This window comes from Schistocerca serialis, chromosome 3, assembly GCF_023864345.2.
Source record: "Schistocerca serialis cubense isolate TAMUIC-IGC-003099 chromosome 3, iqSchSeri2.2, whole genome shotgun sequence".
Classification (NCBI taxonomy): Eukaryota; Metazoa; Arthropoda; class Insecta; order Orthoptera; family Acrididae; genus Schistocerca; species Schistocerca serialis.
Window position 1 is genome coordinate 255,659,758 of NC_064640.1, and position 288,358 is coordinate 255,948,115.

Consider the following 288,358-nt stretch of genomic DNA (forward strand, 5'->3'; position numbering starts at 1 on the left):
GAGAAACTTGCCCATGACACCACATTGAAGGAAAAACACACACATTTATGGAAAAGGGATAATTTGAACTATGCTGAGCTGTTCAACTGTAAGGTCCATATTATTCATCTCCTCATGTTACACAGAACTGGACAGTGAATGGGAACATAATGCTTGTTCACTGGAAGCTGTATCACCTTCCACACCACCTAAGTCCAGTGGGGGAGTACAGCATCAGCCAGCAATTATGCACCTGCATCACCAGAATCACAGGTCTGAAGGCCTCAGCAAAAGTGCGGGTATTTGAAGAGTACACAAATGGATTACTATCACTTAAATCACTGTATATGATACAACAGAGGTGTTAGACAACCTGGGGCAGTGTTCATACATCACCAAGATGAATCTAAAAATCAGATACCATCAATTAAAGGTAGCACTGGAAGACTGACCTATTATGACTTCCACAGTCCCTTTAATTGGTCCTTCCCATTACAACAGATGGGTTCAACTGACTGTCTCCTTGGCCAGGAATGCAAGGTACATTTGTGGACTACATGCTGGCTGCGATTCCTGTGTGTCACCAATGTTGTTGGGTACGCTCACATTGTTGCCAACATTGTGTACAAGCCCTAGCTAGCTAGAGTGAATAAATCATGTCCTGACCATGGCACAAGGTGTGAAAGGCAATGCTGTCCATTCTATGATGTCACTTACTTATTTTTCATGCTACCGTCCAGAGCTATTAGCAACTATCTGCCATGGTCAGCAGTCAACAGCACCAGCCACCAGCACTCTGTATGCTATCCAGTTAGTGCCCTAGCAGCCAACAGATCTGCAGAACCTCACACTAGTAGTGGAAGTCAGCAGTGCAGTGGTGCACTCCTAGCTGGACACAGATGCAGCTGTGTGTCTGATTAATCAGGACATGTACTGGTGCATTAGTTCACCACTGCTGCAGCAAGCTCTGCATAGAGTGGTGACATGCACCAGGCAGTTGATCCCATTGTGGGGTTCAATTGCACTCCAAGCTAAGTACAAAAATGTAGTTAGACCACTAACCCTGTTTGTAATAAGTTGGTGGATGACAAATAACATTTTCTTCTTAGATACTTTTATGATTTTTGGTTTCTAAGTTCAACATCAAGTAGATATAGTTTAAACCATTATTTCATTCCAAAAACTTGATACAATATTTGCACAGTACAAGAAACTGTTTGAGCCTAAATTAGATTGTGCAAATCTTTTTGAAACATACATATCATTGAGACAATCAGCAATACCCAAGTTTTACGGAGCACATCCAGTGTCATTTGCCATGTAGAATCAAGTCAAGGCATAACTAGAAAGGTCAAGAAGTCCATCCATCCATTCCAATGCCTTTTATACAGTCATTGCCAGGTCAGATCTGGTATGGTGTGACTCCAGAAACTGGAGAACCAACAAAACCTGTATATATACTATCATTACAATGCAGTTACCACTCCCAAAGGCATTTTAAAGCTCAGGGGGGGGGGGGGGGGGGATCCATGTACCCTTCTGTCTGTGGCTGTTGTAAATCGTGTGGTCAAATGTGAAAATGTTTTTCGAAGTGAGAATTGTGTATCTGATGCAGGATGTGGTCACCAGCCCAGTATTTACCTCAGTGGATGTTGAAAGCCACCAGAAACTCACATAAAGGCTGGCTGGCACACTGGCATACCCATCATTAATCTGTGAAGTGCATTCAGTCTGGGGCCAGTGCACCTCCCTGTGTCCCAGAAGGAAGAGTTCGTTTACCAGGGCAAGTAGACAGGTTATAAAGTACTATGAGAGTAATATCTCCAATATCCTCAATCCAGTGAGCAATTCCAATGATAGTTGTGAAAAAGCATAAGGAGTCAATCAGAATAAGTAGTATATGCAGGAATGGGCCTCTGCATGTTCAGTCACCACACTTGCACATGTGCTACATGGATCAGGCCCTTGCTCTTATAATTTAGCAAAGTTATTTAAACAGACTAATGTCCAAATTGTTTTTTCTAAGGGTAGTTTGATTCAGTGTGCTCTACCTCATAGTGAGCAACCCACTAACCATTTATTTTTGAAATTGGGGATTTATAAAATTAGATGCCCAGAATGTCTGGCCAAATATATCAGACAGACAGGAAGGTCATTTACAGTCAGATTCAGTGAACACTTGCTAACAAAAAAGGGGCAAATTAAAATGTATTCCCCCTTTCCTGAACACTGAAAAGCTTCAGGCGATCAGTCCCCTAGTATGGAAAATCTTATAATCCTGCACATACAGAACAAAGGGGAAAAATTAAATTTGCTTGAGGAATTTGAGGTTCCAAAACATATTTACTTCAAATCGCCATAGCTTTTAAATGAACAGTTATTGTTCAAAAATCAGGCATTTTTTGATTCTATGATGTGCATCTTCAAATGAGTTTATGAATTTACGTTAGTTCAGACAATGGGTGTTTGTCCCAATTATTCACACAAAGCCTTCCATAGTTAGAATCTGTAGTGCTGCCACGTGGCAAGCTTCCTGGTACAACATCACCATAGGCCTTTGGTTTCTCTTAGCTTGTAAGGTTGTGCATATATGACAGATGTGAACAGACCATATTTTGTGTTTAAGGGAATTGTCTCCATATGGTAAGTCAAACAATGTGTCTGTCTTATTGTAAGCTCTTTTGACATGCAGTTTGCTTCCTCCTGTTGTATGATGTCATGGTTTATATATTTTAAAAGTGTTGTTTTTCTTCCCCAGATGATTTTTTGTGCTGTATTTTTAAAAATCACATTCGATCTTACCATATGAGCATTGTCTTTTATTACCACATTACTGTAAACCTTCACAAGATAGTTTTTTTTTGTTTCACTTTTATGGCTATTGCTAATAATCCTGTATACAACCTAAGGTCATTCCTGTTTTAGGTACAATTGTGACCTTCAGCGTTTTTCCATATTTTAGTGTTGTACAAACCTCTGTGAAGTGCATGGCAGAGGGTACGTCCCATTATACCAGTTATTAGAGCTTTTCCCCATTCCATTTACATGTGGAGTGTATGAAGAATGACTGTTTGCCGCTTTGTGAGCTGTTATTAATGTAATCTTGTCCTCACAATTCCTATGAGAGTGATAAGTAGGGGTTTGTAGTATAGTTCTAGAGTCATCATTTAAGGCCCATTCTTGCAAACATTGTAAGTAGGCTTTCTTGGGACAGTTTATGTCTATCTTCAAGCATCTGCTAGTTCAGTTCTTTCACCATCTCAGTGACACTTTCCCACAGACCAAACAAATCTTTGACCATGTGTGGTGCCATTCTTTGTACACACTCAGTGCCCTTGTCAGTTCTGTCTGGTACATGTCCCACACACTCGAGGGATGTGTACCTTGTAGGATGGGTCACTTTCCCACAGTTCAAACAAACCTTTGACCATGTGTGCTGCACTTCTTTGTCTACACTCAGTGGCACTGTCTGTCCTGTCTGGTACAGGTCCCACACAGTTGAGCAATATTGTAGGATGGGTCACACACATGATTTGCAATCAATCCCCTTTGTAGACTGATTGCATTTCCCTTATATTTTACCAATAAACTGAAGTCTGCCATCTGCTTTACATACAACTGAGCCTATGGGATCATTCCATTTCATATTCCTACAAGTGTTACACCCTGGTATTTGTATGAATTGACCAATTCGAACTGGGACTTTTTCATATCATAATCCCACCACACTACTTTTTTTTCATTTTTATGAAGTGCAAAGTTTTACATTTCTGAACATTTAAAGCAAGCTGCCAATCTTTGCACCATTGTGAAATCGTATCAAGATTGACTGAATATTTGTACAGCTTCTTTCAGACAGCACTTAATTATAAATGAATATGTCACCTGCCGAAAGTATGAGGTTACTATTAATACTGTCCACATGAACATTAATATACTACATGAACAGCAAGGGCCCAACACACTTTGTTGGAGCACCCTTGAAGTTATCTCCTACATCTGTTTATGACTCTGCATCCAAGATAAAATGCTGTGCCCTCCCCACCAAGAAATCCTCAATCCAGTCACAAATTTTGCTTGATACTCCATTACAATATAATAAGTATAGATGTGGCACTGAGTCAAATGCATTTCTGAAATCAATGAATAGTGCATCTACCTGACTGCCTTGATATATGGCTTTCATAGTATATCATGTGAGAAAAGTGCAAGTTGGATTTCACATGATCGATGGTTTTGGAGTCCATGCTGGTTGACATGTAGGAGGTCATTATGTTTAAGGTACCTCATTACCTTTGAACTCAGAATATGTTCTAAGATTCTACAACAAATGGATGTCGAGGATATTGTGCGGCAGTTTTGTGGACTACTTCTGCTACCATTCTTGTACACAGATGTGACTTGTGCATTCTTGCAACCTCTGGGCATGATTTTTTTGTTCCAGAGATCTACCACAGATTGAGTTAGGAGATGGGCTGGTGGGGATTCAATTGGGCCTTGAGGCTTTATTCAGTTTTGATTCCAGCTGCTTCTCGACAAGACTGACCCTAATATCTACTTCAGTCATCTTTTAAGTGGTACAATGATTAAAAATTGTGGCATTACTCCTGGGTTTTCCTTTGTAAAGGAACATTCAAAAATTGAATGAAGTAGATCTACTTTCACTTTGCTATCCTCAGTTTCAGTTCCCATCATTTCAGTGAGTGACTGGACATGAACTTCAGTGCCAGTAATACCCTTTAAATATGATCAGAATTTTTTATGTTTTGTGAGAGATTTTTCAGCAGTATTCTGCTACAGCAGTCATTGAAGGCTGCATGCATTGCTCTCTTGACAGCCAAACATGTTTCATTCAGTATCTCTCTACCTCTAATGCTATCCTTTCTTTCACACCTATTATGCAGTAGTCTTGTTTCTTTACAGTGACTGTGTGCAATGGAGGGTCCTTCCATAATGAACTGTTCTACAGGGCACATACCTGTCCAGTGCTTGGTCAACTATTCTTTTAAACTTAAGCCACAATCTCTCTACAGGCCCCTGTTCCTAGCTAAAATTTTCAAGTTCCTCATTGAGACATGATACTACTTCTCCTTTACCTAGTTTACTGAACATATAATCCCTTCTACTTGTTTTAGTTGTCCTTTACACTTTGGTGATCATTGTTGTAGAACCGCCTCATAGTCACTGATACTAGTTTTGATGTGGACATCAGCAGTGAGGTCTTGTCTATTTCTTGCCATTAGATCTATTTCCACCATGGGGGGGTTCTGAACTATCTGTTATAGGTAGTTTTCAGAGAAGGCATTTAGTAATGTTTCACAGGATGTGTCATCATGCCCATCACTACCAAAACTGTAATAACCCCAATTAATTGTTGGATGATTAAAGTCACATCTGATGGTTACAGTATGACTGGGGATCTTATGTAAAGGTGAATTCACGGTTTATCTAAAGTTTTCAGTTTCATCAGGGATTGAGTCTGCAGATTGACAGAATGATACAATTACAGTTTTATGCCCACCCCTGATACTAAGTCAATCTCACATGCAGCTTCAATTTATATCTCAGTTTCTTGTCTAATGTGACAGATACACCACATCTATTTACCAGTGCCCTACCCTTTCAATATACACTTAAATTTTCCACAAAAATCTTACTGCTGTCAACTTCAAGTTTTACTCAGCTTTCTGTATCTAATATGTGAGCGCCACTGCTTTTTAGGAGCACTTCAAATTCTGGCAATTTGTTGCAAATGACTCAGCATTTAACCACTAGGATTTTAATACTCTTGCCTGTGTAGGGTATTTCTTTGGATCTTTCACTGATTCTTCTGGGTCTCCTACTACTATAGTTACCTGTACTAGGTGGAGAGTTGCCTAATCTAAAAACCCTTGTGTACACCCCACACACAGTCAGCTACCTGTATAGCAGCCTCTGATGTGTGGTGCATGTCTGACCTCGTGTGATATAAACCGCCTGCAACCCATTACTTTGCAGCGTGTTGTCTGCAGAGCGGTGTAGTTGGCCAAAGCATTTCATCTGAGAATACAGACATGGCAAGGCAGACATTTTTCTTACTATGACACTGCTTTAATGTAACTGACAGTATACTTCCATTAGCAATAGAAGACTTGGAATGCTGGGTTTTTATTTCACCCAAACTTCACCTGTCAATTCACTAGCTTCTTTAAACATCACTTTAGGGGATATGCAAAATGAAGGCACTAGTGCAGCATTTCATTTACTGGCCAAATGTTGATGTCACCATAGAGCATACCTTCCAGAATTGAAAGGCCTGCATCCATAAACAGGCAGCTCTGGCACAGTGTTTCAACCCCTGGCCCCATCCCAAGCATCAGTTTCACAAAAGGGGAGCAATATGGTTGCCAATTGTTGATACATTCTGTGGTGTCACCGCAAGACACCACACTTGCTAGGTGGTAGCTTTTAAATCGGCCGCGGTCCGGTAGTATACGTCGGACCCGCGTGTCGCCACTGTCAGTGATCGCAGACCGAGCGCCACCACACGGCAGGTCTAGAGAGACGTACTAGCACTCACCCCAGTTGTACAGCCGACTTTGCTAGCGATGCTACACTGACGAAGACTCTCTCATTTGCCGAGAAGATAGTTAGCATAGCCTTCAGCTAAGTCAATTGCTACGACCTAGCAAGGCGCCGTATTCAATTGATATTTATCATATGAAGCATGTATCATCAAGAGCGATGTTCTACAATTATGGATTAAAGTTAAGTATTCCAGAAGCTACATACTTTTCTTTATAGCATTCATTACGTATCCTGTTTCAGACCTCACACCAGCCTGCGTGAGTTTAAGCGCGTGCCTTTCGGCTTCCTCTCATTGTGTCTAGGCTGTCTTGTCTAGACACAACACATTCTGTCATTTCCAATGCTTGACAGTGCTCTGTCCACCATACTTGTAACAGAAGAGGCACCTACTACAGTAATTTTTCACAATGGCTATGCACAATAGCCAGCCTGAGAGGCCGAGCAGTTCTAGGCGCTTCAGTCAGCCGCTACGGTCACAGGTTTGAATCTTGCCTCGGGCATGGATGTGTGTGATGTCCTTAGGTTAGTTAGGTTTAAGTATTTCTAAGTTCTAGGGAACTGATGACGTCAGATGTTAAGCCCATAGTGCTCAGAGCCATTTGAACCATTTATGCACAATATGATTAGTCTGAAGTTGACATAGTCTGTTGTGCTCTTTATCCTAGTGGTTTGAAAAGTAGTTAGCGACTAGACTACTTCTAAGCTATTTCTTGTACACATTAATGCACTCTCCTTCAGTGCATTCACTCTGTAGTGGGATACAGCCTTTCAGTGGTAGTTGTCATTAATTGAAAATGTACAAGTCTTAAATCAGAGCTATTTTCTGCTGCATCAGAGTCTACAGTTACATGTTTCATTCTCATGTAAGGGGTTCACAACAATTAGGCTTCACTTTTAGACATTTTGTCTTGAAAATATTGTTTCTATTTTACATCACAACATGAGCATGAGTATGACTCTTTTACTGACCGCCACAGACAGCTTCCGAAATGCAGGCTGAAATGTTAAAGTATATTTACAACGGATAACTTGCTGCTATAACTGTTACATAGCAGATTGTGACATGACTTTTTCATATTCTGTTTTTTCAATGACGCAATAATACAATGAAAAAAGGCGACATTACATCATTTCCCTCTCACACTATATTAAAAGCTGCTTCTGAAAAATAATCACTTGTCTTAGTTTGTGCACAATGTTGTTAAATTCAGTTGGAAAACAAATTCTTAGCACTGTGACTCGATTTACATACACCAGGATGCTATGTCATCTCCTTTTTAATAAAGTTTGAGGAAAAATGAAATGATCATATGGCATTATTGGCCAGGAGGCACCATACGGGGAAGTTCGGTTGCCATATTGAAAGGGCTTTTAGTTGACGTCGCTTCGGCGACTTGCGAGAATGCTACCGTAAGACCACGAGCTGCGGACAAGTTTGAGGAATTTCCCTATCAGCAATTCTCATGAGGCTTTTACAGGACGTAAGGACAATGTGTAATATACATCTCAGTCACAAAATAGCTTGAATGATAAAAAAGGCTGTAACCATTAGAGTTTTTATGCCTCCATAAAGGTATTTACCCTAACAAGGTTAGAGAGCTCTTAGTAAAATGTCCCTATTTTGATATGTATTGTTGCTGAGTATGATTTTATCTGAGAAGATATCTGAACACTTCAACTGAAATTTAGTTTAAGCTAGACCAAACAATTTACAGTTCGAGAATCGGTTTTACTGTACATTTTCTCTGTTTCATTATCTTTAGCCACTTTCTAAATTTGGAGTTTTTATACACTTTATTACACTATACAATGCAGTACCCACAACAACAAATTTAAAAAACTGAATAAGCCTTATCCACATATCTGCTCCATCTCCAGTGATTAATGAAAAAGTAATTCAAAATTAAAATTGGAGTTGCAAAAGATTCTCACTGGAAAACTGCTCATATAAGTTAATGCACAGTTTGCTTGATTGTGAATCAAGGCTGTGAGCTACTTCTAGATTGAATCTGTGTGAGATTAATCACAACTAGTCTGCTACCAACCTAAGCACAGTTTAAGAACAATGCTCAGTTTGACAGTTTTAAATACTTGTCTACACAAATGCCTAGCTGATCTATTTTTACATATGAAGCAATGTTTACATAATTCACAGACCCAGCTGTTAGTGGCTCTAAGGTTCATGTCCAGACACCCATGGATGACAAAGGAGCTGAAACTGAGGGTATAAAAAAAAAAGCGCAGAAATGCTGAACTTCATTTTCAAATGTTCATTTCCAATGAAAATATATTAGTACAGCCCCATTTTAATTCTCACAACGTTGCAAAGACAAGTGATATTACGATCAGTGGCATTAAGAAACAGCACGAGGTGCTAAAATTGAACAGAGCTCCAGGGTACAATGGAATCCCTATCTGAATTTATACAGAATTTCCTGCTCAATTAGCCCCTCCTTTCACCATATCATGATGTAGGGTCCTCTAACAAACTATGCCCAATAGATGCAAGGAAGCCCAGGCCAATTCTTTCTGCAAGAAAGGTAGCAGAAGTGATCCACAAAACTACTGTCTGATATGTTTGTCATTCATGTTGTTGCTCTGAAAGGGTTGGAACACATGTCATACAGACACTTAAAATGGTATGCATGATAAAAATCTGTGGAAATACTATTATCTCAACATAGATAGGTTTTACACCATGTCCTTCCATGGACCTTACTTCTCATCTCAGTCCCAGGACACTCTCGTGGTGTTTGTACCATTATTTAATTGATACTCTCTATATAGTATGCAAAATAAATTCAGCAGACAGTTAAAAATGACATTTTACTATAAATGGTATTGTCAGTAAACGGAGAACTTAAAACTGAATACTGACAGTTCTGTACTGTCATTAATACACAGACTAATGTGCATAAACATATAAAGAGGACTGATTCACAGTACAGAGGGCTAATAGGCTACACAGTAATATGCTTCAACATTTGTTTAATTAATAATTAATAATACAAACGTATCATATATTGACATCAGTATACCAAAATGAAAAACATCTGAAAACTACACAATTACATAAATGAAAATCAGTATAACAGATTTTAGTATTTATGCACATTAAACTTTAAGATCAAAAAAATATAAACAGATGGGAAGACTGTTCATATGCTCAGAATATGTGCTCCTAGAAAATGCACATAGTCACTTCCACAACTGATACTCACAATGATACTAATTATGTTTCAAAGAACATGTCTCTGTACATCAGTACAAATCACTTTTAATTGTGATGGTATCGTGAATGTTCCAATGAAATTCTAAAGCTATTCATAAAGCATACAGCACCAAATTTGTTTAGAGGTCTTGGAAAAATTCTTTTATGAAATGAAAAATCATTGAAATTCACAGAATCTCTGTCTTCTAAAATTGAAGATACTATAGTTACCTATCTTATGCATGCCTTTAAAAACTGGCAAAAAGAGACGGAAAATAATATGTTGACACTTTGCACAACTTTTAGCATTTTAATATCAGCACCATACATACGAGTGAATTCAGAACAGGAAGTGCTATTCCTGTAACTGATGTGAGGAACTACAAGAAAATAAGATCATGAATATTCACTTGGTTTAGTTGTGTGAATTACATAAACAATTCACTGAAATTAGAAGAAAAAATCTAGATATATTGACATATAGTACACAATTTGTCTGGATGCCTTTGTCCCCCACCGTCTTCTCTCCTGACCATCCATCTGCCACCTCCATTCCTCATAATCTTTCCTCCATCCTTCTATTTCAGAGACAGAATATTAGTTTCTACAGCTCTTGATTGAAGGAGCAATAAATAGCAAAATGTGGGATTTAGAAACACACTGTGTGTTTGTGTTATTTCAATGAATTGCTGCACAATGCAGTGTGTTCAAGCTACCCACTAGTATCAAATGATGATGATGTACAATAATTTCTAAAATCATAAAAATGTGATATAATGAACAAAATGTGATATAATGACAGTGTATAAAACTACGCAAATTTTTTTGTATTCAAACATATTTAAACATTTATAAAACAAAACTTCATGGAACCTTAGGTTCATAAGACACTACTAATAACTACAGCAGTATTGTAAGGAATAACAATTTCTCAATGAGACAACACAGTTTAAAAATTGCAGGTATCAGCTACACCTGATATTATCAAATATTCAAATTCATTGTTGCAAATGACAACACTTTTTTTAAATGTACATCTCAAAACTAGTTAACAAATTATATCCAACAAAGCAATAAAGTCTATGATATACATATGTGAGAGATCTTGTGACTTTATCCACAATCACCTCAAAAATACTATGAAAATATTGGAGTAACAAAAAATTTATGCTAATTAAACAAAACGCCAAGAAATACATTTGTAATAATCCATATGTATACATTATTACCAGTTTCAGTGCAATTAAAATTTGTATATCAGTATGCAATATATGAAGAAAATTTATAGCTGTCAAAAATTTAGCTATGTTAGAGAATTAAAAAGGAATAATTACTGTACACAAGTCAGTTTGAATAGCACAGCAGTTTCATTTCATGACATGGCACAATTTTGCTACTGTATATTACGATTAAATGCTTTTTAGAACGTTTGGTAGTTTGGTACACAATATTTCTGAAAGTAGAAAAAATTATTAACAAAAAGGTAATTTAAGCAGTTTAAACAGCCGTAATAATACAGTAGCAGCACCAATATTAGTAACAGCTACATTTAACTACAGTGAGACAGGAGAGACAATGCTATTTAGTTAAGTAATTCCATTAGTTAACATATTAAATTGAAAGTAAGAGAAACATTACATGGCTACACAAATATGTTTTCAACAAAAGCCACTGAAAAGTTATAAACATAGAAATTAAATACCTTACAAAGGTTTCAATTTATTAATGACACTTAATATTAATTTAACATTTTTTGGGCAATTACATCAAGTTGTATGAAAATTTATTCCTTATACAATATTTGCAGTCTGTGCAGAGAGCTTCAATGAGAGAATTTGCACCTTCTATTTCATCAGTCACATTTTCACTGTAAAAGAAAAAGCAAATGTCAGCAAATGTGTGTAATGTATTCAGCTTATAATTACTTCTAGTAAATATAAAGGACCAAAATTAATCACACAGAATGCAGAATCAGAGCAACTTAATAAAAATTTGTGCAAATACATACAGGATACAAAAAGACAAAGTGCATACAAAACTTTAATATTAATTAAGCAAGAAAGATGTGCAATGATATGAAAAAAAGCAGAGCTCAGTGGCTATTCCTTTTACATTAGGCCTACCTCAGTTCTTGGTTTGCAAATTTCTATTAGTGCTGCAGTAAACAATGTTCCTGGTAAAATAAGCTTTCATTTTTACACCACACTGACAAGTATTCATATGTATGCATAAAAAAGTATGTTGTGCTAAATAAATAGTGAGGAACTGAATAGTATCACTGAAAATGCAGTGGCTTTCTTTGAGGCAGTGGCTTTTATGAGTGCATAGTAAGAGTATGTCTGCAGTATTTTTTAAACATAAAAAAGCAACAGCAAACATCTTTGATTAATATTTCATAGACAAATTAACATTAGCAACATTGGCTAGTAAAACACACAAAAGCATTTTATGTTATATAGAATGATGGAAACAGACTTGGGAATGGGATGGAAGAAACTTGCTGTGAGAAACAGATGTAGGGAAACAGGACAGGTAAAAACAGCAACTGCATTAAGGGCAGTAGATAATGATTTTTCTTATATAAAATTCCAATGAACCATTTGCTTTAATTTCATTTGATTTGATCTTTACTTCATCCTGAAGATTACATTCTGTACAAAGAATGCTGCTGTAATAAAGGACAGATCAAACAATAAAAACATGGTATTTCTTTAGTCACATTCCATGTGCATTTGGGTGAACGTTAAGTATCAACATACTTATTGATACAGAGAATACAATCTTATAAAATATCTTCATTTACATGACATTTTTTACAAATAAAGGTTATATAAAGTTAAATGGACTTTCTAACAATAACTGAGGTGTATGGTGCAAGACGAATGTTATAGGTTCTTGTTGGAACACGAGAAGGATTTTAAACCCCTGTATCATGTTAACAGGAAGCTTGTTATAAACTTTTATCCAAAAAGTATAACCATCTACTGTACTTGTTATAAGTGTTTATCCAAAAATTATAACCATCTACTGTACTTGTCTGAAAGTGCAGTGCTTTTGTGTAAATTTGGCTACTCTCTTGTATCATAGTTGTGAAGGACACAGTTTTCTTGTGAAAAGTTTCCTTTATTGCCTAACAATCAGTATATTGATCTGTAAGTCTAAAAATATACCAAAAGTCTTGAATAATAATAATAATTATTATTATTATTATTAATTCTGTGGTGCAATTTCACTGCTCATTGTATAGTTTACAATTTTTTTTCAGTTCCTGTAGCAATTGTCCTGAATATCATACCACTGATGGATATAACATGTGAACAATATTAGTTCCCTAACAGTATACCAATATTGAAAATGGGCTGACTGTTAGTTTTTGAGCAGTTGACCATTAATAGCTATTTTAAGAGATTTCAGATTATTATTTACTGTCTGAAACTACCTTCAGATTTCTTTTTGTTAGACTTAAAGTTAAACTAATTATATGGATTATTTGTATGCTTGTTTATTCATTCATTTTCATTAATTAATTAATTAATTCTGTTTTGTAGATCTCATCAACACAGCTTCTGAGATATGGGGTGGTTCGAGGTATGCATTAACAAAAGACAGTCAAATAAAGAAACTTAAACTTCACACTGTGTTAACAATAAACTATCACTAAAATTGACTTCTATTATTATCAGCGAATCTGCAAGATGTACGGTTATCTACTTTACACAATATTCTTACTGGTCACTTCTACAGAATTAATACTTTATTTACTGTAGTGCATAACCCCAGATGATAATTACATAAGGCAATGAGGTGAAAATGTGTAAAGACACCCTTGTCTTTCGAGTAACACAATGAGAGGTATTTCCAGAAGTATAACTAGCTGAAGTGAGTTTCTTGATTAGTTGACTTCCTTAAATCACTGGAAGAACATATTTTCAAGATAATAACAGCAGTCACAGTACCAAACCTTGTAAGATCCCACATGTTATATTCCCATATTTTGAGGTTAGTTTTGAGGTAACATGCTGCAGTGCATGCATGCTCACTGCCCATCTGCTTCATTAGATGACATGGATCGGCTGTGAGCAAAGTGAACCAAAGCAGTGGTATCTCTCTCCACCATGCATTGCCTTGAGGTAGCTCTGGGGTTATTCCAGAGAGAAGCATGCAATGGAAAGAGTTCCATGACCACCACTTCCACAACAATGTCGAAGAACTGACATGTCTGCCCGAGCAAGTTGGTGATGTAGTGAGTGTCTTTTGTGCTGTGTGGATATAAAGACAGGACTTGCCATGAGGTGCAGTGATGGTATCCTGGACATGTACAGTTGCAGAGAAGGTGATGTTGGCGAGTCTGTATTGCATGCTTTAGCTAAACAATTTTTGCAGACATCCTGAGTGTAAGAATTTTGTTCACACAGACCAATTTTAGATTAACATTTGTCACACCTTCCCTGGCCCTCACAAGATCAGTAGGCTACTTCTGCATCACAGGATTTTCAGTAATAATTGTATCACAGTGGATAGTGTACCGCATGTTGAATGGTTGCAGTAGCCTACCACGTGCGTACCCACAACTATTCTTTTCTTGTATTTGTTAGGTATGGAACAGCTGTGTACACTTTTAAATGTTTATGATTTATTATTGCCATTTGCTAAAACCTTCATTCCTGTGAGGCTACCGTGTGCTATGGGAACTATTTCCATTGTGTCCATTTTTATCGCTATGTAATTTTACTGTGTTAATGTCCCATGTTAATTTTTATGTAATTGTGTCCTGTTCCAAGAGAGGAACTGAATATCAAGGGTACTTTCCATGTCCTGTTTGCTTTATTTTTTCACTAATGCTCCTATGTACTAGTGTACCATAGGACCATGTGTGCAAGGTTAGGGAGAAAGGAATTTCTCACAGTTTCATTCCTGTCACTCAGCATGACAATTTCACTCTTGCACCTTACAACTGGAACAATAATAAATGAAACATTCTGTAGTTGGCCCCTTGATCAACTCAGTTCTTTCATCAGCAAACAGTACCTTTTAATTATTGGCAGTGACATTTCATTAGTGTCAACCAAGAAAAATCACTAGTAAAAGTACCTGACAGACACTGTACTTAACAGTTTCCAATTCAGCACGTATTTTAAAAGTATATCTGTTAAGATTGTTTCATGTTTTATTAGGAAGGTTCTAATCAAGCAACTGGTATGTATTTGATGCCTTAGTGTGGAAAGTTATAAAACAATGTGTTATGATCCTTACAGGCAAAAGTCTTCGCAAAGTTACAAATATCCACAATGAATATCTTCTGCAGTTTAGTTCATGTAACATTTCATTAGTGAGGTTGAATATAACTCTCCCTCACTGAGGACAACTATTTATCACATTCATGCTACAAAGGGGTTAGTAATATTTTTGTTTAATGTAGTCACACATCTTGTCATACAGTTATCTCCCATATACCTTAGAAACAACGAGCAGCAGAAATATATACAATAATATGTCAAATACCTATCTACTTTTGTTGTTAAATTTGATTAAGCATGTTTCACTCTGTCAGTAAATATCTAGTTTCTATTGACTCAAGGTCATACAAAGTGAAAGGGAATGGAGGGAATTTGTCACCCCCTCCTCCTCCTCTAGGGGGAAAAAAATCTTCAGAATTCAAACTTTATATCCTGCCCCTCCAGACAGACAGTGTCATTATTATTAAGTGTACTCAGAGTTGTCATAAAATCTCAAAACTATTTTCACATTCAGTGTGAAAATTAACCTGAGATGCAGCCCCCCCCCCCCCCCCCAATGACTTGCTGAGTACTGACACAGACAGCAGAACTTTTGACTGACTGTGTAACATCTGATCTGAAAACTTCTAATTTTGTTAGGAGTTGCACCATCATGGAATACTGCATTTAGTGTGTGTTGTGTATGATGACATAGCCATGAAACTGCAGTGGGAAATTTGTTAACACGGTTTCCTATTTTATCAAGAATCAAGAATTTTATTCACCATAGATTATTTTGCCATGGTATTGGCTCCATCATACAAGATATAGTAGTACATACATAATAATAAAATAAACTAATATCAGTACATTATGGTATACATTTTAAGCATGGCAGTGTACCAAATTACACTGGGACAGTTTCCAAAAGTTAATGCAATAAGCTATACTATAATATAATACAATATAGTATAGTATAGTATACCTTGTACATAGTGTATTGTGTGTTGTATGCACTATGTAATTACACATGACTTAACCACAACACACAATAATATGTTCAACTACAGAAAACTTTTGAATGCTAATATCCTCCTCAGGCATCTCAAAGAAGTTACAGTGAGGAAACATTCCATTTAATTCCAAAGTAATAAGGGTCATATTCATATGAGGTGTCCATTCTAGAGTATCTTGTAGACAACTCTTTATACAGTTTGGCATACCAATAACTTCCTGAAGATAATTGTGTAAAAGGTGAGCAAGTTGCCCTATTTTTCACTGAGAAAGTGTATTATAAAACTGACTCATTCCACATCACAGTGAGATGGTGTAGTTATGATCCAGGGAACATGCAAATGACTAAACAGAACCAAACTCAGTTGGATTTATACGAGCAGCAGGTAGTGAAAGCATATTCAGGGTGTTTACAGAAAAATGTCCCATATTCTTACTGAAGATAATAATGGACAAAACTAGAAAAAAGTCCTGTAAACACGTGTTCTGAAATAAATTCAAGTTGAGATATGTGTCATTTTACTTTACTGCTCATAGCATCATGTAGTTTATGAAGACATTAACAAATGCTGTTTATCACCAATTTCTGCACAGCAAATTACACGTTCTGTTGGAGAATGTTGCCCTTGAAGAATGGCAATAGGTATGGTTTATGCTTAAAGGAACACCATCCCATTTTCTGTCAGATACTAAAGCACCTAACATAAAAATTAACTAACCAGTGGATGGATTGGAGATATAGTAGCATGGCCTCCCCATTCATCTGACCTAAATCGGTTATATTTCTGACTACAGGAATATTTGATGTCTTTGATGTATTTCACACTCATTGAAAAGTTGTACACATTTTAGCAGCACATGAACTGTCCATGCAACCATATCTGATGGCAGCCAGATGTGTTCACATGAAATACTGATTCCCTGAGGAGAAGGGTTGACCAAAGTGTAAGAATGAGTGGTAAGCACATTGAGCACCTCCTGTAATTTCAACTGACGAATGCTTATTATTGGACTGAATTGCCCATATCTCATCTTGGGACATTTGTTTAGCAGACTTTTTAATAGATTAGATCAATAATGAATCAAACTGAGGAGAATAATTTATGTCACAACTTGACTATAAAAAGGAACTGGTTGATAGGACACATCCTGAGCCATCACAGATTCATCAGTTTGGTATGGGAGAGCAGTACGATGGCTAAAATTGTGTAGAGAACCATGGCTTGATCACAGAAAGCAGATTCAGGTGGATGTGGGTTGCAGTAGTTATGCAGAGATAAAGAGACTTTCACAGGAGAACTACCTTAGAGAGCTGTATAAAACCAATCTTTGGACTGAAAACCACCACAACAACAACAACATCTCCCAAAATAACAACTAAAACCACTATGATAACCTCTACGTATAAATGCATAGCACTAGAGAAAGCTATATACAGAAACTGAAATTGCTGTCAAAGACCATGTGTCCATAGATGCATGATCTTGTGATTACAATCATATTTCATGCATGATATGTAAATAAAGCTTCTTTTAAATAGTGCAAAATTCAGGATGGAATAATGACAATATTATGAAAGTGTTAGTTAAAGACATCCCTGTACAAGAATATTTACAACCAGTATAGCATGTTCCACTAAATACAGGTGGCAGTCATTCAGTTTTAACTATTACCTTGAAAAGATAGTTATATAATTAATTTTTTGTTTATTTGCAGATCCATGACTGCAGTTCTAGTAACACTAAAATCGCCACACTACTAGAGGAGCCAAAAAAAGGTGGAGTCCTCTGATGAAGTGGAGTACTGTGCAGTAATTCAGTTTTGGCAGCAGCAGAAATGCTGCAGTTGTGTCAGGCCAATCCAGATGATTTTTTACCTGTCTGGATTGATCTGACACAACTGACACATTTCCCCTGCTGCTAAAACTGAATTACCACATTACACTCAACTTTACCAATAGTCTGAATGATTTTGTTTTCGCTGCTCCAGTGGGGTGCTTTTGTACTGTGGATCAGGGATTTCAACAAGTATCATGAAACGCCGACATGTTCTCACTAACAAACAAAACATTAATTACATAACTTTATATTTTTTTTGCTGTTATAAACTTTACGGGTAGCCCTCATAGTACTTAGGCTAAGCTAGGGATGTAATGTAATGAAAGATGATTTCTGTGCATTTATTTTATTTATTGAATTATCTCACTAATGTATGCTACAAAAAAATTTAATTTGTGTTTTGAGTATAACTTGTTACAAAGGAATGAGAATAGATGAAGAAGATTACTTAGCTGAGTCTGATTCTGATCAGCTGTGCAGCAGTTGCTGTTACAAATATGAATTTACTAAGAAATTAATTTGAAAAGTAATGCATAAACATTCCACACACTCTGTGATACCTCTAAGTTTGTGTGTGTGTGTGTGTGTGTGTGTGTGTGTGTGTGTGTGTGTGTATCAGAAGAAGACTAGTGCACAACTGATCTCTTCAAAGTTCAAGTTTATTGTGTTCCCATCACACGGTGCACAGCAGTTTTTTGTGTCTTGTGGATTTTTCCTATATAATATAGTAACAGAATGTGTTAGACTAATAACTGTTTTACCATTAAGGCAGGAGGAGAACACATACTGTTACCATTAACAGCTGGCATATAAAACACACAAATTTATTTTCATACTTTGTGTACAAACAGATATATTTGCATAGAGGTATTACATGTTGAGAGGGCAAAACAGAAGTTTTCCAACAACAGGTATATACTATCACAATTCAGCAGTGAATTCAACCAATGAATAGCTACAGGCAGTAACATCAGAGGTAACTGAAACTTACCACAAATCTATTAACTTTTGGCCTGCTTCGTTCCCTAGGTTGTTCAGTCTCATGTTTCAGGGATTCAAATTTTGCTCTCAATACTTTAGCTGATTCAATACTTGGTTGGTCTGTATCTTCATTTTTTAGATCAGCCAAATATGAGTTGCTGTTGGAACTGTTCAGTTTGTTCTCTTTTTCCTCCCAGCGCTCAAACTTTGCACGTAATGTCTTGGCCCTTGCAGCATTTCTTGCCTGAAAAAAGAGGTATATTGCTTTGAATGACTAAAAAATAGAGATATATTGTCCTCAATTCCTCATAAACAAACACATGTCCTTTCCTCCAGATTGAACAGAATACTGTATTATATCAACTGTTATAGTTAGAAATTGTACAAGAAATAAGTACTGTAACATGGTGACATGCAATTTCTTGTTTCTGCTATAAATTATGCAATGATAAATCATTTTTAATTATTTTCATAAATAGTTATATTTTAACTTCTATACAGAATTAGGACACTTAAATGTTTTAATAGTTTGAATCTACAGGAGCATAAAGAAGGTAACAACTGAATTTTTCTTAGCTAAATTCCAGTGCCAGCTCAAAAACATCTACATAGAGAAAGGATAAAAGATTGTAACAGAAGCTAACTTCAATGTCAAGCTATGATACAATAAAAATCCTTGATTTATCAAAAATAAACATTACTTCAAATTAAATATCTCCTGAGAAATTAGAGTAAATACCCATTCAGCAAACAATATGGCAAATAATTTAACAAATCACATGATTGATGATCATCACAAGCTATGCTGAAGTTAAGGAATCAAAGATAACTCAGCATTATCCAATGAACTGCCAAAACAGGCAAGGAAGTTCAAGTCAGAAAAGCCACAGGGAAATCAGTTTTTATTCAGTAAAATGTGATCATACTTAGTAATCAGTTGAATGACAGTGGATGGCTTTTTGACTGCTGTATTTTGTATAGCTGAAACTACACAGGAAATTAAAATACAACAAAAATAAGGATTTAATTAAGTAAGTTCTTTTTTTTATTTAGCAAATATGGGGGGGGGGGGGGGGGCAAATTAACAAACAAAAAGTTAATTTTAGGGTATAAAATATGACAATGGCAGTGTTGTTTGTCATCAAATTAAAATTTGCTACACAATTTCCATTCATGAAACTTTGATGATAAAAAACTATTGTAAATCCAAAAATATCACAATGCATCAATAAATTGTCCACAGATATAATCATAGAAAATGTTGATGTAGCAAGTTAACAGAGCAAAGAAAATGGTGATGTTTAACTTGATCAATGACTTAGCAGTCTCACAGAATTAAAACGAAAATTTTAACAAAAGATATTAAATAAGCTATGTTATATACAACAAATCTTAGGGTAGGTTGGCATGCCCACCAATGTACTTACAGCACTTTAAAACTTAGTAGTAAACTAACTCAAATAATCATCCACACTGAAAGAGTGTAGAAGTGAAAAATCTATCCAAGTAACTGTAAGCCAGGAGAAAAATTTTATTGGAAAATATGTTGTTCTAAATATACATTTTGGATTCCAACTGGGGAAAGCAAGAAAGAGATTTGTCAAAAAGGACAGCACACCATCTAACTGAAGATTAAGAGTAGTAGAAATACACCATAAGAAATGAAGAAAATGCTTCTCTTGTGCCAGCTGGAGTTGTATGGGAATGAAGATCTACAAAAATTAAGCACAATGGCATAACACACTCAAAATTTAGTTACGTCCAGTAAGGACATGCCGCAGGAGATGTATTAGTACTGAATGGAAAAATTTGTGGACAATGAAAGGTGTAACTTAACATTAGCTTTATTTAATATCTGTCTGTAAGAAGAAGAAGAACTGTAAGAGGATTGTAAAACAGAAACAGAAGTTTAGAGGACAAAATATAAAAGATATACTGAGCATAAGTATCTGCAACTTTTCTAAGATAAAGTTTGATTACTACGAATAAGCGCTTTACACTGAAATCTGGCCAATGAACTACTGAAAATTGTTTTAATTATGTAGATACAAAACATAAAAGAAATAAAATGCTATATTTTATTAATACACTGTATATTTTTACGTTCACCAAAAACCTGCTCACAAAATTTGTTTACAAAAGAGTACATTTTTAAATATGGCTGTTACTCAGCAACCATGAATTATACAGCCAACCAGTTTTGCATAACTGGTGCACACATTAGGTCGGTTTTGACACTTACTAGGGGTGTCTTCATCAGAATGAAATTTTGATAATTCCTATAAAATATACATAAAAAATAGGTATGACAAGAAACACATTAACCAAAATAACAATTTCATGATGTACGAAGGGTACTTACGTAAAATTACATTGCTAAAAAGCAGTGGTCAGAATTTAGAGCAGCTATGCTCAAGTCTACAGCAAAATAAAATGTTCTAGCCTTTGTCACATGTGCCCTGCTGGGAAAAACATCAGGCTGATCTGCCCAGTGGATTACATTGCTGCCACAAAAACAATACAAGTTGCACATCCTTATCAAATAAAGTTAGTGAGATAGAAATATTGTTAGAAGATGAGCTAAAAGAAGTGTCTGTTATATGTGTTAGTGAGCATTGGTTATCCTGCAGCCAAGCGACTAGCGCGAGGTTTGGTGTTCTCGTAAAGATAAGTTATTTTAGATTATAAAACACATAGATTAGTACTGATTACGTGGTAAATAAGTGTATTAGTGTGCCGTTTAAGTGTACCATTAAAGGTTTCATTTCTCATTACGTAATATAGCAGAAAACGCGAAAAGACCGTACAGTCGTATTTTCTGTTTACGTTCTGCTGCAGCAAATCTATAGAATTTCGTTTAGTTGTTCCTTGCTCTCTCCAGCAATTTAACTTAGCGTACCTCTTCATTATTTAACTAGCATTTCCGGAAAGTAGCGTAAAGTTTAACTTGTTGTTTCAGAAACTTTGCACTTTTGTTTTTGTTTACACACAGTTGCGTATAGGCCAAATTTGTGTAACCATATTTTCGTGTTTATCTGTAATTTAACTGACTTATTCTTAATAAATTATTACGTTTATCATGAGTGAAAAGTGCTTGACTTGCCGTAGAATTGTTAGGTCGGGGCTTTGGTGTGATGGGTGCTGTAGTTTTTTCCATGTGGGTGACTGTAGTGGCGTGGGAATAGGGGAAGTAAATGAGACTCATCAGTGGTTTTGTAGGATTTGTAGTAGAGATAGGAAGATACTGGAACAGGAGGGGAAAATTGCTGCCCTTCAGGCTGAGTTAGACAAGGCCAGGGGAGATCTTGACAGGTTAAGGAGGGAGAAGGGTAAAGAGAGGTGGGAAGTGGCAACAGGCAACAGGAGGAACAGGCCTAGAACTTTGTCTGACAGCTTTATGGTGAATGTGGAAAATAGATTTGACCTGTTGCTTCAGTTAGAAGCTGGTGAGCCTCAAGCAGTTACAGGTGTAGACAGGGCACAACAAACTTTCAGCAGCAAATTGAAAAGTAAGAATGTAGGGAAATCAGTAAAGAGAAAGAAAGTGTTGTTGTTAGGTAGTTCCCATGGAAGAGGTGTTGGCCAACTCTTGCAGGATGAACTAGGATCAGAATACCAGGTCACCAATTTTTTTAAACCTAGTGCTGGTCTGGAGCAGGTGACAGAGGATTTAGGATCACTTTGCAAAGATTTCACTAAGGAAGACACCGTGGTTATAGTGGGTGGGGCAGGTAACAGTATTGACAGAGATCCTGGGTACAGCATAGAGTGTGACCTGGCGAAGATTGCATCAGCATCGGGGCATACCAGTGTTGAGTTTGTATCTGTTCTTGGGCGCCATGACCGACCTCATTTGAACTCTTCTGTCAAGAGAGTTAATTTGGAGCTGGAACGGCTGCTCATGTCGGGTGCGGGGTCACACATTGGTGTGGTTCATGTTGATTCTGTCAGTAGGTGGGATTATACTAGGCATGGCCTTCACCTCAACAGGAAGGGGAAGGGTAAATTGGCTGGGGAAATAGCAGGAAAGTTAAAGGGGGGAGGCACTGTCATGAGTGGTAAAATACCAGTGGTTATAGGATTCAGAAAAGACCCTTTTTTAGGGTAGGGAGGACAGAAAGAAAACAAATTTTAAGAGAGGTTAGAACTGAGACAAACCTTCAGTTTGAGAAAGAAATCAAAAAACATAATTCCAGCTTATTACATCAACATAAACAGCCATTGGTTAAGAATTTTCAACTGTCAGCAGATATTTTAACTCCATCCAATTTTAAGTCAGTCAATGTGAAATGTCAGCTATCTTTATTGCATCAAAATATTCGAGGACTGAGAAATAAAATTAATGAATTAACTATCTGCATAGATGAATTAGAGTCTTCAAACCCAGCTGACATAATCTGCCTCTCTGAACATCATGTGACCACTGGTATAGAACTTTTAAGTGTTACAGGGTTTAGGTTAGCATCTCACTATTGTAGATCAGAAATGGAGAAAGGAGGAGTTGCCACATTCATCAGGAACTGTCATAAATTTAAGAACATAGACATTCATAAATTTTGCCTAGAACAGCATATGGAAGCATGTGCAACAGAATTAGATTTTCACAAAAAATCTTTCATAATATTAAGTGTATATCGAGCACCTGCAGGTAACTTTAATCTGTTTGTAAACCACCTTGAAGCTGTACTGGCCCATTTAACAACCAAAAACAAAGAAATAGTGGTTGCTGGTGATTTCAATGTAGATTTCCTTAAAGACTCTCCCAATAAGAACCTATTTGAGTTAGTAACACTATCATTCAACTTAATTCCCACAGTAAAGTTCCCCACTAGGATAACCACTTGCTCACAAACAGCCATTGATAATATCTTTATAGAAAAGTCAAATGAACAAAATTATATTACAAAACCAATAGTCAATGGCCTCTCAGACCATGACATGCAGTTCCTTCTGTTAAATGTTAATACTGAACAGGATATAAAATCTGTTAAATCTGAGCTCAAGAGGGTAATCAGTAAGCCAAAAATTGATTATTTTAGGACACTCCTCAGAGACATTCACTGGACTGATGTTTACAGTGCTCATGGCATGAATGAAAAATATAACATTTTTGCTAATAAAGTGCTTACCTTATTTGAACACTGCTTTCCCCCAAAACTTACCAAGGTTAGAGCAAAGTCTACAAAGAAGCCATGGATTACTCGAGGAATAGGGGTATCTTGTAAAACAAAAAGAAAACTGTATCTGTCAATCCGAAACATTTCCAATGTTGATGCTATAGCACATTATAAGAAATACTGCAAAATATTAAAGACTGTAATACGGATGTCAAAGCAAATATATTACAAGGAAAAGATAGTCATATCAGATAACAAAATAAAGACAATATGGGATATAGTGAAGGAGGAGACCGGTAGAACCAGACATGAAGAGGAACAAATAGCATTAAGAGTAAATGATGCATTGGTGACAGATGTGTATAGTGTTGCAGAACTTTTTAACAAACATTTTATAACTGTTACTGAGAAGATGGGGTTGTCAGGTTCGGTAGATGCTGCTATGGATTACCTTAGACCAGACATTTCAAGTAACTTCCATAATATGAATTTGACCCTCACTACCCCAACAGAAATAATGTCCATCATAAAATCTTTAAAATCAAAAACATCTAGTGGGTATGATGAAATATCAACAAAGTTAATTAAAGAATGTGATTCTGAGCTAAGTAACATATTAAGCTATCTGTGTAACCAGTCGTTTATCAGTGGAATATTTCCCGAATGGCTGAAATATGCTGAAGTTAAGCCACTGTTTAAGAAGGGAGATAAAGAAATAGCATCAAATTTCCGTCCAATTTCACTGTTGCCAGCATTCTCAAAAATTTTCAAAAAAGTAATGTACAGTCGTCTTTATAACCATCTTATCTCAAATAACATACTGTCAAAGTCACAGTTTGGATTTCTAAAAGGTTCTGATATTGAGAAGGCTATCTACACTTACAGTGAAAATGTACGTAATTCATTAGACAAAAAATTGCAGGCAACTGGTATATTTTGTGATCTGTCAAAGGCATTTGACTGTGTAAATCACAATATCCTTTTAAGTAAACTAGAATATTATAGTGTAACAGGAAATGCTGCAAAATGGTACAAATCTTATATCTCTGGCAGGAAACAAAGGGTGTTATTAGGAAAGAGACATGTATCAAGCTATCAGGCATCATCCAACTGGGAACTAATTACATGTGGGGTCCCACAAGGTTCCATTTTGGGGCCCTTACTTTTTCTTGTGTATATCAATGACCTTTCATCAGTAACATTACCAGATGCCAAGTTTGTTTTGTTTGCTGATGATACAAACATTGCAATAAATAGCAAATCAAGTGTAGTCTTAGAAAGATCAGCCAATAAAATATTTGTAGACATTAATCACTGGTTCCTAGCCAATTCTTTGTCACTAAACTTTGAAAAAACACACTACATGCAGTTCAGAACTTGTAAGGGGTGTCCCAAGAGTATATGTCTAACATATGATGACAAGAAGATAGAAGAAGTGGACGGTGTTAAATTCTTGGGATTACAGCTTGATAATAAATTCAACTGGGAGGAGCACACCACAGAACTGCTGAAGCGTCTTAACAAATCTCTGTTTGCAATGCGAATTTTGTCAGACATAGGGGATATAAAAATGAAAAAGCTGGCATACTATGCTTACTTTCATTCCATAATGTCATATGGGATTATTTTCTGGGGTAATTCATCAAGCCAAGCTAAAGTTTTCCGGGCACAAAAACGTGCAGTAAGAATTATATGTGGTGTGAACTCAAGAACATCCTGCAGAAGCCTGTTTAGGGAACTAGGGATACTAACTACAGCTTCCCAATATATTTATTCCTTAATGAAATTTGTCATTAAAAATATATCACTTTTTCAAACCAACAGCTCAATTCATGGAATCAATACTAGAAATAAGAATAATCTTCACAAGGATTTAAAGTCACTTAGTCTTGTACAAAAAGGTGTGCATTATTCAGGAACACACATTTTCAATAACTTGCCAGCAGCCATAAAAAGCTTAACAACCAATGAAATTCAGTTTAAGAGAAGCCTAAAGGATTTATTGGTGGCCAACTCCTTCTACTCCATTGATGAATTTCTGAGGAAAACCAACTGATTTGTATATAAGTACAACATAACTTCTGCACAATTTCAGTGCAGTAATGTGTTCACTGAAAATTTGTGTGTGTGTGTGTGTGTGTGTGTGTGTGTGTGTGTGTGTGTGTGTGTGTGTAAGTATAATCTAACTTCTGCACCATTTCAGTGCAGTAATGTGTTCATTGTAAATAAGTATTACAGTAGTTGTATTACATGTTTCTTATCTTATAAATAAATATAAAACTTTTTTATTTTAAATTCAGTGCAATAGTATTTGTAAAATGACTCTTAGTGTTCATTAAAAAATGACGATCATTCCACTTGGGACCTGTGGAATGGTACATTAGCTTATTTGTTTTAGTTTAAATATTTGTCATGTATTGTTGTTTTTCTGACATGTTCCACATCCTGGAGGACCTCCTCACCACGGATCAATTGGAATGAAAGTAAATCTAATCTAATCTATGTTACATCACACAAGGATAGAGGGCTTTACCCTTTCATCTTTTTTTTGTAGGAAAACCTCCATGCATGGAGGAACATGCATATATGTTAGAGAGGACGTCAAACACGAAAATTTAAAGTTCACTAACCAGCTAGGGGAAGAGCAAAACTTCGAAATTTCTGCTACAGAACTGACAAATTTAAATATAATTGTTATTTGCATATATAGAAGCCCAGATGGAAACGTAACTACTTTCATTGAAAATCTTGAGAAGGCACTTAACAGTATAAAAATAGTTAGTAAAACAACCATCATATGTGGTGATTTTAATATAGATTTCAATAAGAACTCAAAAGACAGATTAAACCTTGAGGCCTTATTAAAAACCTACAACATACATACAACTATCAAATCCCCCACCAGAGTCACCAAATCGTCAAGCAGTGCTATAGATCAGATACTAATAAATACAGATAAATATTTATACAAATCTGGAAATATGAATACAGGTTTCAGTGATCATTATGCACAGTTTATTGAATTCCCAGTAGACACTGCAGGAAATACTGAACAACAAATGACAAGAAAAGGTAGAAATTTTAGCAAGCACAACCTAGAACACTTAAGGCACTTACTGAAAAAAGAAACATGGAATGATATAGACAACTATGAGGACACATGTAAAAAGTTTGACATGTTCATGGAAATATTCTCCCATTATTTCAATATTTCTTTTCCAGTTAAAAACCAAACATTAAAAACTAAAAAAAGAAATGTTACATGGCTGACGAAAGGCATTAAAATATCATGTGCTGAAAAGAGGAGACTTTATGAAATCTCAAAAACACAAAATGTTACAGAAGAATTTCTGGAGCATTTCAAGAATTATAAGAGAGTGCTTCACAAAGTCATAAAAGAATCTAAAAAAACAACAAATGATCACCATATAAAAATGGCCAGGAACAAAATGAAAGCCATGTGGAAGATAGTCAGAGAACAAGTAGGAAACGAGACCTCCCAAAATGTAAATCTCCAGGTAATCCAAGATGGCAAAAAAATTACAAATCCAGAAGAAGTAGCCAATGCTTTTAATACATACTTTGCAAATATTAGTGAAAAATTACTATCTGACATAAAATCTTCTAATAAAAATCCTGCTACAACACCATCCAATCAAAATAGAAACTGCAACTCTCTATCTCTTACTCCAACCAACCCTAAGGAAATTATACTATCAATAAGAGAGTTAAAAACAAAATTTTCAACAGGTGTGGATGAGATTCCAGATTATGTCATTAAAAATGTGGGGGACCTCATTGCAATACCATTAGCCCACATTTTCAACAGTTCATTAACAAATGGAGTCTTTCCTTCCTGCTTAAAGACAGTGAAACTAAAACCACTGTTCAAAAAGGGTAAGAAAGAAGACATAGCCAATTATAGACCTATTGCCTTGCTATCTACATTTTCTAAAATACTAGAAAAAATTTTTCATAAGAGGTTGCTAGATTTTCTAGAAAAGTGCAAAATATTATCCACAACCCAACATGGCTTCCGGAAAGGCCGATCAACAGAAACAGCAATATATGAATTTCTGGGTGAAGTACTCGAAAAAATTGATAGTGGACAAAAAGTAACTGGCATATGCCTTGATCTGTCTAAGGCTTTTGACATCATAGACCACACTCTATTGCTGCAGAAGCTTGAAAGAATTGGTATCAGAGGTATGCCTAACAGCTGGCTTAGATCATATCTTACTGACCGCAAGCAAGTAGTAGAAATACATTTTCACAAAGAAAATAAATCAACAAGACACTATTCTGATTATAAAGCAGTAAAATATGGAGTACCGCAGGGCTCGGTACTGGGCCCTATCCTATTTTTGATATATATAAATGACCTAACATCAGCCAACCAGTACCATAGCACTATCCAGTTTGCAGATGACACAAGCATATTAGTCAGCGGGAAGACTGCAGAGATACTACAGACAAGACTGTCTGAAGCATTAACAAATGTTGTAAACTGGTTCAACCAAAACAAACTAATAATAAATAAAAGCAAAACAGTAGCATTAAATTTTCATAATATCAAGAGAAACATTGAAGAGGATATAAAAATTCAGATGTCAGACACGGATATTGCAAGTGTGCCTAATACAAAATTTCTGGGGGTCTGGCTACAGGATAATCTTAGATGGGAAACTCACATTGACAACATATTAAAGAAGCTAAGTACCATGTGTTATTTAATGAGAGTGCTAGAAAACTGCTGTCATGAGGACTGTCTAATGACAGTTTACTATTCTAATATACATTCTGTCCTAAAATATGGGATCACTTTTTGGGGTAACTCTCCATCCTGCCTAAAACTCTTCAGGATGCAAAAAAGAATAGTGAGAATCATGGCTGGAATAAAAAGGAACAAACCATGTAGACCATTATTTAAAAGGATGGGGATTCTTCCCCTTCCATGTATTTTCCTATTTGAAAGTGCAATGTTTATAAAGAAATATACAATAACAAATCCTAGTATCCTCCCCAAAAATGAAAATGTTCATCATCATAATACAAGACAGAAAACTGACTTTCATGTACTCCATACAAAAACCAGTTTGTGCCAAAAAGGAACATTACACCATGGAAAAATTATCTACAATAAATTGCCAAGAGAAATTAAAGTAATGACAGATGTAAAAAATTTTAAAGCAGCATTAAAAGAATATCTGTTGACACATTGCTTTTATAGTGTGGAAGAGTTCCTCCAAAATCCTCGAGAGTCTAAGTGATGATTATGCAAATACTGTAACCATTAATATTGGCCTATAAATACATTCAGATGTAATTCTCAAGTTTATAATGGGGTTCAAGTATAAGTTGTATAGCGACTTGCCCAGTATATGAAGTAAAATTCTGTGAATGTAATTCTCTAGTGTACATGTCAGTTCATAGTGTAGAAGAGTTCCTCAAAAATCCTTAGAGCTTAAGTGAGGATCATGCAAATACTTTAATCGTTAATATTGGCTTATACATGTATTCAGTTGTAAACTTCAAGTTTCTAATGTGGTTTAATTATAACTTACACATCGACTTGCCCAGTATATGAAGTGCTGTAAAATTTTGTGAACATAATTTTCTAGTTTCTAAAGTGTTTTAATTATAAGATATACTTTGACCTGTCCAATATCTGATGTGCTGTACTGTACATGTAAGATTTACTGGACCAATAAATACAATACAATACAATACAATACAATATCAGTAGCAGACAGTGAAATGTGCCCATACTGAAAAACATGACAGTTAATTTTAAAAACAAAATATAATGAAAGAGAGCTTAATGTCTTTTTGAAAATATGCAGTAGTGAAGCAGGTTAAGTACAACACAGACATTTGTTAGGCCTTACAGAAATTACTATTACGTAAAGGACAGAATGATACAGAAAAAAATTTACAAACAGATGTAAAAAAAAAGGAAAAAGAAGAAGAAGAAGAAATAGGTAACTTTCGCAGCACGTATCTACGAGATTCAAAGAAAACAATGTTTTGGAACCAGAATCAGGGAAAAATATAGCAAAAAATAGAGAAATAAAAATTCCACAAGCAATGAATTGAAATCCTGGAAAAAATTTTGTTTTGTAGTTGTAACTGTTTCTTGTGGGTGAGACCATCATTCTTAAAAATATGCTGGAAGATCTCCAGCTCTTTGAGTACATCAAGCCTATGACCTTTCTTTCTTCTCAATGTAAAATGGAAATTTCTTAAAAGCATTTCAGTTTGTGTCCAGAAATGAGCAGATGATCAGCAAAAGTGGAATTGTGTACATTAGTGCCTCTTTTTCCCAACACATGTTCCTTGTACCTGACACTAAAAGATCTTTCAGTTGGTAGTATATAATAAACAGTGATTTTATACAATCCTGAAATGTGTATCAGAGCAATTGTGGCCTTGAGACTGAGAATGAGATTTTTTGCAAGTTCTTGTTTGTGCAAAAGACAACTCTGAATCCATATGTTTTAATCAGAAGATGGCAATTTTATATGAAATATGGCCTGAAAATCAAATCCACAAATCATTTTTATACTTGTTACTGTCAGGAACAACAATGCTGCCTACAGTGGTCACTTTAGCATCAGTTTTAACTTTGAAGATCTTTTCAAGTAATGTGGGATCATAGCCATTATTAACTGCAATAGCTTTTATTATGTTCATCTCTTCATTAAGCTTGTCAGGTGACAAAGGTACAGAGACTGCACGATGAATGGAAGAATGTTTTCTTATGGGAATGAGGATGCGCTGAACTAGCAGGCACTGTTTGATCTGTGTTAGTGGCTTTTGAAAAAATACCAAAAGAAAATCTATCGTTGTCAACAGCTATAATGAGATCCAAGTAATTAAGCTGATGGGCATTCTAATTCACAAGGGAAGCTGATTCTTTCATGAAAACTATTAAAAATTTCAAATAAATGCTGTATTCCTTCCCAGGAACCATTGTTTATGATCAACATGTCATCTACATACTCAGCATACGATAAAACACTAACACTAGCAGCTGAAAAAACACTGAAGAGTTTCTTTTCCAAAAAATTAATGAAAATATTGGCCAAGATGCTTGCCAGTGGGTTACCCATTGCAGTTATTTGTTTGAAATTTTTAATAGTCTTCATGAAAAAGTCAGTTTCAATTATGAATTAGAAAATAATGACTGTCAGCTTAATTACTTGGACCTCAGTATTGCTGTTGACAATGACAGACTGTCTTTCGGTATTTTCCAAAAAGCCACTAATACAGATCAAACTGTGCCTGCTAGTTCAGTGCATCCTCATTCCCATAAGAGAGTATTCTTCCATTCAGCCATTCATCATGCAGTCTCTGTACCTTTGTCACCTGACAAGCTTAATGAAGAGATGAACATAATAAAAACTATTGTAATTAATAATGGCTATGATCTCACATTACTAGAAATGATCTTCAAAGTTAAAACTGGCACTAGAGTGACCACTGTAGACAGCAGTGCTATGCCTCATAGTAACAAGTACAAAAATGTTTTGTAATTTCCATTTTTAGGCCCTGTTTTGTATAAAATGGTTCATCTTGCGATTAAAAAATATGGATTAAGAGTTGTCTTTTCCATGAACAATAACTTGCAAAAAAATCTCATTCACAATCTCAAGACCACAGTTGCTCCAATACACAATTCAGGAGTGTACAAAATCACCTGTGATATGTGTCCTGTTTATTATATAGGACAAACTGGAAGGTCTTTTGTCTCAGGTACAAGGAACATTTGTTGGGAAAGAGAGGCACTAATGTACACAATTCCACTTTTGCTGATCATCTGCTAATTTCTGGACACAAACTGAAATGTGTTTAAGAAATTTCCATTTTACATAGAGAAAAGAAAGGTCATATAGGCTTGATGTACTCAAAGGGCTGGAGATTTTCAAGCATATTTCTGAGAACAATGGTCTCATCTTCAACAAACAGTTACAACTACAAAACTAAACTTTTTTCAACAGTTTCAATCCACTGCTCGTGAAATTTTTATTTCTCTATTTTTTACTATATTTTTCCCTGCCTATGGTTTGAAAACATCATTTTCTTTGAATCTCATATATATGTGCTTGTAAAGTTACCTTCATGCAAATATTTTTTGGATTGCAAAGCTGTCTGTAAAATTTTTTCTATATCATTCTGTCCTTTATGTAATAGTAATTTCTGTAAAGCCTAACAGAGGTCTCTGTTATACTTAACCTGCTTGACTACTGTGTATTTTCAAAAAGACATTAAGCTCTCTTTCTTTCTATTTTGTTTTTAAAATTAACTGTCATTTTCTTCAGTATGGGCACATTTCACTGTCTGCACCTGATAGGCTGTACAACTTGTATTGTTTTTGTGTCAGCAATGAAATCCATTGGGCTGAACAGCCAGATGTTTTTCCCAGCAGGGCACATGTGACAAAGGCTAGAACATTTTATTTCGCTGTTGACTTGAGCATAGCTGCTCTAAACTCTGACCACTGCTTTTTAGCAATGTAATTTTACATAAGTAACATTTGTACATCATGAAAAACTGTCATTTTGGTTAACACCTAATTTTTTATGTATTATTTTATAGGATTTATCAAAATTCCATTCTGATGAAGACACCCCTAGTACGTGTCAAAACCTAGGTCAATGTACCTACCAGTTATTTATAACTAGTTGGCTGTATAATCCTATGCTGAAATTACAGAAGATTTTTCTCCAGATGCCAAAGTTATTACAAAAGAAGGAAAGCCAGATATGTCCTAATTTGTTAGTCATTATACTGCAAATTTCTCCATTACAGAAGTTTTGTTTCACTGACCTATTATACGTAGGTTTTATGAAGTACTGATTACAGAGAAATGTGCAAAATCTATTACCTGGATTAAAATTTCATCTTCTGTTTTATTTGTGTTTGTTTCTTGTTCATCAGTCTCTGACTCTTCTTCATCATCTTCATCCTCTGACTCTTCTGGTGAGGTTTCAGAGTCTCGCGTGTAGTCAGGTGGTGGTGTAAATCTTTTCAGTGGCTTTGGTCCTTATTGGCAAACAAATTAGTCATTTATGTTATGGAATTACTTTCTTCATGGAAATTATGGGTGTTGTAGAATTGCTCTTGATGCAACTGATAACTCACACACATTAATTGAAAACCAATTCTATATGTTGTATCAACTATCATTAAATTGCTGTGTGTTATTCTTATTTACTTATAATAAAACAAATTTAGTAAAATTATTAAAAGATCATTACTTAAAGATACTTCTGCATTTTAAGCTATGTCAGAAAACTGTGATGAAGAAGAAGATGATGATATAGGTTTGAGAGTATTCATTGGCAGAGTTATTAGCACCTTGGCAGAATATGGTTGGTTGGGTCGATTTGGGGAGGAGACCATACTGTGAGGTCATCAGTCTCATCAGATTAGGGAAGGATGGGGAAGGAAGTGCCCTTTCAAAGGAACCATCCCAGCATTTGCCTGAAGGGATTTAGGGAAATCACAGAAAACCTAAATCAGGATGGTCGGGCGTGGGATTGAAGCGTCGTCCTCCCAAATGAGAGTGCAGTGTGCTAACCACTGCACCACCTCACTCAGTGCAGAGTATTAATTAAATGCTTAGTGAGTATTAAGTCTTTCCTCATAAGCAATCTTCTTGGGGAAATGGACCATAAACACATATTAGAGATTTCAAAGAGTGTATGGCAATGGAGACACAGACAGTGGTTGATTATCAGTGTATTAAAATGAACAATAAAGAACCATCAATGGGAGCTACAAATTTACACTTAAGTTCATGACCTTTACTCATGTTTAAATAAAATTATAATATAGTCAGTACATAAAATAAAAACTAAAATTAGAATTAGGCACAAATGTACTAAAAGTTATTCAATACATGTGGCTGGCTGACCACTCCTAAAAACAAGGATACAGCCAGCCACAGTAGGAACAAGTAAGAGTGTAACATTTATATCATGGATGTTTAAAGTGCTTAAATAAAATCCTCAGTCTCAGTATTAAAACGTACATTAAAAAAGAAACTGACACATAGTAAAAATTGTGAAACTGTGATTTGAATAACAGCAGCTGGTCTGATTACTGACTAAATAATCATGAATTGTCCACTTTGAGATAATTAAAATAACCTACCTAATAGTTTGAACAGGAGGTCCAACAGTACACAAAACCTTGAAATCTTTCCCACACTCATCTCATCGGTATTTAAAATGATGGAAAAATTGTTATCAATAACAACTGCTGCCCTCTTCTTAGAATATAAAATGCAATAAGATGTGACACATTTAAATTGCTACACCACAAACACTGTACTCTGCTGGTGGGTCCTCCTGTTAGAATCAGAGGAGTTTCCTGTGTGTCAGAGGACAGTGCTATACTCTCAGTCATGTTAAAGCCACTTATTTACATGTCTGAAATTGGAACAATGTTCACCTATGCAAAACTGTAGGGTTATCACCTTAATTTTTTAATTTTGTACTTTCAGCCACATGGTCTCCAGCTGATAAACAATTTTCTTCCTCAACAATAAGGTGATAAGACCAAGTGCAGAACATGGGGTACTGCATTACTTTCCTTATGTGCAACCCTTCCTGTCTTGTCAGCTTGCTCATTTCCCAAAATTCCCAGATGACTTGGTACCCAGCAAAATGATACTTCCTTCCATTGATGTTGTAGTGTACCTAGTGTATGCTGTGTGTTCTGGACCACTTTATCTGCTGGGTAGATTTGCTGAATGGTCCAGAGGGCACTTAAGGATCAGAGCAATTACTTCATTGATTACACCTCACCTTTTCCAGTCTTTTTAGGATAGGCATAGAGTTTTTTCATTAAATTTGCCTGGAAGTCTATTCCTAATGACCCTATCAGTTGACAGTACAGCTCTGCTTAGCTTCATCATAACTGTAAAATTTCAGTGTCCATCGAAAATTTATAAAAGACTTATTTAAAAATAAAATTTAGTTTACAAGATTTCTTGTACTTTGTCATATTTAAATCAGCCTTGGCTTCCCTGGTAACCAGGAAAGACACTTGTTCCAACCCTGTGTTAGAACACTCATTTCTGCCCCACCAAACTCTACAAGCTGCTTGTTTGTTCTGATCCCAAACTGTCTTGTTGCTCTTATATAGTTTGCTCACATTTGTTTTGCTGATAGTCAGACAAGAAGGTTAAATGTCACAAACTAAGGGAGTGGGCACATGTTAGATTCATGTTGTGCCATTAGGAACTTTCATTGGATGGTTATTGACAGTTCCCCAACCTCAGCACAGAGGTTGGGTATAGGCCTTGTTGTGAAGGCCCCTGCCACCAAACTAATGCACTCATTGTGAACCAATTCCAGTGTCTTTAAATAGGATGATCACGTAGAACAATATACAGTGAAGTCATAGTTCAGCTGTGACTAAATGGAGTCTCTATAAAATTACTAAAGGGGGTATTTGTCTGTCCCTCAGTATCAGTCACTAAGGCATTTAAGATGTTTAGAGCTGACAGAGTTCTTGCTTTTCTTGTTTTGAGATACTTCAGGTGTGGCAACCATGTGAGTTTCTCATTGAAGACAAGGAACAGGGACTGATTCTTTACAATTAAGAGTAGTGCCCTCAGCCATTGTTCAGGTTGATTAAAAACATGATGTACATCATTAAAATTCACACACACACACACACACACACACACACACACACACACACATACACACACACACATTTATCTAGGGAAAAGTCAGAAGTCTGTGCTTTTAACACATAATTCTAGTCTTCTTAACGTTAATCACAGATTTCAAGCAGTCATCTCAAGACTAGAAGATGAATAAAATGTTGCAAAGACATCCAGAAAAAGAGAGCATTGGACAGGGCTCCTCACTTTTGACACTACAGTGTTGATCACTACTACAAAAAGAGTAACAGTTAACATGCTTCACTGAGGGACACAGTTGTCCTTGTTATGTGTGTCTGAGAATATACAAACAACTCTGAACCTAAAGTACTGTCCTGAAAGGAAGGCTCAGACTCTAATAAGAAAACACCTCAGAAAGCCCCATTCATGCATTTGTCAGATGATATTACGAGGGTTATTCCAAAAGTAAGGTCCGATTCGCCGTAACTATTGAAATTTGGCGCCAATGACAAAACACGCATGCGCGCCGACTCCCGGCAAGCCTTGCGCGTCAAACGCCGCCATTCGCTTTGTTACTGTTGCTGAGTGTAGTTCACAGTGTCACTTTACAATGTTTAAGACAATTGATCAGCCCGCCGATTGTGAAGTAAGGGCAGTGATACGGTTTTTGTCTGCAAGAAACAATTCAGCGGCGGAAATCCATCGGCAGATTACTGAAGTGTACGGTCCTAACATAATGAGCGACAGTAAAGTGCGCAAGTGGGTGCGAGCTTTTAATGAAGGACGGGATAATGTGCACGATGAACCACGGTGTGGCCGACCATCAGTGATTTCAGACGATTTGGTCAATGCGGTTGACAAAAAAATTCGTGAAGATCGCCGATTCACTATTACAGACGTAGACATGCATTTTCCGAATGTGAGTAGAACAACTTTGTACAGAATTGTGTCTGAACATTTGAAGTTTCACAAATTGTGTGCCCGTTGGGTTCCCAGGCTGCTTACTGAGCCCCAACGAATGAAAAGAATGGCTTTTGCTCTTGATTTTTTGGAGCGATATCATAAGGAAGGTGACAGTCTTTTAGACAATGTTGTCACAGGGGATGAGACATGGGTTTCTCACATCACTCCAGAGTCTAAACGTCAGTCAATGCAATGGCGTCACACGTCATCGCCAGTCAAGGTCAAGGCAAAGCAGACAATCTCAACACGTAAGGTTATGGCGACTGTGTTCTGGGATAGACGTGGAATATTGTTAGTCGACTTTATGGAGAGAGGAACAACGATTAATAAAGCCGCCTACTGCGCTACCCTGACTAAACTTCGACGTGCAATCCAGAATAAGCGACGTGGTCTTTTGTCGTCTGGAATCTTGTTGTTGCATGACAATGCCAGACCCCACACTGCAAATGAAACGCAAGCTCTGATCAAGAAATTTGGATGGGAACAGATGGACCATCCTCCGTACAGTCCGGACCTGGCGCCAAGTGATTTCCACCTGTTCCGTTACTTAAAGGAGTTTCTCGGCGGCAAGCGCTTCGACACAGATGATGAAGTGAAAGAAGCAGTTAAGGACTGGTTATCGTCACAGGCGGCCGATTTCTATACCATGGGCATTCAAAAGCTTGTTGAACGATGTGACAAATGTTTAAATAAGTATGGAAGTTATGTAGAAAAATAGATAAAGATGTAAGGAATGTAAATAAAACAATTGTTTTGAAAAAACATTTTAGTTTTGATTTTTTTTTTATAACCGGACCTTACTTTTGGAATAACCCTCGTATATCTGCATGTAGTTTTATAGGCCTTTTCAATATCCAAAAACATTCCTGTCAAGTGCTGGCTACACAAAAAAAAGCCCTTTTGTATCACCACCTTCAGGAGCATTTGCTTGTGAAGTGTAGATCTGTACTTACAGAAGCCATAATGAAGCTGACTGAGAAATTTTCTGGTTTTTACAGTCTGTATTAAGTGGCAGTTAATAATTCATTCCATTGTCTTCCCAGTATAAACGCTAAGTGCAAAACTGCAGAAACTATTTAGGCTGGTGCAATCCTTGGAGAATTTCTGGAGGTTGATTTTGGTTGCTTACCTCCAAGAATCAGGTGACTGTCTCTCAGACCAGATTCTCTTTAAAAGTGTGAGGACGTAGTTCACTGACTCAATAGTCAAATCTTGCAACATGTCATAGAGCACTTTGTCTGGTTCCAATGTTGTACTGTGAGCCACAGATAGCAATGCTCTAACTCCATACAAATGAGGTGATGTTACTGGAGCTTAAGTCCAACCACATCCTCTCTGCTAATTTCCATCTGCTTCACAATATGGACTCTTTTATTGGCATTTGATGTAATTTGTACAATGTATTGCACCATTCACTGGGCCACAGCTTCTGGTGTAATGCTTAGAGCACAATTGCCCTGTATGCCCACTGCAGTGCATACCTTACCTTTACCATCAATCCTTTTCCTTGACTTCCATACCTTTGCTGATGTTGGGATATGTTTAATGGACTCTAAAAAGCCATTTTTACTCTATATGATAATTTTCTGAACTTCTCAATGAGCAATGTGAAAGACAGTAAGGTTGTCTCAGCGGATGGGCTACATCAGAACTTTTGTAGTTTCACTCATTTGTCCCTGATGGCTAAATGACATTCTTGACCAATGCTGTCAGCAGATGGGCTACACTGAAACTTTTGTAGCTCAATTCACCTGTCCCTGATGGCTTAATGGCCTTATTGGCCAAGGCTGTCTACAGAGGGGCTACTTTGGAGCTTATGTAGTTCCACTCACCTGTCCCTGGTGGCTGAATGGCTTTCTTTGCTCCACACAGGGACTGGCCATTTACCAAGGTTAATGGATGACTTCAAGATACAGCCCTGTGAGTGATCACAGTTACGTACTGTACCATGTTCTGGATGTTGGAATGCAGCCAGATTCTGTTAAAGAGTCCAATTGGCTTTATTTATTACCCATATAAGTGGTTTGGTGGCAGGTACTGATGTATCTTGCACATGAATCTAAAGAGGGGAAATGGTCACTAGGGAGCAAGTTCTCCACTTCTTCCCAAAGGACAGTATCAGCTAACATGGGGTGGAAGGTCAATAGCAGCTAATAATCAATTTTTAGCAATGAAATGTGTCACTTTCCCTCTGTTGAGGAGGCAGACATCACTTAACAAGGGGAACCTCTCCACTATGAAACCACTAGTGCATCTGTATATAGAGCCCCACTGCAGAGGAGGAGGAGATGGGGGAGTTTGTAGATGAGGTCCTCACAGACTTCATAATCCACAAGTTCATGAGATGGGATACAGGGTGCACACAGTTATTCTTAAAAGTATGTAAAAATGAACAGCTACTGCTTGAAGGTGGATGGCGAGGGTTACAAGTTCAGAACAGCATATATTGTTGATGAATAATGCCACTCCGTGCATGGCCCTCCCACCATTTATATGATAGTCTGATGGTTTGAAATGCATCTTTTTTATGCATAGGCACAAGGGCCTATGCTTTGTGAAAAGTTTACCTCTTCCACTTACGTTCTTAAACTGTGCTGACTTGAGCTTCATTTCACTGAGAGTGGGAGTAAAGAAAGTTGAGAAAGCAAGAGGGTTCAGAGCCTTATATTCTCCTTTTGCATTGGTATACACTTTAATTTCCAGAATTTCCTTTTCTTCTAAAAACACTGGGAAATACCTGCTCCAAGCAAAGTGATTACTCAAGCAGTTCTGGCATTGAGCACAGTGACCCTACTTCATGGGTGTCTTTTCTATATTTGTCACATGTTTCCTTGCCAGCATATTCTAATGCAGTTTGATCATATCATTCATCTTTATAGCACCACTTTGGACTCGGTATATAAGGCATTACCTTCTGTTGAATAAATCCAACTTTGATGTGATCTCAAAGATAGGTGAAATGAAAGTTAGCATGAAAATGGCAGCCTTCTGCAGCTTACCATTCACTCTCATCATCATATTCCAAACTCAGTCTCTACTAAGCTACTACACCCACAACCTCTACCCAACGGTCTTCCCTTCCTCCACACTGCAACTCCCCCAACCCACTCCTCCACATCATCATCATCATGCACTACATGAACTCATCATCTCTGGTGCCTGCATGTCATGTCCCTATCCCATACACTTGCTGCTTCTCCCTCCAACATTTCTGTCCCACACACCTGCTGCCACTCCCATTACATGATCCATCCAGGAGCTAGGAAACTGTTCATTCTTTTTTTGCATGCCTGTTGAGGAATCAATGCTTGCACTGTACAGTGAATTGTCTCCTTTACTCATGAATTTTGTACATTCTGATGTCCTTTCTCTTCCCCCCCCCCCCCCTTGCATTGATAGCTAATGTGCGAACAAATACTCTCGCATTGCAGAGCTATCCTATAGCCCTCAGCACAATTTCTTCCTGCACTTTCGTTCCCCAGACCCACACCTTGATATCCATAGTTTCCTTTACAACCATCTAACCCCTTCATTTGTCCATTTCCCATGTCTATTTCCCATATTTCTGCTGCATAGAAAGGTCTTGTCTCCTATGAATGTGATGCTCTGTTGCCTCACTGGATCATGGTTTTCAACACAGGTCTTCATCTGCAGCATGTTTTTCTCCTGGAACCTTGTTTTTCAGTATATGGGAGGAAAATAAACTGGGGATGGAAACCTGTGTCCAAAACCATCATTCACCAAGGCAACAAAGCATCACATTCATAGGAGAAAGCTTTTTTACATAGCAGCTAGCTCCACCTATTCCACTGTTGATTATGGCAATCGGTCACAATCACTGAACAACAAATGCCATTGTGAGACATTCCACCTGAAGCCATCAGTATACAAAGCTACTTTTGCTGCCAAAGATGTGGCCTAGTGGCAGGCACCAATGCCTATAACTTCAATGCTCTGTAGCGTCATCAGATGACATTTGCGGACACAGGCTCCTATCATCGATTTCCTCAAGACACCCTCTACTCCTCGTCAAAGTTTGTCAAAACATTTCTGACACACACACACACACACACACACACACACACACACACACAGGGTGTTTATAAATTAATTATACAAAAATAACCTTAAATTGTGAAAAGGGTGAATGACAAAAATATACTCTTGAGATCTCTTCAGGTGTTGTTGCTTTAGTATAGATCTACTTATGTGTGTACAGAGCTTCTATAGCTCATATAATCTGATTGTTATGAACTTCCAAGGTATACAGGACATAGAAAATGAACAAGACAAAGTTTGCCACACAATGTTCTATCCTTCCTATACTAATTCTTTATTGCTTTATAATGCTTCTTGTCAACTGCCTGACTAAATCTACAATAAAATTCTTAAATGTACAGAAAGTACTTCTGCTCAACATTTATTGCTTTCCCTGCCTGTGCAAAGTGACTGGTAGACAGTTGGTCCAGTAGAATTTTTAAAAGTTATCAAACTGTTCATCATGTTGATGAGTGTAGTGGCATGGTACAAATTAAATGTTGCATTATGTTTATGGAACACAGTAGATGCTTCCTAAAAAAAAAATGTGGAAATAATAAAACACATAATAGCTGATGATAATTCTGCAAGGGTACATGGTGACAGCTATGCATTTTTGGATGGTATTGTCAACCAGACTGAGTTCCTGCAGAGAAACATTACAGGTGATGAAACTTAGGTTGTTCAGTTTTTCTGATGAAACAAGCAGAATTTTGATGCAAATTTAAATTGATGATATCTGTAGGGAAAACGATGTGCATGGTATTGTAACAGATAAGGCATTCCTACACATTTACTTCCTGCCCAGAGGTGGAATGCTGACACTGAATTTTGCTGTAAAACAACTGCAAAAAGTGAGACTCATCAAAAAAAAACCACTACACTTTACAAATAAGCATACCAGCAGTGGTATTCACATTCCTATTGCAATCTGAGGCATTTGGGGGTTTTTAGGCAATGGAAATTGAAGATGTATTATGTATGCCACCAGTCCAATCAACAGAAGAAATGTCCTATCAATGAAACAGAGAGGCAAAAATCTGTTGCTGTGCTCCTACATCAAGCCAAAATATTGGATGTATCAGTATGGCCATTTGGACCTTAGGGTGGCCTTCCAGTGCTGTGAGTGTGTTCTGAGGACCAGGACATGCTCATTACTGCATACAACTTTCTTTTCTAAACTGTTTTCACATACGCACCATTATGTGTGCATTACAAACTGTCCTGTTCAAGACAAAATATTGCAGTAAAGGACCTCCAATACTGATCATTCTACATGTGTGTCACCTTTCTGAAATCTTTATTGCTTATTTTTGATGCACATCCTCTGTGTTTGGAACCATTAGGGCCATTCATTCTGGGTGCCTCGCCACTAGTATTGGTGTAATTAAGAGTACACAAACTATAGTGATGTGTAGTTTTCTGAATAAAAACACTGTTCTGAATCATTTACAAGAAGAGGCTGGAAAATATAAAAAGTACATTATAAGAGAGACAGTCAAGAATGACCAAAGAATGAAAGAAAGGGGCAAACATAACAGTCTGTTGATCAAAATGTCAGATGGCATAGTTGCAAACAATAGGAAACTCTGACTAAAGAGTATTTATATATTACATTACCAATTTGTGTAATTCACACAATGAAATGGAAACATCAGTAGCAGATTGCTCATCCAATGAAACAGACATGTGGATAAAAGATGGCTAGGTGTATATCCTTCTGAAATATTGCCATAATAAGTAGCTAAAGCCAGTTTAACATATGTAAGAAGAAAATCACTTAGGAATGATGAAACAATGATAGATGCCATAAAAGTGGCTTCCATGCCAAAATTCAAGAACAACCACTGAAGTGTTTCTTTGTAAACAGACAGAACGCTAGGAAAAAAGACGGGAAGACAGTCAAGATTAACTATGAAATTATAGTATCAGACAACAAATTTATGTACCTAGAGCAACCAAAATATGATAAATTGATTGACACTGATAAAAATAAAAATGGCTTTGTGTTTTTCTGGGAAATTAAATGACAAAAAATAAAATCTCAGTTTACATGAAAGAAAGCCTATAGCCAATGAATACTGGGAATTAGAGGCAACAACAGAAACATGAAACTTAAATATTCCAACCATTTTGAACTTCAGTATAATCTACATCTTCATACATACTCCACAATGAAATCTGATAGTAAGGACATAAATTAGTAAGAGGAAAAACAGAAATTGAGAATGTCATTGCAGCTATCATGAAATTAAAATAAAGATGGACAGAACACATAACCAGACATCAACAAGCATAGACTAAAGAAATTCCTTATGATAAGAAACAACTTAGACAATAACCAAATGAACATGGGATATCAGCATGAGGATAAAAGCAAGATACATTTTTACACGTGAAGCTTAAGATCATGGTATAATGAATCTGAAAGATGCATTACTCAGCAGTGGATGGAAACTGAATGGTTACAATAATAATGACTCTTCAAAGTTAATTTCATGTATTATGGATTTAAGACTTTTCAAAGAGACAATTGATAAAATAGGAATGAGGTACAGTTGTGATATATAAGAAGTTTAAAACTTCACAGAATTTTCTGTTATGTTTTGCAGGTAAATCTGTATGTAGCAAATGACATTAATGAGACATCAGTATGCTTGATGAAGAGGTACAAGACAGATGAAGCAATGAAAGCTCACCTTCAGGAATGTCCTCCTTTGATGCATTTTCTTCAAGTTGCCTGAAAAGTGACAACATTTTGCTTGTTGTTTTGCTTCGGACAATTTCTTCCTCAATCTTATCATCACTTCTCACAATATTTGGATCACGATAAACTTCTGTTTCAGGATAGTCCTCCTATTTACAAAAAATACAGTTATTGAGACACTTTAAATAAAATGAATTACTTCTATTCATTAGATTCAGCTGGTAATAATTTCATAAATTAATGATAAACATGTTTAGTTTTAACAAACATTTCAACTGGTAATAATTAAGGTCTTAGTACAAAAAATAAATATGACGATAAATTCTGGATTTCACTATATATGTTCTCAAAATCTTATTAAACTTTTATCCTTCTCCAGCTAAGCAGTCTTATTCATTTTTCTTTGGTACTGGATATTCAATATCATGCATAAAATATACTGTGTCAGCAATTCACTTCCATATCATAAAACATAGAATCATTTTCATGTCTAATCTCTGTTTCCTCACATATTCCCTAATTTTTAAAAGTGTCTGCAGAAAATATACTAATAGATACTTATTTTATGTTTATACAACCTCAGCACATTAATTTTAATCTGTTTCCCTCTGTCCTCCTTTGCCCAATAAGTGAGCTTCCTGAATGCCATTCTCAACCTTTCTGGTGACTACATGAAAACTTATGTCTGTATCAGGAGTGGACAAGACCTCTACATGCGTGCAGAGGTCTCGCATGCATGTTGTAGTAACACTGTTCACGTTTACGTCGCACTTCACTTAGCGTAGACCGGGACTGTGTCCTAGGCATGCCCGATGTTGACTGACTGGGCATGGCCCGTGCTGCCGGAGTTGTTGTTGTTGTTATGCCGGCAGAGGTCGCGTCCGAATTCTCGCGTGCCCTCTGGTGGACGGGACTCTACTTGCAGCAACTACCGTCCGTGACGCGCCGTGTCGATGTGCGCCTCTCGCGATCTTTCTGGTGGCTACTGCACTCCTCCTTCGGGGGGGGTGAAGCCACTGTGATCCACTGTGTCGGAAGGTGGAGCGTCGGGCAGGAGCGATGCCCTCCACATCCATTGGAAGGCCGGAGTCGCGGGGATCTGCCAACCCTTGAGCCGGAACCTTCGAATACGGCTGGAAGTGACCCACACAAAGAGGCCCCCGTCGTCCCACAACCAGAGCCCGGGACAGAACGGGTGACAAGCTGTTGAACTCCAGATCCTGTTCCACCTCAGGAGGGGCAAGACCCAGTGGCGGGGATGATGGGGAAGGGACGACCACAGGTGAATCAGCCTCCTGAGAAATCGGGCCTGAGAGGGGGACGGCTCTCGCTGGGGCATCGCGAACGATGGCAATGCCGGTGCTGGAGCTACTGGAGGCTGCCAAGGCTGAGAACCAGCACAGTGCGGCAGAGTCACAGTGGGGAGAGGCGGTAACGTCCCCTGCAAAACCAACACAGGTGCCGGCAATGGGGAAGCCAGTGTCCGAGAGGAGGACCACCGCCGGTATCCAACGTGGATTGCAACCAAACCCATGGGCCCAGACCGACATACCCAGTGGAAAGCCAGGTACTCCATTTTGCGAAGACTGGCGAGGACCAGGTCGGAGGAGGTGCAGCAGAGTCCTAGGTTGACGCCCATGGAGGAGCTCTGCGGGGCTGCGTTCTCCCATTGGTGTGGTCCGGTATGCCATCAGGAAAAATGTCAATGCTTCCTCTGCAAGAAATTCATGCACATACTTTTTCATCTGTGTCTTAAATGTGCGCACCATGTGCTCAGCTTCCCCATTCAATTGTGGATGGAAGGGGGGAGAGCAAACGTACCGAATACCGAAGCGCCTACAAAAATCCTGGAAGGTCTGCGGAAGAAACTGCGGTCCATTGTCCGAGACCAGGGTGATTGGCAGACCTTCCACAGAAAAGATTTTTGCTAGTGCCTGGATTGCAACTTCTGAAGTGGTTGAGGAGCAGCGAACCACATATGGGAATCGGGAATAAGCATCAATGACAATGAGCCAAAAGCCATTGAGAAACGGGCCCGCAAAATCGATGTGAACACGTTCCCATGCTTGGGTTGCTGGCGGCCATTAAGAGAACGCTGCCATGGGAGATGCCTGTTGGCTCCCACACTGGGAACAGGCGGCCACCAAGTGCTCAATTTCTCTGTCAATACCGGGCCAGTACACATGTCTGCGAGCCAAGGTTTTAGTACCGGAAACACCCCAGTGCCCCGCATGTAATAATGTGAGGACCTCCCTTCGTAAACTTGCAGGAACAACCACCCGAGGAGCTGTATCATCGGTAGCCAGAAGGAGAACTCCTTCCAAGAGCGAGAGGCGGTCTTGTAGAATAAAATAATTACGAAGAGGGTCCGAGGCCCGGCCCGGAAGGCAGGATGACCACCCCTGCTGAATGAGGCGAACTACTTGCTGGAGAACCGGGTCAGCTGCTGTTTCCCGGGCGACTCGAGAACTAGTGATCAGGAAGCCATCAACCGCTTGGCGGGACGCCACATCCAAATGAAAACACATAATCTCCTCTCGATTGAACGTAGGATCTGGGCCCACAGGAAGACGGGAATGAGTGTCGGTGTTGGCATGCTGTCCGGTAGGGTGAAAATGAATGTCATAATGGTACTTAGAGAGGAACAAGGCCCAGCGCTGTAGTCTGTGGGCCGCCCTATCCGGAATCTGAGAGGTGAGGCCAAATAACGATATTAACGGCTTATGGTCAGTGATTAACTGAAATTTTGTGCCTTACAAGAAAGGGTGAAACTTGGTAACAGCGTAGACAATGGCCAAAGCCTCTTTACCCACCTGGGAGTAATGGGCCTGCACGGGACTAAGAGTTTTAGACGCAAATGCCAGTGGTTGCTAGGAACCGTCTGCATTGCGATGGGCCAGGACCGCCCCCACCCCATACTGTGAAGCATCTGTAGCCAGGACCAATGGCTTATGGGGATCAAAAGTAGCCAAACAAGGCACTGACGTGAGGAGGCCCTTCAACGAGGTGAACGCTCGCTCGCATGCAGGCGACCAATCAAAAGGAACACCCTTGCGCAGAAGGCAGTACAGGGGGTGGGCTATGGTGGAAGCCCTGGGAATGAACCGGTGGTAATAGGCTATCTTGCCTAAAAAGGCTTGTAACTCTTTCAGCGAAGTGGGCCGAGGAAGGTCGACGATACCTTGGACCAAACTTCCTAGTGGCTGGATGCCGTGCCGAGAGATGGTGCAGCCCACATACTCAATGGATGGTTGGAAGAAGTTTGACTTATGCAGGTTGCAACGCAAGCCCACAGACCTGAATTTGAGAAAGAGGTTGCGAAGGTTGTGCAAGTGTTCCTTCGTGCTGTGGCCTGTGACAATTATGTCATCCAGGTAATTAATACAATGAGGGATTGTTGACGTGACGTGCTCAAGATAACGCTGGAATATCGCCAGGGCACTGGAGATTCCGAAGGCCAACCGCTGGCATTGGTAAAGGCCAAATGGGGTGTTGACAACCGCCAGCCGTTTGGAGACCTCATCAAGTGGTATCTGATGATAAGCCTCCGAAAGATCGATTTTCGAAAAATATTGGCCTCCCGCTACGGCGGAGAACAATTCATCAGCACGAGGCAAAGGATAGGTGTCCACCACCAATTGGGAATTAATGGTGGCCTTAAAATTGCCACAAAGACGTAATTTTCCTGAGGGCTTCCTTACAATAACGAGGGGCGAAGCCCACTCACTAGAAGAAATGGGAAGAACGACTCCTAGGGCTGTCAGCTGGTCTAGCTCTTCCTTTACCTGAGGGCGGAGAGCCAAGGGAATCTGCCTCGCGCATAGAAAACGCGGGCGAGCCGATGCCTTCAACGTTAAGTGAGCTTCAAAATCTGAAACACGCCCCAGGCCCTCCTCAAAAATATCTGGAAAGTCTGGGATCAAAGATTCCAATGATTGATAGGGAACGTCTTCGGAGACCAACTGCATGGTGTCAGCGATAGAAAAACCGAAAGCTTGAAAGGCATCCAGGCCAAAAAGTTAGCGGAGCTTGCAACACTGACAACAATAAAAGTAATAGGCCGAGTGACTGATTTGTAAGTCACGTCGGTAGTGAATTGACCAAGGAGGGGAATTAACTGTTTACCATACCGCGTACACGCCAGTAAACTGGCGCCAACGGGGGCGATCCAAGGTCGGAATAAGTTTGTGCATTCAACAACGAAACTGCCGCGCCCGTATCTACTTGCAGTTGTAACCGGCGTGACCGAACCAACACCTCGATAAAGAGTTTGCATGCCGATGCGTCGGGAGCCTGGCCCGATGAAACTTCCTGAATGTCAACGTCCATGTCCTCTGTACCTGCTTCCTTTGATTCTTTTGCGGCTGAGTGGCAAACTTTAGCAATGTGACCTTTTTTATTACATTTGCGACAAATGGCCCAACACTGGGGGCACGCTGACTGATCACGATGTATATAGCATGACGCACAGGACGGCAACAGGGGCCGGCAGCTGGAATTCTGTTTACGCGCCGTGCGGGAGCGGCCGTAACGGCCGGATTGTACCGCTCGCACGTCGTCCACCCCGGACACAGTGGACGCGGCCGTGCCGCCCTGAACCGCTGCAACGTCGCACCACGCTTCCAGCTGTTGACCTACGGTCTGAGAGACTTCATACGATTGAGCAATGGACAGGACTTCCTTGAGGGAAGGGTCTTCTAACTGCAGGGCCCATTGCCGGACCTCCCTATCAGGGGCTGAACGAACAATGACGTTGCGTACCATAACGTGGGCATACGACTCTCGCGACTGCTCCGTGACAAAATGACACTTGCGACTAAGACCGTGCAGGGTAGCGGCCCACGCCCGGTAAGACTGATGGTGCTGTTTCTTGCATTGATAGAACTCGACCCTAGCCGCCACAACATGCGTGCGGCGGCGATAATATGAAGACAGCAATGAACACAATGTGTCAAAAGACAAGGACGAGGGTTCCTGCAACTGCACTAGCTGCCGCAAAACTTGATACAGCGAGGGAGATATCCAAGACAAGAAGAGAGCACGACATACCTCCGCATCGGCAACATGAAACGCCTGGAAATGCTGCCGAAAGCGATGTTCATATGCGTCCCAATCCTTCGCCGTCTTGTCATACGGGAGAAAGGGAGGAGGGAACGGCGCTGGAACAGATGGCGTGGAGAGCAACGCCGGAAGCACTTGTTTCATGGTGGCCATGAGCTCCGTCTGCTGCTCAACCAGAACCCGCACTAAATCCTCCATGCCGTGGAGAAGCTGCAAAACTGGAACAACGACGCAACATGCGAAAGAACGACTCTACTCGTCGCCAATTGTGTAGTAACACTGTTCACATTTACGTCGCACTTCACTTAGCATCGACCGGGACTGTGTCCTAGGCATGCCCGATGTTGACTGACTGGGCACGGCCCGTTCTGCCGGTGTTGTTGATGTTGTTATGCCGGTAGAGGTCGCGTTCAAATTCTCGCGTGCCCTCTGGTGGACAGGACTCTACTTGCGGCAACTACCGTCCGTGACGCGCCGTGTTGATGTGCGCCTCCCGCGATCTTTCTGGTGGCTACTGCACATGTGGATTTCTCCCATCTGATTGCACACATCCCCCACAACCACACCATGCTGTCTTAGTGGGAAGATGGGGACACTATGATCCAACACATTATATAACAATTCAGTCATTCAAACAACACTGAACAGCTTGCATGCAGCTTGGTTTCATATTTCTGACAACATAGATAATAAATGAAACAAATTTTAATGATAACTTATTTATTTTTGGTTTGCTGGAAACATAATAAAATTTATATTTGGTGCAAACTGCTGGCACACAGGCAGATGCAGAGAATTTGGCAGACTTTCATCAATTAGGCTACCATATAATCATGACTTATTTAGTTTCATAATCAAGAAACATCTTTCACACACATATATATTGAGTGAAACACTGAAATCACATTTGCAGACTTGTTATGGAGATGTGGATATGCTTTTCAAGGAAAACTTCATACAACATAAAATAATTTGTCTTTTAAGTGGCAATATGGAAAGGATAGATTGCTACTCACCACAAAGGAGGCTCTGAATTGCAGACAGGCACAATGAAAAAGAATGCTTTGTCTGAAAGTTCAAATATTTCTAGTGTTCTTTTTTACTGTGCCTGTGAGGAACTCAGTGCCTTCTTTGTGTGGCAAGTAGTAATCTATTCTTTCCATACCCCTGTTTTTTCCATACTGGACTTTTGATTGTTTGATTCTGTCTTTTACATGGGAATTACACACACACACACACACACACACACACACACACACAACTGAAATGGTAATAAGTTTCAAAAACCACCCAAAAACAGACTGGTTGTGTCCTAAAAATGTTTAGAAAACTGTTCTTTGAATGCTACAAGCAATTCTTCAAAATTAACATTTTCTTTAATGACAGAATGCTTCGGAAAATTGACAGTGTTCTTTGTCAAAAGCTGCCCCTTCTAGAATTCAATATTTTCTTAAATGTTTTACTGCAGACTTGTATAATTAAAAATGTGAGGTCTGCAGTCCATTTCATTACAGTTTTTCTAATTATGGTTCTTGCTTTCTGTTTTCCTTCAGAAATTCAACAACAATGGATCTTAAATCAGAAGATTGTTCCTGACATGCTCCCTGATTTAACCACTGTACTTCACAGTAATATGAACTGTTTCCATATTTTTCATTCAATTCTACCAAAACTGGTGAAACTGACAGAGTATAATGTGTATAACTTCAGAAAATTTACTATTCATACCATCAATTTCATAACATTCTCCATGCCTACAAATTTAGCACAAAGAGCATCTTGATGTGCAAAACTATACCACACACAAATAATCAATTGATTGTTGTAATTTTTTGCTCTTTCATTGTCAACTATATCTCTAAATTGTTGATCCATGGTACTGTAATCTCATTCTACAGCCAACTTGTGATACCTGTCAGTTACGTGACTCTAGAAAAGATACTGAAAATTCTCATCCTTCTCTTTGAAAAATAGCCTTGATTTCGATTCATTTTTAAAGGCTGTGATGACAGTTTGCTAGACTCCCTCTTTTTGAGTAAAGTGCTGCTGGACCTTTCAACTTCCTTTATACCACAACAAAACATGAAGGATAAACAGTGCTGCTACTATGATTCTGCTGAACTGAAGAAAGTCATGTCGACTGAAAAATGCCACACCAAATATGAGGAGACACTGCACTGGGAAATGAAATGTCATGCACACCAAGTAGTTCTGGGAAGGACCGAGCAAAGTTGAGATGTACCGAATAGTGTCGAGACAGGCTGAGCCCCAGAGTGTGCAAGTGCATCACATTACGCATCCATGAAGTTAAATTTTGCTCACCATGGCAAACCCTGTCGATATGAACCATGTTAACCTCCCATAATACCTCCACTTTGATAGCTACAGCCCCTTCCACTTGACACATCTTCACTATTATCCAGCCACCTGCAGATGGCATATTTTTAATATTGAGTGATCTCCCTCCAGCTATGCTCAAGTCCTTGATAGACAAGATTCCTCTTGAAACTTGGTTTAAAAGCAGATTTTCTGTGTCAAAGCATCTCTGCACCTTTGTCTCCCTTGCACATCACTCAATATCATGAGGACTGCATTTATCTGAATATTTATTGTCATGCCTTGACACTGTGTTGACCAGCTGCTTAGAAGAATATCGGGCCTAGGAAACTGGCCATTTATGTTGTTATTTAAAGAGTTACTGGCACGCATGTAATTGATGTATCTTTAAGAGTAATACATATTAAAGAAAAGACCACACTTCAAGACTTATTTTTCATATTTACTTTAGTTCTTTGAGAGATTGAAAATTTAAAAATAGTATAATTAGCCTTAAAAAAGTGAGGGGAGTTATTGAACAATTTCTTCCATGTCCATTTCCAAAATTTCTTGCTCACTCAACAAACATGGCATATTTGTAGCAGAATAAGAGCAAACTGTGAAACCTAATGAGCACATGTGTGAAACTATGTCAATGGCATCATATTGGCTCAGCAATTTGTGAGAGCAGCTGTTACATTCACTAACGTATCTTTCAGAATAATTTTAGAAATTGATAACAGAAGGCAGCACCAGTCAAGGGACAAGTGGCAAGATGTCTGTACATTGTTCATATGTTCATGTGTTTATTTATTAGCCATTCAGCATGTTTACCACGCAATTGGCTTCGTCAAAATACATTTTACATATTTCATATAAGTATAGTTGTTACTAATTTTTACATGATACATTATGCATATATATACATACATATTTTTAGTAGTTAGTAATTTGTACATTTTACCCACATCATCATTTTACGTATACATAAATACATAAACTTCTTACTAATCAGACAATTTCAGCAATAATAATTATACAGTTTACATTCAAGAATTAATTATATGGTTTTACACATTTAGTTAAAGATAGTTACATTATTTCATTGTTTATACATTCCTTTCAAATTACTTCCAAGATATTCTTCAATTGAGTAATATGCTTTATTTTTGAGCCATGTGTCTAATACCTCCCTAAATTTAAAGTGGGTGAGGGTTTTGACAGATTGTAGCAGTTTATTATATAAATTTGGACTTAGGTGTTTGTCGCTGTTGTGTGTCAGTGACAGCCTAGAATACTCTATATCAAGCATGCAGTTGTTTTGAGTGCTGTGCAAATGTAAATACTTTCTCTGTATAAATTGTTGTATATTTTATTTTAGTATATCAAGTAGTTATACATGTAGAGATTTGGGAGTGTCATTATGTTTAATATACTGAAGTGCTCCTTACAGCTTTCTCTTGGACCCAATCTAATTGCCCTTTTTTTTCACACACAGTTTGTGCCTGGTGAATTACCCTATAACAGAATCCCATATTGCACCTGTGACTGAAAGAATGCATAGTAGCAAAGCATCAATAAACTTTTACTGACAGAATTTCTTATTCTATGCAGGAGGAATATTATGCGTGCAAGTTTGCCTGTCAGATAGCTTATATGGTCATCCCATCAGAGCCTTTGGTCTATTTTTAGTACCAGTAGTTTGACACTGTGATTCTCTGCTTTTCATACCTTCAGATTCTCATATGTAGTGAGACCAATTTTTGAGTGATGACCTACACTCGGGTGCAGTCTTTTTAACACAAAAGTCGTGGCCTGAGCTATGCTTGGGCTTGATCTCAAAAGTGTTGAATGATGAATAGCTTTCAAAAAAATCTGCCCATTCTGCCAAAGTGATATTGTGCCACTAGTTCTGTTTCCCATCTTTTGTCAGGCAGGTCATGCCAAAGTGAAACGCCTACATATTGGGCTTACCCCATGTACCTACAAATATTATTGCAATCCTCTCATTTACTTATCCCATCCCATCAGAGGCAGGGCTGCCAATCAAAGCAGCCATACAGCTTATCAGTTTTGCTGCAGCTACTTCTTGTGGGCATGACTACTAACACTGTACAAATGTATGTATTGCCACTGTCAAATTGTTGGCAAGGTTAAGTATGACAACCTAGATACACAGCATGTTACATGACACAATGTGATTAACCTAATGGCTGTCTCACAACCTATGCCTCTGCAATGAATCTCACATTTCCACAATCCTCCTGATATCCACCTTGGCTACATCTTGACTACTACTTACTTCACACACACACACACACACACACACACACACACACACACACACACACACTGTCTACTGCTCAACAGTTCTTCCACATTATGACTGGTTATCTTTAATCATACCATTGTCTGTACTCTATTCTCCCACACCCACAATTTAACCTATCTAAACAGTCTAATTTGACCACATCCACCAACACATTTTATGGATGCAGAATCATGCAGAACATGCAACAGAAATACGGAGATAATTTCCATATATTAAAAGGCACAACTGTATGAAAAATTAATATCCAGACTAAATTTGGATGTGACATCCCAAAAACACTGTTATAAATAAGTATGAATAAAATCACTTCTATTAAATCACTTCTATTAAATGAATATTAGTAGATAAAACTAATCACTTTATAAAGCATAACTATATATTGTCAAATGAACTACTTTCACATGCAGAAGTGCATGTCTAGTATATTTGCAAAAAGTATTCTCCTCTCCATGCAAAATTTTTTACAAGTCAATTCCAAAAACTTGCTTTCATGTGTGTTCTGGATATAGAAATTCAAAAACTAATTTAAGAAAATATGCTACCATAAATTCACCTACAATGGACAACAACCTCATGCAAATTCCTTGGATTTAAACTGATGACAGAACAGCAACGTAAGTTTTTAGAGTAAGTTAACAACAGGAGAAAGATCTAAAGAAACAGTGATACATTACAACTGAAAGAGAGTTCATGCCAGACTTTTGTATGAACTGAGATTTATTGAGCAAAATATTGCAAATGGAGTGAAGAGATTTTTCTCTTTCTTATGGCGCAATGTTCCATTGACAGTGTACTTAAAGCTGCAGTAATAGCTCACTTGAACAGTGATGGGTACAGAGAATATAGCCACCATGTCACTGAAGCAATTATTTAGTGAGTGGTTAACTGATACTGCAACAGCAACATAAAGAATATCATAATTTTTATGACAGAAATTGACTTTCCCCCTAATCTGCTCAATTTTTAATGTTTTTCTTATTTCTGTGTGTGTGTGTGCAAAAATTTAAGATATGATTCAAGTATTTTGATTTATCACACCCCAAAATATGCACAGCAAAAGAGTACTTGCCTTAACTTGACCTTCTCTTGGAGGTGTTATGCGGAAAGGTTTTTTCTGTTTTTCAGGCTCCTTATAGGTTTCAAAAAACTTGAATTTACTTGAGACATCTGATGTTTCAACCTTCACATCTTCAACTGTATCACTTGCCCTTACAATATCCTTTGAAACCTGTTGTGCAAATAGAGCCTATAATACAGAAAAATTCAATGACTAAAGAATGAATCAAAGCAAATCTACATCTACATATATACTTGGCAGGCCACTTTACAGTGCATGGCAGAGGGCTCATGTAAGAGATAGTGAACACCTATGAGCATTCAGTCTATGTAGTAATCATACTCACCTCCCTAGTCTTCTTGGGATCTTGCTTTAGAACAGGTGATTTGGCAGGTGAAAGAAGAGGTGGCTGTTGGTTCTTAGCTGTTGCATCTAGCTCTAGGAAAAGACTTCTTGACTTCTTTGCCAAACCTGTACCATATGTTTGTTTCATAATCATATAAGAGAATTATTTCACTACTAACATAATACAGACTGCCATTGGAGATTACTTCAAACAATTTTTTGTGACTAATATTGAGGAGGTACTCTACAATGAAGTAATAGCAAACAGAGACTTTGTCTGACAGTGTTTTGAAGTGTTAATGCAAATTTAGTTAGTTTTCTAGCTATTTTTCTGTTTCATAGATTGTATTTACAATAAATATATGATATGGAATGTGCACTCTTCTTACAGAAATATATTTGATCTTCATATGTCAACCTTAGATGGACCAGAGGAAGCCAGCTGTTACTATGATTTTATTTGTGTACAGATGCATCATTCACTTGTATTCAAAGGTCTTGCTTCATTTGCTATTGATTATGGCACTACAATGCACTTTTGCTATTGATTATGGCACTACAATTCACCATCTTCAATTCCTTCTATGATAAACCAGGTAATCACGTGGATATGTAAATTGAAGGGGAATCACTGCTGTCTGCTGCAGCAGGACATTAAGTGGAATCGCCAGCGATGAGCGAAAATGTGTACTGGACCAGGATTCAAACCCAGGATCTCCTACTTACTAAGAAGGTGCAGTAACCACTGCTCCATCTGAGACAGAGCATTATTGCAACTTCATGGACCGCATCGGTAAACCTCACGGTCGAGCCACAGTCCCACCAAGCAACACCTATCCACAGTCCCTGTCCATTTATAAGCCCGTTCCCTACTTAGAGATTCCCACAGGAGGTAAGATGTATTTGTGCATTTGCAGTGATGAAATGTATCCATTGCCCAGCCAGGCTTATCAATTATTTAAGTGCATGGTGTCTGTTCCTTCGAAAGAACAGACACAACAAAGGTCCCACAGCTGTAAAACATTATATACAAATTGAAGGGGGATCACTGCTGTCAGCTGCAGTCAGACATTAAGCAGAATCAGTAGGTGATGAGTGAAAATGTGTACAGGACTGGCATTTAAATCCTAGTAAGCAGGAGATACTGAGTTTGAATCCCAATCCGGTACACATTTTCACTCGTTGCCACTGATTCTGCTTAATGTCCCGCTGCAGCTGACAGCAGTGATCCTCCTTCATTTTACATATAGTGTTTTGCAGCTGTGGTAACTGCATGGTGTCTGTTCTTTCGAAGGAACAGACACCATGCATTGATAAACCTGTCTGGGCAATAGATCCACTTCTTCAGTGCGAATGCACAAATACGGCTGACCTCCTGCGGGAATCTCTAAGTAGCAAATGGAAGTATAAATGGAGAGGGACTGCAGATAGGTGGTGCTCGGTGGGAATATGGATTGGCAGTGAGGTTTACCACAGTAGTCCATGTAGTTGCAATAACACTGTGCCCTGGATGGCACAGTGGTTGCCGCACTTGCCTAGTAAGAAGGAGATCCCGGGTTTGAATCCCAGTCTGGTACACAGTTTTGCTCATTGCCACTGATTCTGCTTAATGTCCTGCTGCAGCAGACAGCAGTGATCCCTCTTCAATTCACATACAGTGTTGCACGGCTGTGGGATCTGTGTGGCGTCTGTTTTTTTTTTGAAGGAACAGAGACCACACATTCAAAGAATCATGTGCATGACTGGGTAACTCCTATAATATACCGCAACAGAGAGCACAGTCAAACTGATGGCCATCATGATGAATTCCTTCCTTCCTGCTTATGGTACTGACAATACCAGAAAATCTTTTTTGAGAGTCTTGTTCATGTGCTGGTAATGTCAATACCTAAGCAGGAAGGAAACAATTCATCATAGTGAATATTAATTTCATTGTACACTCTATCACATTATGTTATGCTGGTTACCAAATTATTTCCATCATTACCTGTTTTTTCGTATAGTGGGCTGAAGATGGTGTAGTGTAGGAATGGAATCTATAGCAAATAAGGCTAGATTTTTAAATGCAGCTTAAGGATTCACTCATACTCAAATAAAACATATATGTTTAAGTCATTACATGGTCTGAAGGATATGTTTGTAAGTAACTAAATTCCTCTATTGTATAGAAGGAATTGTTAAGAAGAAACTAGATTCAACTCTATTTGAAAATAGTTAGACATTTCATTTGTGAGAGTAGATTATCAAAGATCTTTAAAACTGTATATTTCACTCCTCAATGTGCAACAGTGAGATTCATTAGAGGGTAGTACAGATCAGTTTTTCTTCTAGTACTTCATTTGTGAATATCTCTGTTACTTTTAAACTCAAATTAATTGCTGACTACAAATTTCATAAAAATTCATTTATGAGGTGACTATACTCACATGTAGTGACAGTTGAAAACAGTTTTATGAGCTAAATGCTCTCCCCATATAAAATAAATTCTTAAAATCATATTTAAAACCATACAAAAAGTACAGGTGTTGCGCCTGACATAACAACGATACTTGTTAGTAAAAACTATAGCTATGCTATGTAGCACATTGTACGCCACTAAGGACTGTAGGAGAGAACAGGTACTGGAGATGGCACCAGACTAAACAGCTCACAGACCGAAACAAGTCATGCCATCTATTGACAATCGAAGAAATGAGCTGCTTACATTGACAAAAACATTTTAAATAGCATATTAGTGTTCACCTTGCAAGTCAACAGCCAGTATTATGCAAGATAAAAATTTGCACAGGGCAATGCAATAGCAGATATTCTATACATTTTGTGTGAAAATGAATTACAGTGTAATAAATGAAAAGGAGAGAGGAAGACAATATTGTAGAGTCTATTCCAAGGAAAATAAGGAGTCAGTTTTAGGTGTTTCTAAATAAGGACTTTATACCACTTTTATTAAGTAGCTGCAACTGTTCATTCAGAATGAAACTGTCATTAAGAGAAAAGCTTTTTGAAAGTTTCTATTTCTTCCAAGGACATCAAGTCTGAACCTTTCTTTTCTGTGTGCAGGTACTCACATCACAAACTTCTTTACACTTATCACCTGAAATTAATGAAGGATCAAAAAAGGACAAATTATATATACACCTTTTTTTATTAAGGGATGTTCTTTACATGTAACCACAATTGCCTCATCCTGTCTGTCCTCTGTAATAAGCTGGACATATGTCACAGCTAATTTCAAAGACACCTGTTTTATGGGGGTTTCAAATTATGAGTAAGATTATTTTTGAAGCCATTGTAAGTAGAAAATGCTGCTTTTCAATCACCCTTTTTTTGGAGGAGATGCTGACTGCAGTAAGATACAGGTCCTAAAAATGGTATGGGAAAACTTTGTTGTCTGATTATATCCATTATAATGAGAAGTGCCAAGAGTGGTAATTCTATTATTGGTTTCATTTTTGAAAATATTGTCCTCTATTGTTGGTTTGTATCCATTGCTGACTGTGATGGTTTTAATCAAATTAATCTCAGCATTGAGATTCTTATCAGATAAAGGAGTGGAAACAGCTCTATGGATCTCGTTCACAAAATAAAAGATTTACATTTTCATCAAAACACCAAGCTACCATTGTTCAATATTAAAAATCTCTACATGAGCATGCCTGTGCAAACAACTTTAGATACAGTAGGAAAAAAAATACATCTTCATAAAAAAGAGATTTCTGCTGAGCAGATTACTGACTTCATTAATTTAATTCAAACTGTAGTCAAATACAACTATTTTGAGTTCAATGGACAGCTGCATCAGCAATCAGATGGTCTTCGAAAGGATAACCCATTAGTTGGTATTCTTGCAGGCACAATCATAAATTCCTTAGAAGAAATATTTTTTAAAAATTTTTCAGCTACCATTCTAGGTATTCATTCATAATACAGACATGTAGATGACATTTTGATCATTTACAGGGTGCCTCATAACAGCATTATTTTCAAATGTGAGCTTGAAAACGAATTCTGCCAATTAAATTATTTGGATCTAAATTAACAATAGTTGACAACAAAATTTCTTTCAATATTTTGCAAAGAAACCTGCACTGATTAAATAGTACCATCCTGTTCAACACTCCCTCCCTCATTCTCACTAAAAACCTTTTTTCATACTTCCACATATAGAGCTGTTTCCATTCCATTATCTGATGAAAATCTTGATGCTGAGATTAATTAGATTAAAACTATCACAGTCAATAATGGGTATTAACAAACCATAGTGGACACAATATTCTCAAAAATAAAACCAATAACAGAATCACCACTCTTGACACTTCTCCTAATAATTAATATAATCAAATGGAAATTTTTTTCTAAATACCAATCTGAGGATCCTTATCTCACAGGATCAGTGTCTCCTCCAAAACAAGTGTGACTGTAAATCAGCATTTTCTACTAGGAATAGCTTCAGAAATAGTTTGAAACCAGGGCATTCCCATAAAAAACTCAGGTGTCTATAAAATTAGCTATGACATATTTCCAGCATATTACATAGGACAGACAGGATGGGCAACTGCTGTTAGACTTGAAGAACATCTGTGGGGAAAAGAAAGATACAAGTATATGTAACTTGTTCATTCTGATCACTTATTAATTACAGGCCATAGCCTAAAGAAGTTCATGATGTCTGTATCCTGCATGCAGAAAGGAAAGGCTTTGGATTTGATGTTCTTGAAGAATTACAAATTTTCAAAAAACTTTTCTCTTAATGAGGGTTTCATTTTGAATGAAAAGTTACAGCTACCTAAAATTGACTCATCACTTTCCTCAGAGTAGACTGTAAAATATCATCTTCCTCTTTCCTTTTCATTTGTTTCCATACAAAATGTATAGCACATTTGCTATTGCATTGTTGTGTATAAATTTTTATTTTCCATAATGCTGGCTGTTGACTTGTGAGGTGAGTACTTATATGCTATTTAAAATATTTTGTTACTGGAATCAGCTGATTTCTTCCATTGTCAATAGATGGTTTAACTTATTTTGTGTTCTTCTTGTTGAAACTTTGACCTGTGAGCCACTTAATTTCATGCCACCTCCAGTGCTCATTTCCTCAAACAGCCCTCAGCTGTGTGTAGTAAGCTATATCACGTAGCTGTAATTTTTACAGACAAGTACCATTGTTACGTCAGTTTTGAGATCTGTAATTTTTATATGGGTTTAAATACAATATTAAGAAGTTATTTTACATGATGAGTGCAGTTTGCTTGTAAATATGTTTTCAACTGTCACTACATGTGAGTATAATCACCTCATAAATCTGTTCAGTGTAATAACCATCTAGTCTTGATTTTTCCTCTATATTACTGGTTTTTTAATCTGTTATATGTAAATGATTTTGGTTTTTCTGATGAAGACCCCAATAGTCAGTGTCAAAATCAGGTCAAGTTCAATCCTATTGTAACTGGTTGGCTGCATTATACAGATCATGTCCTGGTCTGGTTGCTGGATCAAAGCCATCTTTCAAATTGGAATACTTTTTGTGTAGGTGAGATGTTATCCAAACATATGAATGCAAATGAAAGAAAGTATGCAAAGCACACAAAGTTAATGATTTATGGAACTACCACAAAATAGTAAAAACAGATTCAAGGAGCTTCTGACATTACCTAATAGGCCATTTACACTGAGGAGACAAAAGTCATGGGGTAATGACGTGCACATTTACAGATGGTGATAGTATTATGTATACAAGGTATAAAAGGCTAGTGCATTGGAAGAGCTGTTATTTGTACTCAGGTGATTCATATGAAAAGGCTTCTGATGTGAGTATGCCCACACAACAGGAATCAACAGACTCTGAACATGGAATGGTAGTTCAAGTTAGATGCATTGGCTATTCCATTTCAGAAAGCATTGGGGAATCCAATATTCTAAGATCTACAGTGTGAAGAGAGTGCCAAAAATACTAAATTTTGGGCATTACTGCTCACCCTGGACAATTCTATGGCTGACGGCCCTTACTTAATGACTGAAAGCAGTGGTGTTTGCTTAGAGTTGTCAGTGCTAACAGACAAGCAACTCTGCATGAAATAACTACAGAAATGAATGTGAGACATTCAACAAACTTATCAATTAGGACCGTGTGGCGAAATGTGGCATTAATGGGCAATCTCAGCAGATGACTGATGCGAGTTCCTTTGCTAACAGTATGACATCACCCACAGTGGCTCTCCTGGGCTCATGACCACATCAGTTGGACCCTACATAACTGGAAAACTGTGGCCTGGTCAGATGCATCCCAATTTCAGATGGTAAAAGCTGATTGTATTGTTTGAGTGTGGTGCACACCCATGAAGCCAAGCAGCCAATTTGTCAACAAGGCACTGTGCAAACTGTTGCTGGCTGCATAGTGGTTGTGGGCTGTGTTTACATGGAATGGGCAAAGTCCTCTGGTCCAGCTGAACCAATCATTGACTGGAAATGGTTATGTTTGGCTACATGGAGACCATTTGCAGCCATTCATGGACTTCATGTTCCCAAACAATAATGTCATGTCACAATTGTTCATCACTGGTTAGAAGAACATTCTGGGCAATTTGAGCAAATGATTTGGCCATACAGATCACCCAAAATGGATACCACTGCACATTTATGGGCCATAATCGAGAGGTCAGTTCATGCACAACATTCTGTACTGTCAACACCTTCACAACTATGGATGGTTATAGAGGCAGTATGGCTTAATATTTCTGCAGGGGACTTCCAATGACTTGTTGAGTCCATGCCACATTGAGTTGCTGCAATATTCTGGGCAACAGGTGGTCCAACACCTCAGTGTATAGATGTTGTGAACTGTTCGTGAATAATGTCACAGACAAAACTATTTATGTTTGAGCACACCAGAGTCACTGACAAATATGGTAGTAAATATAAGAGTTGGTTAGTTTATGTCTTTACATAAAGTTAAGAGCATTTTCCATCTGCAAAATGCAGTGAAACAATTTTTGAAATGCCAAGTGTATGTATGCACTTTTAGTTTTATTTTGATCAAAATGAGATCTGTACCATTTCTTAAGAGTTGCTCTTCATCTCTGGAATTTGGTCCAAGACACGTGTCTCATCTCCAGTTATGATGTGATGCAGAATTTATCATCATTCTTCTCAAAGTTGATATAGAATTTTGAGGGAACACCCCTTTTATTATGGAAACTACATAGAAAACTTGTAAAATTTTTTTAAGATCATCTACTTTTGCCATAAGTATAACTGCCAACTACAGAGACAGGGGAATATTTTACGTGGTAGTCCCCATGTGAACATTAAATTTTACTCATTTCTAGAGCCCCAGGGAAGGATGTTGAGACCCTTGCTGCTCATGATATATATTAATGACCTCGCAGACAACATTAATAGTAACCTCAGACTTTCTGCAAATGATGTAGCTATCTATAATGAAGTACTGTTTAGAAAAAACAAGCTTCACAAATATCCACACTGATCTTATGATCTCAAAGTAGTAGTAAGATTTGTAATTTGTTTTAAATGTACAGCAACATAAAATTGTGCAAGTGCATGAAAGACAGAAACCTTGTACCTTATGATTTCAATACCAATGAGTCGCAACTGGGATCAGTCAACTTATACAAATATCTGGATGTAACAGTTTGTGAAGATGTGAAATAGGTACATAGGCTCAGACATAGGTAAAGCAGACTTAAGTTCATTGGCAGGGTAGATGGAATAAAGAGGAGACTGCTTACAAAACGTTTGTGCATCCAATCTTAGGATGTTCTTCAAGTGTGTAGGCCCCCCACCAAATAGGACTAGTAGGGGATACTGAACATGTACATAGAAGAGTTTTTAACTCATTGAGGAATGTCACAGAAATGCTGCAAAACCTGAACTGGCGTATGCTTGAAGATAGATGCCAATTATCCCTCAAAAGCCTACTTACAAATATTCAAGGACAAGTATTAACTGAAGAACCTTGAAATACACTTAAGCACCTGCTGATCACTCTTGCAGTGACCACATTGTAAAAATTAGACTAATTATAACATACAGAGGGGCATTTAAGCAGACATTCTTCCCATGCTCCATATGCAAATGGAATGTGAAAGAAATTTTACATGTCATACAACACTCAGATTCCTCTTCCATACACTTCCCCGGGGTGGCAGAGAACAAATGGAGATGTAGAACTTAAACAGTTGAACTGTTGCTTCCCAATGAAAACTGCAAAATACAGTATCAGTGGTACAGTGGAGACCTCAGATAACAAAGGCATTAAAGTTCATGTTGTAGGTAGAGACAAGTACACAAAATGATCATGATAAGCATAAATACTTATTATATTGGTGTCAAAAATTCAAAAAGGTTGTATGTTGTGCAAATTAATAATGTCAAAAAATAAAATTAAAAAAATGTGGAAAGTAGTAAGAAGTAAAGACAGAGACGTCTGTCAAGGAACAAGGTGATTTAGTAAGAAAATGACCAAATATTTCATCACAGAACAAGCTCAGCAAGCTGCACTAGTATTCTCTTTTTCTTTTTTTGCGAAGAGTAAGACAGTAGTTGTACTGAGTCAGATACATAATCCACTTCCATTGCAAAGTATTTTACCTGAAACACAGAAGTATGACATTGTAACATTCCTTCTTAAGAGAGGCATCAGAATGGGTATTAAAGTTTCACTATTAATATAATCCTCAACCGCTTCAGAAAATCATTGAGCATATCTACAAATACAAGATTTTGAGTTGAACACAATTTTGACTCCAGGAGGGCCTTGTCACCAAACATGCCTTCTGCCATCCCAATTACTGTGTATTTAAATGTTAACCAAGTTCCATTCCATTTTTGCAGCAGCTGTATATAAATTGCAGTAGTTTACATGAAAAACGCCTTTTGAGTGCTGCATTTTTCTTGTAAACTACTGAAATTTATTAATATGTTAATTAACAAAATTTCAAATATTAGTATTTTTTGTGATCTGTCTACAGCAGTCTGTTCCTACTCTGCCCCACAGAGCATGGCAATTCATGAGCATTCACATTTCACCAGTGAGCCAGGCATAGGTAAGTAGGCTAAATCCAAGGCGCTCTATTGCACCATGTTCACACTTTGTTCTCTGTAGTTTGCACACAGCCTATATCACTCATATTATGAGACATTTAAATAACAGGACACGACACGTCAAAGAAAGAGTTACTGGTTATCACCATGTACAATAAAATTAATGTATTTATGAACAAACTTCATCTAGAGGTATTTGAAAGACAGCTAACATAACACTTTTGGAATGTCTTTCATTTCTACAGTTACCTTCAGACACATGTTTCATGGTATGTCAAGGAAAGATTGTTTAACTTCATCAGAGTTTCAACACAAGGGGTCAAGACCCATATAGAACAGAAAATGAATTGAATTTATTTATCACTCAGTTCTCAGTTGCTCCAGATACTGTACATCTGGAAATGCAATTAACAGCTGTTGCACTCTGTTCAAGGACAGATATTACAGCAGCATCAATTTGCTACAATGGTTCCATGGTATACATGTAGAGCAGTTTCCCAAAATACACAGAAATCTGGTCAATATCATGTTTGTGTTTGGGTCCAAATTTCATTGTGAACAACTATTTTCTGCCAGGAAAAACTGCAGAATGGTCAATATGTAAGAGAATCCTGCATTTGTAGCAACATTGGGTCTTAAATCAAACATTTTTGTGACTTGTGAACAAAAATAAATTTCATGTTCCAATAATACAATAAAATGTTAATATTTTTTACTTTTGTTGAAACGTTTGTATTAAACACATTTTCTTACAATTTTATTTGCTTAGTCAATGGTAATTCACTAGCTGATACTGTTGTGGAAAAATGTTGACAACCCAAGTGCAAGCCATCTGCCTACCCCACCCACGAGCACCTGTGTGACCTTGAGCTGGAACAGTGCGGTCTATAGTATTCAATGGAGATATGTTAAGTTTGTGGCTGTCAAGGTAAATATTCCACTTATATTTTGATAACTTAAACCACAGAGTCATGTTCAACAACACAGGGAATTTTCATGCTGAGTCATATTTTGAGTGGGGACAAGTCACTTGTGGTGTTCCACAAGGTTCACTATTGTGTTCACTCCCTTTATTTCTAAGTATAAATGATAAAAAGGTGTTATGTGATCAAGCACAGGAGACCAAATGGTACTAATCAGCTGCCATGGCATACTCTGGCAATGGCATCATTTGGATGTGTTATGGAGGAGCATGTGATCACCACATAACTCTCCCACTGATGTCAGAATTCTGAACTTTAGAGCCACTACTTCTTACTCAAGCAGTTCCTCAGTTGGTATAATGAGCCTGAATATACCCTGCTTCAGTCCTCTGACCTAACAAAAAGTCATGTTAGTACCCTCAATTGAACCAAGGTCCTCAGCATGACAGTCGTACATGTTGAACACTAAAGTATGGAGGTGGACATTACATAAGTTATCTTCCTTCTTATGCAGATAAAGCAGAAAAGTTTTCTTTGTTTACAATGCAGTTTTCATTACTAAACCTAGCATATGAAATAATAAAACAAATCTTCAAAAAAATAAAAAACTACTGTTTGGTTTAAACTGTGTATCATTTAACTTAGAAAGAACACAGATTGATAAATTCTTTGTAGATACAGAAAGATATAACATTACCAATGGCAATAGAGCCTGGTGAGAAATGAACCTGGATGATCAACTGTTGATTTTCATGGTGAAAGTTAATTTTCTCTGCAAACTTTGATTAAAATGTCAGATGGAACAGTTATTTTGAACCAGCCCAAGCCCAAAGACAAAATATTTGTTGTATGGAAGTACAATGTTAGGACACTGATAGTGTACATCCTCAAACATCATGTACCCAACTGTTTAAGAAAAAGCTTCACAGTACATTTACTTGATAACGGAATTTGTTTTAAGAACTGGTAAAATTTGAAAATTTTTGTAGAATAATAAGTACAGAATTAGGTATGAAAATGACATCTACTACCCACAATTTAATGCTACTCTTACACACCAGGGGCCAAAGTATTCAGCCATTAAAATGTCTGACCATTTCCCTTAAGAATTCGAGGTAGCTAATAACAGATAGCAAAAAAGAAATTGGAAACAAATTTAATTCAGTTTTGTTTGATAACTACTTCTACTTCACAAATTTATTTCTGAAAAGGTCCAGTGACTAAAATGCAATGTAGATTAGGATTAGCATAAAAGTTAATCACGTAACTGATCAGTTTCACTGAGGAAAATGTATTATATTCATAAACCAACTGACTCATTCCACATAATAGCAAGATATAACAAATATCATCAATGAAAAGAGCACACAAATAAACTACTGTTGCATACAGACTCTTCCAGTTACATTAAGTGTTCAATGCTGTTTCTTTTTACGTAAGTATTTTGATGATGCAACACAGACTTATTAAAGAGTGTGTCAATAAAATAACAAACAACAAATTACACACAACAGTGACAAATTTTCAGGAAATGGCAATATTGTTTCCTGAATAATATTCTCTTTGTGTATGAACTGGAAAATATTCTTTTGCAAGTGGGTACAGAAAATTTGTATTTTATAGATTGTATGTCATGGTGATAGATTTCTTTATGAAGAAATTGATGTATAAATATACCTGCTTCTACTAAACTCAGTTCTTGTTCTTTTGCTTTCTTGTGTTGCTCTTCTCTTGCAGTTATGTCCTCCTCTTCATCATCAGGTACAACTTCACCACGTTCAAATTTTTCTTTAAGGCTCTTTGCCCTCTCAGAACATATGTCAACACCTTTCTTCTGGGTACTGCGTTCACTTTCCATTACAGCTTGTTCATACATTTCTTTCATTTTTCCTTGTTTTCCCTAAATGAAATGTGATAATTTTATATATTTTTACACTTTACTGAGGTAACTACTGAAAAAGCATTAAAAATAATTTTCTATATCTTAACTTTTTCTTAATTTAGTTTGACAATGGAATGGCTATGGGATTTAAGCAATTGGAGTACTAGCCCAGTTGGACATATCTGAAGAGAGGAATCTGTTATAACTTTTTTGAGGGAATTATTTCAGTGCCTTTATGAGTAATTTAAGGAAATCAAAGAAGTTGAAAATTAGGATGATTAGACTAGACTTGTACATTCCTCAAGAGCAAGAGCCCTGCCATTTACCACTGTGCTATCTAATTTAGTAAAGAAAAGTGAAAATAGTTGATACATCTTAATTGTTAACTCAGTCTCTGCACACATCTAAAAAAATGTTTCTGTTACTTATGGTAACATTTTTTCAATATGCCAATGACCTATTTACAGACAATTTTGTACACCTAAATTAATATGTTAGTTATTTATTTTTTGAGGAATAGAGAGTGAAATAGATTTTCTTGTTAAAGTGAGTGCACCATGAACATCAATTACTTAACACCTACAGGACTGGGCAGAATTATATGACAGCATGCTGAAAAGTAATGCCTCTGAATTTTTTATGTAAAAAACTCTTAAAGCTATTTAAATACATCAAACTTCATTCACATTCTACATCTTTATTCTTTATGTACACATATTTGCAGCCCTCTGCCATTCGGGCGTGTAATGCAGCGGTGTGCAACATGACCATGTGAGTGCATGAGAAAAAGTGTGCTGCAATCGAGATTCAAATTTGAAGAGTTTGTGCAAACCACACAAAACGTCCACACATGGAGCCCCTCTCCTTGAGCATGAAAATGCCAGACCACATGAGTGCTACGACATCTTCAACAATCTGACACCTCGGATTCACTGTGATCGATCATCCTCTATACAGTCCCGACATGGCCCAATCCGATTTTCATCTCTTTCCAAAACTTAAATAACACCTTCAAGGACATCACTTTGACAGTAATAAAGCAGTTCAAGCAGAGGTGAGGATGTGACTCTGTCAAGAAAGTGAAACATTTTACAGTGATGGTATCAACAGTTTGTTGGGAGAAATGTGTTAATTGCCTAGGTGATAGAAATAAATATGTAGACATGAAGAATAAAGATGTAGAATGTTAATAACATTTATTTTATTTAATTGCCTTTAAGAGTTTTCACATACAAAATTTGGACTCTTTACTTTTCAGCATGCTCTTGTAATAATCTAAATACTAGCAAAAAAACAAATGTTGAAGCTGGATACACAAAATATAAAACAGATATAACATAATTTGTCCATTTTAAAGCCACTATGAAGTTATTTGAATCTGAAATATAAAAAAAATTGTTATTCACAGTTATGTAGGTACATGAACAAAACGGAGTATCAATTCATAAACATTAATAAAGACCTTAAAAAAGAGAAAGATCAAGAAACAGATCTAACAGAGTAATTTCAAATAACTTCCATCACAAGAAAGGCAGATGCAAAATTCTGAGTGCAGAATTTTATGGAAAGAATGTGAACTTCCTTTCATTCATTCATTCATTCATTCATCAATTCATCCTATTTTGCAGCAGGGTCTTCAGGGAAGCAGAATAAGTCATGTTATACATTAACAGGCAGAAGCAGCCATAGCAAGCTACTTCTATAACGTGAATTAATTGCAGATTACTTTTTTTTAATAAGTTGAAAATCAAAATGTTATTTATAAACAATTTTAAGAGTACATGTAACACCTCAGAATAATTGATGCTCTGAGTCATTGACATGCACATAAAAAAGACTCAGAATGTTGCTAGCTTTTGGATGACTCCTCCTTCAGAGCTGTAGAGCACACATAAAACACATCCCAAACAAACAAATTGCTGTTGTAAACCTGCAGAGCAAAACCCTCAATCCTACAGAAGATTCTGTCCTATCCAACAGCCTCACTTTCAGCACCACAACCAAGCTTAATCATACAGGACTTGTTACTGATCTACTCTGCTTCTCCAGATTCCTAAAATGGAAATCTTTTTTTGCTACAAAACACTCCAACTAAAGGCAATAAAAATTTGTCCTTGAATCTTGCACCTCTTAGGTCATACCTTCATCCAACCATAACCTTACCTCACTCCCACCTAACCAGCCCCTGGTTACCTTGCAGGAATCCTTCCCTCCATGTCTCCAGCTTGGCCTGGCCTCATTCTTCTTTCCTAGGTCCTTTCCCAAGGACACAAACCTCTCGATGAGGAAAAGAAAAGCCATCAACAACCTTTAGGGTTGAAAGATTAGGGTTTAATGTCTTGTTGACATCAAACATTATGAAAGATGCTGATTTTGTCATCCTCCCTGAAGAAAAGTGTTCCACCACTGTTGTGATGAATCACAGTGCTTACCTGACAGAATGCATCCACCAACTGTCTGACTTTTCTACCCACCAGACCTGCCACAGTGATTCCTATCCCATACATTCCCATCTCAGAATGTCTCCCCTTAATCTGACTCCCTCCTCACCCCAACCACCCCCTATACATGTCTCATAATACTAGGTTTCCCATTGTAGCTGGCTACTGCACTCCCATGGATAGAACCTTGGCACTTGTTGATCATTTCCCACAGCCTAGCTACCCAAATGAAAGACATGAACCATTTTCTCCATAGTCTCTCAACCATCCCAACACTATTAATATTTACATCCCTACTCAACACTGTTAACACCACATCCATACACATCTAAATCTAATTTAATCTAAACCAAAGTTCTTCACACCCATTGCCTTATCAGTATCAAATATTACCTCTCCCAGCATCCTACCAACTTCAAAAACACCACATCATTCCTTATAACTGGACAAACTACATGCTTTCACATGACTACTTCAGGAAAGATATACAAACAAATTTGCAGCATGGCCATAAACACCTGCAATGGCACTCTCTTATGTAAATCTCTTTATGACACATCTAGAGGAAATGTTCCTAGCTACCCAAAACCCCAACACTTTGTCTGGTTTAGAGTCATGGATTATATCTTGATGATCTGGACCCAGAGCCAAGACATTCTACTCCATTCCTTCCCATCCTCATTTTTTCTCCCACATGCTCTACCTATTCCTCCTCAGCCTACTGTACCAACTTAATGGGTGTTGATCTCCACCTCTCCAATGGCTCCATACAAACCTCTGTCCATATCAAGCCCATTACCCATTTTGAAAGCTGCAGTCCCTTCTACACTAGAAAATCTTTACCAGAGTCTACAGTGACGAGCAATTCCTTGCCCAATATGCTGATGATCTTACTAAAGCCTTCACAGATGGATCTCAATCCCTCTCCCCCTAGTAATAGCTTGCAAACAAATTTATCATGCCATATCCTCACATAGCTCTGATTCTCTGTCCATCCCCACTAATCAACTGCAAAGGCGCACCCCCTAGTTACTTAGTATCATTGCACACTGGCACAGTTTAAATGTATTCTTCAATGGGATTTTGAATACTTATTTTTCTTGGAAATCAGGAACATCATATCCACAATCTGTCCCACCACTCCCAAGGTGGTATTCCACCACCCACCCAATGTACACTTTATCGTAGTCTAACCTTATGTTGCACCTACTCTCAACCCTTTGCTACATGGTTCACACCCCTGTTGAAGACACAGGTGCAAGACCTGTCCAAAGCACTCCCTCACTACATTTTACTCCCTCTCGTCCTCTCGCCAGAGCATCTTATTCTGCTCTACAGGAGACAGGATGGAATAACTTTTTTCCATATCAGTATGCAGCAAAATTACAAGGTACTATGCCTTTTAGGTATTAATATTTACCATTCTTGCACCACTTAATTAATATCAGGAAAATATAATTGCAAACAAAATACTTTTTACTTATATTTGATAAATGTTTCCATCTTTGTCCTAAGTTGACTTCATTATTGATGACTGAAAACACACTTCTTTGCCTTTTTTGTCACTTATTTACATCAAGACAGCTTTTCACAACTCACCACTGTGTGTTTACATATCAAAACTAAGAGAAATTATTTAGGTTTTCATGGCCACTTGTTGACAAACTTCCTATTGGCTTCTCTCTTGGGTTCTTCAGCCGACGTTTGTCTGATGATTTTACTGATGTTTTGCCAGCAAGAGTGGCTGGCATTGTCAGAGCTTCACCCTCCATTGCTGGTGGTGAAGCAATGGAGGGTGAAGCTTTGACAATGCCAGCCACTCGTGCCGGCAAAACGTCAGTAAAATCATCAGATGAACATCAGCTGAGGAACCAGATACAGAAGCCAATAGGCAGTTTGTCAAAACTAAGAGACTAAGATAAGACCGAAGTTGTTTACATAACAAAGACAAAGCACACTGTGCACTTTGCACAATTCCACCAGCCTGTGGCCAGAGTGAGCTACCCAGCACCACATTCCCTGCCTGTTAGCCTGTTGCCTTTCTCTCCCCACTGCCAATCACCCTTCTCCAACCCTCCCTCCCACTCCTCACCTCCTTTCTCCCCTTGCAACACATTACCCCAGTCGAGATGCAGTGGTGGTACTATGTAGTCAGCTGCAACATTGTAGGTCTCCAGGTGTATGTGGGTGTGTGAATGTGTACTCTACAGCTCTGAAAAAGGATTCACCTGAAATATAGCTATTTGACAGTCGACAACTCAGAACCTCAATTATTTGTTGTATTGTCATTGTAAGTCCTTAATTATTTATATTTGATTAAAGATGTTCCAACCATTTTAAAATACTTTTTGAAAGTCTTTTGCTAACTGACATATTCAGCAGCATACATTTATCATGAAAATGATCCACAGAACACAGAATTAACTACAAATTTATGATTAATCCAACATATGCTCCCTGCATTTTTTTAAAAAATAACCACACACAGTCGCTACTAGATGAAACAAACTATTGATTTACAATTACATATGAAAGAGAAATATATTTTTAATAGATAATAATATTACCATAAAAAGTCTTGACCGTATGTTCTGTATTTCCTGCTTTCTCTCCTCACGCATTTCTTCCTTTTTTGTAGTATGCCCAGTTTCCCACCTGCCAAAGTATGGAATCACATTGCATCAGTTAAATTTACTATACAACCAGTGAATTAACAATGGTGAACAACAGGTAAATAAATGGTGATAGTTACATTTAGGAATACACTGTCTACTAATTTATTAGTTATAGCTATAAAAGCTGTAAGGTTTTGATATCAAACTGAGAAACACTTATTTCATATTTACACTGACACTAAACCACTCTTTCCCTGTATACTTTTGCTTTCTATAGTCTATCACTTTGTTTGATGTTAATTGTAACATGTATATTCCATGTGAATACCTTAAATGTAATTTTGTACCCATTTTATACACATTGCCCTCTATGGCATTTATTTTTATCTGAACACAGGTAAATTAAAAACTGAGAACTACAGAATAATACAGCTACAAAAGCAGGCACACTACATATTAACTCTACCAAAACTACTGCATAGACTTATAACTAAACAAACTGCAATCATAATCCTCACACACAGAAAACCAGCTTCTCTGGATTGCACAAATGGAAACTGTCCCTGCAAAACATCCTTTCATTCCACATTTTCCTGGCTTAAATCTCCACTGTCCCCTATTCTCCTCCTAACTCTGGTCCTGGTTCCTCCCCACTTTCTGCCTCTGTCACCCCACCACCTTCAAAATTCTCTCTGTTCCCTTCCCCCACTGTTGAGCAGCCACAAAGGAGCACCCCTTTCACCACCCAAAACTGGAACCATTAAAATATTTTTTCTGCCAAGATTTCCACCATTTTCCTCACTATCCTTCCCACCCTACTCAAAGTGGTATTCAACTGCCCAACTATCCGATATAAGAGCCTTGGTCTTTCCTATGCTACTCCTGCTCCAAACCCCATGAGTCATGTCTCTGCAGCAGAACCAAGCACAAGTCCTGTTCCATATATCTGCTTGCCTTCTCCTATTTCGTTCTGGTTACAATACTTCCTACTCCATCAGGCAGGTCTACATGTGAAATCAGTCATGTGGTCCACCAACAGTGCTGCTTACACTGTATAGCATTGCACATGGGTATGACCATGAACCAATTATCTATTCGTCAAAGTGGTCACCACCACCTGTGACTATGGACCAACAGAACCATCAAGTTATCAACAATGCTACTTAGCTGAATGTGGCTGACATTAATAACCTAATTTCTTGTCCAGCATGCGGAACAACTTGGTGCCAATTCTGCAACTTTGTTGTGGTTTTGATGAAAATATCCCCACCAGTTGCACTTTTCTTTTTATTTAAAACCATGACCAGTTTAATCCCCAAGGCCATTATCTAGTGGTATATGTCAGGCATCCTGAGAGGGCATCCTGCCACTTGTCTTGTGTCCTCTCTGGATGTTTGATATCTACCACTACACAAAGGCATTGGGAGCCAAAACCAGTCATGGTTTTAAACAAAATACCTAGTTTTAAACGAAATACCTAGTGCAGAGACAATAAGTTGCTGAGTGTGTAAACACTGAGTGTTTGCATGTTTTGTTAGTTATCAGAAGCAGGAATATGGTCTAGAGCTCAGCTGGTAATCATCCTTTGCTTACGTCTGGCTGATGCTCATTGTCTCTTCTGTATAGTGAATAATAATCTATTTCCATACAAGACATGACGTTAATTTGCAGTCTACTTAAGTAAATATAAATAGAGTATGCCATGTAATAAGGGAATGGTAGTATGGCCAACACCTTTAACAATAATTATTATTTAATTCTGCAGAAGAATTTTTTTATAACTGCATCTCAGTGGTGATGTATCTTCACTGAACAATCCTAAGATCATTCTTCATAAAGGGATGTATGGAGTACGACATGTAAATGAACACAATAAAAACCAAAAAAAGACTGATTACTTGTCCATGTGTCAGTAATTGTTATTGTACATCTAGGTAAGAATTAAACAAAAATAAAACCATATCCACAAGTTTATTAAGCAGCTAGATGCAATAATTTTTCACTAGGTGTCATGTAAAGTCTCAAAGAAAAAATAAGTTAACATATTAATAATTAAATATGAATGATAGGTCACACTTGCACTACCTGATCAAAAGTGTCCACATATCCCTACATAATGCAGAATTGTAAACCCTCCCCTTCTTCCCCCCCCCCCCCCCCCCCCCACCCCCCTACCCAATACAAAAGAAGGTAGGGAGTATTCTGTTGTTTGTAGAGAAGCAGTAACAGCAGAATGGACTAGTCAGGAAGCTCAGTGACTTTGAATGTGGACTACCCATTGCAAGAGCACCCATACAATAGTATGATGGGGGGGGGGGGGGGAAGGCTAGAACTTGTGGGTCTGGAGTATATTTAATATTTTGGAAGATGAATATACTCCTAAGCAGCCATAAAAAAGATATAGTTTCGAACCTGTGAAAAAGTTGATGGGGTATTGGGGGATTGGGGGGGGGGGGGGGGGGGGGAGGTACACCCCTGCCCCTGGGCATGGGCACCCTTGACTCATTTGATGTCACCCAAATAACAAGTCCATCAGGGACATTTCAACTCTTTTCAAGCTGCCCAAGTCAACCATTGGTGATGATGTGACACAGCAAGGTATAAACTCTCCATCCATTTTGTTTCTATGCTTCTTAAATAACTATTTTTTTTCTGAGTATTATTCACCTTTCACACAGTCGCCTACATAATATATAATAACATAAACATAAATATTTCAGGTCAGTAATTATGCTAAATTAGACTTAATTTTATTATCCAGATTACTATTTTGAATGAGCTGATTACATCAGTGAACTTAGTTTTTGTGAGAAGTCTGTTAATTGAAAAATACAACTAACTGAAGTTAATACTCATAAGCTCATCATCTGCAATATCTAGTGAGGTAATCAGCATATTTGAATAAAGTAACATATATCATTGAAAAGCTGGCAGTTCAACTCTTTAATAGCATATTTTAAATTACCTGGACGTAATTAACTTATGAAATAATCTACATCATACTCCACAAGCCACCTAATGGTGTGAGGCAGAGGATACTTTCAGTACCACTATCTGATCCCTCCAACCCTGTTCCAGTCGTGAATAGTGCATGGGAAGAATGATTGTCGGTAAGGCTCTGTATTGGCTCTAATTTCTCGAATCTTCTCCTCGTGCTCAATATGCGAGATGTATGTGGGGGGAAGTAATATGTTGTCTGACTCCTCCTGAAAAGTGCTGTCCTGAAATTTCAATAGTAAATCTCTCTGTGGTGCACAACGTCTTTTCTCGAATCTTCTCCTCGTGCTCAATATGCAAGATGTATGTGGGGGGAAGTAATACGTTGTCTGACTCCTCCTGAAAAGTGCTGTCCTGAAATTTCAATAGTAAATCTCTCTGTGGTGCACAATGTCTCTCTTGTAACATCTGCCAGTAGAGTTTGTTTAGCATCTCCGTAACACTCTCTTACCAGCTAAATGATCCTGTGACAAAATGCACCACTCTTCGTTGGATCTCCTCTATCTTCTCTATCAGTCCTCTCTGGTAGGGATCCCAGGTAGATGAACAATACTCAAGAATCGGGCAATCAATCACCTTATAAGCCACTTCTTTCATGGATGAATTACATTTCCTTAAGATTTTTCCAATCAATCTGGGTGTTGTGTCTGCTTTTCCACTATCTGCTTTATATGGTTATTCCACTTAAGGTTGCTCTGGATAGTTAGGCCCAGATATTTTACGGCAGACACTGTCTCCAACTGTTTGTCATCAATAGTGTAGCTGTACAGTAGTGGATTTCTTTTCCTATGTATGTGCAATATGTTACATTTATTTAAATTCAGGGTCAACAGCCAGAGTCTGTGCCATTCATCAGTTCTCTGCAGGTCATTCTGCAAATTCTTACTATCTTATGATGTGGCTATTTTGGTATAAGCAACTGCATCATCTGTGAATAGCATTAAAGAGAATCTGACACTTTCTACTAGATCATTTATATATATTGTGAACAGCAATGGTCCTATCACACATCCCCGTGGTACTCCGGATATTATCTTTTCATCTGTCAATTTAGTTCCATTAAGAGCAACATGTTGAGTTCTGTCTGCAAGAAAGTCTTGAATCCAATCACAGGTCTGCTCTGATACTCCATAAGCTCATATTTTTTTCCTTAAATGGCAATGTGAGATGGTGTCAAATGCCTTACTGAAATCAAGGAACATGGCATCAGCCTGAGCTCCATAGTCCACTGCACTATGGATCTCATGGAGGAACAGAGCAAGGTGAGTTTCACAGGGTCTCTGTTTGTGGAAGCCATGTTGATTTTTGTAGAGGAGCTGTTCATCATTTTCCAAGAATGTCATAATTCTTTAACATAAAACATGTTCCATAGTTCTACAATAGATTGACATCAATGATATAGGTCTATAATTGTGTAGATCTGTCTTATGCTCCTTCTTAAAAACAGGAATGATCTGTGCCTTTTCCCAGCTATTAGGTACCTTTGACTGCTCAAGCAGTCTATGGTAAATTACTGCTGGAAGGGGAGCAAGTTCTTTCACATAATCTTTATAGAATCTTTTATTAACAGGATGGAATACTTCATTAAGCCACTGATTAAGATTTTGCATAACTTATGATAATGTAAAATAACTTTCAAGATGGAATCCATATTTGTAATTAGGGTATTCCAAACATGAATGCATATTATTGTTCTCCAAACTTTTTGATGTACTAACCTGTAATATATTTCATAAAACTCATTACTTACTTAGCATACAGCCATTCAAGGTGGTAAAATACAACCTAGTCATTTTTCAAAACATTATATTGTTTCTAAAATCAAGAAATATCTTCACACCAGTATTTAAATAGTTGAGCATACCCAGACTCTTCAGTCAACTGTTAGCATTCATGTATGTAACATCACATAGCAAAGTCTGCTACCATTAGTCACACACATAAAATCTATGTAGCTTAAAGTCCCAGAGGCACTAGCAACCACAAAACATCTATGTGCAACCTATCTGTGAAAATCCACACCTAACAGTGATATTGCTAACACCTCTATAGATACAGTGCACAAGAAAGATTATGATTGCCTGTTAAAGGTGTAACATCTCATGTCAAAACTTTAGACAGAGACAGTCAAATGCTTTTTAAATGCTAAATCAACACTGTGAGGCATTTAAGTGTTGGTCCATTAACCTGATAATATGAACAGTTTTTCTAAGTGTACCGCTACTTGTGTTTTCATACCACTGCTCAGTACAAGGACTGAGCTTAAGTGCTGTTCTGTCACTGGAACTGTATTGTTCAAAGAATAAAGTGGGGAGATATTAGAGTTTCACTACCTGTGTAATCAGAGTGGCATACAACTGAACCAGTCATTGCAAGATTTAGGGTGGTAATAAACGTGGAAGAGACCATTTAAAAAGCATAAACTCTGTAGTGTCCATCAATTGAACAACATCTGAGTACTATTTTCAGCTGTAGTCACTCTATAAAGAACTTTGAGACTGCCAAGAGCCATGTAGGGAAATGTTCCATTTGATGGCACGGGTGAGCAGCACATTGCAGTAGAAACATTTTGTTAAAGAACTCACATGGTTAAAAGACAGTGACCTGTGGCAAAAGTTACAAACTGATGAACACTGTGGCAAAGAACATTAGCATGTAATAAAGAAATGTACCATAACAGTGAAGTGTGACAAAATCTACAGACTGTGTAACTGTGATTGAGGATAAATGGGAAAATTGTATACACTGATGTTAATGGTAGGAAAACAATGGGATGAGTTAAGTGTGAATATCAGTGCTGGTGAAGAACAGACAAACAATCTGTGTGGCACTTTTGTGGCAGCAGTATATATAGGACAATGCAGATAGTACTAATAACAAGGCTAACCATGGGACTATGCAGTCTAAAAAGTACACAAACACTACCATATTGGATGCAAAATCTTCAGCCAATGTGAGGATGAGGTCCCACAGTGCTATATTCTGAGGAAAGCAGCCTATCAGCATGGAATGCATCTATAACTTTCACGTCAGCACTGGCAGATAAATGAGCTATCTAGCAGATGACAAACTTGACAGGCAACTGGCATTCAGAGGGCATTAACAAACAACAGGTTGAAGTATTTTTTGTTACAAGGTATGGTGTACTATCTGGTCAACATCAATGACAAAGAGAAAAGTGATGTGTTTATGTTGAGGAATGGGTAGAAAAATCAAAAGTGAATCTTTCAATTACAGTATATATGAATACAGGGAAGAAGGGCTAAAATTGATAGAGGAAAAAGTTGTTGTAAGTCAAAGTGAATTTTATGGTGAATTGGGCTTAGATAAGGGCTAGATTCAGCTGTATATGTTGAAGTAAATGACAATAAAGTTATAGACAAAATGTCAATTCACCCTGTCAATTTACTTGCTTATTACTGTAATGTGAAGAGTTAACAGGATAGATCAAGAGTAATTGAAAAGGAATTGTGTGAAGAAAGTAAGAGGTGAAGACAGGATCAGTAAATGAGAACTTAAAGACACAGTTGATGGAATTAATGAATGAGAATATGTGTAATAAGAGTAACATCAGTAGTTTAAGGGTAGAAATGAATAAAAATCCCAAGTTGTCTCATTTCTATTATTCTGACATAAACTTAAAATTCAGAGAATACTCAGGTGACTTAAGAAAAGACCGGAAAAATAAAATCCTGCTTATATCCACTTAAGCACTGATAGTTCAGTGTTAGCTGCTACAGAGCATCTGGTACTACATTTTTGGCCTGGCTGTCATAGTTTTGGTTGAGGTGGTTGCCACCAGATATCATTTTTACTGTGTGCAGCTTTGGATACTCAGCAACAAAATGCATGCTTTCAGACTCTCTCCTGTATTGTTGTTTAGGCAATGCTTTCAAAACAGGATGGATGTAGTGATTTTGAGTTTGACACTGAAAAAGTGGCTCAGAAAGTGAAGAAGAATGAGATGTTACTTCTGTAGAGACTGAAAGTGATGACATTTTGTCAGCTTAGTACCAATTACTCACCAGTGGTATGAGATAAATGCATCCACTGTGTTCCCTCCAGCTCCTTCAAGATTTATTTTCACAGGAAACTACTGTGAAATACATGGTCAGACTTCACAGCTACACAGAAACTACAAAATGTCTTCAAGTTTCAGGATATTTTAGTCAAAGTCCACTGTGCGAATTTACTCAGGATTTTATTACTGGTTATCTCCAAAATTTTGTAACTCGTTATTTTGACCCTTAAAAGCTGTCTTTATATGTCTGTAGGTAATTTCATTCATTACAGGAAGTTTTTAATTAGTAAAAAAATATTTTTGGAACATAATTTGAAAAAAAATGTTAAGTTCAGGAGCTAAAAAGAATTTTTAAGGATGAAATTATTAGCTTAAAATCACATTTGGACAAGAAGACAGACTCAGTGAAAAAATGTTTCAAAAATAGGGTAGATGAAAAGTGTATGAACAGGGGATCATCACTGGACACTTGGATTCAAAATCTGTGAGATAGTGAAGATGAGATAGAAAAATTATGTAATAAGGAGATGGAAGTCGAATTTGTTAATTCTTGTCAGGATAAGTCAGGAGTAATTGAGTTCTGTTCTTGTAATGATCATACTGAACTTATTTATGAGGCAAATCAATCAAATTGTGTTGATATTTGAGATCTGGGGATTGAGCAGAAGGTTGTTGCTGTAAATATTGATACTTCTGATGATGTTGAAACAGGGTATGCACAATTAATGAATGAACTTCTGACAAAGTAGGTGACAGTGAGAATGAGTGTCAATTTGAAAGGCAATGTAATACTAAGGTACATGAGAAGTAATTAGTAAAAGTTAATGTAAGTAATGTTAACATGAAATATGAAAGGGTAAAGAAGGTGCAAGTTGCTAAATTAAAGAAGCCTGTTGCTAAGTTACCAGCAGCAGCTATGTCCAAATTGTTTGAAGTTGACACAGAAATACAGTTTGCAAAAAGTGATTTTCAGTGCAATGTACAGAAGGTATTTTTCAAGGTAGGTGTAAAATAAACTTTAGTGTGCTTGCAACGGTTAAAGGAATTGTTGTTGAAAATATCAAATGTTCGGTAGTTTTGTTGTGTTTTGCAGTGGAATGTCAGAAGTTTTGAAAAGTAGATGTGGAATTTGACACAATGACGCAAACCTAGAGGGGAAAGAGGGGGCACTGTAACTGCAGACAATGAATAGGTACGAGGTTCTCTGCTCTTTAGTGAATACATTATGTTGCGAGTAATGCCTCACTGAGCTGTGTGATTTCATTCTTATTTTCTGGTGTCACTCTCTTCTCTGATTAGTCTGTCCTTATTTCATAAGAAGAAAAAGACAATCATCCTCCACTATCTTCAAGTATACATAAACATGTAGTATGCCATTAACAGGAATTTTTGAGTGGAAATAGATACTAGTAGAGTATAAGGGGATGCAAGCCAAAGTTGACTAAAACTTTATGAGAAAATTTGTTGTGTTATGTTTTTAATTCAGTAATAATGAATTTTTTATGTCAGTAATGCCAAATCTATTTTAGCTAAAAAAGCAAATGTAAATGTGAAAGTCAGAAAAAATTATGAGAAATGTTAACTTCCAGAAAACATTGAAAACCTAATGTGTGTATGGAACTCAGTGGAAATTTTTATAGCAACAGAACGGAAAGATATTTCAAATATATAATTCAGAGACATTTTTGTAGGTAGGTGAAACTGACAAGGTAGTTCTGTCACTGTGAAGTGTAATCTGATAGTGAAATGGTAACACTAAGGATCAACCACAGCTAACCCAAGACCAGAAGACCTGATGTACTGATGGACAGGGACCATCAAGGATTATGGAGGATGGTTATAAAAAATCATACGAAATCAGTGGAACGAGTCACTCATGAGTTGCAAAGTCCAGCTAGCACAATGACTGTGCCTATGGAGTTAAGAAGAATGGGTTACAGTAGGCTATTTGACTGTTTTTTTTGGAAACTGCCTTAAATGGTTAATTATGTTATTTTATGCTCATAACACACTTTTTCCTTCTTGAATTTCAGTATTCTTTTATAAAAACAGAAATTAAATTTAAATAATTTGAAAGCCTGCTAAATGCTCCATTCAAGTCATGTGATGACTGTGATGTCACTGACTAGCTTGCAGCTTCTACTGCCATAAAGCTTATTCTTAGAGATGTTTTGTTTTGGAATTAACGTTTCAGAAGATGTACAAACACATCCATAAAACTCTTGAAAAATTGTTTTCGAGCATTTCAGAGAATGAGAAGATGCGTAAAAATTTGTTGCACTGCACAGGCAAAATGCCACCACATTGATGCCTAAGTTCTCTTACTTAATTAAAAATGTCTTGAACTCTGAAGTAAAGATTAATTTACCTCCAAGATGCATTTTCCCACTTTCACAAAGAAGGATAACATCACTCGACAAAATTACACTGTTAGTAAAAATTATTATTATAGCCACTTCTTTCGCACATCATTGGTACCTCAGTTGGTTGAGTGGTGGACTATCAAATAGTGAAAAATGACATGCAGAGGTCCTTGGTTCGAATTTGCCATGCACCAGTATTTTAACTTTTATAAAACAAATCAACAGTACTTTCATATGAAAGTCAAATCACAATTACAAAACTTCACTGCACCGATTAGGAACAGAGTATTATTATGTTTTCCTTCACATTTACATGCGCTTACATTTGCAAAAGCTGATCACACACGTTATGTTCAAAAGCAATATTTTCTAGTTAATGTGACCACACACTTTTTACTTTATTAGAAACATTGTATTTGTTATCTTCATACTGTCCAGATAGCATCCTTATTGATTCATCTTTTGAAGTTTAATCATCTTACATAAGATGAAGTTATGTCTGCTTCAGACACCGATATTAGTTTACACTCACAAACAACACAGCAGTGCCGGCCGGAGTGGCCGTGCGGTTCTAGGCGCTACAGTCCGGAGCCGAGCGACAGCTACGGTCGCAGGTTCGAATCCTGCCTCGGGCATGGATGTGTGTGATGTCCTTAGGTTAGTTAGGTTTAATTAGTTCTAAGTTCTAGGCGACTGATGACCTCAGAAGTTAAGTCGCATAGTGCTCAGAGCCATTTGAGCCAAACAACACAGCCCTTACGTTAGCTGCATGTTGTAAACGCTTTATATTTCTCAACAAAAGTTATTCTCCTACACCTCATTGTACTGTGGAAGCATGGTGATGTCTTCATTAGTAGCAATACTTTCCATAAAAGGTAATTGTTTGCAAGCAAAGTTGTTCATTTCTCAGACTATGATTAATGTGAAGCTACATACAATACACTCCACCATCGAAACAACTGCTAAAATGAGTTCTTGCTAACGCTATTCTCATATTTCATATAAAACTTTTAAAAATTTATGATCCTCCCAGGATTCGAACCTGAGTTCTTCTACTCCATTGTTACAAGTGCCGTATGTTGCATCACAGAGTCCATGCTTCTTGCCCTCCATCTGCTAAGTATCTTTTAGAGCAGAATTCAGCATTAACATTTGCCAAGAATAATTTTACTGTGCTTTGGATTGTGTTTCATGACCAATAGTGGACAATTTATATTTAAAATACAGAGCCATTTACAAATGTTCCACAGTTCCTTAGTTCTGAGTGGGTTTAATGATGTTGCAGGGAGCAGGGAAAAGAATGTCTATCCTTGTACATATAGCTGGTCTAAATGAGTAGAGCATAAACGCATCAATTTTCATAAGATTTCCACTATCAGCATTCACATAATTCTTTCTACTGTTATAAATGCATTTTCCAATGTGTCAGCCAATAACAGAGTGTTTTTGATCACATGATCAAATCTTAATATTTAATGATTTTTTAAGGTTTAATTACACAGAAATAAGAGAATTTTGTATGAAGATTGACTGTAAATGCAATTTAAATCTTATATCACTCTGAATAACAATAATTAAAACCATATTTTTAACATAGCAAAACAGCCTATAGTCGAACAGCCCCTCATAATCCTCACACCTCTATAGCCAATGTTAAACAATGCTTGAGATGGTGTAAAGAGCAACACCAATGGCAGTGGGTGACTGGAAATTAGCAATCTGGAGTAATGAATCACTCTAAACCTATGGCAAACCAATATAAGGATTTGGGGTTGATGAATGCCTGAAGAGCATCAACTGCCATCATTTTTAGTGGTGTTTCAGAATGGGGCGTTTACTGTGGTTAGGTTGTGGACCCCTTATTGCACACATTTCACAGCACTGTGTACAGCATATAGCAGTGCAATAGTTCAACATGATAACTGATTGCTTCAGCATGACTATACATCCTATCATAAAGCAGTGTCTGTGAGGCAATGGTTTGCATTCCAGAAATGGACTGGCCTGCCAAGAGTCCTGACCTGAACCCAATGGAATATTAATTAGAATCATGATTTCACTCCAAACCCCAGTTTCCAACATCACTACCTTCTCTTGTTTTGGCTCTTGAGGAAGAATGGGCTGTCATTCATGCACAGACATTTAGATGCCTCACTGAAATTGTCCCCAGCAGACTTCAACCTATCATAAATGTGAAAGGTGCAAACACCCCTGGTTAGTGTCCACTAATAGCTGTCCATATACTTTTGACCAAATAGTGTATGAAAATATTGCAGACACTCATCTTTTAGAAGTAAAGTTCTCATTATGCAAAGGCATTGTGTAATAATTTGTGATGCTCTTTCACGATCATCTTGCAGATATCTCTTTAAAGAGTAATAGATCAGTTTCACAATATATATCTTATCTAATGAATTTTTATCTAAATAATCCATCACAGTTCAAACAGAATAATACTATCCAAAATTGTAATACAAGCTATGAATATGGCCTACATTAATATTTTTTTAAACTTGCCACTCACTAAAGAAAGAGTGAGTTACATTGTGATCAACATTTTGATTACCAGCTCGATGATGTAAATTGACTGACAACAGCTGTTGTTTACTTGCAGCACATATTCACTCTACACTTCCTTTTTCAGTTGTTTATGTCTGAGAAATTGGTAAGTAGATGCTACTCTTTTATCCTGTTTCAAATGGGTCCGTTTGCTGTCACAGCAAGATATTGGTGCTGTTTCGCAAGATAAGCTCCTTCCCGAAATGTGGTCTCATTAATTTATGAGTAATCACAAAGGCTGTTTTACAGATACCCTTACCACAATCATTAAGAATTTTTTGTGAATAAACATCATTTCCTGTGTACTATTCAATTGTGTTATTCTACCTTCCCAAATGAACTGTTAATCTTCTCAGTTTGATTGTCTATTTGCTCTACTTTCGTATTTTTACATGCTGTTCTATGTAACACACTGTCACACTTCTTTTCTTTATTTTTTGAGGAAGCTTTAGAAGCCTAATACTATTTAAATTTTAATGTTGAAGTGTTGATATTTTATAACTTTTAACTGCTTCAAATACAGTAAGTTACTTGTCTCACTGTCCTGTGCAGCCATTTTTTCACCTCAGCAGGACTGCCAGTTAATTCAAACTTAAAAGTTCAGTTTGAAGTCTCAATCCATATGCTCCATCATTAATTCATTGCTTCTGTCAGACTCAACCAACTGCTTTTTGAAATACAGATTTATTTGCCATTGGTATCGTAATATACGAGATGGTGACAGATAAAGCATGTTCTTGGAGTGGAAGGCCACAGTTCAATCCCAAATGTGGTTTAGTTTCTATTATATCTATATTCTCACTATAAGCTTCTGGAAGAAGTAGAAATAACTATTAAAATCAGGTTTTGATGTCACATTGTGCTCTTAGAAGGTAGAATAATGTATCATAATTATTTTGATAATTATATGACTCTTGGGTTATTAAATTAAAACTTCAGTCCACCTGCACATTAACACCACATACATTTTAACTTTTATTCCAGATTTCATCAAAAATAGAATGAATTATACTGCTATAAATACATATTATAATAAGAATGTTCACATGATGTTCTGTAAGCAACCAATAGTATTTATTTAACTTGAATGTGAATCAAACAAGTTGTTGTCTTACCTGGGATAATGGTCCACATTAAAATTGCAACAGAAAATACCTAAACTTACATGAAACAACTGCTGTTAATATTGTCAGCAATGAGCCCACAATATTTACCTGCATTTTATGTCTCCCATTTTACTAAAACTAACAGGTCTCTCTCTCTGCTTCCTACTTGCACGAATCAAATCTTTGGTGCCTTCCTTTCCTGATTCTTCTTCTTCCTCCTCACTGGAACTTGAAGATTCCTCATATGGAACACCATTTAATGAATCATCTGTGACGCCAATGTCCATTCCTTTTGACTGAAATCTGCAAGTAAACGTAAATAATTAGGTTGACATTGAATTAGTTGGTCATGCAAACACAATGTCTCTAATGGTTGAAGCAGTATGCAGTGTTCTGGTACCTTACATATTACATTTGCATAAGACACATAGAAACAGGATGGATGAAATCTCTCTTCTACTGGTCAGGAAACTTCCCACTCCTTGGATGTGGCACACATCACTAAAAATAATCAAGACAATTTTCTTTTGATATTTGTATACTTCGATATAAATCTCTTTTAACATGTGAAGTGCTGTATCAACAGTATCTATGTCAACCATACATAGTGCACTGTGTGCTGCCCAGTTCGTGGATGAAGACGCAGCTCTTACATGAGCCACCCACAGTTATCACCATAAGTCACATTAGCTATAGGGTTCATTGCATTCCTATGGCTGTTGCTATGGATGCCACCATAGGATGCCACTATTGTTTCCATTCACTTTGTATCATTGTATCCATCAGTGTGTCTTCTTAAGATACTGCTCACCAAGTTCTTTCAGATATTGGAATCTCAGTGAGATTAAAATGAACAGTGCATGATGCTACTAATCGTCAGGCTATATTTTTACCCAACTGTAGTATGCACAGCAAGCCTGTTGCCGACAGTGACTGATGCACAAATTCTGCAGGCCCAGTGCTGCCTCCTTTCTTCTGTTCCTTTGATGCAAAACACGGGGATTGGATGGAGTACAAGCTTCAACTTGAGCAGCACTTCTCAGGATACCAAATATCAGGTGATTCACAATGTCCTATCCTTTTTTCTTGGGTAGGAGTGTCAATTTTCAGGCTATGTTATAAGCTGTTCATCCAGTTTGAGCCCCACACCCTACCCTATGAGAAAGTTGTTTGGAAATTAGATGAATTTTTTGATGCTCATATTCCTGTAGCTGCTGCTCATTTCAAATTTTTTCATGCATGTCATCATAACAATTAAACTTACAAGGATTGGATCACAGACCCCAAGGGCATGAAGAGAAATTGTAGATTTAACTGCACTTGTGGAGCTTCTACTGAAGATGAAGAGCTTTGCAGTGCAGTGATTCTGAATCTGAGTGGTAATAGAATATGAAGTGAGATATTGCATCACAAACTGTTCTCACTGATGTAATGAAAGTGAATGAATCTCAGGAAGTGCAAGACTTCATAGAACTAGACTTAATTGTGCCTGTTGCTTCAACACTGACCATGGACAGTTCTGAGCAGGTGCCGTTCTCCATGTTTCATGGTGACAACAGCCACAAACAGTGTCACACACAGCACATGAGGCAACCAGCCTGTTCATCTACAAATTCACATGTTCTGAAATCTTGTGTTAAGTATTGTGTAATGCACAGCTTCATATATTGCTTCTTCCACAAAATGCAATGATGACACTGCCACAAGTCAGGGCACACACAGCAAGTGTACTTGGAAAAAAAAAAAAAAAAAAAAAAAAAAAAAATATATATATATATATATATATATATATATATATATATATATATATATATATATATATATATATATATGTAATTCCTGTCCCACATAAGTCTTTAACTTGAGATAATGGAAATCAATATGATCTCACATTCCAAGATCCACCCACTTCTCCTGGCAACACTCACAATAACAATAAATGCAAGTGCAAGAATCGCAATGCTACACACACACACAGAGAGAGAGAGAGAGAGAGAGAGACAGAGAAAGAGAGAGAGAGAGAGCGAGAGAGTGCGAGAGAGGGGGGAGGGGGGTGAGGGGAAGGAAAACTTTGCTCAGTCGCATCAGCTCTCCTCAAATGGACGAACACCACAATGTCAGTCAGTCACAATTAAGATGAAGGCAGTTATACAAAATTTGGAACTGACAGTCATATTCAGTGGACTAGTCACAAACTGTTCATATCTTTACAGATTTGCAATTAAACCATGCCATTTCAGTTAGATGTTGGTGCTTAGTTACATTAATTAATCAAAATACATACAGGCAATTAGGTCACCCTACACTACAGAAATCACATCTGCATCATGAAGCCTACAATGGTTAAAGTTTCTTGTTCTCAGGATAAGCACATCAGTGACAGTCATGGTGGGTCAATCATGGTCTAGTCACAAAAATTTTGTTGTGGATGCTTTTGATTCAGTTGATCTGGATATTCAAGATAATGTGCTTGTTATCACTTCTCAAGTTTCCATGTCAGTATTCAGCAGCTGTGTGACTAATAACTACATTTAATGGTGCACTGGAACACACAAAGAATTTTCAAGTTCAAAGACAATGCTCAACCAATTTTTTACTATGCACTTTTAGTACATAACACTATTCATGATGAAGTCACTTCTGAACTCAACAGATAGGAAAAATCTGGTGTCTTGTAACACTTTTCTGCAAGCCAGTGGGCAACTCCTCTCATCATCACCTGAAAATCAAATGGAGCAATCTGACTTCCCACAGACCTTAAAGAAACATGCTCAGACAGTTATTGATTCTTTGCCACTACTCTGTATTGTGGAGGTTATGGATTGCCTAGCAGGATGATGATTCTCTGCCAGAACTGATTTAGCAGATGCTTACCCTCAATTTCTGCTGGATAATGAAACAAAGAAATTTCTAGTGATCAATACACACTTTGGATTTTGGCAGTTCCACCACCTTTGCTTTCAAAGTGCATCGGCTCCTGTGTTGTTTCCACATTTTCTCAAACATGTGATGCCAAAAGTTCCATCCTATTCAAATTATGTGGATGCATCATTGTGTCCAGACAAACACCAGAACAGCATCTCTAAAATTATCTTTTTCGTGTTTTAACCAATGCAGGACTCAGGGGCATCTGTAGAAATATTCATTCTTCACTTCAGAAACTGAATATTTGGGACATGTCATTGATGCCTATGGTACTAATCCCTCAACTAAGCACTTAGAGGCCATCTGGAAATTACTTTTCCCTAAAAATGTTTGTACACTACAAGCTGTTCTAGGAAAAGTTATTTACTTCATTAAATTGATTTCAAACATAGCACAAATTGCTGCTCTTTTTCATTACCTCTGACACAAAAATTTTCCTTTCCAATGGACTGGGGAATGTGAACAATCATTTCAGAAGTTGAAAAATGCATTGCTCACTCACTCTTGTCCTATTCATTATGATATGCACAGACCATCAGTGCTTGCAGTTGATGCATCTTCACATGGAATTGGGATGGTTTTATCTAACAATGTTGGAAACACTGAACACCACACAGCATTCACACCTAAAACATTGAACAAGGTCCAAGACAACTACAGTAAGCTGGAAAAGGAACCTTAGTCACCATATATGGCCTCACAAAATTTCATCAACATAAGCATGCCAGAAATTTTTTCTCATGACTGATCATAGGCCTTTAACTGCACTCCTTCATCTAGTGAAATATGTTCCTGATCATAAATTGCATGAGCTACAATGGTGCTCACTTCACATTTTGCACCAAGAAGTTTTCAACTGATTCCATCTGGTGGTTCTTGGCGACAAATTAATACTGATCTTGCCACTCCTTTTTGGAACACCTGGTGGCTAATTATTGTCAATGCCTACAGTAAATACCCTTTTATCGTTCCCATGAATTCAACAACCTGAACTAGCACTAAAAAGCACCCACTTTTGTCTTTTGTTTAGCACGCTTGCTTCAAACAATCATTTTCTGCAGTTTTCCTCATTTGAATTCCAACAATTTTGCCAACAAAATGGGATTTAACATATACGGACAGTTCCGTTCTATCCTCTATCAAACAGTGCAGCCAGGCATTCTGTTTGCACTTTCCAGACTCAGACACCTAAACTTAATGTTTCACATTGATGGAAAAACTCATTGTTTCTCGGCACATTTCACACTATGTGTTTTCCTGACACTTTGTCAGTGGAACTGTTACATAGTCATTGTCATTGCTCTTTGCTTTGTATATTTCACCCTTGGCACTTTGCTTCAGATGCAAACTTTGCAGTGAAGTTTCACATGAATGACAACTTTTTATCATGTATATAACAATCCCCAGAAATGGGACTCTGGCATCATCACTTAAGACATCTGGCCTAGCTCAGTATATGGTTTGTGGCAAAATAAGCACCCATTGACAGTGACAAAATCAATTTCATTTTGACATGTTACCTGCTGCTCCTGAGCAGCCTTTGCCTGTGCCTGACATTCGGATCCATATGTCAATGGTCGACTCTTCAATGGAGGTCAAACCTTGCATGCCTGTGTCACAGCCATCCCACCCACTACTGCTCACAGCAATTTCAAAGATGGAAATCAAGCCTGTTTCAGCATCAAAGTCTGTGGCATCGCCAGCTGCATCAATGCTAAGCACACTGGCAGCACCATTGCTGTACCCAGCTGTGCCGCTGGATGGACACCCTGCCACCCGTGTTTTGGCAGATATTCCCACCATTTACATGGTGAATGTCAGGATGACAGACCTTCTGTTTTCTGTTAAGGTAAGATTCTATCCATGCAACAGAGATGTGATTAATGCCATATCACTTCAGTTTGCCAAGTATAATTTTAGGATCCATGTATCTGAAGGCTTTGACAAGATCACAAAATATATCAACAGCATAATTTTCCTTGTTTGTCTCTGCTAGAAGTTCATTTGTGAGGCCTTTTAGGCTTTCTCTATGGAGAATACTTTACAAGAACCAAAAAGAGAAGGAGTTAATGAGTTCTGCTCAGTTAGATGAGAGAGTATTCTATCATAGGTCACTTTTTTTAACCCTTTTGAAAAGAATGGAAAGTGTGACATAGGTCTGTAATTAGAGCTCTTTTGCTTATGTCCAGTTTTATAGATGGATGTTACTACAGAATATTTAAGTCCATAAGGAAATATGTCCGGAGTCATTGATTAATCACAAAAGATCACTTCAGGGTAATGCAGTCAAGTCAGCACAAGATTTTAGTATTCTACAAGAACCATCATTTGGTTCTTTATTAGTAGGCGCAAAGTTTGCTGCCACTGTAAGGAATTAATCTTTGAATTTGGTGGCCAATAATTTGAAAGTGGCATCATCTCTACTGGTGGCCTGTAAACAGCCAGTATTACAATGTCACACACAAAATTTACCAGCTCTTTTGTACAGAAAAATGTGATTTTTATGGAAAGAAAGAGGAAGCAGGGAGAATAAGTGTGTGTTTGTGTTTGTGTGTTGTGTGTGTGTGTGTGTGTGTGTGTGTGTGTGTGTGTGTGTGTGTGTGTGTTTCAGGAGTGCCCTTGGGGTTTCAAAGCGATTATTACATGGATTTGAAGTTGTGAGGGTACTTACTAATGGCCTATTAAACAACAAAATAAATGAAGTAGAAGAAAAAGAGAAAACTGAATGTATCTCATTATTTTCAGACAGTGAATCAAAGAAGGTTTTTGTGAAAACTCACCATCAAATTCATTCTATGGATGTTAAACTATGTTGAATACCTATTAATTTTAAGAGACTGACAGAGACAATAATGAACAAAAATACAAAACAGTTCTCAACATCCAAATCCAAAAATAACAGTTAGTTATATGCGGCATACAGAATGAATGAGAGGAAGCAGAAGAGAAACAAAATATGCCTTTTAAAACATATCTATGATGGAAGTCAACTGTTTAAAACAAAAGAAAAAGTATTACTGTCACAGAAAACTATTATTATTCATTTATATTCTGCTTAAAAAAGATACATACAAACACACACACACACACACACACACACACACAAACACAAACACAAACACACACACACACACACACACACACACACACACACAAAACTGGAGTCACAAAACTTCAAACATAAAGTATAGTTTTCTAGAGAAAGAAACACAATATTTGTTATCGTAAGGTGCAATTTAATGTTTGTGGAATTATCTTTTCCATAAAATTATGGAAATTTCTGGATTTTCAACTAAGGGTAACCTTCATATTCTCAAAAAATTATATAATATAATAAACATACCTTGCCAGTTTGCTCAAAATGCTTGGAGATCTCTTCACACTCACATTGCTTGGAGAACGTTCAATTTCATTTGATTCAGATTCAGATCTCTCAAAAACTTGGTATCTGGACTTCAGGTTTAAAGCAGCAAGCTCTTCCAGTCCAAGATCAGGCTTATCAGAAGCTTGCAAGAGACAAAAAAAAAATGTTATTATGTTTTCTGTACATGGCATGAATTGACAATTTGAATTTACAATTTGATGGAAGAAAGTAATAACTGCAGTATTTAATGAGCACGTACAAAACTAAATATTATAGCATATTACATTATCTATAGGTAATAGGTATAATGAAAAATAACTTTTAATTTAAATCTTCATGTAGAAGATTATTTATGTGCAAATACAATTCAGTATTACATGAATTATGGAGTCCTCCTGTTTCCTTTTTTTTTTTTTTTTTTTTTTTTCAAAACAATATTGCATTAAAATTTTTGTGGTGCAACATTATGAAAAGTTCTCTCTCTGAAAAAGTACTTTTATACTAAGTGAATGAAATAAAATTCTACAGTAAACAAAAAGGAAGAGCCTCTCAGTGAAGGGTTAATTTATGGAACAAAGTAATTGCTGATAAAGAGAGGAAATTCAAATAATATCCAAACAACTTAGGGAAGAAGTGGAAGCTTTTAGAAAATGCAAAAATCCTGTGGCCATCATGAGTATACCTTGCATTTACAACAATAATTACATGAAAAATGCATGAAAGTCACTGAGTAGTCAGGCCTCAAAATTCAGATGTACATAACACTAAGGGAAATAGTGTCAAACTGAATCAAACTATTTACAGCCTTTTTGGATCTAGGACTATAGAGTTCCTACAAATCAAAAGAAGTAGTGCTGTTTCTTATTGAAATGTTAAAGGACCTTTTCTATCCACTGTATTCGAGAATTGTGTTATGTTTTAGGACACTCAACATGGAGGACATCAGCATTCATCCTTAAATATCTCTGAATGAGAGCAGTTAAAATAAATTAAATTTGTAAACAAAAATGAGAAAAAGCAGCCACTCAGTTGTAGCTTAAGGGTATGTAAACCTGTGGGAAGAAGTGGGTGACTTTTGCTTTCTACATGATTGTTGTGAGAGTGTGTACTTACATTAGAAAAAGAGTGGTACCATGAAACCTAGTATCATGTCTGTCCTACTATATGATTCTGTGTACCACATACCTCTATAGGTGATTGGTTGTCATTGCAGATTTCTCTGGAATTTCTATTGTAATAATTAAAACTTACAGTTTATAAAATAATGAAATTAAGTCTTAAAACACACATCACCACTATGAACACGCATGCAGATACACATTGAAGATTTAGTTAATAAATGGTTATGATATATCATAACATACAGAACATTCCAAATCTAAACAAAATGCTAAGAGTTAGTATTCATATGAGATGACACATTGTCTTGAGAGATCCCACAACAGTATAATTAAAAATATATATATTTGCTGTAAAAGTCTCAGCTGCAAATCATCACAAATGATCATTAGTTTTGATCACCTAATAATCATCTCCAGTTCTAAAAATAAAAACAATACTTTAATAAGTATCTTTTCATGTAGATAAAATAGACTGTAAATTTTTAAAATTTAAATTTCTTAAAATTTCACCTGATTAAGCATGAATTATGAAATGTTGAAGAGTCATAAACTGTAAAATAAGAGGGACAGCATTATAGCAGACTTCCAAGGGGTCAGAAGGGGGGGGGGGGGGGGGCAGGGAAGGTGGGACCTATACAACCCAGAGATGTATAACACTGAATGGTGCTACAAATCTTCTTATAGTGCTGTTCCTCTTATTTTACAGCTACTGACTATGGTCGTTTACAAAACTTTTGACAACTCATGATTAACCTGATAGAATTTTTTAAAAAATGAATATTTTCAATCTATTTTATTTACTCAGGTAGATGTTTTAATTTTATTTTTAGATCTGAAGATGATCACTGAGTGATTGAAACTAGCTATCACATGCGGCAATTTGCAACTGAGACTGTAACAGTTAATATTCAAATGTAAGTGTATGGTTGATCTGTGTGATAAACCATACACTTACATTTGAATAATTGGGTAAACTTGCCATTTGACAATAGCTTTAAAAAAGCTTTTCTTTTTCGCTATTATATAGGGGATTCTGTCAATATGTTTGTTTAGATCAAGGATAGCCCTCTGTCAGTGCATAAAATATAAACAATTAAAATAGGTTTCACTGAAAACAGTATATCACAAGTACCACACACAGATTTGACCTCCCACTAGGGCAAGAACCTTTGCATCAGATGTCAGTGCAGTTTGACTAATATGTAGCTACATCAGAACAACACTGCTTTTTGTGGTTGGAGGAAGGTAGCACATGTGTTTGTAAAAGGTTTCATGTTTCAAATATTATTGTACTTCACACCCAACAATATATTTTTCCTTTGACAAATGACCCTTTGGCACAACAGAAAGATAGGAGCATACAAAGTGGTAGCATGCTCACCTGTTGTCAATTTGCCAAAAGTCTCTTTTGTTGCTTTATCAGCAACCAACAGAATGTCACTGCCATTCAAAGCTATTATAACTGGTAAATTATGTAATGAATATTTTGAACAATTTTCTCTGCTAGGTTGATGTAATGCACAGCACTAAGGAAACTGGAAAAAATGAAGAATTTCATGCCTCATCTGATCCAGTGATTTCAGTATCACATGGTATTCAGGGTTAAAGACTTTTAAGAAGCCATCTTCCTAATGAATTTACATAGTCAGGCAGACCTACTGCACAGTCTAGGCTACTTTCCTTGTAAGACTGATTGTGTGTACAATTTTCAAATCAAGATACTCTTTTAAAATAACATAAAATCTAACCAAGAAAAAAGATTTGGAATAATTTTTTTATTGTACCACAGCAAACTTAAAATACCCAGAGTCCTTCTAGTAATAATGCTATGGAGCGAATCAAATTCTGAGATGTTACATTAAAGTCCACCTGTCTCTGTAGTCAAGATCACTAATGTACTTCTGTTAGATGGCACTCAACTCTGAGGTATGTGAGTTTGAATCCTGGTGGTGGATAATTATCATGGTCAATATTTGGCTACAAGGGGAGGAGACATGCTTGCTGATCACCAGTCTTTACAACAACATCCTGGATTAAATTCCAGACTTCTTCACAGTATCTAATAAAGTGAGGGTATAGGACATTGTTGATGGTAATCAGTCTGTCAGATGGTGATGTTAAGCTCAGCAGCACCCTTAGTGATGTTTGGAAGGAGTATGCTATGTGCTGGGACTGAATTTCACCCTCCCCCTTTCCTTCATCCACAAAAACACATACCAAACACTCCCTGCCATGTACTCAACACAGTCATCTACACAGCACAGATGCACAGTTGCCACTTCATAACAGGTTGAAGGAAGACAATGATAAACCACATCCACCCAAGAGTAGTGACTGATTAATCCTATATCTGCTCCCCTGCATTCATTTCCTGAGTATGAAATTACTTTGATTTAGACATTTAAGTCCATTAGATATTGCCTTGTCTGAGTACCAAAAGGCATTACAGCTTTTGGATTTTATGTTTGTAAGCACTACGTACAAGACCTCGCACCTAATTCATAAACAGGAAACTGCACAGTAGTTCAAAAGTTATATGCATATTGCATCGTAAGGCTCACCAACATCAGCACACAGATAGGGGCAGTGCCAGTTTGAACCATGTTAAAGTTAAAGAAATTATTTTAATGAGCTACTGACAGTAAACATTAGCTTATCTCAGTTATTTCAAAGTTTTTTCCCTGTAAGACATAATTTTCAGTGAGCGAATGAAAATGAGAACAGTGACAAATTTTGGAGGATTTCATTTCTTAAAGTGTCAGTCTTCAATAGCATTTGTGACCGTGAAACTTCTATAATTTCTTGTCAAAACATTTGTAAACATTCATTGCATGATAATTTTTAAAAATGAGGTCACATTACTGCAATGCTGGAATTTTTGTGACATTCAACACTTAGCTGAAAAACGAAATATTTAATTCCAACAACATTTTATCAATTAAACATCTAAATAAGCCGAGTGCTTTTGAAGTTTTAATTTTATGGTCACTGAAATAAGGCAGCCAAGAGGGTTTTCATAAAATATAAAACCAAGGAATCTCACTGACTTCTTAGAAGTTGTGGGTGTAGGTCAAGAATATTAAAAATACAGTACCCGTATATATGATTAACATTTACACAAACAGATCTGTCCATGGTAAACTTCAAACCAGTATTCTTGGTCCATACCATCAGCCACTTCAGTGTCAGTTGAAGCTGATGAGTTGTAATATGTCTAAAGTATAGTTAATTAAGAAAGGATTTTAATAAGTGGGAATCCATAGTTATAAAGGTGACAAAAGAAATTGCATCTCCAAACTGGAAGTAACTCAAAGTATTACTTCTTTGCAGAGCACTCATATGACTGCTGCTAATCATCTACTCAAAAGGATTACCCACTCAGCTGGTAAGTGTCACATTGTGAAAACTACTTTCATACTATCAAGACAGGAATTCTTTGATTCCCTTCAAGAGACATGGTATTGTCATTGTCAAATTTTGTCAAAAAACCCCCAGGAAGATTTCTTTGGATTAGGAATTCAGTTAATGAAGGGTACCATACTGAATACTGCTGGAAATGAAGGCTGTATTCTTTTTTACAAACAAAACAGACTTTAATTTCCATTCAGAGAAGAAATCCTAGTTGATTTCAAGGTCAGCCTTCTCTTTTTTTGTCAGCTATAGTTTGTGCAATTATGTGTGGTGGTGTGCTAAAGAACCTTTTTCCTGTATAATAGCTACTGTTGCCATAAAGGGCGAAAGAAGGTAAAGATAAACTTCACAGGAAGATCTTTTGGCAATGAGTAATGTTACAGATTTGAGTTGGAGGTGCTAGTGAACAAGGTCAATCAAACAGAGCCATTCATCGTACACAAAAGAAGACAGTCTTTCCTGAAACATCTAAAATTTATTACCACCTCCCTTTCACCTGGAACACTTCTTGTCAGAACTGATGCAACCTCACTTTAAACAGGCCACAGCCACAGAATAATACTTCTCAGCCACAGAATACTACTTCTCCCAACGGCCACTTGACAGTCTTTCTAAAACTTCATTTATTATCACTCTATCTAACTTCATCATTACCCATACCTGCATCACTTTTGAAGGCCAGACCTACAACTGCTGTGGGAACCAAGAGGGCACTGTCTTATGCCAAACTTTTCATTGACCACAAGGAAAAGGCATTCCTGAGGCACAGAAGCTTGGCCCCCTGGCCTAGTACAGATTTATCGATGACATCTTTGTTATCTGCACTCATAATGAAAAACTCCTGTTCTTACTGAAACAACCTAACTCCTTTTGCCACATCAAATTCCCATGTCCTTTTCCAAATCCAAAGCCATCTTCCATGATGTTGACCTCCATCTCATTAAATCCCACATCCAAAGCACAATCCACATAAAACCAACAAACAAGCAATAAGATCTACAAAAATGTTTTGATTACCACCTCAAGCTCCTGATAATATTCTTCATTTAACAACCAATCTTGGTCAACAGACCGTCATCAGGTTCTTAAAAACACTTACAGAATCATTTTAGGCAAATACAAAATCGCTGACATCAGATAATAAAACCATGAATTAGGCACTGTCGTCAAATCACAATACAAATGACATCAAAATGGTTCAAATGGCTCTAAGCACTATGGGACTTACCATTTGAGATCATCAGTCCCCTAGACTTAGAACTACTTAAACCTAACTAACCTAAGGACATCACACACATCCATGCCCGAGACAGGATTTGAACCTGTGACTGTAGCAGCAGTGCGGTTCTGGACTGAAGCACCTAGAACCACTCAGCCACAGCAGCCGACCAAATTACATCATCAATAAATTAACTGTACTAGGCAGTGCTGCATTCTTTCATGTTAAACAATTGTTAGCAATTGGTTTTAATGCTATGAATGGATGCATACCACATACCTATGTGGTATGTAATATGCATTCATTCGTAGCATTAAAAGTGATTGATCATGTAACATGAAAGAGTGTACTGCCTATCAGAGTTTATATACTGACAATGTAACTTATATTATGATAAAACAACAGTGACAAATTCAGGGTTCTATTATCTGATGTCAGTGATTTTATATTCACCTAATATGATGCTGTAAATGCTTTTAAGAACCTGATGATGGAAAACTGGTTGTTAAATAAAGAATTTTATCAACTTCTTGATGTGGTAATCATGACATTTTTCAAATACCTACAATATGTGGGGGACCAACTTCTGAAAATAATAATATTTACATTTTGACAGCTGCCACCCCTCCCACGTCAAACTCTCTCTTTCCTTATCACATCTCTCCCACCTGGAATCCTCCTTGTCAGAATTGATGTGGCCTCACCTTACACAGACCTCCCACAAACAACAGTGTGTCAGCCATAGAATACTCTCTCTCCCAATGGCTACTACCTCTCCGAGTGGCAAACATATCTGCTCCACCACTGAATCCCTCAACACCTACACCAACAACTTCTCCCAGCTTTCTTCTTCTGCAGATACCCCACAGTTTTATTTACAAACAAATCTCCCAGGCAGTATCCTCATTTGACCCTCTGACTAATACAGTTCCTACTTCCCAAAAACTCAGAAGCAACTCCCTTGTCATATGTACCACACAGGCCTAGAATGCCTCAATACTTTACTTCAATGTGGCTTTGAATTTCTCAAGTCTAGCCTTGGAATGATATCCTTTCTCCCTGATACCCTCCCCATACTTCTCACTGTCACCTTCCATCACCTTACTAGCCTCTGTAACATCCTAGTCAAAGCTTATGACATTCCAAACCATCATCCCTATCCATGCAAGTGTCCTCACTGTAAAACATGCCCCATGTACTCACTCACTAACACCAACTCCAGCCCCACCACTGGTAAATCCTACAATATCAAAGGCACAGCAACCAACTGGTGAAACCTCACATGTTATTTATCAACAAATTTCTGTCCACAGCACCACTAAACTGGCTGATACATGAATGGCCATAGAAGAACTGCCCACCCCAGGGGCATCCAGTACTCATTTGCTGAATACGCACTGCAGCATGACTCAAGAGACCTCAGTGTTTGCTACAGCACATGGCCCTATTATCATTCCCATCTGATACAAGTTTCCCTGAACTACAGAGATGCGAGCTTGCCCTCCAACACATCCTTGCATCCCAACAACCTTCTGGAATTAATCTCCATTAACTAACCTCTCCTCTCTTTTTTCCCTGAAGGCCCAAGTAATGCTGAACAGCTACCATGTCACCCTTTGCCACGTGGCATCATGTGGTACAGAGGGGCATGTGGTCAAACACACCCCTCTCCCAGCTGTCTTACCAACTTTCCAGATCTTGGAGTTACTACTTCTTACTCAAGTGGCTCCTCAGTTGGCATCATGAGGCTGATTGTAACCAATACTAGTCCCATTTATGCTAACCACACCATCTCTGACCTTCCTTTTTAACTTACCACAACCTAACCCTCTCTGCTCTTTGAGAAAAAACATATTAGATCTGAAGTGGTAGTGTCTATTGGCAGTGCTATACATTTTGCTTCCTCACAGTAAGTGCTGGCTTTTATTTTACTTACTGTGTTTGTAGTTGGGATCTACAGTCACAATGAGTTTTTTGAATGATAACAGTTTGCCACATTGGCTGGTATTGTTAGTATTAAGCTATGATTTTATTTTATATATTCCACTGCTACATAGTTTTGGCTGTATATCTATTCTCAAGTGTGAAGTATAATTGGCCAATTTACTCATCTACATCACACAATTGAAGAAGCATGTTATAGTTGGCCAGACTGTAGAGTTACAGGCATGACATCAAGTGTTAGAAATCAGTAGTTACACATTGTAGCACTTACTTGTAGGAGCTGTGTAACTACTGTTTTCATACAGTCTGGTGTCAAGCCCTTATCTTTAAAGTTCAGTCAGCCACATTTGGCTTTTACATTTGTGTAGCATAAGCAAGTACGCTGAGTGTAACCCAAGTATGTGTCTTTAATGGGCTATACTTCACACTTGAGTATGGCTACACAGCCAAAACTATGTAGTAGTGAACAAAATGAAATAAAAGGATCACTTAATCTTAACAATAACAGCCAGTGTGATAAATTGATATCATCATAAAAGCTTAATATAATACCAGAAATATCCCCTTTAAGAATCAATATCGACTGAACAAGCTGTGACCGTATGAAATCCAGCTTGCTTAGTTCATTCATGAGATCCAGAAAGGGTCTAGGTAGATCACTGACTGATGCCACATTTCTCAACTTCTGGAAAGCCCTTGCTACAGCTCCACACTGTTGCCTGGTAAATAAATTATGTGCTTACAGAACAACAGAAAAAGGAATTAAATGGGACTGAAGACTTACTAGGTGACAGAACCCAGAGTAGCATAATTGAGGGGGAGATACAAAAGAAACATTTGGTTTATCTCAGGCAAGTGTGATAGGGCCATTATTGTCAATGATGTAAACAATCTGGCTTACTGTTTTTTTTAACTTTCTGAGTCTTTTCAAAGTTGACACAGGTGTGTACAAGAAGACCACATCATTAGAAAATTAATGGAAATGCAGGAAGACTTGCAGATCATCAGAGCTTAGTGTCTTCAACATAAATAAATGTAACATAATGTGCATAAATAGATAAACTACATAACATTGTTTGAATACATTATCAGTGATAAGCCACTGGCTTCAGTGCACTGTCTCCACAGAATAAGGGGAAGAAAATTTAAAACAAATTAACAGGCAAAAAATACTCAATAGGAAGCAAAGTTTTCCATAAATAAGGCTATAGGACTTTCTGTGGGATGAACTGATAATTTGAGTAACATGTAACTGAGTATTAGATTTCAGTAACCTTTTTTTATCAATGCTGAATTAGTATTAGGATGCTGCTGTTAGAATTAGTTGTTCTCTGTTTGTAGAGAAGTTTCATTATAAATTTTTAACATATCTTCTGTTACTGAATAATATGATTTAGATATTGATGTTATGAGTCAAGTAAACCACAATTCACAGTTCATTCATAACCATCAAGTCTCTAGCAGTAGCTGTCCAGAGAGATTTAAGGTGAATCATCCATATAAATAAGGTTGAGAGGAAGGTATAAACCAAACAGCAATTTACAGTAAGAATCATAAAGAAGTGTAATTTACACAAGAAAGAGGTCACTTACACAATCCTTATTAACCAATTTTTGAGTACTATTGATCACTGGGGTATACTTACCAAACTGCAATGAGAGGAGAGATATAGAAGATTGAAAAAAGACCTGAACACTCCATCACAGGTTTCTTTAGTTGGCATAGGAGTGCCTTCTTTAGTTTGCATAGGAATGATACAAAAAAACTCCAGTGATAGGTGCTACGAACATGTAGCGCTTCTGATACACCATGCTCTCTCTGCTAGACACTGCATGTGGTAGTTTGCTTAGTACAGATGTGTACACAGTTTGTGTTGGTTTTAATGTTCAAGAAGGAAAACTTTTTAAATACACTGGCTAAGAAATCTTTCTCGACTAAAATAAATCTACTAATGACAGTCACTGAACAGTGATTTAGGAAGAAACAGAATGGGAGTAATTAAAAGTGAAATGCACATGTAAAAGATGAAGTAAAACTGGACTACACATAATAGGCGAGGAAAACACGTGCAGCATAACCATTGTCACCATAACAGATAGCAAGTAGAATTAGATAGCCTAGTGACGAAGGTAATGCTAGAGGGAAAAATGGTGGTTAAAGGGACAGACTGAAATACATTGATATAAGCTGCTAAGTAATTTAATTAGAGAAAGCTGTTGTGTTGAAGCCACAGTATTCCTGCCCCTTGTAACCACCAATGAGCTATAGTGCAACATATTACTTGACAGTGCTTTGCTTGATAATAGAAACAAGTGCACAACCATACCATTACAACAATTCCTCATTATAAGGTACACAGATCACTACCCTATACAACATTTTTGCTACAAGCAACATGTGATGCAAGGGTGTACTTTGAATGGTTGAAGCGCATGAAAAGGTTGTCTGGTTTTATGAACTGTGGTGCACAATGCTACATGCTGGTAGCAAGAACCTGTTTCATATCTAATACAGCCATTTACATCATCTAAAACAACCCCATACATATCAGTAAATTCAGCAGATGTGACTACATCACTCCTTCACATTGCGAGAGTAGTTGATGGACTCATAGCCAAGGAAGTACCTGCCCCATCCATTTGATCATCTGATCTCAACAATATTGAACTGATCTCGGAAAGCTATGGAGAGCGTTATGCACACATTAGACCCTACTCTGATCAATCTTCATGAGGTGCAAAAGACTGTTGAGTGGTCATACAGATCACCACAGCTCCCATTTCCTTGATAAAAGCAGCAAAAACTTTAAGTTGTAAGTTAGAAGCAACAAACTGAAATAAAAGCCAAACAGTAATAAAGGAATTGTAATGTAAAAAAAATATACCTCTGAACTAAGGATTTAGATTACCATTAGCACACACAAAATTTATATTCACAAGTTATGCAAGTTATAGAGAACCCATGATTTGTCTCTCAATTACAAAGCAGGCATCATTGTCTTTAAATTTCTGTCAAATTACCAGTTGGCAATTACAACATTTATCATTTCTAATAATAATAAGTATTGATTATTGTTACTATTATTATTATGAAGCAACAAGCAATTTCTGTATACAGAAGATATCATCCATTTCCTAGAAACCTTATCATTTTACAACATTAAGTAAATACTGAGTTGTAGAAATTTAGATACAGTGGTATATTCCCATCTGGTTGATCTGTTATGTGCCAAACAATGCTTATTTCAGAAATCAGTACTTTGCTCATGTTTTAGAAAAGAAGAGTACAGAAAAGTAAGATTTACCCAAAATGATGGGAACATTAATTAGAAAGGTGTGTGAGCAAGAAGCTCTCACCACACAGTGTGTGGACAAACGTGTTTTTTTACAAACGCCAAGTTTACACTATTAACTTACATACAAAGACTGGGCCAGTGAAGAAAGTGTTGTTGTAATAGTGAAAGAAATAGGCACTGATATCTCATCAAGGAAATTACAGAACATATTGTTTCACAGTTGTTATCAATAGTGTTCCGAAAATCCAAGTGGGATTTTGCAGTCACTTTATGCCAAGACTCCTTATGCTTCAACCTACTGTAGGAAGAATATTACATATTTATTGAAACACAAAATGGCTCACAATGCCTCTTTTGTGAAGATATTCTATTGGGGTGGAAGAAAGGCAACATGAAGTGACATTTTCAGCTCCTTTATAAGAAATTTGTGATTACTTTGGATACTGAGGAAAGCAAGGACAAATTTCTCTAGATGAGAAAGAAAGAAAGAAATTCATACAGGTGTATTTCATTTCTTGAAAATATTATTATTATTATTATTATTATTATTTAAAAAACATTATGTGGTTTTGCCCTCAGTTTTACCTCTTCCCCAAAACATATTTAAAGGAAGAGAACAATATCATTGACAATGGTGGTGACATGACAGTGAGCTATCACATAACTCTTAAAATAGCCAAAACAGTTCATCCCTTCAGCAATGGAGACTATGTTAAAGACTGTTTTGTTGCTGCTGCAACAATCTTGTGTCCAGTGATTCTTTCTGTTTTTCAAACAGTTCCTCTTTTGCAGAGAACAATTTGCAGACATATTGAAGAAATGGCAAATGACATGGAGATGAAAAATTAAAGATAGGACTAAAGATCTAATTTTTTTCTCTTTCGCTTTGATTGAAGCCACAGATGTAATGGACATTTCTCAGATTACTGTATTTGTGAGAGGTGTTGATGCTGAGTTCAACGTCATGGAGGAACACCTTGATTAAGTGCCAATGCTCAATACAACTACAGCCAATGATACATTTTCTTTCTTAGAAAACATTATTGACAAATATGACCTCTATTAGGAAAAACTTTCATTGTTTCGACAGATAGAGCTCCTGTAATGATTTGTTTGTCAAAAGTCTCGTGTTGTTAAAGAGAAAGAGAGATGATGAAAGATGTGTCCTGCATCATGTTAATCTGCTGGCAAAATGTGCCAAAATAAGTGGTGTCATGGTTGCTGTTGTAAAAACCATTAATAAACTGAGATGGCATTGTCTGGGACATCGACAGTGTAAGTCTTTCCTGGCAGAGCTAGGGAGTAACTATGGTCACTGGCCATATTTTTTTGTAGTATCCTGACAAGAGTTGAGGTGTTGTTTTCTAATGTTTTTCAGCTTGTGTTAAGACATAGCATTATTCATGGACATGACAGGAATGCCAGTTAAAGAGTTCCATGACCTTCATGTGGATATGACAAAAACGGCCACAGTGGCTGGCTGTGGATATGACATCTTAGATTCTAACTTCTAGAAGTGTCATTTGTTCACTTTTCAAATGTTGCATTAGTTACAAATTAACTACATTTTGAAAAGGAGACACTGAATTTATTAGTGTGTACAGGCTTTGTTACAAAACTTTGATTGTAGATTTAGTGACTAAAATCAATTGGAACTTAATTTTAGTGGTTTTGCAATTCTTTGCAGTGAGCACTGAAAGCATACCTCCTGAATTTCAGTGTAGTCATGTGCTCAGTGAGAGGTTTTGCACTGCAGAAAATATTGATATGGTTTAAAAGAACTTCCCTCGAGAACAATTCCCACAGATGATTCAAATAGCTCCTGCAGTATGTCTGTAACCACATATACGTGTGAAACTGTTTTCTCAACAATGAAAGTACAAAGTTGAAGCTTAGGTGTACCCTTACTGACTTTCACCTGACTGGGGCAATGCATCTGATGGCCAGTAATCTCACTTCAAAAATCAACATGTTAGAAAAAAAAATTGCTTATTACTTAAGTCAGTGTTGTACTTGTGATCAGAAAGTTAAGTTGATGAGAGTGATAGTTTATTCTCTTTTTCTTGATCCCTGGCCACCAATCCCCCAGTTCTCCTCAGAACAGTACAGCAGAATTTAGAATGTATCTTACTGCATGTACCTGCTCTTACTTTGTAGCCTGCTGGGATCATTATTCTTAATCTGTTCCTTTGTCACTGTGTTGTGCCTCTATTGAACTGTAGACAGTCATTTCATTTTCTGTCAACTGAACACCTCACTGACAGACATAGGAAAACAACATGACTTTTTTACAACCTTATAATTGACATGCAAAGCCTTATGTCATGAAATGGCACATAAAAGCATGCACAGTAGCATAAATCCATTTGCTTTTCCTTACAACAGAATTGATATAAGCTAAGTGTTATTATATTTTCGTTTGATGGCACCTTTGTGTAACCCAAGGCAGGCTATACTTCTGCAAATACTATGCACATGTTATATTTGTATTGTCCTGTTATAATTATGGCAATGAAAGGAATATTAACAATCTAATGTGCCTACAAACTCAAGTGTAAGCTGTTGATCATGTATTTTTGGCAGTCTTTGATCCTGTTAGCGATTAAGAGAATGTTAGCTGTGCATGCATTGTGCCCACACAGCACATACAAATGCATACAGTGCCCATGGACAGCCTCACAGGCATCTCACGCACCCATCCCTGATACGGATGATTAAAAAACTGCGTACTTTGATTTTATGAATCTTTGATCTGCTTAGAAGAGTTTCATCTACAAATGAGTAATTGATTTATAGATTACAACAGCTTAAAAAGCTATCATGGCAAAGACTGTTTTGTCATACAGTATCTAGGCACAACAGCATATAAACGACTTCCTGCAGTTATTGAAAAACTGTAATGAAAGGTACACATTGCCTATGGGACATTAAGAGTTCACATACAACAAGATTCGATAAAGTTCCTTAATCATGAACAATTTGATAGTCATTCTAAGAAAACAAGAAAAAGTAGCTGTAGACAGATCTTGAAATTTTCCAGTGGTTCTCTTCACAACATGGTTTCAACAACAACACATGCCATTACAAAAGTAAGCACTTAGCTGTATGGCAGCAAACAAAGTGCATATTTACAAAACAAAAACATAGCTTTGAGTACTATCAGTATAATGTACTTACATTTTTACATTACAATGAGGTTAAAGCTATGTTAATGGCATTTTTAATTCCTCTTCAATCATCATTTACAGACCTGAATTTGTAATGAAAATTTCCTTTATTGCGAAGCAGCTCTACTAACTAAAAGTTGCATTCTTATATTTTCTTTCAGCTACCCAATGAAATCCTGCACAGCACTTTCTAAATTAGATTTAACAAAAATAGCCCTGCCTTTATTTATATATGTCAATGCAATTTTGAGAATTATAAAATTAAAAGTTCTGCGTATTGTACAATTAAAAACAGTTACAGATAAGTAAGTGCAAAGTTAATGGAAAGGAAAACTTAATTGTGATGGGTGACTGGAATTTGGTAGAAGAAAGAGGAAGAGAATGACAAATAGTAGGAGAATATGGACTGGGGGAAAGAAATGAAAGAGGAAACCGCCTGGTAGAATTTTGCACAGAGAATAATTTAATCATCACTAATGCTGTTTGATAATGATAAAAAAAGGTTGTATACATGAAAGAGACCTGGAAACACTGAAAGGTTTGAGATTGATTATATAATGGTGAGAAAGAGATTTCAGAACTAGATTTTAAATGATAAGACATTCGCAGGGTCAAAAGTCGATTCTAACCACAATTTATTGGTTATTAACTGTAGACTCAAACTGAAGAAATTGCAGAAAGGTAGGAAATTACAGAGATTGGACTTGGATAAGTTGAAATAACAAGAATTGTTGAGAGTTTCAGAGGCAGCATTAGAGACAACCAACTACAACAGGGGAAAGGAATACAGTATGAGACAAGTGGTTACTTTCAGAAATGAAATAGGAAGACATCAGAGAATCAAATAGGAAAAAAGACAAGGCTTAGTAGAAATCCTTGGATATCACAGGAGATACTGAATTTAACTGATGAAATGAGAAAATATAAAACTGCAGCAGATGAAGAGGTGTTAACAGGAAGTGCAAAATGGCAAAGCAAGAGTGCCTGGACAAAAAATGTAAATCTATAGAAGCATGTATCACTAGGGGAAAGATTGATACTGCCAACAGCGAAATTAAACAGGCCTTTGGAGAAAAGAGAAGCAGCTATATGAATATCAGGAGCTCAGATGAAAAACCAGTACTAAGCAAAGAAGAGAGAGCTGAAACATGGAAGGACTATATACAAGGGAAATTAACTTGAAGGCAAGGGAAGAGAAAGTAGATGAATATGAGATGGGAGATATGATACTGTGAAAAAATCTGAAAGAGCAATGAAAAACCTAGGCTGAAAAATGACCCCTGGAGCACATGACATTCCCTCAGAGCTGCTTGTGTCCTTGGGAGAGTCGACCATGACAAAACTATTCCATCTGGTGTGCAATGTTTACGAGACCGGGGAAATATCCTCAGACTTAAAAAAGACTGCAAGAATTTGAATTCAAAAGAAAGAAGGTGCTGACAGGTGTGGATACTATCAAACTGTCAGTTTAATAAGTTGTTGCACCACATGATGAATTCAGTGTGCATGCCTAAATTTCATGAAGATTTACTCAGTGAGCTCAGAGCCAAGCAGGCCAGCTCAGAATTGGTGTGTCAATTGGCATGTCTGCCAATGTAACAGAAGGCAAGGCACTAGTTGACTGTTGCCATGCAACCTCAGAGCGAGGGATGCATTTAGCGAATACTGCAGTACTACATAACAGGGCAATTGTAGTAACACTTTGTAACTCAAAGCACCAGAGTGCCACTGTAATAGTCAAACGGTGCAGTAAGACCTGAGCACAAAAATCAAGAATAGAGGCAAGGAATGCTGATGAGTCCAATAAACCAGGGCAAATTTGCTCATCCACCTAGAGATACTATGTAGTAGGTGCATGCTCTGCTGCTTAAATAATCAGGCTTTTGGAGTTCCCAGACATATTCAGTCATGCTGCCATTCTGTCTGTGTCACCAATGCCAGGTTGAATGATGGTCTATTGAGTTTTAGTGAAATTGCAACAAGCTGATCGATGATGATCTGCGTCGTACCTGTTGGCAGATCTTGATCTCGAGATGATGTAGCCATTACGATGTGAGCTACAGCTATTGTCTCCTGTTGCAACCTACTTGGACATCACAAATGAGAAGTAGACTGGTGTGCTGCCAGCCCTCCACCTACTAAGGGGCATTCCTGGATGATCTGCAAACTGTGATCCCCACATCATCCAGGTGCGGCACATTTGCACAGCCCCCTAGCTTTTCTGTGAACGTCTACTGCAGTCTTGGTCATCCAGTGTTGGGAGACCAGGACCAGTCTTTCATAACAACAACTGTTCTGGACCGTGCAGTCAGCTACACTCACCTAAGTGCATGATGGGCTGTCCACAAGAGCATTAAGGTGTAAAGCTACCATGTGTGGTGTAAAACATCTGGTAATCGACAGTACCTACTCTCTCCTGTGTTGCAGTCTGAACACCATACGCAGGCCACCACTCATTGACCAGTGGCACCAGTGTCATGACTTGCTGATGAGAAGCATCAGCAGTTCTCTCCAGTGTGCTCCTGAGGCCCCACATACTGCACAATGCTATGAAGCAGCTACATTACTCTAAGATGTATTCATCCTGGTAGCAAAATGACATTCCACATATCACTATGTTACTGAAGCCTCCATGTGCAGCACCACTCCTGCACCACAGCTCTATTCCCTGACCCATAGTGGCATTGGCTGACCTGTGTCACTACAAAGTCATTCTTGCGAAATATTGATATGTATTATTTATAGAAGAATGGAAAAATTGGTAGAAGCTGGTCCCATGGAAGATCAGTTTGATTTCCAGAGAAATGTTGGAGCACGCAAGGCAACACTGACCCTATGACTTACCTTAGAAGATAAGTTAAGGAAAGGCAAAACTACGTTTATAACGTTTGTAGATTCAGAGAAAGCTTTTGACAATGTTGACTGGAACACACTATTTGAAATTCTGAAGGTAGCAGGGGTAAAATTCAGGGAGCGAAAGGTTATTTACAACTCATCCAGAAACCAGACAGCTGTTATAAGAGCCGAAAATAATGAAAGGGAAGCCATAATTGAGAAGGGAGTGTGACAGGATTGTAGGATATTCACAGCATTATCCAACATATACATTGAGTAAGCTGTGAAGGAAAGCAACGAGAAATTTAGAAAGGGAATTAAGCAAAAGCTTTGCAGTTTGCAAGTGACATTGTAATTCTGTCAGAGATATGAAAGGACTTGGAAGCGCAGTTGAATGGAATGGATAGGTCTTGAAAGGAGGATATAAAATGAAAATTAACAAAAGCAAAACAAAGGCAATGGAATGTAGTCAAATTAAATCAGGCAATACTGAGGAAATTAGATTAGGAAGTGAGGCACTGATAGTAGTAGATGAGTTTTGCTTTTTGGGCAATAAAATAATTTATGAGTGCTGAAGTAAAGAGGATATAAAATGTAAAATGGCAAGTGTTTCTAAAGAAGAGAAATTTGTTAACATTGAATATAAAATTACATGTTAGGAAGTGTTCTCTGAACACTGGCATGTAGCCTTCTAGGGAAGTGAAACATGGTTGATAAGCAGCTCAGACAAGAAGAGAACAGAAGCCTTTGAAATATGGTGCTACAGAAGAATGCTGAAGATTACATGGGTAGATTGTGTAACTAATGAGGAGGTACTGAAAGAGAACTGGGGAGGAAAGGAATTTGTAACATAATTTGACTAAAAGAAGATCAGTTCATAGGACACATTCTGAAATGTCAAGGAACCATCAATTTAGTTTTGGAGGGAAGTGTGTGTGTGTGTGTGTGTGTGTGGGGGGGGGGGGGGGGGGGTAAAAATTGCAGAGAGAGACCAAGAGGTGATTACAGTAAGCAGGTTCAAATAGATGTGGGTTGCAGCAGTTATTCAGAGATGAAGAGGCTTGCACGGGATATAGTAGCATGGAAAGTTGCATCAAACCAGTCTTTGGACTGAAGACAACAACAACAACAACAACAACACAAAAGCAAACTGATGTGGCTTCAGCATTAGGTATCTACGACTGTCTGAAGGGTCATTATATTCACAAATGTAAAAAAGTGGATATTTTATCATTTTCTTTAGCATTTTTGCATGGATTCTTTGGATAACTCTGAGGCAACAACATTTGCAAATGATTACTAGTAGGGGCATGAACTTCACTGGTCAGGGAAATGTAGCAATTAAGATCTCCAACAGGACCTTTCTCTGGATAGCAAAGCTGACTTTCCAGGTTTCCCCTCATGGTTGAAACAGAAGAGGGGATCATGCATGCTTCATGTGATTACATTGACACCAATAAATGCTATTAATACTGCAACATTTTAAAGTATGTGCTTAAAAATTTCTGACAGTGGTGTATTAAGGGAATGGCAAGAAGGACTTACTTTTAAACGAAAAGAAGTTCCAAGATTACAGTAATACATTGCAGGCACTGGCAAAGATTTTTTAGAAATGCTTAGTAGTGACTAAAAAGCAGATAAATATTTCAAAAACTGTTGAGTTATTTTTTTTACACTGTTGATTATAGCTCAGATGAAGAGGCTTCTTGAAAATGTATACCAAATAATGAGAAATTCACAGCAAACATTTTTGTTGTTGTTTGCTGCAGTAGTGACTCTTTTAGCCTTATATAAAAACTCTAAAAACTGCAAACAAATTAGATGCCAGTCTTTAATTAGGAAGAAGGAAAGTGTGTAAACTAAATGATAAATGAAAATAATAGCAAATAATCTCTGTTCAGAAAGAAGCAGTAGATGAATTGTCATCAAACATTATTAGATACCACCTGTGTAGGTACGATCACACACACAATAAAAAATTCCATTTATATTGGTTTATATCACTGTATTAAGAAAATAAAGGACAAAAGTAATAATAAAAAGCAGCATCCAACAGAAACTAATACAATCAGAATTATAAGGCTCTCATTCTATAGCAAATTAACAGCTGCAATGGAAGAATCAATTGCTACATTTGTACTTGAATCCATGAAACTACACCATGGCAGCACTCTATGGCATATAAGGCAAATGATTAGCAATATGTGCACTCAAAAAATGCAATTAGTGTATACTCTTGTTGAAGCTAAATATCATTAGGTGCTCAATTCTTGGGATTATTGATTTGTTATTAATTATCAACATGCATGTCTTGGCATGCTGCTTTTGATTTTTTTAAAGTGAACATTTCTACCATTATTTTAACAATATTAATTAGAACAGATTGTTACTCATCACATAGAGAAGGTACTCAGTGACTACCCTTCCATTCTCCAACCCAGTGCTGTTTCCCCTTTGTTACTGTTCTGCCCAGTGGCTTTTCTTTCATCCTTCCATCCACTGCTGTTTCCCTTTGTTATTGTTCTCCATCACATTACATTAAACATCCAGTGGCTTATCTTCCATTCTAAAATTCAGTGCTGTTTCTCTTTGTTACTATTCTCCATCCTATTTCAATGCCTCCTTTATGTTATGAGTAGCAATCTACCCTAACTCATGTTGTTATTTCGTAACAGATTTTCATAGTTTGATTTCTACCATTACTTCACCTAGGGAGGAATTCCACTGAATACTGCTTGCATTGTTTTATACCTTGTCAAATGTGTATTTTCATAATACATTATTTGGGAATCACAAGACTTCAGAACAACTTGATTATGTTACACTTTTAATGCCTCTCAAAAACCGTCTTGATTAAGCAAGCCATGGTGGGTGATGTATACTGGTTTAACAAACATTTATCCCCTTTTTCTGTACCCACAAGCACTCAGCAACAAACCTGTATTTATTTACTTTATTACTGCTTTGCTCACTAATACCATATTTTTAAAAAAAATTACGTTCCATGTTGCATATGTTAAAAATTGTTCCATTTTACTTCAAATCTGAACTCCATTTGCCAGTAATTCATAAGCACAGATACCTCCTTCTGTGGGGCAGAAACATTACATTTCTGGCAGTGACTATGCTGAAGCAATTATCATCTTCATCAAAATGACACTTAGAAATACTGATATGAAGCCATAACATTTGTTAGTAAACAACAGACTGTTAGAGCACAGAATTTTAACACAAACCATTATCCTACCTCTAACCACTTCTGGTGGTAGTTCTACTGGCTCATTCTCACAGATGATCAATTTTGGTTTCCTAAGTTGACCTAAAATTAGGACAACAAAAACAAAATTATGGGTAAAATTATGCATTATGGCTTTTAGAAGTTATTATTTTATCCATTATGTAGTGGAATTGCACATATTACAGTACGAATATTCCCTTGAGGCATATTTATGAAACTTAAAGTGTTATGCTTGTTTTTACAACAAAATAGTTTCATGTCAAGTTAAAGAAATTCTGAGAATGTATTGTATAGAATAAGAAAATCACTAACATTCACGAATAGTTCACCATGAAGTTCAGTTTCTAACAGAAATACATACAGGATACATCACAAACTAATCAGCAAAATGATAAATATAATAATAAGAATTATTTAGTAACTCATATTATCCAGTGTATTACTATGAAGTTATGCACTCCTGTCTGTAGCATATCATATAGAGTATGTAAGTTTAGTCTAACTCAAATTATGGATGTATAAATCCAGTAACTTAAGGCCTGTATATTTATTTATATGTTTACAAAGTTGAGCAGAAAATCAAATTTGTCAAGCTACAAATTTTCACTGGTGTAGAATACGGACTGGTAATGGGCAAAGGAAGACAAGATGGTTGACATAGTGAAGTAAATGACTAATATATTTGTGGACCTCCAGTATGTTGTGATAGTGAATGACAGACAACACAGTGGTATGGACTACACAACACACTTTATTTTATAGAAACTCAATACATACCAGAATACAAGACATAATACACTTGAGTCACAGAGTGAACTTAACTTCTGCTGTCAAATATCAGAAATAAAACTGCAAGTCATTTTCTCTGGACAGTGATGCTAACGTTCCCACATATTCATCCTTACACACCATTGAGGAAAACTTATCTAACAAGTTTTACAGTGCCTACCCCAAGCCCCTCTTCAACTACACATTGCCCCAAAGATGTGTTGCTGGGATGTGCTTACAAAATTTGCCTGGAGTACAGTGGAGTCTAGAACCACAAGATTCTGCATATTATCAAAATTACATTCTTCTGAATCAGCATAGTAATGTTCTAAAGGACATCAAAGTAACTTGCACTGTTGAAATGGGATGTCAAAATGATAGTCTCCACCAGATTGTTACAAACAATTCCACAACAAATCTGCCAGTAAACACTATAGCAAACACTGCATGGCATTTATCATCTCAGATATGACTATCCCTATATGTAGAAGTATCCGTCTTAAATGAACCATCTGTTCAGCAAATGAGATTTGTGTTGTAAAGGTATTGTCATCAGCATTTCACAACAAAATCCATTATACAAATTGAACATCATGTTAAGGGGATACGGAATCACCTATCCCCGCAATGTTAATATATGCCTACTATAGGGAACATTTTCTCACAAACTACTGGAGACAGAGAGGTAAAAATTTTACTGTATGTGCATTCATATGTTACAACAATACTGAAACAACAGTTTATTGTCAAAGTATTTTCTTACAGAGATATTGTACATTTATTTTTAAGTAAATTTTTTCCATCGCTTTTTACTAGACTATCACCCCTAAGTCTTTTGTAAATCAAGTAATTAAAAAATCGTTGTTTCAGTATGTAATAGGGACCTATGTCACTACGTCATAAAAATTTCAGACTTCTAGGTTGACCAGTACCTGAGATAATGTTCCTAGATGAAGTAAAAAGTAAACTTACGGGAAACGGAGAAAGAAGATTAAAACATTCCTGATCCGTAGCTAATACCCCCTTCACAGTCTTCATAATCATCTTCAAGTCTTCTTTTGGCACCCCTCTGCACCTGTCTTGCTTTTTTCACTAATGTCTTGATTATATTATCAGCATGCCTTAGTCTGTGCTGATCTAAAAAGAACATAGCACGTACCGTACGGGAACCAACACACATACCCAACTTTTGAAGGACCTGGCATTTAGTTATATTTCCAAGATTGAAGGTTGCCACAGCATCATACACACCAAAATGTAGTGTATTAATTCTGACAAACACTGTTTTTGGGAGACGATGCCATATCACACTATTCAAGCACTCGTTGGGGTTCTGCGTTTTTCCGTGAAGACATTTCATCAGAAGACTTCTGTCAGCCAGATCTCTGAAAATGGGCTTTATTTCTGCCATGATGGCTGATGGTAGACTGTGGTGGTGAATGTATTTCTCTCCTGTTGTTAGTCCCCTATTGTATTTACACCAGCTGTTTTCACCTTTGGGGCACAAACCATGTTGTGGATGCTCATCCGTGGATGCGGTGTGGAAATATAAAGCCCATATAGCTCTCCTCATTTCTTCAAGATTGCCTGTATTTTGCCTGATTGCAAGGCCATAGCAGTTCTGAATGTGGTCTATTATGGAATCAGTCAATCTTCCTCTGCCATCCAAGGTTTTCCCATCATCTAGTTTTTTCCCTTTCATAACTGATTTTAACCTTCTCAGCCTGGCACCCATTCTCTTCTGCACATGTACTATACATTCAAGTTTGCTTATATTTACACTGTTCCCATATGGTTTGCTTTCCAAAACTTCTTTGAATGCTTTAGAGTCACCATCTCCCAGATATTTGACATAGCGAACATTATACCACTGTGAAGAGCAATGAAAAATTTTCTTCACCCCAGCAACCTCCATGCCACCACTACTACCATAATAATTAGCAATACAGTCATCACTGTGTTCATTTTTCAGCCTGCCTGTGCACCTACAGTATTTAGACATTATTGCAACATCAATAACCTTGCCAGTATCAACACTAGTTGCTGTTACAACACCATTGTTGGAGGTGTGGCCCCTTTTCTGCCACGTGCCATCAAACGCCACTGTGAGGTCACGACTGCCGTCATTTTCTTCCACTGCTTCTTCCACAGCAACCTGCATTGACTTCTGTGCTACATCTTCAACTGCAGATCCTAGTACATAATTGTAAGCTTCAAACTTTGAAGGTGCACTTGGAAGATTTAGAACACCACATAGCATATCACCAGCTGCTTTGCCCTTACCAATTGCTCGCAATCCATAAACTAACCTAATATTTACACTATAAAGTTCAGTTTTCTTGTATCCATTATTTACAGTTACTGAAACCTAACTTGGAAACTTACAGCTGTATTTACAAACACTGCATATTAAATTAAACTGGGCAGCCAGGCCAACATGGGATTCTACTTTCAGAGAAACGTTTCCATGACATTTTTTGCAGCACAAACTGTTTTCAAGAGCTTCACACAATATATTCGTATCAATGAGTTCAAAAACTTCATTCCCTCTATCAAGTAAATTATATTTCTCTTCCAAATCTCTTAGTTTTTTATGAGAAGCACTGTTTTCATTTGGTGTAAGTTCGTTCGGCAAATCAGTAATAAGTGGATTCACATTTTCCAACAATGATGATGATGAACTGCTTTGCTTTGCTAATGAATCATTATTTCTTTTCTTTTGCCAGTTCACACGCTTTTTAAATACTTTTGCTTTAGCTCTAGGCATTTTCACTGCGAAAAATGAAGCACTAAATACGAAATAACTCAACAACAACTACTTTCTTATATCACACTGTTTACAAAACAGTCCTGCCACAAAGTCAAAGAGTAACTTGAGGAAACCAGAGAGAAACATTTTCGGGCAACTAGTGTATAAATAGTCGCTGGAAACCGGGATATTTGAATTCATGTCACTTTAAAGGTACTGCCAAAAAGTTCATGGTCAGCCATGAGAGACGTGTATAACTAAAGCGCAATACCCGATCTCACAAATATATAAAAATAAAATAGTTATAATTGTAGTAGAGCTATGTATGATACGTCATTTTAAAGAGGAAACATGGCAGAATATAATACGCCAATAAAAAAAAATTCGATTTTTTAACCCAAAATCCGATTCCGTATCCCCTTAAAGCCATATGGCAACATTTCCTTCCCCTTAATGTATGTGGTTTGTATTATGCTTGCAGATTTTTGATGTTTGACTTGAGCTCATAACAGGGACAATGTTACGTGTCCTAGTTGATAGTTGACTGAAAACTCTCATGTGCACAAGGATCTCCTCATTGTGAATCTATGGAACAAAAAATGAATCTAATTTAATCTTAAAAACATCGTCAGGCTTACATTGTACTTATGCCAATATAGCAAATATGAAAAATGTATGTTTCTTGAAGTTTAGCTAACAGGGCATGTTGTAGAAAGTGTCAGCAAGAAACTGGCACCAGCAGAAACTGAAGACACCTTTTCCATTTCTTCTAACATTGCAATAACACATCATTATGTTGGTGAGCCACCTATGCTTAGTAAATGACTGGTTGTAGCTGCTTGTAGAAATATCAACATAAAATAAAGAGAATAGAGACTGAGAAAATAGCATTGTCATCTGGTTCAACACTGTATACATAACCATAACAAATTTTAGGTTTGATGACTGTACCTCTGAAATGACTACATCTACAATGTATGACACACTTGAACAAATGAACACAAACCGAAAACAAGATTTCAGGAGTGATGAGTTACTTGAGAAGAAATGATTTCCATTGCAAGGGGTGCCACTGTCCTTAGTTTGCTGCATGATTTCTGATTCCAATTGTATATGACGCATCAAGGAATTTCTTCTGTAGGCTTAATTTAAAATTCTAATCTTAATCTCAAGCACAACTACTAATTCCAGAACTATTATCATAACACTATATTTGAGATTCCTGGAAATCACACTTCCAGGTTCCAGATGAGTGTAAATGTATTTTAAACTTTTTAAACACTGAAAATGGGAGGGGTAATTATGGAGGTTCAGAGTAAAATAATTCTGAAATACAAAATACCAATGCTTATTTCAACAATGTAAATATCCAAACATGACTGGATTTGTAATGTTGTGTTTGGGATTTTATTTCCTGGGAACTTAGTATCAAAGATATTCAATACAAAGGGTATCATTAATTTTATTTTCCCTTTAATCATTATTTGCACTAGAACTATAATTTCATATGGAAGCATTTATAGAACCAACCAAATCAATTGTTTGGGTTCTCCTGACCCCCCCACCCCCACCCCTTTTTTTATATACAAATTAATAGCTGCAAAACTTTTGTAGCAATTTTGGTCCATGTCAAAGAAGTATGTGCATTGAATAATGAGAAATTTGTTTTGACTATGCAACTTAAAAAAGGCTAAGTTTTAATTTAAGTATGTATTAATAAATATCTGCAATTATTAATTTTGTGTAAATCACATGTTCACAAATTTATTAACTGCCTCTGCTTTACTTGAAAATTATCACAAATTTTTGTCTGTGCTTGTAATGTGTATGTGAAGTATCCTAACCTTTGCTTTTACAGCAGTAAATATTATTGTCTATGAAATAAACTTCATTAATCACATCACTCACTCAAAACAAACTACTCTCACAAATGATGTTAACATTATCTTTCATAGGTACATTTGATTACTTGAAAGATCTAGGCATCATATAACTTTCAAAAATGTTTTATAATTACATTACTACTGTTGCTGAATAATTTTCATTTATAATTACTTTGGCCAGGTCATCATATTTAGAACTTTTGTAATCAGTATGTTTCATTGAACAATTACCTTAACTGAATAATTGACACAAATCAAAACTGAAAGAAACCGAAAGTGTCACACATTCCTTAAGAATGGAAATCAATAGGAGGAATATCACTATTTATTTCATGGGCAAAGTTCTGCTGAAATCCATTCATAAGGTTATGGTAACTTGTCTTGAACATCCAGAGAATTTAATGTTTGTTATCTCTCTGATAGTAAGCAACAAGGTCAAATAATGCAAGAGGTAAAGGTAAGTACTCACCATACACGCTAAGAAAAAGAAATGATGCACCATAAAGGAGTTATGAAAATTGATCACAAATTGATATTCATACAGGTATCGACAGAAAATGCAAAAGTCTAAACTTTGGCAGTTGATGGATGAATGTGTGACACTGCAGTGCAATTTCACCACACAGCTGGTAAAGATAGTAAACAGTGACATGTCAATATCAGGGCATAAACTATTTCCAAATTTCATTCTCTGTGTACTCAGTTGCACATTAACTAGCCTCCCACAGGTGTGTGAATGGTGTACACAGACGTGGGCATTTGAGAAAGGACATTTCGAGTACTTGGTGAATCACTCAACATTTGAATAGGACTGATGCCATTCTTTGATTATGTTGGCAGGAATGGGTGAACTATGGCCAAACACAGAGTCAAGAACAAAGCAATCAACCTAGAGAGATGGCAGAACGGGAGGACCAAGCAATCATCAGAGAGTCACTCAGAGCCCTGAGTTTGTCATTATCATTGATCTCACACGCAATTGGTGCTTCAGTGACCACAAAGACCATTAATAGTTGGCTCACAGAAAGGAGGCTGACCTCATGGTGCCCCTTGCACTGAGTGCTATTGACCTCTGTACACCAACAAGCCTGTCTGCAGTGGTACTAGGCACATTTGGCCTGGAATCTTGTTCACTAGAGTAGAATTGTCTTCAGTGATAAGTCCTGCTTTGAATTGAGCCCTGATGACCAGCAAAGACATGTCTGGAGGCACCCCAGATCATAGTGGGATACCAACCTGATTATCACCTACCATATGGTCTGGGATTTAATTTCATTTCATAACAGGACTCCTTTGGTTGTCATTTGCAGCAACCTTACAGCACATTGGTACTTCAGTGATGTTCTACACTCCGTTTTGTTGCCTTGCATGGCAAGCCATCCTGGAATTACATTTCAACAAGGTAGCGTCTGCCCACATGTGATGAGAGTTTCTTCTGCTTGTCTTCATGCTTACCAAACCCTGCCTTGGCCAGCAATGTTGCCACATCTCTTCCCAAACTGAGAATTTTTGTAGCATTATGGGCAGGGCTCTCCAACCAGCCTGGGATTTTGACGATCTAATGCACCAATTGGACAGAACTTGACATGATGTCGTTCTGGAGGACATCCAACAACTCTATCAATGCCTAGCCAAATAACTACCTGTGTAAGGGCCAGAAGTGGACGAATGCATAATTGACTTGCTCAATTTGTGAAACTCTTTATCTTGAATAAATCATCCAATTTTTTTCTGAAATTTTATTCATTTGTTTGTCTGTACATGTAAATCACATCTACTGATTTCCACCCCATTTGCTGCAATGGCCACTGTGTCAAGATGTGTCTTACAATAAACAATGCATTCCTTTGCGAGGGCAGTTCTCCATCTCTGTGCATTACAAGAATATGGAATGGCAACATACATTGTTAGTGGTAAATTCATCATTGGTACGAAATATTTTTGGTTTAGATCCCTTTTCTGTTTTTTGTTTCCAGGTGGTTGACAGAGTACATTTAGTATCTTGAGCACATTTAGTGTCTTAACTGCTGCACTTTCAAGATTAAGGCTCCTTCCTGTTGTCATACAATTAGCTGTTTGAGAATGCCTTGGGTCATGCAGAAAACTTTGAGGCATATGTCTTCCTGAAGTCTTCAATGATACCTGAACTTTGTCACCCCTGCCCCATTTCTTTTGCCTTGCTTGACAATGTCAAGGCCAAGTTGCAACATTGGCAGGATCTTGTTGTTGCTTCTCCTATGTCATTTAGTCAATGGGCCACCCCTCTGGTGGTGATTCAGAAGCCAGATTGTGCCATATGCCTTTGTGGTGATTTGAAACAGTCAGTCAGTGCACAGTGTGCCCTGGTTTTGTATCCAGTTCCACAGCTGGAGAAGTTGTTGGTGAAGTTGTGGGCCAGTATTTTTTATGCATAAACTTGCATGATGGATACCTGCAGTTGCTGTTAGATACAACTTCTCAGAATTTCTTGGTGCTCAACATTATCATTGGGCTTTACCAATTTAATCACTTGCCTTTTCCTGTGATGATACACTGTCTAGTTTTCTTGCCACATACCAGCTGACATTGTTTAATGAGTGCAGTCTGGTGGAACATTTCCATGAGTGCCAGCTGCAGGGTCTTTTGAATTTGTTGCGCCATAAGCTATATACCCCAGACCATCATGATGCAACTCTTTTGCATCACAGGGCTGCCATTTGGGCCTGGTCTTTCTACCGACAGTAAGGATGACTTACAGGTATAGTGGCAGGCCACAAAGCTCGGCATTTGTTTGTAGCGGACATTTGTTAGGAGAAGTTGTGTTAGCAACCTGTTGGACCCTCACAACTGCCATCTCCACACTTGCTAGATGATGCAGTCTGGTGGAACATTTCCATGACTGCCAACTGCAGGGTCTTTTGAATTTGTTGCACCATAAGCCATATACTCCAGACCATCATGATTCAACCCTTTTGCCTCACAGGGCTGCCATTTGGGCCTGGTCTTTCTGCCGACAGCAAAGATGACTTTCAGGTATAGTGGCAGGCCACAGAGCTTGGCATTTGTTTTTAGTGGACATTGGTTAGGGGCAGTTGTGTTAGCAACCTGTTGGACCCTCACAACTGCCATCTCTACACCGGCTAGATGATGGGGTCAATCACAGAACTGATCCAATGAGGGGTTCCCAATTATGACAGCAACTAGGGCCCTGGTGGGGATAGCTCTGGTGACTGCCAAGGTGGAGTTCATGGAATTTGATCTGGTGCCCCCCTTCCCCCCATTCACCAGTGCTGAGTCCTCACCCCCACCAATGCTAGCAGATCAACTATCACCCAGTCTCCAGAACCTTCCACCATATGGCAGAGGTAGCTGCATCTCCATTATCTCCATCAGTGGTTGATCCACTGCCACAGAGTCTTGCACCATCACTGGTTTTATGACAGAGGTCGTGGCAGAAATAAGGCCATTTACACCTCTATGTGGCCTTTTCAGGGGGGAGTGGTTTAGTGTCCCTGTGCTTGGTCATCAAGATAGATGTAGATGAGTTGGTATAGATACTGCAGCATTACAGAACAAAATGCTGTCATGGAAGGCACACAGGAAGTGTGGCTTTGGCACACCCATTGACTTAGGAGTTTACTTTCCAGTGGTGGTAGGCCTTGCCCAGCAGTTCTTCCATTGATTTCAGCTACCTCAGACCTGGCCTTTGCCTCACACTGTTCTTTGTTTCCAGGTGCTAGTGTCAGTTGTTTGTGCTGGTCATGTTTGTGTTTATCCTTAGACTCTTCTCAATGCAGTGTTCAGACTCACTGTCCTCCATAGACTGACTCTCACATTCAGTTATGTTCCCTCTTCCAGCATTCAGCTCTGTGGCTTTGCTGTTGAGTCAGTGTCAGCTCATATAGTTACATTCATGCTGACAATGATGGTTTGTGGTATTTTTGTACCTTGTGTGGAAATAAAAGAAGTGAAATGGGATCACACAATAAAAACATCAACCATAAAGTCTAATATCAGAGGTGACAGAGAAATCACAAAGCAGAGCAGGATCAGAAAAGGAACACACACAAGCAGCAACAACAGATGAGTAGCAACACAGAAACCATTACAAAGGTAATCTATATTCACAGCTGAAGAAGGAAGAACATCTGCAATGGAAATTGCAACAACATGTGCAACAGACAAAAGGAATGTAAGTACTTTAAGGAGTAAATATAACAATTCAGTGAATAATAGAGATGCTGAGTTCTTGTAAGGCTTGTAAACAAAACAGATCTTTTCTAGCTTTTGGTCAATTTTTTTTCAGAGCTACAGAGTACATGCACACTGCACACCTGCACACCTACCTACCCCCCCCCCCCCCCCCCCCCTCTCGCCCCTCCCCACAAACACACACACACACACACACACACACACACACACACACACACAGGTTATGTTGAGTGGAGTTGCAAGTGAAGAAAGCTGGCAGGGAATGGTAGGGGTGCTCAGAAGATGCACTGGACAGGAAGGTGGCACCAATGAGCTTGTTCTGGCCGCAGACATGGAGAGTTGTGTCCAGCACACAGTAACATGGAGGAATGATTTGGAAGGATGAGAAAGAATGGAGGAAGAAGGAGACTGAGTGGAAGAGGGCGTGTGAATGCAGGATTAGTGAAGTTAAAGCCTTGGGGCAAGGGTAGAGTTTGGTGTGGGGCAGGGATTAGCAAAGATGGAGGACTTTTGATGACTTGGTGCTTATACACTTTGTGAGTTGCTACCTTTACCCCTTGAATTATTTACATTCCACCAGGACTTTCTGTTATCAGGTAACAGGAATATATGGGAATACAGGCTTCCCTTTGGGGTGCTGCAAAAGCTACAAATCTAGAAAGTGAGTCCACTCAGTAGACTGCCTTTCTTACAGTGGTATAAGGATAAAGAGGTTATGCCACAGTTTGCTTAATTATGACATCCCATCAACATTATGTGAACAAAACAAAATCCACAGTGTGTTAGTTCAGCCTTTGTGTAGCAACAAACCCATGTTGCAAGGCTAGAACTGGAAAAAATCATACAAACTCCACTCACTTGCCACCTGCACCTTGAATCCAGTCTTTCACCCTGTGTGTGGGAGTAGGTACGACCACCGTACTCTGTAAGTGGAAAGCTATTATGAAGCAATGCAACCAGTTCCACTGACATCTGAGGATTTGCCTGCAGAATATCAACACTAGTGATTTGAGGACTATCATCAATTTTACCATGAAGGCAATGGATGGGGCAGTAACATCCATGAAGTCAAAAGGTCTGAATTTTGCACCTGTTCGAAGAACATTTCCTAAATTATAAGCAGCATCGAGCAAGCAATCTGGGGGCTCCCCACTGATACTGCAGAAGAGATGACTAGCAAGACCAGTAGATTCTTGACAATGCCAAAATGCTAAATAATGATGTCATTGTGGCAGAACGCAAGGCTGTATACAACGATATAGTCATCTTGGTAGCTGACAAAGGCAATACAACAGCGCTGTTATGGTCATATGACTGTTAGCAGAAGATTATGATGCTGCTACAGGATCTGGTATACAAGCAAGTGAAGAAGGATCCTACACTAGCTGTGAAAGGAAGACCATCTCACTCCTCAACAACTGAGTTCTGGACAAGGATATGATCAGAATGCAGTACCCTACAACATCGGTACCACTATGACTTGACGGCCTCCTGAAAATAAACAAACAAAGAGTTCCACTATGTCCAAATGTGAACACTATAAATTTGCCACAGCTCAACACTTGGCAAATCTACTAAAACCTCTCATGGGTCTCTGTCCACACAGTGTCAAGAACTCAACAGAATTTGTGAAAATGCTTTAAGAGAGATGTCTGGACAAGGGAGATCAGCCCACTTTGACATGACATCTCTTTACACATGGATACCACTAGAAGATTCTGCGGTACTACTAGAAAGTCATTTCAATAATGATGTTGTGAAACTGTTCCTACTTGTACTCGCAACCATTTACTTCCACTGTAGTGAAAACTTCTATGAACAGATAGATGGAATGATCATGAGATCCTCTCTAGGCATTGCTAAACTATATACAAAACACTTAAGAGGAAATAGCTTTCAAAGCAACTCTACAAATATGTGGACAACACATTTGTGGTTTGGTCACACAGTGAAGAAAACCCAGAGGAATTCCTGTGCCTCCTTAACAGCATACATGACAATGTTAGGTTCACTGTCAAGATGGAAGAAAATGGAATCCTACCATTCCTTGACATTCCAGGACATTCTGATAAAGAAGAACCTTGGTGTTTGGCTGGGACATTTTGTCTACCTGAAGAAGACACACAAGGATCTGTACCTAAACATCAACAGCTGTTACTGTCCACAGCGATACAAGTCAGGGCTCACCATTGTGGCACACAGAATGTGAGCCGTAGGTGACAAGGAAAGTTATGGTATCTGCACAAAACCTTTTGCAAGAATGGCTACTCCCAGAGACACACATAAGATGTGCTCGCCAATCAAACAAGAAGAAGAAATAAAGTGACCCAGAAGAAGAAACCAATCACCTGGAATTCCTTCCATACACAGGGAAATCCACAGCAAAGATTGCAGGATAATGGAGAAACACAACATAAAAAGTATATTCTGGTCAACGCTTTGAAACAAGAATATGCTTGGCTCAAAAAACCAATTAAGGCTATGGGCACCTGGTATCTCCACCGTCAGTTGTGAGTGATGAGCAGTACATCAGCCAGATGCAGTGATGCATCTCACAGCACTGTTCAGAGCATGTGAGATGCATCTGTCTCGACTAAACTGACAAGTCCGCAGTTTCAGAGCACAGTATCAATGAGGGACACATGTTTGTTTTTGTACATAAGAAGATGGTGTGACACTCAAATGAGATCTGGGATTTGGTCAGAAAAAAGGCAGTGGAAATGCAAGTACATGATGATCTTCTCAATCAGGAAAGCAGTTTTCAGTTGATCTCTGCATGGAATGTAGCATTAGCAAAAATACACCAGGAATGTTCTGATGTGATAGCAATAGAGGCAGTGGATGAAATAGACAGGCAGCATGAGGACAAGATGCCTGGACCACTTCCTCTTCCTCCGCCTCCTCCTCCACCACCTCTGTAATGAGTCTCTATGTTCGCCAGTGTACAGTGAATCAGTGTCAATGGCTACCTCAGTGTAGTAGCTTGGATTTGTGATTTAAGAAGTTTGGGAGTGCACATTCATGTCTAAAAGTAAACATGGCTCATTTTTATTTATTGTCATTCAAATTTTAGCATTAGGATGGATAAGGAGTGTGGCTGCTGTGGGCAAATGCAGAAGGAGCTGGGTGCAGTTTGCAAACAGATGAAAACTATTGACCACAGTCAGCAGTCTGTAAGCTGCTCTCAAGGGGTTTTCTGGCTGAGAAACTGGCACATTGCATAGGACTTCTCAACTGTCACTTGAGGTCATGAGCTCTGCTGCCAAGGCTTCCTCCAGCATACCCAGAGCATGAGCACCATGCTTACTTCAGGGTACCTGGCTGGTTGTAATATGTTTGCACCATCCAAGGTGTAGAGTGAATGTGGGGACTGGACATCTGGCTTACTCCATTCACCCTATAAGCACACAAGTGTCCACTCCTTCAACAGAGCCTGAGCAGGCTCACCCAGGGGAAGGGTTTGCTAATTGTTAGGAACTCCAATGTTGGTTGCATTATGGAGCCCCTTAAAGACATAGCATCCAGGGCTAGAAAGAAGTCCAATGTAGACTTGATATGACTGCCAGGGGGCCTCATCCAAGATGTGCAGAAGGCTCTGCCTGTAGCTATCAAGGATGCAGGCTGCATAAATCTGTAAGCTGTGGTTCATGTCAGCATCAATGATGCATGTTGCTTAAGTTCTGAGGTCATCCTCAATTCCTAGAGTCACTTGGCAGAAGTGGTGTAGACTGCTAGCCTTGCTTGCAGGGTGCAAGCAGTGCTTATTATTTGCAGTACTGTACCCAGGATTGATCATGTCCCTTTGGTTTGAAGCTGAGTAAGGGGTCTCAACCAGAGGCTCCATCAACTCTATAACAGATTTTTGGTCCCATGTTATGGGGTGGAGTATTGATACTTTCCCCTTTATAGGTCAAGGGTGCAATACACAGAGGAAAAAGTAGCACAGTACATCTGTAGTGTACTTTTTTTTGGGTGGGCAAGAGTTTGATGTCCTCCAATCAGATCATTTACAAAGTAAAGACACTTCAAATGTCAAGATTTCAACAGAAAATAGATGAAGAATTGGAAACAAAGTCACCGAATTTACTACTGTCTAGGGAAGCTGTTGTGCTCAAATTATTGTCATAACTGAGAGCTGGATAAAATCCAAGTTAGAAAGCTCAGAAATACTTAAAGAGATATGAAATGTATATCAGAAAGCCAGATGAGTCATCATTCATTACAGTCAACAAAAAATATGTTTATCAAGGTCAAAAGTGAGTCTGACTGCAAAGTTATCTTGATGTCAGGAAATGGCCTAGTTAAACTTAAATTAATCATTAGATTCTTTTACCAGCCACCCAGTTCTGCTGTAACAGTTGTAAAATCATTCAAAGAAAGTCTATGACATGTATTGCAAAAGTACCCAGATCATAAAGTATTATTTGGAGGCAACATTAACCTACCAAGTATTGACTGGGGTATCTATGGATTCACTGCAAGTGGTACAGTCCTATGAAGTGGTTCTGAACACTTTCTCCAAAAACTGTACTGCAAAATTAGTTCATCAACCCACATGCAGTGGAAATATTTTAGACCTCATAATTACGAACAGGCCTGACCTTATCAACAATGACAGTACAGGGGCAATGGTTACTGGTTATAATATCATCATAGCAGCTTGCTTTAAATGTAGAAAAAATGCATATTAATGCAGATGAGTAGGAAAAACAATCCTGTAGAGTTCAGGTACAGTATTAGTTCTGTGCTGGCTGACATAGTCACATAGGTTAAATATCCAGGCATAATGTTGCAAAGAAACATGAAACCAAATTGCGCATATGGCCAATTGTAGGAAGGTGAATGGTTGACCTCAGTTTTTTGGAAGCATTCTAAGAAAGTGCAGCTCATATATAAAGAATACTATGTGTGGAACACTCACATGACCCATTCTTGAGTACAGGTTGAACATTTGGGATCCCCGCCAGAGCACATTCAGATGTATGCTGATAGGTCTATTACTGGTAGCTTCACTCAACATACAAATATTACAGAAATGCTCAATGAACTAAATTGCGAATCCCCGGTGGAAAGAAGATTTACATTTTGCAAAACATTATTGATGACATTTGGAGAACTGGTATTTTCTAAAGATTGCAGAATAATTCTACTTCCACCAACATACATCTCATGTAAGAACCATAAAGTCAAGATAAGAGAAATCAGGGTCATAAGGAAGCGTATGCCACTAACATTATCTCATGTAAGGATCATAAAGTCAAGGTATGAGAAATCAGGGTCACAAGGAAGCATATACTTAGTGTTTTTCCTTCACTCCATTTGCAAGAGGAATAGGAAAGGAAAGGACTGGGACCAGTACAAGGTAGCCTCTGCCACACACCATACAGGGCTTTCAAAGTATGTATGTGGATGTAGATAGCCACAACAGTTACTTAAGTTAATAAATCTATCAAAAAGCCAAGAAAGGGCAGATAAACAGTTGCTAGCATCCAACTTGGAGAATGAACAGACATGATAAACTCCCAATGTGATGGACATAAAGGAATTATGGGCAAAGTTTAAACCAGTTGTAAATCATGCTCTGGGGAAATGCATGTCAAGTAAGGACAGTAGAGGCCCACCATGGTTTAACAACAAAATTTGGAAAATGCTGAGCAAACATTGATCATTGCACTCTCACTTCAAAAAAGAATGCAGAAATGTCAACAGACAAAAGCTAGTAGAAATCTGATTGTGTATAAAAATATCAATGCACAAAGCATACAAGAATTTTTGACACCATACATCAGCAAAATATCTTGCTGAGAATCCTTGGGAATTCTGTTCCTACATAAAATCACTGAGCATGTTATGACCAGTCTGATATGGCAATGGGAGAGACAAAACTTGAAGTTTAAATTTTGCATTTAATACAACACTAACACAGCAGGATTGTACATTTATACCATTATCTGGCTGCAATACAAACTCCTGTATGAAGGACATAGCTGAAATGCAACTGAAAGAGTTGAAAACAAACAAATTGCTAGGTCCAGATGGATTCCCAATTTGGTTTCACAGAGTACTCTTCAGCACTGACACCTTAATTCACTTGCTTTTATTGTAAATCTCTCATCCATTGCAAGGTTACCACATACAAGAACAGTGAAAGAACAGACCCATAAAATTACAGACCTATGCTCCTAACATCAGTTTGCTTTAGAATTCTTGAGCATATTCTAACTTGGACCTGTAGTAAATTTCCTTGAGAGAGCAAAGCTTCTCTCTACAACATGTATTTAGAGAGCATTGCTCATGTGACACTCCGCTTGCCCTTTTGTTACACAACATCTGGTGAATTGCAGATGAAGAACAACAGGGAGATTCCATATTCCTCGATTTCCAAAAAGCATTTGAAAAAGTGTCACACTGCAGACCGTTAATGAAGGTATGAGGATACTGAACAAATTTTCAAACAATGGAAAATCCAGGATGGAATGTACCAATAGCAGAGAAGGAAAGTTGCCACTCATGATGTAGCGGAGATGCTGAGTTTCGATAGGCACAAGAAAAAGATTCACACAATTAAAGCTTTAGGCCATTAAGGCCTTTGTCAGCAGTAGACACACATACACACATGCACACATACACTCACATAAACGCAACTTGCACACACACACACACACACACACACACACACACACACACACACATAAACGCAACTTGCACACACATCTGCAGTCTCAGAGATTTTCAGATATATAAGTAGTGCAAAGGCTTTTTAAGTAACTGAACCCATTATGTTGTCCTGGATGGAAAGTGTCCACCAGAGACAAAGATATTGTCAGGTGTGCCCCAGGGAAGTGTGACAGAACAGCTCCTCCTCTTTATACACATAAAAAAATCTGATGGATAGGGTGAGCAGCACTCTGCAACTATTTGCTGATACTGATGAAGTGTAGGGAAAGTGCTGTCATTCTGTGAATGTAGGAGGATACAGGATGGCTTAGATAGAACTTATATTTGTTGTGATGAATGGTAGTGTGCTCTAAATGTGGAAAAATGTAACTTAATGCACATCTGCAGGAAAAAAACCCTGTAAAGTTTGAAAGCAGTATTAGTAGTGTGCTACTTGACACAGTTAAGTTGGTTAAGATTTGAGGTGTAACATTGCAGAGTGGTATAAAATGGAATTAGCAAGTAAGGATGATAGTAGTGAAGGCAAATGGTCAACATTCATTTATTGGGAGAATTTTAAGAAAGTGTGATTCATCTGTAAAGGAGTCAGGTGACAAAAGCCATGGGATAGTGATACACACATGTACAGATGGTAGTAGTATTGTGTACTTAAGGTATAAAAGGGCAGTGCATTGGCAAAGCTGTCATTTGTACTCAGGTGATTCGTGTGAAAAGGTTTCCAATGTGATTATGGCTGCAGCACACTAATTAACAGACTTTGAATACAGAATGGCAGTTGGAGTTAGATGAATGGGACATTCCATCAAAAACCATTAGGGAATTCAATATTCTGAGATCAACAGTATCAAGAGAGCACCAAGAATACTAAATTTCAGGCATTACCTCTCACCACAGACAACACTGGGTGACAGCCTTCAATTAATCACCAAGAGCAGCGGTGTTTGTGTAGAGTTGTCAGTGCTAACAGACAAGTAACATTGCATGAAATATCCATAGTAGTTGACTTGGGACATACAACGAACATAGGACAGTCTGGTGACATTTGGCCTTAATGGGCCAAGGCAGAAGATGACAAATGCGGGTGCTTTTCCTAACAGCATGACATCACAATGAGTTTACATGGAATGGACTGGGTCCTCTGGTCCAAATGAACTGATCATTGACTGGATATTGGTATGTTCAGCTCTTTGGAGACCATTTGCACCTGTTCATGGACTTCATTTTTATGGATGAAAATGCACCATGTCACTGGACCACAATTGTTTATGATCAGTTTGAAGAACATTCTGGACAGTTCGAGCAAATGAGCCATAATTGCATGACATTAATCCCATTGAACTTCTATGGGACATAATCAAGAGGTCAGCTCATGCACTTTTGCAATAATTGACAACTATAGAGCCAGCATGGTTCAATATTTCTGCACAGGCTTTCAACTCAACTTGTTAAGTCCATGCCACATCAAGTTGTCTGCACCACACTGGGCGAAAGGAGGTCCAACATGATATTAGGAAGTATCCCATGAATTTTGCCACCTCAGCATATAGAAAATTAGTGCTACACATTCTAGAATAATTCTTGAGTGTTTGGAATCCCCACCTGGTCAGATTAAAGGAAGACATCACAGCAATTCAGAAGAATGCTCCTAGATTTGTTACTGGTACGTTTGATCAACAAGCTACAGAAATTCTTCATGAACTCAAATGTAAATCACAGGAAGGAAGAAGATGTTCCTTCTCCAAAACACTATTGAGAAAGTTTAGAGAACCAGTATTGCCAACATACTGCAGCATGATTTTAATGTCACCAACATATATTTCACATTACGACTATGAAGAACAGATAACAGAAATCAAGTCTCATACAGAAACAAATAAACAGTTATTTTCCCCTCTTTCCATTTGCAAGTGGAACAGGAAGAAGTATGACTAGCAGTGGTACAAGGTACCCTCTACCATGCACTGTAGGGATGTGTGGCAAGATTGCTCTTGCTATTTACACACATTAATGGTCTGACAGACAGTGTGAGCAGCAATCTGCAGTCTTGCAGAGTAGGTATGTATATATACACGCAGATGTAGCAGTAGTGATATTTTTCCAGGTGCTCTTATATATGCTGTTAAGGCCTGATTCAAAAGATAGTAAAGAATCACCATCGAATCTCATTATTGTCTACATTTTCAAAAATTTAAAATCTACTGTTGCTTTTTACTGAAAAACATTATAATGCAAACTGTTTGGTTTTGTAAAAAGGCCATATTCACCTTGACATATGATATATTAAAATCAGTAAACAAAACGTTATTACCATTGTCAATTTTATGTGCCTCATCTAGGGCTTTTGTTTGTGTGATCCATAATATCCTAATGCAAAGGTTAAAATATAATGGAATAATCAACACAGTTTCATAGTTGTGAGGTTACCAGCCTGACAGAAAGCAGTAATTATCAGTAGACCACGGATTTTAGGTAAAAACATATTTTGTTCCTGAGTTCCTATTTGCATAAAAATTTGTACTTATGTGTTTCATGACTATTTACACTTAACAGCGTTTATTCTGTAGGACCTAAAAAAGCCTATTTCGACATTAGTGCCTATTTTTGTCTATTTCAGCTTTAATATCCTAAAAAGTGCCTATTTCATCATATGAGACAGTGGCTCCAAGTTTTTCCACACTATACGACAGATGGAAAAAAATATTTTCTGCCCAGCGTGCAGCAAGGTAGCTAGTTGATATGCGCTCATGCTTCGTATTTGCCTAACACTTTGGTCTTTTTTTATTTTTTTATATCGCTATCCCTATTAATACCAAATACTCTTCACAGGTGTTTTATTATTCATATGTAAAAAATAGATCACGGATCTTTAGGTTAAAACCTATTGTTTTTCCTAAGCTCCAATTTGCATATAAGTTGGTACTTGGGGTTCGTGACTAACTAAACTGAATACTGTTAGTTCTATAGGACCTAAAATTCCGTATTTCGACGTTGATGCCTAATTTTGCCTATTTCGGCATCAAAATCCTAAAAAGTACCTATTTCGTTAATCTGACATAAAGTTCTTGTGTTTTCAAAGATTAGAAAAAGGAAATAAACTTAGGGCTTTACGTCTTGTCAGAGGTGAAGGTCGTTAGAGACTGTTTACAATCCCTTTGCTTGCCTTACTACCAACAGCACTCGGCACGGTTGAATGGTCATCCGTCCAAGTACGCGCCGAGCGCGACAGTGCTTAACTTCGGTGAGCCAATGGGAACAGGTCAAAGATTTGAGTTACACATTAGAATCGAACGTGGGAGTACTAAATGTTATATTTGAAAATATTTCGTTCGTAGGATTCTGGCCAGCTGTGTATTTTCGCAAAGAAACGGTTTCATAGGCCTTAAGCTGAGCACGGATTAAAAAATCACAATGTTAATCGTAGACGCCCTCTATAGCTAAATTACTGCCCTTCGCGCATTTTCTCGCTGCTGTCTACAGGCAGTCCTATCAAACTACTCTGTTTCGTGAAAGGTATTATACGTGAATTTTCCGGTTCGAAAAATAATTTGCCAGTAGTGAGATGTTTTCATCTGAAGCACTGGTAGATTGTTCAGAAGGGGTGGCCATCTGTCAGGTGCCATATGTCCAGCAACGAGTACGGTACTTCCCCTATCGCTCCCATGCACCACATTAAAAGGGAAAAAAAAAAAAAAAAAACAGGTCATCGTTCACTTTTTCCCAGTGAAAACAAATCAGTACATTGTGTGGCGACCGACGTGTGTAAGTGTTACTAACGTTCAAAGTGCAAAATAAATTCTAGTTTCTGTGTGAGAATACTACGCCATGCTGAAAACAGCTAGTTCAAAGTCTACTCATATAAGGCAGTGGCTGCAAGATTTTCCACATTATACAACAGATGGGAAAATTATTTTCTGCCAAGCATGCAATAAGGAGGTTAGTTGATGGTTTTCTTAGACTTCTTATTTTCCTGTCACTTAGGATTCTTTTTTATTGCTATCCTTTAGTAATACAAAATACTCTTTATATGCAATTCTAAACGGCATTTCCCTTTTCTCTCGTATTAGGTTTCGAGTGTTAAGAAATCTCACTTAACTCAGCATGCAGATGGAATCGCAGATAAAGCTAATGTTGAACGAAAGTCAAAATTGAAGCAAACCCTTTTAACCAGTAAATCTGGTGAATCCTCCGAAAAAAACAAGTTCTGCAGTGATTTGTGTCATGCACTTGTGGCAGCAAACATCCCCTTTCGGAAACTAGAAAACCTTATTTTCAGAGGTTTTCTTGCGAAGTCTATTCCTGCAGAGTCTACGTAAGAATAATGTGGATTCAGCTTACAATGCTGCATTGCACAGAATCCGAGAAGATGTTGGAGAATCTTGTATATGGATTTCTGTGGATGAAACTACTGACTGACATTGTAAACCTGACTATTGGCAAGCTAGATCCAGAGCTCCATCCAGGGCTCATTTGATTTACTCAAGACAGCTTGCAAAAACTAACCAACAAACAATAGCACAGTTTGTGAACAATGGGCTTAAGGTGCTATCCCCTAACGGAGTGGATGAGAATAAGGTGCTTCTGGCCATCACTGACGCTGCTGCGTATATGATAGCAGCGTTTCAACTATTAAAATTATTTTACCCATTGATGCTGCATGTAACTTGTGTAGTGCATGGGATCAACCGCATAGCAGAGCAAGTAAGGCTACAATTTCCTAAGGTAAATAAAGTAATATCTATGGTGAAGAAAATTTTTGTTAAAGCACCATCAAGAATACAGGCATTCAAAGAACAGCTTCCAGATGTCCCATTGCCGCCAGAGCCTGTTGTCACCCGCTGGGGCACATGGCTGATAGCAGCAGAATACTATAGTACGCATCTCTCAGCTGTCCAGAAGGTGGTTGAAAATATACCGGAGGATGCTGCATCCATAACTGCAGCAATGGAGTTACTCAAAGATTCTTCTTTAAAACAGGACTTATCTTACATTAGGGCCCACTACACATTTATGGCAAGAATAATTTCACAATTAGAAGGCTCAGGGAGACCTATCTACCATAATATTTCTTTGCTTGATGAAGTCAAAATGAAAATTAATGAAGCGCCAGGTGAAGTAGGGGAAAAGTACGGGCAAAAATGCGAACGGTTTTGCAGAAGAACACTGGCCTGAAGGAGTTGTGTGCAGCTGCTGATGTACTTAGGGGAAAATCCAGCACTCCTGACTGCAGCATTCCTGTCCAACATGTGCCAAAAATGAAGTACGCCCCTGTCACATCTGTTGATGCAGAACGTTCTTTTTCAGCATATAAATTGATTCTGACTGACAAGCGTCACAGTTTTTCACTAGAAAACCTAGAAAAGATTTTGGTTATTTATTGTGAAGCCAACTATGGTCAGAATATGTGAAACTATGAATGTATTAATTAAACCATTGCCACATCTTTTTTACGGAGATCTTTATCTTGCAGGAGCTCAAAAATATTTGGAGTTATGTTCAATATTAATGTTGTAGATTGCCGTGCTCTGTAACTGTGTAAATATTCTTTCTCCTTGTTTTAATGACTAATAAGATGTTCATACTGCCAACACTGTGTATTTTAATTTATTTTTATTTTCTCTGCATCATTTTTATTAGAGCCTATTTTAGGTTTTATATAGCCTAAATGAACTAATGAAGGAGCCTATTTTAGGTGCCTAAAACACACTTTTTTACGACCTAAAAATCCGTGGTCTAATTATCAGTTACCACATAGTAATAGGCACTCTGAATTTGAAGCAGTCAGACATGGTTTATTAGAGGGTTTTGTCTGGGTCATTAGTTGTTTATAACACTCACTAATAATCTTTCAGTTGAAGTACCACAAAGTAAGAGATTTATCCTCTTTGAAGGTGAGATAATAAGTGCAAAAGTAACAGCTAGTGAGAGCTATCTAAATCAAAAAGTATCCAGTGATATTTGCAAATGTCAACTAATGATTCAGTAGAAATCGGTTGCAATCAAATTTTGACACAGTTCAGTAATGTAGTTCAGTACTTCACATAGGAGAATGCCAGAACCTATAACAATAATCTATCCAAACAATGAAACAAAATAAGTAAGAAGTTAGATCACAATGGGAAATTGAAAATTCACATTATAAACATAAAGCAGCTACATTTGCAGGTATTGGTCACTAATAACTAAAGAAATTGTTTTATTTTGCATATTTCCACTTGCTAATGAGCTATGAAATCATTTACAGGAATAAAAATTTCAGGTTAAATAAGCGTGTGATAAGAATTATATCTGGTGTCAGTTCTAGAATTTGGACACAGGTTTCACAACATATACATTCAAAATATTTTTCTTGTTACCAATATTTTTATTTTCTCAAAATACTGCACAAACCATGATTATAATATTATAACCAAAAACATCCTCCACAAAGTACAACATTTATATAGGAAGCTGTCATAATGGGCAATCAAGTATCTAACAACTTGCCAGAGCATATGTTCAAATGTTCAAATGTGTGTGAATTTCTAAGGGACCAAACTGCTGAGGTCATCAGTCCCTCAACTTACACACTACTTAAACTAACTTCTGCTAAGAACAACACACACACCCATGCCCAAGGGAGGACTCAAACCTCCGGCGAGAGGGCCCGCGCAATCCGTGACATGGTGCCTCAAACTGCTCGGCCACTCCACGTGGTGCCAGAGCATATGAAATATCTTGTATACAATATATTGGAATTTAAGAAAACATTAAAGAAATCTCTGTTAGGCAACACCAGCTCCACTGGAGAATATTTTCACAAGTATCCTCGCAGTTAATATATTAGGTCATAATATTAATATTAGGACTGTAATACTATATAATGTTTCATAAATTTAAGGCATTTTGCTGTATTGCACTAGAACAAAATGTACATTTTCAATACCTTTCCTCACCAAACTGACTACTCTCTATAGAATATGGTTCATGTAATACAAATAAAGTATGAGTCCCATAATATCTCAACTTACGTATATCAACTTCCTCTTCAAGTACTGCTTTTGGTTTGAAGAGTTCCTTGAAATGTGGCTTACAGTAAAGCTGGCCTTCATGGCTGCTGTAAGTATCCACTCTAAAACACACAAAATTAAAAATTATTTCAAAGATGACAAACATTCGAGTATTAATCAATGGCATTTTGTTATGAATAACTAAATAATGAAATCTGTCTACTGTCTTCTCAAGAGCCTATGTAAATTTTGTAGCACAGATTCATCATGACGACTTCAGTTGGTTATCAAACATTGAGTATCTATGTATTTTGCTGTTGTATCTGACATCACAATGAAATAACTTATATACATTTTTATACTAGTGTATCACTGTATCATTGATCATGGACTGGTCTTAGACCTATACTGTCCAACACAGTCTCACTCTTACAACTTTACATTCCCCCTGAGATCTGTAGTTCATTATGAGTACTGATAATCTGACATTTTTTCCTCTGTCTCATATCTGCTAACCATCTCCTTTTTATTATTATTATTAAATTAATAATCACATTCTCATCAGAAAATTTCGTTTTCACATGGTCTTTTGTGTGTCAGCAGCAGTAAGATTACCCAGATATGGATGATTTCACATATCCTGAACTTCCTCCGTCAGCCATTTTTATCAAATTTTAATTTATAGAAAAAATTGATTTAGATATGATAATTTGCTTAACATGTTAAAATTCCATATATCTTCTGTGTCAATACATCCCTAAAAGTCGCCACTCGTACCTTGATAATTTTATTACTGATATATATAAAAATGGTTTTGACTTACAATACTTTGCAATGACCATCTGTCAAATAACAAAGGCATATGGATAAAATTAATAGCCAAGAAAGTTAAGAAAGACTATGTAATAATTCAGTATGTTTGGCTAGTATATGATAATACATCAACAACTTCATGGGGAAAATGAACATTCTAATCTGGAGTAAAGTAAGAAATTCTGTGGAAGGCTTCAACAGACTCATCTGTGCTCTGCCTGAAATTCTTAATGTCTTTGACTATATAAGGTTTTGCTCAATGCATTTGGAGAGTTGAAATTGGAAATTTCAGTCCACTTTGTCCAGCATGTCCCGATCTATGTTGACAATAGCAGTGCAAATATTGTTCTGCAGTTCATCCAGGATCCATGGATGATTGGTATACACCATGGATTTAAGATAGGCCCATAGGAGAAAGTCACAGGGGGCTAAATCTCATGAGTGTGCTGGCCACTGAAGAGTCCCCCTCAAAGAGATGAGATGGTTGGGGAAGCGTTTGCAGAAGAGAGTCATTGATACTCATGCCATGTGAGCTCTGGAGCCATCTAGTTGGAACCAGACATGCCTCACATCCATTTCTTCAAGTTCAAGAAGAATAAATTCCTCAGTCATCTGGACACAATGCTTAGAAGTGACTGTAACAGCCCTATTGTTCTCTTTGAAAAACCAGAGGCCAATAACGCTAATTTTGGATAACACACGTCTGTCACATTTTCTGTATGGAGGGGTAACCTGAGAAGTTCTCGGGGGGTTCATGCCACTCCAGTATCAAATGTTTTGTTTATTTATTAATCCAGACAAATGAAAGTATGACTTGTCATTGAAGAATATAAGAACATTATTAGGCAGGTTTTCGATCAAGGCTTCTAATGCATTTTTTCATGAAACTGAATCACATGGATTAAGAGCATGCATTACTGCCAGTTCTTTTGGATGATATTTCAAGTCTTGATGAAGATTTCCTCTTTCTGTGCAATCAGAAATTGCTAAAGCAGCTGCATGTTTACGTGCAGATCACTTTGGGAGTTCAGAATCACCAGCATTACTTTCTCGGTGTTTTCTGGTGTCCTGGTGGTTCCTGATGACCTTGGTTTCTTTTTCTTCACACTACAGGTATCCATAAACATATTCTCCCACACAACAATCAATTTTCAATCAGGAATGTGACATTCAGACACGACTTTCAACTGTTCCCTGAATGTACCTGGGTGGCTACAACAGAGTGGCCATTGAGAAAGAAAGAAGCTACTCCATATCAGAAGTAACTTTACACCTATCACTGAAACTATGGTTTTAATACCACTCCCCCTTTCCCAAATTGTAAATGGGATGCTTGATAGTGATTGTCCACCTGCTTAGCTGAATGGTAACTTTCTTGCCTACCATGCAGGGGGCCCAGATTTAATACCCAGCAAGGTTGGATATTTTCTTGCTCACGAACTGGGTGTTGTATTGTCCTCATCATCATCTCATCACCAACACGCAAGTTGCCCAATATGGCATCGCCTGAAATAAGACTTGCAACCCGGCGACCGAACTTCCCCGGATGGAGCCTCCTGGCCATCAGTGCCACATGCTCATTTAATTTCATTTCATTTGTTGGTTATCATTTTCCAAACTGTCTTGTAAAAACATCTGCCATTCCCATATATAAAAAGAGTCAGAAATCTGATTATAATAATTATCTGAAGTCTCTGATAAATATTTTTATCCAAAATAATTTAATATTATACATGCTGAAACACAAAATTTGTACAAATTTGTCAGATAATAATATCCTGATGCAGTACAGTTTTAGATCTCAACTGTCAACAGTTACAATTAACTGAGAGTGTTATTTCTTCTATGTAAACCTCTTTTGATTCAAAATTATCTGTTGAAGCCACAGTAGTTGAACTGCAAAAGGTGTCTTAAACTGTAAACTATACAAATATTACTAGAGCAACTGTAGTGTTGTGGATTACAGACATTGAACTGCCCTCATTAAGTTCTGCATCATTAATATGACACAAATTCTAAACTGCAACAAACTCACAGTTCTTGACTGTTACTCTAGGTGTTGCACAAGGTTCAGTGCTCTCTCAGCTACTATTTATAATATCTTTGCATGACCTGTCCAGTTACATGCAATGTAAATTTGTGCTTTACAAAGAAGAGATGACTTCTGGAAGTTCTGGAATTGATGTAAACAAACTGAAGGTACAAAAGAAAGAACACCTTAAGTTATCTAATATATAGTTTGAAAGTAATAAGTTATCTGTTAAACATGAAAAGCAGTGAACATCACATTCAGGTTACCCATTGCTGGTACTTAATGCACATCTATTAAAATCCTTGGTTTATAACTGGATTTTAAATTAACTTGGTACAGACATGCACACAACCTATTTAAAAAGCTGCCACACGTTGATTACAATATACACATGACCTACAGAAAAGCTTAGTATTTATTTGTTTTTCTTTTACTTCCATGTAAAATACAGAATTTCTGTGGGGTATTTCTCTACAGTCCAGAGAAAAAATATTTGGCCGAAGAAGACCATCAGATACATTTATGAGATTATATAAACTGACATATCATTACACCTTACTGCAAAGAATTAAAGAGTCCTATCTCCTTTATTTGGATGAAGTTGCCATAACAAGTATAACCTAAATTAGTCTGCACATGAACATAATATCTGCCAAAAATTGAAGGTAGATGTAGATACAACTTGACATAAGAAACACATTGCACTAATCAATATGTAAAAATAAAACTGTTCAGTATATTGCCTCTATAAGCATGCAGTGCCTAGATTAATCCCATAAAAAATAAAACCTGACAAAACTGATAGAAACAACATTTTAGTTGTATGAAGCTGAGAGCTGCTCAAAAGATGATCTTAGTTAGTGAATAATTCATAATATTAAATGTATCATCTTTCTAAATATTTTATATTTGTCCTTTTATTGCATGCTTTGATGGATATAATATTTTATTAACTATGTTTTCCACCTTAACTATAAATCACATTGTAGAAACTGAGAAACTATTTTCACTGAAAGTTTATTGAATATATAGTGTGTCCTTTTATCATGTATGTTTCAACATACAGTATGCATACCATACTGTATATACTTATGATTTCTAAATTGTCGAGCCTATTATGTATAACCTACTTTAAATTACTCATGACAACATTAAACACGTGTTCATACTTAAAGATCAATAAATAAATAAATAAACAAATTAAAAGATCTCTTTAGAGGCCAAGAAGTTCATGATAAACCCCCTTTTCATTCCCATGACTAGGTTTACTACCTATTTAAACAGTTTCTATTCACATGAATTTTTATGTTAATTAAGCTACTGTGTAAAGTACAGCATAAAGTTGACTGTTATATTCCACATTTTTCAAATTTTCTTTTCAGTCAGGTGTGTACTGTTAAAGTGTTTTTGCATTTTTCCACGAATTATTTTTCATTACTGAGTTTTCTCATCAATGCTTAATTCTGCAAGATTGTTACTTCCATTCACAAGCTGTTACTTTTACATGGGCTACCAACTCTTTATCTGAGAAATGCAGAAGTTGAAATAATTTGCCAAATCAGAGAATCATTTTAAGACTGTAGCAGTAAGAACTGGTAAACAACCAACACCTGTCTGAAGAAAGTATGAAAGTGGTTCATGTACATTTGCAGTACCAAGCACGTAACAATCATGTAACATGTCTAAACTATTCTGCAGAGCCAGCTTCTTCGTTCAGAACTGACTTGCAGTGATACGAGAAAGAGAGTCTCAAACAACTGTGGCAGTGAGTCAAGTAATAAATAGGGCTATGATACAAACAAATTCAGCTAGTGAAATCAGGATTGCTCCATCTTGTGTTTACACTATCGTTACTCACCCTGAAGGATACAACTGAGAGCAGTAAAGTACTTTTCATTTTTTATATATTTGTCATAAACAACCTGCTTTCATCATTTCATATTTTCTCTTCTCGTTTCTCTCTATTCAGTCAGTTTTGAAACTTGCAACATCTAGAAAGAGTGCCCCAAATTACTCCAAACTTGGAAGATGTGGTGAATAGTGTACCATGAATAAGTGATTTATGTTGCAGAGAGATAGTGAACAAGTGTCCAGCAATGTTCTCTGTTATGTGAGGAGGAAGGTTAAGTTTATGCTGAACTTAGTCACTGAAAAGCCACCATATAAAGTGAAAACGTTAAACAAATGCCATTATGTCCCCTCAACATCGTTCTTTGGAATTTGAGTGAAAATGAATGGGGCAGAATAGCCATTCAGGTGAAATGGGTGTGTCATACACACTACTAGAACAGGGTACATTGTTATGACAGTGATGTGTATGTAGAACCAGGGATAGAAGACAGCCATATGTAGTGATCAGTGGATATTGCACCACACAATGTGGCCACAACACAGAATGGCTGCCGTCTTCTCCACAATAATGGATTATACACTAACTTCATCTACAGAGCTGGCACAATGTTCAAGCACTGTAATGGGTGTTGACCTCTCTGCAATGATAGTATGCTGCAGGATAGTCTGGTGGCATGCATGCCATTGTATTATTCCTCTTTACATTGTTTAAAAACCACAATGTGTAAAGCAGCAATTGTCATGTGAATGCTTGCATTGTTATGTCAATTGTAGTGTTTATTTCTGCTTCAACATGTTTTACAGTAGAGGCCACATACATTTTACATGCTACTGTGATGAACAGAGTTTGATAGTCAGTATTCTTGAGTGGCAAAATCACAAGGGTGAGAGTTTGGTGTAATATGATTTGCAATGCACATATTGACAGCAGTCTCATCAACAGTCACTACATTGGCAGGGTTATAGAGTCCAAAGGTTCGACCCTATTTTAAGCAACTTCGCATACCATATTGCTGAGTGCTATGTGGCATGTTATGTCCAAACCTTTTCCAAAAAATGATGAGTACCACTGTTTTCCTGTCCTGCATATTGGCTTGATACTCACCTCTTGAACACGTCCAGGACATAGTTGATTGGTAACATATTCCATCATAGTTCTTTAGCGCCAACTGTTAATTCCTTGTGGGCTCCAAAACAAATCACATGGAGAGAGATTTCCCAGCAACATATCCAAACCATCAATTATTCAATGTAAAGAGATGAAGGCTTCACACAACATTTAATTCTCAAAAGTACAGTTCTTCAAGATCTAATGACTTGTTTATTGTCATGTGTCTAATTTGTTGTAAAAAGTTAGTGACAGTCACATGGATCCTTATTTGTGTTGCAGCTTTAACAAATGTTACTGAACACCATTTCTGGCAAAGGACACTGACAACTAGTCTGACAGTTGTAACAGCACTATTGGAGTTTAGGTTCATTTACCAGTGAAATTTGGCTGTATTAAGTACACAGCCACAACCCCCAGAAATTGTTGAAGGAAGAAAGAATCAGCTTCAAGCAGATACTGCTGTCCACAGTAAATAATCCTGTTGTGGGATGGTTGCTAGGTGTTAGGTGAATGATTATGATATGGAAGAGAAGATTATTTATTGAACGTGGATGAAAATATCATCACTGTTGCAAAGAAGTGGTCTCCGAACTATATAAATCTACTACAACCAGAGATTGTAGAAGACACTTGACAGTGTGATAATACTGGTAAATAGTTCAATTAGCAAAAATGAAAATGTCCACTACTCTTAAACAAGTTCTTTCAAGTCATTGCTAGCAGGGCATACATGAATGAATGTTGGTGCATGATAAAATATGACAGTAACAATAACAACTGTAATTATAAGGTTATTATCCTTCTTAACATGTTACAATTTCTCTTTATTCTGAAAACTGTAGAAATGTTAGTGCTGAAACATGTTGTATGTGAAGATTCTGATCTTTCTGGTTATGTTTTGAAAAACTGGTGGCATGGAATGTTATCACTCTCACTATTGTGTTGAACACCGGGTGTGTTTATTGCTGGTCATCCAACAGTAAAAACAAACAAGCATTACCAACTGCACACTAACAAAGAAGTCAATGCTACATGCTCATCCCTCACCTAAAAATACAGGCAAAAAGACAGGAAACAACATTGTGATGAGACTGGATGATATGCCATGTGGTTCACTCTCTCTTGCATCTGTGGATTCCTTTCCTCCACCTCATCCTAGTTTGTTTACTTCATCATGTTGCTTTGGAAACACACATTTTCCTTATAACTATTTTGTAACAATTACACAGAGTTGGGTGTATGCACAGAAAGCTTTTTTATGTGTTTTCATAATTTTTCCTAATTTCAGTAATGTACTGGGAATTGTGATTCGCACCACTCACAACAGGTGATTCTGATTGTCTCAGATGGGTCATAGTTTGAATAACATGCAATTCTAGGCACCAAATAATGGCACAAGAATGAGAATCATATTATCATATCCAAAACAAAACAGAAATTTTAAATCATTATTGTGTCTATGACAATGACATAATCCAGTGCATGTACAGTCATGGTGTGAATGGAATCATTATCCAAGTATCACAGGGGAATTTTATTGTTCTGTGAAGCTTTACAGAGAGTATTGCTGTTGACAGTGGATATACTACATGTTTACATGTTTGAAGTACTGTAGTGACACTATTTGCCATCACATACAACTGTTGCAAGCACAGACTTCTGTGTCTGTTCATGGTGAGTAATTATACTTTTATCATAGGTATATAAAATTAGCATTTTCTGCATATGTTGGTAAAGTTGTATATCCTGTACCTATGATTAAACAGGATACAGCAGAATTTATGGTTGTTATTGATTTTGATCAATGATATTAAATTAACAAGAATTTTTTATATTTTCTGATGAGTCACATTAACTACAGACGCAATTTCTAGAACACAAAAACTGTATGTTCACTGATTAGAAACTAAGCGCAACATGTGACAGATATAATTGGGAAAGACTTTCTTTACATGATGATTCTTGTCACAGGAAACTAATTTACAAAGTCGGACTCCCATATAGTTTCCCCTTATAAATGTGTCTGTAATTTGAGAAAATTATGCACTAAATATCTTGCAGTACATTTTGCCATCATAATGTCACATTATTATAGTTGGGATCACCATTTGGTAGATTTTCAAGTGACATGCAAAGAAACCATTAAATGTTGCCATCCTCTGCTAGTGATGAGAATTTTGTGATAGTATTCACATCTAGCCAATCTGCTATGTATTCCTGCTGGTGTTATGAAATTTCTAACTACTAGCTATCATTTATATACAGTTTTCTTTGGCAATTATCCTAACCATTTATAGCATTTGGTTTGGTAAACTAACAGAAATAGAAAGTAAATGTCACACTTTAGTAGACTGTGGTCCAGAGGCTGGGTAAAATGAAGTGCGTTTTGCTACCTCATTAATTTTACCCTTACATAAGATGCAAAAAATATGACAGTAACAGTAACAACTGTAAATATAAGGTTATCCTTCTCCTTAAACATCATTTAGTTTATACTATTTATTATCAACGTTTCCTACAAAATGTAGTGTGCTTTCATAACTTAAACACTATATTTTAAAGAAGTCAATCATTAGAATATTACTTACGTCAACTTTTTGTTACATTCTTTACACCTGAAACAATTGTTATGCCACACTGATCGTTCAGCTTTAATCTGTTCCATTTGAAATACTTGTTTCCCGCAGCTTCGGCAGTTGTTTGTCTTTTCAAGTGAGTCTGTTGCATTCTGTAACATATTTTTTATTAACTCATAACACTACACATCCAAGAAATGTTCAGTGTTTCATCTAAACTTTTAAAAACAACAACTTACAACAGCTGCCACACAAACCAGTTAATATGCTTCAAGTTGACCATAACAGTTTTTTTCCAGGTTAGGCTAATGATGTATATTAAAAGAGTTTCAGTAAATCAGATGATATCATAAGAGTTACAGCCTACATCATGTAATTCATCGTGTCAATAAATATGGTGCTGAAATAACATGACAAACCATAATAGTGCTATTTCGTAATACCTCTACATATTCCTCACAAAATTGGAAAATTTAAGCTAGAGATTATTGTTGTTTTCTATCTTTCTAAAAATGATAGATCTTAAAGATAACGTTCAAACCATAGATAATATTTGTTTGTTGTACACTGTTACAATCTAAATGGCTACAGAAAATGTACTACAATACTTTAAGTGCACCACAGCTGTCACAAAGAGCTGATAAAATGGTTCACTCAACTAACCTTTGTAACAAGGAACTATTACCAGGTGCATCACTCATCCTAGTTTGGACAGTATTTTGTTACTATAATATATTAAATACATAACCATAATAGTGTCTTTTTCTCATCTATCTTGAATGTTGATCTGCACAAGACAATAGTATTTGCTGATGACATAAATGCTATAATGAATCTTGAGAAAAAGAGAATATTCAAGAAAAAATAAACGCTGCTACTATCCAACTCAGTAACTGGTTCCACTTAAATCAACTAACTGTAAAACAGCATCATCACATTTTCAAATCTAAAATATGGAATCATATTCCAGCTTCTCTCGTGTTACAGTTATAATTGAGAAGAGAACTAGGCTTTCATGCAGAAATTTGTTTGAAAATTTTACCAATGTCCTCCCATTACATATTGGAATCATCACTACTCATTAAGAAACATGTAATTAGCATTGACAACATGAAAAAAGAGAGAAACAGATGTTCACAGTCACTACAAAAGATGGCAAGATAACTTGCATCATCAAAAAGAAACCTCTTACACGGGTATAGTACTATACAACAAGTAACATAAAATCTGTCACAGATATGTATACATAAAAAATATAGAAACAAGTAAATTCTCTATAGATCAAGATACAGAAGCACATGCTAGTGGGTCGATGTTGGGAAATGTAATTCTTGTGATTGTTACAGTATACAGATCTCCACTTGGTAGTTGGGCACATTTCATAAAATGTTTTGTTGGTTTATTGTGCTGTCTGTCAGAGAGAAAGAAGAAATTATTAATTCGTGGTGATTTTAATGTAAGTCCCTTTAATCTGAAAAAAGTGATCTAGAGGTGCTGTTAGCCACTTATGGTTTGGTATGAGTCACAAATTTTTCTACTGTAATTTCCCAAGATAATAGTGCACTTATAGATATTGTATTCATACAACAAGCAGTTGATAAAGAAACACAAGCCTATCCTTTGGTAAATGGATTATCATCATGAGGCACAGTTAGTCTCATTACATATCTTAGCTCCATGTACAGTTCATAAAAACACTCAAAGAAAACAGTGAGACTGATTAATGGCAAAACTACTGAATATTTTAAAGAAAGCTTAAAAATGTTGACTGGGGTGATGTTTGCAATGAGCTCAATGCAAACGCTAAATTCAACAAATTTGTTGATGAACTGGTATCCATTTTTGTAAGTAGTTTTGAAAAAAAAGTAATAATGGGAAGTCATTAATGAGTCTTTAGACTACTACAGGTATCAGAGTCTCTTTGACAAGAAAAAGAGACATGTTCAAAATAGCCAGAATAAGTAGTTGTCCAGATGTTACTTCATATTATAAACAGTACAGTAACATATTAATAAAAGTTATAAAGAATCCTGAACTATTCACATCTTCTCTGAAACTGATCAATCAACAAAATAAAATCAGTATGGAATATTGTTAAAAGAGAAACATGGAAAGGAGCAGAAGCTCACATTATTTCTGTTAAAGAGAACAGAAGCATTGGAAAGGGCAGTTCATATGTAGCAGATATTTTAGTATATTTTCTACATTTGTTCTGTTGATGCATTCCACATCATAACTTTTATTGTGACTATGATCTATGGAACAAGTAACTAACAAACAAACTAAAGTAAGAACATCCTTACAGTCCACTCCTTTTACTTAATAAGTGGTGAATATCTGAATGATGATGCATGAATGTTTTAATTCATAATTGATAAGTTAGGATGTGGATTTCAGATGTCCAATATCATAAAATATGTGGAGTTGTACATGATGTAATGGGAACATGAATCAATATAAGTAAATAATAACTTTCTTTTGTTACCTAATATCGTTACTACCTGATTGAACTGCTCCTGAACTTTTGATGCATCCACTGAACGAACATGTAGCACTGTCTTCTTACTTAACTGGTCAAACTTACTGAAACTTGATTTCTGTAAATAAACAGAGTGGGAATGAAGACAACATGTACATTTATTATCACTCTTTAATACAAGAGTCCCATGAAAAACAACATGTTCTGTAGTTCTAGAAATTATAGCCTTACTTTTTTATATGTTGCTTTCAATACAGAAAATTACCCACGAGTGTAGATATGAGTTGACTACGCTCTGTCTTAAATGATAACAATGTCACCTGCAGGGATTAGGACTTCCATCTCCTCTAAGAAATAGAGATACTAAACATAAAAGCTGCTCAAGTGCAGATACAACTCATGCTCAGAGGGTTCTGTACTAACTTTATTATTTATATAGATAGTTCATTCATACTGAGAATCAAGAATCTTATGATTATTGGCTCTTATCAATACTGATAATGGCAAGATATTGGTCCCAGGTATTTCAAACCTTTTGAGAATGTTTTAATTTTAAGTTTAACTTTTTTGTGTAATTTCGCATCTGCTATTGTAATTCCCAAGAACAATTCCCGAGAACAAGGGGTCTTAACAGAAATAAGGATAACAAATGACACTTGTAACTGTCAAAATATGTGACATAAATGGCAATATCTTTTGCCTCCATTGGCATAGAAGCTTAGATTTTTACACCAACAAGGGGTTATAGACCTCAGTATCTGCTATAAATTTGAAATTGATACTTCTACCCATTTCTGAGAAAATGGGTTCTTCACAGTCAGACAGACACACAGACAATGAGGTGATTCTATAAGGGTTCCAGTTTCTACTGACTGAGGTTCAGAACTCAATAAGATCACAGAAAATTAAATAACTATCACAAATGAATTAAATTCAATGTGCATGTGATATGGAAGATTGGAACACCATAGTAGGGGAAGGAATAGGAGGTAGAATTAAAACAAAATGAGTTCTACAATAAATTCCAATCAGTAACAGCAGATATTTTTTTCAAGAATCACAAGAGACCCAGAAAGAGAACCAGCTGAATTACATAATGTATACCAACAATGGAAATTCCTGAATGGAACAATACATAAAATGAAGGACAGACAACCACCCACATATAGCTGACTAATGTGTGGCATACACAAACATGCAACAGAAAACAATATTTACACTAGCTTTCAAGTTCTTATCCTTCTCTAGCAGAAGTGCACACATTCACACATACAACCACACAGACAACAAAATATACAAACCCATGGCTGTTGCAAGACAGGCTATATGTGTGTATGTTTGAATTATGTAATGGTGAGACAGAGATTCCAAAACAATACACCAGATTGTAAGACATAGCCAGGGGCAGATATAGACCCAAACCACAATTTATTGATGATTAAGAGTAGGCTAAACTTTAAGAGATTCATCAGGAAGACACATTGTGTGAAGAAGTAGGTTATTGTGTTACTGAAGAATGAAGATTTGCATCTGCAGTTCTCTAAGGCTATAGATAATGTGTAATGAATATCACAGTAGGCAGTTCAGTCAAAGAGGAATAGGCATCTCTAAAAAGGGAATCACAGAAACTGGACAGACAAATATAGGAACAAGAAAAAAACTATGAAGCAATCTGTGGTAACAGAAGCAGTATGTTAATTAATCAAAGAGAGGAGGAAATATAAAATGTTCAGGAGAAGGACAAAATCCTGCAATATACCATTAAGGAATGAAATCAATAGGAATTGCAGGGAAACTAAAATAAAATGGCTGCAGCAGAAACAAGATGAAAAAATGGTCATTGAAAAGACAGATTCAGTACATAAAAAACTCAAAATAACTTTCAATAAAATTACAAGCAAGGGTGTCAACATTAGGAGTGCAACAGGAAAACCACTGTTAAATACAGAAGAGAGAGCAGATAGATGGAAAATGTACATTGAGGGCCTCTTTATTTATTTATTATTTGTTCCGTAGATCAAATCAGTACAATGGCTTGTACAACTGATATGGGATAAGTCAATACAAATATACAGTTTACAGGAGTCTAAAATAGTAAACAAGAGTATAGAAGAAAGATTATTTTACATTACCTACCAAATTATGTTACTTAAAGTTACAGCTTTACAGAGAATTGTTACATGATGTGACAAGACTGACTTAACAACATTCAGCTTTGATACATTATCATGCACTAAGACAATTTTGATTCCAAATATTCCTGGATGGTATAAAAGCATTCTTTTATTAAAAGAGATTTCACTGCCTGTTTGAATTTATTTATTTCTTGGATTTCTTGTATAAAAGTTGGAAGATGATTATATAATTTTATTCCCATGCACTTGACACCATCACTGTACAGTTTTGTTGAGTGGGGAAGTATTCTTAGAGAGGTTTTTGATCTTGTGTCATAATCGTGGTAGTCCATATTTTTGCTAATTTTGTTGATACTTTTTTTGGTAAAGAATAATAATTCTAGTATATATTGGCATGGGAGGGGCAAAATATTTAGTTTCTTAAATAATGGTTTACTAGTGTCTCTCTGTTTTTTGAACATAATTGTTCTGACTATCTTCTTTTGCAGTTTGAATATCTTAATTGATTCAGAATTTTGGCCCCAGAAGATGATTCCATAGTTAAGTACAGAGTGAAAGAGTGCATGGTACACTGTGGTTAGGGTACTTGTGTTAGTGACGTTCCTTATTGATCTAATCATGAAGCATACTCTACTAAGTTTTGTGCTGGTAACGTCAATGTGCCTTTTCCATGTGAGCGTATCAGTAATAGTGACCCCCAAAAATTTTATTTCATTTACAAGTTTAACATTATTTTTTTCCAGTGATATAGTTAGTAGTAATGGATTTCTGTTTTGGGCAGTGGGGGAAAACGTATCTGCTGATGTGACAGAAAAAGAAACAGATGTCTATTTGGAAGGCATGGGGGATCCAATATTAGAGTAAGAGACTGAGAGAACTTTTGAAGACTTGCAAACATACAAGACAGAAGGGAGGTATAATATTACTATGGAATTTCTAAAATAATTGTAGGATGTGGCAATCATACTACTACTCAAGGTAAAGTGTCAAATCTATGACACACAAGGCATACCATAAGGCAGACGATACCTCACTATTATTTCTTGGTAAACAAAATGATGAGTTAACGTTGGTAGCAACTGAGGGCCTACGTCAAATAACTACTTATTTCCAAGATCAAGGTTTGAAAGTTAATATCAGTAAATCTCAGTTATTGCCATTTAAACTTACAAACTCACACCAAACCTCTATCAGTGACATAGGTGGAATTGAAGTAGTGGACACAGAAGGCTGCAGATTTCTAGGTATTCACCTAGATGAAAATCTAAGATGGGTAAACCATATCAAATTTTTATGCAATAAAATCAGCAGTTCATTACATCTAATCAGCCATTTATCAAAAGTAGTCCCACATCAGACATTAAAAACAATTTATTATGGAACGATTTTTGCACAGATTAATTACGGGATAGAGATATGGGGTTGTGCTGCCGGCATACATATGAACAGAATATTAACCCTACAGAAAAGAGCAATCAGAATTATCCATGGATTAGGGTATAGAGATTCATGCAGGGAAATCTTTGTTCATCATAAATACCTCACAGTCTACTCACTGTATCTTTACAAATTAATTATATTTTTTGTGACACATCAAAACAAAGCAACTAAGTGCTCTGATATGCATGCCTATAATACAAGAAATAAAGACTGCTACTACAGACAAAGAACAAAATTAAAAACAACAGACCATAGTCCATGCATTAGTGGTCAAATATGGTACAACAGATTACCGAGCTCTATAAGGTGCCACAAAGGGAACTTATTCAAAGTGAAACTGAAATATTTCTTGATTGAGAAGTGTTTATATTCTTTAAGTGAATATTAATATTAAACTAAAATAAATTATTATATATATATAGAGAGGGAAACATTCCACGTGGGAAAAATATATCTAAAAACAAAGATGATGTGACCTACCGAACGAAAGTGCTGGCAGGTCGATAGACACACAAACAAACACAAACATGAGGCAACAGTTTGTTGCGAAAGCTTGAATTTTGTGTGTATGTTTGTGTTTGTTTGTGTGTCTATCGACCTGCCAGCACTTTCGTTCGGTAAGTCACATCATCTTTATATATATATAATATATATATATATATATATATAGTTGTGTAAAATCTGAATATTTGTAATAGGTACGATGTAACACCCAATATTGTGCCTTATTAGGTACAATGGTACATTTGTATCATGTATATGTAATCACATATGTATATATGACTGTACTAAACTTGTAAAAAAATGCTATGATGTTTGCAAAAGACACCAGTTGGTGTCTCCATGCAAAAAAAATACAATAAATAAATAAACAATAAATAAATAAATAAACATTAGTAAGAATATTGTCCCGACAATCCTGAAGACAGCAAGGACAGATAAATATTAGAACTACATTATACAATCAGATTTACACCTCATGCATGCATATTGCTGACAAGAATTGCATACAGAAGAATAGAGAAAAAAGTTGTCTTGTTAGATGATAATTAGTTTGAGTTTAGGAAAGGTAAAGACATCAGAAAAGCAGTTCTAACATTGCATTAAATAATGGAGGCAAGACTTAACAAAAATCATGAAATTTTCATAGGATTTGCTGACCTAGAAAAAGCATTTGACAAATGAAATTATGCAAGATGTTTGAAATTCTCGGAAACAGAGGTGTAAAATATAGCAAAAGATACATAATATGGAGAGTGAGTCAAAAAGGACTTTACAACATTGGAATGTTATAGAAATTTATTGAGATAACTTACAGAATCAGCAGATGTGTCATTTTGTAGCAAACAACCTCAAGTTTGATTCATGTAGTGCATCAGTACCCCATTCTGCCACCCGGAGCACCAGCATAGTGCCATTTGGATGCTTTCACTGGTGTGAAGCTTGCTCACTGTGTGTGTGGATTTCATGAAACAAACTCTGCAACAACTATCCACACTGAATACACTAAAGAACCTACAAGCAGGTCTACAATTGTGGCTTCAAAGTTTGCTCTTAGCAAATTGAAAGTGTATGGCCTTCCTTCTTCATGGAGAGAACTGTCACTCAGATTGTGTATCTGGATATGCTTGAAAACTTTTTAATTCCACAGATTGATGAAGATGACTGAGATGTGATGGTTTACTACCAGAAAGTTGGTGCACTTCCTCATTTCCTCATGGAATTTCACAGTTTCCTTGATAAGTGCTTCCTAGGTATGGATACCTTGCACTCTAGACTTGACACCACTGAATTTCTTATCTGGAGTTTCATTAAAGACCGTGTATATGTTCCTCACCTACCAAACAATTTGGTCAATCTGAAAAACTGAATCTACACTGGAGCTGAACAAGTTATGCCCAATTTTCTGCAATGATTGTCGAAGTAATTGATTACTGGTAGGATGTTAGCCACATCACATGATAATCACATTGAACCAAAATGACACTTGACACTTTATTTGAAACTTTAGTCAGAGCAGCCAATATTTAGGAGGTGAAAGATATAGCTATTGAAATGGACTAGACTGTGCTGATCAACCTGCTTTATAACTGGATAGCGCAACACATCCTTCACCATTCTCTGACCACTCATACAAATGGAAATTAGTTTATCTTCATAGCCATATTGTATGCTGCACATTTACTGCAGATAAAATAGTATAAGACACAGTGGTTTTCACAAGTGGCTTTGCCCCCAGTGCCTTACATCAGGGGCAGGACTAGAGCGAGAGGTAGTAAGATGGGACATGAAAAGTTATGGCCCATGGGGATGGGGTTAGAAACAGGTTAAGTATTATAATGGACAAGGGTATTTTCTAGGATAGTTTATCAGTGGAATACTACTTTCATAGGTGTACCAGTAGTAAGAATGGTTAAGGGCCTATTTTTCAGTTTAGGGTACCAAAAGACAGTCCAAGCATTGGCAGATTGTGGGGTTCAGGTATTCCAATTATGAATGATTCCATTTAATAATGGGTGCTCCTCCATAGCTGCTTAGGATGTGTGTGTGCAGTTTATTAGGAGCAGGATTTATTTTCACTGCAGTGTTATATCTATGTGTCGCATCACAGGTGCCAAAGTTAAGATATTATCAGTTGGTTTAACATGGAAAAAGGTTTTATGGATCTTTCAGAGACATGAAGAGTGACAATCAGGATGACAGCTTACTTTGCAAAAGATGAGCAAATAAAATAGCCTGGAGAGAAGATATCAAGGTTCCAGAAGGATGACGAGAGGCTATCTTGTTCCTGAATCCAAATCATGAACACATTGTCACTGAATAAGAACAGGATGATGAATTGAGGATTTCGAGTAACTAGGAAGGATTCATGTATGTTGCAGTTCAATGTGATACCATAGTAATGTATGAAGCAAGTGCTCATGGTGGTGTTATGGATATGTCTGCTTACATTCCATCCAAATTTATTTATTACAGTATCAAAAATAAAGATCACAGCTTAAAAAGTCAAAATTTCTTGTATATTAATTATCAGAAGCCTGATTTCAAATATCACAGCAGTTACTTCAATATCAATGGATATCCAAAATCAAAAAAGCTTTCTCATAACCTTCATATATAACAAACATTGATTTCAGTACTTGAAATGTGCTGTAACCATCTTATAGTCTGGATTCCATTGTAGGAGCACCATTAAACATACAAATAGACCATTTAATGCAGGACCATGACCTTGTGCACTCTACTTTCTGTACATGAGATATGAAATTATTCACATGAAAGGAATTTTTCACATAGTACCACATGACTATGTACTTCGAATATGGCGGGAGTAGGAGTAAGCAGGAGACTTGATGAAGAGTAACAATGATTACTGTGTGAGTGATGTTATGTTGCGAAGCATTGTGAAGGGAGTGGCAAAAGAATGTGCACCTACATTGTGCCAGCTGTAGAAACAATGTCGGGGTTCCAGTTTGGCAGGTGGACTGGGTCGGGGGCTCTGTCACGTGAGCAGGGACAGGTGGCATGTGCATGGGCTAGCCATGTGATACACAGGTACCAGAGCTGGTGAGATGCAGCACACAATGGAGATGACATGGAGACATGAACTGGGAGGAGTGGACAGGACAGAGAGAGGGGTAACTATAGGACAGAAGGTGCTGGGACAGTGGGTTCGTGGAGTTTGACACCAGGAGTGTTTCGCTAGCAAAGCACAAATTGCAAGTATAACTCCCATCTACATTGTTGAGAAAAGCTGCTGTTGGAGGGAAGGATGCAGATAGCACAAGTTGTGAAGCCAGCCATTGGAATCAAGTATATTGTACTCAATGACATGTGCCACTGAATTGTCAACTTCGTTCTTGGCCAATAATTTGGTGGTGGCCATTCAGTCTGGTGGACAGCTGGTTGTTTGTCATGCCCACATAAAATGCCATGCAGTGACTACAGTGCAGCTGGCATATGACATAGATGCTTTCTCAGGTGACCTTACCTCTAATGGGATAGGATAAGCCACCCGTACTCCCAACCCCCAGCCACAGCGGCACTACCCCAGTGGAAGTCCCAGGTGCAAGACTTGTTTGATCCACCCACCCAGCACAGACTACTCTGGTCAGGTCATAGGCTTAGCCTATTCCATTAGAAGCAGGGCCACCTGTGAAATCAGCCATATCATATACCAGTTTTTTGCACTGCATCTCATTTAGGCATTACCACCAACTATCTGTCCACCAGAATAATGGCCATTGCCAAACTGTGGCCAAGAACAAAATTGACTATCCAGTGGCACACTACACCACTGAGCAAAACATACTCAAGTTCAATGGCTGCTTCACAATTCATATCATCTGGATTGCATCGCTCCAACACCAAGTAGTCCCAACTGCACAGATGGGAGTTATCCTTGTAACACATATTTCAGTCCTGTAACTCTTCTGGCCTCAATCTCTGCTAACCCACTGTCCCCATACTCTCTACCCAACAGTTTCCTGCCCCTCTGTCCTGTTGACCTCTGCCAATGTATGCCTCCAGGCTACAATCATCTGGTATCTGCATGTCACACCTGCCAACTCTCCCTCCTGCATTCCCATCTTGTACACTTGCCGCCCCTTCTGAGCTGCTAGCTACCTATCTCCAACTGGTCCTCTTGCTTCCTGCTTCTTTCTCATTCCAGCTGCTCCACCTGATATAACCCTCACTCTCTACTCACCTGACGAACTACAACCTCAGCATCCTGTGACCAGCCAGCACAATGTAGGTGCACAGGTGTGTGTATGCACGCGTGAGCGCGCGCGCGCACGCGCGCGCGTTTGTGTGTGTGTGTGTGTGTGTGTGTGTGTGTGTGTGTGTGGGGGCGCGTGCACGCACACATGTGTGTGTGTATAAAAATTGTAATTTACATGAACAATAAAATCACAATTACAAACAGAAAAAGTGAAAAAAGTTCAAATACCTATGGGGGATACTTAAAAGAAATGATAATCATTTTATTATAGGTGACATAAACTGTAAAAATCAGAGAGATGAGGTATAAGGGAATTTTTAGTTCCATTAGGAACAACAGACATCTGCATCTTAAGGGTCAAGAAGTGAGAACATGGGAAACATCAGGAAATATGCAACATAAAAGGAGACTAGCCAACATAAAGTAGTGTTTTTTGGAATGCTAAAACTAGAAGGATTACTATGTCGAAAGGATTGAAATTATCAAACTACACTTTAATAACAACATTTCATAAACATAAAATCACCTGTACACTAATTTTGATTTGATATTACTTTTAAATTTCACACATGCAGCAATGTAAACATACTCATTACTGTGACTGCTTTTATATAAGCAACAAGTATACCGAGACACATTTGAATTTGTAACTTAATGTATAAAAAACAACAGAAGTGGTGGTCACAGATTTATAGCATTTTGTAACATGAAACTGGAATTAAGATTAAAATGGGTAACTTACTACAGATATATTTTCCTTTTCTGATTTCTTGCTCTTCTTTGTTTTCTTTTTCAATGAATCACCTTGCTCACTTTTTTTCTTCTTCACCACATTTTTGTCTGAAGAACTAGAGCTATGTGATTCTTTCACTTCCTGAAAATAAAATTATTCAGTCATAATTTGCAGTTCTGAAATATATACACTGAAGGGCCAAAGAAACTGGTATAGGCATGCTTATTCAAATACAGAGATATGTAAACAGGCAGAATACAGCACAGTGGTTGGCAAGGCCTATATAAGACAACAAGTGTCTGGCACAGTTATTAGATTGGTTACTGTTGCTACAATGACAGGTTATTAAGATTTAATTGAGTTGAACATAGTGTTACAGTCAGCACATGAGCAATGTGTCACAGCATCTCCAAGGTAGCAATGAAATGGGGATTTTCCCATACTACCTTTCACAAGTGTACTATGAATATCAGGGATCCAGTAAAACATCAACTTTCCGACATCACTGTGGCCAGAAAAGATCCTGCAAGAATGGGACCAATGAGGACTGAAGAAAATCATTCAATGTGACAGAAGTGCAATCCTTCTGTAAATTGCTGCAGATTTCAATGCTGGACTATCGACAAGTGTCAGCATGCAAGCCATTCAATGAAACATCATCGATATGGGCTTTCAGAACTGAAGGGCCACATTTTTACCCTTGATGTCTGCATGACACAAAGCTTTATGACTTGCCTGGGCCTGTCAACACTGATATTGGACTGTTGATGACTAGAAACATGTCGCCTGGTTGGTCAAGTCTTGTTTCAAATGGTATGGAGTGGATGGACGTGTACAGGTATGGAGACAACCTCATGAATACATGGACCCTTCCTGTCAGCAGAGGACTGTTCAAGCTGGTGGAGGCTCCGTAATGATATGGGGACTGTGTAGTTGGAGTGATAAGGGTCCCCTGATATGTCTAGATATATGTAAGCATCCTGTCTGATCATCTGCATCCATTCATATCCATTATGCAAGGCATAGACTTGGTCAATTCCAGCACGACAATGTGACACCCCACATGTCCAGAATTGCTAAAGAGTGGCTCTAGAAACACTCTTCTGAGTTTAAACACTTCTGCTGGTCATCAAACTCTCCAGACATGAACATTATTGATTATACCTGGGATGCCTTACAACATGCTGTTCAGAAGAGATCTCCACTCTCTTTTACTCTTACAGATTTGTGGATAGCCCTGCAGGATTCATGGTGTCAATTCCCTCCAGCACTAGTTCAGACATTAGTTGAGTCCATGCCACATTATGTTGTGGCACTTCTGTGTGCTTGCAGGGGCCTTACACAATATTAGACAGGTGTTCCAGTTTCTTTGCCTCTTCAGTGTATGATTGCTAGTACTCAAATCATACTCAGAAAATGTACATTGAAAGATATTTGAAATAATTTGAGGATAATGTAATGTAATACGCTTTCTGGTGAAACTTCAGCACATGTGTGTGAAAGTTTAAAATCTTAAGTGTTTTCTATAAGGTAAAACAATTGTCTACCTTTTTTCTTAGTGCAATTCTCTAGGTAGACTCAAATACAATTTCCTTAGGTCTCTAGACATGGAAATGTACAGAATAAATCTGGCTACTTACAGATATGCACAAAAGGTATGATACTGATATTCTTTTCTAGAATTTTTGAAAAAGCTATTCATTTAAGGCATGGTCCCTCTTTCTGTACTTTTAAATATCACAGTCTGGACTCTGTAATACTGTGCCAACAATTTACAGTGTATTCACATTGATTGACAGCACTTGAAACATACCCAAATTGTGAAAAATTATCATCTTGTATTTTTCATGAAAAATCAATAATATATTTCTGTCACATAAGGATTTTTGTTGTATAAATAAAACATATTATTACTGTTTTTATTGATTTCTATATAGAACAAAACATGAGATGCATGTTCCTTATGTACTTCCTGCAGAATGGACAAATACAAGAGAAAGGAACAATCATTTATAAGATTTTATATGGATCAATCTTGGATTATCAAAATGACATTAAATTTTATTTATTTGAAGAATGATGATTCATTCAAGGTTTCTTTCGGCAGCAAATCAATATACTTGATTGAGTATGCAATATAGCACTCTCCTATCATGTCCAAATTTGTGTGCACATCATCAACAGCCACTGTGAAACCAGTACCCACTCATCATCATAAATGAATGCAGACACATTATCAAATTGACCAAAACTACTAAAATGCATGCACTCTTTTACTAATGGGAATATTAAGCATTTACACTCCAAATTCCCCTTTAAGAACATTACCCCAAAAGAATTTTCAGTCTCTCTTTATGGTATTTGACAGCTCACATGCAACCAGTTTATGATTTCCTTTCCTCTGAACTCATAATTGTTTAAATAAGAACTTATATTTAGCATATATTTTGTAGGTAAATTTTCTTTTAGATTGCTGGTTTGCTCAAGAAAAGTAATCAATAATCAGGTTGTTATTCTTAAGTCTTTCCCATTGACATGTTGGCATCTTGAGGTGTTGAGTATTCTGCAAGATATTGGTATCACCCATGCACAGTGTTTTGACAATGTGATTTGTTGTCTTCATCGTGCACTACTTGAGACTGCTAATAGTATGAAATGGGTCTACTATTTACACTTATTGCCTCCCACCCTCTATGGTTAGTTCTGGGCATTCCATTCTCACTAGGAACATCCTGTGATGTTCTGTCTTCAGTCTGCTGCACCTAGTCATGAGCTGGTGTTCTGCTTTTGGTCCAGTGCACCTGACAGCAATCTGATGTTCTGTTCTTGGTTCAGTGCACTATTGCTCTGTCTGGGATTTGTTCTCCATGTCCACATTCTCTGTTCTTCTATTTGTTGAATTCCTTTGCTTCCACCATTTAGTTTTAAGTAACTGCAGTGCAGAATTTCAGGTTTTGCTGAGTTGGTAGCCAATGTCATGATTCATGTGGTTTTTGAGCACCTTTATCTCTATTGACTCTCTTATAACACTGCCCCAGTATCTGGGGTCTGTGTCAGAACCCTCATCTTTTCATAGTTCGTGGAATGATTAAGTTCCTGACAATGCTCACTGAAAGCTGATTTAGTGGCCTGTCCCAGTTGGGCAAGCCTCCAATGTTCTTGGCATCTGATGTCCACTGTCGTGGTTGTTTTTACAATGTGTGATATGCCACACTGGCAAGGAATATTATAAATTTCTGGTTTTTAAAAGTCCTAGTCATTTTTCACATTTCTAGTCCTATTTTGAGTAGGTGAACAGAACACATACTTAATGTCTCAGCTCTTGAGAATCCTGCTGATCTTGGCAGACATAGATCCCGCATTGGGCAGGTAAGCTGCAGTCCTTCTTCACTTTGCTCTTCTTCTCTGTTATATGGCGAAAAGCCTTCTGAATATGTTTGATCATGCATCCATTTTTGCAGAAGACTGAGTGTAGATGCTCTATTTCTGATGTCAAACTACACTGAGGCCAAATGACCCATCTGCTCTCCTTTTGACAGGTACATCCAGAAATGGCAGCTGACCATTCTTATCCAGTTTCTTAATGTATTTTGTATTTGGGCAGCATGAGTTAAGATGTTCCAGAAACTCACAGAGCCTCTCCTACCATGAGGCCAGATCACGAAGGTATTATCCACATACCTGAAGAAGCATGTGGGTTTATATCTAGCTGTCTCTTACGCTTCCTCTTCAAATTTCTCCATGAACAGATCGGCTATCACCAGTGACAGGGGCTGCCCATGCCTGCTCCTCCTGTCTGCTCGTAATACTGGCCCTCATAGAGAAAATATGTTGATGCCAGTATACACCTGAACAGGACCATGAGAGCATCATAAAATTCCTCTGAAATCAGTTCCAATGAGTCATTAAGTGGTACCTTTGTAAACAGGGATTCCACATCAAAACTAATCATTACATCAGATTCTGTGATAAGTGGCTGCTTCAGATAATGCAAGAAGTCTTCCGAGTTGTGGGTGTGGGGAACTCTAGTTATGACTCATTAATCATTTAGTCAGTCATTACATACAAGTATTCTGGTGTTATACAGTGCAGACTTACTATGCCAAACAGTCATATAGGTTCAGCACTGTGGCAATCAAATGGCATGCTATTATACATTGGTAGAACACTGGGAAATTATAGTTGTTCCGCTAACAAGACTGAAAACAAAACACTTGTGTGACCCATACTTGAATACTCCTCAGATATGTGGCTGGACTAACAGGGGACTTTGTGTTTTCTGCCCGCTTCCGATATGAGTGTGTAATCTGCAAACATAGCCAAAATCATCAAAAGTCAGTCACCAAACAAGGGTTGTTATCCTAATAGTGGCAAGGTGTATCTGGTAGTAACTCATGTGATATACTGTGCAAGACTGAACTAGCGATTGCCTCACCTCATTCCCAGAAGAGTGGACATGATGTGTCATGTGTGTCCCTGGCTGTGATCACTGCTTCCAAGATGAAATGCTTCTGAGCTCCAACTGATACCCACCATTGACAGGGATTGGGCGCTGCATATAGGGCATTTTGCTCATTCATGGCATGCATGTGTACAAATGCTTGAAGCGAGGAGGCTGTGATCAAACGTGGTGCCGTGATGAGGCGAGGGCAGAGGCCACCCAGTCTGGCGTGCTCACTGCACTGCTCTTGCGGCCATTTAAGTTTCAGCTTTGTGTGTTTGCATGCTGATGTTGCTCCTGACATACTCTCATCAGTTGATGGAACTAAACTCACATCACTTTACTTACGGTGTAGACATATATTCCTGGGTGGTAGTGTCTAATGATAACATCACTGCGATCCATAAGAGAAAATAGCTTGCTTTATGCAGTACAGTAACGTAAAATATGAAACTGTTTGGAGTTTCACAGGAAAACTATGTAACTATCAACTTTTGTTGGTCTTGTAATGAAAAATCACATTGCTGTTTCTTATGACACTATCTGTTTCATTGATTCAAATGTATATACGTGAAATTGACCACCTGAAAAATCAGAAATCTAACGGGAACAAAATTGTCTGCAAATTATTCTCTGTTATCATAATTACACTGAATCAACTCATTTCGGCTCAAGTTTGCTTTGTCTCCCTAGCACCGCTCAGATGAATGGGTGTCGAAATTCCTGACAGGTACGAGGGTGGCACTGAGGGTGTTATCAAACTGGGGAGTCTTACAGGGACCCTTTGCTGTTTTATTGATGCAAATGTCAACATTGCACTCCTCCATGGTCATGAGATATGAGGGCACGAAACAGGAGGGCTGAAAAAGCATAAACACCCTTTTCTGCTTTGGAAAATGTTCAAATTTCGTCGAACAGTTTTGAACGGTTGCCAGAAGTTGCACGTTGTATACCAGAGCAAAAACTGCGGCTTCGCTACACTCAAAATAGAATAGAATAGAATATTTTTATTAGCCTTTCAGTATTTTTCATACAACTGGCTTCGTCAAAGTTTACAGAGGGTTTTAGTTTTAGTACAATATTCAAATAGTTACAGAAAGGGGAGAAAAGGAACTAAAGACCGTTACTTCAGCATTATGTAAAACAATGTTTTATACAGTAATTAAATACACACATAAGAAAAGAATCACTGTAAATCACTAGCTTATATAATATCAAAACATTTTCTTCGTAACTTAGGTAAAACATATTTTGATGATTAGTTTCTAAGAATTCTTCAGTTGTAGAGAATTTGTTGTTTTTTAGCCAGGTTTGCAATGTATTCTTATATTTACTTAGTGGTACTGTACGAGCTGAGCATGCTAACTTGAAAAATTTTATGCTTAAGTACTTATAGTTATTATGGACTACAGCAAGTCTTGTGGAAGGCAAGTCCAGCAGGTGACTGTTTCTTGTACTGTGTGCATGCACATCACATCTCATGTTCAATTTTTTCAGACTTTCTCTGGCATATATTAAACAGTTATATATGTACATGCTTGGCACTGTCATTACGCCAAGAGATTTAAAATAATTTCTGCAGGACTCTCTGGGTGCTAACCCTTCCATGCACCTGATTGCTTTCTTCTGCCATCTGAAAATACATTCAGCCCCTGGGGAGTTACCCCAAAGCAATATTCCATATTGCAGTTGGGAATGAAAAAAAGCATAGTATGAGTGGAGTAGCAATTGCTTGCTCACACTGTTTCTTAATTTATACAATAAGAAAAGTACTCATGCTAGTTTACTACATAGATAATTGGTGTGTCCTTCCCATGAGAGCTTTTGGTCTATGATTAGTCCAAGTAATTTCACTGTTTTGTTTTCATTTTTAGTTACTTTGAGATTAAATATTATTTCTTCTGTTTTTGTTGGATTTATGCACAGCTGGTTAGCCTGACACCAGTAATTAGCCATTTGTATCATTTCTCTATTTTTGTCCAGTACACTCTGTAAGTTCTCTCCTATACTTATTAATGTCATATCGTCAGCATATAGTATGTTCTTACACGGTATGTAATTCGAGAAGTCATTAACATAGACAATGAACAGAAAAGGTCCAACAATAGAGCCTTGGGGTATTCCTCTTTCTATAGGGAGTATTTCTGACCTCTGCTTATTTGCATATACAAGTTGTAATCTATTGCTTAGATAATATTTGAATAGACGGAGTGTATCATCTTCAATGACATAGTATTTTAACTTTTTGATGAGTATGTCATGTGACACCGAGTCAAATGCTTTACTTAGGTCAGTAAGTATTCCAGACATTGATACCCTTTTTTCATACCCTTCATAAACATTGCTCACCAAAGCTTCTACTGCTTTTACAGTTGATAGGTGTGACCTGAAGCCAAACTGTTGTTCATTTAATATTTTGTTGGTTTCAAAATACCTGTATATCTGCTTATGCACACAATTTTCTACTAACTTGGATGTGATTGGTACTATTGAAATGGGTCTGTAGTTATTTGGGAGATTTCTTTCACCTTTTTTATGAGTCAGATCACTTTGTCCCTGTTGCTGACTGCACTGCGAACTCTCGTTTTCGCTTGCAAAATGTGTGGGAATCAACGCGCCACGGAAATGGTGGTTTCATTGACGCCCTGTATGCCACCTACCTAGGGCTTTTCGTGTCGATTCTGAGCGGTGGGTGTCTGAAATAATTTGCTCGGCCACACATAACAAAACGGTGCGACTTCAACGCTGGGTGTCGCGGTTATGAACCCCATCGCAAAGGTGTCAAAAGAAGGGTTGAAATGTAGCTAAGAAGGGGTGTAATGACTTTCCCATCATGTGACACGTCCACGATGGCGTTGGACAGAATTGTGGTGAGATTCAGCGCCAATGTGACATCATTAACCCACCTTACATTTCACACGAACTTCTGAGCTGTAGCCTATTTTTCGCGTGTGTCGACACGTTGCTGTTTGAAGTGTCGCCAAGCTCGAGGGTGACGTCGCAGGGGAGCCACGCTTTTGCACCATCACAGAGGAAGGTTGTAGGCACCTTTGAGCCAAATTTCAAACTTATGCGTCGCAATAGGAAATTCGGTGATACTTTTCTGCGCAGTGTAGAACCGCTTTTCAGGGCAGGAACTATGCATTATTCAGCCCCTTACGTATCCACCGCACATATATTTCACAGGTAAAATTAGGTAAAAATCAGTTCGCACAGTTGAGGACAAGTATTCGTACTTCCCAAGCTTTATCTGTGAATGGAACAGGAAGAAACCGTGGTACAATAAAATGTACTCTCCCTCACGCACATCACAGCTATTCGAAGAGTACAGATATAGAATACTTTCAAAAGAAGTGCGAAACATGTAAATCCCTTCACCCATTTATTGTTGAAAACCAAGGTGCATGCTTTTAATAAACCTTCATCAAATATGCATAAATTTGTTTTGGAGATAAATCATACGGAACTTACAATGTTATGATTGTATAGAGTTCCACTTCATCCATTTGAACGAATCATGCACAACAAGACGACTTTAAAAAGGAATATAATCAAAATTATTCTGTATGTCAAACCGACACTGCATTTACAGTGTGCAACATAATTAAAATAAATCACTGGTGTATTTGTACTCTCTGTGCCAGTCTAATAAATTTTTACTTAGCACTCTTAATGCAATTACTCTTCTATCCCAGTAAAAAGCCACTTATTGTTACTTATTTAACAAAACCGCTAATTCATTGCTAATTGCTCCTGATGACGAAAACTATTTAATGAAATTTTCCAGTGGAATTGTTAAAGGACAGTTTCTTATTGAATTGAATTGAATTACCACCCTAATGACAAGTTTGTCCGCAGCTCGTGGTCTTGCGGTAGCGTTCTCCCGAGTTCGATTCCCGGCGGGGTCAGGGATTTTCTATGTCTCAAGATGACTCGCAAGCCGCCGAAGTGGCGTCAGCTAAAAAGGACTTGTAATTTCGGCGGCCGAACACCCCGCATGAGGTCTCCCAGCCAACAATGCCGTACGATCATTTCAATGACCAGCTGTAGTTTAACGTTGTTACCGAAACGTTCTTGGCCGACTCACTTAAAAATTGCAGAAAATTCTTGACAGTCTTACTTCAGATTTTTGACATTACTCTCATAAACGTTCGAACAGACAAAGATTTTAAAGAGATATGGTATATATACATAAAAATTATACATTTATGTGAAGACAAGTCGTAGTTTAACGTTGTTGCCAAAAATCTCGAAACGTTTGTGACCGATTTACTTCAAATATTTACATGATGCTGTAATAAATATACACACGGGCATACAATTTACTTCAAATTTTGACACGATAACGAGATAAACTTTCGAACGGGCATAGGCTACACATTTTTAAGTGTACATGATACACATATACGGTATATACCATATACAGGGGAAAAGTTAGTAGCAAAAATCTCGGAGTGTTCTTGGTCTGTTTAGTTCAAATTTTTAACGATACTCTAATAAACGTTCAGGAGGAGGTAGGCTACATATTTTTAATATATATGGCACCGTATGTAATACATAAAGGGGAAACACTGTTAGCAAAAATATCAAAATGTTCTTAACCAATTTACTTCAGCTTTTTGCTCGATACCCTAATGAATGTCCGGACGGACGTAGGCTTGATATTTTCATGGTATATAAATTAACTGCCAAAAAAAATTAGTACACTGTGAAAGACGAAACCGATTTTGATACGATGACGACCTAGGGGATAGAAGGCGTACTGATATGGTTTCAAGGTCGTCCGCCAACAGATAACCAAAGTGCCATGTGTGCTGCAGAAGTGTAAAGCAAGCAGGCTACCATGCCGTGGAGATGCACTCGTGCTTCCTGTAGCCAACTGAGCGAGTTTGAAAGGGGTCAACTTGTGGCCTTCCGAGTGGCGGGATGGTCCTTACGTAGAACTAAGTTGGACGTGCTGCGTCACTTGTGCAACGATTCTGCCATCAGTGGCCACGCGAACATTCTCACACCCCTAGACGAGGTTCTGGACGTCAACGCAGTGGGGCTACGTGCACGCACGCCTCTAGCCCTTCTTAGACTCACGCCACAGCATCGACGCGCAGGACTCTACTGGCGCCGTCAAATGATCACTTGGAAGATGGAAAGGAGCGCCGTGGTCTTCAGCGATGAAAGCAGATTCTGCCTGCAGACAAGCGATGGTCGTTTGTGCGTACGACGTAGACCTGGTGAGCACTGTCTAGTAGAGTGCATTCGTCCAAGATATGCAAACGCGATAAGCTACATCTCTCGTTCACCTTTGGTGTTTCTGGAGGGAACGCTAGCCAGCACTCGGTATGTGCAGAATGTTGTTAGATCCGTTCTTTTCCTGTTCTTGTAACAGAAAGGTGACGTGTTGCTCACCCACACACTGTGCGTGAAACACAGTGTGCTCTGCTAGACTTGCAGCAGCTTCCCTTGCCATCATGATCTCCAGACTTAGCTCCAATGGAGTACATTTGGGATACGATGGGACGAGAAGTGACTCGTCAACCAACAACAGGTCGAGCAGGCGTGGCATAACGTAAGCCAGGACAGTATTTGCCATCTGTATGATCGACTGGATGCCGGAGTCGATATCTGGCACTTCAGAACCGCTTGTGCTTTTGATCTGTAAATGTAATCATTTCATGTACTGCAAATGCACTGTTGCAACAATAAATCATGAGTGGATTGGAAACTTCTAAAAGGCTGTAGGCTATTATTTTTTTTCTCTGATAAACTTTCAGATCGACGTAGCAGAATTTCAAATCGTTTTACGATGCTCTAACAAATATTTAGACAGACATTGTCTGTAGATATAGTTTTTAAATATATGTAACATACAGATATATATTTTATATATAATGGGGAAATGTTGTTAGCAAAAATATCGAAAAGTTGTTGATCGTTTTACTTCAAATTGTTACACAATAATCTACTAACATTCAGACGGACACAGGCTATATTTTTTTTAAACAACAATTAACAGTTTCATGTTAAAACCATCTGCGAGAAAGAAAATTCTGTGCTGTGAAAATGTGCGGTTTCATTGTTCTTCTCGCAGTCAGTTTTACCTTAGATATCAGGGCACTGAAACCATTAGACAAATTGTTTCTTCCATACATAAATTTCTCCTGTCCGCGGTTCGTGGTATTGCGGTAGCGTTCTCGCTTCCCGCGCATGGGGTCCCGGGTTCGATTCCCGGCGGAGACAGGGATTTTCTCTGCCTCGAGATTACAGAGTGTCGCAAGTCACCGTAGTGGCATTAAAGAACTTGTGGAGTGGCGGCCGAACCGCCCCGCGCATTGGTGCCATTATCATTATTATTTCTCCTGAAAGATAATTTTAAACAAAATTGTATACACAACAGTGTGCTGTTTTAAGAGGAAAGGGGAATGTTGTACATATGGCTTATCGACTTATGTCTAGAGTACTACTGTGGAATCTGAATCACCAGAAATTTATCAGTCTTACCCGTCCACAGATTAAAACTATAAGAAATTTTGTTATTGAAGCTACTATCCTCACAGATTCTCCTGTACCCCTTATATTAATGATCTAAACCGATTTACCCATTCATTTAAATTGGCTTCATTTCCCAATAGCCGGCCGATGTGGCCGAGCGGTTAGGTTAGGTTAATTGCCGGCACGGTAGCTCAGCGTGTTCGGTGAGAGGGTTAGCTGCCCTCTGTAATAAAATAAACTGAGTTAACCGATCAACGACGGACCAGGTGTCTTACGACTTCCGCCCCGAGCAGATGCACCGAACGAAATCGAACATGGCACGGTAGCTCAGCGTGTTCGGTCAGAGAGCTGGTTGGCCTCTGTAATAAAAAACTGAGTGGAAGGATCAACGAAAACGAACTTGACCGGATGTCATGTGACGTCCGCAACGACCAAACACACCGATAAAAAAAAATAAATAAAAAAAACTGTTCTAGGCGCTTCAGTCTGCAACTGCGCCACCGCTACGGTCGCAGATTCGAATCCTGCCTTGGGCATGTGTGTGTGTAATGTCCTTAGGTTAGTTAGGTTTAAGTAGTTCTCAGTTCTAGGGGACTGATGACCTCAGATGTTAAGTTCCATAGTGCTCAGAGCCATTTGAACCATTCCCCCCCCCCCTCTCCCCCCCCTCCCCAATAGAGGTTTCGTCTGCAATAACAAACTCAATGCTGAAGGTCAGATAGAGGGGGAGGGGGCAGAAAATGGACAGAGAGAGGGAGGAGAAGGGAATTCCGATGCATATGTAACAGTTACGAAGCATTGTCGGGTTCGTTAGTTTTGTGACAAAAACAAGCTGGTTAAGTGTAATACTCGCTGTTATCTGGACGACTTATTAAATCTGCAGACAGGAAGAGAGACCAGCAAGGTATCGGAAATAATTTCCATCAAATAATATGGAAACATTAATAAAAATAAAATTACTGCTGCAGGCTGTATGTCTTGACGTAGGTAGGACGTTGCTCCAGAACATTCACCTCAGAGATCACGCGGCCTGCCCACGATATAAATAGACGTTGCCTTACAGCACTTCTCACGTGTCTGACCCACCCAGTGCTTGCCGCATTTACTCCTGTAGCAGAATTCTGATAAAACGTTTCCAAACGTACAGCGAGTATAAACGGACAAATTGTCCGAGAGTAATGTCTCTCAACCTTCAGAGATATTAACATCTTGTTCTTTATTCCGATACATGACGCCACTTCTCCAGCATTCTTGACAGTGTCAAGTTCGAGAAAGAGCTATCACGTAACACATACACCAACATCAATACAACAAAACACTACACCTGAAGACATTTTTATAGTTAAAGAAGACTGCCCACACAGTCAATTAAATACTACGTGGTTATAACTTAAGTGCAGCTACTCACAGAAGACCAGTGTGGGCTGCATTTATCGTATGACGTCAAAACTTGGTAGATCTGCTAATGTGTTAATACCGAACCGGTTTACGCTGGAAAAAATTAATTTCAGTTCTGGGCACCAGGTATTGTACACAGGTTGTATGACGGTATGACATCCACGGTGTCATTTGACAAGGCATAACAGTGAACAGTATGGCTATCGAGAAGAGACCGTGCGCTATTAGTGAAACTGTTTTATGTGAACGGCAGCAACTACAGTGCTACATTGAGAGAGTTCGGCCGATTGAAAGGTCTGAGGAGAGGCTTTATGTTATTAAATGGTTCGAAGAAGATGATAATGAAATTTGAAAACACGGGTGAGGTTTTTGTGGCACCTGGACGAGGAGGTCGACTTATACTGATGGAAGTTATTGCCGAGTTTACTGTTGCTGTAACTGAGCATGCAGTATGTGCCCCAGGTAGTGTTGGCGCTCGTGCAGTTTCAAGAGAACTGTCCATCCCATGGTCAACATTATGGAAAGTTTTATGGTCCGTTTTACACTGTTACTCGTACAAGGGCTTAGGCGATGCAGCAACTGAAACGTCACGATCCGCAGCAACGTTCTGAATTTGCTTTTTGGTTTATGGGCAAGGGGGGAGGTGGGGGGGGGGGGGCGGAGGGAGCGGCTCGGATTGATGTTGATATGTGGCTGGGCAATATTCTATGGAGTGACGAGACACATTTTATAGAATAAGGTGCAGTGAATACACAGAACTGCGGAATATGGGGTACTGTTAAATCGCGTGTTGTGCACGAAGAGCCATTGCACTTGCCATATGTGACTGTGTGGTGTGAACTCATAAGCACCTTTATTCTCGACCCATTCTTCTTTGAAGAGAATACGTCTAGAGAGCATGTCAGGTCTACCGTGACGTCTACACGTTATCAACGAGGACGAGGAGGAGGGAATTTGTGATTACCTTCCCGTCGACAAAGAGGTCATTAGACACGGAGCACAAAGTCGGATCGGGAAAGGAAGGGGAAGGAAATCGGTCGTGCCCTTCAAAAGGAACAGTCCCGACATTTGCCTGAATCGATTTAGAGAAGTCATGGAATAAAATTAATCAGGATGGCCGGACGCGGGTTTGAACCGTCGTCTTCCCGGATGCGAGTCCTGAGTGCTAACCACTGCGCCACTTCGCTCGGTTACACGTTATCGAGACCTCCTTGTACAGCATGTCATTCCTGCTTTGGAAGAACGTAACTGTGTGGAAACCGCTGTTTTCATGCGAAATGGGGCAACACCTCATGACGCTCGCCTAGTGGGCCGCGCGGGATTAGCCGTGCGGTCTGAGGCGCTGCAGTCATGGATTGTGCAGCTGGTCCCAACGGAGGTTCGAGGCCTCCCTCGGGCATGGGTGTGTGTGTTTGTCCTTACGATAATTTAGGTTAAGTAGTGTGAAAGCTTAGGGACTGATGACCTTAGCAGTTAAGTCCCATAAGATTTCACACACATTTGAACATTCGCCTAGTGGAGGCCTACTTAATGCGACATTCCACGAACCTGTTATTTCCAAATGTTTTCCAGATACGTGACCTGCACGATTACCTGATCTGGATCCATGTGACTTTTCGCAATGGGGATACCTAAAAGAATGCATTTACCAGAGACACGTTCGGTCTCTACCTGATCTGAAGGCTTGGAACACATTGCTAAGATTCCATTGGAACTGCTGCGAGTTAGTGTTGGTCACGTCGTCTTACGGATGGACCAAATCGTCGACTTTTCCGGTGCTCATACTGAACAAATTGTGTAAACGGCGCTTAATAATGAAATCAACATTATGCATTTCACACTTGTTTGAACTTTTCTGCTCATGTCCTGTTCCTAATCCATTACAATGGAAAGATTTCTATGGCTTTCACAGCACCAGGATTGCACCTACTGTCCAAAATTGGAACTAATTATTTTTCCATCGTAAATCCGTTTCACATTAACGCATTAGCATATGTACCAAGTTCCGCTGCCATACGATAATTACACCTCACAGTTTACCTCTGTCAGCAGCTGCATTTTAATCATAACCACTCCGTACCAATACCGAATACGTCTAGGTCTGCCATCAACCAAATACGAACATGCTGCTAAATTACAGAAATACATGAACTAACCCATCATCAGATCAGCGTAGTCTGTAGGTGCTTTCATGTACTCTTCATATAAGGGCCACAATGATGTAATCAAAGAGAAGAAATATCATTTTATGTATAATAAGAGAGCAAACAAAACATGAAACTTCTGATGTAATCAAAGAGAAGAAATATCATTTTATGTATCATAAGAGAGCAAACAAACATGAAACTTCAGCGTCGAAAGGATGACATCTCTTGGAATTGGAAACTTTCCCAAGTATATGGAGTGCAATACAGCGCAACATGTCTTCGTATAGTTATAAATTCTGCAGTCCATTTGGCATTGCTTCATGATAACGTGACAAACTAGGAAGATAAGGTCTGCCTTTGTTCAGGCCAAATCTGTTACGAATCAGCTCTCCCGGCCAATTTAAGTGTTGATTTGGAATGTTTTCCTCATTCATCTCCTTGAATGCTCGCCCTGGGTTAAATTTCACCTTGACAACGCAGCTTTCAAGACGTACTTGGTTCAATTTTTACTATGTCAGTCAGAATTCAGGAATAGACATGAAAACAATTCATCAGTCCATTTACATGATCGAATGTTAAGTTCTGTAACAATGAAAAAAGAACAGTACTACATATGTTATCAAAGTTTTTTAAACTTTACTGTTCTCCACAGCCGGCCGAAGTGGCCGAGCGGTTCTAGGCGCTACAGTCTGGAACCGCGCGGCCGCTACGGTCACAGGTTCGAATCCTACCTCGGGCATGGATGTGTGTGATGTCCTTAGGTTAGTTAGGTTTAAGTAGTTCTAAGTTCTAGGGGACTGATGACCACAGCAGTTAAGTCCCATAGTGCTCAGAGCCATTAGAACCATTTTTGTTCTTCACACTGAGGAGTATTAAGCAGTGACATTTGATGCGTTATTTTTGTTGATATAAACGGTGTTTGTTTTAACTTGCAAGAACTAAATATTTCGAAAAATACGCATGGTACGAAAAAATGTTCCATATGAAACGTTAATATTTTCAAAGGGGACACACGTTTGTGCTAAAGCTGTTCACCCCCTGCCCCAATGGGGATGAACTTTTTGTTTCCAAATGGAACTCCCGCCCCCCCCCCCCCCCCATCACCTTTTTACTGCAGATTCGGAGTTTACACCAAGATATACCTATGGTGTACCCGAAACAATTTTTTTCATTTGTGGCAGATGGTGCTGTAATCGACAAAATTTAATTTTTCCGGCGTTTGCAATTAAGAACCGACTCATTTGATTCAACATATACTTGGAATAAAAATTTAAACTTTTTATTCTAAACAGTTGATATTTTTGCTAAAAATTTAATTTATTTTTGCACATTTGATTGTACAATAAAACTTTTATATGTTTATACATATAAAGTCTGATAAATAAGCTACTTTTAACGTAACTTAGTTTTGTGTTCTTTTCGGGATTGATATCAGTGAGTCCCCACACCATCAGGACGCTTGGTTTCAGCGAGTCCCTCGAAACTCATCATCAGGGTGATTTCGATTTGTTCTTCTGTCCAACCGCAGTAACTCTCGCACCGTGTGCTAAGCAGCTACAGCCGGAGTACAGTCCACAACCATTCCAAGGAAAAATGTTCAGGATACACACACAACACGTCGGGTGAAGCCTACGCAAGTCCCATCGCTCACCGCCTCAACACGTCACGCGCCACACCGCTGTCTCTATAACCTCATACCAAATTACTCGGCAACACTACTCTCTGGAGCCTTTTCTGCTGAATTCGAAGTGATTGATGTTTTATCTATAGAAGAGAACATGGAAATAATTCTAATTTATTGTGAGGCAGCAAGAAATTTGGCCGTTGCTGTCGCTCTTTATACCGAACGTTTTGCTGCTAGGGCCCCATCTTGAAAGACTATTTATCGTGTTGTAAAACAATTTACTATCGAATGAAGTGTGACGCCTATTAAAAGAGCTCGTAGAGCAACTGTTACGGGGAATAGCAACAATGAAACTGCAGTACAATTGTTGTAGAAACAAATTTTCAAAACTAAACTTTTAATAAAAATATCAACGGTTTAGAACAAAAAGTTTAAATTTAAACGCAGATATAATGTAGAATCAAATGAGTCGCTTCTTCATTGCAAAAACTTGAATTTTATCGATTACAGTGCCATCTACTACGAATGGAAGGAAGATATATTCGGTAAACCCTCGGTATATATTGGCGTAGAATCCGAATATGGAATGAAAATGAAAATTTGGGGGGGGGGGGGGGGGGACAAGCTTTTGCACAATCAGACGTCCCCTTTCAAAATATTAAATCTTTATCTGCAACACTTTTTCGCATGAAGCGAATTTTTTGAGATATTTAGTTGTTCCAAACTAAAACAAACACCCTATATAACAGTATTTCATCAATCGATCATGTTTCTTTTTTCTATTTCAGATTTGTAATTTTCAGTATCGATCTAACCGTTATTGGTAACTACACAGGGTGGTCAGAAACAGTCTGCAGAGCTTGTAAAGATGCTGAAGGGTAGGCTGTATTGTGAAACATTGTTAAGAAAAAATTCGATACGTTGCGCCGTTATCGCGTTAACTAGCATTGAACTTAGCAGATCAGGCCGTTGCGCGCGCAAATTCAAGCGGCCCATCAGGGACGGTGTCGTCAAACATGTGCTTCGGTTTTGTTTCCCAAAACCGAACAGGAGAGCGATACAAAAACTGGATATGCGACGGTAGTAAGGAGCCGAAGGCTGAAAAGTCTCGTGTGCCATCATCTACGCTATAACAGCTGACATTAACTTCATCTGGGGGCCGCTTGACTTAAGCGCGCAACAGCCTGATTGACTAACTTCAATGCTAATCAACTCCGAAACGGTACAATGCATCGAAAAGAATTATTTATCAGCACAATATTTCCTGCAACACCCTTAGAAGTTTTTCAGACTGTTTGTAATCTCCCTGTATATAAATGAAAATACCTTTTGTGAATATTTTCTGTTTATTAAATCGTTGGATACTTTAAATCATAAATGTATGCAATTTCAGATTGTTTATTCAAAGAGGTGGCATCCATATTCCTATTAACAATAGGACATATGCTACTGAAAGGTGTTTACCTTTTTTAGGTATCAAAGACGTCGGCCTTAAAATTTTTGGATAACTGTTAAACGTTTGAGGTACAGTAAGTTTCTTGAACAGCCTGTCAAATTTAGTTGTTAGGGCACAACTCATTCTCGAACTTATCGAATCACTTACTTAAAAAAGTAGCAATTTTAGAATTTTGGCCCATGTTGGATCAATTTCTGTGGACGTCCATGCCCCTGTCAAGCAGTTATAGAATGGTTTGCAGGGTACAGACGTAGACGTGTATGCAATTGGTTTATAGTGAAAACATAGGAATTAAAAAAGGTGTGACATAAAAGGAAACATATTTACGACATATTTCTTGCCGTGGCTGAGACCCTCGAAAGTGGTTGCTTGCCGTATTTCGCGCCTCTGCAGTAACGATGTAAACCCTTCGCATTCTAAGTAATGCAACGCGTGGCAAGGGCGGCAGCCCTGCCCCCTCCCTAGCTCTCAGCTAAAGGAGGAAATAGAGCCTAGTCATGTGTTTTTCTTTCAAGAAAATGATTTAGAAGTCGATATTACACAGGTTTTTAACTGGGTCGGAAATGGATCTTTTTTATGGCTACTTACAAGTCGCCATCCATCTTCCAAAATATAAAAAAAATACTAACCCCCTCGTTGTTTTTTTTCCCGAGATTCCTCCTTTAGAAACGTTTATTACAGCACCATTTACCTATATTAAGACTGTAATATGAACTTGGTTACGGATCGTGGTGGCAGCTGTGCTTACTGCAAAGGACCCGCATTCGAGAGGGGCAGAGGTCAGGTTCACGTCTGCCCATTTGGATTTGCGTTGTTTTTTTAAACTGTTGAAGGCGAATGTTGGGATTGTTCTTTAAAAACGATACAACAAGTTACCGTTACCGTCTTCATACAGTTTCAACTTTTGCTCTTTTTCTAATAACAACATCTCTGACTGATCTTTAAATCCCATTTTCTTTCCTTCAACGAGTGAGACCAAGCAAGGTGGAGCAGTATTAGGACACTAATCTCGAAAGCAGAAGGACAGCGGTTCAAATTCCCCCTTGGGTGTACAGAGATGTTCAGTGCTTGCCTTAAATTGTTTATGTCAAATACCGCAATAGTTCCTTTGAAAAGGACGCGGCCAAATTTTTCACCAAACCGAGCTTCTACTGCTTCTGTAATGGCTACGTCATCGCTGGGACACTAAACATTAATTTTCCCGTTTTCTTTTCCACGAATCAACTTACCAATTGATATAACGGCGCAACAACGAGCGGTGCAAGTTGCCTACTTCACAGGCAAGTATTTAGCAGCTTTCTATCTATCATGAGATTGTCGCCTGCACATTAGGGAATAGCATATAATACCGAAATGATTTTATTAATTTTTGTGGAATGATTACTGGCACACGAAATTTCTTAAAGAGTACACTAATGGTAAAAAGACATGCTAGTGTCCAAAATGTAAAAATAGTCAAGGAATGAGAGCACATTTCCTGAAAACGATGTCGGACATATTACAGGACAAGGCAATCTTAAATCATTTGATATAGGACAGTGTCCAAAATATATAGTCAGAAAGCTACTGAAGCAGACTATACAATAACAAGGGCATAAAATCTCTTCCCAACATCAAATTACTTCATAAGGAATATTGTTAGCACACATGCTTGTCAAAGCTTCAGCTATTGGGGCCATACAACTAAGAAACAGACAACACAGTTGGCGGAAAGCTGCTATGCCAAAACGATAATTTATAGCAGTGAATCCACCCAAGGCGTTTAGAAATTTCTTTCGGCCATAACGTGAATATCGAAACTGTACCCCCTTAGCTCCTTTCGATAAATACCCAATTGGATGAGATCAAAATAAAATAGGCCCCTCTACCCAAATTCAAATAAACTAAGCCAAAATAAAAAGAAAGAAGCAATTACATAAGGTTTAAAAGAGCAAAAACTTTCGTAAAAGTTGAAAATGAAATTGATTTAAAGTTGAAAATGAAATTGATTTATAACAACACACACACACACACACACACACACACACACACACACACACACACACACACACACACACGCATTGTTGACTACAACTTGGTATGCTATCTATGAACTGTTAGAAGAGGTCTACTGGCAGTCGGTCACATTCTCAAAAAGAGTTGTACAGAGTCTTTGGCGATGGATGACGAGCTGCAATTTCCTCCAAAGTGCATCCAGAGGTACAGGGTTGAACAAAAATACGGAAACAGCAAAAAATAAAACACATTACCATGCGTAATACGATGTAAGAAAATCTTTGGCATTCAAAATAGCTTCCATTCACCTTAGAATGGGGAGATACATATCCTGTATGGTTGTGAAGGAAATCTTATACCATTCTTCCTGCAAAATAGTCCCAAGTTCAGGCAACGACGATGAGGGTGCATAGCGATCTGGCATCCTCTCCTCCTAAGCAGACCACAATGGTTCAGTAATATTCAGATCTCGTGAATGTGGTGGCCGGGCGAGATGCGATAATTCATCCTCGTGCTCACGAAACCAGTCCTGGACGATACGAAATGTGTGAACAGGCATCCTGTCATCTCGGAACACAAAGCATCACTATTACGGAACAAACATTGTACTAGGGGATGAACCTGGTCAGCCAAAATGGTCACATAATCTTTGGCAGTAGAGCGATGTTCCAAAGTAACCATGGATCCCATTTAATACTATGATATGGCTACACAAATCATCGCCGAACCCACAGTACGGTTCACCCTTGGGACATAAGCTAGGACATAAGTTGGAAACAGTTGAAACAAGACTCATCCGATCAAATGACATTCTTCCATTGCTTCATAACCCAGGTTTTATGGCTTCGACACTAAGTTTTCCTCTTATTGGCATTTGCATCGCTGATGAATGATTTTGGCATTCCAGCCACACCAGCAGTTACCTGCTTATAAAGCTCCCTTCGTGTTGTTTTGATGCTGACAGGGTTCACGACTATGTTTTTCTGCTTTCCCTGTACGCGATGTAAGTCTTCGGTATGTTACCTTGTGCAACACGAGCACTTCTGCTACCTTGGTTATGGAAGCACCACCATACAAGCACCAACTATCTCCCCACGTTCGAATGCACTGAACTCCAGCATATTGCACTCACAACTGTACAGGACACTCTTCTGACCACTACTGACACAAAGTATTGATGAGATTGCACGGATGCCGTTCGTGGTCAAATATAACAGTGCGACCTGCAGACTTGGCTAGTCTGCATTTATGATCAAAAATGTATTTCTCACGGAGTATCCATATTTTTGTCCACCCCCTGTATTCTCTGTAGGACTGAGAAGACCTCGTTGGTCAGTCACTACGTTGAGCATTTTTACCTGTGATAGTGTATCCACTACAGCAACTGGATTTAGAGTGGCACCATCGTACATGAAATGGAAATCTAAACCACCAGCACGCCTGAAGAGCAATATAATATAGTTGTATCACATCTCTGTAGTTATGTGCGCTATCAGCTTTCATCCTTTCCCTTCCCGTCATCTACAACGTAAAAAAATTACCCACCAGATGTGTCATGATAGGTCTACGGGAAACCACATCCGCCAGGAAGTTGCCCGGGACGGCAACGCAGCATTATCGAATTTTCCCCAATGCCCGTTTCCTACATATAGGACTAACTTTTATTTGTACTGATATTGCACATTATAGTTGCCTATGTATCAAGCTGTAACTTTGATTGGGTGAATAATAATAAATCGTGGCATTTGTCGACAGGATCAAGTTCAGTGAGTCTTGTAACACATTGCTATCAGCATACAGATGCCGCTGAATACGTTCACATGCGATTATCAGCAAGTTACTCAATCTTCAACCGCAGGTAATCACTGCCGGACACACAACATTGAAACTAGAACTTCGGTACCCGCTATTTAGACGCACCTCGTACGTGCGTAACTTGCCTATGCACACAGCTTCACGCCGCACGGGTCCACTGATCAATACCTTTAACCGTTTCCCGTTAGCAGCTACAGACCAGGACACAGCTAATGCCGCAATACGAGCGATGCACATCTCCTTTGTTCCAGGAAAGAGCCAATACTAAACAGCAAACGTCGTCAGCGCTTCCAAGGGTAAAGGCTGGTTTACACTAGAGCGAACGCGTGCAAACGAGCAACAACGAATGATAATTCTCTCATGTGTAAACGGTAGGTGAGCGCCAGCTAACTACACTACTGGCCATTAAAATTGCTACACCACGAAAATGACGTGCTACAGAAGCGAAATTTAACCGACAGGAAGAAGATGCTGTGATATGCAAATGATTAGCTTTTCAGAGCGAAAGTTTCCAACCGATTTCTCATACACGAACAGCAGTTGATCGACGTTGTCTGGTGAAACGTTGTTGTGATGCCTCGTGTAAGTAGGAGAAATGGGTACCATCGCGTCTCCGACTTTGATAAAGGTCGGATTGTAGCCTGTCGCGATTGCGATTTATCGTATCGCGACATTGCTGCTCGCGTTGGTCGAGATCCAATGACTGTTAGCAGAATATGGAATCGGTGGGTTCAGGAGGGTAATACGGTACGCCGTGCTGGATCCCAACGGCCCCGAATCACTAGCAGTCGAGATGAAAGGCATCTTATCCGCATGGCTGTAACAGATCGTGCACCCACGTCTCGATCCCTGAGTCAACAGATGGGGACGTTTGCAAGACAACAACCATCTGCACGAACAGTTCGACGACGTTTGCAGCAGCATGGACTATCAGCTCGGAGACCATGGCTGCGGTTACCCTTGACGCTGCATCACAGACAGGAGCGCCTGCGATGGTGTATCAACGACGAACCTGGGCGCAATAATGGCAAAACGTCTTTTTTTCGGATGAATCCAGGTTCTGTTTACAGCATCATGATGGTCGCATCCGTGTTTGGCGACATCGCGGTGAACGCACATTGGAAGCGTGTATTCATCATCGCCATACTGGCGTATCACCCGGCGTGATGGTATAGGGTGGCATTGCTTACACGTATCGGTCACCTCTGGTTCGCATTGACGGCACTTTGAACAGTGGACGTTACATTTCAGATGTGTTACGACTCGTGGCTCTACCCTTCATTCGATCCTTGCGAAACCCTACATTTCAGCAGCATAATGATCGACCGCGTGTTGCAGGTCCTGTACGGGCCTTTCTGGATACAGAAAATGTTCGACTGCTGCCCTGTCCAGCACATTCTCCAGATCTCTCGCCAATTGGGAACGTCTGTTCAATGGTGGCCGAGCAACTGGCTCTTCACAATACACCAGTCACTACTCTTGATGAACTGTGGTATCGTGTTGAAGCTGCATGGGCAGCTGTACCTGTACACGCCATCCAAGCTGTGTATGACTCAATGCCCAGGCGTATCAAGGCCGTTATTACGGCCAGAGGTGGTTGTTCTGGGTACTGATTTCTCAGGATCTATGCACCCAAATTGTGTGAAAATGTAATCACATGTCAGTTCTAGTATAATATATTTGTCCAATGAATACCCGTTTATCATCTGCATTTCTTCTTGGTGTAGCAATTTTAATGGCCAGTAGTGTACATTCGGTCGTGTTCGGTTCGCATTCGAAATAATTCGCTCGAGTCTCGCTGGCTGTTGTTCTTTTAGCGAATCATCAATGGAAGTTCGTGACCCTTTCGCTTCGGCGTTAACCGTACAGAAAACTTTCGTCTGTTATCTCGCGCTGACAAGTAATGTCTCAGAATTTTTTATTCTGTTCCTAATATCGGTTGAGGTATTACATGTTATTCAGCCGACTTTCCCGCTTCGGTGACGCAAGTTGAAACCCTCTGCAGCTAGAGGGCTCCGCACTGTAGCGTGTAACATGCCGATGTGTGAGAAACGGCGTGCTGAATCCAGTTTTTAACAGCAGAAAACGTCCACGCATGGAGCACTCTCTCCTTTAGCATGACAATGCCAGACTACACACGAGCCCTGCGACATCTATAACAATCCGTCGTGCAATTCCCTACTTCTGGAGCTTCCTTTGTGTCCTTTTGGTGCTGACAGGTCTCGCAAATGCAACATTCAGTTCGGCAGTGACGTTTCCACCTGTCATCCTCTTATTTCTCGTCACAATCATATTCAATGCACGTCCGTCACAGTCACTCAACACACACTTTCGTCTGGGTCGTGACTTAGCGGATGATGTTTTTCCACTTTCCCTGTATGCGCTATAAATCTTCGATACGATGCCTCTTGAAAAACCAAGAACTTCAGCTACCTTGGATATGGAGGCATCCACCATACGAGCACTAATAATTTTCTCATCTTCGAACGCACTGATCTCTGCCATAATGAACTCACAACTACACAGAACACGTCTGACACTTGCAGCATATTGAGGACGTTGCAGAGGTGTTTGTTAGTGGTCAAATCCAATAGTGCAACCTGCAGGCTTGGCCAGCATCTGCATGGGTTTCTCGCGGTGTTCCCATAATTTTGTCCAACCCTTGTGCATCCCTGTAACTTCAAGTCGTTGAGTCAAACATAAAACCAAAAACACCGAGTCTGGTGAACAACAACGCTCATGAATGGCACATATCATAATGCCGGAATGTGGTACTCATCGGGAGAAGTATGTGAAGTCTAGGGTGATTATCAAAACGTTATCCATCAAAATCTCTAAAACCTATCGTCCAGAAAACAACGCGTACCAGAGGGGACTGACAGTGTCGTTAGAAGTTTCGAAGCACTTCGTATTCGTCACCTGTCTAACAGCTCAGATTTGGGTACGTTTCACTTGTGTTATGCCTAAAGACAAACATCCACTAAAATTGTTTTGAAAGTGTGATCACGGTTACGTTCAAAAAGTTCAAATGTGTGTGAAATCTTATGGGACTTAACTGCTAAGGTCATCAGTCCCTAAGCTTACACACTACTTAACCTAAATTATCCTAAGGACAAACACACACACACCCATTACAGTTACGTTAGCGGCATACGTTTGATAGGAGAAGAGTGTGGATTACCTTGATTCCTTGAGGAATAGATGTCGTTACATTTATGAAAATTGCTTTGTTAACAATCAGATTTTGTTAATATGTTTCGGCTATACAGCCATTTTCATTTTCCTGTCCTTTCCTACTGCGTACTGGCAATAGCTGAAATCGAGATGTTTTCAACAAAAATTCGTGAAATAATGTCCTCCCGTTTGTTCTTTAAGTGTTCGTAAAGGGCAGCGCCACATTCTATAAATATAAGGACAAAAATGAGGTAGTAAAATAAAAAATAAACAAGCCACCATACGAAAGAAATAATTCATGATGTCAGGTCCAAGATATATAATAATGATAAAGTTCGTAACAATGGCGCCGACAGGGGCACATTTTCGTTCCACGTTCTTTAGTAGCATGTTGGCCACGTAGACTATATATGACACATACAGATTAACTCTTGGCAGCGACGGCTTATTCAAAAATAGACGGTGGAATGCAAACTCAGTCCGCTTTACTAGGGAAACACGCTCGGTTCATCTGAACACCACGTGAAATGAACATACCGAATCGTAATTTCTGCGTACAAATCTATATGTTGGTTCAGTAACAACATAACGTGACACGATATCTACAAATAATTTCAACATTTTCTTCACCTGAATTCCAGACATGACAAGTGAAACAGAACTAGATATTGATAAATGTGTAATATTTTCGCACAGCAGGAGACTTGCCTTTATTTTTTCTCCACTTACAGTAAAAGTAGAACCATTACTTCAAATTCATGAACAAGCATTTCAAGGACGAAATGAACGTCTATAATTTTTCAACAGCAATTTCATTGCAGCCTCAAAGAAATAGTACTTAGCTTTACGTAACAGTCTGCTGAAGTAATACAATCGCCCTATTACCACAAAACTATTCAATAATTTTAACCATTTTTTAAAATTAGAAACAGAATGTAGCATTTCGTTTCTCTCACACAAACAACTCTCACTGCCTCTTCTGTCGTTTATAGAATAAGAGCAGTACATGAGGACAATGGTAATACAAAGCTTATTTAACAGGTCTAGTAGTTAAAAGTTTCTGGCTATTATAATTAATGTATTGAGGAAACTATAACGCTACTGTACTGTACGTCTGAGAACAAATGAAATGCAGTGGGTTCCATGATAAACAACGTTTTTAAAAAAATTGACGATAAAAATATTTTTGGAACAAATAGCTAACTAGCGTAATTCAGTGCGTTATCTCATTCGGCATAAATCACAGAGCTTCAATGCAGAAATGATTTCTTCAAGGTGTACAGCTTTAAGAAACATAACTAAAAGAAAACGATAGCTCAAACATCTAAAAACGGGAGGGAATGAAGATTATGGCTTGACGTCACATCAACGAAGTTGTCATTATAGACGGAGCACAAACTTGAACAAGATAAGGATGGGGAAGTCTGGAAAACATAAATCTGGATTGCTGGACGAGAACATAAACATTGCTCCTCCCGAATAAAAGTCCATTGTCTTAACTGTTGCAACACCTCGATCGGTCGCAAAGGGGTAATGAGAAGCATAGAAATCATTTCATGTATGAGTGTTGACAATAAAATAAACACCTAAATTCCGACAATCAATAGCGATAAAATACTGGCACAAAACACGTGAACAGCACATGGGAGGAACGAGTCGGTAAGCATGTGTATCAGCTCTAATTTCTCGAATTTTCTAATCGTGGTCATTTCGCGAAATATATGTTGTCAGACTCTTCCCAGTATGTATTCTCTCGAAATTTCAATAGTAAATCTCTCCGTGATGCACAATGCCTCTAGCGTATGCCACTGGAGATTGTTGAGCATCTCTGCAATGCTCTTGCGCAGAATAAAAGATCCCATTAGTAGTGGGGCTATGTTCATACGAGTCCATTTTGTTAGTGCCGGTTGCCTACATCAGGGGCTAACTTATTGTTCTCCTTTGATTGATAGGTACTTAACCTATTGTTCTACTTTGATTGACAGGTCATTAAACAATTGTTCTGTCAAGTGGTTTTCCATGTCACCGCACTTAACCTATTGTTCCCCCTGCCCCCTCCCCTTCCCCCAAACCCCACTCCCCTTGCTGCTACAGGTACCCTTTCAAATCTGAGTTATTGGAATAGGCCCCCTCTCACTTTTATCTATTTGATTGACTATTTAATTAAATTGATCATTAGTTAACCTCTTTGGTGGGTAAGTGCTATGCCCCCCCCTGCCAAGCCCCTCTGGCGAGAAGTTCAAATTCCATCAGGACAATGCACCACTACTTAACTAAATTGATCAATTAATTAACCTCTCTGGTGCGAAAATGCCACGCCCTGCTGGTGGGAAGTTCAAATTTCATCAGGACAATGCAGCCTCTACTAACCTAAGAAAATGGCGAGAAGATAGGTCACACTGACTACTTAATTAAATTAATCAATTAGTTAACCTCTCTGGTGGGAAAGTGCCACGCCTTCCTGTGACACCCCCTGGAGGGAAGTTCAAATTCCATCAGGACAGCCGGCCGCGGTGGCCGTGCGGTTCTGGCGCTGCAGTCCGGAACCGCGGGACTGCTACGGTCGCAGGTTCAACTCCTGCCTCGGGCATGGGTGTGTGTGATGTCCTTAGGTTAGTTAGGTTTAAGTAGTTCTAAGTTCTAGGGGACTTATGACCTAAGATGTTGAGTCCCATAGTGCTCAGAGCCATCAGGACAATGCAACCTCTACTAACCTAAGAAAATGGCGGGAAAAAAGGGCACCTCCACTAACCTAAGTCATCCAACCGCCACCTCTTCGTAGGAATTTGTGGAAAAAGAATCAGTTGATCGATCATTTGGAGGGTATTCGATTGCAATGTAGGGAACATTGTTTAAACAATTTAGACATCATGTGGAATATTGTTTATTTAAACAGTTTAGGGGATTCAAGACATTGTATGGAATATACGGAAATTGATGGAGAGGAAAGATCTCATAACAGGAAATTCAAGGGTATACTGTTTATTTATAAAAAAAAATCAGTTTGTGGCAGTTGGATTTCTCTTGCTCATCATTCCCTGCTGTTTGGAAACACATAGGTCTTGTAAGAAGTAATTACATGGAGCAAACATGATGCATAACCAATGTTTGCCACTGTACTCTGGGTGTCTTAACCTAATGGTTCAAATGGCTCTGAGCGCTATGGGACTCAACTGCTGAGGTCATTAGTCCCATAGAACTTAGAACTAGTTAAACCTAACTAACCTAAGGACATCACAAACATCCATGCCCGAGGCAGGATTCGAACCTGCGACTGTAGCGGTCTTGCGGCTCCAGACTGCAGCGCCTTTAACCGCACGGCCACTTCGGCCGGCCTTAAGGGGAGTTGGAATGCCCTATCTCGCCAATGTTAAATTTGCTAACTTTGTGTACCTTTTTCTTTGGAACTATTATCTTCAGAACTTTGAAATTCTGGCAGAGGTTTTCAGCATATATTGTGAGCCCACTGAACTAGAACCAATGTTTTCTTTTTGTTGGTATAGTATTTATGAATTTTTTACCATTAAGCCATTTTTTATTGGAAAAAGTATAACATAAACTTCCCTAGTTCAGAGAATAAGCCAGTTCTTGTCATGATTCTAGTTCAGTGGCCTCTTTGAACTGTTTTGCAGCATTTCTGAAAATTTGAATGTTGTTGGTTGAGTGGTTTATGAGATAAAGGTACATGTAACACTAAAAATGTCAAATGCCAGAAAATGCGATTAAAGTAATTTATTATGAAAATTCACAAATACCTTTTATTCTATTATCAAAAGTGTCCAGCAGAGTAATCAGGGTCATCTTCTAGTTCTTCTTCTTCACCTAGAAGCTTTCTTCTCCTTGCTGCCCTTGCTTTTTTTGTATTAAATTCAGCTGCATACTGAGCCTTCCTTACTCGCACGCTGTCCAGAAGCTGAAGACCTCTGATGGTGTTGATACCAGGAGCAATGCCGAGCCTTGCCATGACCTTTAGCCTACCCATATGACCATCATTGAATGAAATAACAGCATCACTGACTCCCCATTTCAATGTTTTTATCCCAACAAATACATTCTTAGGTACACGAGTCCAAATGAGGTTGTTGAACGACTCGTTTTGATTCTGGGTACAACCATGAAGACATTTTCGCAGAAGATCAGGATGCCCCAAGTCTCTATATATTGGTTTAATTACTTCCATAACAGCCAATGGAATATAATTTTTATGGTGATAAGGATCCCCAGTAGCTTGAGATTTTCTATAATTGCACCATGACTGAGGACCATCTGGACAAGCAAAATGTTGAGGATTATCATCAGTTGATGATCGATGTAAATATGTGGCCCATACAGCTTGTCTCATTTCCTGCAAATTATTTGCATTATTTCTTATTGCCATACCATAGTATTGTTGTAATTCATTTATAATTTTATCTGACAGGCGACCTCTAATGGTTTTACCATCTGACAAAATTTTGTCCTTCAGATTCTGTTTCAGTTTCCTTAGACGAGTGCCCATTCGTTTCTGAACATGACCGACACATTCTAGTTTAGTTATTGTCTTATTGACATATGGCATGGATTCTGTAACACTTTTGTATGCCTTGGAGTCCCCATCTCCAAGGAATTTTGTGTAAAATACTCCCCGTTCTTTTTCTGATCTGCTAAACATTTTCACAGCAGCGGCAGCCTCCATGCCTCCACTCGTACCTTCATAATTCTTGCTACATATGTGAGCTGCTTCTATCTTACCAGATGCACAATGGTAACAATGTTTAGTGAGCACTTCATAGTCCAAAACTTTACCGCTGTCCACACTAGTAACAGTAGCAACAGCATTTTTGGATGTGTGACCCCTTTTCTGCCAGGTTCCATCAAAAGCAACAGGGATATCTGGGTTTCCTTCATTTATATATTTTGCTTCACTGGCAGCAGCTTTCATTGATAAATCTGCTACAGACTGAACAGCATCTCCTATCACTTCAGTGTAATTGTCAATTTTAGCAGGTGGAGGTGGAAGATTCATTATGGCACAAAATGTTTGAGCAGCAGTATGTCCTTTACCAATTGCTCTCATTGCATACATTAGCCTGATATTACTCTCAAACAAATTGCTACTGCATGTTTTAGAGCTCCAAAAACAGGTCTCATTTTCACAACTGGCACAAACTATAGCAATTTTGCAGGAAAGTCCTATAGATTTTGTTATGTTCATATCAAAAGAACCTCCACAAAGATTACAACACAAACATTTCTTCATAAACTCAGTAAAAACAGGAAAGTCGACTAAAACATATTGTTCATTAGAAGCTTCATCTGTAATTTCACTTGCACAGTTTGATAACTTCTTTTTTGATGCACTGGTGGGCGTGTCTCCTTCACACATCTCAGCTGTACAAACGTCAGAACTTTCACCAGCATCAACAGGTGCTGAAGCAGAATCACTTGAACAAACGTTATTTGTAAATCTATTACCGCGAAACTTTCGCTTTTTAAATAATGATGCACTCCTAGGCATCGTAGAAACTACGCACTCACCACTGAAAGTCAAAACAAGACAGATAACAAACTCCAAATGAGCGACAAACTAAACTCGAGGCTCAAAACAAACACTCACAGATCAAAAACTGAACAATAAACACAGCTAGTCGTAAAAACAATGGTACCTATGGAAGGATCAAAGATTCTACAACTGAAGAGTGAAATCCACAGCCTTCTATATGTAATGTTTTCGGAAATGCGAAGATTTAAATGTGTACAAATCACAAGATGGGTAACTTTGCTGGGCGCACATGTAATTTTGAAAAATTAAATAAAAATACTTCCAATTGGAATTTCTTAACAAATTTTGCACCATTTTAAGCAGAAAATTTCAAATTAAGTTATAAGGTTAAAAACTGAAAATGTGAATTTTTTCCATTTTCCGGCATTCCAACTCCCCTTAACCTAATGTTTGGGCCGATGTCGGCACTTAACCTTTTGTTCGGTTCAGTGGTTTTCCATGTCACCCCCATTTCCTTAAAATATTCTACTGCCATTGATACCTAATTAAGTAATTAGTTATGTCCTCCCACCATTTTTTGGTACACTTTTCGAATTTCACATGCTTTTGAACGCCATTTCTGGCGCATTCTTCTTAGCCACACACCCCCTTAAACATTTATACTGTGTTTTACATAAAAATTATGCAAATTAAGCTAGTGTTCTGCGATTAACCTGCTGTTCTGCTCCATGTCATCCACTCACGCACTCCCTCCCATTAACTACTGTACTGCTAACACCACATTGATATAAAATTTATGCAAATTAATTAAATCGGTATTCTTCACATGTATGGGGTAGATTTTCTTAATTCGCTGCATCCTATTGGGTGGTGAAATCGATGGAATGTAGCTTAAACAAAAGACTGCTAATAAAAAAAACATCCTGCCACTCGTCGCCCGACGCCGACGCCAACGCCAACGCCGCCCCTGCCGTGAGCCACCATAAGATGCAAGCTAGCGCGAGCCATCGCTCTCACACCACTGCAGGTGAAAGTTGGGTCTATTTTCGTTTATACAGTTAGAATTCTTCGAGTGTTATACTGACGTCACAGAACTCCAAGGCGCGCTCACGCTGGTCCCATACGCGATGACGCATAGCTGTGATACGGTCCAGCACCGAGAGAGATGTTCCAATGCTTCCCAGAATAGTACAGGTTGCATTGTTCCTCCTGCAACATGAACGACACGTCCAACAGTGCTTAGCTGCCCAGCATGACTGAAGCAACACCGCAAAGTGCACACATGTAGCTACAAACACTCGCAAGCGCATCTAATAATGTTCTCAATCTTATACTGATGTCACATGACTATTTAAAAAATAAGAGCTAGGTCGACCTCACTGAAATTGTATAGTGTCCCAGAAATAGTTAACACTCACTTTCTCGATGTCTCAGCTTGCATGCACGGAAATTCTTGCCCTAACAGAACCTGTTCACGAAAATAGCGTTTAATAGCGCCGAATGCAGTCTTCATCACAGATCTAATGTGGTACCCAGTCCATTATGTGTTACCCTTCCTGCTTTCAGCACACACACATGAACGTTCCCTCCGCTGTGTAGAGGCTTTTATATACCAGCACAAAGGATGTGAATGAATCGAGCATTGTGATTGGCTCTTATGGAATTTACCAACCGAATCAGTGATGCCGCCAATCTTGAAGCACTGTCCGCCTTTTTTCCTTCTGCAGACGAGACTTTCAGCAGTTATTCTACACAGATCGCCATATTGCACTGGCAATTAAATCTTACAAACTACCACACATATCTTCAAATACTGAAAGACTCTTACTGAATTACACTGCTCTCCCACCAAGGACAGGAGCTTGGATATTAGAACGTGAAGCCGACTTGCAAACAATCAATATATCACAGCGTACCCCACATAACGTCAAATACAGAGACTCCTACTCAATTACACTGTTCTCCCACCGAGGACAAGAGCTTGAATGTCTCCAACCCAGCAATATATTACCCCGTACCGTGTCGATGTAGTAAACATACAATTTGTATCCTGCCCCAAACAAAATCATCCATTTTACATCATTCGTACATATACCGCGAAGACAGACTGTACCGTATATATACTCCTCTCAGCACTAGATATTTTTTCGCTGCTGATGATCCCAAGTCATCCATCCCCAACGTGCGATCAGAGCACCCTCAGTGGACCGAAGTCCTTCTCAGAACTGTTCTACAAATTCGGGATCGTTTTCCCTCCGCACAAACACGTTAATGTTTGTGCTCCGAACCTGCTTCCTTGCTTGCTCGATTTTCTACACACATCTCCAGACTCGGGGATTACAAGAACACACGTATTTTCGCATGGTCCGCTACAATATTATACCATTTTCGCGGTACTTCTCGATATCAAGCACTAGGCAGCATCCTACCGATCGCTCATGCAACATAATTCCGAAGATATAGACTGGGAATTATTTCTATACAGACCCGCCCTTGGCACAAACACGTTAATGTTTCTGCTCTGAACCTGCTCCTTCGCTTGTTCGCTTTTCTACACACATCTCCAGACTCGGGGATTACAAGAACACACGTATTTTTGCATGGTGCGCCATAATATTATACCATTTTTCGCGGTACAACACTCATGCAGAAGGATCATATATTGTCTTAGACACCACATGTCAAACACAGTTTAGTCTGTTATCCATATCAGTAGAAAAAAACCTGTGAGTAAAAATCCCAGATGACAGGACTGTCAGTCATACCTTATAAGTGGGAGTGTAACTGCACTACTATTTTGTGTGTGTTTGTGTGTGCGCGCGCGCGTGCACACTGCAACGTGTATACCCCTAGGGACAGGGGTGAGGGTATGTGATTTTTTCGTATAAATGGTATTATTCACAATGCATATTACTGGAGGAAAATAATTTTAACTCATCAAGTTCCACTAGTGTAATTGCTTAAATAATAATAACAATAAAAAAGTATGACGATATAATGGCAAACATAGGATGATGCCAGGAGCCTACTGGCTGGTGGATAATGATACATGTTGGCCCTAAGTGAGAAAAAGAGAGAGAGAGAGAGAGAGAGAGAGAGAGAGAGAGAGAGAGAGAGGGAGAGAGAGAGGGGGGGGGGGGGGGGGGGCAGGCAGACCTAACATACCGCACCATGCTGTTGTGATATGGAATGTAATGAATTTCTACACACACACACACACACACACACACACACACACACACACACACAGACACACATATATATTCTCTTTCTCTGTCTCTCTATATCTCCTTCCCTCTGCCCCCATAAATACGTTCACTCCATATATTTCTTCCCAAGGGATCTGTGAGCTCTCTCAGCCTTTAGCAAAGACCTCTAGGTCATTTTTTTAGGAGCAGGTGGTGCTGTGATTCTTGTAGTTTTCTCCTCTTTGTTATAGACTTATAGCCTTCTAGCAAAGTATCCAAGATACCTCCAGGCACTTTGATCTAGTGCTTATGCCACAAACAGTTTCAGCTACTTCATAAGTATTAATATTGATATCCTGTATAGCAATGTCGCATCTGAGTTTTACCATATTTTTGACATTTTTCACTAGATTTGTCCATATTTTCCATTTTCCCATATTCTATATGTGAATGTTCAAGTGTATGTATGCTATTACTGCTCACACTGCGATACAACTGTGATACAGAGTCCAACCCAGCCATGGTATCTGCAAACTACACTTCTTCTAAATGTCAACACATATAGCACTAAGTGCCACTCAGTTACATTATTCTGTGTGTGTGTCTGTGTATGATGGTGTTCCATGGGAACCCCTGCTGTGTGGGTGGGTTCAGAGTAACGCCTGAATGGTGGATCCCCCTGCATTAGCTCTAGGATATTGTTAATGGTCTGTCCGCAATGTGCTATGTCTGGGAATATTGTTTAGGGCAGATCTACCTATGTAAAGTCCAGGATAATGGTTGGGGTGGATTCATCTGCCCAAATTGCAGGATAACTCCACAACTAACACATGTAATTGTGGGTATTTTAGTGTTTGCTTTGGCACATAGTGTTATGTGTGATGACATTTGGAAAAAGTATAGTTTGTTGATATCATAGCTGAGCTGGAGTCTGTATCAAAGTTGGATGGTAACGTAAGCAACAAGGACATATATCCACTTGTACATTTATTACAGAATATGGAAAAAAATTGGAAAACACTGAAAAATTTGATAAAAAGTGTCAAAAATGTCGTAAAATCCGAATATGGCATGGCTATACAGCATATCTGTACTAATACTTAGGAAATAGCTAAAATTTGTTTTGGCATAAGCACGAGATGACAGTGCCTCAAGTTATCTTCGACACTTTCCTTGAAAGCTACAAGCGAGAACTTCTAAAACTACAGTAATATCTGCTACCAAAAAATGACAGAGAGATCTGCAGTAAAGTTTGAAAGAGCTCATTGATCCTGTGGAAAAAAAAAATGAAGTTTGTTAGTTACACAGAGATGGGTGGAGAGACATGGCATCACACATACACTTACAAAAATAGAAAAAACTGTTAATACAGATGGAATAATTGGTAGAAGGGGGGCTGTAACAAGTAGATAGAAGAATGGGAATGACAGCAGCATACATGCTTCAATTGCAGAAAGGCGGTGTATTCTGGAGAGATACAATGACAAGACGAATATTTCATTTTCCAACTAGTTTCGCGTGTGTGAGGAAATAGTGATTTTTTTTTTTTAATTCTGAATATCATGGTATTTTCCCCCAGAACCCGTGAGTTGTGAGTCATACGTATTTGGAATCATATGGAATGTAAAGTGGCACAATTCCAGAACCAATACACATGCATAGCATACTGACATTACTATAGATGAAATCACCAGACATTTGCATTTTATCTCCATGAAATAAATTAGTACCTAACACTACCACTATTGCTCGGTGTCTGCCCAATTTTTGAAACCATTCATCCTACATTTAACCATTTTTTCGATTGTTCTCTCCAGCAGTATCAGTTGTGGCATATATACTGCTTTGAACACACATGAAATTTACTGTTTTGGAGGAGAGTGAACAAATGTTTGGAGGGAGGGAGGGAGGGAGGGAGGGAGAGAGAGAGAGAGAGAGAGAGAGAGAGAGAGAGAGAGAGGTGGTTCAAGATGCAGTCAGCACAGAGACAGCCCAGATCACTATGTCATGGTGCAGTAGCTTAGATGTACCTCTCTTGATATCTCCATCTCAGGGTCATCCTTATCGGTATCAGTCAGCCAGTAAGCTCCTTTCACCATCCTATGTTTTGTATTTTAATGTCAAACTTTATTATTACTATTTAAGGAATTACACAAGTGGATCTGGATGGCGTTAAAAATGATTTTTCCTCATTAGTATATATTTTGAGTAACACCATGCATGCCAAAAAATTTGTTCCATACCACCCTGGTTCTGGGGGTATCCACATTGCAGAGTACATTGCACCTCCCTACACACACACACACACACACACACACACACACACCACACCTCTCTCTCTCTCTCTCTCTCTCTCTCTCTCTCTCTCTCTAAATAAATAAATAAATAATATTGTAATTATACCCCCACACGTAGAGGCCATGAATGAAAGTCTTTACTCGTAGGTTTTTGCTGCTGTTATGGATAATCAACTAAACTGTGTTTGATGTATAGAGGTCTAGTACGTTATTTAACGTGGAAATCGATTATGCAAACTTGTGCTCATATAAAATGCTACAGAACGATTTATAACCACTCCTTGCTGAATGCTGTTGGTAACAACATTCATGTTTTTGTCAAATTTCTTTTTAAAACACATGTTGGAGACTTGTAGCATCTCCATACAGCCACATGTCTCTATTTCCAGATAATGCAAGCTGTCTCGGAGACATACTCTGTGCTATAGCAGCTGCCTGACATCTTTGGACAGTCTGTAAGGATCTAATGAGCCCTTTCTGGTGAAATAAAAATTGATGCACATTACCTTGTGTTACTATTATTATTTTTCATTTTCCTGTGAGAGCTCAGATTTCTCTTATTTTATTCTGATGGTCGTTTCTGGCTATGGAGTTCGGCATCAAAGAAATATTTTTGCATTCGGAGGAGAAAGTTGATGATTGAAATTTTGTGAGAAGATCCCACCACAACAAGAAACGCCTTTGTTTTAATGATGTCCACCCCAAATCCTGTATCATGTCTGTGACACTCTCTCCCCTTCAAACTTTCTCGATATATTCCATTAATCCTTTCTGGTAAGGATCTCACACTGTGCAGCAGTATTCTGAAGGAGTTAACTGTCATATTTGTGGGTTCCTGTTAGATACAAAAGGGTAACCTCCAAGTACAAACCATTTTCATCTAATGGGGAAGTTCAGTGGCACAGCTCGCAACGTATGCAACTTTAAATACAAACTGCCACGCCACATATCCACCTTTATTCACTATTTAAGTGGGTCTCATGCACAATTTCTCGTTCTGACCTTATCATCCTTGAAATTATTATTATTAGTATTATTATGGAAGTGGTGCCTAGCAGACTCTGAGCAAAGCCTGATGCTTACAATGATGGATTCCGCACGAGCGAACACCTGCAAACGATGAGTGGCTATGAGGTGCTCCAGGGAAGGGTGCAGTTTATGCCCCTGTAGAGCTCGCCAACGCTCCCGAATTGCCTCAGCTACTGCTGGCGACCGCAGAGGTAAAAGTTTTCCAGAATGCCTTGTTTAAAGCCCATCTGGGCAAGTGTCCGTGGGCCTGACGCCAGGGCAGTGACAGGAAGATGGGAAAGTGGTCACTACCACACAGGTCGTCATGTGTTCGCCAGCGGATAGATGGGAGAAGTCCTGGGCTGCAAATGGAAATGTGTGACGGTCCCAGTATCTAAGAGGCAGAGGTCGAACTGAGACAGTAAGGTTTCGACAGCTCTACCTCAGCCAGTAAGCACGGTGTCACCCCACAAGGGGTTAAGGGCGTTAAAATCTTCCAAAAAGTAGGAAAGGTTAAGGGAGTTGATCAATCAGTGCAGCTAATTCATTCAAAGGTACTGCACCATCTGGAGGAAGGTATACATTGCAGACAGTTATTTCCTGCGTCATGTTTATTCTGACAGCCACAGCTTCAAGAGGGGTTTGAAGGGGCACAGTTGCACTACAGACTGAGTTTAGGACATAAACGCAAACTCCACCTGCCAATCGATTATAGACGGTATGGTTCCTCTAATGTCCCTTATAGCCATGGAGGGCAGGGTTCCACATTGCCGGGAACCAGGTTTCCTGGAGGGCAATACCGAAAGCAGGTGTAAAGCTTTACAGTTGCCATAGCTCAGCCAGGTGGTGTGAACAACCGCCGCAATTCCACTAGAGGATGACATTGTGAGACTGGGAAGACATGGAACATTCAATGGGGCACTTTACGTCTCAGGGTCACCTGCTGCCACCGACTTATTGCCTGAGCAGTCTATATCTATTGTATCTGTGGGTCCGGCGAGATCTAGGTCCCCAGCAGACGCCAGAATCTCCACCTCATCCCCAGACGCAGAGTTTGTAGGTGGCGGTGGTGTGGGTACCACCGCAATTTCTTTGGTCTTTGGGGTCTTCTTTTTGGACTTTTCTCGCTGTTCCTTGGATTTCTCTCGCTGGGAGGACTTCACTCATTCAGTCTCTGGGACTGAGGAGGATCGTTAAGTCCTACAACCAGCTGCTTTAGGTTACTTCAGCTACTGGTGGACGTCATCTTTCCCACTAGCAGAAACCTGAGAAGGGAGTGACCCAAGGGATCCCTTCCTGGCGAGAGGAGCCAAAGAAGATGTACGTTTCTCCGACTCATAAGTGGGAACTCGTGTCCCTGATGGATGGGGTGGCAGTGCTACCAAGGTAGGTGGTGCAGGAGCAACAGGGGGGGGGGGGGGGAGGGGAGAATTTCCCCTGGCTCTGAGAGCCGACTGGAATTCGCAGAGCTGATGGGGCTACAACTGTTCTTGTAGCGGCAGCGTTTGAGGAGGTCATAGCCACAGGATGTAGATGCTCACATTTTCTCTTAGCCTCAGTGTAGGTCAGTCGTTCCAGGGTCTTGTATTACATGATTTTCCTCTCTTTCTGTAAAATTCTGCACTCTGGCGAGCAAGATGAATGATGCTCTCCACAGTTGACATAGATGGGAGGTGGGGCACATGGAGTATTGGGATGTGATGATGTGATGGACGTCCACAATCTCGACATGTGACGCTGGAAGTACAGGGGGAAGACATATGGGTGAACTTCCAGCACTTAAAGCACCACATTGGGGGAGGGATATATGGCTTGAAATCACAGTGGTAGACCATCACCTTGATGTTCTCGGGTAAGGTGTCACTTTTGAAGGTCAAGACAAAGGCACCGGTGCCAACCTGATTATCCCTCAGACCCCGATGGAGACGCTGCACAAAACGAACACCTCACCGCTCTAAATTGGCGTGCAGCTCGTCGTCAGACTGCAAAAGAAGGTACCTGTGGAATATAATACCCTGGCCTATATTTAAGCTCTTAGGTGGCGTGATGGTAACAGAAACATCCCCCAACTTGTTATAAGCAAGTAAAGCCCGTGATTGGGCAGAGGAAGTTGTTTTTATCAAGACTGACCCAGAGCGCATTTTGGACAACCCCTCCACCTCCCCAAACTTGTCCTCTAAGTGCTCTACAAAAAATTGTGGCTTCATTGAAACAAAGGAATCCCCATCAGTTCTTGTCCATACGAGGTACTGGGTTGAACAAGATTCGCTGCCATCCTTGGCATGGCGTTCCTCCCATGGTGTGGCTAGAGAGGGGAATGATTTAGGTTTGTACTTCCTTGCATTCTACTGAGACTTAGAACGCTTAGAGACTACTGGTATTGGATCACCAGCAAGTGATGACATGGTATGCTTCACCGCACATCATCCGCTCTGGTGCCACCCACTCCAACCAGGGCTCCTCCCCATGGGCGCCACCCAGCTGCAGCAAAAGCCACCTGACAGTATGGCCATTGACAGGAGTTCCGATTCCCCAGGGTGACAGGCATCTACTCCTTGGCATACGTGAGGAGTTAACGGCGCAGGCATCAGCAGAGCGATCCCTGTGTTGTCAGGGGGCTACAACCAACAGGGTACATGGCGGCTCCACCACAATGGACTGGCTACCGTGCTGGATATCAGGTGCAGAGAAGTCCATGGCCATTGTGCGCGCAGAAAGCGACACTGCATAGTGCATGGTGGAAAAAGCACCTAGGAAGGTGTCCTCGTGCAAGAGATGGAGATTGAGCAGGATTGCATTGCGATGACGAGAAAGCGGGCTACAGATCTCAAGGCACAATGCATCATGTAAGGTGTCCTTCTCCAATTGGCTCGCTCTTCGGAAAAATTTTGAAGAATAAAGGTCAAACCCTACAGGGGACCATCACATAAAGGCCGAAACGTGTGAGACTCGTTTTAGTCGCCTCTTACGACAGGCAGTAATACCTCGGGCCTATTCTTACGCCAGGACCCACAGGGGGGCAACAACTGGACAACCAAAATTATAAATAAACAAAATAAATAAAACCAGAACTGCATAAAACTCTGTAGGGTGATGTAATCTCACTTATATTCTACACAGAACTTGAAGCTTATCATGAAATCCAAATGTGACTTGATGGCTCACTGCTTAAGAGCAAAGCTACAGATGCAAAGGACAGGCATTCGATCCCCGTCAGACTTGGGATTTCTGTCACTTATCACCACTTTGAGCTCTGGCAGTGTTTTTTAGTGTGAAAATCATCGAGCTGTACCATGGTTCGGAATCCACATTAAAACTGTATGTCTCCCTATAACTGGCTGCCTAACTCACTTCAAAAAATGGAAGAGAGCTAAAACATACCACTTCCAATAGAACCATGCATAGCCAAGCACTGTGGTGTTCGAACCAACCTTTGGGTTGATGACATCTTTACATAAAACTAAAATAAATCAGCAGAAAACCGTCCCTATAAAAAAAAATTTATTCCGTGCACAAGATAAGTAGCATACGTAATCAACAGAAAAACCAACCTATATCACTGACCGATAAGTATCGCAGACATCTAGGGAATGGTGTCCACTGGTTTCCATTGATTATGGAAAACAATCACTAAACTACTGGAAATATGTAACGCAAAAGGAAGGAAAGAAGATCAACAGTTTAACGTCCCATCAATGACGACCTCATTACAAAGTGTGAGAAGGGATTGGGTATGGAAATCGGTTGTGCCTTTTAGGAAAAACCTTAATCAAGATAGCTGGATGGGGACCTGAATAGCCACTCACCAGAAGATGAATCCATCTCCTTAGGTAAAGCTATCAAGCAACAGAAACAAAAGTTCAGTATGTTGTTAACACAGCGCCAATGGTCTTGCCGTATTAGTAATATCGGTTCCTGTCAGATCATCGAAGTTAAGCGCTGTCAGGCTCAGCTAGCACTTGGCTGGGTGACTGTCCAGGTCTTCAAAAATGGTTCAAATGGCTCTGAGCACTATGGGACTCAACAGCTGTGGTCATCAGTCCACTAGAACTTAGAACTACTTAAACCTAACTAACCTAAGGACATCACACACATCCATGCCCGAGGCAGGATTCAAACCTGCGACCGTAGCAGTCGCGCGGTTCCGGACTGGGCGCCTAGAACCGCTCAGCCACCGCGGCCGGCTGTCCAGGTCTGCCGAGCGCTGTTGGCAAGTCGGATGCAGTCAGCCCTTAAGAGGGCAACTGAGGAGCTTCTTCTCTGAGAAGTAATGACTCCAGTCAGGAAAACTGGCAACGACCGGGGGAGCGGTGTGCTGACCACTATATACCCATATCCAGTGACACCTATCGGCTGAGAATGATGCGATCATTGGCTGATACCATTGGGCCTTTGGGACCTGTTCAGGCTTTCTCCCTCCCCCCTTTTTTGTGTTAACACAGAACTGTTGAACAAAGCTACCACATACACAGGAGAGCCACTGTAACCCACTTGCAGACGACAGTAGAGTTGAGAGAGTGGGTGGTAATTCGTTTTATGAGTGTGAGAGAAGACTGCTGAAAAAACTAATTTGATGATAGGCGTCAATGCACCTTTCATAAGGCAAGCTGCCATGGGGACAAATACATAGATGGATGGATGGATGGATGGATGGATGGATGGACAGACAGACAGACAGACAGACAGACAAGAAGTGGCACAGTCTCATACAAGATACGTATGACAGTTGCCCTTCTATACTCCATATAATGTATAAAGGATATGTTGTCAGTGTACACTTTGGGTTTTTAAACATGGAACATGATCCATCTTCAGTGGTATTGAATACAGTGAATAATGAATTAATTTCCTGTTCTCTTGGTAGGGAGAACACAGCATGTTATCTTAGATAAGGAGTAATCGACATATGTAGAGGTAACTTCAAGCATCCCTTAACATGTGGAATGCTGTGAGGCTGCCGGCAACGACAGTAGAGCCTCACACCTGACGCCTTCCCCTGGTCTAAACTGGCGGTGAAACGTCTATCACTATGTGCGCTGCAATCAACGTGTTAAGGAAGTGTGTTGAGACCCAAGCAGTTTATGGTGTATATCAATGACCTCGCAGAAAATATGTTGTCAGTGTACACTTTGGGTTTTTACACATGGAACATGATCCATCTTCAGTGGTATTGAATACAGTGAATAATGAATTAATTTCCTGTTCTCTTGGTAGGGAGACTTCCTGTAGATGATGCTGTTATATATAATGAAGTACTGTCTGAAATAAACCGTGTACAAATATGCATTCCAATCTTGGTAAGATTACAAAATGGTACAGAGGTTGGAATCTTGCTTTAGACGTCCAGAAGTATAAAACTGTGCACTTCACAAAAAGGAAAAAAATATAGTATCCTATGACTAAAATATCAATGAGTCACAATCTTACACAGTCAACTCATAAATATCTGGGTGTATTAATTTGTGGGGATATGAAATGGAATAATGATATAGGCTCAATCATAGTTAAAGCAGGTTGTAGACTTACGTTCACTGGTAGCATACTGGGAAAAATGCAGTCAGACTGCAAAGGAGATTTCTTACAAAGCACTCATGTGACTCATCTTAGAATATTGATCAAATATGTGAGAACTATAATAAATAGGACTAAGAGGGCTATTGAACGCATAAAAAGACAGGGGAGCACGAAGGTTCACAGGGGACACATGAGAGAGTATGGATGTAGATATAGATATTCGATATTTCCGAAGCTGCTCCATGCCTCAAACTGGTTTGATAGATTAATCATTACTGCATCTTAATGTTCATGAAAAAAGTTTTTGACATGACTTTATACACAACGCGTTCAGCTGGATAAATTTCCACCCCCCACACCCCCACCCTCTTGCTCTACAGCGACAACAATTTCTAAGCGTATGTTAAGCAATCAGAAATTTGAGTCTCGTACGAACAAGGACTACAACACGCGCTGACACCTGAGATTTGTTCTTACGAAATGGAAATAACAGGACGTGTCTCCATAAAAATAAGTCTGTCTTAGCTGCAGACGCTGTTGGGTTGACATCATCGTGTATTCTTAAGCATTGTGCCTCTTATACGTAATACATATCCGAGACAGTCAGCTATATGTGTACCATTTACCGCTTGACAAAAATCTCACGAAGTTCACTTCCTTCACAAAGAATATCAGAGTTACCTAGTTGCCTGTTCGCATCTCCGGATCTTTTATACGACTTCATACACAACGCGTATGGACTGACCACGAGAGAACTATCAGAAGGATTAATTAGCCTAATGCCCCACGAATATGAGCGCGGAATGTCAGAAGTCTGCCGGCCGGTGTGACCGAGCGGTTCTAGGCGTTTCTGTCTGGAACCGCGCAATCGCTACGGTCGCAGGTTCGAATCCTGCCTCGGGCATGGATGTGTGTGATGTCCTTAGGTTAGTTAGGTTTAAGTAATTCTAAGTTCTGGGGGACTGATGACCTCAGATGTTAAGTCCCATAGTGCTTAGAGCCATTTGAACCATTTTTTGTTAGAAGTCTGAATGTTGTTGAGAAACTTTAGAATCTGGAAAAGAGGGAAGACATTATTGGTCAGACGATTCCAGCATCAACAGCATCAATGAACAATGTAACAGGTTTACCACGAGCAGGCATTGCCAGCAGGGCAGAGACTGTTAAAACTAAGTTTACTTTGATGCTGTCAATGTCAATGTTATCATTTACTACTGTACTTTAAACGTAAGTTTAAGGGCTATAGTACAGTCAGACTAATCTTTAGAGCTGTCAGCTAACTTTAACCTGTATATTCTGATGATGCTCTTGTTCATTTGAAGAGAGAAGCCGGTCAGTAAAAAATACAAAGTGCGACTTGTCGCTTTTTTCGCAAACTTTGTGTAACAGGTGTTCGCAGCATTGTGAACAGCATCGTAAGTAACAGACTGAGTTAATGTGAGTAAAGCAATTACCAAATTATTCTTCAGAAGATTAAAACAAAACCAGGACATTGTACAGTTTCACAGGTCTACGCCACTAACTGGTGATTAGAAAACAAATGAACTTATAAATATGTTAACGAGGATGAAATTTCGACAGTCTTAGGTGACTGAAACGTTATTACAGGGAAGGAAATGGAAAATAAAGTTACTGGAGCATATGGGCTGGGGGAAAGGAATGAAAGGGAAGGGAGACTTCTACCAAAAGATTCAACTGGTTGCGCAATAAACCTCTTCTAAAATCACAGGAGAAGATATATATGGAAAATACCGGGAGACACTGGGAGATATCAACTGCACAACACCAAAATTTAGACAAAGATTTAGAAATCAAATCCTTGGCTGTACAGCATATTCAGGTGTTGATGCATACTCAGATAATGACCCAGTAGCGCTGAACATAATGAAACGAAGTGGAAATTCTCTCTGGCAGTGGCTAACGTCCTGACTAAAAGTGCTGATAGTAGTTCAGTAAAAGGAGAGTGGAACAAAGACGTAAACAAGGAAGCAAAGACAAGACGCCTTATGTACACTACTGGCCATTAAAATTGCTACACCACGAAGATGACGTGTTACAATCGCGAAATTTAACCGACAGGAAGAAGATGCTGTGATATGCAAATGATTAGCTTTTCAGAGCATTCAGAAAAGGTGGCGCCGGTAGCGACACCTACAACCTGCTGACATGAGGAAAGTTTCCAACCGATTTCTCATACACAAACAGCAGTTGACCGACGTTGCCTGGTGAAACGTTGTTGTGATGCCTCGTGTAAGGAGGAGAAATGCGTACCATCACGTTTCCGACTTTGATAAAGGTCGGATAGTAGCCTTTCACGATTGCGGTTTATCATATCGCGACATTGCTGCTCGCGTTGGTCGAGATCCAATGACTGTTAGCAGAATATGGAATCGGTGGGTTCAGGAGGGTAATACGGAACGCCATGCTGGATCCCAACGGCCTCGTATCACTAGCAGTCGAGATGACAGGCATCTTATCCGCATGGCTGTAACGGATCGTGCAGCCACGTCTCGATCCCTGAGTCAACCAACAGATGGGGAAGTTTGCAAGACAACAACCATCTGCACGAACAGTTCGACAACGTTTGCAGCAGCATGGACTATCAGCTCGGAGACCATGGCTGCGGTTACCCTTGACGCTGCATCACAGACAGGAGCGCCTGCGATGGTGTACCCAACGACGAACCTGGGTGCACGAATGGCGAAACGTCATTTTTTCGGGTGAATCCAGGTTCTGTTTACAGCATCATGATGGTCGCATCCGTGTTTGGCGACATCGCGGTGAACGCACATTGGAAGCGTGTATTCGTCATCCCCATAATGGCGTATCACCCGGAGTGATGGTATGGGGTGGCATTTGTCCACGTCTCGGTCACCTCTTGTCCGCATTGACGGCACTTTGAACAGTCAATGTTACATTTCAGATGTGTTACGACCCGTGGCTCTACCCTTCATTCGATTCCTGTGAAACCCTACATTTCAGCAGCATAATGAACGACCGCATGTTGCAGGTCCTGTACGGGCCTTTCTGGATACAGAAAATGTTCGACTGCTGCCCTGGCCAGCACATTCTCCAGATCTCTCATCAATTGAAAACGTCTGTTCAATGGTGGCCGAGCAACTGGCTCGTCACAATACACCAGTCACTACTCTTGATGAACTGTGGTATCGTGTTGAAGTAGCATGGGCAGCTGTATCTGTACACGCCATCCAAGCTCTGTTTGACTCAATGCCCAGGTGTATCAAGGCCGTTATTACGGCCAGAGGTGGTTGTTCTGGGTACTGATTTCTCAGGATCTATGCACCCAAATTGCATGAAAATGTAATCACATGTCAGTTCTAGTATAATATATTCGTCCAATGAATACCCGTTTATCATCTGCATTTCTTCTTGGTGTAGCAATTTTAGTGGCCAGTAGTGTATAATGAGGGTAGACATGAAAAGAATATGCATGACTCACGAAATACTCGAGCTTATGGATGAAAGAAGAAGTATAAGAATCTTAAAAATGAAATAAACAGAAATGCAAAATGGCTGAACCAGAAAGGATGAAAGAAACATGTAAATACACAGTCGAGCCACATTAATGTGGCCACCACCCATGTTACCCATCAATGTGCAATGCACAGGCGGCAGGTGGCAGTGTTATCAGTGAAGGTAAGTATATACAGCATGTCTGAGGACCAGAAAATAGTGAAGTTGTCGTAATGCGGAAATGGAGCGATTTATCTGACGTCCAAAAGGACACGATCATTGGCTTTTGGCACCAGAATGGAAGCATTTCCTAGACGGCTACATCTGTAGACTGTTTGCAAGCCACCATAGTTGAAGTATGCCATGGCGCTATTCAAAACCAGCGCCGGGCAACTGTGGCGCACCACAGGTAATAGATGACAGGTGAACGACGCCCGCGAAAATGTGTATAGGCAAATAGATGTGAAACTGTTGAGCAAATGAGCATCCAGATGAACCAAGGGGCTACTAACTGTGTCTCCACAACGATCGTTCAGCGAATTTTGTTGCGTATGGGTCTCTGCAGCAGGCGCCAAGTTCATCAGCGTAGAAGACTGGAATTTGCACGCCAATATCGCAACTGGACGCCCCTGGGTGGCGACAGGTAGCCTTTTCGGATGAAGAAAATTTTACACAAAATCAGCGAGAAACGTCTGAAAGCAAACACCCTGCAACAATTGTCGGAAGGGTTCAGGCCAGATGAGGGAGCATTGTGATCTGGGAATGTTTTCGTGGCATTCCCTGGATGATCTCGCCATTCTGGAAGGCACTATGGATCAACTTCAGTATGCACCTATTCCTGGAGAGCATTTACATCCTTGCATGTGGTTTATTTTTCCTCGGCACGGTGGCTTTCTACCAGCAGGACAATGCAATGTAACACACAGCTCGTAGTGTAAGTGCATGGTTCGAAGAGCATCAGGAAGAGTTTACCATACACCTTTGGCCACCAAGCACTCCGGATTTAAACCCAATCCAGACTCTATGCGACCACCTCGATTGGGCTGTTCATGCCATGGATACTCAACCGAGAAACCTAGTGTACCTGGCGATGGCGCCGAAGTTGGCATGGCTCCACATTCCTGTCTGTACCTCCCAAGACCTCGCTGACACTCTTCCTTCAGGTCTCGCAGCAATCCACGCTGCAAAAGGTGCTTAATCAGGCTTGCGATAGGTGTTCCATTAATGTGACTGCACAGTGTATAACGAATAAAATACGACTGAGGAACAAGTCGACTCAATATACAGGAAGATTAAACGTAACTTAAGAGAAGCGGCAAAAAGCTGGTATAAGCATGCATATTCAAGTACAGAGATTATATAAAGACAGAATACGGCGCTGCGGTCGGCAACGCCTATACAAGACAGCAAGTGTCTGGCGCAGTTGTTAGATCCGTTACTGCTGCTGCAATGGCAGGTTATCAAGATTTAACTGAGTTTGAACGTGGTGTTACAGTCGGCGCACGAGCGATGGGTCACAGCATCTCCGAGATAGCAATGAAGTGGGAATTTTCCCGCACGACCATTTTACGCGTATACTGTGAATATCAGAAATCCGATAAAACATCAAATCTCCGGCACCGCTGCGGCCGGAAAAAGATCCTGCAAGGACGGGACCAACGAAGACTGAAGAGAATCGTTCAACGTGACAGAAGTGCATCCCTTCCGCAGATTGCTGCAGATTTCAATGCTCGGTCATCAACAAGTGTCAGCGTGCGAGCCATTCAACGAAACATCGTCGATATGGGCTTTCAAAGCCGAAGGCCCACTCCTGTACCCTTCATGACTGCACGACAGAAAGCTTAACGCATCGCCTGGGCCCGTCAACACTGACAGTGGACTGTTGATGACTGGAAACATGTTCGTTGGTCGGACGAGTCTCGTTTCAAATTGAGTGGATGGACGTGTACATATATGGAGACAACCTCATGAATCCACGTACCCTGCATGTCAGCAGGGGACTGTTCGCTGTTGGAGACTCTGTAATGGTGTGGGGTGTGTGCAGTTGGTTGGTTGTTTGGTTTTGGGGAAGGAGACCAGACAGCGAGGTCATCGGTCTCATCGGATTAGGGAAGGAGGGGGAAGGAGGTCGGCCGTGCCCTTTGAAAGGAACCATCCCGGCATTTGCCTTGAGCGATTTAGGGAAATCACGGAAAACCTAAATCAGGATGGCCGGACGCGGGATTGAACTGTCGTCCTCCCGAATGCGAGTCCAGTGTCTAACCACTGCGCCAGCTCGCTCGGTGTGTGCAGCTGAGAGTGATATGGGACCCCTGATATGTCTAGTAACGACTCTGACAGGTGACTCGTACGTAAGCATCCTGTCTGATCACCTGCATCCATTCATGTCCATTGTGCTTTCCGACGGACTTGGGCAATTCCAGCAGAACAATGCGACACCCCACTCGTCCAGAATTGCTACAGAGTGGCTCCAGGATCACTCTTCTGAGTTTAAACACTTCCGCTGCCCATCAAACTCCCTAGCCACGTACGTTACTGAGGATAGCTGGGACGCCTTGCAACGTGCTGTTCATAAGAGATTTCCACCCCCTCGTACTCTCACTGATTTATGGACAGCCCCACAGGATTCATGGCGTCAGTTCCCTCCAGCACTACTTCAGACATTAGTCGAGTCCGTGCCACGTCATGTTGCAGCACTTCTGCATGCTCGAGGGGGCCATTCACGATATTAGTCAGGTGTACCAGTTCATTTGGCTCTTGAGTGTAAAATGTAAATACGGCAACTGTTGCGGTGCAAATGAAAAACCTTTATTAATTGCAGGAAAAGGTCAAACAGATAGCAGAAGTAAACTGAATACCTGTAAGATACAGAGGAACTTAGTCAACTTTTACATAGAAGAAACAATAAAGTACGTGGAAAAAAGTAATGGACCAGAAATACAGGTTAAAGAGGGAGAGAAATCAATGCTATCCTTCCCAACAAAATTAAAGGGACGCTTTTTTGAAACACAGTCATTTTCTCTCATTGTAACGCAGACGTTCGAAATTTGGCTCGAAGGTACCTACGAACTTTCTCTGCAACGATGTAAAATTGTGATACCCTGCAAAATGGCGTGTTAATGTTGTGACACTGGCACCACATTTCACCACAGTTCTGCCCAACTCCATGGTGGACGTGTCGCCAAACCTCCCACTAAACAACATCTCAGCCTTTTCTGAACCCCACTGCATTGGAAGTCAGGACGGCGACACCCAGTGTTGAAATCATGCGGTTTTCTTGTGAGTGGTCGAGGATCTAGGACATATCGCCGCTCAGAATCGACGCAGGAAACTTCGGAAGGTGTGAGAAAGGGCGTGAATGAAACCACCTGGTCACTTGGGGCATTCATTATCATATATTTTGCGGTTGAAAACGACAGTCTGCAGTGTGATGTGCAACAGGACGACGTTCTTCACAACCTGTGATACTGCTAATATCCACTGGACAATTCGACCCTTTGTTGGATACATAGAAAATGTCCCTGCACAGAGACAGACCACTCATCGACTCCCAAGCGCTGGCAGGGTAGGCAACCCTTCCCAATCACTTATTCTGCATGTGGCCAGCAAACAGTAGTGCAGCATCATAGGACCACTCAGCAACTCCATTGATCGTGATCTCAGTTATTTGGAGCGTAGAGTGACCCAAATCTTTGGTCTATAATATATATTGCTCCTCTGGTCCTCCTCGATCACCCACGAGAAAACCGCACGATTTCGACACTGGATGTCGCTGTCCTGACTTCCAATGCAGTGGCATCCAGAGAAGGAAGAGATGTGGTTAAGGGGAGGTTTGGCGATACGTCCACTGTGGCGTTGGGCAGAACTGTGGTGCCAATGTCACAACGTTAATACGCCATTTTGCAGTGTGTCACGATTTTACACCGTTACAGAGAAAGGTCGTAGGTACCTTCGAGTATACCGCGAATTCAAACATGGACCCTGCCGTCGCATTCCTCCCTGGAAAAGTGTGACTCATCTGTAAAGAGCACCCAAGGCCAGTGCTCCACACCCCACTGCACATGCTGTCTGGGAAACTACAATATGATGTGCACAATTCAAGTTTGACACCTCCATCGACGAGTGCACACAAGTATGTCCAGTTCCCATAACCATCATCGAACTGTTTGCAGCGACACCACCTGATCAGTAACAGCAGCATTGTGATCAGCTAGAGTCCATGCAGTCACTCATCGATCTTCAAAAAAAATGGTTCAAATGGCTCTGAGCACTATGGGACTTAACATCTATGGTCATCAGTCCCCTAGAACTTAGAACTACTTAAACCTAACTAACCTAAGGACGTCACACAACACCCAGTCATCACGAGGCAGGGAAAATCCCTGACCCCGCCGCATCGATCTTCGATTGGCTGCCGCCCATAGCGCGATCCTCCCACAGCGTAGTGCATCAGCAACTGCCCTGGCCTGGACCTTGTCTGGTAAGGCTCATCCCCCATTGTCATTGCAACACCCTTCCTACCACACACATTGTATCAATATGCTCTGTCATCTCCAGACAGAGCAACGGCTTGGCTAACCTCAGAGGAGGACGATGTCTCTATGCTATAATCCTGTAAAACAAAACAAACTTTCCAAGTCCTCCACACTGTAATGAGCCAGAGCTTAGGGCACATTTCGTTATTCACAGAATCCGTATCATGCAATGAAAACAATGAAGCTATCTACAGACTGATTTTATTTTTCATCAGATCAAAACAGCTGAGTGGCTCTATGCCTTTGCAGGCAACATGCAGAATTGGGAGCGTGTCGAAAGGGTTGCCTACACACCAGCGCTTAGGAATCAATGATAGGCGTGTCTGTGCATGGATATTTTTAAGGTGCCCAAAAAATGTGTGCCAGTGGCACTGACGATGCTGCCGAACTGTGGGCTCTTAGAGGACCCTTTGCTGTTTTATTCACAAAAGTTTGAATGTCACATCTCCCCATACATGTCACAGGAGAGTGTGAAAGAGGAGGACTGAAAACACTTAAACAGGCTTTTCTACTCTGGATCACGTTCAAATTTCGTCAACTGGTTTTTAACGGTTCCTACTGGTTTGATCCTGCATATCAGAGCAAAAATTGTGGTAACACTGCACTCCAAAGGGGGGAGTAGGGGGGGGGGAGAATCATATTCAATGAGGTGGCAGCTTCATGATGTCCTTAGAGAAGGGTCGAATCGTCTGGAGGGTGCCTGCAGTGTCAAACGTTGTCAAGAACGTTGTCCAGTTGCTCATAATACTGTAAACTGTCGCTTTCTACTGCGAAATGTGTGTAAAAGAACACTGCAGTGGTCGAATGGGTGGTTTCATTCATGCCCTTTATTAGAAATCCAGAGGCTTTTGTGTCGATTCTGAGCACTGATTTGTCCAAACTGTTGTCCTTGGCCATCCATATGGAAACCGTATGGTTTTAATGCTCGGCACTGTGGTTCTGACCCCCATCAGAGAGACGTAAAGAAAAAGGTTGAGATGTTGGGTAAGGTGAGGTGTGAAGACGTTCTAGTGATATGATATGTATAGACACCACCAAACCAAATTCCGAAATTCTGCGCCACAAAGGGAGACAATGAAGGAGGTTTCGAACACGTAACTCTTTAATTTTGTTGTTTAGTGTATTAATCACCCCTTTACAATAACTCTCTTGTCACTTTGCAGCGCTATAGACGGTGTAGAGCTAGTTTCAACGGTTATGTGGCACTCAATCTCTCACATACGTCAGGGAAATGTAGTGGTACGTATGTGTTAGTCAGCTGCACGGATTCTGCACGCTAGAGTAATAGACTTGACAGAATAGCAGAAGGGAGCTATCGTAGCTGAAAATGCCCGTGACCAGACAGTGAATAACGTGGCTTGATTTGTCGGTGCAGCAATGTGGAGGGCCCAACATGTCTACAAGGAACTGTGTATCATTGGCAACCATATAATACAGCGTAAGAATTCTGGTAGTAAAAAGATCCTACCAACGGTGACCAGAGACGAGTTTCAGACATAGTCCATAAAAATCAGTTTCAAACCCATCAGCGATTGCTGCTGTCAGTGAACGCAGGTCCATTTCAACTAGTTTCTGAGCAAACCTTGCGAATGAAACTGCATGAAATGGACATCCGGATTTAAGGACCTTACAATAAGCTATTTTTCACAGTGGTACGTAAGGTTGCACGCTTTCAGTGGGCCAAATTACACAGAAACTGAATAGTAGCTAACTGGAAAAGTAAAATGTGTTCCAATGAGGCGTGATTTTGCCTCTTTAAAAGTTATCCAAGGCTCTGAGTGCATCGACAGTACAATTTAATGTTTAATCCGCATTTTGTGGAGGACGTGGATCAGGTAGGAGGTGGTTCTGTAATGTTATTGAGCTGTTATTTGTACCATCTCTTGGACACACTCATTCAGATTAGGATAAATATGAACAAGGCTTTTAAATTCAATATTCTTGGTGACCAACCGTCGCATTTTCTTCTACATCTCCATTATGAACATGCTGTAGACATTCCCATCCTCCAAAACCACAACAGCTGAATAGCCATGTTTACAGGGCTGCACAAAAATATGTTCCTCGTTTGATGAACACTCGGGCACCCCGTCGTACCTCAACTGCCTTGCTAAATCAACCTATCTTAATCCCATAGGAAACAGCTACAATTGTTTGGAACAGCAGGTGAAACACAGCGCTCGATATCCCTGCATTTTGGAAGCTCTATAGGATCTAATCAATGAGTGACTTCAGTTGGATATAGCATACCTGAAGAAACTTGTGGACACACTTCCTCGCAATCTAAATGCTACAAGTAGTGTTACACAGTATTAGAATGATATCTTCTGGGTGAAAGGCGACTAATTTTTTTTGGTCCAATGTTCTTATCTTTGTGCAGATCACGTATTTCCATTAGACATCTACTGCACAGGTACTGTTCTATGTAATCATGGCAAGCTATTCAGCACATAAGAGTGCATCACTCGTTTTTCTCATAGATACTGTTATGAACAGTATCCCACATTCTTGTATGTGTTATTGAAGTGCTTAGGTTACCCACTTATACTGACATTAATTGTATCATACAAAACTGACATGTCCATTTTGACACTTAAAAATGTTCCAATTTTTTTATGGGCTGCACATTCTTGTCCCATTTTAATGCTCTGGCTTAGTTTCATAACATTCAAAATTAGATTTTTCAGTTATCTTTGTTTCTTATGATTTTTATCTGTCATTAAGAAAATCATTGTATTAAACCTTATCTGTTATGTAATTGCAGAGAGACTAGACAGCATCTGCCACAACAGTGTAAGGTACTAATTGCACAAACTTCATCATCAAAGACGTCTAATGGGGGTGTCTCATGTCTTTCTGAGTGGTGTAAGGGGCAGTCAAATGTAAACGAGCATGGCACACATATTGGTAATGCAAGTAGGTGTGTGTACAGAAGTGCCCTCTATTGGGAATCAGGCAGCAACAGTGCGAAGACACACCAAGGAACCATTTGTAAGAGTGCTTGATGTGAGGTCAGCGAGTCGTGTGCGTCCTACTTCACTTTGAATGGCGGGAAATAATAGCAGCGCGATGCAGTACGGTTTTACCTATGGAAGGCGTGTCAGGAAGCAAAATTAATGCCCGAATGTCTACTGAGTATGGCGAACACAGTATGTCACGTGCTTGTGTGAAATAAACGATTTCGAGAAAGTCAGGTGTCACTGAAATATAAGAGTCAGCCAGGACAGGCTAATCTTGTTGTTACCCTTTTGTCATTACTGCGGCGCGTAATGCGTCAGAAATGAGAGATGTCGGGCGACATTCAGCCCATTTTGAGCATCTTTCACAGTATTGCTCACACTATCATGACAGAAGTTCTGAAGTTCCAGAAAATCTGTGTGCAGTTGGTTCCCCAGAGCCAGACAGGGCGGCAGAAGTTGAACAGAATGCCAACATCATTGCAGCACGTGGGATGGTATCATGATGAAGAATCTCATTTCCTGTCCCACATTGTTGTGAGCAATGAAACAGAGTCGACATTCTGAGAAAGAGAGCAAGTGTCAGAGCCAACAATGGAAGCACATGGATTCACCCCATCATATAAAGCTGTGTCTGCCAGCTCCATGAAAGTTGATGATGAACTTTTTCTTCGACTGCAAGGTCCTACTGCTCACTGACTTTCTGGAACATAGCGCCTCAATTAATCCACAGCAGTATGTGTACACTTCGCAAAAACTGGAGCATGCCGCGAGGTCCAAGCGTCCAGGAATATTGACGGATGGCATCAACCTGTTGCATGCTAATGCCAGCCCACATGTTGTCAACGTTGTTTCGACTATGCTGGAGAACTTTCTGTGGGAAGCCCTTACACAACCTCCATACAATCACGATCTCTCGCCACGAGATTTCCAATTTTTTTAAGCCTTGAAGAGTCAGCCAGGACAGGCTAATCTTGTTGTTACCCTTTTGTCATTACTGCGGCGCGTAATGCGTCAGAAATGAGAGATGTCGGGCGACATTCAGCCCATTTTGAGCATCTTTCACAGTATTGCTCACACTATCATGACAGAAGTTCTGAAGTTCCAGAAAATCTGTGTGCAGTTGGTTCCCCAGAGCCAGACAGGGCGGCAGAAGTTGAACAGAATGCCAACATCATTGCAGCACGTGGGATGGTATCATGATGAAGAATCTCATTTGGTGACTGTTGATTTGCTTTGGGCAAAGAAGTGCACATCTGGGAACAATCACAGTTCCGTAGGCAACCACTAACATTGACCATCTTGTCTCATAGTCGGGCAAATGTATTAACAGTTTACTTACTTTCTTTCCATCTGTCTCATTTTCATTTGACTGCATCTTATATATAATCATAAAGATAACTGGAACTGACTTTTATCACTCTCAAACAAAATTCGCCATCAAAAGTAACATTAAGAACAATATGCATTGAAGTAACCTAAACAGGTGGCAGCAGAACTTTCTAAACCTGTGACATATGCTGGAGATATGGGAACCTCGATAGCTCTAGGTTTACGTGCAACCCAGCACCAGCAGAAAATATACTATGTGATCAAAAGTATCTGCACAAGCATTAGTAGACATTAATATGGGGTACACCCTCCCTTCACCTTTATAACAGTTCAACTCTGCTGGGGACACTTTCAATGTGGTCTGAATGTCTGTGGACGAATAGCAACTCAATCTTCCTCCAGACAAGGTAGTGATATTGGTCATTGCAGCCTTGGGGAAAGTCGATGTGCTAATTCGTTCCAAAGATGTTCCACTGGGTTAATGGAGGTACTGTCGGAAGGCCAATTCATTTAAGGAACGTTGATGTTAAAAAAAAAAAATTGCCTAAGAAATATCGCTTTATAACAGGGTGCATTGTCATGCTGCTAAAATAAATCATCATCTCTGAACTGTTCCTGCTGTAATGTGTTCAAAACATTCCGCATTTAGCGTTTTCTTAAGTGAAATAAGGAGTTTACATGGGAAGCACGAAAAATAAACCCTACTGTAGCATCACATCCTCCATACTTCACTGTAGGCACAACATAATGATGGCAATTGACGTTCTCTGGGCACTTGCCAAACCCACACCCTTCCATTGTATAGCCATAGGGAACAGCATGATGCATTACTCAAAATCACTTGCTTCCAGTCATTCTGTGTCCTGCTGTGTCGCTCTTTACACCACCCCCAAGTGACACTTAGAACTAACTACAGAAATGTGTGGCTTATGAGAAGCTGCTCGACTTCTGTACTCCGTTCTTTTTAACCTCCTACACACAGTAATTGTGCTAGCTAGTCTGCTGGTAGCACACTGGAGCTCACAAGTGATTTCTCCGATGATTTCACGCGACTGCTGCAATGCTCGACAGTCCTTGTCCATCAGCACATAAGGTCTCCATGGTCTTAATTTAGCTGTGGTTGTTCCTTCATGTTTCCAATTCACAGTCACATGAACAACCGTTGATTTGGGCAGCTTTATAAGAACTGAAACATCCCTGATGGGTTTGTTACTCAGGTGACATCCAATGACTTGTTCACATTCGAAGTCACTGAGTTTTCCTGACTGGTGCATTCTGCAGTTACTGCTTCTCTATTGACAACACAATATTCCCCACCTCCTTCTATACTGCCAGGTCTGCCTTTTGTGGCATCAAGTGGTCAGTGCCACATTACATAGGTGTGTCCACATACTCTTGATAAAACAGTGGATATGAAATATCAATCTGTTCCAGTACAAACTATTCCAAAAATTAACTACTCAGCAACAAGCTGGCAACATTAAAGTTTATAAATTATCATTAGACACATTGCATTAGGTGTCCCTGCACGAGAAGTCATCCACAGAAAGACAATCAATCAGTCACGATATATGCAACAACATGGCTATTTCTTATTTAAATGCGTATCCAGGTAGCAAGCTAATCACTGTAGAGCAAGTTTTACAACTGCACAGTATACATATGCAGCAGATTAAGTTACTGAAGTATCAACATACACTCGAAGAAGAAGAAGAAGAAGGAGAAGAAGAAGAAGGAGGAGGAGGAGGAGAATAAAGGACACACCACGAAGTAATGGGGCGAAAATCGGTAGATGTGAGGTACATGTACAGATAAACAATGATTACAACTTCAGAAAAATAGGACGAGTTATTCAAGAGAAAGAGCATGTCAATAATGTGTTTGTCCACCTCTGGCCCTTATGCAAGCAGTTATTTAACTTGGCACTGATCGATAGAGTTGTTGGGTAACCTCTGGGGGAGATCGAGTCAAATTCAGTCCAATTTGCGAGTTAGATTGTCAATATCTCGAGATAGTTGGAGTGCCCTGCCCATAATGCTTCAAACTTTCTCAGTTGGGATGAGATTCAGCGACCTTGCTGGCCAAGATAGTGTTTGGCAAGCATGAAAATAAGCAGTACAAACTCTTGCCTGATGCGGGCGGGCATTATCCTGTTGAAATGTACACCAAGAATGGCTTTCCACGACAGGCAACTAACTGGGCGTAGAATATAGTCGACACACCGCTGTGCTGTAAGGGTACTGGCTATGAAAATAAATGGCACCCCAGACCATCCTATCTGGCTGCTGGGCTGTATGGTGGGTGACAATCAGATTGGTATGTCACTACTGTCCTGGACATCTCCATCCTGCAGCAGAACTGCTTTCAGTGATGAGTTCGACTTCGAATTGAGCCCTGATGACCAGTGAAGATGTCTCTAGAGACATCCCAGACAGCAATGGCATACCAACCTGACTGCTGTATGCTGCTGCCGTGAGCATCTATGGAATATCGTTGAAGGACATTGAAACCATGAGCAGGCGACATGGTGCTGGATGTGCACACCTCATCACAGAATGTGTAGGTTGGAAGCTTGCCAGCTGTGTTATTATAGGCGCCCATCTGTGGCAGTTCTGATGACAGACTACAATGCTGGTGCAGGTACAGAGGTTTCAGGGCACAGCATTCAACGCAAATTGTTGAACATGGGGCTCTGCAGGTGACAACCCCGAAGTGTTTCCAAATTAACCCAACGAAATGGTCAGTTTCTGTTACAACAGACACAAGTTCATAGAGATTGGCCTATGGATCAATGAAAACTTGCTAATTGGTTTACTTTTACACCAGGTCGATGGTCCTTTCTGGATATGCTGACATCAAGATGAACGACTTCTCGAAACATGTATCACACCACAGATACAAGCTGGTGCGGCAGTGTTATGCTATGGGGGACATTCATGTGGGCTTCCACAGGACCTGTGGCAGTAACCCAAGACACCATAACAGATGTGGACTATGTGAACAATGTTATGAAACACCTACATCCTTCCTTCTGTGATGTCATCGCTGACAGCGATGGTGTCTTCCAGCAGAACAGCTGTCCATTTGATAAAGGCAGAACTGCACTACAGTGGTTTGAGGAGCATGATAGTGAACCCAAAACCACCAGCCCATAATTAACGGGAACTGAGTGACCTGTGTGTAGACGTCTGATGCCACATAGTTTTGTATGCTTAATGACGACTTGTCGAATCCACGCCAGTCACAATTGCTGTTTTACTGCATTGGACCAACACACTATTAAGAAAGTGACAATGTTTCGGCTCATCAACGTAAGTTGCAAGTATTGCGAAATCACAATCCGTTCAGTTATTGATTTGTTGCTATTATTTTCATCTTTTCAAAGAATGTTGTGGGAATTTATGGGAGCTTTAAAGGATAGAAATTTTAGATAAAAAGTACAAGCCGAATAGATCTACTGATTTTAAATTAATGGTATCAATGAATGTAAAATCTGTGAAGTGCAGCAACATGAAATGATATCGATGAAATCCCAACAGAAATGCTTACTGTGCAATTTAATACACTGAGGTAACAAAATTAATGAGATAGCGATATGCACATATACAGAAGGAAGTATTACCACATACACAAGGTATAAATGGGCAGTGCATTGAAGAGCTGCCATCTGCACTGAGGTGATTCATGTGAAAAGGTTTCCAATGTGATTATTGCTGCACAATGGGAATTAACAGACTTTGAGTGCAGAATGATAGTTGGTGCTAGATGCATGGGACATCCCATTTTGGAAATCGTTAGGGAATTCAATATTCCAAGATCCACAGTGTCAAGAGTTTGGTGAGAATACCAAATTTCAGACATCACCCCTCACCATGGACAACACAGTGCTAGATGGCCTTCACTTAATGACCGAGAGCAGCAGAGTTTGCATAACGTTGTCAGTGCTAACAGACATGCAACACTGTTTGAAGTAAACACAGAAATCAATGTGGGACGTACAATGAATGTATCCGTTTGAATAGTGTGTCGAAATTTGGCGTTTATGGGCAATGGCAGCAGTGGCCAACTTTGCTTCCATCACCTCACCTGAAGCCCCTCTCTCGGGCTTGTAACCATATTGATTAGTCCCTTGGTGAATGGAAAATCGCAGCCTGCTCGGATGAATCCCAGTTTCAGTTGATAAGAGCTGATGGTAGGGTTCAGACACCACAACACATTGGACCCACGTCGTTACCAACACACCATGCAAGCTGGGTCCTCTGGTCTAACTGAACAGATCATTAACTGGAAATAATAATGTTCATCTACTTGGAGACCAACTGCGACCATTTGTGGACTTCATGTTCCTGGGCCTTAATTGTTCATGATTGGTTTGAAGAACATCATGGACAGTTCAAGTGAATGATATGGCCATCCAGATTGCCCAAGACGAATTCCATCAAACATTTACGGGACATAATCGAGACATCATCAGTTCATGCACAAAACCCTACACCGGAAACACTTTCATAGTTATGGATGGCTGTAGTGGTAACATGGCTCAAAATTTCTGCAGCAGACCTCCAAGGACTTGTTCAGTCCATGACACAGAGTTGGTGCACTATACTGGGTAAAAGGAAGTATCCCATAACTTTTGTCACCTCAGTGTATGGATGAAGGGGCAGGAGGCACACTCCATATTCCTAGATTTCCGAAAAGTATTTGACACAGTATCCTACTGCAAACTGTTAATGAATGTATGGGCATATGGAATAGGTTCCACAGATGTGGGAGTGGCTCAGAGATTTCTTAAGTAACAGAACCTAGTACGTTGCCCTCAACAACAAGTGTTCATCGGAGACAAGGGTATCATCAGGAGTGCCCCAGGGAAATGTGATATTATTTTCCATATACATGAATCACCTGGCAGACAGGATGCGCAGCAACCTGCAGTTATTTGCTGATGATGCAATGGTGTACAGGAAAGGGCTAAAGATGATCAAATGTAAAATGACAAAAGATGACTTGGCTAAAATTTCTAGTTGGGATGATGAATGCCATTCGGCGTTAAATGTAGAAGAGTTAATGCAGATGAGTAGGGAAAACAAACCTGTAATGTTTGGATGTAGCATTAGTAGTGTCCTGCTTTACAGAGTCACGTTGTACAAATATCTGGGCGTAAGGTTGCAAAGAGATATAAGATTAAACGAGCATGTGACGACTGTGGTAGGGACTTCAGTTTATTGGGAGAATTTTAGGACAATGTGGTTCTTCTGTAAAGAATCCCGCATGTAGGACGTTAGAGCGACCTATTCTTGAGTACTGCTCGAGTAGTTGCGATCCGCACCAGGTCGGATTAAAAGAAGACATCGAAACAATTCAGAGGTGAGCGGCTAGATGTTACTGGTAGATTAGAACAACATGCACGTATCACAGAGACGCTTTGGGAACTCTAATGGAAATTCCTGGAGGGAAAGCAATGTTCTTCTTCAGGAATACTATTGCGAAAATTTAGAAAACCGACATTTGAAACTGACGGCAGACCGCTCCTATTGCTGTCAACATACATTTCGCGCAAGGACCACGAAAATAAGATACGAGAAATCAGGGCTCATACGGAGACACACAGAAAGTAGTTTTTCTGTCGCTCTATCTGCAAGAGGAACATGAAAGGAAACAACTAGTAACAGTACAGGCTACCCTCCACCATTCACCGTATGGTGGCTTGCGGAATATGTATGTAGAGATAGATGTAGAAGTAGATGTGAAGAGAGAGGTGCAAACGGTAAGTCGTTTGTTTGTTCGAACTGGCCCGGGATATGTGAAACAACTGCACTTTTGCAGCATGATCCACCTAAGCAATAGACGTCTGCTCGGTTATAGCCATTTTTGTATGCTACTACCGGGACGAAATGACATTGCAGTGATGACACAGTGACAACAGCATGGATTTACAGTCATGGATCGAGGAATAGGTTTATTCTCACAGACAGAAGATAGGAAAGCGAGGGATTGGAAACCTCATGTACCCCTCCTAGTTGTTAAACCGTCTTCCTTTCATGTCCTCGATCAGTATTTTTGTCTCCTCTGTGACTGCACCCTTGGTGCGGTGCCTATCTCACCACCACCTCAATACGGTCCTGAATATAGAACTCATAATCTGAGAATATAATGCTTTATAATGTTTCAAATATCTTATTCAGCAGCGAGGCAAACGTTTACTATGAGTAAAAACAAAGCTTCTGCGACTTCGTTCCTTCCTTTCTCGCCATACTGTAAATCGTAATACGTTTTGAGTTTCAAAATGTATCTTGTGGCCAGTTCGCCCAGTGTGTTGACAAAAAGTTACTAGATGAGCAACACTGCGTCATTATTAACCTTCGTAATTGTCAGCCAAACCTACCTATTAACTGCGACATTGTGAAGACATGCCTTAGAAACAGCTAGGTAAAACCACCTACATTGGAAAATGTGCGTTGCCATAAGTCAGGCATCTTGAGTATGAGCATAACTTACTTGCTCACATATCTTTTTCGAAATCAGGGGACTTAATATCTAAATGATATGGAAAAAAACCGCTAAAACAAAGTTCTTGGGCGATTGAGCCCCGTCAGACTTAAGATACATCTCAGGCTTTCAAGTATCAGTCACAGTCCCTATTTTCATGAAATAGAATCTTACAAAGGCACTCTGCACCTTGTGACCTTATATTTACATGGGCCCTTCATGCTGTTGGTAGGTTTTCTTCAGTGGCCAATCTAAATTGCTTTCAGTGGCCAACCTATGATCACCACTTAATATCTCAGGCCAACTAGTACTTCCAATTCATTGTTTAACTCCTGACTCTTACATTAATGACATGAACTTCATGCAGTACTCAAATTTTTTTCCAAATAATGGTAGTTCAAAACTTGCAAGTAACGGCTTCTCTGAAACATCATCACCTTAGTGAGTGTGTGAAACAATATCGTGTAGGGCCCCCATGAGCACGCAGAAGTGCCGCAACACTACGTGGCATGAACTCAACAAATGTCTGAAGTAGTGATGGACGGAATTGACACCATGATTCCTGCGGGGCTGTCCATAAATCAGCAGAGTACGTGGGGGTGGAGATCTCTTCTGAACAGCACGTTGCAAAGCATCTCAGATATGCTCAGTAACGTTCATGTCTGGGGAGTTTAGTGGCCAGCGGAAGTGTTTAAACTCAGAAGTGTGTTCCTGGAGCCACTCTGTAGCAATTCTGGACGTGTGGTGTGTCGCATTGTTCTGCTGGAATTGCCCAAGTCCATTGGAAAGCACAATGGACATGAATGGATGCAGGTGACCAGACAGGATGCTTACGTACATGTCACCAGTCAGAGCCGTATCTAGATGTATCAAGGGTCCCAGATCGCTTAAAACTGCACACACCCCACACCATTACAGAGCCTCCACCAACGAACAGTCCCCTACTGACATGCAGAGTCCGTGGATTCATGAGGTTGTCTCCAAATCTGTACACGTCCATCCGCTTGATTTTAAACTAGACTCGTCCGACCAGACAACATGTTTCCAGTCATCAACAGTCCAATGTCGGTGTTGCCGGGCCCAGGCGAGTTGTAAAGCTTTGTGTTGTGCAGTACTGAAGGGTACACGAGGGGGCCTTCGGCTCTGAAAGGCCATATCGATGATGTTTCTTTGAATGTTCGCACGTTGATACTTGATGGCAGAGAATTGAAATCTGCAGCAATTTGCGGAAGTGTGGCACTTCTGTCACGTCGAACGATTCTTTTCAGTCATCGTTGGTCCCGTTGTTGCAGGATCTTTTTCCGGCCGCAGCGACGTTGGAGATTTGAGGTTTTACCGGATACCTGATATTCTTGGCACACTCGTAAAATGGCCGTACGTGAAAATTCCCACTTCGTCGCTACCTCTGAGATGATGTGTGTCATCGCTCGTGCGCCGACTATAACACAACGTTGAAACTCACTCGAATCTCGATAATCTGCCATAGTAACAACAGTAACCGATCTATGAACTGCGCCAGACACTTGTTGTCTTATATAGACGTTGCCGACCGCAGCGCCGTATCCTGCTTGTTTTCGTATCTCTGTATTTGAGTATGCTTGCCTATACTAGTTTCTTTGGCCCTTAAGTGTATATACAGCACTATTTCATACACACTGCCTGAATAACCACGTCTATTACAATATCACTTCTGGGATTTGTGGAGAAGCGCCAGCCACAGATCAAATCCACCTAGCAGACTAACAACACGAACCAGTGTGCTGGCCGGTCAGCATGTTTGGTTTTTTAGGCGATTTCCAAGATCCGACTGGTTGAATGCTGGACTGATACCTATGTATCACTTCAGTTACATGATTCATAAACAGTTTGAAAACGTTCGCACTTTTTCACGTGCAGTAACCCACTTGAAGACAGTTGGTGTACACAAATTCCGTCCCCGGTGGCAGAGGGGGGGGGGGGGGGGGGGGTGAGAGCAGCAGCAGCAGCAGCAGTGAGTGGCAGCGACGACACGGGGAAGGTACCCGGCGCCAGCCTCTACCACTAACATTGTCACAGTACGAAACTTATTAATGTGACGATCCTGTGTAGATACTGGATAAAAGAACAGGAAAAAGACGATCCTGTGTAGATACTGGATAAAAGAACAGGAAAAAGAAGATGGGGGGGGGGGGGGGGGGGGGCGCACACACTCATAAACGAAACTTGCAAAAATACTACACAACGAAGACAACGAATGTAGTATTGTCTATGGTTTACCAGTGCGTAGGAGAACGGTTGTCAGAAATGTGTCGTCTGTGTCACTAACCCAGAAACGAAAAACTGGAGAGCAGATGACAGGTCTTCAAGGAAAAGCATCTAGTCGCAATCGTTACATTATCAACAATGTTGTTTAATATCATCTGTACTAACGTAACTGGTTACACCACTGCAGCTAGAACTTCACAGAACAATGTGTCCACGATAGAACATTTTCGTTTCATGATGCAGTTTCCTTTGTTAGACAAACTGCTGATCTCTCTTCATATAGCTTCATAAAACATCAATTGTCTCGAAACTCAGCATATGGCATCATTTGTGACAGAACTTCTAAAAAAGTTTCAAGGCAACGCCCTGTATTAACTTACAACTGTATCCCTATACTTCAGACGATAGCCATCAAATAACAATTTAAAAGCTATCAAGGGCAGTTTCGACTACAACATACATTGGGTGTTAAATATAATACAAGAGCGCTGTAATCAGCAGTGCACGGGAACCTACAACAGGGAAGAAGGGTCAGACTGTTGCCTATGCTCCAACCCATTCCTTGGACTATGGCAGGTGGTACACAGATTTTAGCAGAACTAGACGTCTCAGAAATTGCCTAAACAGTTTCAGTAGAACACTGACTGATAAATTTAAATACTGTTGTCTACCGTCAGTACTGACTGACAGTTGGTCTATGCATGATGAATGGGCTTTTTTTCTTTTTTTATGAAGCAATAATTGTGCCCTCCGGGTATAAAGTTATTTATCAAAAAATGCCTGATTATGTATTTATTGCCATCCTCTATTACTCCATATCCTCCACTCTCTCTGTCCACCTCCTCCACACCCCGCCGCCCCTCCACCATTTCTGACGATTTCCTCCTCCATCCTCCTCCCCCCCCCCCCCCATCTGCGTCCATCTACTGTTTTCTCTATCTGTATGTCCATATCGTCCTCCCCCTTCTGTCTCCACCTTATAATCCCCCACCCCCAAACTCATGGCTGGTCGTTCTTACCTCCACTGTATGTGTGTACCAAATTTGGTTGAAGGATTTCCCGCGGTTTAGGTAGCGCTTTTTTACCTGTGGATTTGCCTATGTACACACATGTCAAATATATTTTACATGTATTTAACATATTTCACATGTAAATACACACATATTTCACCTGCACCTATTGCGAACTTTGCCCTGCAGCTGAATGTTATGACATACTTAGTTCCCGAACTGCCGTATTTTACGGACTATGAGACACTTTTTTCCTTCTAAAAATTCAGAAATTCCAAAATTCAGATGCGTGCTACACTTAAAAACGTCCAATGTTTAATTTAAAATCTCCGCCGGTCTTAAAAATGGCCTTATATTCAATGTCTCAGGAAACCTGTCTGTCTGGCAACATTGGATTCAACTGGCAGCACAAAACATGAATTGCACGGATTCACATGCTTGCTAACACTGTCTCCCTCCCGCCACGCCATCACAAACCCAGAACACTGTCTAGCCTATGCTGTGTCATTGCAGTCAACAGCGCCAGTGAACTTAAAACTGAAAGTGATTTGTGTTATTGGTAACAGAACAATATTTTTGTAGCAGCTGGTTTCGTAATGTGAAAAAATTAAATGCAGACTATAAATGAAAAGTAGCAACATATGCAGAACAACATGGAAACAGAGGCATTTCGGCTCTCCACCAACAGAAAAAAAATCATTTTCGATTGACAGGCTAAAAAAATATAAAAAGAGGAAGACTAAATATATAGGACTGAATGCAAGAAGATGACGTACTGAAACGGATTCAAGGACACCGTTATAAACCCATTGAAAACAAAAATCATTCAAATACACGCTCGTAGTAGGCTAGCGCTGCAGTGGAACTCAACCGACTTTAAGGGTGGAGTTGGTTTGTGCTACAGGTTTATAAAGTGTCATGGACTTAGCATGCGAATCAAAACCAAAATATCTCAGAAAATGCCACAAGAGTATGAAGAGAAAATATTATCTTTCCAACGCCTTATTATTCAACATCGAAAGAAAACCAGTGTGGAACAAAGCCAAATAGTGAATAGGAATGAAACTCCTCTGACATTTGATGAATCAAGTAATAGAACTGTTGCCACCGAAGGTGCTAAAACTGCAACTATAAAAACACGTCGACATGAAAAAAATGCACTATGCTGTTGTCCTTTCATGGTGTGCTGATGGTATTAAGCTTAATCAAGTGATCATTTTCACGCGCAAACGATGCCAAAACCTTCTGAAATATCGCCAGGTAGTGGTCGTGGTGGTGTTGCCGTACATGACAAGGGTTGGATGGACAGAGCTAATATGAAATTATGGTTTAACGGAATGTGGGAGTTATGGAAAGGTACTTTATTGAAGAACAGTTCTCTTCTTGTGCTAGATCAGTTTAGTAGTCATTTGAAAAATTCTTTGAAAGAGAAACAGGGAAATACAGAGCTGCTTGTTATTCCGGGAGGACTTACTCCACAACTGCAACCACCTGATGTCTCGATAAATACACCATTTAAAGGGTATATGAGAGAGGAATTGAACAAATAGATGACAGATAAAACCCAACACGAATTCACAGCGAACGGAGCTCTAAAATGACCTGCAATCAAACAAGTATGTCAGTGGATAAAACAGTTGTGGACCATCTTATATATGAAGATAGCAACGATGGAAACGAAGATGAGAAAGAGGAATAAGAAGAAGAAAGTTCGGGAGACGAAAAAAATGGCTCTGAGCACTATGGGACTTAACATCTGTGGTCATCAGTCCCCTAGAACTTATAACTACTTAAACCTAAGGTTGGTTGGTTGGTTGGTTTGTGGGATTAAAGGGACCAGACTGCAACGGTCATCGGTCCCTTTTTCCAAAAAAAATTAAAACCACCCAAAGAGAATAAAAACGAACAACAGGAAAGAGGGCACACGACACAGGACAAGAAATACTCCGACAAAGAACAGACAAGACAAATTAAAATCACACCAAGTGTGATGGTGGTTGGCCGACCATAGAGAAAAAAGGGAAAAGTCAACCACCGAGAAACGCATTAAAAAAGCAGACTAAAATCGTAGGCCATAGGCCAGAATCAACACAAAAAACACACACATTTACATTAAGCGATAAAATCCCCCTGCCCGAATAAAACGCAAAACTAAGTCCGCTACGGTAGAGTCGTCAGTTAAAAGCGCAGGGAGCGTATCAGGCAGCGCAAAAGTCTGCCTGAGCACAATTAAAAGAGTGCACTCCAACAGAATATGGACCACCGTCAAGGACGCCCCACAACGACAAAGAGGTTGATCCTCACGACACAGTAAATAACTGTGCGTCAGTCGGGTGTGGCCAATGCGGAGCCGACAAAGGACGACTGAGTACCTGCGGGTGGCTCGCATGGATGACCGCCAAACAGTCGTCGTCTCCTTGATACGACGGAGTTTGGTTGGCACAGGCAGGTTGCGCCATTCAGTGTCCCAGAAATCGAAAACTTTGCGGCGTAATAGTGCCCGCAAATCAGTCGCCGGGAGGCCAATCTCCAGAGGTGGTTGACTGGTGGCCTCTTTCGCCAGGCAGTCAACATTCTCATTGCCGGGTATCCCAACATGGCCTGGGGTCCACACAAAGACCACAGAGCGGCCGCGACGTGCAAGAGTATGCAGGGACTCATGGATAGCCAGCACCAGACGAGAACGAGGAAAACACTGGGCGAGAGCTCGTAAACCGCTCAGGGAATCGCTACAGATAATGAAGGACTCACCTGAGCAGGAGCGGATATACTCTAGGGCTCGAAAGATGGCGACCAGCTCAGCAGTGTAAACGCTGCAGCCAGCCGGCAAGGAACGTTGTTCGGAATGGTCCCCTAGAGTTAGCGCATAACCGACTCTACCAGCAACCATCGAGCGGTCAGCGTAAACAATGCCAGAGCCCTGATACGTGGCCAGGATGGAATAAAAGCGGCGGCGGCGGAAGGCCTCTGGAGGGACTGAGTCCTTCGGGCCCTGTGCCAAGTCGAGCCGAAGGCAAGGGCGAGGCACACACCACAGGGGTGTACGCAGAGGCGCCCGGAAAGGAGGTGGAACAGGGAAAAACCCAAGCCCGGAGAGAAGCTCCTTGACGCGTACGGCGATCGGACAACCCGACCGGGACCGACGGTCTGGCAGATGGACGACTGACTGCGGGAACAGGACACGGTAATTTGGATGCCCGGGCAAGCTAAAAACATGGGCAACATAAGCAGCCAGTAATTGTTGGCGTCGTAACCGCAGTGGAGGGACACCTGCCTCCACAAGTATGCTGTCCACAGGGCTGGTTCGGAAGGCACCAGTGGCAAGTCGGATCCCGCCGTGTAGTATTGGGTCCAGCACCCGCAACGCAGATGGGGATGCTGACCCATAAGCCAGGTTCCCATAATCCAGTCGAGACTGGATTAACGCCTGGTAGAGCCATAGGAGAGTATTAAACCTAAGGACATCACACACATCCATGCCCGAGGCAGGATTCGAACCTGCAACCGTAGCAGTCCCGCGGTTCCGGACTGAGCGCCTAGAACCGCTACACCACCGCGGCCGGCAGTTTGGGAGACGATTTTCAGGAATTTTAAAGGTCAGTCCATTTCTATAAACTAAGAATTTTGCTTAGTCTGGCTTTGCAATCTATTAATGAAACTGGTAAAAAAACGTTATTTTCCAAAAAAAATTGCTTAAAAAATAAGGTGTCTTATAGTCCATAAAATACTCTGTATCGTAAAAAACATAATTTTGGTGGTGCATTCAGTGGTATATGTGAATACTGTATGCAAATTGTTTTGCAAATGTGGCTAGTATCCCGAAAGAATGCTATAGCTGTCATACAGGATGACTAAGACTCAATTTGCCCTCTGTGTTCCTTGCAGTGTTGAAAGTACTTTATGGTAAACTAACCCCCCTCCCCCCATGTGTCTGTGCATTGTGCAGCCAGTGACAAGTATCACTGGTGAGCAGGGGAAAGGTCGGTATAATTTTGTAAAAGACCCTGCAATGGCATCTTGTGACTTAGTAGGGAAGAAACAGTTTAGACTCTCCTGCTTGCTCTTTAGTTTGAAGATGTACGAAGGAGGGAAGTACGTGATCACAACCTCAAGTGTCAACCTCCCACCCATCTGCCCCCACCAACCCATCAAACACCTAGGACACAATTTATTCCTTAATAGGATTCTAGAGCACTTAAATGTCGCACACAAACTTAATATTTGTCATAACTCATTTCATTTAATAAAAAACATCAATTTTATAGCATAATTTTAGCAATCTCTGATTACTCCATTCCCTGCAATAGGTAAGACATTTGTCATAGAGAACAAACGAGTTTGACTTTTTTTTAGGAACTTTAATGTAGGGAGGCAATGTGTTCTTAGTATCATTCTGCATCATAACGTAAGAAACTTGTATCTGTATTCCATGCAGTGTTAAATAACTTTTTTGGAAAACTAACAACCCCCCACCACTACGTATCTGTGCACTGCATAGCCAGTGAGAATTACTGGAGAAACCAATGTTTCAGCCACTCTTACAGTGGCTGCTTCTGCATCTACTGGTGACCTGTAGACCCAGAAGAATGCCACTATAACCATGGTGAAACACTGGTTTCTCCAGTACATTTTTTACATTATGACGCTGTACAATACTTGGAAAACTTTTATGTCAACTGACTCTGGCCACAGAAGCAATTAAATTTAAAGTCGTTTGATTTTGTACTAGGAAAAATTTTCACTAGAAGCTGCAGTTTTAAAGCTATTCGAGAGAAACATAAAACAACCTTTACAGGCCCCCACCACAACCCCACCAGCCAGGATTTTTATTATGTTCTTCAGTGGCACTCCCTCCTACCAATCTGCACAAATTTGTGACTACACAATTGTTTTCTTCTCTCATTTGATCTTTGTCTGTTGACTGGGCTACATTTCACAGACAATATAGCCTCACAGATATTAGTAAAAAAAGAAAAAACAACAATGTCAAATATTACCACTGCATAGAAGTCTATGGAAACTTACCTCATTCATTCGAATGTGCACAGGTGCACATAAAAAGCAGTTACACTTACCACTCACCACTGCACAAAACACACTGTATTACTCACTTCAAATGCATGCCAAGTTTACATATAGTCTTACCTGCCACATTTGTTCATTACAACCAACAGTACAATGTCCTGAGTACAATCCATATGAGAACACTACTGCGCAGTTAAAAGGCATGCACAAACAAAAGTTACCGTAAAATCATGATGCATATGAAAACAGCAGTTTTCTGCAGACACTGTAGAATAAAAGGAAGTTATAGTGGGAAGCTGTTTAATACAGTGCATTTATCAGTTTTAACAGTCTAAATTTTTAGATAAGGAAAATTTTCAAATTTGTGAGACATACCAAGATTTTACTGAACAATGTGTTGGAGTATGTTAAGACTTTTGTAAGCCAAGATTCATATGGTACACTAACTTAAAATTAGTTGTGTGTTTCAATAAACAACCAAGCCACCAAATGACTATACTATTCTGAAGTATTGTGCGTGACATTACAATGTTTGTGGGTACTTTTTATTGTCCTCCGCTTGTAACAACACAAATACGTCATTCTGTCCCAGCACCACAATAGGCATCCCCCATTGCACCTGAATGACGCCCAGTAATGTAAAATTTGTGTAATGTCTGCAAAGAATACTCTGATCTCTCCAGATTGTCTTTCATTAAACTACATCACACTTACATATAACACCAAGCATTTTTTTGAAAAACTATAGGACTGGTCCCAGTTTAAACCCTGAGGATTCCAACAATCTACATACTGAGGGGAGTTCAGAAATGAAGTTGCACACATTGTTCCCCACATTGTGCAACAATAGTGGTGCATCATCAGAAGAAAGTAAATGTTCCAGGTTTCCCCTACACACACACACACACACACACACACACACACACACACACACACACACACACACACACAGTTCTGCTGCAGAATGGATAACAGGTGCATGACAGTTTAGAACAGAAAGGGCCCGATAACTGGAAAAATTCTCCATAGTTAAAAGTACATAGGACTGTACATTTAAACCACACACTGATTCACTGGGTAACTGACTTATATGGACGAAATGCAATGTCTTGTCCAATCATAGTGAAATGGTGCCAACAATTTGACCAAGGCTGCACAGGCGGAGGTGATGCTTATACAGAACGAAGGCCACCAACATCAACCACAGATGACTATGTTAAGACAACTGAGGAAATAATTCGCAACAATAACAGATTTTCAGAAAATGATGTTCAAACAGCAGTTTTTGAAAGGTTCCATGGCCACAGAGTGGATTTCTACTGTCAAACAACTGAATAATTTGTAGAACATTCTGACCATTGTTAACAGATTAGGTGAGTAGGTTGAAAAGTTGCATCATGTATCTGAGTCACTTAGAAGGGTAGTGCTGTGTTACTTGGCCTGCCATAAGAAGGTGTAACTTACTTTTTGGAGTCCCTTGCAGCTGAGAGCCATATTTAAGACATTTATGAAGTAACAGTAAATCAGATATAAAACGTTCTTTAGTGGTAAAAATTCAAAGAGATGGAAGCGGACGCTCCAGAGTCGCACCATCTTGTGGATGTAGACACATTAAATTTTTCCTACTTCTAAAAACTTAAAATTTGTGTGGAAGTAACAAATATTTGCATGTACTAAAAAAACATCTGTCTAGAAGGTGGTCAGAAAATTCTCTTATTTACTCCGCAATATATATTTTGAAAATGATTATTTTGTTCCTAAGATGTTATTAAGTCAATCCCTAAGTGTAAGAAGGGATGCTTCACATGGGTTCATACTGTGTTCTAGCATTAATCTGCACTATATTAGACACACGACAATATTTGTGATCAACAGTCCAATGTACAATTATTGCAAACACTATCTCAAGTTTTGTAATTTACCAGCATACCACTGATGAACGTAAAGACACGGACTGCACAGTGTTAAGAGAAATACAAATGGCACAACAACAGTAGGGTGGTGATGGAAACTAGTCATGCATTGATGAAGAAACAATCTTAGCATTTGCTTCAGAGATTTACAGAAATCAAAGATGGCTGGACACGGACCTCAGCTTTACTAATCAGGAATACAAGTCCAGTAGCTTGGCTGGAATCACAGTATTTGCCAGGAACTAAATATCACTATTTACACAATAGCGGTATTAAGAGAGTTCAAAAGACTAAATATCCAAAGTATAGACTGAGTATACACTAAGTCAGCTCCACAGCAAGCAGAAGATGTTGATGGGACAAAACCATAGAAAGCACTGATAATACAAAGCAATATGACGAGCTGAACATGCAAGTTTTAGCAAAATGTCAATCCATAATTTTTTTCTCATAATGTAAGATGGGAGAAGGCATAACAGGCATACTGACGCATCAAAAAACCCAGAAGAACTGTATTGCAATATCATTAACTTTTGCAATTAGAAGTCTTGCCATATCTCTTTCTAGTGGTTTTATTTTGCTTTCTTGTTTATGGCAGCTGCGCAAAAAATCAATAACTTCATATCTTAGCACGACATCCATACAGCTCTTCTATAACATTCTAAATAGATAGGGTTATAGAAGCCATTATATGACTAGGATATTAGGATTACTACGAATGTATTTATGTTTTGAATGTTAAAATATTTGTCACTTTAATCCAATAATCTGCAAGAGAGGTGTTGATTTATGTCATATGCAATAACATTTGAGCGAGGGGAAAACTACTTTTCTGGCAGTGGAAAACAACTTTTTACCCAAAAGCTGCACTTTTTGACATCATCTTCCTTCATCAATGCCTTTGTCACATGTTTTTCCTCACCATCTCTGAAATACAACTCTATAACGTCTGCAAAGCACCACTCTGCATCTTCCAATACATCTTTCAATAGGAGGATACTGAACTAGTAGTAGAAATCCCCAACTTTCACTCTGCGAAACCACCTTCATCAACACGCAGATTGCCTCATTTTTCTTCTTTGCAATTCAGGCCACTTTGGTTTTCTTTAAATCAAGCTGGTATAGAAAATGTGTGTGCTATTTTCAAGTTATTATTTTGCCCTTTACAAGTAATCTACAAAAATATTCCCTTCTACATTCCAGGAAACACAGGCAATAATCTTTCCAGCAGTTGGACTAAACATCTTTACCAGCAAAGTTTACACACACACACACACACACACACACACACACACACACACACACACACACTCCACTGGCACAGGGCCAGCAGTTTCCACTCGTTTCCTCAAATGTTGCTTCATTTCTGGGATGAAGTGATGTATCCATAGTAGCAAAGTGGCCCACAAAAATTAAATTTTTGTAAATGGTCTAGACTTTTTGAGAATCCATTTTTGCATTAACTTTCAGTCAGTAGCCAACCAATATGGTATCAATCGTATCACAGTTAATTATTGATGCAAAATGTGTGATAGTCTTCTGATATGTCTATTACATCCACCTTTAATAGCCAAATGTTCAAATCAGAAATGTACACTGTCATAATGTTTCCATTTATAGCTGCAGTTTTGAAATGTCCAAGTGGATCATCTTCAAGGATGACCCACGTTAAATCAGCCACGTTTCATAACAGTTTTTTATGAAACACCTACAATATCATGAATTTAAAATTTCTTATAAAGTAAAGTATCCTACAGACCAATTTATGCATATGTTTTGGTACAACTAATATCTACATAAAAAATATTTATTGATTTTGTGCCATACCAAGAAAATTTCCCCTTGTGCTCATAAAACCTGTTTGTAGTTTTAAGGCAGTTTAACAAAATGTTGCCCTAACAAGTTTGTATTATTACTACAACTAATATGTTATTTGTTTATGCAGCTAACTACATTAATAGATCACCTTACCAGGATTTGTATGAACATGCAGGGGACAAAACTACAGACAATAGTTCCTGGACAATTTTCAATAACACTTCTACCTATCATCTAACTTGTTCTATTGTTAAGCTTAAAATGATATGGATTTCCACTTCATAATGAAAGTACTTATGAGTAGTGAGGTGGGGAGAAAATTTAACAGACAGTGAAGACAGAGTTCATGTACATAAACAAGATTCACATCAAACACACAAAAAATTTCTGCCACAAATAACACAACCAGAACAATTTTGTGCCATGACATTAAGTTCCCAGTTACTTACTCCGCCTATAAAATCTTTCCAGTGTAAAGATACACACACTGTTCACTAAAGTGTTGCAGTTTTCTGAAGATTCACAGAAAACACTGAGAAGTAAGTACTGCTGATTTCTTAGCTATAAAATTTCTCTACATATCAATAATGATTAAGAATTTGGACAGCTACATCATTTAAGTCTGTTTTAATGGAATTGCTTCTGATACTATCCACTGACATGAATCCATACATTTGCCAAACTTCAAATGGCCACCACTTTAATTACATTTACTATGTCAGACATGCAACATCTATACAACTATTAGTATTCAGGTAATTCACCTACTTACAACTTCTAGCACACTACAAAATTCAGGAAGAATAATTCAGTACAGCATAAAGACTATTTCCTTTTACTCCCCCCCCCCTCTCTCTCTCTCTCTCTCTCTCTCTCTCTCTCTCTCTCTCTCTCTCTCTCTCTGCTTCAATGTTTTGAATCATCAGGATGCGAACTTTAACACTGTGACACAATACTGCACAAAATATACTCTGCATTAAAAAAATCATTTACTCATTCAAAATAGGCAAATGTTTAAAATTTATTAGAGATGAAGCAACCTATATCTAAATATGCCACAAGTGAGCTGTTATAAAGCAAGACAACTTCTCCCATTAGATGCTTTAAGGGGAAACATGCTAAATCGGCCCAAGAAATAGAAATTTCTTTGCAATTCAAATACTCTGCAGTTTTCTTTGTTAAAATGAACTATGTTTCATACAAATCTGATGATTATTTTCCACAATATTGACAATTTTACAACATGTAGCATATCAAGTACTACACCCATTTTTGCGCTATTCTAAGATTTGAGGCATATGACTGCTGTCTCCACATGATTTAAGCATCTCTCATTTACATTTCAAAGGTTTCCCAACCTGCAACATTGGTGGCAATTGAACATTGTTAATGACACGAGATGAAGATATGTTTGTTGGCACACAGGAATTGCTGTTGTAATTTTCATCATTTGTCCAAAGGGAACGCCAAGAATAAAAAAGTTTTAGGCAAATCAAGAGTCCAAGGAAATCAACACACAAGTGTTAATAACACAAGTAATGAAGAAGAAGAGTGGTTGTCCATATGTGCTTCTAATGATGAAAAACAACCCATGGGTGCATCAAGAAAGAAGTTGAAAGTTAATCTTGATTCCATGTGTGTCTGTTACAAACACCTTCAGAATACAGAAATAATTGACATGAAGATACTGTATGAATTCATCAGTTCGCATATACAATGTAAGGAATGAGGTGGTGGTATTTCTTTCAGTAAAAACAGAAATATTTGTAAGGGAATTCTGAGTCAGTTTGTTAAAGAATATGCTAGGTGTACATCTACCATGGTGACAACAACATCTAATTTAGGCCAAACTAAGTTACAAGATAATAATATAAGTCTTTTATATTAACTTAGATCAATAGGTAAATACATGCAGGCAGGAAACATTCTTTGTGCAGCATTAGATGTTCGTGAACCTCCCACTTGATTTTCTATTTATAATAAAATAACTGGGTCAGCTGTCAGTGACTTGTGACACAAATGGAACAAGCAGCTCAGCAAGTGATAAATGTAAACATAGAAGATAATTTCACACAAATAGTGGCTTTTTCTGTCACGTCTTTTGATACTGGTAGAGCTTTGTATGTAGAAGTGATGATCAAATTTTGCTTTGCTTGTCATAATGACCCAGGAGCAAGACACACCTGTGAAAAAAATTATGATGCACCAATTGGAAGTATGGAGGTGTCTCAAGTACAAAAAATTTTCAGCACTCTGTCAGTGCTGCAGGTGTCATGTATATGAAATATCTCAATGATGGTGACACCAAGGACTTTGGAACAATTTGTGAAGAGAGACCATATGGCCCCGACATTCAGATTACAAAATTAGAATGCACAGGGCACGTTCAGAAAAGACTTGGCTCAAGGCTGAGAAAGCTTCTGAAGGGAAAGGCAGGAAATAAATTAGAAGATGGAAAAAACTTCGACGAAAAGGACATCTCACAAGTACTGAAATAGAAAAGTTGATAACTTATGGGTTAGCCATAAGAAGGAACTGTAATGATTGTGGAAATACAAGAAAAGCTGTATCGGCAATTTTTCCACAAGTTATCAAGTGATGAAGACAAACAACACAGCCTTTGCCCAAGCAGACCTGAAAGTTGGTGCAAATATAAACAGACAGTATGTTCTGGTGAAAATTATGAGCATGAACACTGTTTACCAGTAGCAGTTATGAGAACAATAAAACCTACATTTAGGGACCTTGTTAATTATAATGTACTCAAAAAAGTGCATACAAGATAAAAATCAAAATCTTGATGAAAGTTTTAACTCTGTAGTTTGGAATCATCTACCAAAATTGGTGTATGCACACTATGAAACAATAGAGCCAAGAATAAAAAGTGAGAATGCTGTGAGTCGGTTGATGCTAAATATGGCACAGGAAAATATTAATTATAAAAATTGTTACAAAAACTTGTAAATAATTTACAAATAAAACTTTAATACTGTTTTCTCAAACCTACATTTTTTGTTCAATAGGTACCATTATTTCTAGAACTGTGTCACAGAAACTTGAAATTTTCTGCTGCTGTTCCAAGATGACAACTGAACAAACAGATGTACATTTGACTTTGCAAGTGGATTTATTTTGATTCAGGCTCAAAAGAAGATTCATTCTTTAAATGTTAACCAAACTTTTTAAACAAATGTCAACAGAACTCTACAAATTCAATATGGCTTAATCTGCAGGGAAAATGGCTCACACTTGTCTCCTCATGTGTACTATTTACCTCTTTGTATCCTTACATAATAAGGTGGACAAATATTGTAGAAGTGGTACAAATTTCCAATCAACTATGTGAAGTATAGTCACAGAAATATTAAGTTAACTCCCAGAGAATATGTTATAAAAACTCAATACAAAAATAAAAATGGATAAAGTGGTAACTGTATCACCAGTAAGAAGCTTGCAAGTACAAAAATTTGACCTACAGAATGCCACAGAAGCAAAAAGAGCTTAGTATTTTGCAAAATCTCTTTTCTTTTAACACTTTATCTCTCTCTCTCTCTCTCTCTCTCTCTCTCTCTCTCTCTCTCTCTCTCTCTCTCTCTCTCCCCCCCCCCCCACCTCTCACACACACACACACACACACACACACACACACACACACACACACACACACACACACACACACACACACACACACACACTTGCACACTACAGATTATAGATTAGCATCAATTAAGTCAGGAGCTAGGATATGGAAAAATGGACTACACTTTTATTTTGCGGAATTTTATTGAAACTGTTTTTTTTTTTTTACATTTGTCATCATACAATATTGTGAAATATATATAAACAAACAATTGCATACACAGTTGTAAGTCCATGCAGAAGCCTAATCAATTAGGATACTTTAATGCCTTGAGTGTGAAGAGCTAAGATTTCTAATGTTCTTCCAATTTTTATCTCACTTACCTTTTCTTAAAGTCTGTTAGAACAGCTGCATCTCAAACAATGGCAAGCACTTTACTTAATGTCACCTGTTCCTGGTAAATATCCTGCCGATAATGGCAAACTATCCTATTCACTTTCTCTAAGGAAAGGCATAGTCTTGTATTGCTGGTAATTCAGACCACTAAACAAGTCAGCACAACTGCAATAAGCTGTTTGATTAAAGATTACCTCCTCAAAATGTCCACAATGAATATAATGCCATGAATGATAATTATGACTACAACCAATCATGCATTTGTCACAAATCACAATAATGTCACTGAAGAACCCAGACAAACATTGTGAGCATTACAATGCACTGCAGGCATTTATCAGCAACAAGAAGAACTGAAAAAGTGCTACAATTATTCCAATAAAGATGTTAATGATTTAAGAATGGAGACACCTTTCTTACAATTTCATCATAGCAAAAACACCCACAAATAAAGCTAATGATGAATACACAATATTTAAAACATGCCAGAATGGCCATAAACTTTACAAGTAACATAACCTCAAGTCCTAATACTCATTGCCACATTCGTCACATGGAACATGTAGTGCAAAGTTTATCTACTCATGTGTACCTACTCAAATTATTCAACACATTTAACTTCCACAGATTTCTGCCTTTAAACACACTAGACATCAACATTCCACAGATAAATTACAAGCCACAGATAATTTACAAGAAATAATTCTTTAGCAAGTTTCAAGTGACTAACTTCAGAAAGTGCTTTAAAGTAGTGTTTTGCCGAAGACAAAAATTATACTGCACGAATTAATCATACACAAGCAGCCTATAGCAAAATACCTTAATGTACCTAAATCAGGTTGCAAACTTTTATTATTTCAAAGTTTCTCCATGTACATTTTACCTTAAAAAGACATATCTCAGCAAACACTCCTTGGTTTAGAAAAGGACAGAAGGTCCACAGCTCAACATACTATCAACATTGATATAATTATAGACAGAACGAGCTATGACTGGACAAGAATGGGGTAGGGAATCAGCTATCACCTTGTTTAAGGGTATATACAGCATTTGCCTCAAGTGATTTAGGAAAACCACATGCACCCTACATCAAGGACAGCTAGCAAAATTTTTGAACCCTACTCCTCCCAAAAGTGAGTCCAGGTCCCAAATTTTAATATTAGAATACACATTTTTAGGAAGGCAGATCTTGTAATAAACATACTGTTGTGCCACCACAAATCAATTTTAAAGAAATACTGACTTAAAAGCAGTTAACAAGGACACATCACCCCCCCCCCCCCCCAACTTACAACCATTATACAAACAGTGAGTGGAATCAAACAAATACAACTATACAATTTTATATAACTTTTGTGAAATGAGAGGAAAAAAATCTCGCACTTAAGAAATTAGAAGCGTCTCCTATCATAAAGAAATACAACTGCCAGGTGATAGTACATTACACACTATCAGCCAATACACATGAAACCAACATGTAACAATCTTTTGTGAATAAAACCACCTAGACCGCTTAATATATGTCTTTACTTGTAAACGTTGTTCTGGGTACTATCATAATCAGATCTGTAATCAAGATTAAACGGACGAAATAATTGAGGTGTTTCTTACATATTATCAAGCTACAATAGATTAAAATTAAAATACTAAAAAATTTTGAAAAGTTGACTAACAATGAAACTTGCTTTACTAGCTCTAAGTTTCAGTGAGTGGACTTTGATTTTTCATCCCTTTTAGCTTGACAATATACAACAAATGCCTCTAATTCTTAATGTTCCTTTAATCTTAATTACCGATCTGTTGATTGCAATAGCATAAACAACATTATAAATAAAGACATGTATTAAGCAATCTAAACAGTTTTACTCACAAAACATTCAGACTGATCGTGAACTCTTACAGGAAATTTATTTCCTTGATCAATAAATAACAATGCCTGCAATGACTAGGAAACAGAATATACTGATATAATTACCAACTACGAGCTGCGATAATGCTCTCATCTGGCTACGCAGACAAATTTACCACTATCTTGTGACACATTATGTGCATTTAAGTCATTATGGAGGGGATACAGCTGTTTGAAGTAAGAATCGTGTAAGGAAATAAATCCGTATATTCTAGTGAAATGACAGAGTCTGTCCCACAAGTTGTTCAATATTTATAAATTATATGTTATGTGATAACTGCCTTAGCTACTTTGTTAAGCATAAAAGAGTGTACACAACTTCTTTCTCACATTCATCAAACATCACTAATAACCCACTGCATTTTCAATAATTTATAATCAATAGCATAAAACAGGATGGGAACATCATATCAAAACATATCCAATGTCCTTATATGCTCAAATTCAGAGAAAATCTTTACAAGATTGTGTCTTTTGGATAACTAGACTAGAAGAATCTGCAACATTCCTTTCATTACCATCAATTAAAACACCTATATTATGCAGTTATTTAAGACACATACATACCCCCTCAAATTTCTCATTGAATAGAATATGTAGTGCATCATGACAAGAGCACATTCCTCAAATTCCTTTTCATGTCACACAACACTTCAGCTGGTGAACATATTTTAAACCAATAGCTAATGATGCCTCAGATGATCAAGTGAAGAATACTGTGCATAAAATGTACACATTACAAAATGTTTTGGGAGGGTTTACTAAGTGTTCATATATTTCCTCGGCATTAAAAAGCCAGCACTTTCTGACAGCTTCAGTTACTGCCTTGTTGCAGCATTATAATGTTTTGGTTGGGGGTTGTTTGGGTGAGGAGACCAGACAGCGAGGTCATCGGTCTCATCAGATTAAGGAAGGATGGGGAAGGATGTCGGCCGTGCCCTTTCAAAGGAACCATCCCAGCATTTGCCAGGAGTGATTTAAGGAAATCACGGAAAACCTAAATCAGGATGGCCGGATGCGGGATTGAACCGTCGTCCTCCCGAATGCGAGTCCAGTGTGCTAACCACTGCACCACCTCGCTCGGTTATAATGTTTCGGTATCAGTGCCAAGTAAGTAGGTGGCTATATCCACAGGAAATTGTAATTTTACTTAGAAAAAAAGGGGGGAGGGGGGGGATGGGCTGATAAGTTAACAGTTCTGGTGCAGACAGAGAGAGTTCATACAAGAACTTAAATTTTTTACAACCATGGACTATGTCCCAGTACTTCCAATGGTAGAAGAATCACTTGTTACTTCCAGTGGCACCTGTAATAGTGCAACACAAGGGTGCTTTCAATAATTAGAAATAATTAAAGAAATGGACATCTCATATGGTCCATAAGTTTCTACTGCCTATGTGATGCATCCATTTATCTTTTTATTTTACAATGAACCCCTTTTGTAGAATGATTACTACAGCATCCTCCTGCCATCATCATCCTCCATGGCCCCAGAGGAAGAAAGTGGTGGTATTTCCTTCTTTGTCTGCACCTTTCGAACAACTATGAATAATTTACTGAGCAGGTGCCAACAGCTGATGTCCAGTAATCCCTGTCTGTAGTTTTTATCCTTAAACATGCAGTCAGCGACTAACAGCATTGTCATGCAACAAAAAACCAGATAATATATACAGCATGCAAGCAAATGATGAAATATGAAAGTATGCATGTATCTTTTAAAACTGTTGCAACCAAGGCACTGGAAAATGTTTTGTAGAAATAGAAAGAACAAAGGGCATACCTTCACCTGCAGTTTTTCCTCTGTTTACCACATTCATCTGGCATACTACATAAACAGGTAGATAGCACTAAATTAGGCTTCGGCAGAAGAAACACTTATGTTTATTACTTACCACAAGTGGAGTACAGAGAATATGCAGTATTTCACTTAGTTATTAACAAACAAAAAATATCAAAAATGAGTGTTTTACAAAAAGATGTGATCAGAAGTGCTCCTATATATGGCATACTCAAAGGACTTTCAGAAATTATGAACATAATTAATTGTGAGATTGAAGTTCAAAAGTACAAAAATTAGTACGCTATGACAATTTATAGGAGCTTAATTTAACAAATCCATCTCTCTTCCTCTTAACTCTGCAACGATTTTTTTTCCCCTTTAGAGCACACAGGCTAAATTCTCAATTTAGAATTCCCATCAGTGAAGCCACCACACTACACATTGTCCTCTTAGGCTTTAATGCAAAAATCTTAGCAGTTTCTTTAATCAATGTTGATGTCAAAGTGCAATGTGTCAATGCTCAGCAATTTCTCAGAGTCAATAACCATAATTAAATTCCATCCCTTCTCACAAGACAGTGAAATTAGCAATGCTTCCATCTCAATCTCTCTTGATTTACATGTATCAAGTCAGGGTCCCTCCACAAGTGCCAGTTATGTAAGGCACACAGGAGACCTCCTTTAAAGTTTGGAAAGTAGGAGACAGGTACTACCAGAAGTAAAGGTGTGAGAGTGGATCATTAGTCATGCCCAGGTAGCTCAGTTGGTAAGATCACTTACCAGGATAGAAAAGTTTCCAGTTCAAGTATTGGTCTGCCACAATTTTAAGCTGTCCAGAAGTTTTAATTTTTCCTAATATTTGTCAGGTCCTAGCTTATCTAGAACATTTATATTTCTCAATAAATGAAGCACAGGTTCCATAACTGACTGTCAGCTTTATAAAGCATCAGTTACTGCCACATAAGTGGATATTTTTCCATAATATTTGAGGAGCAATAAAAGCTATCTGCACAGGAAAGTGAACAGTTAATTTTAACATAGTGAAGAAAGTGCCAGTATTACTGAACCAAAGATGATATAGCAGATCCTGTTACACAGAAGAAGAATATGATTAAAGTGAAAGTTTTCCACTACCTCAAGACAAAATAGTTCACTGATAACACTTAAGCTGAACTTCAACTACAGCATCTATAGTAATACCTACAAAGGGAAAATGCACAATTGCATGCAACATTTTTGCTTACTGGATGGAGCTATTCTGATCACATCTCCTGTATGCTCTAATTTCTGAAACATTTCACATATAGTAACTGTTGTAAAACAAGAACTTACATCACTTTCAGAGGATGAAGATGAAGGGGAGATGTTAGACGCCACATCACACACACAGCTACCCACATTTTTTCTTTCTGTAATTAATGTATGTTCTGCATAGATATCAGCAGTATCTTCACATTCTTCATGCACATTTGAGTATAATGGCTCACTCTGAATAACAGGAAGACTAGTGAAAGATATTGATTCCCCAGTGTCAAAATTGTCTGCTTCTATAGTTGCATCAAAACAAATTTCTTCCAGTTTCTGATCTTCAGTGCTTTCCACTGGTAACTGGGAGCCATTAGTGAATAATGAATTAGTGGATTCCGTGATAGGGTACTCGTACGTCCCATCACAGACTGGAACTGCAGAAAAATGTTCAAATGAATTCTGGCTATCAGTAAGAAGTTCATCTAGCAAATTTTCATGTATGTACATGTTTACTCCATCACCATTTATATCTTCTGAATTTACATCTGCTTCAGAATCTGTTACATGTATACACACACCATTACCACTTTTCCTTTTTTGAATCTCAGAAGAGTCATATCCTATAGGATCACAATTTTTTGGCCCTGTTGCACCAGGCAAGTCATTAGTGTTGAATTCATCTTCAGGGGAGTGTACATCAGTATCAAAAACACCATCTTGAGGAACTGACACACATGCTAAAATTTCTGGTGCATCATTATTACATGCTACATCATCAGACTGCATTTCTAATAAGTCTGCCTGAAGTTCATTTGTACTGCATATATCTGCCTGGTAAACATCATATTCATCATCAACAATGGTAGTAAAAAAGTGAGATCCATTACCAGGCATATCTTTTAATGAATGATCAGTTTCAGACTTCAAGACTATATCACTAACATCTAATAACAAACTAAAGTCATCACTGGCAGGATCAGCAAGTAAAACAGTTTCCACTGGTGTATCTAATTGATTCCCACTTTGATACAGTACGCCTGTGTCAGTACTTTCCTTTTCTACTCCCACATTTATTGTAATTTTAGCTTCAACCTCAGCATTACTGTTTTCCAAACTAAGTCCCTCTATACAAGGAAGAGTATTACTGTCCTGATATGAAGATTCACCCAATATATTCTTAATACTGTTTTCAGTCTCTTTCATATTGTTAGGAGTTTCACACACTGATATTAGTTCACACACAGGCATGCTATCCTGATCAGTCTTACTTACAATTTTCACATTTTTTGCAAGATCTGCCATATCTGTAAAATCTGGAAAGAAAAGTTTACAATTAGTACACAGTTCAGGTATGACCATAAGTACAATTTTAAGCCTAGAGTACTAATGGGGGAAAATGTTACATTGTTACTAAACCAACGCAAATTTTAATACTCTATATTTTATTCAAGGGATGTTGTTATTTATAGTTTATGCACTAGTTAAATTACAATTATACAGTCTCCAATGGTGTGTCACACACAAAATAAGTGCAAAATGTCCTGTTTTACAACTGCCACTAACCAGTACCAGATTGGCAGGAACAATGAATTGATAGCAACTGCAATCTTATATTTTATGAGGGTTTAGTAATCTAGGGTTAACAACCCCTACCCTGCCCAAACAAAAAGAAGCATTATTATTCAGCTGCAGCAATCAATTAGTTAAATACATTCCTCTGCAACATACTAGAAAAATGCTCATGTTAATATTCCACCACCTACCAACACCCACACTAACAAAACAACCAAGTGTAAATGGTCTTCAGCGAGCCTTAACAAATTGCGCCCCCCCCCCTTTTCTTTTTTGCAGATTTGTTGGTATCTACTACTTCAATCATTGATGACAGCATTTTTTCTGCTAACAAAGATCACATATGTAATTATACCAAAATCAATACCAATATGAGACCATTTCAATTCGTCAACTAACTTTTCTTTACTTTCTTCATATTTTAAAATGGAATAACTAAATCACATTTTTTAAAAATCTCCAAATGACTTGAATATCCATGACTTACTCTAGTTTTTAAAGAGCACGTTCTGTTCCAGACAGATTAAACCAGAACAGCTCCAAATAATTACTTATGCATGATACACACTTACAAGTCAGTAATGTCTCAGAAATTATATATCGTACTGACTTTACTACTACTACTACTACTACTACTACTACTTCAGCTATAACTCTTAACATGAACATGATTAACTTTTCCTTTCATGTTAGTATTTAAATGTAATTTCGGACACAGACAGCATTTCTATGACGCTTCAAAACCTGCAGTATACAACTTTTCTCCTATAGAACACACTTGGGCATTGTTATATACTACAGAGAAATTGAGTTATCAATTTCAACTTGACACTTAAGTCAATGTACACTACTTCCAAGTAGTCTTATTTCAGTGACCGAAATCAAACAATTGAAGTAAAAACAAAGGCTTAGCATGTTGCGTGCCTCTGAAGATAAATATACTTCAGCTGCATTAAAAACCATGCAGTAAAATTCATTGCTGTAAATGTTATGGTGTTGCAGATAGTATAGTACGGCATCAGCAGTTCAAGAAACAGTCTGCAAACACCAGAAAATTTAATTCAATCTTCATAATTGTAAACCTAGGTATGATCATGATAGCCCAATAGGTTTATCACCAACAGTACAAACAAACAAAATGAACACTAAGACTATAAAGTCAATTCAAAACATCTATGATTAAACAACCTTCCATGCCTTAGTTGGTCCTAGTCTGTTCTGCTACAAACCATATGGAAATTCAAAGCCCTTAACATTTATAAACCATTAACATCCAATATTTAGGGCATACTGTGTGACATACACACAGCAGGGATTTAATTCACATCACTCATCTATGCAAACTTATTAAAGTAAAGTATGCCATGGCATCAGATTAAGATACTGTCATCAAGTTACTGTTATTCCAACTAGCTAAAGAAACCATCAATAGGAAAGAGATGCCTTTATTTGAGACACAAAACAGTAATTTATTTGAGTACTCTGTCACTCCATAAAAAATATATATATATATATATATATATATATATATATATATATATATTCTATTTTCAACAAAAACAGGTCTTTACCACTTGCAATGGACCATGTTATTTGATAATAAACAACAACTTTCAACATAATTAGCTTATCAGGTTTCTTTCAAGAAAGTAACACAGTGAGAACATAATTAACAATATATGGTGTGTTCTAGCTCTCCATCAAAACAACTACCCTTCAGTAGGAGTTACAGCAAAGGAGCAGCTCGACATTTCAGATCCTGGAAGTTTCTGGATATTTTTGTCCACGTCAATTTCTTTAACCAAAGAAGTATGCCAAGTATATTAAATGGATGGTAACTGTCCTCAAGAATCAGTTATTTGAAAGAAATAAAACAGAACAATGAAGCATTTTGGTAATGGCCTAACAGCAGGTGATTTACATTTCTCAAGTTATTTATTCATAATCTCACATTTTGTGGGGTAATTTGGAAGTTATTATTCGCATATATTTTTAATACATAGTTTAGTAGTTGAGTAACACACTTGCTAGAAAACAAATAATTTCACAACTGATTATCACATCCACAATGACTGCTACATTTGTAGATTAGAAGGACATAAACACAAATTGTTTCTTTTCCACATATTCACCAGCAACATCAACATATTAATACTGAGTTACATCAGTGACTTCATGTCTGCTTATTATATTTTGATATAACTTGTAAAGTATAATTTTTTCCTACAGCATCTAAATATCAAAGAAACCTTATACTGAAATATAAACCCTTAGAACACAGAATATGGTTCCACTAACAATACCTTTAATCAGGCAAGTGAATCTATGTCTGAAATGAAACGCATCTCATGAAAACTATTTCATTTACAATACGGTCTCTTCCTTGCATCTAAATGCAAGAAACATACTGTAACAGATAAAAGATATTTCCAAAAAATAACACAGAAAAGTTAGTAGTCTAGAAACTGTCTGCGCAGTTCGACGGAACAATCACGTGTGTGTGTTGTCATGTGCTGTCTTTTAAACAACCAAACAACAATGCTCTATTCACTACTGTGGAAGCAACATGATTTGTTTGTTACAGGTCTACGTGAATGATGATGAATTTAGTGTTTATACTTGCCAGTGAATGAATATCACTTTACTTGTAATGCAACGACTCACAGCTCACGACGAACTCACCCTCACCGAGCTACGACACAGATACTTCAAGTTCCAAGGAAATGCTTTCGCACCTACATTGTGCCTTATATAGGCGGCCTAAGATTGAACCGGTGCTATTTTAGAATCATATGCTCTTCTGTACCACTCGGGCCATCTGTTAGCAGCTATACGAAACTCGCTGGATACTTCCAGAGATTTAGAAAACAATGCGGTCTAAGGTCCTTATTACCCGTGTACAGCGTTTTATCAAAGATCTTCAATAAAATATTTCGTAAATTTTCTTCCTCCAAACTCCGTTATAAGAAACCAATACTTCACATGATGTTTTCATTCAAACCAGGTGCTCGAAATTGTTGATTTTCGCAAGAAACTATCATTTGTTGACGTGCTGATAAATAATATTGCAGAAATTGAGTCTCCTGTTCGGTATTATTGGTACTGTCCGGTGCAGCTGTTTTTGACGTTGTCAGATTTCGCATAGCGCTTCAGATTTTTCGTAATGCGAAACAATAATTTTCGAAACTTTTCTTTATTAGCGTGCTGTTACGGCAACGAAATTGCGAAACTGAACTGTCCTGCTGTACAGTACAATGTATTGACTTATTTCCTGTATAATTTACAATCTAGCAAACAATATGTAATGGCACTATAAATGGTGCTCAACAACATAATGCAATGAATCACAACCGGTCAATGTGCTATAGGAAAAAAGATCTAACTGTAACCGGAAAATATGTAAGAATGTTGGGAGAATATGAAGTAGCTTTTGACTGTTGAAGCCCTAAGGTATGAATAATACATTAGGCCTAAAAATCGATAATTTTAGACTCTTTGAACATAAATTAAAACATCCTATACGATTAACAGATACATTCGACTTTCTGGTCAGTGAAAATTGGTGAAAATACAACTGAAGAAATTTTTAACACAAACAAGTGTATTGAACGTTCACTCCTGACGCATTCTATCAAGCATAAAATACGTGAGTTCAAGAAAAGTGAGGCCACTAACTCCACGAAAAATAATGCTAAAAAAAATTGCAGAATAAAGACCTAGCTTAAAGACCAGTCCATACACAATGACAAATCTGTGCACGTAGCATCTGTGCAGACATCGTGGGAGACGTCGGTGACAGTGATCTCTATACTAACAAGGGAACCTCCCCATCGCACCCCCCTCAGATTTAATTACAAGTTGGCACAGTGGATAGGCCTTGAAAAACTGAACACAGATCAATCGAGAAAACAGGAAGAAGTTGTGTGGAACTATGAAAAAAATAAGCAAAATATACAAACTGAGTAGTCCATGCGCAAGATAGGCGGCATCAAGGGCACTGGAAACTGAAGCGCCGTGGTCCCGTGGTTAGCGTGAGCAGCTGCAGAAGGAAAGGTCTTTGGTTCAAGCCTCCCATAGCCGGCACGGTAGCTCAGCGTGTTCGGTCAGAGAGCCGGTTGGCCTCTGTAATAAAAAACTGAGTGGAACGTTCAGACTATTATCAAAGTTAAGGCACTCAAACATAATCAACTTCGCTCTCCAAAATTCCAGGACATGTTCAGATTTGCTTGGACACACTGCAGGATTTGACGGTCTACACACGGAAACATTTGAAAACGTTAAAAACATATGTTTTGACAGAGCACAGGGAAAACTGCGACTGTGAAACTGTTGCATTCATTTGTTGCAGTTCATGTGACAAACTCTTATGTTTTCATCACTTTTTTGGGAGTGATTATCACATCCACAAGAAAACCTAAATCGGCAAGGTAGAAGAATCTTTTTACCCATTCGCCAAGTGTACAAGTTAGATGGGTCGACAACATATTCCTGTCAGGTGACGCACATGCTGTCACCAGTGTCGTATAGAATATATCAGACGTGTTTTCCTGTGGAGGAATCGGTTGACCTATGACCTTGGGAGCAAATGTTTTCCGTGCCCATTGGAGAGGCACGTCATTTCGTCTACTAATCGCACGGTTTTGCGGTGCGTTCGCAAAACATAGACACTAAACTTATTACAGTGAACAGAGACGTCAATGAACGAACGGACGGATCATAACTTTGCGAGAATAAAGAAAGTAAAATTTTCACCAGATGGAAGATTTGAACCTTTTTTTTTAACATATATAGACTTTTATTTACAAAATAACAATTTCGTTTTACAAAATACAGTTTACATTTTACTTGTAAAGACGAGACAATCCATTCTTTATTTTTATTTTTCTGTTACTGTACTGTCCAGGTAATGATTTCATTTTGTATCTTTTTTTTAATTTTTTTTAAATATTTTTCGAAAGTCTGTCAGTCAGAGGTTTTTTTAGTTGTTTCTTGCACCGTTTATTGTTGTAGTTTAGCAATTTAGCTTTTCTGAGCCTTTGTAACACTACATTTATACGTATGGCAGAGTGAATATGGAGTAAGCATTGATTGTACGATCTAGTTATTTACAGAGAATAATTAGTATATAAGAAAACAAAGTTATTTTATGGAATTTTACTTATTACTAGTTATGGTATTATTATTGTTATTATTTTTGTAGATGTTTTGAGTTGAGGATGTGTTCTATTCATTTTAAAATAATGTTGTGTTATTACTATCCTCTTTTTAAATCTTGAGTTAGAAAACAAGGGGGAGGCATTTTACGTTGGGTCTTGAAAAACGAGACCTTAGTGGGACATGCACTAGGCATGAAATCAGTTTGATAGAAATATTAACGAGTGTATCAGTTGTCAGCTCTTGTTTGATGGGTAAAGTGGTATCCAAAGGGGAAACCCTCATGAAAAACTATCTTAACATATTAAACAATCCATGACAAAAGAAAAAGGACATTACTATTTTAGCGAATTATTAAAACTATTTTTTTTCGATTGAGCAAAGAGCAATTCACTAGGAAGCATTATATAGTGCAATTTTAGAGCTAGTTTACTATCGGTGGTGCGTGAGAGTGAGGAAGACTGAAAGGAGGAAACTATTCGTGGTGGCAAGACAGACATATATAAGCATGTAAATCACTAGTTTGTTGTACTGATAGGCCTGTAATAGTTTTGTGGTACTCACAGTTTCGCACACCTCTCGATTGCACACGATGGAAGGTAGAAAAAAAAAAAAAAAACACAAAAACACAAAAGACAAAGGGACACTCGGAGCTACCGTTATATTGACACTATATTGTAAACTTTAACGCGTTCGATCACTTTTCACTGTTACTTTTTTTTTTCTTTTTTTTAATAAAAAGCACTTTAGCACTTTAACACACGCATCACTGTTGGTGCTTTTGGGATGTGGGAGGACATCTGCGACTGCGGCAAGGGCGTGGGGAGGTTTGTGGCGGTGGACGGCGGCGATGGCAGCGGCGACGGCGGCGGCAACGGCGGTGGCGGTGGCGGACACGTCACGTGGCGGCAGACAGGGCGTCCCTGAAGGCGGCGGTCAGCGGGATCTCCAGGAAGTTGTGGAAAGTCTGACGATATGTAGCGCGTTGTTTTGCCCTCTTGTGCTCTTCCCACAAGTCCGTGAGGAACTGCACGCTGTCTGACTGCTTTTTGGCAATGACTGCGTGTGCAGTCATGGCGAGTATCCACATCGTGGCCGTTCGTTTTGGCCTAGGGAACGGTTTCGCGTCAGGGACGGTGAGAGCCGTGACTTGGATGTTTCTTGGGTCGCTTCTGTTCATGTGGGCTATTATCTTCTTGCTTGTCTCCCAGATGTTGCTGGTTGCCCTGCATAGGAAACGGTGCTCTACAGTGTCCTTTTCGTTGCACGTTTCACAATTGGGCGATTCTTTTATCCGGATTCGCGCCAGTCTCTCGTTGGTCGGTACGGCGTTGTGCACTACTTTGTACCACGTAGATCTGGCGTGCTCCGGTATTGCTTTTTCTGAGATATTTCCCCAGACGACTGGCCAGTCGTGGTCTGGAGATTTTATCTCGATTCTTGTTCTGTGTGTTTGCCCTCTTAGTGCGCCGTAGATGTTTTTCGCCGTCCTTAGCTGCGGATTTGTTACGGTGGGCAGTGCGTAACTTTTATGGAGGATCAGTTGCCTGATGTGTCGCATCTTAAACGGTATGTGACTGGTGTCTACCGGCGCTTCTTCTGATCGTGGCCTGTAGATGTTTATTAGGCAGGCCGTGATGCTGTCTTTGTTTTTGTCCTCCATTTGGATTGCTCTGTGGAGCAGCAGCGCAGCACACTTTGTCCTGACGTCCTCCAGCCCCAGCCCTCCTTCCTCCTTCTTCAGTGAGCACGTCGCCAGCGATACTTTGAATATTTCCCGCCTCCACAGCAGGTAGCAGACGGCTCCTTGTATCGCTCGAGCGGTTTCTGTTGGTGCACTCAATATCTGTGCCACGTACCAGGCTTTCGACAGGATCGTTGTGTTGATCAATTCTGCTTTTTGTACTAATGTTAGATGTCTACTCGAGTGAGTCCTGGCGAGCCCTCGTATTGTATGTAGGGTTGTTCGCCAGTTCTGTGTCGCCATCTTTAGTGGGCATTTTTGGATGAGTATCCCTAGTGTTTTGTGGGTCTCGGTTACTCGATACCACTCCCTGTTGATGGTCAGACTTCCGTTGCCAATGGGGAGCAGCACGGTTTTTCTGAGATTGACCCTTGCTCCCGATGCGTTTTGAAATGTTTTGATTATCGGTTCTATTTCGTCTATCTCCTGCTCGTTGTTGACAAAGATTCCCACATCGTCGGGGTAGGCCATGCATGTGACCTTCTGCTGCCCGATTTGGTAACCGTGCAGGCTTGCAGCCAGTTTACGTAGCAGTGGATCAAGCGTTGCCGCGAAGAGGGCCATGGACAACGGGCAGCCTTGCCTTACTGACTTGCCTAGTTTTAACCTTTTTGTTGTCCATCCATTTACAGTTATTATCGATGAGGCGTTCTTTAGAAAGTTTCTTATAATGTCGGTGAATTTTTGTCCGAATCCGAGTTTGGTTAACGTTTGCAGGAGATATCGGTGGCTGATCCTGTCGAAAGCCTTGTAGAAGTCAACAGAAATTATTGCTGCGGTCGTTCTGCTGGTGGCGGCTTGCGCAATTACGTCTCTGTATGCGCAGGCGGCGTCGAATATGCTCCTGCCGAGCACTGCACACGTTTGCCACGGGCTGATCGCCTTCATTAACGCAGTCTTGATGTTATTTGCGAAGCATTTCGCGGCAATCTTGTAATCTGCATTCAGCAAAGTTATGGGCCTGAACTCTTCGATGTGTTTCGCTGCCTTTGCTTTTGGGAGAAGGATTACCGTCCCTTCCAGAAAGGAGGCCGGTACTGCTGTCCCGTTTAGGATTTCGTTCACCATTTCTGTCAGATGTCTTCCTACTTGGTCCCAGAGCTGGCTGTAGAATTCCTTGGGGATGCCGTCGGCTCCTGGTGCTCTGCCGTTTGCGCTGCCTTTGAGGATGGCTCTCACCTCATCCTCCGTCACGTTTTCGGTCAGTAGCGCCCGATCTTGATTGGTCAAGAGCCGACGTGTCTCCAGCAGGATGTCTGCCGTTTCGGCATCGTCCGTCTCTTCGCTTCTGAAGAGCTTTTCGAAGTGGTTTTCCACGTGGTCCACAATTTCCCGCTTTGTGGACAGCTTGTTTCCGTCCTTATCGAGGAGTTCGAAGATAACCTTGCTGTTTGCCCTTTGCCTTTCCCTGACTAAGTGGTGCAGTGTGGCGGGCTCATCCTCGATGACGCCGTGCGTTTGACTGCGAGCGATAACGCCTTCCATTCGCTGCCGTTTCATGTTGAGCAGACGTGCTTTTAATCCAAGGACCTCTCTCTCCGGAGCTGCTCACGCTAACCACGGGACCACGGCGCTCCTGAACTCCCAAAATCCTTAATGTTGCTTATATTGCGCATGGACTGCTCAGTTTGTATATTTTGCTTATTTTTTTCATAGTTCCACACACAACTTCTTCCTGTTTTCTCGATTGATCTATGTCCAGTTTTTCAAGGCCTATCCACTGTGCCAACTTCTAACAAAATCTGAGGGGGGTGCGATGGGAAGGTTCCCTTGTAAGTATGGAGATCACTGGTGACACTTCTTCGTGACGTCACTACACCGCGTACATGTCCAGTTTCGACCATCGGGGATGTCTATCGACTTTCGTGGTCGTATTGAGTCTGAGCGCTGTAAGCCTCTCACAGCACGAAGCTCACGTCTAGTATACTTGCTGCCGTATCTTAACGATTCTCAGAAATAATGTGACTGGTTTCTTTCTGCAATTCCTAATTACTTCCAAGCATCAAAGAGTGGCTAACCTGGATACGTTCATTTTAGAAATGCTGTCTGCAAATGCACAATAATTGTGTACGCCACATTTGTATTAATAAATGGAAATGTATTTTCAGGTTGCACAACGGGGCAAATCACATCTCGCCTATCTTATTCGATCTGGCCTGTTTATTGGCTTCATTTTAATGGATCTGATTATTAATTAAATGTATCCGCAAAATCAGAATACTGTACCACCACACCTATACAATTTACTGGAAACAGATGAAAATTTGTGACACAAAGGGACTCGAACCCGGATTTCCCACTATTTGCTAGCGGTCGCCTGAATAGTTTAGGTTATCCGAGCACACTTCACGGACATATCCGAACTTACACATGTCTGAAGGAACATTGCATCGAATTTTATAGACATCATCAAATACACACACTGCACTAATGTGTGATTTGCTTATTCATTTTGAGGACAACATAAATAACGTTTTGTCATCTATAGTGGCCGTCACGGAAGTAGAGTCCTCAAGCTCACGGCCGCTGCCTGCCGCCAGCAGGGCTGCAGGCTGTGATTCACCCTCCCCCCCCCCCCCCCCCCCAAGGGCTTTGTGGCCATGTAGGTACCGTTAGCGGTGCGGTAGGTCAGAGCAGCTGAAAGTTCAGTGTTACCGTGCTTTATCGAGTGTCCACATCAGACCTCAGTGTCTTACTGTCTTTAGAAAGGTGCTTTGATGTGCGTTCGGTGGAGAACAACAATGCAGGAGTAACGGCCTACTTGTAGTAATCCTCCAGTCGCTGTGCATAAAGGGCGGAAAGACATTCGTAAACAATCGAAAATTATCATAGCGAATGTACTCAAGGTTTTTACTCATCTGGTCGACAATGAAGAAGCGAGGAATAACTTAAATTTTGCACAAATTCATAAAGTTACTAAGTGTGTGATGTCTCCAAGTCAACTGTAGGCCGTATTAGCAAATCTGTGTCATTGGCAGAATCTCCAGACATGAATTAGTGTTTCGATTTTCCAAGAAAGGGATACGAATATGAACGGAAACCAACCGACTTTGACGATTTTAACAAAGAGCTCGTGCGTGGAACTGTACTTGGATATTACGACAGAGGAGAGTATCCAACAGCTAAAAAAATACAGGCTGACGTCCGTGAAAAAATTAATTATTTGGGCTCAGAGACCTCTGTTCTTCGTCTTTTCTGCTCACTTGGTTTCCAATTCATGAAGTGTAATGACGGACGGAAATTCTTAATGCAGCACAGAGACATTGCAACAGCAAGAGCGCAGTTTTTGCGTACAGTGCACTTCTTGTATGCTGAAGACACCAGGCCTGTAGTGTACTTGGATGAAACCTGGGTTTCACAGAACCACACCAATACATATATATGGCACGACTCCAAAGGAAATGGCGGTTTGAAGGTGAATACTGATAGAGGTGGCCGATTAATCATCGTCCACGCTGGTTCATTAACCACAGGCTTCATACCAGAGGCCAAACTTGTTTTTTTGTGGTGGGAAAAGTTCTTACCAATCCGATTACCATTCAGAAATTAATGGAGAAGTTTTTAAGAATTGGTTTATTCGACTGTTGTCTGCGCTAGAAGAAGGGTCAATTATCGTGATGGATAACGTCAGCTACCACTCCATTCAGATAGAAAAGCTACCACCTTCAAATTGGCGCAAGGCAGAAATTATGGAGTGATCAAAGAGAAAGAATGTTTCATTTTCAGTCGATGAAACGAAGGCCGAACTCCTGTCGAAGGAAGACATCATAGGTGCCAAAAAGATAATTTGGCAAACGAAATGGGACACCAAATGGTACGTCTACCACCGTATCGCTGCCAGTACAATCCCATTGAATTTATATGGGCCCAAGTAAAGGGAAAAGTAGCGTAGAGAGATACTACTTTCAAACTTGCTGATGTCGAGAAGCTAACACACGAAGCTCTTGACAATGTTACTCAACAGGACTGGGAGAGGTGCTTAAAACACGCAAAAGCATTACAAGAAACTGATTTCTTGAGCCAGGCTTTAAGAGACACCATAGTGGAATCTGTGATGATACACCTGGCTGAAACAAGCGACAGTGAATCTGAAGACACGGAGCCAGAAGATCTTTCAGTTTAGGTGTCATCTATGTACAAAAGCTGGCTTGATTTAAACGTTTGTCTATTCATTTCAGTTACGGAGGACATACTGCGAATGTTTTTCGCTTACAGTAGACGTGTGATAAATTTATCACAAGTGGTGACGATTAGTTTACTCGACAGTAACTGTCAATTAAAATAAGATTGTCAATTCTGCATTAATTAACAACAGCTTTTCCTAAAAATATGTATCCAATGTTTTTACATTCGGATATAATCTTAATGCATTCAGTTTACTCGTACATTCGAAATTTAATTCATTTTTTTCATAGAAGGATTTACTGACTGTTTCGTAGTAAGAGTAATGTAGTTCATAAAATGACAAAACTTTGTGGTTTTTCTGTATCGACTGTATATACAGGGTAGTCCATTGATCGTGACTGGGCCAAATATCTCACGGAATAAGCATCAAACGGAAAAACTACAAAGAACGAAACTTGTCTAGCTTGAAGGGGGAAACCAGATGGCGCTATGGTTGGCCCGCTAGATGGAGCTAACATTGGTCAAACGTATCAGCTGCGTTTTTTTTTTAAATAGGAACCCCCATTTTTAATACATATTCGTGTAGTACGTAAAGAAATACGAATGTTTTAGTTGGACCACTTTTTTTGATTTGTGATAGATGGCGCTGTAATAGTCACAAACATATGGCTCACAGTTTTAGACGAACAGTTGGTAACAGGTAGGTTTTTTAAATTAAAATACAGAATGTAGATACGTTTGAACATTTTATTTTGGTTGTTCCAATGTGATACATGTAACTTTGTGAACTTATCATTTCTGAGAATGCATCCTGTTACAGCGTGATTACCTGTAAATACCACATTAATGCAATAAATGCTCAAAATGATGTCCATCAACCTCAGTGCATTTAGCAATACATCTAATGACATTCCTCTCAACAGCGAGTAGTTCGCCTTCCGTAATGTTCACACATGCATTGACAATGCGCTGACGCATGTTGTCAGGCGTTGTCGGTGGATCGCGATAGCAAATATTTTTCAGCTTTCCCCACAGAAAGAAATCCAGGGACGTCAGATCCGGTGAATGTGCGGGCCATGGTATGGTGCTTCGACGACCAATCCATCTGTCATGAAATATGCTATTCAATACCGCTTCAACCGAACGCGAGCTATGTGCCAGACATCCATCATGTTGGAAGTACATCGCCATTCTGTCAAGCAGTGAAATATCTTGTAGTAACATCGGTAGAACATTACATAGGAGATCTGCATACATTGCACCATTTAGATTGCCATCGATAAAATGGGGGCCAATCATCCTTCCTCCCATAATGCCGCACCATACATTAACCCGCCAAGATCGCAGATGTTCCACTTGTCGCAGCCATCGTGGATTTTCCGTTGCCCAATAGTGCATATTATGCCGGTTTACGTTACCGCTGTTGGTGAATGACGCTTCGTCGGCAAATAGAACGCGTGCAAAAAATCTGTCATCGTCCCGTAATTTCTTTTGTGTCCAGTGGCAGAACTGCACACGACGTTCAAAGTCGTCGCCATACAATTCCTGCTGCATAGAAATATGGTACGGGTGCACTCGATGTTGATGTAGCATTCTGAACATCGTCGCTTTTGACATTCCAGATTCTCGCGCAATTTGTCTGCTACTGATGTGCGGTTTAGCCGCGACAGCAGCTAAAACACTTACTTGGGCATCAATATTTTTTGCAGGTCGTGGTTGACGTTTCACATGTGGTTGAACACTTCTTGTTTCCTTAAATAACGTAACTATCCGGCGAACGGTCCGGACACTTGGATGATGTCGTCCAAGATACCGAGCAACATACACAGCACACGCACGTTGGGCATTTTGATCACAATAGCCATACATCACACGATATCGACTTTTTCCGCAGTTGGTAAACAGTCCATTTTAACACGGGTAATGTATCACGAAGCAAATACCGTCCGCACTGGCAGAATGTTACGTGATACCATGTACTTATACGTTTATGACTATTACAGCGCCATCTATTACAAAGCGAAAAAAGTGGTCCAACTAAAACATTCATATTTCTTTACGTACTACACGAATATGTAATAAAAAATGGGAGTTCCTATTTAAAAAAAACGCAGTTGATATGCGTTTGACCTATGGCAGCACCATCTAGCGGGCCAACCATAGCGCCATCTGGTTTCCCCCTTCAAGCTAGACGAGTTTCGTTCTTTGTAGTTTTTTCGTTTGATGCTTATTTCGTGAGATATTTGGCCCTGTCACTATCAATGGACCACCCTGTATAAACATTGCAGTAACATCAGAACAGTCCCAGTACCTATTCTGATTCTCCGAGAAGAGCCCAGAAATCTATGATATTTGACGACTTTTACAAAAAGCTAGAACGTAGAATTGTATTACTTTAGTATGACAGAGGATAGTATCCGATGGCTAGAGAAATACGGGCTAATGTCAGTGATAAAATTAATTACTCTGGGGAGTCACTTCAACGCACTGTCTTCTCTGCCCACTTGGTTTTGAATTCAGAAACTGCAATGATGGACGAAATTTGTAACACAAGACAGGGACGTTCCAGTATTAAGAACGAGGTCTTTGTTTACCAAGCACATATTGCGTGCTGAGGGTCATAGGCTTACAGCAAATTTAGATAAAACTTGAGTTCCACAAAACCTTTCTAACAAATACACTCCTGGAAATGGAAAAAAGAACACATTGACACCGGTGTGTCAGACCCACCATACTTGCTCCGGACACTGCGAGAGGGCTGTACAAGCAATGATCACACGCACGGCGCAGCGGACACATCAGGAACCGCGGTGTTGGCCGTCGAATGGCGCTAGCTGCGCAGCATTTGTGCACCGCCGCCGTCAGTGTCAGCCAGTTTGCCGTGGCATACGGAGCTCCATCGCAGTCTTTAACACTGGTAGCATGCCGCGACAGCGTGGACATGAACCGTATGTGCAGTTGACGGACTTTGAGCGAGGGCGTATAGTGGGCATGCGGGAGGCCGGGTGGACGTACCGCCGAATTGCTCAACACGTGGGGCGTGAGGTCTCCACAGTACATCGATGTTGTCGCCAGTGGTCGGCGGAAGGTGCACGTGCCCGTCGACCTGGGACCGGACCGCAGCGACGCACGGATGCACGCCAAGACCGTAGGATCCTACGCAGTGCCGTAGGGGACCGCACCGCCACTTCCCAGCAAATTAGGGACGCTGTTGCTCCTGGGGTATCGGCGAGGACCATTCGCAACCGTCTCCATGAAGCTGGGCTACGGTCCCGCACACCGTTAGGCCGTCTTCCGCTCACGCCCCAACATCGTGCAGCCCGCCTCTAGTGGTGTCGCGACAGGCGTGAATGGAGGGACGAATGGAGACGTGTCGTCTTCAGCGATGAGAGTCGCTTCTGCCTTGGTGCCAATGACGGTCGTATGCGTGTTTGGCGCCGTGCAGGTGAGCGCCACAATCAGGACTGCAAACGACCAAGGCACACAGGGCCAACACCCAGCATCATGGTGTGGGGAGCGATCTCCTACACTGGCCGTACACCACTGGTGATCGTCGAGGGGACACTGAATAGTGCACGGTACATCCAAACCGTCATCGAACCCATCGTTCTACTATTCCTAGACCGGCAAGGGAACTTGCTGTTCCAACAGGACAATGCACGTCCGCATGTATCCCGTGCTACCCAACGTGCTCTAGAAGGTGTAAGTCAACTACCCTGGCCAGCAAGATCTCCGGATCTGTCCCCCATTGAGCATGTTTGGGACTGGATGAAGCGTCGTCTCACGCGGTCTGCACGTCCAGCACGAACGCTGGTCCAACTGAGGCGCCAGGTGGAAATGGCATGGCAAGCCGTTCCACAGGACTACATCCAGCATCTCTACGATCGTCTCCATGGGAGAATAGCAGCCTGCATTGCTGCGAAAGGTGGATATACACTGTACTAGTGCCGACATTGTGCATGCTCTGTTGCCTGTGTCTATGTGCCTGTGGTTCTGTCAGTGTGATCATGTGATGTATCTGACCCCAGGAATGTGTCAATAAAGTTTCCCCTTCCTGGGACAATGAATTCACGGTGTTCTTATTTCAATTTCCAGGAGTGTATTTTGCTCTACTTCAGTGAAAATATTGGCTTCAAAATAACTAGAATTACTTCTGTGTAGCGTATATTGGCGTTTCGAGTGATGGATTCAATGCGTTTTGAGTGATGGATTCAATTACGAAGGAAATGTATTAGCAGCCAGTAAAATATTTTCAGGAAGTAGGGAATACTCTCGGCCATATTAAAGCGAGCCGTCCGTACAAAACTCTTGGCGACGGCCTGCAACGACTCGCGTGCTGCTGCGTACGTAATTTACTTCTGTACATGATACGATACAGTAATTATGTCTGAAATGTTACCAAAAATAATTTTGTAGTTTTCTCAACAACTTTCTCGCGGGAAGTTTCTTCGCAGTCCTACAAAACGAAAATTCATCAGCGGCTACATTTTTCGCTACGCAGTTGGCACAGTTTCGCACCTCTTATAATATATATATATATTTTTTATCTCAGAATACTTTTATGTTTCCGAAATAAACGACGCAGCATATGCATCTGTAAACTTTGAGGATGTTCGTATTTTTTTCAGTCCAGTTACTGATTCTGTTACTACCACAGGTTGAAGTAGTAGTAGTACTAGTAGTAGTAGTAGCTTTATTGATTCATAGATCTCTTTTTACAAGGATATAGTAAAAAATTATTTTCCTCCAAAAATTCTTGTAACGTTAGTTTTCATTGTTTTCCTACCAGCTAGTGATAACTTTCTTTTGGAAAGTACTCCATCATATTCTAGACTAAAAACAGAGTTGCCCAATAGTTTTTTTAAATTTTTGTGAAGATTTGAAATCATCACTATAAAAATCTAGCAATGCTGTAAGAGGGCGAGATGACCTTGAATCCCTATTTTCGTGCCGGCCACTGTAGTTACATACACTAAATTAAACACGCTTTGCACACCAGAATAACATATGTAGTATTACCATGACACTCACGTGAATCCTTAAAACTATTGTAAATACAAAGTATAGTTGTACACGAATTAAAGCAGCAACTGATTATCTTCAATTGTTACATTCATTGCAATTTTGGAAACTATTGCTTCTGTTTCTTTCTCCGAAAATGAGAATGTACCAACTTCATACTCATTAATTTCACCTTTATTACGAAAAGTACTTAGCAGTTAACTCCCCAAATAGTAAAAGAGTGCTGGTTGTGTGCAGTATATCCTAATTTGTATGAAACATTGTAATTCACGGCGAGAAAACTGAACTTCTTCCTTGGCACATGGAGGTAATGGAAACAACATGCAAAAACAGCTGCAGGAACAATCCTGGATCAGTACCAGAATACATTTCGTCAGCATATGTACTTTAATTGAAGATGTTCTTATTTCGAAAAGAACTCTCGTAAAACGACTAGCCTATAAATTTTATTTCATATGAGGGTTGGAACTTTAATAGTGGCAACTATTTATTTACAGCTCGTACAAAATAGATACGAGTTTCAAAGCTTTACTGAGCTTCAAAGTAGTCACCAGCATTGTGTATAATCTGTTGCCAGCGATGTGGAAGTCGTAGGATACTCTTAGGAGTGCCAGTTGTGTTGACAGTTCGTGCGACATGGTCTATTGCCAGACGATTTTGTAGCAGCTCTGAAGCGAATGCCGTGGAGTGTTTCCTCCAGTTTAGAAATCGATTTGAACTCACGAGGGCTTAAGTCCAGGGAGTGCTGTAGGTGGTATAGCACTTAGTAGCCCCATCAGTCAAACAAATCAGTAACAGCTCGCACTGTACTTGCTTGAGCATTGTCCTGCAAGATGATGGTCAGGTCCTGCAGTAAGTGTCATCACTTCTGTCTCTAAGCTGGTCGTAGGTTGTGTTCCAAAAATGAACAGCATGGAAACAGAAGTGATGACACTTTCTGTGGGACAGTGCTCAAGCACGTACAGTGCAAGCTGTTACTGATTTGTTTGACTGATGGGGCTACTAAGTGCTATATCACATACTGCGCTCCACTGACTTAAGCCCTCATGAGTTCAACTCGATTTCTAAACTGAAGGAAACACTTCACGGCATTCGCTTCAGAACTGCTACAAATTCGTCGGGCAATAGACCACGCCGCTCGAACTGTCAACACAACTGCCACTGCTAAAAGTATCCTGCGACTTCCACATCGCTGGCAACGGGCTATACACAATCCTGGTGACTACTTTGAAGGTCAGTAAAACTTTGAAACACGTATCTATTTTGTATGAGATGTAAATAAATAGTTGCCACTATTAAAGTTCCAACCTTCGTAATTAAGCTGGCAGAGACCAAGTTACTTCTTAATTCTGTGTCAAACGAATCAGTCTTTTCTGTGTTTTTTTTTTTGAGTGGTACCTAGTATTTTTTACCAGATGATCAACATGTTTCCAAAATTTACTAGCATTTGCATGTTTCATGCTTAATTTGTGAATTATTGACAATGACAACTTATTCCTGGGAAATAACACTCTTATATGCACCTAACATCGAATATTGTAGAACATACTATTTTTAAATTAATAAGAAGGTTCCACAATCTCTTAGAAATGAGAAGGAAAAAGAATGAAGTCGCAGGTCTTGAACCAGTGAACAAACTACATTGTACTTCTTGACCTGACATCTCTAACCACGATGCCATTGTGGACACCAGAGATATGAAACATTGTTTTCGACTGATATTGGCTGAAGATTTTAACTGTTGATGAGTTTTTACTTTACGTTTACATTAAATTATAACAAAGTATAGCAATAAAAACGTGTTTTGGATGCACTGTTAATATTTGAACTACATCGTAATTTAAAATCTATCACTTACAAGATTCAACTAAGTGACAAAATCCAGTATGGCTTGTCTCCCTTCCCAGAACTCGATAAGACCCCAAAATCAATAGAAATCCCTGACAGTCGAAGCTGGGCATGTACACGCCATAGTGACGTCACAGAGTAGTGTCACCGAGGTATATCTATCATTTCACACAGATCGTTCTACATATACATCTACATCTATACTCTGTGAACTGCTGTGAAGTGCATGGCGGGAGGTACGACCCCTGTACCAGTTATCAGAGCTTTTTACCAGTCCATTCACGTATGGAGTGTGAGATAAATGATTGTTTAAATGTTGCTGTGCAACATAATCTTATCCTCACGATCCCTCTGGGAGCGATACGTAGGGGGTTGTAGTATATTCTTAGAGTCATCATTTGAAGCTGGTTCTTGAAACTTTAGCAGTAGGCTTTCTCAGGATAGTTTTCATCTGTCTTGAAGAGTCTGCCAGTTCAGTTACTTGAACATCTCCATGACACTCTTTCATGGGTCTAACAAACCTGTGATAATTCGTGCTGCCCTACTCTATATACATTCAATATCCTCTGCTAGTCCTGTTTGATATGGGTCTGACACACCTGAGCAGTATTCCAGGTTGGGTCACATGAGCGATTTGTATGCAGTCTCCTTTGTAACTATCACCATTGCCCTAGTATTTACGAATAAATTGAAGTCTACTATGTGCTTTACTCACGATTGGGTGTATGTGACCATTCCACATAATGTCACTAATAAGTGCTATAACCCAAGTACTTGTATGAGTTTACACAACTGTGACTCACTAGTATTATATTCATAGGATACTATGTTTTTTCGTTTTGTTAAGTGTACAATTTATATTTGTGAATATTTAAAGCAAACTGCCAATCACTGCACCACTTTAATATCTTATTAAATAAATATGTGTAGCGCTTCGATCAGACTGCACTTTACTGTAGATAATTGCATCATCTGCCAAAAATCTGAGGTTAGTTTAATACTGTCTGCCAGATCGTTGATATATAACTTGAACAGCAAGGAACCCAACATATCTTCCTAGGGTAAATCCAAAATTATTTCTACATCCATCGATGACTCTCCATCCAAGATAACATGCTGCGTCCTCCTTACCAATAAATGCTCAGTCCAGTCATATATATTTTGTCAGATACCCTATGTGACAGTACTTTTGATAATAAGTGTAGGTTTGGTACTGAGTCAAACGCTTTTTGGAAGTCGAGAAATACTCTATCTGCCTGACTGCCTTGATTCAAAGCTTTCAGTGGGTCATGCGCAAAAAGTGAGAGGTGTGTTTGGCGTGATCAGTGTTATCAGAATCCATGCTAGTTGGCATCGAGGAGATCTGAGATACCTCATTATGTTTGAGCTCAGTATATGTTCTAAGATTCAACAATAAATAGATTTCAAGGATACTGGATGGTAGTTTTGGTAATCACTTCTGTTACCCCTATTGCAGACAAGTGTGACGTGTATTTTTTCAGCTAGTGGCCACAGTTTTCGTTCGAAGTATTTGTGATAGATTACAGGTAACAGAGGGGCTGACTCAGCTGCGAATTGGGTATATACTCTGATAGGGATTCCACTGGGTCATGGGGGTTTTGTTCAGTTTCAACGATTTAAGCTGTCAACGCCGCTGATACTGATATTTATTTCACTCGTATTTTCATTGGTACGAGAATTAAGTTGCGGCAATACGCCTGGGTTTTCGTTTGTAAAGGGACATTTGAAAACACAGTTGAGCATCTCTGCTTTTCCTTTGTCACTCTCTTGCTGCATGTAGGGTGAAGATTTGCTGCACAGATATGAGATGTGCGCAAAACTGAAAGTTCGAGTTGGAGGTTTGACCAAAACTGCTCAAATATGTGGGTGTAAAACTCATCTCTGAATACAAATCGTAGCATATGGATGGGAAATAATCGCAAATCCTGGGCGCGAAACGTGTCTGCTATTTGTTCAGTCTAGTGTTTTTCGTCCTTGGGTACAAAGGGAACTCTAAAACTGTTGATACGCATCAATGCTTTGGTTAGTTCATTGCTTAATTTCTTTAAATGTATGAGAGTCGCGTATTTTGTGGAAATAGAGCGTATGCCATAATCATTTGTGGAAGCGCAGCTAAAAAAAATCATTTATTCCATACAAGAGATAGTCAGAATATCGTATTAAATTGATAAAGGAACACCTTGCAGTATTATCTTTATGGAAATAGGGATTTGTAAATTTGTATGTAAATAAATTTAATCCCTAATGAAACATTTTTTGTCACAACAAAAGTGAATTAAAGGTGAACTGTACCATTCACCACCACAACGCTAAAATTAAAACTTACCATGCAGGCTATGAACACCTATCTAGAGTTCAGTATGGATTTGTATATTCTCATGCAAAAGTCATAATAGGTTGCTAGTAGACTTCAGGCAATTAACTGAAAATCCCTAGAAAAAAGTAAAAGATATCTTATTGGTCACTCCAATAATTTATTAGAGCACATGAAACTTAATACATGTCTAAAATCTCAAGACATTATCTGTAATATATCTTAATTGATATGTCACATAACTAAGGTACTTTACTTCTCTTCATAAATTTGTTCTTCAGGACAGTGTAAGTAAGGGAGGAATAGCGGAGTTTAATGTCCATTCTAAAGTGTGGTCATTAGAGATGGAGGACAAGCTCAGATTACAAAAATATGGAGGAGGCTATGAGCTGTGTCCTTTTTGAAGGAACCACTCCAGCATTTACTGGGACGGTTTAGAGAAATCACAGAAAACTCAGATTTGGATGGCTGTGTGGGAATTTCAACCACCATTCTCCTGAATGCATGTTCAGTGTTCTAACCACTGTGCCACCTTGCTCAGTAGGGGAGTGTACAGCTTAGTTTCACTTGTGTCAGTCATTATTTCACTCAATTCTTGTTTGGACAATTGGTTCGAAAATTATAAAAATTACATTATATTAGATGTATATTTCGTTCCATAGAGCCAAAGTGATGAGATCCTCATGGATGTCGAACATGTCCAAAAACAACTATATAGAATATAATATTTACAAAGAAAAACCGTATACTACTGTGCATCCCTCAGACCTCAAGTGATATGGTCCTCGTGGATCTCGAATATGCAAAAAATCTTAAATGACGGTAATGACGAACTTGTTACAAAACAAGTAAAAATACAATACAATGAGGAGCATAATATAGTGCTTAGGCCATTGTCAAAGAGACAATCAGTTTACAACACATGTTTATGTTGAACACATTACTACACTTATGATATACAGAAATCAGATTTTATGTAATACTCACATGATTTGATATTAACAGTAATACAAACTGTCTGCTCATAAGTACCTAGACACCCATTAGTGGACATTAATATTATGTGTGTTCACCCTTCACCTTTATAACAACTTGAATGCTGTTGGGAACATTCTCTACAAAGTATGTAAATGCCTGTGGAGGAGTGGCAGGTTATCATTACTCAAGAGCCAAAACAAGAGAAAAATGGTTCAAATGGCTCTGAGCACTATGGGACTTAACATCTGAGGTCATCAGTCCCCTAGAACTTCGAACTACTTAAACCTAACTAACCTAAGGACCTCACACACATCCATGCCCAAGGCAGTATTCGAACCTGCGACCGTAGCAGAAACAAGAGGAGGTAGTGTAGTTGGATACTGGCGTTTGGATGGATAGAAGTCGACCTTCTAACTCACCCTAAAGGTGTTCCATTGGGTTCAGGTCTGCACTAAGGCTAGGCTAGTCCATGTCAGGAATGTTATTGTCCATAAACCATTACCTCACAGATGCTGCTTTATGACAGGGTGCATTTTCATGCTGCTATAAACATTCATCATATCCAAACTGTTCTACTGTATGCAGTACACATGCTGTAAAATGTGTTCATATTCATTTGTATTTAATATTTTTTTCAAGAAGAATATAATAATCCCAATCCCAAAGAAAGCAGGTGTTGACAGATGTGAAAATTACCGAACTATCAGTTTAATAAGTCACAGCTGCAAAATACTAACGCGAATTCTTTACAGACGAATGGAAAAACTGGTAGAAGCGGACCTCGGTGAAGATCAGTTTGGATTCCGTAGAAATGTTGGAACACGTGAGGCAATACTAACCTTACGACTTATATTAGAAGAAAGATTAAGAAAAGGCAAACCTACGTTTCTAGCATTTGTAGACTTAGAGAAAGCTTTTGACAACGTTAACTGCAATACTCTTTTTCAAATTCTGAAGGTGGCAGGGGTAAAATACAGGGAGCGAAAGGCTATTTACAATTTGTACAGAAACCAGATGGCAGTTATAAGAGTCGAGGGGCATGAAAGGGAAGCAGTGGTTGGGAAAGGAGTGAGACAGGGTTGTAGCCTCTCCCCGATGTTATTCAATCTGTATATTGAGCAAGCAGTAAAGGAAACAAAAGAAAAATTCGGAGTAGGTATTAAAATCCATGGAGAAGAAATAAAAACTTTGAGGTTCGCCGATGACATTGTAATTCTGTCAGAGACAGCAAATGACTTGGAAGAGCAGTTGAACGGAATGGACAGTGTCTTGAAAGGAGGATATAAGATGAACATCAACAAAAGCAAAACGAGGATAATGGAATGTAGTCAAATTAAATCGGGTGATGCTGAGGGGATTAGATTAGGAAATGAGACACTTAAAGTAGTAAAGGCGTTTTGCTATTCAGGGAGTAAAATAACTGATGATGGTCGAAGTAGAGAGGATATAAAATGTAGACTGGCAATGGCAAGGAAATCGTTTCTGAAGAAGAGAAATTTGTTAACATCGAGTATAGATTTAAGTGTCAGGAAGTCGTTTCTGAAAGTATTTGTATGGAGTGTAGCCATGTATGGAAGTGAAACATGGACGATAACTAGTTTGGACAAGAAGAGAATAGAAGCTTTCGAAATGTGGTGCTACAGAAGAATGCTGAAGATAAGTTGGGTAGATCACGTAACTAATGAGGAGGTACTGAATAGGATTGGGGAGAAGAGAAGTTTGTGGCACAACTTGACTAGAAGAAGGGATCGGTTGGTAGGACATGTTCTGAGGCATAAAGGGATCACAAATTTAGCATTGGAGGGCAGCGTGGAGGGTAAAAATCGTAGAGGGAGACCAAGAGATGAATACACTAAGCAGATTCAGAAGGATGTAGGTTGCAGTAGGTACTGGGAGATGAAGAAGCTTGCACAGGATAGAGTAGCATGGAGAGCTGCATCAAACCAGTCTCAGGACTGAAGACCACAACAACAACAACATTTTTTTCAAATGTAATAAAGGTACCATATCCTTCTTATGAAAAACATCTCCTATACTATAAAACCATCTCCTCCATACTTCACTGTTCGTAGTGCACATAATGGCGGGCAACGTTCTCCAGGCATCTGCCAAATCCAAAAAATCTGCCAGATTATTGTGAGGGACTCCCAACAGCATTTTGATGCACTAAACTATCTGCGTTATTAGTCATCAAGATAAATTAAATTTACAGAATACTTAATGTGGATCACTAGACACATCGAAATTATGGTGTAGAGCTCATCTCACACCATGAGAAAGATGTCACTAACCACTAGATTAAAAGTAATATTCTCAGCTGGAATGGGATCTTTTGACAGTAGCACTTGTGTGGGCAGTTGTTGCGACAATAGTCTTGGCAAATGCCTTAGCAGACGGTAGATGTGTGTGTTTCCAGGATGGCGCTACATTATTTTGTTTAGGGTAAAGGTGACAACACTGACTCACTGAGAAAGTAAGATACATTACTGGCCATTAAAATTGCTACACCAAGAAGAAATGCAGATGATAAACGGGTATTCATTGGACAAATATATTATACTAGAACTGACATGTGATTACATTTTCATGCAATTTTGGTGCAGTTCCCAGAACAACCAACTATGGCTGTAATAACGGCCTTGATACGCCTGGGCATTGAGACAAACACAGCTTGGATGGTGTTTACAGGTACAGCTGCCCATGCAGCTTCAACGCGATACCACAGTTCATCAAGAGTAGTGACTGACATATTGTGACAAGCTAGTTGCTTGGCCACCATTGAACAGACGTTTTCAATTGGTGAAAGATCTGGAGAATGTGCTGGCCAGAGCAGCAGTCGAACATTTTCTGTCTCCAGAAAGGCCCGTACAGGACCTGCAACATGCGGTCGTGCATTATCCTGCTAAAATGTAGGATTTCGCAGGGATCGAATGAAGGGTAGAGCCACGGGTCGTAACACATCTGAAATGTAACGTCCACTGTTCAAAGAGCCGCCAATGAGAACAAGAGGTGACCGAGACGTGTAACCAATGGCACCCTATACCATCACGCTGGGTGATACGCCAGTATGGCGATGACTAATACACGCTTGCAATGTGCGTCCACCGCGATGTCGCCAAACACGGATGCGACCATCATGAAGCTGTAAACAGAATCTGGATTTATCCGACAAAATGACGTTTTGCCATTCGTGCACCCACGTTCGTCGTTGAGTACACCATTGCAGGCCATCCTGTCTGTGATGCAGCGTCAAGGGTAGCCGCAGCCATGGTCTCCGAGCTGATAGTCCATGCTGCTGCAAACGTCGTCGAACTGTTCGTGCAGATGGTTGTTGTCTTGCAAACGTCCCCATCTGTTGACTTAAGGATCGAGACGTGGCTGCACGATCCGTTACAGCCATGCAGATAAGATGCCTGTCATCTCGACTGTTAGTGATACGAGGCCATAGGGATCCAGCACGGCGTTCCATATTACCCTCCTGAACCCACTGACTCCAAATTGTGCTAACAGTCATTGGATCTCGACCAACGCAAGCAGCAATGTCGCGATACGATAAACCGCAATCGCGATAGGCTACAATCCGACCTTTATCAAAGTCGGAAGCGTGATGGTATGCATTTCTCTTCCTTACACGAGGCATCACAACAACGTTTCACCAGACAACGCCGGTCAACTGCTGTTTGTGTATGAGAAATCGTTGGGAAATTTTTCTGATGTCAACACGTTGTAGGTGTCGCCACCGGCGCCAACCTTGTGTGAATGCTCTGAAAAGCTAATCATTTGCATATCATAGCATCTTCTTCCTGTCGGTTAAATTTCGCATCTGTAGCACGTCATCTTCGTGATGTAGTGACTAGTAGTGTACATCAACACACTGACCTTATATTATTGCTTATGTTCAAGATAATAATTAAACGAAATTATTCAAAGTTTCTGTTTGTCATTTATAAATCAAAAGATCCCCTGAAACATACACACACTATCTGATCAAAAGTATCTGGACACCCATATGTTATGTATAATTGACCTCTAAATGTCACGAGAGGTGAACTTGTCGGTATAAATGAGGCAGGGAATATTGTATTGTCAGCAGAGAAGCAGTAACAGCAGAATGGGTCAGTCAGGAGATCTCAGTGATTTTTAATGTGGGCAAGTCATTGGATATGACCTGAGTAACAAATCCATCGTGGACATTTAAATCCTACTAAACCTGTTGGTGTTTTGATTGTGAAGTGGAAACACAAAGGAACAACCACAGTTAAATCAAGTCCAGACTGACCTCATGTACTGACAGACTGGGACCATCAACCACTGCAGTTGCCAATTGTAAAATATCACATGCAATCGTGATAAGGAATCACTTGTGAGTTCCATAGTGTTACCAGAAATCAAGATCACACAATGACTGTGTGCTTGAAATTAAGAAGAATGGTCTACAATAGCCGATCAGTTCCTCATAAGACGCACGTTCCTGTAGTCAATGTTAAGCGACGCTTGAGGTCGTGGAAAGAGTGAAGCCACTAGACAGTGGATGACTGGAAACGAGCCAAGCGATTTGGACTGATAAGTCACACTACATGCTGTACCAATCCAATGGAAGAGTTTGAGTTTGGCAAATTGCCTGAGGAACGTTACTTGCCATCATGTCTGGTGATAAAAGTGAATTACGGAGGAGGTGGTGCTAGGGTAGTGAGGTATTTTTCGTGTTTATGGCGTGATCCCCTCACTGCACTGAGGAAATAGCGAAATGCAGAAGGATATGAACACATTTTACAGCATTGAGTACTGCATACAGTAGAGGGACAGATCAGTTGTGATGCTTGTTTGTATCAGTGTGACAATACAACCTGTCATAAAGCAGCATCTGTGAGGCAATGGTCTGTGGACAATAATATCCTTGAAATGGACTGCCCTGCCCATAGCCCAGACCTGAGCCCGAGGCTACTGATATCGATACTGTCCCTGCTGCTATCGACATGCGTTGTTTTAATCGCTGATTTTGTTGTTCCCTGCTTTGAACGGTTTGCAGAATGGTGTTATGAATTTCGAAACGATTTTCATTTGGTCGTGTTGTTTGTGGCATATTATCACACATGATGCCTAGAATTCGTTGCTTCAACCGTAAACAATGTCACCAGGGCAACAGATGCACAGTGAAGGCTGCTACAACAAATGTTCACCAGTGGCTCAAGACTGTAACCTCTCAGAGCCAGTAACCAAACCACTGCCGAGTGCTTTGAGAAGAAAACTTGTTTTTGGTGCTAATGAATATGGAGGCTGTGAATCTGAAGGTTTGTGTAATATTATTGTTGATGTTAACATACTGTCGCCGGTCACTGTGGCCCAGCGGTTCTAGGCGCTTCAGTCCAGAACCGCGTTGCTGCTGGAGTCGCAGGTTCGAATCCTACCTCAGGCATGGATGTGTGTGATGTCCTTAGGTTAGTTGGGTTTAAGTAGTTCTAAGTCTAGGGGACTGGTGACCTCAGATGGTAAGTTGCACAGTGCTTAGAGGCATTTTTTAACATACTGTCGCAGTTAATATAGGACAATGTTATGTGCAAGAACTGTGTTGTTGTGCAGTGTGTTTCTGTGGTGGAAGATGAGAATGCCAGGAAAGGCCTTGCCGCGAACTTATCTGTGATATGCAGCAAATGCAACGTTGGTGCGTCTTGCATGACAACTAAAATCGTAAACAAAAGCTACAATGTGAATATGGCATGCAATCGTGAGAAGGAATCACTTGTGAGTTCCATAGTGTTACCAGCAGGGATCAGAAGGCAGCAAGAACACTTTGTGCAGTGATGAATCTTCCACCTACTCCAGCAAAATTTGAGGTATATTATTGCTTACTGTTTGGGGCTATAAAAGAAGTTGGATAATCTTCAATGAAAAGTGTTGCAGAAGGATGTGTTATCGAAAATGATGGTGACAAGGACATAGTGGCCGCTTTTGATGGTACCTGGCAAAAAAGAGGGTACATTTCGTTGAATGGTGTGGTTACAACAACATCTGTTGACGCTGGCAGAGTACTAGATGTTGAAGTGTTGAGCAAATTTTGCCATAGTTGTGTGAAACGGATTCCAGAGCATGAATGTAATATGTACTATAAAGGCTCAAGTGGAGGTATGGAAGTGCAGGGAGTTGTCAGCTTGTTTAGCAGATCTGTTGCCTCCTGTGGCCTGCGATATGTGAAGTACCTTGGCGATGGTGGTAGTAAAGATTTTCTTGAGGTTCAAAAATGTGCTCCATATGGAGCTGAGACTATTGTGCAGAAGTTAGAATGTGTATCACATGTACAGAAAAGACTTGATACTAGACTTTGAAGGCTGAGACAAGATTTGTCAGGAAAAAACTTATCTGATGGGAAGGGAATAAAAGGGAAAGGGTGACTGACAGATGCAGAATTTGACAAGCTACAGACATATTATGCCTTGGCAATAAGAAGGAGCGCAGGATACCTGAAAAATATGAAGCAAGCAGTTTGGGCGTTATAGTTCTACAAAATGTCCGCAGACAATAACCCTATAGACAACTTGTGCCCAAAAGGAAGTAAATTATGGTCTGGATACCAAAGATCAATTTCTGGTGGTGAAGAATATCATCACAGGAATTCTCTACCAACTGCCGTAATGGAAGCCATCAAAGCTATATTCAGGGACCTTACAAATGAAAACTTATTGAAGGAATGTCTTCATGGCAGTACCTAAAACCCAAATGATAGTTTTAACCAATGTGTATGGGAAAGATTGCTAAAAACCATTTTTCTGGAGAGAAATGCACTTGCTATTGGTGTTTATGATGCAGTTTCATGTTTTAATGATGGTGTTCAAAGGAGAAAATATTTTTTAGAGAAAATGGGAACGAAGCCCAGAGTGAAGTGCATCAAAACTTTGTACGCGATAGACAGAGAGTGTATAATGAAAGCAGATAAATCGAGGAAAGTGTGTCATAGGAATGTGAAAAGGAAGAAACCTGATTTATAAAATGAAAAAGAACCTGCTTATGGTGTGGAAAGTTCTAAAAGAATGCCAAATACAAGCAGAAACTTTAACAGCCGTTTTCCACAAAACACAAATTTCTGTACTTAGGTACATGTAACATCCAAAATAAATATCCTATTACTTTCAAACTTGGTATGCTTATTAAACACAAACTTCTTAATCCAAAACTCTAGAATTTTCCAAATCTATAAAAAAACTGCGATAAAAATTGAGATAATTATTTATAAAATTTGAGTTTTTCTGAACATTAAGTTTAAAATGTTACAGCTCATTCATTTTTTCGTAAATTAAATTAATTCTAAAGTTTTATACACCTGTAAGTATGGTTTGTATGCTGTGCAAAATTCAGTGAAGAATCTCTCTTACTTATGAAGAAAAGTGTATCTATTGCAACAAATGCAGCCAATAGTAAGTGAAAAAATTATGAAATTTGACATGTAAAAATATTTATTTTGTTATGTTTTTGTACTTCCACTACCATGAGCATGAATCCCGAATCCTTCTTGGTCAGGCTGACAAAGTTTTATGAATTTATTTGTAAAAGTATACACAGCAGAAATTGAAATGTCCTGTGGTGCCTCTCCTGTTTCAAGTCGGCCCGTTTGACGTCCTACCCCCCTTAACATCCACTAATAGGTGACTGGATACTTTTTATCAGTTGAGCAGTAGACACACCCCATATTAATGTCCACTATCAAGTGTTAGTTACTTTTGATGAAGAGTGTATGAAGCCATGTATGTGCAATTCTGGAAATCCATGGGAGCTGTCAATTTGGGTATCCATGCCATTTGTGAGGGCTCAAATCAACACCATTTAAAATTAAAATAAATTAGTTTTCAGATTCATATTCATATTACTGAAATTATTTGTAGTGGCTGGTTTGAGATATCCAATGGTAGCATCCACTGGACCTAACAACATCTTTTCAGTAACAATTGCAAAATGCTTGTTGAATGTTTTTCAATACTGCTAACATCTACCATCACTGTATCTTTTACTCTTAATGCTATTTGCTTCTCTTCATCGCTGGTTCTACCAGTCTCCTCTTTCATTATTTCCTACCATGTATTTACTTTTATCTGATGTGACCATCTATCCTAATATTGCACTGTCTTTAATGTCTGCATCACTATCTTCAAAATTTAGTTGTATTATATGCAACGAGCTGTCTCTGACTGGCAGATACAGTTTTCTTTTTGTCTTACAAGATACCTTTATTCCTAGACTAATCCATGGTTTCTTTGTAGGATTTGGTCAAATCTGAATTACTTTCGCTGAGTGCCATTTTTTGTATTAACTCTAGACAGAAGCAACTGCATGTCCTGGTCTGGGAAGACATTAACTATCGGTTGTGTAATATAATTTTGTTCATTATATCTTCCTACAAATACCTTATCAATGGCTGTTTTTGAGCAGTCAGGTGCTACCCTAGTTGAAATGTTCACAATAGGAATTACGTAGAATGATAATGTTATTGACTGTAATAAATTGTTACTGGAAGAGTTTTTAAGAAAATCTACATTAAAGCACCATCCAGAACTATTTCTTTGCATTTTACTGTTAAGTGGGCAATAGAGCCTCAAAGTGATTTATAAAAAATTAAAATTGCCTGCAGGTGTTCAGCATATACTAATGATTATAATGGATTTATTGAGAAATTCTGTTTCTGTTGTGCATGCTTCTGTATGCTTATCTAAGAAAAATTTATGAGTGTTTCTGTTCTCAAATTTATGAAAATTCCTCCTTTCAGCACTTCTGTTAGGCAGAAGTGAGATGCTAACCTAAATTATGTAACACTTAATACCTGTGTACCAGTGGTTACATGGCCCATGGGAGACAGAATATTTTGAGTGGGTTTTATGAGGCTAACTCATGCAACTTCTTCCTGTTGCTATGAGTCGTTCATGTGATGAAGTTACTCTCCTCATAAAAGTATTTTGTCATGTTATATGAGGAGTTATGAGTGTCAATAGATTATTTATAGTCTCTATATTCATTCTCAAGTAATTTCGCCAATTGTCAGGTTTTTTGCCATATAACTCATGAAGTAAATGTGATGAATGCTGTCGATTAAGGATCCACTGTCTCAGACACAGCTACAAAAAAGGAAGGGGGAAAAAAGAACATTCTGCTAAATGCATTTATATTTTCAAATATACAAATCTCCAAATTTCTCAACTAACTTTCGAAGAATGAAGTAGAATGGAGATTTTGAGTTTCAATAATACAAAGTAATTCTCGAAATTACAAGCTACATTTAACACCATTTAACACTGGATATTTTTCAGTAGCTTGTTCAAGGTCCTCCCCATGTGGATGATCTTATGGCCTGAATGCCTGCAGATTAACACTCCAAACAAGAAAGACCTGACTGTATCTGCTGTCAATAACAAATCTTATGTGGTTTGATAGTCCACAGGTAGATCCTGAAGACTACAGGAAGGTGCATGTAGAGAGATAGGAAGGACAAGTGCCTTATGTAAAATAATGACAGAGAGACTGACTTTCCAAATACGTGGTAAGGGACTAAAAACAATGTTCCTCTCATTTGCACACTGCCACAGCCTCAGTCTGCATACCTCTGTTCACAGTCGTAGTGCTAAGTGAAAACCCAGTAATCTTGAGTCTGAGACTTGGCAGTGATATGGTATTTCCCACTTCACTTTCATTTCCGATCCTCATATTACATACTACGTAATCTCTTAAGTTGAGGGAACAGAATAACTTAATGTAGGGCAAATCGTAAAATATGCGGCTGGCATTTTGCAATTTATTGATGTAACCAACATCTAAATCCGATGTTTGGTTCGAGTCTTATGTGATTTTTTTTATAGACCTGCGCATCAGAAATCGAGGGGGATGGAGTCATGTCCGAACATTATAACATCAGGTGACGAGCCTCAGCCATGGAAGACACGAGACTACTACAGTAGGCAGAAAGCAGGTGCTGGAGAGGAGCGAAAGAGAGGGATCTTGAATGTTGTAGAAGCAATGCATACGAATATTTCCGTCTCAACTAGAAAGTAGGATGCAGTTTGAGGGAAAGACACTCGTTGGTAACAGCGGGATGGATTTGTCCCTGAGCCGGCAGGGTGGGAGTGAAGAAATAATCCCTCTGATAAATACATTTTGTGTGAGGCAGATAATTATTAAATTTATCACAAGAGATGCTCCAGATGTGTGTATAAGTGTGTGTAACTGTTGTGACTCATAAAAGTATCTTAACTATGAACATTAGGAAAAGTGATGTGTCTGATGTCGCAGTCTGAAAAAAAATTGTAAGCAGATCGTGATGGATGTTGGCAGAAGACATACCATGTAAGTGATAGCAGCACAACCTCAGTGATGTAGTAATCTTCATTGCTAGTTCATCTGACGCTCTCCAAGTAGAGCCACTTACAGTCATGTAGGAAATAACTTTTATTGTGCTCAAAATTATATTTTGTGCTGCAACAGTAACTACAGATTTAGATGATCAGATGAAGAAAACCTTTCGTGGTACTGTTGTGTCATGTTTCACATTGGTTCTGATCAGTACGGATACGTTTTATCATTTTACTGTGTACTGTTGTAGATAATCACCAATGGCCCGCTCATGCTTGAGTGTGGAATTTTAATAAGAGTGGTTCAAGGTGCTAAGCAGTATCAGAACCATCCTGGCATTTCAAGTATAAAGTCCCGCATGTCAGATTATTTTGTATGATATCCCACTGGTCCAATAGTTTCTTAAAGTTAAGTTGGGGAGATTATTGCTTTGAGTTAGTGGCTTCTAGGAAGGCTCTTTCAATTCTGGTGTGATGTGCATTTATCTTTGACTTGAAATTGATACTGAAGTACACCAACTTAATCGGAGGATACAGGGTGTCAACAATATAGTCTGCCCTTACCTGACATGTTGGGTGTTTATTTTATGGCCAAAAAACCTCTTCCCAGGCACATCATTTCATTCAGAGGTTGTGCATGTAGCACCATCTGGGGCACAACGTCAGAACTCGTGCAGGGCAGGTAAAGCAGGTGAGTTTTTGGTAGGTTGCAGCATCATTGATGAGGATTGATGCCTATAACTCAACTAGCCAGGGGCCACAGGGAAATCTGTTTCATAGAGACGTTGCATGTCTTGAGCTTTAACCTAACTGTAGAATCTGATGCATAAACATCAGTAGACAGGTGAACAGATTACAAATCCTCACTGTGGACACTGGACTCGCATTCGGGAGGATGACGGTTCAATCCCGTCTCCGGCCATCCTGATTTAGGTTTTCCGTGATTTCCCTAAATCGCTTCAGGCAAATGCCGGGATGGTTCCTTTGAAAGGGCACAGCCGATTTCCTTCCCCATCCTTCCCTCACCCGAGCTTGCGCTCCGTCTCTAATGACCTCATTGTCGACGGGACATTAAACACTAATATCCTCCTCCTCCTCACTGAGGTTTTATATTGTCTTAATTTTGAAAGCTTATTGCTATTATAGTTCATGAATCAAACACATGACACATCTACTTCTAAAATTCTTGTGCAATTTCTTTTCATATGCTGTGTTTCCCTGAACTGCATTTTCTCAGTAGTTGTGTTAAAGATATGTACTAAGCACTGATAAAAATTATTATTATTATTACAATCGTAATTATCACATTAATAATATTTTATATTTTTGTTGTCATTAAATCATAGTTACATTTATAGTAGGGTGATGACTAGTTCCATTTGGGGATAGATATAAGGAAACAAACATGACCTATCATGGAACCACACTCTATATCTGCACCTGCACTGGCCATTTAAAACGTCCTTTCCACCTCTGACATTACGTTAGTATTTTTTTAAGGTTAGTTGTGAATGAATACAACAGCAAAATTTTCTGCAGTACGAGTTAAATTCCTATTGTGAAATATCATTTGCAAGAGGGTAACCACTTGCTGCTGAAAGTTATTTCCTAGGCTGACACATTGCAAGCCAACAGTATATTGAAACTGTGTCCTGTGAACAAGTGGGATTTGCATTGATTTTTTGCATGCACAGATATCTTCACTGATATCTGCTCAGACAGGTCGTTGTTTGTCGACTTTCCTACAGCTGAAGCTCCATGCTGTCCTTTGTTGATAGATTTTCTACTTACAAATCTCTAGCCAACAGGCACAATGCACAGGCAATCCGCTGGCACTATAGTGGACAATTTAGATGTGAAAATATATAATTGGGGGGTCCATTGTGCCTTGCAATAAGTGTGGTACAAAGATAGAACTTTGGTCATTGCCAAGTGGAACTTGACCTGTAAGCTAGACCAGCAGTGCCAAGTGTATTTTGATAAATAATACAGACAATTTGGATGTGGAAATATTTGATTTGGGGTCCATTTTCCCTTATGCTAAGTATGGTACAAATATCGAAATTTGTTCATTGCCAAGTGCAGCTTAACCTGTAAGTCAGATCACTAGTTTCAATACGTTATCTGTGTATGTTTTACATGTAAGCCCGAAAAGTAGTGTATGTTCTGGTGACAAAGCATACCACTGCTCTCCTTGCCACCATCTGTACAGTTAGCTTTCAGAGTTGCAATCATGTGCTGACATAATGCAATAGCCATCATCACTGGATGAGCATGATATGCCAATGTCCAAGCTTTACATAGGATGTTCCCTGATTGGCTGTTTCCTTTTAATAGTGAGCAAAATATTAAGCTGTAACTGGGACATCTAAACACATATGTGTGTTGATTTAGAAGATCACCCACCCTGAGGGGTGCAGCTTAAGGAGGGCTTGAAGGATGCCTCTAAGTGGGGTAAATAGAACAATATAAAGACAAACTGATTGGCTGTTTCATTTTAATGGAAGGTATAATACCGGTATGTAATTGGAGAAAAGCAGCAGACATGTATTTTGACTTAAAGCTTTCCGATTGGCCAAGGGGTGTGGCTTGAGAAGGAAGTAAATGATGACACCTAGTGAGCTACATAGAACAAGATGGGTCACATAGGGGAGAGTGTTTTACCATGGACCACTTTTCATACTTTTGGCTCGAGCAAGCCCTGTAGTTATTGAATTTTCTTATTCCATTTTTTAATGATAACATTCACTTGTGTGCTGTAGTCTTTCGTCTACAGTTACGGAAACTGCTGTAAGATTTTTCCAACTGTGAAGAAATGTTCTGTGGTACAACACAGTCATGTACATAGGAACAAATGTTTTTATTGAAGTTTAAAAGTGTAACAGTTGTGCAAATCTTGTCAGTACTGTATTTAATATTCTATCTTTTAGATTATTACTTCACTACACATCAATAATCAGTAAGTGAAATCAAACAAAGTAGGAATATTACAAGTTAAATAAATTTTGGAATAGAAGCTACTGGAAACTAACACAAATGTCCACTTTCAAGAGACGTAAAGATTAAAGAAATTTATTTTATATACTAATATTGGGTGTTTCATGGTAGAAGACATTCCATTTCAAGGTACAAGATGGTACATGACTGATGAAGTACAGCTTAACCATACACACAATATGTAACTAGTTTTAAAAATGTATAGAATTTTCTGTTGCTGTAGAATCAACATCATTTTCCAAATAGTAGTATTATATTATACAGCATTTCAATGAGTAGATGTCAGAATAATTACAAATTCTGCTCAAAACACAGCCTCATGTTTCATATCATCAAAAATAGTAGAACATGCTGGGAACTACTTCAGAAAGTCTTCAGTGCACATTTCGTTATGTGATTCTAAAATTGGTAACTAGATTGAAACACTGACCAAGAAATGTCCTGGGTACCTATTCTCAAGGTACAATACACTCCTCTGCTTATTGACTGTTTTGTTTCAATGACTGATAAAATATTAAGTTGTGACTGAAGGAAAGGAAAAGATGTACATTTTGTTTGAGAAGCTCTCTGTTTGGCCAAGGGGTGTGACTTAAAAAGGAGTTGAAATATGGTGCCAAGTGGAGTATCTACTAATTGGCTGATTCCTTTTAATAGTCGGATAATACTGGCTGTGATTGGAGGAGATGGTAGGGGAAAGGGAAGAGGTGAAGGCAGGGGAATGTGGTTGTGGCTTAGGAAGGGGGATATGACTTCCACCCACTACAGTCCAAAGAATAGCTGGAACACAAATTTGGCCCAGAGTGCCAATTTCCCTCCTATGGAAACAAAATCAAGGTTGTTGTTGTTGTTGTGGTCTTCAGTCCTGAGACTGGTTTGATGCAGCTCTCCATGCTACTCTATCATGTGCAAGCTTCTTCATCTCCCAGTACTTACTGCAACCTACATCCTTCTGAATCTGCTTAGTGTATTCATCCCTTGGTCTCCCTCTACGATTTTTACCCTCCACGCTGCCATCCAATACTAAATTTGTGATCCCTTGATGCCTCAAAACATGTCCCACCAACCGATCCCTTCTTCTAGTCAAGTTGTGCCACAAACTTCTCTTCTCCCCAATCCTATTCAGTACCTCCTCATTAGTTACGTGATCTACCCAACTTATCTTCAGCATTCTTCTGTAGCACCATATTTCGAAAGCTTCTATTCTCTTCTTGTCCAAACTAGTTATCGTCCATGTTTCACTTCCATACATGGCTACACTCCATACAAATACTTTCAGAAACGACTTCCTGACACTTAAATCTATACTCGATGTTAACAAATTTCTCTTCTTCAGAAACGATTTCCTTGCCATTGCCAGTCTACATTTTATATCCTCTCTACTTCGACCATCATCAGTTATTTTGCTCCCTAAATAGCAAAACTCCTTTACTACTTTAAGTGTCTCATTTCCTAATCTAATTCCCTCAGCATCACCCGATTTAATTTGACTACAATCCATTATCCTCGTTTTGCTTTTGTTGATGTTCATCTTATATCCTCCTTTCAAGACACTGTCCATTCAGTTCAACTGCTCTTCCAAGTCCTTTGCTGTCTCTGATAGAATTACAATGTCATCGGCAAACCTCAAAGCTTTTACTTCTTCTCCATGAATTTTAATACCTACTCCGAATTTTTCTTTTGTTTCCTTTACTGCTTGCTCAATATACAGATTGAATAACATCGGAGAGAGGCTACAACTCTGTCTCACTCCTTTCCCAACCACTGCTTCCCTTTCATGCCCCTCGACTCTTATAACTGCCATCTGGTTTCTGTACAAATTGTAAATAGCCTTCCGCTCCCTGTATTTTACCCCTGCCACCTTCAGACTTTGAAAGAGAGTATTCCAGTTAACATTGTCAAAAGCTTTCTCTAAGTCTACAAATGCTAGAAACGTAGATTTGCCTTTTCTTAATCTTTCTTCTAAATCAAGGTAAGAGGCATAATATATTAGATAATGTTGATTAGAGAGAAAACTGTGCAGTGAATTAGACATTAACATACTGTTGTCTCAAAAACTTGGTTCTCCCTCAAGTTTTAGGTCTGAGGAATAACGTATTTTTATGACACAGATATATAATGACCATTATTATTCAGTTCATAATATTTAGACAAGAATAAACACTCTAAAACAGTAGACTATTCGCATCTGCTTGGTAACTATATTACTCCTTATCTTCAGCCTGTAAATTCACTGACTTGCTCTTGAAATAGTGTTTAAAATTTTTCGAGTTTTTAAAACAACTTTATCCCTGTAGCAAAAAAAAATTTCCTTCCACACATATTTTGTTGTAACCAATCGCTGCACAAGATTTCACCATAATAATAAAGAAATTCTCACTGAAAATGCTACAATTACTGATAGTATTCCAGAAGTCACCTGAATATGAGTACTACGCTAATCAGGAGACTGAGATATTAGTTTCTGCCTAATTGTGTCTGTATTATCTATGGTCGGAGACTGTAGTCCTGGGTGCCATCCTGTCTCTGCTGAAGCGCTACTGAGTTGCTTTGGCAAAACATAGAGAACTTGTGGAGCATTTTTGAGTGTGGTAATCACAAATTCAGATGATTTCGTCATTGTCAGGCGAAAGATTAATAGTAAAAGTGCATGAGAAGCAATCTAAATGTCAGAGACGACACTCTGGGACTAGAGGATATTGTGGCTAACTTCAAAAACTTTGTGGAAAACAGTAGAGTTGATGCCGCCACATCTGGCAAAAGGAATGAGAAATAAATTACCTAGCTTTAAAGCTATGTGTAGGCCCTATGTGTAATATAAAGCTCTGTCTGGAAGCCAGCTAAGTAAAAGACCACATCGTGTATTTCTAAATTTCTGAATGTGGCATGAAAGAAACTGCCGTATTTTCAATGATCTAAAGGCAGTGTGCTGAGGCTGAAGTATGAGGCACTAGTAATAGAAAAATGAAAATATGCAAAGGAAAGGTAACGTAAATTGCAAAGTTATGATGGTCCACACACGGTAAATAAATATCACATAATAAATACTTAAGTGCAGTTATCAGTGGAAGGACAATTCTCGCAGTTTGATTGGGATATATTTCAAAGCAAGATAACATGCCTGCGATGGAAGCAGCACCACAGCTATTGAGGTAGTCATAATTCTACGCAATACAACTGCTATTTTGAAACAGTAATTACATCCTGAAAAGTTATCATATGTTGTTTGTGGTATGCATTATACAATCCTTTCAGAATCTTTCGCAGTCTCTGACAACTCAGAGATCATTGAGAAAACTTATTGAGTCACAATTTTGAGCTATTGCTCTCTGGCAACCACTAGTTTCTAGCGTTTTTTATCAGTAAATGTAGAAATGGGTGACATAAATACAAATAGGACTCTTATTTTGCCTATTTATTAATAATTAAATGAGGACATAAGGTGAAGGATCACAATTACCAGCATATGAAGTGAACAGTTATAATTATTTTTATATTCCTAACGTAGAATTGCACCCTTGACACACCTTTCCGTTCATCTAGGTGCTGGAGGAAAAGAAACTGTCAAATACATGACGTTTGCTTGTGCAAACTTCTCTAGCTGCTGTGGGAGGAAGGATGAAGTGTCTGATCCCCCCCCCCCCTCTCTCCCCCATAAACACACACCATGTTGCCCATATGTCTCCTGGTTTCACTTAGGGCTTCATGTGCATAATGTTGCGCTACTGCGCAAACAACCACCATTTAAGACTGCCAGGATGGCTTTAAACATTGATGGGTAGTAAAGGGTAGCTATCTGGCGTATTCAAATGTCGACCCCACCTACATGTGGTCGATCCTTCTCTTGTGTTATGAGGCTCAGGTAACCAAATGATTCCCAGGATAAGGAGTCCCCCACTACAATGTCAACAGCTATGTAGGGAGGCAGATGACCTGGTAGTGGTTAGGGTACACTCTTGTTCTTGGAGCTTGAAATCTCCCCTAAAGGTGATGAACTACCTATGGTCAATGGCATAGAAAATCTCTAAGGGCAGGCCAGGTATTAGGACAGTAAGTGCAATTTCATTTGGTATGTTAGGTGAAGGCTGCAGAGAAACCTTCAGCTGTCTTGCATCTACTTGGCATTGAGCACACTTCCTAGGTCATCAAGAAAGACGCATTATTGAAGTGCAGCAACACTCTCGTCCTAAAAGAAGTCATGCACAGCAGTCAGCAACTTACAGACTCTCTCCCAAACGTCCTGCAGTGATCAAGATGTTGTGATGGGGGCAGGATTCTGATATCTGGATGTCTCCTGTGATAGCTTGACACAGAGGTGGTAGGTGTTTGTTGGTCACATTGCTTAGGGTTGTAGCTGTTAAGCAGTTCGGTTGCTGCATCTACGACTGAGCAGTTCTATTTGGGGTCCACTCTGATCACCTCGTAAGAGAAAAGGCCTAGAAAAGGCGCTCTAAACATACGAGGGCAGTTCAATAAGTAATGCAACACATTTTTTTCTGAAACAGGGGTTGTTTTATTCAGCATTGAAATACACCAGGTTATTCCCCAATCTTTTAGCTACACAACTCTATTTTTCAACGTAATCTCCATTCAATGCTGCGGCCTTATGCCACCTTGAAATGAGGGCCTGTATGCCTGCACGGTACCATTCCACTGGTCGATGTCGGAGCCAACGTCGTACTGCATCAATAACTTCTTCATCATCCGCGTAGTGCCTCCCACGGATTGCATCCTTCATTGGGCCAAACATATGGAAATCCGACGGTGCGAGATCGGGGCTGTAGGGTGCATGAGGAAGAACAGTCCACTGAAGTTTTGTGAGCTCCTCTCGGGTGCGAAGACTTGTGTGAGGTCTTGCGTTGTCATGAACAAGGAGAAGTTCGTTCAGATTTTTGTGCCTACGAACACGCTGAAGTCGTTTCTTCAATTTCTGAAGAGTAGCACAATACACTTCAGAGTTGATAGTTTGACCATGGGGAAGGACATCGAACAGAATAACCCCTTCAGCATCCCAGAAGACTGTAACCATGACTTTACCGGCTGAGGGTATGGCTTTAAACTTTTTCTTGGTAGGGGAGTGGGTGTGACGCCACTCCATTGATTGCCATTTTGTTTCAGGTTCGAAGTGATGAACCCATGTTTCATCGCCTGTAACAATCTTTGACAAGAAATTGTCACCCTCAGCCACATGACGAGCAAGCAATTCCGCACAGATGGTTCTCATTTTCTCTTTATGGTGTTCGGTTAGACAACGAGGGACCCAGCGGGAACAAACCTTTGAATATCCCAACTGGTGAACAATTGTGACAGCACTACCAACAGAGATGTCAAGTTGAGCACTGAGTTGTTTGATGGTGATCCGTCGATCATCTCAAACGAGTGTGTTCGCACGCTCCCCCATTGCAGGAGTCACAGCTGTGCACGGCCGGCCCGCACGCGGGAGATCAGACAGTCTTGCTTGACCTTGCGGCGATGATGACACACGCTTTGCCCAACAACTCACCACTGCCAGATCACCGTAGACATTCTGCAAGCGCCTATGAATATCTGAGATGCCCTGGTTTTCCGCCAAAAGAAACTCGATCACTGCCTGTTGTTTGCAACGCACATCCGTTACAGACGCCATTTTAACAGCTCCGTACAGCGCTGCCACCTGTCGGAAGTCAATGAAACTATACGAGACGAAGCGGGAATGTTTGAAAATATTCCACAAGAAATTTCCGGTTTTTTCAACCAAAATTGGCCGAGAAAAAAAATGTGTTGCATTACTTATTGAACTGCCCTCGTATTCAGCCACTTTCTACTATCGACTGGGTAGCTACATCCAGTGGTATCACTCAATGCAGCCGAACAAATAAGAAATCAGATTTTGCTACATGGAATGTAAGAACACTGACTGATGACTCGGCTAACAAGAGACACAAAAGGAGAACAATTGTCGTGGGCAGAAAGGAAGGAAGGAAGATCAGGGTTCAACATCCCATTGACAATGAAATCCATAGAGATGGAGCATAAGCTCAGATAGTTCCAAGGGTGGGAAGGAAAGCGGCCATGCCCTTTCAAAGGAACCATCCTGGAATCTGAGTGGATCGTTTTTGGAAAATCACAAAACCTAAATCTGTACGGCTGGGTGCAGATTTGAACCATCATTCTCCCTATTGTGAGTCCAGTGTGCTAACCTCTATACCACCTCACTCGGTTTGTGGGCACGGATTTAAAAAGATATAATATTAGCATAGCAGCATTCCAAGAAACACACCTTGCTGATAAAGATAAATTGAATGAACTAGGAGAAGGATACAGATTCCCCTGGAAGGGGCGCTTCTGATGAGAATTGAATACATGGAGAGACTTTGCTATCAAGCACGATCTTCTCAGGGACATGATGGAGCTTCCAAATGGGCATAATGAACGCCTCATGACATTGAAACTTCGACTGAATGGAAACTAGTATGCCCCAGTGATCAGAGCATGCACCCCACTCTAGATTCTGAAGATGACGTCAAAGAAACATTCCATTCGAATATGGATGAGGTCCTGTCAAACATCAAACGCCAAGACAAAATAATGCTAGTGCAAGTAAAGATCATGACGTGTGGAGTGGTGATTGCAAGAAGGAAGTTGGCGTTGTCTTAGACTCTTTTCAGAATCTGCTAAACATAAATTGACAATCATCAATACCACATTTCGTAAAAAGGGTCGCTTTAAAACATCATGGCAACTGCCTAGTCGAAATATTAGTATCTCACTTGTTGTAGTCTTCAGTCCAAAGGCTGGTTTGATGCAGCTCTCAGTGTTAGTCTATCCTCTCTAAACGTTTGATCTCCTTCACCCACCTGAATCTGCTTGTGTGTGTCGGTCACATTGCTTAGGGTTGTGGCTGTTAAGCAGTTTGGTTGCTGCATCTACGACTGTGCAGTTCTATTTAGGGTCCACTGCTGGTCTGCTAGGTGTGCGTCGGTCACATTGCTTAGGGTTGTGGTTCTGCAACTTTCTCTTACCCCCCCCCCACCCCCCCGCCGCGCACCCAACACTTACCTGCAATACTAAACTGACAATTAATTGATATCTCAGAATGTGTCCTGTCAGCTGATCCCATCTTTCAATCAAGTTGTGCCACAAGTGCCTTTCTCCCCAGTTCTGTTCAGTACTTGCTCATTAGCTATGTGATCTACCCATCCAATCTAAAACATGTTTCTGTAGCACCACATTTCAAAATCTTCTAGTCTCTTCCTGCCTGAAATGCTTATCATCTGTGTTTCACTTCTATACATGGCTCTGGACAAATGTTTCCAGAAAAGACTTCCTAGCACTTAAATTTATATTCGATGTTAACAAATTTCTCTTCTTTGGAAACGATTTTCTTGCCATTGCCAACCCACATATTATATCCTCTCTACTTCGACTATCATAAATTATGTTACCATCTAAATAACAAAACATATCTACTATTTTTAGTACCTCATTTCCCAACCTAATTCCCGTAGCATCCCTTGATTTAATTCGACTCAATTCCACTATCATTGTTTTGTTTTGGTAATGTTCATCTTATATTCCATTCCATTCAACTACACTTCCAAGTCCTTCGCTGTCTCTGCCAGAATTACAATGTCGCTGACGAACTGCAGAGTTTGTATTTCTTTTCCTGACCTTTAATTCCCTTTCCACATTTCTCCTTGCTTTCCTTCACAGCTGGCTGAATGTACAGAGTGAATAACACTTGGGATAGGCTACAACCTTGTCTCGCTCCCTTCTCAACAACAGCTTCCCTTTCATAGCCTTCGACTCGTTATAAGTGTCGTCTGGTTTCTGTACAAGTTGGAAATAGCCTTTTGCGCCCTAAATTTTACCCCTGATACCTTCAGAAATGTAAAGAGAGTATTCCAATCAACATAGTCAAAAGCCTTTTCAAAATCTGCTAATGCTAAAAACGAAGGTTTGCCCTTTCTTAACATATCATTTAAGATAAATCGTAGGGTCAGTATCACCTCACATGTTCCAACATTTGTCCAGAACCTGAAGTGATATTCCATGAGGTTGGCTTCTACCAGTTTTTCCACTCTTATGTAAATAATTTATGTTATTATTTTGAAAATTTGAGTTATTAAACTGATATGTCGGTAATATTCAACCTGTCAGCACCTACTTCTTTGCCATTGTAACTATTACATTCTCCTTGAAATCGATGGTATTTTGCCTGTCTCATATATCTTGCACACCAGATGGAATAATAGTTTTGTCATTGTTGTCTCTCCAAAGCATATTAGCTGTCTTGAAGGAATATTGGCTACTCCAGGAGCTTTATTTTGGCTTAGGTATTTCATTGCTATGTTAAATTCTTCTCACCATACTATAACTCTCATCTCATCTTCATCTGCTTCCTCTTTTCTTTCTGTAATACCGGCTTCAAGTTCATTTCTCTTGTATAGACCCCTCCCCCATATATTCCTTCCACCTTTCAATTTTTCCTTCTTTGCTTGGAACTGGTTTTCCATCTGAGCTCTTGATATTGATACAGCTACTTCTCTTTTCTCCAAAAGCGTCTTTACCCTAGTTCTACATGCTTTTGTGGATTTAAATTAGACTCTAGCCACTTGTGTCAATCTCATTTTTTAGACATTTGTATTCCCTTATGGTTGCTTCATTCTCTACATTTTTATATTTTCTCATTTCATCAATTAAATTCTAATTCGATATCTCTTGCAATATCCAGAGATTTCCACTAGGTCTCGTCTTTTTACCTATTTGATCTTCTGCTACCTTCACTATTTCATCTCTCAATGTTACCCATTCACCTTCTACTGTAGTCCTTTCCATTATTCAGTCACTCATTGTCTAATGCCCACTGCAAAACTCTGAAAATCCTCTGGTCTTTCAACTTATCTAGGTTCTGCCTCCTGAATTTCCTGCCTTTTTGCCAATTCTTCAGTTTAATCTAGAGTTTTTAAACTATAAATTTTGGTCTGAGTCCACATCTGCCCCTGGAAATGTCTTACAGTTTAAAACCTGGTTCTGAAGTCTCTGTCTTACGATTAATAATCAGTCTGAAATCTACCAGTGCTAGTATGAAATTGTGTGCAAGACAGATTTACATGATGTTTTCATCACTAAGGTGATGACAGGAGCCAAAACTGTTTGACAGATCATCAGCATATTAGATTAGTCATGCATTTGTCACCTTTTCTACAGTGGAGGAAACAAAAAGAAAACAGTAGACACACATTTGCTACTGAGAAGTTTGGCAAGTTAAAATATGCCTCACAGTACAGGAAACAGCTTCAATGGACACTGTCTAAGGAGTGCGATCATGATGTAACACAACAGTAGGAGAACTTGAAGACCAATAGTCTGGATGGCTGCAAAGAAACCTTAGGATACGTCAGGACTAGTCTGTTGAAAATGATGGAGAATTTGAATCACTGATATCGGATAAGAGGAAAGCATTGCAAGCATGGTGAAAGGACATGAATTTTGTTGCTAAGAAAGAAGCCAAAACGAATGTTCAAAGAACCACCCATGGGCTGAAGAATGCGTGGTGGATGACAAAAGCTTAAGAGTTACAATATCTCAAAGAGAAAGATGTGCAACAATTTTACCAAGCCACAGAACCAATTCATGGTCCAAACACCTTTGGTACAAATCCTCTTTGGTTCAGTGACTAGCACACAGTTCTAAAAGATCAAATACTCTATCATGAATATGTGGAAGGAACCTTTTGAAGAGCTTCTGAGTCAGGTGTGAGGTACTGATGAATAGGTGTATGGCATAATAGGACAAGCACTCATCGAAGAACCTGGTTCCCCACCAACTTAAATCAACTTCAATCACGCAAAGGAACATGAGGTCACTAATCCTGACAGTATGCCAGTGGGAGCTCTCAAAGAAGGTGATGAGGAACTCATAAAACATACAGGAGCCGGCCGTTGTCGCTGAGCAGTTCTAGGCGTTTCAGTCCGGAACCACACTACTGCTGCAGTTGCAGGTTAGAATCCTTCCTCGTGCATGGACGTGTGTGCTGTCCTTAGGTTAGAGTAGTTCTAAGTCTAGGGGACTGATGACCTCAGATGTTAAGTCGCATAGTGCTCAGAGCCATTTGAACCATTTGAAACATACAGGAACTGACTGTTGAAATGAGAAACACTGAAGAAATGATTCCTGGTTTCAAAAGTAGTCTGGTGGTTCTCATATTCAAGAAAGGAGATCGCAGTGACTGCACTAACTACAGTGGCATATCGGCGCTGTCTCATTTGGGGAAATTAATTATTTAAATTCTGGCAAATTGTGCTATGCTCTTAGTGGAGGAACTACTACTAGAGAGCCTTCTAGAGGACCTGCACGTGTGATATTAATAGCTCGTCAGCTTCAGAAAAAAATCCAGGGAACAAAATTGATCTCTCTACACAGATGACAACAATACTAGTGTTAAGCAAGGACATGTGATTCTGACCCCCCCCCCCTCATCACCACCTGCCACCCTCACCGATGTTTTACGTGTGTGTTGCCGCTGTCTTCCAGTTAACCAAAAATAATCTTCTTCCAGGAATACAGTTAAATTACATGGGTGGGAAACTGTTTAGACTGAGCTGTCTAAGAGTAAAGACTCTAACATTTTCTGCAGCATTAGGTAAGTAACAGTACGCTAAGAGTAATGCAGTTATAGCTCAGTTTGAAAAATAACTAGTGTTGACCCTGAATGCCTTCCCTGCAGCGCACAGAAAGATTGGGCTCAAACTGAATACCAGCAAAACACAGCTCCTTCACCAACCAGTGCCTGGGAAAGGACAAATAAATATCAGTGTCACCATTGTCAGAATGAGTCTTCATGTAGTTAGCACCTACCTTGGCAACATCCTCTCATCTGGTGCAAATATAGATTTGGAAATTCAATACAGAATTAACTGTGTTAGAGCTTCCTTTGGTAGACCAAAACATCGAGTATCTGACAACCGCGATGTCGGTGCTGCAACAAAGATCATCGAATACAATTCAGCTGTACTCCCCACCCTGCTTTATGGATCTGAATCGTGGAAATGTTACAAACGGCGCGATAAAAAGCTGGAATATTATCACCAGTTACACCTGAGGAGCATTCTGCGTGTAACATGGCCAGATAGACGCACAAATGTCAGCAACCCTGAAGAGATACATACAACCAAAATAGAAACAATGGTTTTGAGACGAGTCTTCCTGCAAAATTTGGTCATCCTGACGCATTCGGTGGCAGAAGTTGCCACTACACTATTTATGTAAAAATTAACTGTGCTTATGATGTCTGAGTACAACCGATTTCATACTCCTATTGACATCTGCCTGTTTCACATTAAGGCATCCATCATCGAACACTCAAGGTAACATCTGGAGACTCTTCTGTTTATTTATGTCATTCAAGTATTATGAACATGCATGATCTATATTATGTATTATAGATTACAACATGCATACTGAGTCACTGGCAACTGTATGCCAAACCTGTATTCAGTGATGTAAGTTACCTGTGTGATGATAGTGTGTTGTGGATGACTTAAACAGTGCAGAAATTCATGTGGCACTACATGCCCAAGTCAGCTATTGTCACTGCCACGACTATTAAATCCAGACAAGCTGAATTTACAGACAGAATACCTAGAGTTTTTGTTACTCCCATGTGCTTGACTGAGATACAGAATGAATTTAAAGCATATAAGAAACAATTATTTGAGAGATACTGCAGTTTAAAGGCTGTAGAGAGGAAAAATACAATTTTTTGATGAACGTGATTAACAGTGTATGAAAATATATATAATAAAAAAATTTCTTATAAAATTACTTTTATTTTTTCAAAACCTGATACTCTGATTTCATGCGATTTATGGGTACTTAAAGACCTGTAGTCACTGTAACTTCAGAACTTTTTCTCAAACACACCATCCTCCCACCAGTATCCTAAGCCACAATAAGCCTGCATCTTTAAAAGCAAAACCACGTATATGAAAAATTACTTTGTTACTCTTTACATGCTTCAGAGTGCAGTTAGTAGGAGGAAATCCATAAGTTTGACATTGTGCATTCAATTCATAATGCTTGTAATAAAATTCATGTTTAGAAATAAGCACAGCGCACTGAAACACTTGAGTTAGCCACTGGAAGCTGTGTGAAATATCTCATAACAATGTTATCCATTGTTTAGGAAACAAAACTCTAGTCAACTGAGGTTAAACTACCATATCTTTCTGTAAGTTTCTCATACATTTCAAAAATCAGATTACACACGTTTTTAGATTTAAGCCACTCAAACAGGTAATAAGCATTAACACACTCATCATTCTTCTGATTGAATCGATAGTTTTCCAGCTGTAGCATTGTGACATATTCAGTAACAGTTAGCTACTGTGCATCTCCAGGACTCCTGGGATTAGTAGATTTCTTGAATACACCAATGCTGTGGTCACCATTCTTCTTTAGTAGTGAGTTAATGGATGTGTTCTAAGTACAGGCACATGCTACATGTTCAGAACATGCAATGTGCTTTCATTGCACACACTTAAATTAACAATTAGTATTATCAGTCTGTGTTTATGAGGTTTAGTGTCAATATCATAAACTTGTTCGTTTTAAACAGTATATGTGATAATAATGAACCAGTTGTAGTGTTCCATGTAGTTTTCTTTTATACCAAAAAGCAAAGATGATATTTAACTACACAATTTCTTTAAAAGTTGCTGACACTGTGGTGAATGATATTTATTATCATAGTTTGAAAAGTGTTATCCCTCCGTCATATGAGAACACTCAAAGAGTAAATATGTTAGAAGGTGTTGCAACAGCAGTGCTGCTCTCATCCACAATGCATCCATCACGTAAATATTAGTGAGAATGATAGTGACAGTATTAGGGTAGCCAATATGTGTGCAACTTATTTTGCTGTTCTTCATACAGGTGAGGCAGAGGCATCATCACAACTGTCAGCACCAGACATGAAAATAATGATATAGTATATCATTTAAACAGCTGTGAAAGTCAATGCATTTGTGTGAGAATGGTATTGGATCATGAGTTCAAACCAGTGATTGTTTTCGAAAAGCCATGTTACATGGTTCAAATGGCTCTGAGCACTATGGGACTTAACTTCTGATGTCATCAGTCCCCTAGAACTTAGAACTACTTAACCCTAACTAACCTAAGGACATCACACACACCCATACCCGAGGCAGGATTCGAAACTGCGACTGTAGTGGTCGCGCGGTTCCAGACTGTGGCGCCTAGAACCGCTCGGCCCACGCCATGATATAGTGAGATCAAAATATTATTATCTCCAAATGAGTTGAATCAACTATGTGATGGTTAAATGCAAGCTTCTGCCATGCTCAATGGAGCTGCTCAAGCTCCCTTAGTGATATTAGATGTTCATATGATTAGTGCAGGCGACTTTCCATGAACAGTTAAAATTTTTAACGAAAGAGAGAGCGCACTCATCTGCAAGGGAATATATTTAAACATTTTATGTATGCCATTTACACAATCCAGCATGCTCTAGACAAACGACTAAGCAGGCAGCCATTTGTGCACAGATTTGACATGAAAAGATGGAACAGTGTGCTGGAGTTAGATCATGAAACACTGTGTTCTACAGAATAAAGGATGGATGTTGTGCATCACTAGATGCAAACGTGTGTGAACTAACTGCGCCAGATGTAGGTACATAATTATTTTATCACTTAGGCATGTTCATATATCATAATATATGTAGGAACTCATAAAAAATAAGCACAAGTGCGCAAGACAATTGCATACTAACAACATTGTATAGTCATCACCATGGATGAGTGGGCAAAACATCCTAATCACAAGGACTTCATAGTAACCGATTGATCCTGCAATATACGACAGTACTGGGAACTACACATTGAAGTTTGATTAGTGTGGCTCGAGCCCCCATGTGCTATGGCACAAAAATATATATATATTTGTTACACTCAGCTTAATTGAGCGGCCCAGAGATGTGGCTAGTCTCAATGTTTGGCTACAGTCTTTTGTCCTAGGGCGCCAGCTCACACCTGTCGTAAACGCAATTTTTAAGCTGAAATAAAATATAAAAAAACAATGCAGGCAGCTATTGCAGTGAAACTTAAAATACTGAATAACTGTCGTTGATTTATAATTTGAATAAGTAGTTTATTTTTCTTCAATACATTCACTAAGCACTTAAAATGCAGTCTGAGGGGCCTTTACGTAAAGGCAGCCATTAATAACTGATGTTACAACACTTCACTATAAAATTCATATGTCGCGATCACGGCACTCGACAGTCTGTTTGCTATTCAGCAAATACACTCTTGTCAGCTGTCCTAAACCACTATATTGTGCTCCACTTGATCGCTTTCGAACGTCGCTACATACATAATTATCCTCGAACGTGGCTACTAACTCACTACTATCCCCAGATGTGTGGCACGTCCGGCTCTTAGCATCGCTCATCATATGCAGTGCGAGTTTCTGGCTAGTGATAAAACAAGAAAACTGAATGATGGAAGATGTAGACGAAACTTTAAGGAGTATCTTTTAACTTGTTATATACACAATAAAGAAAACTGGTAAGTACATCAGTAAACTTTACACCAAGGACAAATTCGTAAGCATGTGAGGCACTCAGCATGATAGTTATGGAGTAAATAGACAGAACATTCGTCCATAAGTGGATGCAAAAATAGAAACAATAAGTTAGAGTTTAAAATGATGTACTATGGAAACTGAAAATATCAATGAAACGCTCAAACGTCATATTATAGAAATCAAAACGTTGATACATGCTGTCGATTGCATGGATACAGTAACTGTAAAGGCGCATGAAACTGCAAAAAATGTTAGAAGGTATAAAAAGAAAGACTCTTGAAATGACGGTAAGGAAAGAAAAGCTTGGGAAGAAACCACTATAATCCATCTAAGCTTAAACAATATGGCAAATGCAAAGGTTGAGAAAAGTGAGGAAGTTTCTACATCTACATCTACATCTACATGGTTACTCTGAAATTCATACTTAAGTGCCTGGCAGAGGGTTCATACTACTTCTCTACCATTCCACTCTCGAATGGTGCGTGTGAAAAAGTAACATCTAAATCTTTCAGTTAGAGCTCTGATCTCCTTTATTTTATTTTGATGATCATTTCTCCCTACATAAGTGGGTCTCAACAAAATATTTTCGTATTCGGAAGAGAAATTTGGTGATTGAAAATTCGTAAATAGATCTCGCAGCAAAGAAAACCACCCTTGTTTCAGTGACTGCCACACAAACTCGCGTATCATATCAGTGACACTCTCACACCTACTGCGCGATAACGCGAAATGAGCTGACCTTCTTTGGACTTTTACGATGTCCCCGTCAATCCTACCTGGTAAGGATTCCATTCCATGAAGCAATATTCCAGCAGAGGATGAACAAGTGTAATGTAGGCTGTCTCTTTAGTGGGTTTGTCGTATCTTCTAAGTGTTCTGCCAACAAAGAACTGTCTTTGTTTCGCTTTCCCCACAATATGACCTATGTGATCTTTCCAATGTAAGTTGCATGTAATTGTAATTCCTAGGAATTTAGTCGAATTGACAGCCCTTAGATCTGTGCGATTTATCGCATACCCAAAATTTATTGGATTTCTTTTAGTACCCATGTGGATGACCTCACACTTTTCTTTGTTTAGTGCCAATTGCCACTTTTCGCACCATACAGAAATTCTCTCTAGATCATTTTGTAATTGGAAATGATCGTCTGATGATTTTACTAGATGGTTAATTACAGCATCATCTGCAAACTATCTAACGGGGCTGCTCAGATTATCACCTAGATCATTTATGTAAATCAGAAACAGCAGAAGGCCTATGACACTACCATGTGGAACGCCAGATATCACTTCTGTTCTCCTCGATGATTTACCATCCATCGCTGCGAACTGTGAACTCTCTGAGAGGAAATCACGAATCCAGTCACACGACCGAGATGATACTCCATATGCACACTATTTGATGAATAGTCGCTTGTGAGGAACGGTATCAAAAGACTTCTGGAAATCTAGGAATGTGGAATCAATCTGAGATCCCTTGTCGACAGCACTCATTACTTCATGGGTATAAGAACAATATTTTCTGAATCCGTGTTTGTTATTTATCAATAAGTCATTTTCTTCAAGATGATTCATAATGTTCGAGTACAGTATATGCTCCAAAATCCTACTGCAAATTGAGGTCAGGGATATGGGTCTGTAATTCAATGGGTTACTCATATTTCCATTCTTGAATATTGGTGTGACTTGTGCTATTTTCCAGTCTTTGGGAACAGACCTTGCGTCAAGTGAGCAGTGGTATATGATTCCTAAGGAAAGCGCTATTGTGTCTGCATACTCTGAAAGGAACCTGATTGGTATAACATCTGGACCAGAGGACTTGCCTTTCTTTAGTGATTTCAGTTGTTTCGCAATGCCTAAGATATCTACTTTTATATCACTCATGCTAACAGCTGTTCTGGTTTCGAATTCTGGAATATTTACTT

At 39.1% G+C, this 288,358-nt stretch overlaps 1 protein-coding gene across 5 annotated transcripts; it reads right to left on the reverse strand.

Annotated features, from left to right (window-relative positions):
* Nucleotides 1–9,517: 9,517 nt before the first annotated feature.
* On the reverse strand, nucleotides 9,518–240,098 carry LOC126470020 (LIM domain and actin-binding protein 1). 5 transcript variants are annotated; one of them, XM_050097500.1, is made up of 17 exons: nucleotides 239,944–240,098; nucleotides 237,021–237,061; nucleotides 154,027–154,158; nucleotides 145,009–145,104; nucleotides 142,520–142,659; nucleotides 134,146–134,246; nucleotides 110,879–110,950; nucleotides 90,619–90,781; nucleotides 84,459–84,653; nucleotides 71,257–71,344; nucleotides 66,044–66,266; nucleotides 54,385–54,509; nucleotides 54,051–54,227; nucleotides 43,265–43,421; nucleotides 32,811–32,968; nucleotides 18,817–19,050; nucleotides 9,518–11,624 (listed from the first exon to the last, which is right to left on the reverse strand). In XM_050097500.1, exons 2-17 carry the CDS (start codon nucleotides 237,048–237,050, stop codon nucleotides 11,622–11,624), a joined length of 2,094 nt encoding a protein of 697 aa, XP_049953457.1. In that variant the 5' UTR covers nucleotides 237,051–237,061; nucleotides 239,944–240,098; the 3' UTR covers nucleotides 9,518–11,621. The 5 variants fall into 5 exon arrangements, with proteins under 5 accessions (XP_049953457.1, XP_049953458.1, XP_049953456.1 ...); XM_050097501.1 differs by having other exon boundaries at nucleotides 239,966–240,074; XM_050097499.1 differs by lacking the exons at nucleotides 237,021–237,061; nucleotides 239,944–240,098 and adding exons at nucleotides 235,833–236,182; nucleotides 236,270–237,013.
* Nucleotides 240,099–288,358: the final 48,260 nt, after the last annotated feature.

Excerpts from the sequence above, each read along its gene's own strand:
- LOC126470020 (XM_050097497.1), bottom strand. The coding sequence starts at position 236,996 with ATGCCTGTGTGTGAACTAATATCAGTGTGTGAAACTCCTAACAATATG. Across the intron at positions 145,105-154,026 it reads AAAAGGAAAATATATCTGTA|AAATCAAGTTTCAGTAAGTT; the intron begins GTAAGTTACCCA and ends GTTTATTTACAG. Across the intron at positions 43,422-54,050 it reads CAAGAGAAGGTCAAGTTAAG|GAGGACTATCCTGAAACAGA; the intron begins GCAAGTACTCTT and ends TTTTGTAAATAG.